Below are 288,358 nucleotides of genomic sequence, written 5' to 3' on the forward strand. Positions count from 1 at the left end.
CCTGTTTACTCCCACTTCTGATTTTCATTATGTTTTCCTTTCTGAATGATGATGGAGAATGTTACCCAGGAACCTCCTTTTTGCTTAGCTTCTTTAGGTGTACAGGCTTTATTATGTTTATCATATATGTGTAATATACACTTACAAATGAGTACACACCATATTTGTCTTTCTGTTTCTGGGATACCTCACTCAGGATGATCTTTTCTAGTTCCCACCATTTGCCTGCAAATTTCATGATTTCCTTGTTTTTAATTACTGAGAAGTGTTCCATTGCATAAATGTATGACAGTTTCTATATCCATTCCTCAGCTGAGGAACATCTGGGTTGATTCCAGATTCTGACTATTATGAAGAAAGCTGTTAGGACCATGTTTGAGCAAATGTCCTTCTATACTTAAACATACTTTAGATATATGCCTAGGAGTATTGTAGCTAGATCTTGATGAAGCACTATTCCTAATTGTCTGAGAAAGTGCCAGATTGATTTCTAAAATGGTTGTACAAGTTTACATTCCTACCAGCAATGGAGGATGGTTCCCCTTTCTCCACATCCTCTCCAGCATGTATTGTCATTTGAGTTTTGATCTTAGCTATTCTGATGGGTGTAAGGTAAAATCAGGGTCATTTTTATTTGCATTTTCTGATCACTAAGGACACTGTGCATTTCTTTAAATGTTTCTTTGCCATTTGATATTTCTCTATTCAGAATTCTCTGTTTAGCACTGTACCCAGTTTTTTAATTGGATTACTTGGTTTGTTGCTTTTTAACATGTTGAGTTCTTTTTATATTCTGGATATTAGACCTCTGTCAGATATAGGGTTGGTGAAGATCCTTTCCAAGTCTGTAGGCTGTCATTTAGTTCTGATGAGAGTGTCCTTTGCTTGACATTAGCTTTTCATTTTCATGAGGTCCCATTTATTGATTTTTTTTTTATCTTAGAGCCTGTGCTGTTGGTGTTCTGTTCAGGAAGTTGTCTCCTATGACAATGAGGTCAACACTCTTCCCCACTTTTTCTTCTAACCAAATTAGTGTTTCTGAATTTTTTGAGGACTTTGATCTACTTGGACTTTAATGTCAAGCAGGGTGATAAATATGGGTCTATTTGCATTTTTCTACATGTAGACATCCAGTTAGACCACCACCATTTGTTAAAGATGCTGTTCTTTTTCCATTGTATTTTTTAGGATTCTTTGTCAACAATCAAGTACCTGTAGGTATGTAGGTTTATTTCTGCGTCTTCTGAGTCCATTGATCCACCATTCTGTTTTTATGCCAGTACTATGCAGTTTTTATTACTCTTGCTCTCTAGTAAAGCTTGAAATCGGGGATGGAGACATCTCCATATGCTCTGTTGTTGTACAGGACAGTTTTAGCAATTCTGGGTATCTTTTTTCCATATGAAATTGAGAATTGTTCTTGCAAGGTCTGTAAAGTGTTGTGTTGGTATTTTGATGGGGATTGCATTGAATCTGTAGACTGCTTTTGGCAGGATGGCCATTTTTACTATGTTAATCCTACTGATCCCTGAGCATAGTAGAACTTTCTATCTTCTGTTATCTTCTTCAATTTCTTTCTTCAGAAACTTGAAAGTTTTTTTTTTCTTAAACAGCAATTTCATATGCTTGGTTAGAGTCATACCAGGATACTTTACGTTATTAGTGGATATTGTAAAGGGTATACTTTTCCTAATATCTTAGCCCTTTTGTCTTTCCTATAAGGGAGGGCTACTAATATTTTGAGTTAATTTTGCATTCAGAAACTTTGCTTAAGTTGTTTATCAGTTGAAGGAGTTCTCTGGTGTCACTGATGTGTGCTATCATATTGTCTGCAAATAGTGATACTTTGACATCTTCCTTTCTTATTTTTATCCCCTTCATCTCCTTTTACTTTCTTATTTCTAGCTAGGACTTCAATTACTATTGAAGAGATATGGAGAGAGTGGGCAGCCTTGCCTTGCTCCTTATTTCAGTGAGATTGATTTAAGTTTCTGTTTAGTTTGATGTTGGCTATAGTCTTGTTATATATCTCTTTATTATGTTTTGGTATGTGCCCTGTATCCCTGATCTTGCAAGACATTAAACTTGAATGGGTGCTGGATTTTGTCAAATGCTTTTTTGGCATCTAAGATGTCATGTCCTGTTTCTCATTCAGTAATCCAAGAGTGCATTACTTTGAAATTGTCTGTATATTGGACTACCCCTGCATGGCTTGGATGAAACCTACTTTGTCATGGTGGATGATATCTTTTATGTATTCTTGGATTTGGTATGCAAGTATTTTATTGAGTATTTTTGCATTAATATTAATAAATGAGGTAGGTCTGAAGTACTCTTTTTTCAGGGGAGCGGTCTTGATGTGGTTTAGGTATCAAGATGACTGTGGTTTCATAGAATTAGTTTTGTAATGTTCCTTCTGTTTCTATTTTGTGGAATAGTTTGAAGAGAATTGGAGTTAGCTTTTCTTTGATAGAATTCTGAGCTGAAACCATTTGACCCTTGGCTTTTGTGGAAGTGAGACTGTTGATGACTGTTTCTATTTCCTTGGGGGATTAAGACTGTTTAATCTATTTACCTGATCTTGACTTTATTTTGGTAAATGGTATCTATCAATAAAATTTTTCATTTCATTTATATGTTCAAATTTTGTGGCATACAGGCTTTTTAGTAAGACCTAATTATTGTTTGGATTTCCTCAGTTGCCTGTCATTATGTCCTCCTTTGTTTTTCTGCCTTTGGTGATTTGGATAATTTCTCACTGTCTTTTAGTTAGTTTGGCTAAGGGTTTGTCTATCATGCTGATTTTCTCAAAGAACCAGCTACTGGTCTCATTGATTCTTTGAATTGTTTTATTTTTCTAATTCCTTGATTTCAGCTCTGAGTTTGATATTTTCCAATCATCTATTCATCTTGGGTGTGTGTTTTTTTTTTTCTTTTTCCCTAGGGCATTTAGGTGTTCCTTAAGTTGCTTGTATGAAATGTCTCTAACTTTTTTCTGGAGGCACTTAGTGCTATGAACTTTCCTCTTAGCACTGCTTTTATTGTGTCCCATAAGTTTGGGTAAGTTGTTCCCTCATTTTCCTTGAATTTTAGGAAGTCTCTAATTTCCTTTTTCATTTCTTCCCTTACCAAGCTGTCATTGAGTAGAGAGTTACTTAGTTTTCATGTGTACATAGGCTTTTTGTTATTTCTGTTGTTGTTGAGGTCTAGTTTTAGGCCATGGTGGTCTGATAGGATACAAAACATTATTTCAATCTCATATCTGTTGAGGCTTGCTTTGTGCCCTATTATATTGTCAATTTTTGAGAAGGTTCCATGAGGTGCTGAAAATAATGTATACTGTTTCAAGTTTCAGTGAAAAGTTCTGTAGACATCTATTAGGTCCATTTGATTTAGGAACTCTGGTAATACCATTATTTCCCTATTTAGCTTCTGTCTAGATGATCTCTTCCTTGGTGAGAGAGGAGTGTTGAAGTTTCCCACTATTAAGGTGTTGGGATTGATGTGTGATTTAAGCTTAAATAATGTTTCATTTACAAATGCAGGTGCTCTTGTATTTGGGCCATAGATTTCAGGATTGTGATGTCCTTTCAGGATTGGATTGTTCCTTTGATGAGAATGAAGTAGCCCTCCTCATCTTTTGACTAATTTTGGTTGATAGTCTATTTTATTAGATATTAGGATAGTTAACCCAACAAAGCTTTCAATCAACATAGATGGAGAAAACAAAACAATTTATGACAAAACTAAACTTAAAAAAGATCTATACAGCAACCAAGCCCTATAGGACACTAGAAGAAAAAACTCCAATCCAACAAAATCAACTACATCCAAGAAAACACAGGATATAGATAACTTCACAACACCACCACCAACAAAATAAAACAGGCATAGAAACCCAGTAACAACACCAATTCCACAATAAAAGAAACAAACATTCATTGTTCACTATCACCTATCAACATCAACAGACTCAAGTCTACAATAAAAAGTTACAGACTAACAGAATGGTTACAGAAACAGGATCCAACATCCTGCTGCAACAAAGATAAACACTACCTCAGACTAAAGAGCTAAAAAAGAAATGTTTTTCTTTCTTTTTTGTCTTTGGATTGTATAGAGTTAGAATGTTGATTTTTTTTAAAAAAAAATATATGTTTATTTTTTATTAATTACAGTTCATTCACTTTGTGTCCCAGCTGTAGACCCTCATCTCCTCCCATGTCCCTCCCAAGTCTACTGACAGGGATGGTCCTCCTTCCCTTCCCTCTTACCCTAGTCTATCAGGACTTGCTTCATTGTCTTTCTCTGTAGCTTGATAAGACTGTTTCACCTTCAGGGATAGGTGTTCAAAGAGCCAATCACTAAGTTCATGTCAGAGACAGTTCCTGTTCCCATTACTAAGGATTCCACTTGGAGACTGAGTTGCCATGGGCTACATCTGTGCAGGGATTCACGCATGTGCTTTTGTTGGAATATCTGTCTTTGCAAAGAACTCTTGGCCCCGATTTTTTGGTTATGTTGCTCTCTTTGTGGATATCCTGTTCCCTCCATGTTTTTCTATCTCGCCTTTCTTTCATAAGATTCCCGATATTATTCACAATGTTCGGCTATAACTCTCAGCCTCCTCAATACTTTGATCAGTAGAGTCTTTAAGGGCCATTTGTGGTAGGCTCCTATCCAGTATCTCTTGTAAAGTTGAGAAATCTACGCTCTTGTGTTATTGATATTGAGTGTAGTAGTGCTGGAAACAGAAGGAGCTACAGGTTGTGTGGACTGACTACTGAGATATAAAGAAATTGTGGAGAGCCGAGACTCAGACGCCACTAGGTGGCGCTGACATCCCGCCCTCAAAACTGTAAACAGCCTCTAGTACACATGCGCGGATTGCGTAAGCACGCTATGCTGGGCCTGAGTCATCAGGCGGGGTAAAGAGTGAGCAGCCAATCAGGGTATTGACACGTCACAAGCACGCTAAGCATGCTGGGCCCGCTAAGCATGCTAGGCCTGAGTCATCAGGCGGGGTAAAAAGTGAGCAGCCCATCAGGGTATTCACACGTCACTCAGGTGCGACCCGGGCTTATATAAACAGCGCCACATCGGGGCTCTCTCTCTCCTCTCCTCTTTCCATCGCGTGACTGTAATAAAGGTTTTGTTGCGGGAGGATTCCTGTGTCCGCGTGCGTTTCTGCCGGTGAGACTATCACGCGGCTCCCAACAAGAAATGATCATTTCATTGCCCTTCAAATCTCTTTTTTTGGAAGGTGGCCAAAGGAAGGTGATGTTCTTGCTTAGGATGGTCTCCCAAATTGAAATAGGTGAATCAAGAAATTCTTACACATACGTACCATCACGCTATCCTCATCCTGGTTCAAGTTAAACATATAATAAAGATCACAGAGATCATGTTTATTGAATATTTTCCTAATTTGAAAGAATTTTTCACCTACAATTTTTAAGACTTGTCTCTTTTTTGTGGGTGCTGCTGTTCTTGGTGGTTCCTGATGGATGTTAAGGGAGGCTTCCTAACAGCTCAATAGTTCCCATGTCTGCTGGCAAACAGCTTTACAGAAAAGCAGGATCCCAGCAAGCTGGTAGAGCCTCAAATTGGGCCCAGACAAGGTGGCAGCTATCCTTTTTTTGTAATCGATATTGATTCCTAGTTTTGTTTGCATTATTAGCTAATTCGGATGCATGACATTGTTTATATACTATTTTATTTATTTATTAATAATTTATTTGTGGCTTAAAATGACTATTCATAGAAATTTCCACAGTCTACTGAGAAGCATGTCTTTTATGTTTTTTAGATGCAATATTCTCTACATATATGCAAAACTTTTAAATTATGATTCTATACTATATTAAGTTTTTTAATTGTTTGGGTTACTTATACAGAAATGAGAGTGTACTATGGAAATCACTTACTCTACTTATATCAGGGCCTAAATGAACTTATATATCCATTGTATTTGTTTTATGTTTCAAGTTTCAGTGAAAAGTTCTGTAGACATCTATTAGGTCCATTTATTTTTGTTTTATGAAATTTGCAACCAAGTGTTGGAAATATATGTGCATGTTATATACTTGACGACTAGTTTCATTTATTAATATATAGTAATCTTCTCAATTTATTCTAATTTTTGTTTGAACTTTATACTACCAAATATTAAAATAGTTTTGGCAGCTTGTTTTTGTTTTGTGTTCATTTGGTATGTTCTTGTGTATCCTTTTACTCTTGGTCTTTATTTGTTTTGAGTAGCAATGCATGCTCCTTGGAGAAAACAGATCTATTTTTTTTTAATTCCAGTTATTTGCACTGTGTTGGTGAGTTGAGATCTTTTATATTTAAAATTAATATTGTGAAATTTTATTAATTCTGCTAATTTTGTGGACCATTTTTCTGTTTAATTGAATTTCTTTCTTTCTTTTCTCTCATATTACTGTAAGAGGTTTGCTTGTTTACTGCACTGGACATGGAAGATTCCCTCACAGCCATTTTTTCTACATCATTCTTTATGTGGAAGTTGTTCTTTACCGTGCCTTTTAAATTATTTTCTCTGGCTTTCTTTCTAATTGATATGTAAAACTTTTTAAGTTTCATTTGTGCTTTTTTGGTGTATTTAAACTACCTTAGTTTTTGCTTGCCTTTCAATTCCCATATTTCTATGTCAGTTGTAAAATGTAGTTTTTCTGGCTATTGAAATCTTCGTGACAATGATTTAATTTCAGGACTTGAACTATTATTTCATTCTTTGCTTCCTTTAATAGCTGCTGATGAAAAATCTGATATGTCTACTTTTACATGTTAGTTGACTTGTTTCCTTTACAGCTGGCTACTAGTAATTTACTTGCTTTGCATTCTTGACACCTTGAGTAAAATAATATTGTGGACAATTTCTTCTCTTGCTATGTCTATTTGGAGTTGTAAATTTCTCATGCTTAAATACCCATTTCTTACTGTAAAAGTGAGGAATTTGAGGTTATAAATGTATTTAATAGATCCTTGCATCTCCATTTTCTTTTCTATGGATTGTTAGGTTTGGTTTCTTGGTCATATCCAAGAGTTCTTAGCTGTCCCATGCCAAGTCCTTTGCATGACATCAGAGACAGACGTGAGGAGGTGGAGGGAGTGAATGAAGGAAAGACATACACAGAGACATAGAAAAGCTGGAATTGGAAAGACTGTGATCTCTGATGGAAAAACTTCAGTAACCTGGAAGATTAGCATCCTGCTTTTTTAATTCTCTTTCAGCTCATTAGTAATTTTCAAAAAGACTTTTGAAAGATTTCTATGACATTTAACTTTCATTATCTCTGGTATTAATATTATTATTACTATTACTATTATTTGAGAAGCAATATCATGATTTCTACATTTACACATTGTGATTTGATTATATTTCAGTTTGGATCTCTCTGCCTCTCCAGATATTCTTATTAAAGTTTTCAGGCTTATATGATCCCATTTAAAAAACAATATCTGTAGATTAAGAATTGCTTCTTGTAGCAAGTCTTAAAGATTTCAAGAAATGCCATTCTTATGTAGTCATTTATAATTGTTAAAGAAATACAAGGTCCTCTCTTGGGATTCGTAGTCTCAAAAAAAAAAAATCAACAACAAGAACAAAAAGAACCTTAAGAAACTGTTCAAGTGGCAACTCAATTACAGTTTTATAAGAATGGAAATAAAATTTCTCAGAACCAGCACTTAGAGATTTCAGGTGCTCTCCAGAGATTAATGGAGAATAAAGAGGGTAAATTGGTGTAATTTAAGTTGGGTTAATGGCCAGACATGTGAGCAATGGACAACAAAATGGAAGGAATCAGAAATTTTGACAAAAAGTAAAAGATCCAAAATACAAAAAAAAAAAAAAACAAAAAAAAAAGTATACTTAGGTTTTGGTCAGCACTCAAATAAAGAATTATAAAGAAAAAGAAAAGCTGCACTGCTTTTGGTAGGCTCCAAACACAGGGGTAGATATAGACGATCTTAATAGTGGCTTATAGGGACAATTCTTTTTTTTTTTTATTCTTTTGTTTTATTTTTTTTATTTTTCTTTTTAGTTACATTTTGTTAACTCTGTGTCCCAGCTGTATCCCACTCCCTCATTCCCTTCCCAACCCCACACTCCCTCCCTGGTCTCCTCCCTGCCCCTTTCCAAGTCCACTGATAGGGGAGGACCTCCTCCCCTTTCATTTGACACTGTTTTATCAATTCTTGAAAGTAAAAGAAAAGTATCTCATTAAGAATATTTATTCCACATATTTCTTTACCACTCTTTATTATGAACCATCATTCTAAGGTTAATCTCTTGGGTGGGTGTGTGACCTCGACAAACTGGAATGTGAAATCTCTACCCAGGACAGAGTTTCTCTTTTGTCAAGTATGGTTTTTAAAATTCTAACAAATTAATTTTGAAATGACATAGAAAAGTTAGAAAAGTCTTATTACATAAAGCATGTAAAATAATGACCTATGTGGCATAGATGTGGTGGTGCATACATGAAATTGTAGCACTTCTGAGCGAAATCCAAGGGCATCAGGAATTCAAGGACAGTCTACTATTAAGTAAGTTTAATACCAGTCTGGCTCTATGAAACACTACTTTCAACACCCAAAAGAATGAATCTATGCTATTATCCGTTGTATTTAGTTATGACACCTAAATATGGTAATGACTGTCTAAGATCAAAGAAAAAGAATGAAAAGTGTTATGGTTTTTGGCTTGTAGACAATAGCATAGTTTTATCCCAGGAAGCTTTTTGTTCATAGAGATTCTGTTTACATGCCTATACAACATTGTACACAGAATATGCAGAAATTCTCTCCAAACTAGAATTAATAATTGTAACAAATCTATCACTAGGGAGGTGGAAGTAGAAGAACTGTGAGCTTCATGTTATCCCCAGCTTTGTGAGACCATCTCAAACCAAAATCAAAAATCAAACAGATCCCAAAATAAAACAAAACTCAGAGAGCTCTGGAAGCCTGAAAACAGATCACTTAAGTGAAAAATTAATAAAAACCAAGACAATTGTTGTTAAAAACAGTCTACAAAATGCCACCCTATGCTGCTACTTTCAGATTTTCCTGTCTTCTCTGGACATTCTTGAAATTACTCTGGAGACAGTACTGTACTGTCCACAGAAATATGATGGATCCTTATACATAATGGAAGCTACTGAGGAGAGCATCTGAGTTTCAGATACTTTCAGGTCCCTATGTTTATAGTTCTGAATAGTGTGCAAACATAAAGGCAGAGAATAACCCTGAAAAAAATGAGATTTTTGAGGAATAAACTGGGCCTATATATAGTTTATTCTTTTTGGAAGCTGATTAATATTTTCTTCTATAGTACCCCCCACACTGGAGATAGTAGTAATGCACAATGACCATAGACAGCAAGTCTAGTCAAAAGCACTTGCCTCACATGTACACAGCTCCAAGTTTCATTTGCAGCATCACAAATGAGGAAAAAGAAGAAAGGAAAAAGCTAAAACATAAACCACATATATATTAGATTTTTACTAGACACAAAAAAGAAAATTAAACCAGTAATATTAAATTTAACATAATCTAAACAAAACATTTCATGTTTATTAAAAATCAAAACCCAAAACTAAAGAACACACACACAAAAAGTTACAACATCCTTTCAAAGAAACCATCCCTGAAAACACATTGCTGTAGTAGGAAAAACCTCAAGCCCTAGAAAATACATAATAAATTCAAAATAGATTTTGTACTAAATCTGATAATCATAAAACATGCCAAATAAGAAAATAAAAGTTATCAAGCTAGTAGTTCAACAAAGATAAATGTATGAAATGAAGAAATGAGAGAAAAAGTGTTTGAATGAAAGAGGAAATGTATGGATAAAAATATTATGAGAGGAAAAGAAAAATGAAAGAGATTATGAAAATATTAAAAGAAAAAGTAGAAAAGCAAAAATGTCCAATAATAGAAAGTGTTCAAATACAAAATAGATAAATGTATAATGTCAATAAAAATAGCATAAATATTCAGAAAGTTATCTTAAGTCAATTAGTTACAAAATGAAAAAGAAAAGACATGGGGAAATACTATGATAATGGAATTACTGAAAAAAAAAAGATGTGCCAAGAAGTTAAAAAAAAGAAAAAAAAAAGAAGATAAGAATAAAATTCTATGATTGTGTTTAGTGTTCAGGTAATAACCAACTGAAAACATGAACTATTCCAAAGAACAGTTCAAGGATGAAGGATGACTACAGGCTCTGTATACACCCAGAAATTTACCATCTTTCAGGAACTACTGTCCAGCATAAACGGATAACTGACTTATTTCTGAAAGTGTAAAAGGAACCACTTATACACTATTGGAGTAAACTGAGATTGTAGGACCATGTGGATGCATTCAAGTCCTATCAGAGATACCTGACCCAAGAAATTATCAGACACACCAAACAAGAAAAAGTGTAACTTCCTTGCCTCATGTCCGCTCTACACTGCGATGGCATGGCCACCAGCAAGCAATCATCTGACTTTTCTGTTTTCAAGGACAGAGAATACCCTCACTACTCCTGGAGGTTGAGCTTGGTAGTATCACCCACTATTGACTTGGCTTATTTGGCTGCCTACCCATCCCTCTGTTCACCTATCTAGATCTGGGCTTGAATGTATTGGTTTCTGCTTTGGACCAAGTTTGGTTTGTCCTTTTTCTCTTGTTGCTCAATTTTGTTGTTTTATGTCAAATCCTGACTCTAGTAGCTCTCTCCTAGCATTGGTCTGGCGCATGGTTTATCAATACAGACTCTAGTTAAAACCCACTTCTGAAACCTTGTGAATTATGCTGCTCTTTAACCTGTGGTCAGTCTTTAAATCATGTATATAAATGTTATAACATAATATAAATAGATAGTGATAGATGAGAGAGAGAAGGCGATAGATACAGATATGCAGACATATTATTGCATGTTATGGGAGCAAATACTAATAATTGAGAAAAAAAGTATATTTGCTACCTCAACAGGGTAATTATATGGAAATCAGCGTCATGGTAACCTGTGAAATTACTGTTATTCAGTAAATTCTCACTAATAGCTGTGGAGCAGCATGCCTGTGTTTGCCTTAAGTTTGTGACATTTCACATTCAGAATACTTAGGTACTTCATTCCCTGCCATACAAAGAAGAAGAGATAGAAAATGTCATGATGTGAACAGCTACTGAGCTTATGGGTTATTTACCATCTGTTCTCCTGGGGCAGTATCTAATTTACTCAAGTATCACAAAACAGTAATACTGTTTATCTTAAAGTCTCTTTTGGACCAGGCAGCATGGTCTTTCTGGATTTTAACTGAGTCCCTTCCCATTTTGGTGTTATGTTGATATTGGATAATTCAGGCAGGTATTAATTGGACTTTTGATGAACACACTTCTTATACCATTTATTTCATAGCAAACTAACCTGGGTATACTCTGGAAATTATGAAAATATTTCAAAAGTGAGCAAGACTATGTACAAGAGAATGCCATCATTATATTTTAGAATACTTTTTTGTGTTAACAATATCTTAGTTTAGAGTTTCTATTGCTGTGGTAAAATATCATAACCAAAATCAACTTGGGAAGAAAGGGTTAATCTCAGCTTGCAGTTCTAGTATCATTCTCTTACTGAGAAAAGTCAGAAAAGGAACTCAAACAGAGGAGGAATCTGGAGGCAGGAGATGACACATAGGCCACGGAGGAGTCCTGCTTAGTGATTTCATCACATGAGTATGCTCAGAGTACTTTTTTTTAATATAACCTTTTAAGATTAATTCAATATATATATATTGATCAATTGAAGCTCCATCCCTCAACTCCTCCCAGTCCCAGCTTTCCTCCCTCTTTTCCCCATCTCCTTCCCCTAGTCTACTGGGAGGGGGTGGATTTCTCCTCCTCTGCCATCTACTGATAGCTTATCAAGTCTCATCAGGAATGCCTAGATCCTCTTATTTGTGGCCTCTTATTTGTGCATCTCCAGAGGCAAGTGATCAAAAAGCAGGCAACTGATATCATGACAGAGGCAGACCCTGCTCTCCTTACTCAGGGAACCACATGGAGACTGAGTTACATCTGAGTAGGGGGTCTAGGTCCTCTCATGCATAGTAAGATCAACAATCAATAAATGGGACCTCCTGAAACTGAAAAGTTTCTGAAAAACAATGGATACTGTCAATAGAACAAAATGACAGCCTACAGACAGGAAAAACAAAACAAAACAAAACTTCACCAACCCTACATCTGATACAGGGATAATTATCTAGAATACATAAAAGACTCAAGAAATTAGAAAATCAGCAAACGAAATTTTCCAATTAAAAATGGTGGTCAGAGCTAAGCAGAGAACTCTCAATAGAGGAATATCGAATGGTGAAGAAGCCTTTAAAGAAACGTTCAATGTCCTTAGTCATGAGGGAAAAGCAAATCAAAATGAGTCTGAGATTTCATCTACACCTATCAGAATGGCTAAGACCAAAAATTCAAGTGACAACGCGTGCTGGAGAGATTGTGGAGAAAGGAGAACCCTCCTCCATTACTGGTGGGAGTGGAAACCACTTTTAAAAATAAATCTGGCACTTTCTCAGAAAATTGGGAATAGCACTACCTCAAGATTCAACTATACCCTTCCTGGGCACATACCCAAAAGATGCCCCCACCATTCAGCAAGGCCATTTGCTCAACCATGTTTGTAGTAGCTTTATTGGTAATAGCCAGAATCTGAAAACAACCTAGATGTCCCTCAACAGAGAAATGGATACAGAAATTATGGCACATTTACACAATGAAATACTACTTAGTGATTAAAAACTAGGAAATCATGCAATTTGCAGGCAAATGGTAGGAACTAGAAAAGATCATCCTGAGTGAGGTTACCCAGAAGCAGAAAGACAGGCATGGTACATACTCACCTATAAGCAGATATTAGCTATATAATATAGTACATCCACACTAAAATTTATAGACCTAAAGAAGCTAAACAACAAGGAGGACCCTATGTGCTTAATATCATTCAGAATGGCAAATGGGATAGAAACCACAAGCACTGGAAGAGTGGGAACAAGATGAGAGCCTACTGTAGAGGCTCCTCTGAAAGGCTCCATCAAACAGGATTGAAGCAGATTCTGAAACTCACAGCCACATTTTGGGCAGACCGCAGGGAGTTTTATGGTAGAAGGGTGGATAGAAAGACAGCGAGGGGACAGGAGGCCCATAAGGACACCAACAGAGCACAGCATGTGCTGCAGAGATTAAAGCACCAGCCTACTTTCATATAGAACTCAGTACAAGACCAGGGGTGTCATAACTCAGCGATCTGTTCCCTCTTATATCAAACTACCAATTAGTAGAAATGTATCACAGGCTTGTCCACAGACCTTTCTTCAGGGGGCATTTTCTCAATTGCAATTCACATTTCCCTAATAATCTAGTAGGTATCAAGTTAATACTACAATTAACCAGCACACTTAGTCAAGTTGGTGTACTTTTGACCAATACAAAGGTATAATTAATTTTGATTTTCAACTTCATAGAATTAAGAGGTACCTAGAAAATTGGTATTTCTGGATGTGTGTGTGAGGGTTTTTTGTTTTTGTTTTTGTTTTGTTTTGTTTTTAATAAATAAGTGTCAGATGGATTAGCAATTAGGAGGGAAGATTCACCTTGATATTGACTGTACCATTCAATAAACTGAGTCACAGACAGAACAAAAAGAGATTGAAGAACTTTCAAATGTTCTTCATTCTCTGTTTGTAAATGCTTCATTCTCCTCTAGGAAGTGACACAAGTTAGCTATGAAATTCTTGCCATGTGCTATTGTGCTGAATTAATTGTTCTCTAATTGTAGTGCAGTTTTGGATATGGTTGAAATCTTTTTCAAAGAGGAAATAGCTTAGTGTGGGCATGTCCCTCAAGCTTATAATCAATTCCCAGGTTTTATTGTCGTTATTTGTTTGTTTTTTGGTTTTGTTTTGTTTTGTTTTGTTTTTCTCTCTGCACCTCTTATTCACCAGTAGTGGAATCCTTTCTACTCCAAGCATTCACTTTGCTTGGTGATTGAATATATGCCCTCTTGCAAGTTATTTCATAGTGCATAAAATAACAGCTTTTCATGCTATGGCTTACCCTTGTAATTCCAGTTTATAAAACATCAGTTTTCTCTATTTGCATGAAAATGTTGAAGCAGAATGACTTTGCATCTTAGTTGCGTAACTAAACACCATCTTCCCAGCAACAACCACAAGGCACAGACTGATAATTGATTTACACCAATCAAAATTATTACATATAAACTCATTAAATTTAATCCAGAATATATAAATATTATGAACCTATCAAACCCACCTCACGAAAATCAGACCAAAGTAATTACGGAACACCACCACCAGATTATACAACATCCTCATTTATATTATGGAAAATTCGTTTGGAGCAGTCTACTAAGCTGCCCCATCATCATACCACCCAATGTACCTACCACTGGATAAATGAATTATAAGACCTTGACTCTGTGACCCGAGTTTGAGATCAGCACCATCTTGCCGCTATCAGGACCCACTGTGGTTCTTCTGAAATCTCCCTTGGGCGGCATGATTTTCTTGATGTCAGTTTAATGACTTAGATTTGTTATACTAATAACTACAAGTACCCATCCTCCTTGTGTATTTCCAGGATCTCTAGCCTTGCCTTCTGTGTGTCTTTTTTGAATTTGATAGCATTTTTAATGCTTTCATAACCATTCTGTAATTGTGTGTGTGTTATTCCAAACATTGTTTAATATACAGTGAATGATATAAGAGTTAATATTAGCAAGTACTATTGAAATAAAATATGCTTGTCAATGGCCATCATTACTGAGTGAAATCAATAGTATGTAGTGAGTCAATGCCAACAAATTTGGCATAGCTTGTTGTTTTATTATCATTTAATGCATTCTGACATTGTGGGAAGGCATGCATGTGTCATCTTTGTTTTTGATATAACATGCCGACATGACCTTGTCATGATGCTCTGTTTTATCATGTGCCCAGGATCAACAAAATTTCTGAAACCATAAGCCATAATCAATCATTTATAATTTAAATTGGTTATTATACATATTTTGTCACTTGAAGAAAAGTCTCATTCCACCAGTATATTCCTGACTATTATTTTTGTGTGTGGACATCATACTTAGCTCTTCATCCTTTGAATTGGGTCTAATATCACCACTCGCCTAGCAACATAACCTAGGCTATGACTCTAGCTTTAGTTATCTTGTCCTGTTGCTTCCAGACTCTTGAACTCACTAGCAATTGGTTTTCTTGAATTTTTAGTTTGCATATAGTCATTATGGTACTCTTCTTATTTTGATTATATAAGCTTTTCTCAAATGTTACCATGTGATTTTATATATTATCTAATGGGATTTTTTTTACTATAGAAAATCCTGTCTAATAAACAATGATCCTTTGATGAGCCTATAATTATCAATTTCTTCCCAGAAAGTTATGTTACAAAGATTAATAAGGAGATGAATGACAAATATTTGTCTTTATACCCAATCTTTGTCCTCTTTCTTTCAAGATTACTCATAAAATCTTCAATCACTCCCTAAGAATAAAATTTTTCCCACTGCTTTCCTGAAATGGACCCAGATGAGGTTGTCCATAAATGGAACCAAATGACTATGTTTAATTTTCTTACAGAAGTTACAGAATGGTATAGTCTAACAGAATAAATGACTTTTGGAAGGTTTCATCTCCTAGGTGCACATACCAACTTGTGTTATTTAATTTTTATGCTAGTAGTGTCTTACAATTTATCTTAAATAAATTCCTGTTGAAGACAACATTGTTGAAACTACTGTGTAATCTTTCATGTCTTCTAAAATCATGGGATGAGGAAATTTATGTTAGACAGTAACATTAAAATTACAATTGTAAGGCTGAAGGGAAATAAGAAGGACTATCCAAGTTTCTGACATCTGTGGCAGGTTCAAATGATTCCTTCCCCTCAGATGACCAAGCATGGTTAATTCCAGAAGAATACACAACACATACTTTTCAAAAAATAAATGGTAAAGACAAACTAACTGTGACTAGTTAGCAGAGTTTGGGACCCACAATAGTGGTCCTCCAGTGACTGAAGAAGCTGATTTAATCTGTGTATTACTTCTGATCTACTTCATGCTGTTTTATAGATCAACCACAGTTCTGCAGACTTCCACCTTGACTTCTACCCATTTTAAATCAAGTACTGAAGGCAGATATTGAAAACCGTTATCATGTGATCACTGGAAATACTATTTTTACAAAGAACATTCTGCTTTAAAAATAACATAGTAGAAATATTTTATTTGATTAACTTTAATGAATTATGAAAAAGAGAAAATGTCAAATGACATGATAAATTACTAATATTTTTTGCACTGATATAGGAGGGAATCAAAAAGGAAGAAATTCTAGTTCTGAAGAGGTGAACACTGAATTGTAGGGGTGTTTCAAGCAGTATATTAGTAGAGGGGTGATGCCTAGTCATACCCATACTGCAGTCAGATATTCTAATATTCTCAGTTATACTTCATCTGTGACTGCCTTCAATGTGTTTACCTGAAACAACCTAGAGCTACTTCTAAATTTTTATATATCATAATTTATTTTTATATTATATGTCACATTTGGCTGCTTGCCATAAGCTTTTGTTTCAAATAAAAACAAATGAGAATGTAAACAAATCTGCACACACCCATCTCTTCTCTGCTGCTAATTTTCTTATGTTCTTTCATCAGACACTATCACTTTAATCTTCTTGTGATGAGCTTTTAGTTCACTGTGCTTACCTGGGTGAAGGTACGAGCATTTATTCACTTATTCCAGATCAACACAAAATCATCACTCAAGTTTAAAAATAGCAAAGAACAAATTTTTCCTTAATTTCTGTCACCATGCTAATAAATACTAAATACAGTTTTCCTAATGTAATGTTGAAAATGTCCATAAAGTAATAACAGTCACGCATACATTGTATTACCATAAAATTCTTGTGAGCTATATGTCTTCTTGTTTCAAATGCTTTGATGGCACTGATCAAAATTAATTTGGAGAGGAGAGATGTGGCTCTCCCTCATTCTTGGGGTCCTCAATGTGACAGAATGACCTCCAAGAACCACTTCAGTGAGATAGCTCAAGTTAATTCTGGGTGAAAATAAAAGGCTATTTAGTACGTGGGGAGTGGGTGAGGGGGTGCAGAGGATACATGTATATAACTGGTTAAGGCTAGGGATTCCAGGGATGCTTTATTTGCATTTGGTAGCACTGTCCTATCATATAAACAGGAACACAGTACATAATTATCATATAGGCACAGGGAGAGGGGTACTAGAAGGAAACTGTGACAATAGAAATATACCAGATATGATCACAGCCATCTATGTTTAAAAACACACTTCAGATAAAGTCAGGCAAAGAGTAGGAGGACCTGCATCTACCATCTGGGGAGGACTCCACCCAGCAATCTTAAAAAGGCTATCTGGACAAGGAAGACTGCAACCTCCAACAGCATGGTTCTTCAGCAGAGAGAATTTATTTGACTTGTATTTCCACATCAAATTCCATCATCTAAGGAAGTTAGGGCAGGAACTCAAATCAGGTACCAGAAAGCAACTATGTGAAGGCAGAAACTGAAACAGGAGCCGAAAGGGAGTGGTATTCACTGGCTGGCTTTACATGTCTTGCTCATTCTATATTTTATGCTACCCAGAAGCACCCACCCATTGGTAGTACAGCCCCAGTAATCTGGCCAAGGCATATCAATAGTAAATCAAGAAAATGAACTACTGATGTGCCTACAAATGTAGTGAAGAAAACTTCTCAATTGACAGTTCCTCTTTTTAAAATACTCTTGTTTGTTCAAAATTGATATGAAACTAAAAGACAAAACCATACTCTACTAAATGTGTACTTATAGTAGTACTATCTGAATTCAGAAAGTTTAAAAAAAATGGCCTAAAGTAGGGATGGGGACATTTATTGGTGTCCTGGTGAAGTTGAATAAGAGAATGAGGATTGATTTTAATCAAAATATATAGCATAATATTTACAGTTTTAAATGATGAAAAAACAGTTTAAAAACAAATTCAGAGAAAACTAGGTTTATTTTACAAAATTACACTCATCATAATGAGTGACTGGGACATGTGATGGTTTGGGTCCTGAAATACATAAAAAAAACCAAAAACCAAAAAACTACATTTTACACTAACTTCAAATACTTGTTAAATATTTTTTGTTTGATTTTAATTAAATTTTTATTTTTTATATTAAGTAGAGTTTTTTTTTTTCATTTTGTATCCCAGCTGTAGCTTCCTCCCACCTTCTCTCCATCTTCTCCTTCTATGCCCCTCTCCAAGTCCACTGAAAAAGGAGATCCTACTCCCACCTGACCCTAGATTATCAGGTCTGATCAGGACTGGTTGCATTGTCTTCCTCTGTGGCCTGTCAAGGCTGTTCCCCCTTCAGGGATAGGTGATCAAAGAGCCAGTCACTGAGTTCATGTTAGAGACAGTGCCTGTTCTCCTTACTAGTGTACCCACTTGGATACTGAGGTGCCATGGGCTACATCTGAGCAGGGGTTCTAGATTATATTCATGAATGGTCCTTTGTTGGAGTATCAGTCTCATAAAAGACCCCTGTGACCAGAATTTTTGGTTCTGTTTCTCTCCTTGTAGAACTCCTGTCCTCCCTAGGTCTTACTATCTCCCCCTTCTTTCATAAGATTTCTTGCACTCTGCCCAAAGTTTGGTTATGAGTCTCAGCATCTGCTTTGATACACTGTTAGGTAGAGTCTTTCAGAGGCCCTCTGTGGTAGGCTCCTGTCCTGTTTCCTGTTTTCCCTTCTTCCAATGTCCATCCCATTTGTCTTTCTGAGGGAGGATTGATCATCTTTCCAGGGTCCTCCTTCTGGTTTAGCTTCTTTAGGTATACAGATTTTAGTATGTTTATCAACCTCAACATAAAACCAGACACACTAAATTGGTTAGAAGAAAAAGTGGGGAAAAGCCTAGAACTCATTGGTATAGGAGACATCTTTCTGAACAGAACACCAACAGCACAAGCTCTAAGATCAACAATTAATAAATGGGACCTGAGGAAACTGAAAAGCTTCTGTAAAGCAAAGGACACTGTCCTCAGAACTAAATGGCAGTCCACAGATTGGGAAAGGATCTTCACCAAACCTATATCTGACAAAGGTTTAATATCCAGAATATATAAATAACACAAGAAGTTAAAAAGCAAGAAATATATAATCCAATTTAAAAAATGGTACAGAGCTAAACAGAGAATTCTCAGGATGGCAGAGAAACACCTAAAGAAATGCTCAATGCCCTTAGTCATCAGGGAAATGCAAATCAAAACAACCCTGAGATTTCACCTTACACCCATTAGAATGGCTAAGATCAAACACTCAAGTGACAATGCATGCTGGAGAGGATGTGGAAAAAAGGGAACCTACCTCCATTGCTGGTGGGAATGTAAACTTGTACAACTACTTTGGAAATCAATCTGGTGCTTTCTCAGACAATCAGGAATAGTGCTTCCTCAAGATCCAGCTACAGCACTCCTAGGCACATAACCAAAATACTCTCAAGTACACAACAAGGAAATTTGTTCAAACACGTTCTTAGCAGTTTTATTTGTAATAGCTAGAATCTGGAAACAACCCAGATGCCCCTCATTTGAGGAATGGATACAGAAATTGTAGTGCATTTACATGAGCAATTAAAAAAGGAAATCATGAAATTTTCAGACAAATGGTGGGATCTATAAAAGATCATCCTGAGTGAGGTATCCTAGAAACAGAAAGACACACATGGTATATACACACTTATAAATGGATATTAGACATATAATACTTGATAAATAATAATGTGCTTTAATTGAATCATTTACAATATTTTAGGAAGAAAGTCACCTATTAAAAATAAGTAAGGTAGGAGGGAGTGACAAGATGGCGGTGCCGGAAGGACACTGTATCTGAGGAGCAGGACAGCAGTGTTGGCACAGCCACCAGGAGTCTGAACTTAGGGACCTAAAACACCAGTGTTTGTGATTGCCAGGTGAGAGGAAAGCCTAAGATGTGGAAATTAATTGGGACCGACCTCACGTCACCCAGTCAATACCTGGTAAAGGTCCTGGGGACCTGCAGACGCATCTGCATCCTGAGATCGGCACACACAGGCTCCTGCAGCACCCCCAACCCCCATCCAGGACCGGGACACACAGCCTCTGGCCCAGAGTGAGGTGCTCAGCCTCTGGACCAGAGCCGAGACCTCAATTGCCGGCCCAGAGTGGAGTGCTTAGCCTCTGACCCAAAGCTGGGCCCATAGCTGCCAGCCCAGATCTCCACGCACAGCCTTGGGCCCAGATTGGCAACCCCAGCCACCATCTCAGACCAGGGGGCACAGCCTCTAGCCCAGAGAGAGGCGCCAAGCATCTGACCCAGAGCAGAGCCCTTAGTTGCCAACCCAGAGAGGCATGCACAGCCTCTGGACTAGAAGAGGACACATACTGCCAGCCCTGATCAGAGCACAGAGCCTGCAGACCAGAGCAGCGCCCGCAACCTCCATTCCAGACTGGGGTGCACAGCCTCTGGATCAGAGTGGTGCCCTCATCCGCCATCTCAGACAGGGACACACAGCTTCCGACCCAGAGTGAGGCGCCCAGCCTCCAGACCAGAGTGGAGCCCTCGGTTGCCAGCCTACAGAAGAGTGCATAGCCTCCAGACCAGAGCAGCGCCCCCAGCTGACATCTCAATCTTGGGTGCACAATCTTCTCCCCCAGAGTGGAGCACTCAGCCTCTGGCCCAGAGACTTTCTAGGTGCTCTTCTTCCGTCCCCAGACAGAACTGTGTGCCCCAGGGTACCAGACTGAGTTTCCCTATTGGGAGAAAACCCCACAGCAAGGGAATAAGCAGGTTCTTCAAGAGGGCTGTACCTGGAAAAGAGTTTAACAATAGCAGCTCACTAAATTCAGAACAAGAAACCCAGCAGAAGGGCAGCTGTCTTGAGGACTTCTACAGGTGAGAGGAGAGCCCCCCTGACTAACAAAGACCACAGCTACTTTTCAGGTCTATACGCCTGAGGTGAGCAGTGGCAATTCCTGAGAAACACTGGCCATAGAGTGACCATATCCAAAAAGCAGAGGAGGCCTCCTTCAGGAAAATCTTCTTCCTGCCAAGGGGATTCTCCCTGCCTCAGGATTCCAAGAAGCACCAGAAACTAACATCCAACACCTAAAACAGCCCAATGGCTAGAGGTCAGTGTAAAAGCTCAACCAACAAAAGACAGAGTAATATGGCATCTCCAGAACCCAGCCATCCAGGGGCTAACAGCCCTGGACAACGCAGCATAATAGAAAATCAAGAAGATGACCTTACATCTATGTTGATGAAGAGGATAATAGAGGAAACAAATAAAATACGTAAAGAATTAGGGGAAGATAAAATCAAACAGATCATGGATATCTATAAATAAATGGAGGAAGTTAAAGACAAGCAGATTATGGCCATCTGTGAAGAAATATGGGAAGATGCAGCGAAACAGTTTGTGGCCTTCAGAGAAGAAATAATTAAATCACTGAAAGAAATAAAACAAACAAAGTTGAAGGAACTAAAAGAAAAACAGGAAAATACAATCAGACAAGTAAAGGAAATAAAACAACTCAAGATCTGAAGATAGAAGTGGAAAAATTAAAGAAAACACAAATGGAGGAAATTATGGAGAGGAAGAATTTAGGGAAGAAAACAGGAACTACAGAGGTAAGCATAACCAACAGACTACAAGAGATGGAAGAAAGAATCTCAGGTATAGAAGATACAATGGAAGAAAATTGATGTATCCATCAAAGAAAATGTTAAATCCAAAAAATTGCTGAAACAGACCATCCAAGAAATTCAAGACAATATGAAAAGACAAAACCTAAGAACAATAGGAGTAGAGGAAAAAGAAGATTCCCTGCTCCAAGGCCCACAAAATATGTTCAACAAAATCATAGAAGAAAATTTCCTCATCTTAAAGGAGAGGCCTATAAGATAACAAGAGGCCTACAGATCACCTAATAAATTAGACTAGAAAAGAAAATCCTCCTGCTACATAATAATCAAAACAGTAAGTATACAGAACAAAGAAAAAAATAATAAAAGCTGCAAGGGAAAAAGGCCAAGTAACATATAGTGGCAAACCCATTAGAAACACACCTGAATTTTCAACAGAGACTATGAAAGCCAGAAGGGCCTGGATGGATATCATGCAGACCCTACGAGAACATAGATGTCAGCCCAGACTATACCCCACAAAACTCTCAGTCATCATAGACAGAGAAAATAAGACATTCAGTGACAAAAAAAAAAAAATTCAACAATACCTACTCACAAATCCAGCATTACAGAAGATACTAGAAGGAAAAATAGAACCCAGGAAAACTAACTACAGGAAAACAGAGGAAATAAAAAACCTCACTACAGCAAAACCAAAAGTGGCCAAACACACAAACACACTACCATAGCCAACAGCAAATTCAAAGCATCTAACGGCCACTGGTAATTAATCTCCTTTAACATCAATGGAATCAACTCTCCAATAAAAAGACACAGACTAACAGAATGGATACATAAACAAGACCCAACAATCTGTTGCATATAAGAAACACAAATAAGTCACAAAGATAGACATTACCTGACAGTAAAGGGCTGGAAGACAATTTTCCAAGCAAATGGACCCAAGAAGCAAGCAGGAGTAGCCATTATAACATCTAATAAAATAGACTTTCAACCAAAATTAGTCAAAAGAAATGGGGAAGGTCATTTTATACTCATCAATGGAAAATTCCACCAAGAAGACACCACAATTCTGAACATATATGCCCCAAACACAACTGCACACACATTTGTAAAAGAAACATTAATAAAACTGAAACCACACATAGATCCTCACATATTAATAGTGGGAGACTTCAACACCCCACTCTCAACAAAGGAAAGGTCAACAAACTAGAAGTTAAACAAACAAACAATGACTCTAACAGAGGTCATGAATCAAATGGACCTAACAGATGTCTACAGAACTTTTCACCCAAACACAAAAGAATTTACCGTCTTCTCAGCACCTCAAGGAACCTTCTCCAAAATAGACCATACAGTTGGTCACAAAACAAGTCTCAACAGGTACAAAAAGATTGAAATAATTCCTTGTATCCTATCTGACCACCATGGACTAAAACTGAATCTCAATGACAACAGAAATAACAAAAAGCCTACACACACATGGAAACTGAGCAACTTGCTACTCAATGACAGTTGGGTCAGAGAAGAAATAAAGAAAGAAATCAAAGTATTCCTAGAATTCACTGAAAATGAAGGCACAACATACCCAAACATAAGGGACACAGTGAAAGCAGTGATAAGAGAAAAGTTGATAGCACTAAGTGCCAAGAAGAAATTCGAAAACTCTCATGCCAGCGACTTAATGGTTCACCTAAAAGCCCTAGAAAAAAAAGAAGCAGACACACCAAAAAGGAGCAGATAACTGGAAATAACAAACCAGGGCTGAAATCAATCAATTAGAAACAAATAAAACAATTCAAAGAATCAATGAAACCAAGAGCTGGTTCTTTGAGAAAATCAACAACATAGACAAACCCTTAGCCAAACTAATTAAACAGCAAAGAGACACTATCCAAATCAACAAAAACAGAAATGAAAAGAGGGACATAACAACAGACCCTGAGGAAATCCAAACAATCATTAGGACTTACTTCAAAAGTCTATATGACACAAAATTTGAAAATCTAAATGAAATGGACAATTTTCTTGATAGATTCCTCTTACCAAATCTGAAACAAAACCAGGTAAATCAATTAAATAGTCCTATATCCCCCAAAGAAATAGGTCATCAAAAGTCTCCCATCTAAAAAAGCCCAGGACCAGATAGTTTCAGTGCAGAATTCTACCAGACCTTCAAAGAAGAGCTAATTCCAGTTCTCTTCAAACTATTCCAAAAAATAGAAACAGAAGGAACACTGCCAAACTCATTCCATGAAGCCACAGTCACCTTGGTGACTCAAAGAAATTGAGGAAACAACACCATTCACAATAGCCACAAAAGACATAAAGTACCTTGGTGTAACCCTCACCAAGCAAGTCAAAGACTTGTATGAAAAAATTTCAAGTCTCTGAAGAAAGAACTAGAAGAATATATCAGAAGATGGAAAGATCTACCATGCTCCTGGCTTGGTAGGATTAACATAGTAAAAATGGCCATCTTACCAAAACCATTCTACAGATTCAATGCAATTCCATCAAATTACCAACACAATTCTTACAGACCTTGAACAAAAAATTCTCAACTTCATATGGAATATCAAGAAACCCAGAATTGCTAAAACAATCCTCTACAATAAAAGATCTTCTGGAGGTATCTCCATCCCTGATTTCATGGTGTACTATAGAGCAACAGTAATAAAAACTGCATGGTACTGGTGTAGAAACTGACTGGTAAATCAATGCAAGCAAATAGACGACGCTGACATAAATCCACACACTTATGGACACCTGATCTTTGACAAAGTGCCAAAACCATACAATGGAAAAAAGATAGCATCTTCAACAAATGGTGCTGGTCTAACTGGATGTCTACATGTAGAAAAATACAAATAGATCCATACTTATCACCCTGCACAAAGCTAAAGTCCAAGTGTATCAAAGACCTCAACATAAAACCAGACACATTAAATCAGTTAGAAGAAAAAGTGGGGAAGACCCTATAACTCATTGGTACAGGAGACAACTTTCTGAACAGAACACCAACAGCATAGGATCTAAAACAACAATCAATAAATGGAATGTCATGAAATTGAAAAGCTTCTGTAAAGCATAGGATGCCATCATCAAAAGAAAATGACTGCCTACAGATTGGGAAAGAATCTTCACCAACACTTATCTGACAGAAGGATGATATCCAGTATATATAAAAAACTAAAGAAGTTGAAAAGCAACAAATCAAGTAATCCAATTAAAAAATGAGGAACAGAGCTAAGCAGAGAATTCTCGATAGAGGAATAGCAAATGTCAGAGAAACACTTAAAGAAATTCCCAAGGTCATTAGCCATCAGGGAAATGCAAATCAAAACGACCCTGAGATTTCACCTTACACCCATCACAATGGCCAAGATCAAAACCTCAAGTGACAATCCATGATGGAGAGGTTGTGGAGAAAGGGGAACCCTCCTCCACTGCTGGTGGGAATGTAAACTTCTACAACCACTCTGCAAATCACCTGGCACTTTCTCAGACAAGTAGAAATAATGCTTCCTCAAGATCCAGCTATACCACTCCTATGCATATATCCAAAATAGGCTCAAGTACACAATAAGGACATTTGCTCAACCATGTTTGTAGTAGCTTTATTTTTAATAGCTAGAAGCTTGAAACAACCTAGATGCCCCTCAACTGAGGAAAGGATACAGAAATTGTGGTATATCTACACAATGGAATATTACTCAGCAATAAAAAACAAGGAAATCATGAAATTTGCAGGTAAATGTTGGGAACTGGAAAAGATCATTCTGAGTGAGGTATCCCAGAAGGAGAAAGACACACATGGTATATACTCGCTCATATAGACATATAATATAGGATAAACCTACTAAAATCTTTGTACCTAAAGAAACTAATCAAGAGGGAAGACTCTTGCTAAAATGCTCAATTCCTATCCAGAAAGGCAAAGAGGCTGGACATCAGAAGAAGGAGAAAAGAGGGAACAAGTCAGGAGTCTGACACAGAGGACCTCTGAAAAATCTCGGCCCTGAAGTCTATCAATGTAGATACTGAGACTTATGGGCAACCTTTTGGCAGAGTGCAGGGAATCTTAGTAAAGAAGTGGGAAATAGTAAGACCTGGAGAGGACAGGAGCTCCATAAGAAGAGCAACAGAACCAAAAAAAAAAAAAAAAAAAAAAAATCTGAGCACAGGTGTCTTTCCTGAGATTGATACTCCAACCAAGGACCATACATGGAGATAACCTAGAACCCCTGCACAGAGATAGCCCATGGCAGTTCAGTTTCCAAGTGGGTTCCATAGTACTGGGGACAGGGATTGTCTCTGACATGAATGATTAGCCTGCTCTTTGATCACCTCATCCTGAGGGGGATTGGGGGCAGCAGCCTTACCAGGCCAAAGAGGAAGACAATGTAGCCACTCCAGTTGAGACCTAACAGACTAGGATCAGAAGGAAGGAGAAGAAGACCTCCCCTATCAGTGGACTTGGGGAGGGGCATGAGTGGAGAAGGTGGAGGAAGAAAGGGGTTGGGAGGGGAGGAGGGAGGGATCTACAGGGGGGTATACAAAGTGAATAATATGTAATTAATAAAAAATTAAAAATAAAAAATAAAAAGTCAGAAAAAATGAAAAACATAATAAATAAATATATAAATAACAGTGAAAAAATAAGAAATGTAATGTTCAAATAATGTTGTTTAATCTTAACTCTGAGTTACTTATAAGCTGTATAATTGAAAGGCTCAATTTTATCTCCTTTTTCTATCTTTTATTTTATTTTTAGTACCATCCCTGGGCAGGTGGTTCTGGAATGTATAATAAAAAAAAAAAAATAGTGGGATTAAGCCAATCAGCAGTATTCTCCATGATCTCTAGATTTCTGACTTGAGTCCCTAACCTGAGTCCATTCAATCATAAACCATGATTTGGATGTGGTAAGATTCATTATTTTCTCTAAGCCATAATTTTGATAATGGTATTTTATTATAAGCAACAGTGAGTAACTGGAACAGCATAAATATATTAGTAAGTGGAATTAATTCCCAATATTATGAACATTACTTCTAGTAAGTTTTTAAACTTAATTTACATAAAGAAATCATGAATAGTTTTATCAGTTAGAATGTTATATTCAGTTTTGTAGTCTCTAAGACTCATGGCTTCTGTGATGTTTAGTTAGCAAATTCTTTTTTCTAGAAACAATTACCAAATAACTTTTTCAATGTCTTGCTTCCTGAACAGCCTGTCTTTTTATTTAAATTCTTGAAGCAAATTCCTGATCTATGAATACACAAAACCATGCTGTAAAAGATTTCAGCTCAAGTTTGAGAGGCACAGGCCCATAAAACATTCTACTGCATTCTCTGTCAGAAGAGTACCCAAAGCTTGATAATTTGTGTGAGAAATGCCAAAATGAGACAAGATTATGATGTTGAATTATAGCCTAAAAAACGTCTATATTGTTTGAGGGAATTTCAACTTTTAAGCAGAAATTGCTGTTCTTGGTTCTCAGCTTGTCTATATCTGGAATTAACTAAAATCCAAGCAGCTGCCACAGTGCCATGAAATTTTCTTAATTAATACATTTGAAGTTAAAAAATAAAATACCCATATTTCATTCATATTCTTTGAGGTGGGAAGATCAACCTTGAATCTCAGCCACACCCTTTGCTGACAGCCTATATGAAGAATAAGGAAGCAGAAGACTTTTCTTTTTTGTCTGTCTGGTCTCACTGTTGCTGGTAAGTCCACTCTTTGACTGGCATTAGAACCTATTTCTTTACAATTCTGGCTATATTAAGGACAAGATGAGACATCAAGAATCATGGAATGAACAATTGCTGGATTCTAGGTCCTTCTATTGTTAGACAGCCATTGACGGAGTAGATGGATCACAGCCTGAAAGTTACTATAATATATGTGTTTTCTGCACAACACACACACACACACACACACACACACACACCATATAAAGAATGTTGAGAGTAATACAAATACTCTTATTCAGGAAGGAACACACTAATTAATTACCTAACACTAAATGGTCAACCCTAAGCCATTTCCTAAATGAAATAAAATATTGTGAAAAGAAATGTAAATCTATATTTTAAAATTCAGAAAAGTAGGAATAGTGCTACCTCAAGATCCAACTATACTGCTTCTGTCTGACATCAATTCAGTTGCATGCTTCTTGATCACTTCTCCCTGGTGAGGTGATCTAGCCTACAGAGGAAGAGGATCCAGGCAGTCCTGATGGGACCTGACAAGGTTAAGACAGTAAGAGAGTAAGATGATCGATCCTCATCTAGAAAGACAAAGGTGATGGACATTGGAAATAGGAGAAAGCAAGTAACAGTACAGTAGCCTACCACAGAAGGCACCTGAAAGACTCTACCTAGCAATGTATCAAAGCAGATGTTGAGACCCATAACCAAGCCTTTGGGAGAGTGTAGGGAATCACATGAAGGAAGGAGGAATTAGTATATCTGAGAGGGGACAGGGAGCCCCACAAGGTCCAAATATATCTGAGCACATGTGTCTTCTATGAGACTGTTTATCCAACCAAGGACCATGCATGGATATAACTTACAACCCCTAATCAGACATAGCCCATGGTAGCTCGTATCCAAGTGGGTTCCCTAGTAAGAGGGACAGGAACTGTTTCTGACATGAACTCATGAGCTTCCTCTCCCCCCGATGGAGGAGCAGCCTTGCTAGGCCACAGATAAGGACATTGCAACCATTCTGAAGATACCTGGTAAGCTAGGGCCAGACGAAAGGAGAGGAGGACACCCCCTTTCAGTGGACTCAGAAGGGGGCAGGGAGGAGATGAGGGAGGGAGGGGAGGATTGGGAGGAAAAGAGGGAGTGGGCTACAGCTGGGATACAAGTGAATGTATAAAATTATTTAAAAATTAAAAAATAACAAAAAATAAAAATAAAAAGTTGTATATATAAAAAAAAGAATAAAGCTGCTATGAACATAGTTTAAAAAAATAAAGACAGTAAAAGAGAAGGACTTACCTTATCAGTAGACTAGGAAAGAAGATTAGGGGAGGAAGAAGGAATGATGGTGGGCCCAGGAGGAGATAAGGGAGGGAGCTACCACTGTTATATAAATTGAATAAATTATAAAATAATAAATATAATATCATAATGAAATATGTCTTTATGTTAAACTTGTTTTTTTATCATTTCATGTGTGTATGTAATACATTGTGGTTATTCTCCCCACAATCTTTCACCTCCCCACTATCCCTGTCAACCTCCTTGTAAGGTCTCCTCATTATGAATATCTTGAATTCAAACAGATAGCCATTCAGAGAGATAGCATAAAATTATATTGCTCTCAAAAGATCCTATGATGAGTCTGAAAACTGAAAACTCATCTTATTTATATTGTGATAGAATGAATCTACTATGATCTGTAAAGTTCAAAGGTAAATATTATAAAATACTGACAGTGTTTTTAAAGCATTTGAAATGCAATATTACCATTGCATTTACTTCCTAATAAGCATATAAATGAATTCTGTTGGAAGTAATTTAAATTGTGATATTCTGTTTCTTACCCACACACATTTTTATCATCACCTTTCACTTACATGAGCTACCTTTTATAATAATCTTGTCCTAAATTAACAAAATGGTGAAAATGATGTAGACTCCGATTTTCTTTTGTCACTTCACTGATTTTCAAGGTTACACAGTTATTAATTTATAGTAATGTCTTCTAATAGCAGGGAAATTGATAATAGTTTAAGCTATTATGGACCTTGGGAAGCTATTGGTGCCAGTCCAGAGTCTGTGTCTTTATTTATTTTGCTCTATTACTCTCTAGACAAATAATAATATTTTTTTCTTCTCTATCCTATGTCATAGCCATAACAAAATCATCAGCTCCATGTGGCATGAAAATATACTGCCAATTAAAATGCTTAGTGTTAATGGAACACTTTTTTTATGGCTATGTGTTTTCAAAAGGACAGAACACAGAGTTTTAAATCAGTTTGAAAATCAATTATATAGGATGTTCCAAGTGCCCTTTCATTCAACTTTCATTACAGCTTTATTGATTGCCTCTGTTTGAATCATCTGAAACCCAAGATGTGTCATGAGATTAGCTTCACATTTGACCCAGTGGGACTGGTCAAGTATGAGGGCAATCTTCTGAAAGAAAGATGGAGGCTACTTATTTCTGTCACTGACTCATCCATGCTGAAATGAAAATGGAATGTGCTTTCCTTCCATGTGTGTGTGTGTGTGTGTGTCTGTGCTTTCTTTATGATTTTTGAAGAACTCATGGTTATAAATGGGACATTGTCATCACTTAAACTGCTGTTCACATCCTTATATCATTAGTAATAGATTGGAGAGGTTCATAAAGTATGAAATGATAGAAGTAAGAAACATACAGTATTCTCAATTCAATCCCATTGATTTATTCTGCCATAATAACAAGAAAAAAAATATGGAACCACTTCAATTCTATCAGCCAGGGCAGTTGCATAGACAACATAGAGAGACACCTTTCTCTCCTCCCTCATTTCTCAGCATCTATGGCAGGCAGGAAAGCTAGCTGGAGTCATCAAAGTGGCATAATTGTCCATGTCCCTCACTGACTGTAATACATGGGAGAGTAGGCCCTACACCTCACCTGGAAGCAGGGTAGAGATGGCCCTGATAATAGGGGTTGCTCATAAGCTGGCCTGGATGAAATGAGAACTGGCTGGGCAGTGGGTTGACCAGCTCAGGTACCTTTCAGGCCCAGATCCAGGGCTTTGGACTAGCCCAACTGCAACATCTACCAGAGTGATGAACTGCTGACATGCGTGAAAAAGCCTGATCTACAAACTCGAATTTCAAGACACAGGGAAACAACAGCATATCAGAGAGACTCCCCAGTGAGGGTTCCAGTGTTGATAGCACAACAGAAACCAGAGGCCTCAAACTAGCCCAAGGACTCATTGTAATGGACCTTTCCAGGCAAAGAAATGTGTTCAAAAGGATTTAGAAGATATCCTACGGAACATACTATGACACTTAACAGCTCACACAATGAGATTCTTTTTCTGTTAGGTAGGAGGGCCAGTATGATGGGGGATGGGCCTGGTATTTGGGTGATTGATGTGAAATTCACACACGCACAAAAACACACACAAAAAAATGAAAAAGTTTTGTTGTTGTTGTTGTTGTTGTTGTTGTTTTTTAAATAAAATCTATCAGCCAAAAACGAAGAGGGAGGAAAAGAGAAATGGATGGAGGAAGATGGAGGGAGTGGAGAAGGAGGAGAATTGAACATAAATATGCTTCAAAGTGTAATTCTTTTCTTGCAGATAAGGAATATTCTTTGTACTATAATAATTTCTTCAACAAAGAGTTAATGTCTGGTGTGAATTAAATCAGGAGTTCTTGACCTTTATTTATTTATTTATTTATTTTACCAAAAACACCTTAAAGGGAGTAATTTCTATAATAAAATACTAAATGTAATAGCATACAATGAAATAAAAATCATAAATATTCAGATTAGAATAAAAATGGCAATTTTAAGAATGTTTTTTGATAAACATCAGAATATAAAATTCAGAAGCGTAGGAAGAGAAGCAATGAGTAAAAGTAAAGCAGTGAGAGTATATCTAAAGCTCTATGTTTACAAATATGCATATACAAAGGTTTGCATGATATGATACAAACAGATTATGTGTCAGGAAGGATAAAAATTATAAACTCCTCTTACTCATATCACACATTTTTAGTATGAATTTTTCTCTTGTCCTCACCTTTTTACTTCTTTTGGTCTTCATTTTTTTTACCTTTACATTCTCAGTTTCCTCTTTACCTGGTTTGTGCACTCTAATTTTCTGTTTTATCTCAAGAGTTCTTCAGTTTTCATTCCATCTGACTTGATTGTTGAGTTTTGTATTCCTCATTCAAATGAATATCACAACAGTGAAATCCTGGGCATTCAGTCTCTAAGTAACTGGAACAAGTCTTAACGTCAATTTTTGTCCCATTATGACTGTGATAATTTGTAAACTAATATCACTATTATCATCCCACTCCTAAATTTTCTAAAAGTACAATTTTTATACAAGCATTTTCAGGAAACTACTGAATATGTATTCATTTCCCCATATCTCCCTTTCCTTTGCTTTTCTTCCTTTCTCACTATCTATTAATTCTTCAAATCCACCCACTCTGATAAAAAGAAAACAGTCCCATTTATTTGTATCTACAAATCTATACCTTTACCAAACAATCTTTATTATAAGTTGCATGGCTGGATGGCTGGAATGTCTCTATCTCTTCCAGTCTAACATACAAAGTAAAACAGAAACAAACTCTGTTTTCAGAATTTCATTCTCTAATTTTACTCCTCTGTATTCTTGCCCCCCCCCCACCTTAGTTGCTACAGCATTCTAGAAGTTTCAATGTGCTCCTGTTGCAGCTCTGGATAATAGCAAGAGCTTCACATAGGTGTTCATAAGACCAGAACAATTCTGAGACATTCCATTTTTGCAGACCATGTTGTAGCACTTGAATAGAGACTGAATAATGAAAGCTCACCCTGCAATGTGGCTTATATGCCAAATTCAAGCTGTGAAGATGTGTAAGCAACAACAACAACAACAAAATAATCTTCTTCCCTCCCCCTAATGGGGGAGCAGCCTTACCAGGACACAGATGAAGACAATGCAGCCACTCCTGATGAGAACTGATACACTATGGTCAGGTGGAAGGAGAGGAGGACCTCCCTTTTCAGTGAGGGGGGGTTGGGAGGGAACAAGGGAGCAGCTACATCTGGGATACAAAATGAAAAAATTGTAATTAATAAAAACATAAATTTAAAAGGGGGAAAAGGAAAAACATACAAAAAAGGATGTTTTTATTTTTAAATAGGTGAATTTGTCATCACAGAATTTTAAAGGCATATGATTAGAGGACATTTATGAAATAAAATAAATAAGAAATAGTAAAATAATTTGGTGATTATTATTCAGATTTTTATATGCTAAATATAGAAAATTGATGTTTATAATCTTTAAAGTATTAAAATTAAGTAAATTGACTCTGATGTGTAAGAAAATTTATTTTTCTATTTATGATATACTTTAAATGGAAAATATTTGCTCACTAAAATACATTTAATAAATATTATCCTAAATTTTCATACAGCACAAAATTTTTATTAATATCTAACTTCTGATATTTGATCTTTAAAAAACCGTCTTTGGAAAATTGCTATGTTCTTAGTTATTTTCAAGATCATGAAGAAAATATCAATCCTTTGAGAGATTTATACTCTTGAGTTTATATGAAGGGAAAAAGGCAGAAAATAAATAATGAGTTCAATAAATGAGGAAATGACAATATTTTAGGAAATAATAAGTCTTATAAAAGTAGGAAATGCACAGTGGCAAATGCAAAATTCTCTAGAGATGAACACAACAGGAGGGACTTTTGTTTTAAACAATCAATCAAACTACAGTGGCATCTTAGTGGAAGATGTTTCTGCCAAAAAATAGGGATATGTGACTGTGTCTAATATATTCTAGGACAGCATGGGGAAAAGGATATTTGGTCGCTTGTATGTGCATTCATAAGTCTAATATGAGAAACTATATATCAATCATAAGAACACTGTAAACTCTATTTAAACTTCTGTATGTATTAACATCAGATATACTTCCATTCATTTATTGCTTACGTTTTCATATAGTGAAATCCATTTTCTTCCTCTCCGAGGAGGCCTATGAGACACTGGAGTAGCTTTATGCTTGGAGATATTTCTGCCTGCTCCCAAGCTGTTTGGCCCACTTGGATCAGAAACAAGGAGCCCAGCACAGCCATTAAATGCAGTGAAGTTGAGCCAGGTGCTGGACCCAAATTCCATTGTATGCCATCTCAAAAAAGCCGATGGGGCACTGGGGCAGCTTTAATCTTGAAGATCTTTCAGTGTGTATCCCAGCTACCTGTCATACCTGGGTCACAAACAGTGAGCCAGTAGAGACATTGAATCCAACAGAGACTACTTCAGAATCCAGAGACAGGTGGATCCAGTCTGCAGTACAGGCTCCAGGAATTATCAGTCAAGGCTACAGACAACCAGATGGCTAGAAGCTAGCATAAGAATACAGGCATCAAAAATCAGTAAATCATGGCTTCACCAGAATCTCCAAAAATCAACGGATATTCTAATACAGCTGAAACACAGGAAACTCATCTTAAATTTATAATTATGCAATTATTCAAGGCACACAAAGAAAGAATGAACAGAAAAATAGAGGCCATCATGGACAGACAGGAATTCACAGTCAATCAGATGAAGGACATAGGTGCAAGATATGAAAACGGAATTAGAATCAATAAAGAAAACACAAACAGAGAAAACCCTGGTGTTGGAGAACTTAGAGAAGACATCAGGAACCACAAACATAGGGTTCACCTATAGACTACAAGAGATAGAAAAGATAATCTCAGGTTCTGAAGGTATAATTACAGAAATTGACACACCTCACAAAGAAAACTAAAAATGGAAAAGTCCCTTATGCAAAACATCCAAGAAATCAAGAACACAATCTGAGAATAACAGGAATAGATGAAAAAAAAAATATTCAGTCTCCAAGGCTCAGAAAATATTTTCAAGAAAATCATAGAAGAAATTTTCCCCAACTTAAGAAAGAGATATACTAACAGAATAGTTATAGAAACAGGATCCAGAATTCTACTGCATTCAAGAAACATACCTCATCAATGAAGATAGACACTACCAAAAAGTAAAGGGCTGGAAAAAGGTTTTGCAAACAAAAAGATCCAAGAAGCAAGCTGGAGTAGCCATCCTAATTTCTAATAAAATATACTTTAAAGCAAAATTAATCAAAAGTGATGGGAGGGACCCTTCGTTCTCATCAAAGGAAAAAATCCACCAGGAGGATACACAATCCTGAATATTTAAGGGCTCCTGCATTTGTAAAAGAAACTTTATTAAAGCTTAAATCACACATTGATCCCAACATCTTAATAGTGGGGACTTCAACACCCCACTCTCACCAAGGAACAGATCATCAAGACAGAAACTAAATAGAGAAATAATGACACTTATACAGGTCTTAAATCAAATGGACATCTCAAACATAAAAGAGTGTACCTTCTTCTCAGCATCTCACGAAACCTTATCCAAAATTGACCATATAGTCAGGCATAAAGCAAGCCTCAACAGATTCATGAAGATTGAAATAATCCCTTGTATCACATCAGACCAACATGGTCTAAAGCTAGACCTCAACAATAACAGAAATAACAAAAAGCCTACACATGTGTGTAAACTGTTCAACTCTCTCCTCAAAGACAGCTGGTTCAGTGAATAAATAAAGAAAGAAATTAAAGGCTTCCTAGAATTCAATGAAAATGAAGGAACAACTTACCCACATTTATGGGACACAATGGAAACAGTGCTAAGAGGAAAGTTCATAACACTAAGAGCCTTTATATAAAAAATCGAGACATCTCATACAAGCAACTTAATTGCACACAAAAAAAGCTCTAGAAAAAAAAGAAAAGAAGAAGAAGCAAACACACCCAAGAGTAGACTTTTGGAAATAATCAAACTCAGAGCTGAAATCAATAAATTAAAAACAAGGTGATCAATTCAAAGAATCAAGGAAACCAAGAGATGGTTCTTTGAGTAAATCAACAAGATAAACCTTAGCCAAACTAACTAAAAGGTAGAAGGACATTGTTCAAATCAACAAAATCAGAAATGAAAAGGAGGAACATAACAACAAACACTGAGGAAATCCAAAATCATTAGATCCTTCTTCAAAAGCCTATACACAACAAAATCTCAAAATGTAAATGAAATGGACAATTTTCTTTAAACAAGAACAATGACTGCTAAGTGCAAATTCCTGAATCATACAATGCATCAAAGTGTAATGTCTAAATCACAAAACCCCAAAGGACCACCAGGAGTCAAAACCATTGCCAAACTCACAAGGGTTTATTCAATATAAACTCAAGCCTGGGTCGAAATTTCCCTATAGAAATGAAGAGATATGTGGCCCTGAGGTCTGGGAGAATAGGATTTTTAAAGGGTAAAACCACAAATGGGGAATTTACAAGCCTTGGTCTATTTTAGTTGCCAAGGCCATAACTGCCCTGGCTTAGCCATCATCAGCAAATGTCTGGAATGTCCTGTTGTGTACTGATTAGGCCACTGTTATGGAGGGGGAATGATTAGCACACCTTAGTTTTTTTCTTAGTAGTGGGGCTTTGTGACTTTGGCCACCAGCTAAGGGCTATCTGGGTGAGTTGCCAGGCAACAGTATCTCTGGAGCATAAAGAGCAATCCTGATTCCTTTCTACAGTAGGGCGGGTCTATCTCCATTTGCTCACTCTTTTGTCTAAACTTGTACCCAGGATCATAGTCACGTTGTCCTAAGATTTAAATTTTAAATTTTGGACCTCTCAAAAGCAGGTAATAATTATTGTAACTTTTTACTAGGAAAATACGGAGACCCATGTTCTGAAATGGTTAGAATGAGTATGCTAATTGCTTTTTACAGTAGAAAAGTAAGAACTCACAAATATTTTGGTCTAAAGAATCAACTTTGACATGGTTTAATAATTTGATTTTGAAATATATGAAAGAGCTATAGTAATAAAAGTCACATGGTACTAGAACAAGAATGACATGATGACCAATGATACAGTAGAGGATCAAAATAAATACGAATATACACAACTACTACCATCTGATATTTGACAAAGAAACCAAAAACACATATTAGAAAAGACAGCATCATCCACAAATGATATTGGAAATGTGGGATATCCATGTATAGAAAATTAAATTAGATCCAACTTTATTTACCTTCATAAAGTTCAACTCAAAAAGAATACATAGTGGAAGTGGTTGAAGAGGGGGAACAAGGTAGGAGATCAAGCATTGAGAGAAAGGAGGACTTTAGATCAGACCCAGAGAGAGCAGGAGTGGGAGGACAATCCAGAGAGAAAAGAAACCATGGCTACAGGTGACTACATGTAAGACCCTAGTAGGAGAGATCATGGGGAGAGATGAGGCCATCTTCTAATTAGACAGGACTCCTAGTGGAGTCCACTCACAAAATATTTCACCCAAAATTAACCCTGCCTACAGGATGTGCAATGATAAAGATAGACCAAAGAGTCTGAGGGAATGTCTAACCAAGACCTGACACAACCTGAACCACACCCCATGGGAAAAAAGCCAACCCTGACACTATTAATTATACTCTGCTATGCCTGAAGACAGGAGTCAAGCATTACTGTTCTCTGAGAGGCTGTTCCCAGCAGGAGATTGAAAGAGAGACTGAGACTAACAACCAAATGTTGGGTGGAGCACAGGAAGATTTGTGGAAGAATGGGGGGGGGGGACAGAAGGACCTGGGGCAGGGAGGGGACAGGAGCTCCATAAAAAGGCCAACAGAAACAATTAACTATGGCCCAGGGGGTCTTATGGAGGCTGCAGCACCAACCAAGGAACGTGACTGGACGGGATATAGGCCCCATTTACAGATGTAGAAGATGTTAAATACCTAGTAAGGGGAGCAGTGGCTCTAACAAGAAGTGTGTTGCCTGCTTTTCAAACACTTTGCCTTGGTGGGGCTGCCTCTTCAGGCCACAGGGGATAAGGATGTACTCAGTCCTTATGCAACTTGATGTGCTGTGGTGTGTGTGTGTGTGTATGTGTGTGTTCCCCTTTTATGAATAGTAGGAGAGGGGAGAAAGAAGAGGGAGGAGGGTGGAATTGGAAGAAGAGGGAGGGAGCATCATGTAAAGTTAAGAAACTAAAAACAAAACAAAATAAACAATCAAACAAAAAAGAAAAACAACAAAAAGAATCCAAGACTCCAATATGAAACCTGCAACGCTGAAACTTCTAGGAAAGATCAACGGGAATGTGCTTCATGATACAGGTATGGGAAGAGAATTTCTGGATATGGCTCCATTTGTCAAAGCTAACAACTGAGAGGTGAGAACACGTAAAATTAAAATGCTTTTGTGTAGTCACCTGAGACCACAAATAGTAACCACCTGCACAAGGGTCCGGGAATTAAAAGAGACAGAGAACACGAAGAGGGACACCAACACAGTGCTCTGATCAAGGTGCCATCCTTATTACAGAGTAAACCACTTATATAGGCAAACCACAGGGATGTTCCAAGTAAACATATCCAAGCAAAACAGGAAACTCCTGATCTTAGTCTATCAGTTCTCATCAGAAGTGGCTGCATTGTCATCTTCCGTGGCCTGCTAAGGCTGCTCCTTCTCAGGGGGAGGTGATCAAAGAGCAGGCCAATCAGTTCATGTCAGAGGCAGTCGCTTTTCCCATTACTATGTAACCCACTTTGACACTAAACTGCCATGAGCTACCTCTGTGCAGGGGTTCTAGGTTATTTCCATGTATGGTACTTGGTTGGAGTATGAGTCTCTGGGAAGTTCCCTGTGTTCAAATGTTCTGGTTCTATTGCTCTCCTTGTGGAGTTCCTGTCCTCTCCAGATCTTACTATTTCCCATTTCTTACAAAAGATTCCATTCACACTGTCCAACAGTTCGCCATAAGTGTAAGATCAGAAGGAAAGAGAGGACCTCCCCTATCAGTGGACTTGGGGAGGGGCATGCGTGAAGAAAAAGGAGGGAGGGTGGGATCGGGAGGGGAGGAAGGAGGGGCTTATGGGGGGATACAAAGTGAATAAAGTGTAATTAATAAAAAAATTAAAAAAAGCAAACAACAACAAACAGGAAACTTAACCAAACAAAATAGAAAACAGGAGGTTTAACCAAGCAAAACAGGAGGTGTCTGCTAAACAAGAATAGTGAGTCAGCATGACTCGCATGCATGTGACTACCTCAGGTCTAACTCACTTTTGTACAGTAAAGTAAATAATCAATCAAGTTAAGAAGCCCACAAAGGAGGAAAGAATCTTTATGAGCTCTCTACAGTATATATAGAAAGGTACACTGTGGGTTCTAAATACTATTCATAAAAGTCTGTCTTTCATTGGAATTGTTTGTGTTGTTTTTCACATTGGATGGGAACAACAACAAAAAAAGATCTTGTTCAGCTTGGAGACTGCATATTGTAAATACGTAGACACTCACAGTCCATGTTTCTTGAAATGAACCTTGTATACCTTTGCATAATCATTAATAATTATAAAGACATTTTTCATAATGACATATATTCAAATTCAGACAATTTTGAAAAACTATTTTGTTTTCATCTTTGAGAAGAATATTTGGAGATTATAACAGTAAACAGTATAAACACAGACCCATACTTAAACAGTTTTATCTACCATGAAAGACAAATAAAAGGGAAATTCAGGGGTCATGTTTTAAATTTAAGACTATTGCATATTTTAGCACCATGTGTGACTTGTACCATGAGAAATACTTTGTTAAACCTGCTGGTGCTGATTATAAATTTTAATTGGTTGTGTTCAGTTTGTGTTTTAATATCATTTTTTATATTTTCATTTCTTATTATTTTTATTTTGGGTGGAGAACAAATGCTTCATTTCTTTTTTTTTTTTTTTTTTTTTTTGGCTTGCAAGTTGTCAAGAAGGGAAGCTAGGGAAGTAACTGAAGGCAGGAACTGGAGGCTGGTAACAATGAGGAGGTCATGGAAGATTTTTACTGCCTTGACCCCAATGCCTTGTAAGTTTGATTTCTTATATCATCCAGGATCATCATCCCAGGAATGACACGGCCTAAAAGTGGGATGGGACCACCACATAAATCGTTAACCAGAAAAATACCTCACAGTGCCATAAAAATAATAATGTCTTAAATTAATCTGCCTTCTGGAAGAGTGTTGTGTATCAAGCAAGGATCAACAATCCTTTTAAAAGTGGATACTGAATGACCCCTACATATGGCTGAACATTAACACAATTTAACTTTGCAACATTGGTGAAAACTTAATAGCAGAGAAGTCTATTTAAAAAAAGCCTTTTTTTTGCTCTATTGTTAATATAACTGCTTAATGATGTTTACATGTGGATATGAATGCACACTCATCTCTTTCTTCATAAAAGAGATCATGTTTTTATGCTTTACAACCTCAGAAATTACGTTATGCCATGCCATTACTTTTCATAGCTATGTTGTGACATATTAGTTCCCTTTTATTAGAAAAATTCTCCACTCAATTCAGTAAATATATGCTTCTGAGCTCTACTTAGGACAATTTAGTAAACATGTTCCTGGATAAAGATATTTAAAATTTGTAATTTAAAAGTTCTTTCATTTTTATATTTCAAATAAAGTGGGAAATACTCAAAAGCATGAATATCCATTTTTAATAAGCCAAACAACTGTTCAACAATGTAGTCAGTAGGATTAAAAGAAATACCACTTTTAAATAGCCTGTAAAACAATAAGTTTCCATTTGTTTAAAGAAGAACAAACAAGATGTACTGGAGAAAGTATTTTGCATGAAGCACATCAATGCTTGCATTCCAATTCCCTCTAAAACTTACTCAGGATTTCATGGATTCAAATGTGAACAAAATATGTATTTTTTCCAGAAATTAAAAACCCCAGTGTAACGATAGCTATGGTCTTTGGCTGCTAATTCATCCACAAGTTTATCTGTGTGACCTGATCCATGGGCTAGTCAAACAGGGTCTACCTGGAGGAGGGAGTGAAAATTGATAGGTGCAGAGACTTGAAGAATGAGGACAAAGACAGGTTTCTGATCGAGGTCCCAGTTTACTAACATACAAACAGCACTTATAAAGTAAAGAATCACAAGCAATTTTCTCACGGTAACAGCTCATCTTGGCAAAGCATTCAAGGATTCACTCAAGGTTACACAAAGTTTGCTATTTGGTTCCCAGGTCTGCTTGGAGTTTATTCTCAGGGAAAGAACACCCCGTTGTAAAGACTGCGAAGGTCAGGCTTCCAGAAATTGCCAAGGTCAGTCTCTGAGAAACTGAACTTTAGATTAGATCCATGTCTGCGAAGGCCAGGAGGCAAAACTCCATTTACCAGACTCTTTCATCTGTGTCTGGTTTATTTTATGTTATTACCACCAAATAGTGATAATCAGGTAACTGAAAACAGAGTTTTATTTCCTTATTATTTTGTAAAGTGGGATGGACAAGAAGAAAATATTGGCATTAATAAAGTTTCTTTTATATCGTGTCTACATATAGCAGATCAGCAATGGAACATGCAAGCTACTTAGAAAGTTGCTTTAATGTCCTTTTATGGAGGCTTCCATTTCCCCAGTGAGTGAGAAACTCTCATAATGATGTCCCTAGTAATTCTATTATTGACAATATCTGGACGGAAAAGGTCTTCAAGTCAAACAGCAGCACCCTCAGCTTAGATGATTCACACTTATATTATAAGTACTTATATGGTAAAGTGCTCCAAAATTTTTACTTTTTTATCTAAATTATGAATGCTAAAATGATATTTTAGGAGCTATAGTCATCTCTAAATTATATAGGTGAGAAGAAAACAATGTGGATGATTATGCTAATAAATATGGGAAGCAGTTAAGAACATTTAAGGAAAATTAAATCATAGTACAGTAACTCAAATATGCAATCTAATATATTGTACATGAGAATGTGTACTATCTATGCTAGAATTATACCTTCTCATAGAAAAACATTCAATCAACATGAGAATATTTTATTCTCAGCCAAAAAGAGCAAATATATTAGGGTAATCAATTAAATTTAATACTCTCAAATGGATTAGCAAGTCATATAAAAGAAATAATAATAGATTTAAAAAACATATATGAGTTCGAGGCCAGCTAGAGATCAAGCTCCAAGACAAACAGGGCTATACAGAAAGAGCATGTCTCAAACAAACAAACTAATCATCATCATTATAATAAGTGAAATCATAAAAATAAAGACAAATATAATCATTATTAAATTGAAAAACAGTTACTTTGTACATTAATTATCATCTCTGAGAAAAAAACAGACATATTTGCTCCAAATTTCATCAAGAAAAAAATATAAGAAAATATAAAGTCAACATAAGCTTGAGAAAAAAAATACATGTAACCTAATAAGAAAATATTATGGAGAACATTATACTAATAATTTGCAAAACGTATTACACAATATTCTGTAGTGAGAAATATCTAGTTCAGTAAGTTTTAGAAAATATGCACTGGAACAGTTTTAAGGTTTACTGCTCCAAATAAATCCCATGAAAAATGAGATTTCTGCTAAACATTTTAATTAAAATTATTTAGTTTTAAATAAGCACATCAGAGGGAAACATCTGAGCTTTTAAGGGATATTATTAACAAAACACAAATATTCAGTCTAATAAAATGTCGTATAATAGACTCTCTCAATGCATATTAAGTATCAATCATATCTAAAATTAAAAATATTTCAAACAAAATAAACCATTTAACACAGAGTTGTAATAAACAGTCCTACAGTGTGATTGATGAGATATAATACAAGACTTCACAGGTCATGAGTGTTGTAAAGACACTTGCATGGTTCATTGCATTAACAGATTAATATGATCACTTTAGGCACTGAAAGACATTTGATGATATCAACCATGCTTAAATGAGTAATAAAACTATTGTCATGGTTTTAAGATATCCTTATCAAATGAAGAAGATAAAATGTACAAATGCTTTGCAATACATAGAAAATAATTATTTGTAATTAATAGGATAATTTTACACCAACTTCATGGGAAATAGGTTTTAGAACAATGTTTGAGAAGACACAAACTACAGGCCTTTTTGAACTACCAAGGCAAATGTAAGTTTTACAGGCCGATAGATATATTCATTCAGTAAATGAAAACTAGAGTAAAATATTTATGTTCTTATAGGAAAGAAACTCCTTAAGAGACCATATTGAGTGGACTCTACAAGCTATATTTGGGAACACTTATGCATGTACAAATATATATATATATATATATATATGAGATAACAATTGATGAAAAGAGAATCTCTGAATTTGAAGGAGAATAAGGAGGGTTGTATGTGATTCATTCATTCATAAATGTCTATATTTGTTTTTGTTTATAGATATTGTACCAAATTTTCCAGAGTAATTATTGAGAGAACGTTTTGTTTTTAAGGTTGCAAACTATACTGTGAAAGAAAATGACAGTATGCAGTGGTAACTCAGGAAACAGAGTACTTGCAAGTCCACAGAGCTGGAGAGAGAGGGAGGAGGAGAAAGGAAGAGGGGGAACAGAGACAGAGACATGGGTACAGAGACAGAGAGAAACAGAGGGACAGAGAAAAAAGAGAGAAAGATGATCCCGCTGTCATTTTATTTATGTGTTAATTATGAATCTTAGAAAGTCATTTTATTAGTAGATCTTGGTGTTGATGCTATTTTTCTAAGGTCATCTGCATTTTGGCAAAACCTCCAGTTCAAACAGCAGCTATACATTGGTATTTCTCATTGCTGAAAATGGCATTGTGGGAGAAGGGGGAAGTTTTTCTCTTGTGCATCCTACTGAATAGCAGGATCATGTGCATGTTTTCAAGAATCGTTTCTTCCTCAAATTTCAGTAAGACAAAAACATTTATTTGATTGATTCCTGACATTTCTTCTCTGGAGATAATTCTCTCTCTTGAAATAGAGCAATATATTTTCAATCATGTACAGTTTCTCTAACAACCAAGAATTTATTCTTTAACCTGTCACTCCTACCATACAAGTAACCATCTTGTATAAATGTAAAAGGTTTCAGGATGCCTAGAAGGCCAGTGGTTAATGTCAATCAAACTACTTAATGGGTCCTTATGTCCAAAGTGGTATAGATATAAAACAAAATAGCAAAAAATATGGAAAAAAGTGAAAAGGAAGAAGGGAACTGACATCAACTGTGATAAATTCAGTGTGTCCTGGGCAGCATATGTTTTTAGGTTGTGACAATTGCAGCCTGCCTTTCCCTTGTGAAGTGAAAGTTAAAAGAATTAATGTAAACTATCATATCATCTACTAGGAAGATGATGCAACCAACCTTGATGAGACCTGATAGGCTAGGGTCAGATAGAAGGGAAGGAGGACCTCCTCTATCAGGGGAATAGGGAAAGGGCATAGTTGTAGAGGAAGGAGGGAGGGTAGGAATGGGAGAAGATGAGGGAAGGAGCTACAGTGGGGATACAAAGTGAATAAATTGTAATAAAAAATAAAAAGAATTTATGTAAGATGAGAGTAAATTGAAAAACACAGTCAAACATTTTAGGTGATAATGTCATATCTCTTAAGAACTCACTAAATTAGTCTCACAATATTCTGTAATATTTGAGCGTGAAGCAGGGTTGGCACTTTTCTCACTGGAGAGTCTCCAATGAGTACTAAAGTATGTATGCATTAGTGCCATTAAGAAAATCAGAAGAGTGGTAGAATCAATACTGATTCTTACCTTGTTCAAAATTACGAGTGACAGAAAGTTCAATTTGAAAAAGAGGATACATTGAGGTGACTTTATCACTTATGAAGTTGGTATGTGTGGATTTGGCTTCATGCTACACTGTAAACATGCATCTGAGCTCATGTCCCAAGGCTTTCTTCTCGGTACCTTCTACAAATTGTGTTTCATTTTCATACTTCATATAAAGATAGGTAAAAATAAATATTTATTTCCGTATGCTGACAAAATGACTATAACAGCTTTATGATGTCATGTATAAATTATGGAGAAATACTCTTTACATCTCAGCAGCAAATCAACCTCCAGACTGGTTATCCAATGTCAAGTGGATGCCCACAAAATAGTTACAAACAAGTATATATATATATATATATATATATATATATATATGTATATATATGTATAATATGTCTATATTATTACACACACATGTGTGCATTTGTATATCGTTATGCATGCATGTATGATATGCATATTATATGTATTAATATATTATTGTATATGTTTACATGAATATATGCATATTTTACAAACACTCATGCATAGACATACATGCTCACATTTAAAAAAAAAAGAAGCCATGAATTTAATAGAAAGCAGGAAAGATACATAGAAGGGGTTGACTGCAGGAAAGCAAGCGTCTTTAACATTTTATATATTTAATAACATAATTATACTTTAATTTCAAAAGTAAAGATACTTTACTATTAAAATTATTTCTGTTTAATTGATTATTTTTATTATCATCTTTAAGTAAAACCTCTTGCTAGAAAATAAAATTTGTGCCCTTCATACATATATATAATAACTAATTTCCATACTAGAAAGGACTAGTATAATAAAAGCACACCTTTCCTAAAAGCTGGAAGTGTGGTGAGGCTAAAATTACAAAATTGCAAGGCTCTGCGAGTAGCTTTTCGGCAAGAACAGCCCCTGCTGCAAACTTGACATCTATGTGGTCTTTGTATACATATTTCTGTCTTACTCTATGTTCAGGTGACAAAGGTACCTTTTATTTTCAAGTCAAACTGAACATCCTTTGAAAGCTTTGTTTTTTGTTTTTTTGTTTGTTTGTTTTCAGCTTGAGAGGACTGTTAGTAAAAACTACACTTGCCAGTTTATTCCACTTTCCTTTTTATAGGCAAAGCATTAAAAAAAATCACATCAATACAAGTAAGGGGTTCGTGGAACAGCCAAACATTTTTTTTTCCAATAATATTTTATTTTATTTTTTTTATCAGTTACATTTTATTAACTCTGTATCCCAGCTTTGTCCCGATCCCTCATTCCCTCCCAGTCCCTCCCTCCCTCCCTCATCTCCACCGTGCCCCTTTCCAAGTCCACTGATAGGGGGGACCTCCTCCCCATTCATCTGATCCTGTTTTATCAGGTATCTTCAGGACTGGCTGCAAAGCCCTCCTCTGTGGCCTAACAGGACTGCTCCTCCCTTCGGGGATGGGGAGACCAAAGAGCCAGTCATCGAGTTCCTGTTAGAAATAGTCCTTCTTCCCCTCACTTTGGGAAACCAATTGGTTACTGAGCTACCACAGGCTACATCTGAGTGGAGATTCTAGGTTATATCCATACATGGTCCTTGGTTGAATGTCAGTCTCAGAAAAGACCCTGTGCCCAGATATATTTGGTCCTTGTGGAGCTCCTATCCTTTCCCCATCAGACTAACTCCCCTTCTTTCTTATGATTCCCTGTACTCTGCCAAAGGTTTGGTCATGAGTCTTTGCTTTGAAAACACTGCTAGTTAGAGTCTTTCAGATGCGCTCAGTAGACTCCTGTCATACGTTCAATGCACATCCCATCTGTCTTTCTAAATGAGGATTGATCATCTTACCCCATGTCCGCTCAATTGATTATCTTTTTTAGGTGTATAGATTTCATTATGTTTATCATATCTTATAGGTCTATATAAGTGAGTATATCCCATGTTTGTCTTTCTCCTTCTGGGATATTTCACTCAGAATGATCTTTTCTAGATCCCACCATTTGCCTGCAAATTTCATGATTTCCTCCTTTTTGATTGCTGAGTAGTATTCCATTGTATAAAAATACCACAATTTCTGTACCCATTCCACCGTTGATGGACATCTGGGTTGTTTCCAGGTTCTGGCTATTACAAATAGAGCTGCTATAAACATGGTTGAGCAAGTGTCCTTTTTGTGTACTTGAACAAACTTTGGGTATATACCTAGCAGTGGTATAGCTGGGTCTGGAGGAAGCACTATTCCTATTTGTCTTAGAAAGCGCCAGATAGCTTTCCAGAGTGGTTGTACCAGTTTACATTCCCACCAGCAGTGGAGCAGGGTTCCCCTTTCTCCACAACCTCTCCAGCATGTGTTATCGCTTGAGTTTTTCATCTTGGCCATTCTGATGGGTGTAAGGTGATATCTCAGGGTCGTTTTGATTTGCATTTCCCTGATGGCTAATGAGGATGAGCATTTCTTTAAGTGTTTTTCTGCCATTCGATATTCCTCTGTCGAGAATTCTCTGTTTAGCTCTGTTCCCCATTTTTAAAACACTTCCCTGTAGCAGAGATGGTCCATGGTCACACAAACAAGTTAAAGGAACTTGGCAAAACACCCTGCTTATTTAAGTCTCAAGGTGAAGGACAGGGTGAAAACATGTTTTTGTTCTTCCCTAAATACTCAGTAACAAAACAGCTTCACAAACAGGAAGCTCCCCACAGGTAATATTGCAGCCAATGGAGATTTTGACAAGATTAAGGGAGTACTTCCCAGGGAATTCTAAAAGAGAGATTTCAAACAACCAGGATGGTAAAGTTCTTAGGAATACAAAGACTTTTGTCAGGTATCCCTCACAATCCTGTGGAATCTACCAAATGCCCATTTGGACATCCAATCCATAACTTGGCATTGTATTCCCTAGATACCCAGAATTTATTAAGAACTGTTGCCAGTTCATTTGGAGCAAATTCTCCTGGCTACTTCCTACCACCAAACACTAAGTGTCTCACTTCTGCCTTGTCTATTCATGCTGGCCTCAACAGCTCCCTAGTAATAAATGACCTTTAAAAGTCTTTAACTAGTTCTCCTGAAAACATTTCTTTCTCTGAAGACAAGTACACTAGGTAATGAAGTTGAAACATTTGTTAGTGCTGATGATTTACTTTGCAACAGTGTGTTTGTGTGTGAGTGTGTGTGTGTGTGTGTCTGTTGTTTTCAATAAAATGTCACTTTGTATCTTTGCCTGCTTGAATTTGCTATGTAGATCAAGATTACCTTTAAACTCACAGAGGTGTGTGGGTCTTTTTCTCCTATGTTCTGAGACTATAGAATTGAGACACCATGGCTGGCTTGCAATGTTTAATTAAAGGAGCATTTACAAAAGGTTATACTTGCTCTATGAATGATTATTAAAATATAAATTCATATTGTATGAAACACAAAGTAAAATTCAGATTCTCAAAAAATGTACTGAAGTTTAATGATCTCTAAACATTCTATGTATGGATCTAATTAGAATATTCTTTGGGTTGTCTGAAAGAAAAAAAGTAGACTATTTCTTAGTCTCCTTGTGCTACTATAATGTAATACCATGATTGAGTCATTCTTACATAACAGAAACATATTTCTCACAGTTGTCTGTGAGGGTTCCTGCCTTCTTTTTCATACATGATCTCTTTTTTAAATAAATTTAATTTTATTTCTATATTTATTTCTTACAATTTATTCACTTTTTATCCCCTCCCTAGTCTCCTCCCAATCCTACACACCCTCTCTCTTCTCCTGAAGAGTTTACGTTAGCCTGGGTATAACTTCCATTTTGAAATGAAGAGCCATCTTGACTGGGAGCTGAACTCAGGTACCAAGAAATATCACAGAATGTACACTTGACAGAAAACAAAGTTAACTCTCCTAGCAACAGCCTATGAAGTATTTATCATAGAATAAATAGAATAAATCATAGAATAAATTGGTTGGGAATCGGCTGGGAAAATTATTCCTAATGTTACAGCTATAGTTTAGAAGAATAGCAATTGTGATAATATGCCTCAGGCAACTGTGATTATGTGCCTCAGAGAAGGTCACCTCACCCCTCTAACTTTTACCCAATCCTGTAACAGTAAGGCATGAACGTCCTTGCTTCCTGTCATGAAAGCATGTGTCCCCCTGATTGCTGTCATGGAAACTCCTTGCTTGCAGCCTTTCCGTTTAAAAGCCCTGCTCACTCAGGAAGGTCCCGCTTCTCTACTGCTGCATCAGTGAGACTTGGGTCCCAAGTTCGATCATTCTCTTAATAAAACTCTCTTGCTTTTGCATTGAACCATCTCCTGGTGATCTCTGAGGGTCCTGTGATCCTGACATTACACTCTGTCTATGCCATTTCTCTAGTCCCCTGATAGAAGAGGGCCTGCTCCCCTTCCATCTGACCCTAGTTCATCAGGTCTCATCAAGACTGCCTGCATCATCTTCCTCTGTGGCCTGGCAAAGCTGCACCCCCCAGGAGAGGGGATCAGAGAGCCTGCCACTGAGACATCAGAAGTAGGAGAAGACAAGGAACAGGACAGGAGCCTTGCACAGAGGACTTCTGAAAGATTCTACCCATCAGGTTATCAAAGGAGATACTGAGACTTATAGGTAAACTTCGGGCAGAGTACTGGAATCCTTATGGAAAAAGAGGGAGATAGAAAGACCTAGAGGAGACAGGAACTCCATAAGGGGAACAACAGAGCCAAAATATCTGGGCACAAGGGAGCGTGCAGAGACAAATGTTCCAACTAAGGAACATGCATGGAGAGGAACTTGACCCCTGTTCAAAGGAAGTCAATTAACTGTGCAGTTTCCAAGTGTGTTCCCTAGTAAGGGGTACAGGATCTATCTCTGACAAATGTGATGTCTTGAACTCAAGTATCATGGAGAAGAGGAATGTAGTATATGTCACAGTGGGAGGCTAAAGGGAAAAGAAAACTGGCTTCTTCTTTGTCTACTTTGGAAAATTCAGTTATTAGACAAAATATTCTGCCAGCATAAATATTTTACTTTGATCTTGGCTTTTCATTGCACAAAGGTATAAGAAAATACATGTTTTTAATTTTATTTTTTCTTATCAGTTACATTTTATTAACTCTGTATCCCAGCCATTTCCCGATCCCTCATTCCCTCCCAGTCCCTCCCTCCCTCTCTCATCTCCACCGTGCCCCTTTCCAAGTCCACTGATAGGGGAGGACCTCCTCCCCATTCATCTGATCCTGTTTTATCAGGTATCTTCAGGACTGGCTGCAAAGCTCTCCTCTGTGGCCTAACAGGACTGCTCCTCCCTTGGGGGGTGGGGAGGTCAAAGAGGCAGTCATTGAGTTCCTGTTAGAAATAGTCCTTGTTCCCCTCACTTTGGGAAACCAATTGGTTACTGAGCTACCACAGGCTACATCTGAGTGAAGGTTCTAGGTTATATCCATACATGGTCCTTGGTTGATATATTTGGTCCTTGTGGAGCTCCTATCCTTTCTGTATCAGGCTAACTCCCCTTCTTTCTTATGATTCCCTGTACTCTGCCAAAGCTTTGGTCATGAGTCTTTGCTTTGAAAACACTGCTAGTTAGAGTCTTTCAGATGCGTCAGTAGACTCCTGTCATACGTTCAATGCACATCCCATCTGTCTTTCTAAATGAGGATTGATCATCTTACCCCATGTCCGCTCAATTGATTATCTTTTTTAGGTGTATAGATTTCATTATGTTTATCATATCTTATAGGTCTATATAAGTGAGTATATCCCATGTTTGTCTTTCTCCTTCTGGGATATTTTACTCAGAATGATCTTTTCTAGATCCCACCATTTGCCTGCAAATTTCATGATTTCCTCCTTTTTGATTGCTGAGTAGTATTCCATTGTGTAGAAATACCACAATTTCTATACCCATTCCTCCGTTGATGGACATCTGGGTTGTTTCCAGGTTCTGGTTATTACAAATAAAGCTGCTATAAACATGGTTGAGCAAGTATCCCTTCTGTGTACTTGAGCAAACTTCGGGTATATACCTAGCAGTGGTATAGCTGGGTCTTGAGGAATCACTATTCCTAATTGTCTTAGAAAGCGCCAGATAGATTTCCAGAGTGGTTGTACCAGTTTACATTCCCACCAGCAGTGGAGGAGGGTTCCCCTTTCTCCACAACCTCTCCAGCATGTGTTGTCGCTTGAGTTTTTCATCTTGGCCATTCTGATGGGTGTAAGGTGATATCTCAGGGTCGTTTTGATTTGCATTTCCCTGATGGCTAATGAGGATGAGCATTTCTTTAAGTGTTTCTCTGCCATTCGATATTCCTCTGTCGAGAATTCTCTGTTTAGCTCTGTTCCCCATTTTTAATTGGATTACTTGGTTTGCTGCTTTTCAGCTTCTTTAGTTCTTTGTATATACTGGATATTAGTCCTCTGTCAGATAAAGGGTTAGTGAAGATTCTTTCCCAATCTGCAGGCAGTCGTTTTGTTTTGATGAAGGTGTCCTTTGCTTTACAGAAGCTTTTCATTTTCATGAGGTCCCATTTATTGATTGTTGCTCTTGGAGCCTATGCTATTGGTGTTCTGTTCAAGAAGTTGTCTCCTGTGCCAATGAGTTCTAGGCTGTTCCCCACTTTTTTTTTCCAATTGATTTAGAGTATCTGGTTTTATGTTGAGGTCCTTGATCCACTTTGACTTTAGTTTTGTGTGGGGTGATATATATGGATCGATTTTCATTTTTCTGCATGCAGACATCCAGTTGGTCCAGCACCATTTGTTGAAGTTGCTGTCTTTTTTCCATTCAATTCTTTACACTTCTTGAAAAAAAAAAAAGATTCTCAGCTTTATATGGAGAAACAAAAAACCCAGAATCTCCAAAACAATCCTGTACAACAACAGATCATCTGGAGGAAACTCCATCCCTGATCTCAAGCTGTACTATAGGGCAACAGTAATAAAAACTGCATGGTATTGGCATAGAAACAGAAAGGAGGATCACTGGAACCGCATAGAGGACCCTGAAATAAACCCACACACCTATGAATACTCAATATTTGACAAAGAAGCCAAATCCATTCAATGGAAAAGAGAAAATACATTTTATCTCTATAAATTATCTGACTTTAGATATCTTCTTAATGCAGCTAAGAACAAATGTATCTATTCTTTATTTTTAATTTTTATTTTTTTATATTAATTACAGTTTATTCACTTTGATTCCCAGCTGTAGCCCCCTCCCTCATTCCCTCCCTTATCTCCTCCCATGCCCCTCTCCAACTCCACAGATAGGGGAAGTCCTCCTCCCCTTCTGTATGAGCCTAGCCTATCAGGTCTCATCAGGAATGGCAGCATTGTTTTCCTCTGTGGCCTGGCAAGGCTGCGCACACCTCAGGTGGAGGTGATTGAAAGAACCAGCCACTAAGTTCTTGTCAGAGAAAGTTCCTGTTCCTCTTACTAGGTAACCCACTTGAATACTGATTTGCTTTGGGTTACATCTGATCAGGGGTTCTAGGTTATATCCACAAATGGTCCTTAGTTGGGGTATCAGTATCAGAAAAGACCCCTGTGCCGAGATTTTTGGTTCTGTTGCTCTCCTGGTGGAGCTCCTTTCTCCACAAGGTACTGTCTCCTTGAGGTATTACTATCTCCCCCTTCTTTCATAAGATTCCCTGCATTCTGCCCAAACTTTGGTTATAGTCTCAGCATCTGCTTTGATACACTGTTGGGTAGAGTTTTTGAGAGGCCCTCTGTGGTAAGCTCCTGTCCTGTTTCTTATTTTCTCCTTCTTCAAATGTCCATCCCATTTGTCTTTCTGAGTGAGGATTGCTCATCTTACTCCTGGTCCTCTTTCTTGCTTAGCTTCTTTAGGTGTACAGATTTTAAGTATTTTTATCCTATCTTATAGGTCTAGTATCCACTTATAAGTAAGTATATACCATGTGTGTCTTTCTGCTTCTGGGATACCTCACTCAGGATGATCTTTTCTATATCCCACCATTTGCCTGCAAATTTCATGATTTCCTTGTTTTTAATTGCTGAGTAGTATTCCATTATGTAAATGTACCACAATTTCTGTATTCATTCCTCTGTTGTGGGACATCTGGGTTATTTCCAGGTTCTAGCTATTACGAATAAGGCTGCTACAAACATGGTTGAGCAAATGTCCTTGTGTAGTTGAGCATATTTTGGAAAGCTTCTTTAAAACAAAGGACACTGTTGTCAGAACAAAACAATAGCCTACAGTCTGCAAAAGGATTTTCACCAACCCTATATCGGACAGAGGGCTAATATCCAGAATATATAAAGAACACAAAATTTAAAAATCAACAAATCAAGTCATCCAATTAAAAAATTGGGTACAGAGCTAAACAGAGAATTCTCAATTGAAGAATATCGAATTGCAGAGAAAAACTTAAATATGCAAATCAAAATGACCCTGACGTTTTACCTTACACCCATCAGAATGGCTAAGATCAAAACCTCAAGTGACAATACATGCTGGAGAGAATGTGGAGAAAGGGAAACTCTCCTCTATTCCTGATGGGAATGTAAACTTGTACAACTACTTTGGAAATCAATCTGGCTCTTTTTCAGACATTTAGGAAGAGTGCTTTCTCAAGATCCAGCTACAGCACTCTTAGGCATATATCTTCTTTATTTTTTTATATTTTATTCTTCTATACAAAAAAGGAACCTAATGGTCCCATCATGTATATGAGCTCTATAGAAATATAACGATATAGATGGAATACAAAAGTCACAATTAAACTCAATACAATGTCTATTATCTAATCAAATTTGTGTGTCATGTGTGCATGAGTTTTTATGTGTTATGTGTAGACATGAGCAAAAGTACAAGGTAGCTAGTATATGACACTCAAAGGACAGTTTGTTCAAATCATGTGCGGACAGTTTGTTCAAATCATGTGTGTGTGTGTGTGTGTGTGTGTGTGAATACTGAGGAATTCTCTGTATTCCTGCCAGATCATATTGTAGTCCAGAATGTGTCTGCATTCCAGCCTGATCAGGTAGTCCTACAAGGTCTATGGAATGATTTCTTGCCATAGAAGCCATGTTGTTGGATCAAAAATATCTCTCTCTTCCTCCCTCTCACTCCTTTTCTCTCTCTCTTTCTCTCTCATATATATACATACATACACACACATTTATATGTGTATACACACACACACAGCCCCAGAGCTTAGAAAGCACTTCTCAAAATTTATTTTGAAATTGTAAAAGAAAAACATTTATATTTATCATGTGCATCTTGATACCATGTAGTATGTATACACTGTTGAATGGCTCAGTGACAACACAAAACTTACACCTGATTTTTAATTTAATTTTATTTTGTGTGTGCACACCTGCATGAATGTCATTTATGTAAATGTCAGAAGAAAAATTGCTTAAGACAGTTCTGTTCTTTCATTCTGTAGGTCTAGGGATGAACAGGGCGTTGGGCTCAGTGGTAGTCCCCTTTGCACTCTGATCTATCTTGATAGTTTCCTTTCTGTAATTTTTCAGAGGAGAATTAACTGTTAAATGTAAGGAGAATACATTCAAATGTTCAATTGTCTGAAGTAGAAAGCAATGCTTAGATAGCTAAAGGATTTTTCAACCTTTATTTTGAATGTATCAATGCTATATATTTCGTATACCTGATTGTGAGATAGTGCCACAATAAGTGACCTATTCCAAGATTCCTATTGCCCTGTTGTTCTAACAGTTGAGAGCTCTTTCCAGAGTCTCAACCTATGCTAGTAGCAGTGATCCTATATAATATTATGTTTATTCAATTATTTTATATAAATTCTTTTGTGAAAAAAATATTTGGAAATTTTTTCAACTTTTCGTATGTAAGCGTTCTATTTTCATAATTTAATTTTTCTTCTTCCACCACCTAATATGTTTTTTCCTGATTGTTTTTTTCTCAAATTCGTGATATGTGTGTGTGTGTGTGTATGTATTAATATATCACACATCTAACTATGTGTATACATATGTATATATGCATGATTCACTAGGATTATAACTTTTATCAGGGCTTGCCTCTGTCTTCTCATACAGGGGGGTTAGGCCTTGTATTATTTCCCCTCTCTTGTTGACATGCCACTTGATGCTGTTATCTTTTTCAGGTCTTGATAGGCAAACCACAAAATCCCTACATTATAGATCATTTTCTAATATAATGTTTTAATTAGTTTTTGGAGAACTTAATATATAAATAAAGTATATTTCTGTTATATTTACCCCTGTTCCTCCCTTTGTGTGTCCCTAGATTTACTCTTTCCCCCTTCCACCTAACAACACAATCACTATTACTCTTGTATCTTAGTATACTCTAACTGGGTATAACTTTGTTGCCCATATACTCATTGGATTGGGGCTATCCACAGGCACATGTTTGATTAAAAAGGGCCAAGGCTTTAAAGACAAGTAACACCCTTTTCCCACAACAGCAGTCAACTGTCCATAGTTCTTCAGTAAGGTGTGGGCCTTTGAGCCCCTCACCTTCATGAATATTTGTTCAATCCTATTTTATGTTTACTACACAAGAGAAAACAGTGGATGCATTTCATTATTTTAAAAATTTTAACTAGATTCGCTTTTTGTTCTACCAAAAGTTGTACATATATATTATCATTATGTACATTTCAATTTTAGAGGAGCATATTATTTGATATGAGGAATGATAAATGAAATTTTAATTACACAATTACTTTCTAGTATGATGTACTAACTATGGGTATTTGAGGTGCTGAATATCATCAAAACATTAAATAATTTCAGACAGATAATTAGTTTTTAGACTTTTAGTTGGAATTGCAAAGTATAAAAAGCAATTCATTTTAATAACTTAAAATAACCATAGATCTTTGTGTAATTAAAATGCAGAAATATTATTTTCTTTGTAGAATTCAGATAGTCATACATTTCATAAAGATAGGCTATTTTATTATATTAGTTCCTTTGTCTTTAACTTATTTTTTGGTTTTTACAATAAATAATAATTGAGAAAAAAAGTAGACTAGGTCATAAATATTAATTCAGTACTCCTGGATCTGGGAGAGAAGTGTAGCTGATCCTTTATGTGTGTGGCAATTATCTTCTAATGAGGCACATACGTCCACCACTCACTTTGACATGTAGTAAAGAATCTCTACAGTTTTGCATTGCATTGACCAGAACACAGTTTAATTTTTCTCTTCGTGTAAACCACACTCTTTCTGTCACATTTGCAAAATTAGTTTAATACCTTCATGAAGCTGAAAACCAGACATTCTCTTACAGCATCATGTATAGAATGTTTCATTCATTAACTTAGTTTTAAAAAGTAGTTCCAAGCTCTACCAGTCAAGTTGTGTAACAGTCTCCTCACTTGAAACAGCTAATCCTGCAGGGAAGTTCTTTTTTTTTTAATTTTATTTTTTTCTTATCAGTTACATTTTATTAACTCTGTATCCCAGCTGTGTCCCGATCCCTCATTCCCTCCCAGTCCCACCCTCCCTCCCTCATCTCCACCGTGCCCCTTTCCAAGTCCACTGATAGAGGGGAACTCCTCCCCATTCATTTGATCCTGTTTTATCAGGTATCTTCAGGACTGGCTGCAAAGCCCTCCTCTGTGGCCTAACAGAACCACAGAGGAGGGTGGGGAGGCCAAAGAGCCAGTCATTGAGTTCCTATTAGAAATAGTCCTTGTTCCCCTCACTTTGGGTTCTTTAAGCAGAAAGAAAAACAATTCAAAGTAGCATCATAGAGCCCCTGAAACTATATTTACTAGGAGATTTCTCCCAGAGCAAACAAAAGCAAACAAATAAAAAGTCTGTTTAAAAGGCTCAGAAAAGCCAAGCTACAAAGTAGATTCTCAGAGAAGAAAAACTGCAAAGACTGAGATGAGACCAGTTGCAGAGAAAAAGGAGAAAACATCCCAAGCTGGCTGGAAGAGGTTTATAACAGTCATTAGGAAAGGGAACTGTTTAATCTGTTGATCTGCCTGCTTGCTGTATGGTACATTCCAGGTTCTAAAATTTTGGGGAGCTGTACCCTGTGCTAGGATGTGCCTTGGTGATGTAACTGTCTTTAAGTCATTTATGCTCCTGTAGGTAAGCCCTCATTCAATATCCTAGAAGTTACACCAAGAAAACTCATTCATTCACCAAGTTGGACTTTGTTGGCATCCATACCTTGATCAAGTGTGGGTTCCCTGTCTTGAGTAAGTATATGTACATTTTGCATCTTCACAGGATGTGCTGTTTTGTCACACAACACAAGCTAATGAGACATGGTATCTATGAGATTTATGCTGAAAAGACACATAGAATTTATGTGATATGCATGGTAGCAGATGATTTACAGTTAGAAAATAAACTTTCCGGAGACTCATACTCTAACCAAGTACCATGCATGGAGATAACCTAGAACCTCTGCACAGTTGTAGCTCATGGCAGTTCAGTGTCCATGTGGGTTACATAGTAATGGGAAGAGGGACTGCCTCTGACATAAACTGATTGGCCTGCTCTTTGATCACCTCCCCCTGAGTGGGGAGCAGCCTTACCAGGCCACAGAAGAGGACAATGCAGCCATTCCTGAAGAGATCTGATAGACTAGGATTAGAAGGAAGTAGAGGGGCACCTCCACTATCAGTGGACTTGGGGAGGGGCATGCTTGAAGAAGGGGGAAGGAAGGTGGGATGAGGAGGGGAGGAGAGAAGGGTATATGGGGGATTCAAAGTGAATAAAGTGTAATTAATAAAAGCTAATAAATAAATAAATAAAAAGAAAAAATAAACTTGGTGTTGTCCATGTAAAAGGAATGTTTTATATACAGCATACAGGAAGTGCTTTCTATTATTTAGCTGATACCAAAATCAGAGCAGTGATGAACTCCTATCCCTTTTTCTCCCTTTTCATTTACTTTTATTCCTTTCTTTTTTATTCTTGAGTAACTCAATCCTAAAACCATTAAAAGGGACAGATGTGCATCTGTTTCGGAAGTAGGGGATAGAGGACATAAGGTCTCAGAATAAGGAAACAGAATTAAAACTGGATAAAATAAGTTTGGGTCACTTTGAAACTTGTTTAGAGCATGTGAGGGCATAGATAAAATAGGTTTACATCCCAAATGTACTGAGAAGAAAATCCAAATTAAATAGTATCCTGGTGTGGAGATGTCCTAGCCTGAACAGAGCAAAACAGTAATTTGTGGGTACAGGGTAAATGTACTGTAGAAGCCCACAATAAGACTGAGAATAAATTTTACCCTTTTTAATTCTAAAGTTCTCGCTAACGATCACCATCAAACTCCATCACAAACTCTTTCTTTTTGGTCTTCACAACAGGAGAAAAATAGTGTAGTCAAGTTGAGCTTGTTCTCACTAAGTTTTATAAGCCTTAGCAGGTTATTATAAAGATCACACAACCATAACTATGCTCTCCAGTATACAACTATGGAGTATGAAATCTGCTTAGTATAACTTTTAAATTTAATAAGCATAAGAGATATACAATATAAAGATTGAAAATGATTAAGCAAGTACTAAAATAGAAGTAAGATTTAATAAGTTACATCATTAGGATTCATTATAGTTTTTCAGTAGAACTCAATTTTCTTTTCTATTTTATAAAATAATATTCATTTCTTTTTTTTTTAAAATGCACTGGATTCTCTTCAGAATTATTAAAATTGCAAGTAATTATTATAACATAAAGTACTACTGCTGTGATGAAAGATGCTTAGGTTGTTGTGACAATGCAACTGAAATCTAGCCGTGGAGACATGGAATTCTGGTGGAAGTTGACAACCAGGCTAGTGGGATTTAGAGAAGAATGAGGAGACTCCTAACATCAACCTTAGTCATGTGCATAAATATCCATGCTCCACACAGATACATAAGTTTTCTCACATAGTTGAAAGAGAGTCACACAGAGAAATAAAATACATCCTGATAGGAAGAATTTAGTAATCTTTTTCAAATTGGAGCCGCTTTCTGTAGCTTTTAAGACCTTTGATTTGGTCCTCTCTATTAGTACTGTAGCTCACTTGTCTGTAAATCGTTTTCACAGGAGATTTGCAGTGTGTACTTTCGAGCAATGTCATGTATTCAAATCAGCTCATATTGGCACAATTGAATGTTAATGCTAGTATTCTTGAGGTAAAAGGTAGTAGTAGAAATTCATAAATTAAATAATTAAGGTTTTTTTCTTTGAATCTCTTTCTGAAAGGCTATTAACGTATTAATCTAAATGTGCTTTTTGAATATCCCCCAAAACAAAATGCAAACATTTTATTATTGAGAAATTTGGTATCAGAGATTGTCAACCAAGGTTAACAACAAAGAAATTTAAGTGAAAAGGGAAGAATTTTTAAACAACCAACAAAACACAATATTCGAAAATGTTGAGACACAGCATATAAAACCAATAGTGTTTCAAATATAAAGTTCCCATCCAGAATGTCACTACAGTCCATTAATGAAAATGAGACATGTAAGAAGAGTCAATGCTTATGCTTGTGATTTTTTTTTCACAGACAAGGATGCAATCATGATCATGTCTATAGATTGACATTTACATATGTCCTGTAATAGTAAAATTACAAAAACAGGCTATTATTTCTACCCATGGGAGTTAACCAAAATTGTCCTGGTCAGGTAATTACTACTCAGTTCTCTGCTCAGATCATATACTGTCCTGAGAGGCATTACAAAATTTAGGTCTTCTTGTTTTCCAAGATCATAGCTGTGGCCCCATAATAGGTAAACACTATCTAGCTCCACTCTCAAATTTATGTCAGAATTTTAGCAATTTAAAAGTAATTTTTTATGTAATTATGACAAAATATCTGACAAGATACAGGTTAAGGAAAAAGGAATTTATTTGGCTTGTCATTTGCAGAGATATAATCCATCATTCTGGGAAGGGCAGAGTGGCAAAGAACTCTCCATGGTATTTGTGTTACCAGGGAGAGTTCAGTAGGTTGCTAATCTCATAGACAAAAAAAAAAAAAAAAAAAAATTAAAATATACTCAGCAAAAAACTTGAATTTGATTTTATAGGACTTAGAGAAAAAAACAAGAAGAGAAGCTGGAGAACTTGGTAGCTACCAGGAGGAAGTTGATACTAAAAGAAATTAAGTCACACAAGGTTTACAGATCAGCATGAAGTTTTGTGGGAGTGGTTTTCAGAGAAAAAATTAAAGAGGTTTAGAATGCTAGGGCAAGTAGCAATCCTAGAGTAGGATTCACGCCAGTATCTAGAGTTAGCTAGAAAGAAGAAAAGCTGTACTTTATCTGTTAAAGCTCAGAAAGCAAAGACTTAAAAATGAACAAATGGAGGGCCTGTTTAGGTATGAGGTGTATAAATGTATATCTCATTAAGGGAATATGTTTCCTTCCACCTTAATATGTTTTCAGGTGTGTGTTTCTTGTAGGTATACCTTTTGCAAATTACAGTTTCTTGAATGAATTATTTTTTCTATTTCTTTATTTATTAATTATTCATTTTACATCATAGCCCCATACCCCCTCCCCTCCCAGTTTTACCCTTTCTCCTTCCCCTCCACTCCCTTACCTATTCTGAGAAGAGTGGAGTTCCCTTTCCCACCCACTGCGTCTCTTCAAGTCATATCAAGTCTGTGCCTTTCATCTTCCCCTGTGGCCTGGCAAGGCATTCCTTCCTGGGGGGAGTGATCAAAAAGCTGGCAATCCTAGGGAGTTTTACTGGGGCTCCTACCCATATCAACTGTCAGTCATCCAGTGAGGGCCAGAGTGAGGCATGAGCAACAATCAGCTTAGAGTCCTCTCTACCTACTCTCAAACTTTTTGACCATCAGACCTGCTAACACCAGAGACATCAAAATTGGTAGAGGTCAGCATAAGAACATAAGCAACAAATCCCAGGGCCATTTGACAGCACCAGAATCCAACAATCCTACTACAGCAAGTTCTGGAAATACAATCACACCAGAAGCACAAGAATAAGATCTTAAATCTGAGGTTAGAAAATGATGGAGGCCTTAAAGGAGGAAAATGAATCCCTCAAACTGGAACAGGAAAATACAATCAAAAGGTGAAAGAATCAATTCTTAAGGAATAGGGCAGTAGTATGTTTTTGTAATTTTATAATTTTTGCAACAGTTTACATTTAAGGACTAGAAGTACACTGGTTTATCTCATTTCTTTGTACAACATAGATTTAAAATTCTAGAATAGAATAAGTGAGTGTGTATTTCTGGTGGAAAAGTATTGTCAAAAATGCATAAGGCCCTGGGTTTGATCTGCAGAGCAGCATAAACTAGGGAGGACAGCACACATCTGTAATCTTAGCATGAGGCATTAGTGGGAGCGGAAGCAGAGCTATCAGAATTTCAAGGACATTTTTGGTATATAATGTTTCAAGCCAGACTGGAATATATGAGACTCTGGAAAAATAGATAAACCAGGTGTGATGGAACATGCCTTTACTCTCAGTACTCAGGAGGTTGAAGCAGGTGAATCTCTATGAGTTCAAGGCCAATCTGCTCTCCATAGTGAGTTCCAAGATGGCCAGGGTAACTTAGTGGTACCTTGTCTCAAATATATACACATACATATACATATACGTATACATATACATATACATATACATATACATATACATATACATATACATATACATATACATATACATATACATATACATATACGGGTCTTTAGGAGATTACCAAATTCAGTGTTCAGGATACCAGCAGTCCAATCCAAAGGCTAACACCAAACAGCAACATGGCAAGTCAGGGAAAGCAGCAAGCCTCACTTGGATTGCCTCAAGAAGTTCTCTGGAACATTTTTCTTTGCAAAGTAAAGTTTTGAAACATGGAGACCAGCCCAGTGATGTCTATCCAAAAAGCAAAGCCTCACTGTGTGTGGGCCTCTATATTGCTCCTGTCCTCAATTCCACCCATGTCTGTTCTCAGCTGACCAAAGTTGCACACCTTGCATGAGAGAGTTCACAGCAAAACATCACATGCCATTTCATAAGCCAGCCTCCAAGAAAACACCGCGTGCCCTGCGTTCAGCAAAACATCATATGACAAAACCTGAGTCTTCAAAGAAACCAGAAATTTCCACTTCAGAACATCATTTTGATTGATTGGGATTACCTGAGTCAAGGTAATTAGTATGCTCACTTCAAGAATGTAAAGCATAATTAATATAAATTAATGGAAGAGAATTTTGAACACTCACAAAGCTCTCAGAATTACAGTGATGAAATTATTAAAGGTCACAAGAATGATAGTTTGGAAGACCTTGAATTTGAATGAGTTATAAGCTATTTTCACATATGACTGATTAATAAAAGAAAACTGTTTAAAAGCCTTACTTAAGCATTAATGTTAGCATTATTGTTGACATTAACTTTTGCAATAAATTACCATATAGTTTACAAAGTCTTAAAAATGTTACAAGCCGATTGGGGAGGGGCAAGATGGCAGCGCCATGAGGACTCTCATTCTGAGCAGCAGCAGCAGGATCAGCACAGTGACTAGTAATCAGAACTCGCGGCCATAAAACACAGTTATTGTGTTTCCCAGGTGAGAGGATACCCCACGGTGGGGGATTCAATCAGCTTTTAACTCACCCGGCTAAACTGCAGAAGAGACCCTGGTTCCGCCAGACGCTTGGCTGCTGGCCGCCAGCCCCAACCCCAGCCCAGAGCCACAAGCCAGTGTCTCTGGTCAAGGTCCCAGACTGAACCTTGAGCACCACTGAGCACCACACTATCAGAGACTGGAATTTTCAGTCAAGAGATAACCCCAGGGTACAGGAAACGATTGGGACCAGCCTTAGGTCACCCAGACATCTCCTGGAAAAGACTCGGATTCCATGGGCACCCCAAGAGCCAGCCCGGAGCCATAGCCGGGTACACAGGCTCCATCACAGAGCCCTGCCTACCTGCGCGCCTGATTCGCCGCCTGAGATAGAACTGTGGGCACCAGGGCACCAGCAAATGAGTCTCACTGTCCAGTGCAAACACACAGGGAGGGAAACGGCTGGTCTGATCTCAGAGCACTCAGCCAACACCCCCAGCCTGAAAAGGTCCCCGGGAAATTACCCAGCTTAGGGAGGCACCCAGGCTCCCAAAGGCCGGAAAGGCAGACACAGGCAGTTTCTGAACACCAGACAGCTGGCAGAGACTGAGCCGCCATCACACAGCTGTGCTCCAGGCACAGGCAGTTTCTGCGGCCAGCCAGCTGGCGGACACTGAGCAGGGTGCACCAGGGCAAAAAAACAGACACTGGGAGACCGTGTCTCCAGAGAACCCACAGGGAAGGAAGGAAACTGTACTGACTTAAATCACCCAATCCTTCCCTAGAAAAAGTCTAGCAGACCAGTGGGGCCGAGGCTCCAGCACTCAGCTGTACTCCAGACACAGGCACAAACAGTTGCTGCACATCTGATGTCCAATTGAGTCACAGCAGCTGATCATTAAATTTACAACAAGAAACCCAGAAACAGGGCAGCTGCCCTCAGGACTTCCCTGGGTGAGAGGAGAACCCTCTCAACTAACAAAGACCACAGTTACCACTCAGGTCTATATCCCTGAGGTGAGCAACTCATGAAAAAACACCAGCCATCCAGGGACTATACCCAAAAAGCTGAGAAGACATCCTTCAGCAAAAACCAGCTTTCTGCAAAGGGGATTCTCTCCACCACAGGATCCCCAGGAACCACCAGAAAATAATCCCAAACTCCTAAGATAACACAATGGGTAGAGGCCAGAGTAAAATCTCAAGCAACAAAAGACAGAACAATATGGCATCTCCAGAACCCAGTTACCTAGGGGCACGTAGCCCTGGACACTCCAGCATAACTGAAATCCAAGAAGATGACCTAACAACTATGCTCATGAAAATGATAACAGAGGAAACAAATAAGATACATAAAGACATAGAGGAAGATAAACTCAAACAGAATATTGCCATCCGTAAAGAAATAGAGGAAGCTGCAGCCAAACAGTTTATGGCCTTTAGAAAGGAAATGCTTAAAGCACTGAATGAAATAAAAGAAACAGAGTTGAAGGAACTAAAAGAAAACCAGGAAAGTACAATCAGACAGGTGAAGGAAGTAAACAAAACAACTCAAGACGTGAAGATAGAATTGGAAAAATTAAAGAAAAAACAAATGGAGGAAATAACAGAAAGGAAGAATCTAGGGAAGAAAACAGGAACTACAGAGGTAAGCATAACCAACAGACTACAAGAGATGGAAGAAAGACTCTCAGGTATAGAAGATACAATGGAAGAAATCGATGTATCTGTCAAAGAAAATGTTAAATCCGAAAAATTCCTGACACAGACCGTCCAAGAAATCCAAGACAATATGAAAAGACAAAACCTAAGAATAATAGGTATAGAGGAAAAAGAAGACTCCCTTCTCCAAGGCGAAGAAAATATTTTCAACAAAATCATTGAAAAAAATTTCCCCAAGCTAAAGGAGAGGCCAATTAGAATACATGAGGCCTACAGAACACCCAACAAATTTGACCAGAAAAGAAAATCCTCCCACCACATAATAATCAAAACAGGAAGTATACAGAACAAAGAAAAAATACTAAAAGCTACAAGGGAAAAAGGCCAAGTAACATATAATGGCAAACCCATTAGAATCACACCTGATTTTTCAACAGAGACTATGAAAGCCAGAAGGGCCTGGAAGGATATCATGCAGACCATAAGAGAACACAGATGTCAGCCCAGGCTTCTATACCCCGCAAAACTCTCAGTCCTCATAGATGGAGAAAACAAGATATTCAATGACAAAAACAAATTTCAACAAAACCTACAAACAAATCCAGCATTACAGAAGACACTAGAAGGGAAAATACAACCCAAGAAAACTAGCTACATCCAAGAAAAAACAGGAAATAAATAACCTCACTTCAGTAAAACAAAAAGCAACCAAGCACACAACCTTATGACCACAGCCAACATCAAAATCACGGGATCTAACAGCCACTGGTCATTAATCTCTCTCAATGTCAATGGACTCAACTCTCCAATAAAAAGACACAGATTAACAGAATGGATACGTAAACTTAACCCAGCAATCTGTTGCATACAAGAAACACACCTAAGACACAAAAGATAGACATTACCTGAGGGTAAAGGGTTGGAAGACGACTTTCCAAGCAAACAGACCCAAGAAGCAAGCAGGAGTAGCCATTCTAGTATCTGATAAAATAGAATATCAACCAAAATTAATAAAAAGAGATGGGGAGGACACTTCATACTCGTCAAGGGAAAATTCCACCAAGAAGACATCACAATCCTGAACATCTATGCCCCAAAGACAAGAGCACCCACATTTGTTAAAGAAACATTGATAAAATTTAAAGCACATATAGATCCCCACACATTAATAGTGGGAGACTTCAACACCCCACTCTCAACAAAGGACAGGTCAACCAAACAGAAATTAAACAAAGAAACAATGTCTCTGACAGAGGTCATGAATCAAATGGACCTAACAGACATTTACAGAACTTTACACCCAAACACAAAAGAATTTACCTTCTTCTCAGCACCTCATGGAACCTTCTCCAAAATAGACCATATAGTGGGTCACAAAGCAAGCCTCAACAGATACAAGAAGATTGAAATAATCCCTTGTATCCTGTCTGATCACCATGGAATAAAGCTGGACCTCAACAATAACAGAAATAGCAAAAAGCCTACACACACATGGAAAGTGAACAATTTGTTACTAAATGACAGCTGGGTCAGGGAAGAAATAAAAAAAGAAATTAAAGTCTTTCTAGAAATCAATGAAAATGAAGACACAACATACCCAAACTTGTGGGGCACAATGAAAGCAGTGCTAAGAGGAAAGTTCATAGCACTAAGTGCCTTCAAGAACAAATTCGAGACAGCTCATTCAAGCACCTTAATGGCTCACTTAAAAACCCTAGAAAAACAAGAAGCAGACACACCAAGAAGGAGTAGATGGCTGGAAATAATCAAACACAGGGCTGAAATCAATCAATTAGAAACAAATAAAACAATTCAAAGAATCAATGAAACCAAGAGCTGGTTCTTTGAGAAAATCAACTAGATCAACAAACCCTTAGCCAGGCTAACTAAAAGGCATCGAGACACCATCCAAATCATCAAAATCAGAAATGAAAAGGGGGATATAACTACAGACACTGAGGAAATCCAAACAATCATTAGGACTTACTTCAAAAGTTTATATGCCACAAAATTTGAAAATCTAAATGAAATGGACAATTTTCTTGATTGATTTGACTTACCAAAGCTGAATCAGGACCAAGTAAATCAACTAAATAGTCCTATATCCCCCAAAGAAATAGCAGCGGTCATCAAAAGTCTCCCATCCAAAAAAAACCCAGGACCAGATGGCTTCAGCACAGAATTCTACCAGACCTTCAAAGATGTTTAACACCAATTCTCTTCAAACTATTCCACAAAATAGAAACAGAAGGAACATTACCAAACTCATTCTATGAAGCCACAGTCACCTTGGTAGCTAAACCTCACAAAGACTCAACAAAGAAAGAGAATTTCAGGCCAATCTCCCTTATGAACATTGATGCAAAAATACTTAATAAAATACTTGCAAACTGAATCCAAGAACACATCAAAGATATTATCCACTATGACCAAGTAGGCTTCATCCCAGGTATGCAGGGGTGGTTCAATATACAGAAATTCATCAATGTGATCCACCATATTAACAAACTGAAGGAGAAAAACCACATGATAATCTCCCTAGATGCTAAAAAAGCATTTGACAAACTCCAACATCCATTCATGTTTAAAGTATTGGAGAGATCAGGGATATATCCAAAAATAGTAAAGGCGATATACAGCAAGCCTATAGCCAACATCAAACTGAACAGAGAGAAACTTAAAGCAATCCCACTAAAATCAGGGACAAGACAAGGCTGCCCACTCTCTCCATATCTCTTCAACATAGTGCTGGAAGTCCTTGCTAGAGCAATAAGATAGTTGAAGGAGATCAAGGGAATACAAATTGGAAAGGAAGAAGTCAAATTATCACTATTTACAGATGATATGATAGTATACGTGAGTGACCCCAAAAACTCTACCAGGGAACTCCACAGCTGATAAACACCTTCAGCAAAGTGGCCAGATACAAAATCAACTCACAAAAACCAGTAGCCCTCCTGTATACAAAAGACAAAAGGGCTGAGAAAGAAATTAGGGAAACAACACCATTCACAATAGCCAGAAATGACATAAGGTACTTCGGAGTAACCCTAAACGAGGAAGTCAAAGACTTGTATGAAAAAAATTTCAAATCTCTGAAGAAAGAATTAGAAGAAGATATGAGAAGATGGAAAGATCTCCCATGCTCATGGCTTGGCAAGATTAACAGTAAAAATGGCCATCTTACCAAAAGCAATCTACAGATTCAATGCAATGCCCATCAAATTACCAACACAATTCTTTACAGACATGGAAAGAAAAATTCTAAACTTCATATGGAATAACAAGAAACCCAGAATTGCTAAAACAATCCTCTATAATAAAAGATCTTCTGGAGGTATCTCCATCACTGATCTTAAGTTGTACTATAGAGCAACAGTTTTAAAAACTGCATGGTACTGGCATAGAAACAGAATGGTGGATCAATGGAACTGAACAGAGGACCCAGAAATAAACCCACACACTTATGGACACCTCATCTTTGACAAAGACGCCAAAACCATTCAATGGAAAAAAGATAGCATCTTCAACAAATGGTGCTGGTCCAACTGGATGTTTACATGTAGAAAAATTGAAAATAGATCCATACTTATCACCCTGCACAAAACTGAAGTCCAAGTGGATCAAAGACCTCAACATAAAACAAGACACATTAAATCGGCTTGAAAAAAAAGTGGGAAATACCCTAGAACTCATTGGTACGGGCGAAAACTTCCTGAACAGAACACCAACAGCACAGGCTCTAAGAGCAACAATCAATAAATGGGACCTCATGAAACTGAAAAGCTTCTGAAAAGCAAAGGACACTGTCATCAAAACAAAGTGACCTCCTACAGATTGGGAAAGAATCTTCACCAACCCTTTATCTGACAGAGGACTCATATCCAGTATGTATAAAGAACTAAAGAAGCTGAAAAGCAGCAAACCAAGTAATCCACTTAAAAAATGGGGAACAGAGCTAAACAGAGAATTCTCTGTAGAAGAATACCGAATGGGAGAGAAGCACTTAAAGAAATGCTCAACCTCATTAGCCATTAGGGAAATGCAAATCAAAACAACCCTGAGATTTCACCTTACACCAATGAGAATGTCCAAGATCAAAAACTCAAGTGACAACACATGCTGGAGAGGTTGTGGAGAAAGGGGAACCCTTATCCACTGCTGGTGGGAATGTAAACTTGTACAACCACTCTGGAAATCAATCTGGTGCTTTCTCAGACAACTAGGAATAGCGCTTCCTCAAGATCCAGCCATACCACTCCTGGGCATATATCCAAAAGAGGCTCAAGTACACAAAAAGGACATTTGCTCAACCATGTTTGTAGCAGCTTTATTTGTAATAGCCAGAAGCTGGAAACAACCCAGATGCCCCTCAACTGAAGAATGGATGCAGAAATTGTGGTACATCTACACAATGGAATATTACTCAGCAATGAAAAATAAGGAAATCATGAAATTTGCAGGTAAATGGTGGGACCTGGAAAGGATCATCCTGAGTGAGTTGTCCCAGAAGCAAAAGGACACACATGGTATATATTCACTCATATAGACATACAATATAAGACAAACCCACTAAAACCTGTGCATCTAAAGAAACTAAGCAAGAGAGAGGACCCTAACTAAAATGTCCAATCCCCATTCGGAAAGGCAAAGAGGATGGACATCAGAAGAAGAAGAAAATAGGAAACAACCTAGGAACCTACCACAGAGGGCCTCTGAAACCCTCTGCCCTACAGACTATCAAAGCAGATGCTTAGCCTGATGGGCGACTGTTGGGCAGAGTGAATGGAATTTTATGTAAGAACTGGGAAATAGTAAGAGCTGGAGAGGACAGGGTCTCCACAAGGAGAGCAACAGAACAAGAAAATTTGAACACAGGGAACTTCCCAGAGACTCATACTCCAACCAAGGACTATTCATAGAGATAACCCAGAACCCCTGCACAGATGTAGTCCAGGGCAGTTCAGAGTCCAATTGGGTTACATAGTAATGTGAAGAGGGACTGCCTCTGACATAATCTGATTGGCCTGCTCTTTGATCACCTCCCCCTGGGGGGGAGCAGCCTTACCAGGCCATAGTAGAGGACAATGCAGCCACTTTTGATGTGAACTGATAGACTAAGTTCAGAAAGGAGAGGAGAACCTCCCCTATCAGTGGACTTGGGGAGTGGCATACATGCAGAGGGAGGAGAGAGGGTGGGATTGGGAGGCGAGGAGGGAGGGGCTTATGTGGGGATGCAGAATGAATAAAGTGTAATTGATGAAAAATTAAAAAAAAAAGAAGAGAGCTATTATACCATATTACTACTGAGAACAATAATTGGTCCTTTGATAGGAAACTCATTATATGTTTAAATAAATGAATGAATAATAAAAATATGAAATAAAGTAAAAATAATGTTACAAGCCTGAACTTCGGAATTTATTTGTACATAATTATCAAAATATTACAAGTGTAGAATTTTTTGGTTTGATGTCATATGGATGCTATTAAATTAAAAAATGAGCAAATAACTCATATCTAGTATTTTAATAAGAGTGATAATAGAAAATTATAGGATAAGTATGAGCCCATCATATTCTATGATAATTCATAGCAAAACATTTAGTATTATAAAAAGAGTTCTTCCTAGACTATTCATGAGAGTTTTAATGGTGCAAAAAATCATTTGTGTATGGTAAATCAGAAGTGAAATAGTGCATATATTATAATCTATAAATTCTTCGGGTAAGTTCTGTATCTGTTACTCTAGTTTTACTCACAAAATAGTAATTCTGTGGGGATCAAAAGATCAACAATGCAGGCTTCATTAGCGGAAATGAGAAACAGTGTTATTTCATGTTCTCAACTTCTGAATACAATTCTATATCTTACAATTCCAACTGGTTTTGGTTAGTTACATTTAAGATATTGTCTTTATTCTTTTAAATTTCATACCATATATTTTAATTAAAGAAAATTACGTTATTTTCCCTTTCTTTTTTTTTTCCTTTAAACATTTCTATGTCCCTTCTTCTCAAGGCTCCATTCTCTTTCTTCTTCTTTAACTGATAACCTCCCTTTCTTTGATTATACATACATTCACTCATATGCACAAACATAAATACAACGGTCTGAATCAATTTTTGTTGCCTAGGAACCACAACAATGACCAATATGGCCATGATGTTCCTAAATATGCAATAGTGGCATTTATGTATTGGCAGTAACCAAAAACTATCTAAGTGGACATAAGGCTCATTCAGTATGACTGGTAATGGAAACCTTTTACTAAGCAACTTAAAAAACTGCCAAGAACTAATAAAGTCATGGGTTTTTGAAGAGAACCCACTACCATGAATTTAATGGACCAGTATATCATTCTTAAACTTATATCCAAAGATAAGTGTATTTCTAACACTTATTAAAAAAAGATTTCTTTAGGTCAAATGGAAACCACAAGTAGACACAATATAGAAATCAATGAATCATAGGGATCCCAGAACCAACTAGTTCATTTGTATAATTTTTGTGTAATAATATTTATTATTACTATTATTACTGTTATTATTATTATTATTATTATTATTATTATTACTAATTGCAATTTATTCATTTTGTACACTGGTTGGAGAAATCTCACTCATTATTTTCCAGTCCCACCCTCCATCTTCTCCCCCTATATCTCTCCCCTAGTCAAATGAGAGCAGAGATCCTCCTACCCTACTATCTGACCCTAGCCTATTGGTCTCATCAGGACTGTGAGTATCCTGTTTCTGGCCTAGTAAGGCCACCTTGTCAGGGGACGCGATCAAAGAGTAGGCAACCAAGTGCATGCCAGAGACGGACCCTGATCCCCTTACTAGGGTCCACTATAGAGAATGAACTGCCCATGGGCTACATCTGAGCAGGGGTTCTAGATACTGTCTATGCATGGTCATTGGTTGATTCATCAGTCTCTGCAGGATGCCATGGGCCTAGATCTTTTGGCTCTATAAGTCTCCTTGTGGAGCTCCCGTCCCCTCCAAGTCTTTCTATCTCCCTCTTCTTCCATGAAATTCCCTGCATTCTGCATAAAGTTTAGCTATGAGTGTCATCATCTGCTTTATTACCCAGTGAGGTAGAGTCTTTCAGAGGCATTCTGTGGTAGGCTCATTTTCTGTTAAATATCTTCTCCCACTTCATATGTCTATCATGTTTGCCCTTCTGATTAATAATTAACAATCTTCCTTAGGGTCCTCCTTGTTGTTTAGCTTTTTTAGGACTATAGATTTTAGTATGTTTATCCTATATTATAAGGCTAATATGCACTTATAACTAAGTATATACCACTTGTGTCTTTCTGCTTCTGGGTTACCTCACTCAATATGATCCTTTCTAGTTTCATCCATTTGCCTGTAAATTTCATGATTTCCTTGTTTTTATTTGCTGAGTAGTATTCCATATAAATGTACCACAATGTCTGTGTCCATTCCTTGGTTGAGAGACATCTATATTGTTTACAAATTCTATCTATTACAAATAAAGCTGCTATGAACATAGTTGAGCAAATGTCCTTGTTGAATGGTGTTCCCAGGAGTGGTATAGCTGGATTTTGAGGTAGCATTATTCCTAATTTTCTGAGAAAGCACCTGATTGATTTCCAAAGTGGCTGTACAAGTTTACATTCCCACCAGCAAAGGAGAAGGGTTGCCCTTTTCTACACAACCTCTCCAGTATGTTGTGTCACTTGAGTTTTTGATCTTAGCCACAATGATGGGTATAATGTAGACTCTCAAAGTTGCTTTGATTTGCATTTCCCTGATGATTAAGGATTTTGTGCTTTTCTTTAAGTGTTTGCTTTGTTGAGATCTCTGTTTAGCTCTATAACCCATTTTAAATTTGGATTGCGTCATTTGTTTATGTTTAACTTCTTGAGTTCTTTATATATTCTGGATATTAATCCACTCAGATGTATAGTTGGTGAAGACCTTTTCCCAGTCCATTGGGTATCATTTTGTTCTGTTGAGTGTCCTTTGCTTTCCAGTTTCAGGAGGGTTCGTTTATTGATTGTTGATCTTAGGGCCTGGGCTTTTGGTGTTCTGTTCAGGAAGTTGTCTTCTGTGCCAATGAGGTCAAGACTCTCCACTAGTTTTTCTTCTAACTGATTTAATATGTTGGGCTTTATGTTGAGGTCTTTGACCCACCTGGCCTTTGCTTTTTGGCAAGGTGAAAAATATGAATCTATTTGCATTTTTCTACATGTAGACATCAGTTAGACCAGCACTATTTGATGAAGATGCTTTTATTCTGCTGTATGGTTTTGGCTTCTTTGTCAAAAATTAAATATCTATTTATGTGTGGGGTTTTCAGATTTTATATATAGCTTATTTTGTGTTCATCTGCACCATTTCTGTTTTCATAATTGAAGTTCACCCTTGCCATGAAATTTACTTTCATCATAAAAAGGCAAAAAGAAGACATGATGCTTCAGAAGACCAAATACCTATAGTCTAGTTTATTTAAACAAACATATATCAGCCAATTGTACGCAGGAAGTATTTCTATTGACCCATCAAAACCTAGAACAAGGCCCCACCTTTGTGCTTGAACTTGTACTGATCTGACAGCTCTGCTCAAGGTTGTAAGACACAGATGAATGAAGATCCATCTTTGAAAGGATCAAAAATTGTGAGAACTACATTTAAACATCTCTACCTGCACTGTAAATAAAATCTAAATTGATGCAGGGTTATCATTGTGTGTTTTAATGCCTGCCTAAATGTTTATACGGGCATTTAAACTACAATCATATACATAAAACAAAACCAAACATCTGCAAGGCTGTCTTCAGCAGTTTAACTGGTGTGTCTCCCATAGACATACCAATTATTCTGGCACGTATTTCAGAATAAGCACGTTGAGTTTGGATGTTGCCCACAATGTCCTTTCACTCAGGTTTTATATCATGGATCACAAATTGTTAGAAGTGGAAATAATGTGAATTTATTGCTTTGTTTTCTTTATTATAATTTATATTACCTTTTAGAACTGAGGGATATTAGTAATAGGCATTTTCTTACTCAAGTTTTAATATAGTAAACATTTAAAAATAATTACAGTGTGTGTGAGTGGGGGGAGACTTGTGTATGGGTGTCTTCGGTAAACATACAAATAAACAAACAAAGTTTATCAGTTCCCATGAAGCAGGAACTATAGACCATTGTAATCCACTCAGTATGAATTTTGGGAAACTTATGTACTCTGGAAAAAAAGCCATATCGATAACCCCCTGATCATGTTTTTCAAAGAGCAATGGATGAGAAAATTGCTCTGCCTTCTGTCTTTATTATGCAAGCTCTATTTGAAACTAATGAAGCATGACTTCTGAGCTCATACTTCCATAGAAGAAAAAGACATCATGTCACATCTTCTCCTTATTTGAGCTACTAAGAGCCAACTCACAACTACTGATCACTGTACAAGTACATCAGTTATGGCAGATGGTGTACATCCTTTTTGCTGTTTCTCAATAGCCTACTAGATATGCATATTCTATGCATATGCATAGTCTGACTATAGTCTATGCATATAGACTATGCATATAGTCTGTATGAGGTTATTAAATAAAAAGCTGTGGTACATGATACATAATTTAAGAACTGAAGTTGGATAAATCAAATTATTAGCTTTTGTCAAATTTTATATACCTTCCCCTAGAATAAATAGTGCCTTCTTCCTATAGTTAAGTTGGAAAATATAATGGTACATAATGTTATTTTTATATTTGCTTATTTATGAAGCAAATAAATAATGTTAACCACTTCAGGTTAACCTATACAATATTCTCCATAAATATGTGTTCATTTTCTAGAGAGCATACAAAAGAACAACTCATCACTATAGACATACTTTCATTAGAGTGCTCAACAGCACCACTATCGACCAAAACAAGCCAACTGTACTTAATAAATTGCCAAATATTAAATATATCTTGACAGTAATGAAATAGAAAATAAATAACTGTAGTTCATTTCAATGTATGCTTTCAAATATGTTTGGTCAATTTTAAACTTTTAAAATGCCAATAAAAACTATAAATTTCTAATACAGTACCTTAATAAATACGGTTCTAAGACTGTAAGATTATTTTCAGAATAGTGACAAACAGTCTCAGAAAAGACCCCTGTGCTCACATATATTTAGTCCTTGTGGAGCTCCTGTCCTCTCCAGGTCATACTAACTACACCTTCTTTCATATGATTCCCTGCACTCTGCCCAATGTTTGGTTATGGGTCTCAATATCTGCTTCATACACTGCTAGGTAGAGTCTTTCAGAGGGCCTCTGTGGTAGATTCCTGTCCTAAACCCCCTGCTCGGATGTAGCCCATAGCAGCTAAGTATCTGAGTGGGTTCCCTTGTTAGGGGAAGAGGGACTGTTTGTGACATGAACTCAATGGTTGGCTCTTTGATACTCCCTACCCCGAGGGAGGAGCAGTCCTGCTAGGCCACAGAGGAGGACATTGCAGCCAATCCTGAAGATACCTGATAAGATAGGATCAGATGGAAGGGGAGGAGGAACTCCCATATCAGTAGACTTAGAGAGGGCAGGGAGGAGATGAGGGAGGGAGAGTGGTATTGGGAGGGAATGAGAGAGGGGGCTACAGCTGGGATACAAAGTTAATAAACTGTAACTAATAAAAATAAAAATTTAATTAAAAAATAGTGACAAGATGGTTTTAGCTATTCTGGGTTTTTTGTTATTCCATATGAAGTTGAGAATTGTTCTTTTAAGGTAAAGAACTGTAAAGAATTGTGTTGGTATTTTGATGAGAAATGCATTGAATCTCCATATTGGTTATGGTATGATGACCATTTTTAATATGTTACTCTTACCAATCCATGAGCATGGGAGATCTTGCCATCTTCTGATATCTTTTTCAATTTCTTTCTTCAGAAACTTGATTTTTTTTCATACAAGACTTTCATTTTCTTGGTTAGAGTTACACCAAGATACTTTATGTTATTTTTGGCCATTGCGAAGGATGTTTCTCTAATTTCTTTTCCAGCCCCTTTGTCTTTTTTTTTTTTTTAATTTAACAGCACTTAGGTTGAGTTTTCATTTTAAATAGGCTAACTTCAAATGTTTTCTTCTAGAACTCTTTTGATGTGTTCTTTTTTAAATTACATTTTTATTTTTCATATTAATTACAGTTTATTCACTTTGTATCCAAGCTGTAGTCTCTCCCAATCAAACCCTCCCTCCCTCATCTCCTCCCATACCCATTTCCAAGTCCACAAATAGGGGAGGTCCTCCTCCCTTTCCATCTGACCCTAGCTTTTCAGGTCTTATCAGAACTAGCTGTATTATCCTCCTCTGTGGCCTGGCAAGGCTGCTCCCCCCTCGGGGGGGAGGGAGGGCAGGTCAAAGAGCAAGCGACTGAGTTCATGTCAGAGACAGTCCCTGTTCCCCTTACTAGGAACCCACTTGGATACTGAGCTGCCATGGGTTACATCTGAGCAGGAGTTCTAGGTTATATCCATAAATGGACATTGGTTGTAGTATCAGAAAAGACCCCTGTGCCCAGATATTTTGGTTCTCTTGTTCTCCTTTTGGAGCTTCTGTGCTCTCCAGGTCTTACTATCTCCATTTTCTTTCATAAGATTCCCTGCACTCTGCTCAAAGTTTGTTATGAGTTTCAGCATTTGCTTTGATACACTGCTGGGTAGAGACTTTCAGAGGCCCTCTGTGGCAGGCTCCTGTCCTGTTTCCTGTTTTCTCCTTCTTCCAATGTCCATAACATTGGTCTTTCTAAGTGAGGATTGATCATATAATCAAGGCTCCTCTTTCTTGCTTAACTTCTTTAGGCGTACAGCTTTTATTGTGTTTATCATATATTATATGTCTAGTATCCACTTACGAGTGAGTATATACTGTGTGTGTCTTTCTGCTTCTGGGATAACTCACTCAGGAGGATCTTTTCTAGATCCTACCTTTTGCCTGCAAATGTCATGATTTCCTTATTTTTAATTGCTAAGTGGTATTCCATCCAAGTTCCTTAGTCATCAGGGAGATACAAATCAAAACGACCCTGAGATTTCACCTTACACCCATCAGAGTGCTTAAAATCAAAAACTCAAGTGACAACACATGCTGGAGAGGATGTAGAGAAAGGGGAAGCATTTATTGTAGAGTCATGTAATATTCAAATAAACTATGCATGCATTATGCCAGGAAAATATAAAGTATAAAACTATAAAATTAAAGAAATTAATTAGAAATTTGCTTTACAAATGAATAATGAATTAATTGACGATATGCATAACAATTTAGGAGATAACAACAAAATGAAGAACAAACATTTCTACTGTGAAGAATCTGAAAAAACTCTATTAAATGTAAGAACTAAAATTATGAGAACTATGCAGTTACCTGGGCACAGTGGTGCACACCCAGTACTCAGAGAAGCAAGCAGATCTCTGTGAATTGAGACCAGCCTGGTCTACAAAGCAAGTCCAGGAAAGCCAAGGCTACACAGAGAAACTCTGTCTCAGAAACAAACAAACAAACAAAAAATATACCGTTTGATAATGCAGCCAGTTCTGATGATACCTGATAAGCTAGGGTCAGATGGAAGGGGAAGGGGACCTCCCCTATCAGTAGACTTGGAGAGGGGCTTAGGAGGAGATGAGGGAGGGAGGTTGGGATTGGGAGGGGGTGAGGAAGATACAGCTGGGATATAAAGTGAATAAACTGTAATTAATATAAAAATAATTTGGCTACACTAAAGACAATGATATAATAGTTAAATTTAAAAAACAAAGAATCTCAATTTGATACATTTACATGTAAGATGATATGTAAAGTTTTTAATTTTTTAGGAAATTAAAATATATAAAATAAAATTTGTTTCAGTTAAAAGAATGTTTTCTATGCCAAAGATTAAACTTAGCTCTGTGTTCTTTGAACTCTTGAGGTATGTCAATCAAACTGGAATAAGTTTTCAGGATTCCTTCTGAGTATATTCTCACTAGGTAGTGTAAAATTTTATTAATTCTCAGCTTTCATTGTATAATTATCTAGGAGAGTTCCCAAGAGATCATCTGCCTTAGGCTTTGAATTAAACTGGTCTCTTGGTAAATGCAGTATTCCCAGTATTCTACATTAAACTCAAAGTTCGTTTCATTACTGATTCATCTGTTCTGAGTTACTTTCCTGATTCATAAAATGAAGAATTAAACATTCTCAGTCTCAAATTAAGTAAATCTAAATCAACCAGTACTATTAGTCCTGTGACTCATTTTTACATCAGAAGAGGGAGAAAACAGGGAACAACACAGGAGCCTACCACAGAGGGCTTCTGAAAGACTCTACCCAGGAGGGTATCAAAACATATGCTGAGACTCATAGCCAAACTTTTTCCAGAGTGCAGGGAATCTTATGAAAGAAGGGGGAGATAGAAAGGCCTGGAGGGAACAGGAGCTCCAAAAGGAGAGCAACAGAACCAAAAATTCTGGGCACAGGGTTCTTTTCTGATACTGATACTCCAAACAAGGAACATGCATGGAGATAACTTAGAACCCCCGTGCAGAAGTAGCCCATGGCAGCTCAGTGTCTAAGAGGGTTCCCCACTAATAATAGGAACAGGGAGTGTTTCTGACATGAACTCATGGGCTGGCTCTTTCATCACTTCCACCTGAGGGGCTAGCAGCCTTACGAGGCCACAGGGGAAGACAAAAAAGCCAGTACTGATGAGACCTGATAGACTAAGGTCAGATGGAAGGGGAGGAGGACCTAGCCTATCATTGAACTTGGGGAGGGGCATAGGAGAAGAAGAGGGAGGGAGGGTGGGGTTTGGAGGGGATGGGGAATGGGGCTACAGCTGGGATACAAAGTGAATGAACTGTAATTAATAAAAATAATAAAAAAGAAAAAAGAATAAAAGAGTGAGAAACAGCACAAAGTATTCAAATGTATGCCCCTTGAAAACACTATCATATAAAGTATGGCCTTCATCATAAGAACAATTACTGAAATAATGTTTTGGTTTTCATATTCATATCACCATACCAAGTAATTAACAATATACCTGCATCTTAATATATTTCCCAGTTAAAACTATTGCATGGCTCTTCTAATTTCACAAAAATAAATAACAGTATTCCAATAAAGTTTTCATAAAGCTTTAATTTCAACTTTTCTGTAGAAACACCCTTGTTAAACTATTCTAATTCATCATATCTCTGAGTACCTTGACATCATGAAATTAATTTCAATATCTTCATATAACTTGAATATTTTAAGTATTATGCTAATTATACAGAAGACTTTATTTATTATAATATGCTGTCAACCATGATTTTGATGTTTATTACATGCCAATGGACCATTGAGCAATGATGCTCATACTTTTTAGTCATTTAATGCCTAATTCATTATTTCCCCTTGTTTTGCTAAACTATATGCATATATCTGGTACAGTCATATCTAATGGAAACAGCAAAACTCATAGATCCAGCACAACTGCTTGACAGAGTTCAAGCAAAGACATTCTATGTGATGCAATTGCCATTGTGCCATTCTTCAGTTTTGACCTTGATTTCCACAGGTTGCATAGTTGGGAGGCTTTTAGTATTCTTACCCCTTGAGAATATTGTGTTGACGTGATATTTTTTTTTATGAATCAATTATCTCTTCTTCCAGCTGCTTCTAAGCTTCCCCAGAAAATTCCTGAGCATACTAGCCCTCCTGATTTTAGGGAGATATCCTTATCCGACCTACTTGAAGGTCTTTCCTGCACCCTGGAGACTGTGACTCAAATAGAGATACCAGATATCTCCCGATGAGGCTCCAATTCCAAGATACTCTTGAAACATCTGCTTCTGTACTTGCTGAATAAGATACTCAGAGAGAGAAAAAAAGTAAACTTAAAAGGATAAACAAGATTCGCTGTCCTAGAGGAGTTGGCAGCAGATCAGGTTAAAGCCTCTTCCGACTATACACTCAGGCAATTATGTGGCATATAAAATTGGGGGCCACATATGGTGTGCACCTCCAGGAAAAGAACAGCCACAAAGTTGGATTGGCTGACATTATCGTGTCCTCCGTAGGACTTTACCCTGACGGACAAAAATGGTGTGGAGAAATGATTTAAAAAAATGAAGTATTAAGGCTTCCCGTTCTTAGAAAAGTTAGCTCATTCCTGTCCACTGTGCCATTAAATTAGCAGGAGGAAGTTAAAACAAATGTCCAAGGACAAAAACCATATGATCTGTATTTTGGAACAACACGAAGCTATCCCTGCTTACCAAGTTCTGTATAAATATAATAGCACTCTGACTGTCAGTCAGGCTGCAAGTTTCTTCCTGACCCCAGTGCCAGACTCACTCCTCAGTTGTTGATTCCTTGTCTCTTCTGCAGGACTCAGCCGATGCTTGGGCTGGTCCCTGGCACATATCCATACATAAATAAGGTGAGAATTAAGTGCAGAAATGCAAGGAAAAATACAAATCTTGATTGATTCTTCTTTCTTTCTCTGCATTTGTAGAGTATATGGATTTCATATTCACTGGATAAAAAAAAATAATAGGAAGAGGAAAAATCCATACAATCTTTATGAAACCAGTTATTAAAAAACAGTTTACATGCACGGAGCAAAATCATGGCATATGATTTTAACCATTAAGAAAATTCTGCTGTGTTTTAATGATGTAACTGTTATATAAACTGTATTTATGATATTAAAGTATTAATATAGCCTTTACTACATTTTAATGTAGATTCTTGATCATTTCTAATAATATAACATATATAATTAGGATATGTAATATAATAATCAAAATACATTATTTAAAGATGTAAAGATATATTCTGAAGGTTGAAAGGATTTCATTTTGTTTTTATGAAAAACAATTTGAGTTATTGATTTTAGATTCTATATATCTATAAATTAATTCTAAACTTTCCCTGAAGTTTTACTATATCGATGCTAAAAATCATATCAACTAAACACGTTTTTAAAAATACAAAATTTTCTGAAAGAATAACCTTTTTCTACTGTATATCAGGATATATTAGCATATATGTGTGTGAGTGTACAAGATATACAAATTTGTATTTATATTTGCAAGAATTACAAACACAACACTTGTTCAAGGTTTTGGTTAGTTTGATCATCATAGCACCAATCAGTAAACCATATATTTATTGTAGTCTTTAGAACTAAATTCATTTTGTTGGAGTTTTGCGCAGTGCAAGAAAAAAAAAACAAACAACAAAAAAATCTAGACATGAATAAGATTACCTAAAAGATCATTTTTCAATCCTACAACTGCAATAAATCACTGTGATATTCAGTTTAACACATTTATTAAATAACAGCTCTATGCTAGATGTCTACTAAAGTGCTGAGCACAGAAACTCGACAAAACAACTTGAAAGAACCTTAAGGTTCAGAAAAGGCCAGATCAAAGAGTGAGGCAGTAGGTTGTCTTTGTTATAAAGCATAGAGATGCCTTGATTGACGATATTGAACCTGGGATGTATGTTGACCTATATGTAACTTTTTAATTCTAGATCACAAATAATTGATTATTTTTTGTATATTAAAGCCCTTATAAAAATAATCCTCTGGAGGATGCTTTAAGGGTGATTAGAATGGAAGAAACAGCAGAACTTAAGGGAAGTTGAGCATGGTGATATTAGCCTGAGGAAGAAGTTCACTTTTCTGGAACTCGTTGATTTAATCTCCAAAGTCCTTAGGAGGTATTGCAAGATATTTTTTCCTATTGTGAACCCCAAAATTGTGAACTGTAGAACCCTGCTTTCTTGTGATCACCTTCCCTTGATTGGGAGGTGGGGAGAGCAGCCTTATCAGGCTACAGAGGAGGACAATGCAGCTAGTCCTGATGAGACCTGATAGGCTAGATTTAGATAGAAGAGGAGGACCTTCCTATCAGTCGACTTGGGGAGGAGCATAGGAGGAGAAGAGAAAGGGAGGGTGGGTTTGGGAGGGGACTAGGGAGAGAGCTACAGCTGGGGTACAAAGTGAATAAATTGTAATAAATAAAAATTAAAAAAAGAAGAATTCAGGTGCAAGAACACTGCATGTTCCAGCGTGGCTTTTAAAATGCATTGCTGGAATTATTTATTCCAAATAAAAATGGCTCTATATGGAGATAATATAACACAGTATTTGACACAAAAAAAAAGTAGAAGAAGGAGAAGGAGGAGAAAAAGAAGAGGACAAATGTTGTTAAATGGAGAAGCTGAACTATGAAGGTCATCTGTCCATTCATTATGATCACAGCATGTAACTTGAGAGTATTTCTAATCTGATGTGAGCATCTACTATGTAGTAAAGGATAAGAGTTTCAGAATGGAGGTCTATTATATATGCAAACTGATAGATTTGAAACAATTTTAAATTGTCCCCTTTTTTCTTCTTTCTGTTTTTTGCATTGTTTTTCATCCATCCTGACTGCATTTTCCCTTCCCACCAGTCTTTCCAGTCTCTGCACTTCCCAACTACCTCCCTTCAACCCTGATCACTCCTCCTCAGTTTTCCTTCAGAAATGAGAAGGCCTCCAAAAGCTATCAAACAGACATGCCATAACAAGATTTAAAAAAAAAAAAATAGACACCCACCTCATAAAAGACTGGGTGAGGCATCCCTGTAGGAAAAAAAAAAATGGTTCTACCTTCTAAAAAGCATGTTCAGAAAGGAACCATGAGAGCTGAAGTCAGACACTGTCAATAAAGTGCTTGCTTTTAGGCATGAGCCCCTGGGCCCATCTGGCTGTGGCTGCATGGTTTCAATATTGGAAACGTAGAGACAGGCAGACTGCTGTGCTCAATGACCAGTCAACCTAGCCTGCTTGAAGTCTTTGGAGCTAGTGAGAAACCTGTTTCCAGGGGACTGACACCCAAAGTTGTCCTATGATCTCACATGAACACACCCACAGACACACAGACACACACACACACAGTTCTGTGAATCGTGATGTATATTATGTTACAGAAAAATGTTTCTCAGCTCACTAGATGTATTTGAAAAGTTATGAAAGTTTCCAATAAGAATAAAAAGATGGATGCTTAATCAATTACTACAAGCAAATATCACAGGAAATATAATGAAGAGGGAAAATAAATACTCTTGGTGGTTTTCTTGACACAAATGAAGAGATAAGTGGTATATTCTTTTGCCTTTGGGTCAGTGTTCTGGAGATATCTGTTAAGTCCATCTGATTCATCACATAAATTATTTTCCTTTTTTTCTCTGTTTAGTTTCTGTTGACCTGCCCATTGTTGAGAAAGGGTTGTTGAAGTCTCTTACTATTAATGTGTGGTGTTTGATGTCTGATTTAAGTTAAGTAATATCCTTTTATGAGTGTGGATGTCCTTGAATTTGCAGCATAGATATTCAGAGCAAAAAAGTCATTTTGGTACACTTTTCCTTTGATGAGAATGAAATGTCCTTCTCCAACTCTGTTTAATTTTGGTTGAAAGTCTATTTTATTAGATATTAGAATGGCTAATCCAGCTTATTTCTTGGGTCCATTTGCTTGAAAAAAAACTTTTTCCAACATTTTACTCTGAGGTAATGTCTATCTTTGTTGCTGAGGTGTTTCTTGTATGCAGCAGAATGATGGATCCTAATTTCACATCTATTCTGTTAGCATATGCCTTTTTAATGCGGAATTGAGTACATTGAGAGATACTAATGATTGTTAGTTCCTGTTATTTTGATGTTGGTGGTGTTAGTGTTCCTGTATGCTTCCCTTCTTTTGTTTTTTGCTGGTGAGAAATTATTTATTTCCTGTGTTTTTTTTTTTTTTTTAATATAGTTACCCTACTTGGGTTTTTGTTTATCTTCTAATATTTTCTGTAGGGCTGGATTTGTGGATAGTTATTGTTTAAATTTGGTTTTATTTTGGAAGAGATCTTCACCAACCTGACAGAGGGTCAACAGCCTAAATATATAAAATGAACGAAAGAAATTTGATACTGACAAACAAAAATCCAATTTAAAATGGGGTACAGAGTTAAAGAGTGAATTTTCAACAGAGGACTCTCAAATGGCTGAGAAGCATTTAAAGAAATGTTCAGTGCCCTGAGTTATCAGGGAAATGTAAATCAAAATAACTCTGAGATTCCATCGTACCCCCCCTCAGAATGGCTAAGATCAAATACTCAAGTGACAACACATGCTGTGGAGGATTCAGAGCAAAAGGTGATTTCTTCCACTGATGATGAGTGCAAATTTGTACACTGTGGAAATCAGTCTGGAGGTTTCTCAGAAAACTGGAAATAAATCTACTTCCAGATCTATCTATACCACTCCTGCTCATATACCTGAAAGTTGCTCTACCATACCATAAGGACACATGCTCAACAATGTTCATAGTTGCTTTACTTGTAATAGGCAGAAACTGGAAACAAAATAGAGATCCCTCAATTGAATAATAGATAAAGAAAATGTGTTACATTTTCACAATGACATAGTACTCAGTTGTGAAAAACAAATCGAAGAGAACACCAACAACACAGGTTCTAAGAGCAACAATTGATAAATGGGACCTCATGAAGCTGAAAAACTTCTGTAAAGCAAAGGGCACTGTCATCAAAACAAAACGACAGCCTACTGACTGGGAAAGGATCTTCACCAACCCTTATCTGACAGAGGGCTAATATCCAGAATATATAAAGAGCTAAAGAAGTTAAAAAGCAGCAAATCAAGCAATCCGATTAAAAAATGGGGTACAGAGCTAAACAGGGAATTCTCAGGAGAGGAATACAGAACAGCAGAGAAACATTTAACAAAATGTTCAACATCCTTAGCCATCAGAGAGATGCAAATCAAAATGACCCTGAGATTTCACCTGACACCCACTAGAATGGCTAAGATCAAAAATTCAAGTGACAACACATGCTGGAGAGGTTGTGGAGAAAGGGGAACCCTCCTCCATTGCTTGTGGGAATGCAAACTTCTACAACCACTCTGGAAATCAATCTGGTGCTTTCTCAGACAATTAGGAATAGCGCTTCCTCAAGACCCAGCTATACCACTCCTAGGCATATATCCAAAAGAGGCTCAAGTACACAAGGATATTTGCTCAACCATGTTTGTAGCAGCTTTATTCGTAATAGCCAGAACCTGGAAACAACCCAAATGTCCCTCAGTTGAGGAATGGATACAGAAATTGTGGCATTTTTATACAATGGAATACTACTCAGCAATTAAAATGAGGAAATCATAAAATTTGCAGGCAAATGGTGGGACCTAGAAACGATCATCCTGAGTGCGTATCCCAAAAGCAGAAAGATACACATGGTATATACTCACTTATATAGACCTATAAGACAGGATAAACATACTGAAATCTATACACCTAAAGAATATAAACAAGAAAGAGGACCCAGGGTACGATGATCAATCCTCACTTAGAAAGACAAATGGGATGGACATTGGATGTAGGAGCAAACAAGTAACAGGAAAGGAGTCTATCACAGAGGGCCTCGAAAAGATTCTACCCAACAATGTATTAAAGCAGATATTAAGGCTCATAACCAAACCTTTGGCAGAGTGCAGGGAATAAAAAAAAAAAAAACAAAAAAAAACAAAAAAAAAAAACGGTGGAGGGAGTTAACATGACCTGGAGAGGTCAGGAGTTCCACAAGGACCAAATATATCTGGGCACAGGGATCTTTTATGAGACTGTTTCTCCAAACAAGGACCATGTATGGATGCAATCTAGAGCCTCTGCTCAAATGTAGTCCTTGGTAGCTCAGTATCCAAGTGGGTACCCTAATAAGGGGAACAGGGACTGTTTCTGACATGAACTGAATGGCGGCCTCTTTGATCCCCCCTCCCCCAAGGAGGAGCAGCCCTGCCAGGCCACAGAGGGGGACTTTGCAGCCAGTCCTGAAGACACCTGATAAACCAGTATCAGATGGAAGGGGAGGAGGTTCTCCCCTTCAGTGGACTTGGAAAGTGGCAGGAAGGGTAGGAGGGTGGGATTGGGAGGGAGAAAGGGAGTGGGATACAGCAGGGATAGAAAGTTAACAAACTGTAACTAATATTTAAAAAATAAAAATGATATTAAGAAAACAAAGAAATCATGAAATTTGCAGGGAAATGGATGGACCTGGAAAAAAATCATCCTACATGAGATAACTCAAACCCAGAAAGACATCCAAGGTATGGACTCACTTATAAGTGGATATTAGCTATAAAGTACAGGATAACCATGCTGCAAACCACAGACCCAAAGAAGCCAAGCCGAGCCCATAGGAAGATGCTGAATATTCATCAAAACAAAAAATAAAATATACATCAGAAGTAGATGGAGGGAGAGAACTGAGTTGGAGAGGGATGGGGAGAGTAACAAAGGTGGGGATCTGTGTACAGAGAGCAGGGGTTTAAGGGGTGGGTGGTGACAGAACAGAAATTTGTAAGGAGGCATCTCTAGGACGGGGGAGGCTCCTGGAAGTCCATGGGTATAATCCTAGCTGAGACTTCTAGCAATGGGGTTAAGGAGTCTGAAATGGTCACCTCCTGTATTAAGATGAGACTTCCAGTGGAGAGAGGGGAACACCACCCATAAAACTTTAGACCCAAAATTTGTCTGGCCCACAAGAAGTGTAGAGATAAAGATAGTTCAGAGATTATGGGATTGGCAAAGGAATGACTGTCCCAATTTGAGTCCCACCCTATGAATGACAGCCAAACTCCATCACTATTAGTCATACGTTGCTATGATTGCATACAGGAGCCTAGCCTGTCTTCTGAGAGGCTTCATCTAAAAGCCGAAGGAAGCAGATGTAAAGACCTATGGCAAACACCAGGCTGAGCTCAGGGAGTTTTGTGAAAGAGTAGAAGAATAGAATTAGCTGGAGGTGGTCAAACACACCACAAGAAGACCTACAGAGTCAACAAACCTGGGCCCATGGGGGTTCACAGAGACGGAACCACCAACCCACCAACCAAAGAGCATGTGTGGACTCGAACCCTTACACATAGGTTGCAGATGTGCAGTGTGGCCAGCATGTGGGTTCCCTAACAACAGGAGTAGGGGCTGTCTCTGACTATGTTGCCTGCCACTGGATTTCTGCCTCCTACCTGAGCTGCCTTTTCAGACCCAGTGGGAGAGGATGCTTTTAGTCCTGCTGTGACTTGAGGTGTCTGCATGGGTTGATACTACGTAGGGGCTCCCCCTTTCCTGAGAAAAAGAGAGGAGGGAATGGAGAAGTTGGGGGCATGAGGTTGAGGCCAGGAAGAGTGTAGGGAGTTGGGTGGGATCAGGCTGTAAAACTATTAAATTATAAAGAAATGTAAAAAAAACAAATAAAAAGCTAGTAAAATAGAACAAAATTTTGTATTAATATAATTGTGAAGATGTTTTAAATTGACAGGTGATTCCATATTGTGTGGTTAAATTTATTTCATCTTCCTTTAAAGAAAAGGCTAAGTTTCAGATGCTGCTGAAGCTTGTTAATTTCTGAACGATCATGGTGTCAACCTAATGTATAAAAGAAGAGTAAAATGGAAAAATAGCCAACTAAGTCTTCTAGGCTTTACCATTTATTTTTTATTTTATTTTATTTTTTTCTTATCAGTTACATTTTATTAACTCTGTATCCCAGCCGTGTCCCAATCCCTCATTCCCTCCCAGTCCCTACCTCTCTCCCTCATCTCCACCCTGCCCCTTTCCAAGTCCACTGATAGGGGGGGACCTCCTCCCCATTCATCTGATCCTGTTTTATCAGGTATCTTCAGGGCTGGCTGCAAAGCTCTCCTCTGTGGCCTAACAGGACTGCTCCTCCCTTGGGGGGTGGGGAGGCCAAAGAGCCAGTCATTGAGTTCCTGTTAGAAATAGTCCTTGTTCCCCTCACTTTGGAAAACCAATTGGTTACTGAGCTACCACAGGCTACATCTGAGCAGAGGCTCTAGGTTATATCCATACATGGTCCTTGGTTGAATGTCAGTCTCAGAAAAGACCCTGTGCCCAGATATATTCGGTCCTTGTGGAGCTCCTATCCTTTCTGTATCAACTAACTCCCAATCTTTCTTATGATTCCCTGTACTCTGCCAAAGGTTTGGTCATGAGTCTTTGCTTTGAAAACACTGCTAGTTAGAGTCTTTCAGATGCGCTCAGTAGACTCCTGTCATATGTTCAATGCATATCCCATCTGTCTTTCTAAATGAGGATTGATCATCTTACCCCATGTCCACTCTCTTGATTATCTTTTTTAGGTGTATAGATTTCATTATGTTTATCATAGCTTATAGGTCTATATAAGTGAGTATATACCATATTTCTCTTTCTCCTTCTGGGATATTTCATTCAGAATGATCTTTTCTAGATCCCACCATTTGCCTACAAATTTCATGATTTCCTCCTTTTTGATTGCTGAGTAGTATTCCATTGTGTAGAAGTGCCACAATTTCTGCACCCATTCTTCCATTGATGGACATCTGGGTTGTTTCCAGGTTCTGGCTATTACAAATAAAGCTGCTATAAACATGGTTGAGCAAGTATCCCTTCTGTGTACTTGAGCAGACTTTGGGTATATACCTAGCAGTGGTATAGCTGGGTCTTGAGGAAGCACTATTCCTAATTGTCTTAGAAAGCGCCAGATAGCTTTCCAGAGTGGTTGTACCAGTTTACATTCCCACCAGCAGTGGAGGAGGTGTCCCCTTTCTCCACGACCTCTCCAGCATGTGTTGTCACTTGAGTTTTTCATCTTGGCCATTCTGATGGTTGTAAGGTGGTATCTCAGGGTCCTTTTGATTTGCATTTTCCTGATGGCTGATGAGGAAGAGCATTTCTTTAGGTGTTTCCCTGCCATTCGATATTCCTCTGTCGAGAATTCTCTGTTTAGCTCTGTTCCCCATTTTTTTTAATTGGGTTACTTGGTTTGCTGCTTTTCAGCTTCTTTAGTTCTTTGTGTATACTGGATATTAGTCCTCTGTCAGATAAAGTGTTAGTGAAGATTCTTTCCCAATCTGTAGGCAGTCGTTTTGTTTTGATGACTGTGTCCTTTGCTTTACAGAAGCTTTTCAGTTTCATGAGATCCATTTATTGATTGTTGCTCTTAGAGCCTGTGCTGTTGGTGTTCTGTTCAGGAAGTTGTCTCCTGTGCCAATGAGTTCTAGGCTGTTCCCCACTTTTTCTTCTAAGAGATTTAGAGTATCAGATTTTATGCTGAGGTCTTTGATCCACTTGGACTTTAGTTTTGTGCAGGGTGATAAATATAGATCTATTTTCATTTTTCTGCATGTGGACATCCAGTTGGACCAGCACCATTTGTTGAAGATGCTGTCTTTTTTCCATTGAATGGATTTGGCTTCTTTGTCAAAAATCGAGTATTCATAGGTGTGTGGGTTTATTTCTGGGTATTCTATACCTCCGTTGATCCTCCTTTCTGTTTTTATGCCAATACCATGCAGTTTTTATTACTATTGCTCTGTACTACAACTTGAGATTGGGGATGGAGATACCTCCAGATGATCTGTTGTTGTACAGGATCATTTTGGAGATTCTGGGTTTTTTGTTTCTCCATATGAAGCTGAGAATCTTTTTTTCAAGGTCTGTAAAGAATTGAGTTGGTATTTTGATGGGAATTGCATTGAATCTGTAGATTGCTTTTGGCAGGATCGCCATTTTCACAATGTTAATCCTGCCAATCCATGAGCACAGGAGATCTGTCCATCTTCTGATATCTTCTTCGATTTCTTTCTTCAGAGACTTGAAGTTTTTCTCAAACAGGTCTTTCACTTGCTTGGTTAGAGTCACACCAAGTGAGTACTTTATGTTATTAGTGGCTATTGTGAAGGGTGTTGTTTCCCTAATTTCTTTCTCAGCCTTTTTTTCTTTGGTATACAGGAGGGCTTCTTATTTTTTTTTGAGTTGATTTTGTATCCTGCCACTTTGCTGAAGGTGTTTATCAGCTGAAGGAGTTCTCTGGTTGAATTTTTGGGATCGCTCATGTATACTATCATATCATCTGTGAATACTGACACTTTGACCTCTTCCTTTCCGATTTGTATCCCCTTGATCTCCGTTATTTGTCTTATTGCTCTGGCAGGACTTCAAGTACTATGTTGAAGAGATACGGAGACAATGAGCAGCCTTGTCTTGTCCCTGATTTCAGTGGGATTGATTTAAGTTTCTCTCCATTGAGTTTGATGTTAGCTATAGGCTTGCTGTATATTGCCTTTACTATGTTTAGGTATGTGCCTTGTATCCCTGATCTCTCCAAGACTTTAAACATGAATGGGTGTTGGACTTTGTCAAATGCTTTTTCGGCATCTAAGGAGATGATCATGTGGTTTTTCTCCTTCAGTTTGTTTATGTGGTGGATTACATTGATGGATTTCCATATGTTGAACCACCCTTACATGCCTGGGATGAAGCCTACTTGGTAATGGTGGATGATATATTTGATATGTTCTTGGATTCAGTTTGCAAGTATTTTATTGAATATTTTTGCGTCAATGTTCATAAGAGAGATAGGTCTGAAGTTCTCTTTTTTTGTTGGATGTTTGTGTGGTTTAGGTATCAAGGTGACTGTGGCTTCATAGAATGAGTTTGGTAGTGTTCCTTCTGTTTCTATTTTGTGGAATAGTTTGAGGAGAATTGGAGTTAGCACTTCTTTGAAGGTCTTGTAGAATTCTGCGCTGAAGCCATCTGGTCCAGGGCTTTTTTTGGAGGGGAGACTGTTAATGACTGCTTCAATTTCCTTGGGAGATATAGCACTATTCAGTCTTTCTACCTGATCTTGACTTAGTTTTGGTAAATGGAATCTTTCAAGAAAATCATCCATTTCATTTAGATTTTCAAATTTTGTGGCATATAGGATTTTGTAATGTGACCTAATAATTGTTTGGATTTCCTCAGTGTCTGTGGTTATGTCCCCATTTTCATTTCTGATTTTGCTGATTTGGATAGTTTCTGCTTTTTAGTTAGTTTGGCCAAGGGTTTGTCTATCTTGTTGATTTTCTCAAAGAACTAGCTTTTTGTTTCATTGATTCTTCGGATAGTTTTATTTGTTTCTAATTGATTGATTTCAGCCCTGAGTTCGATTATTTCCAGCCGTCTGCTCCTCTTGGGTGTCTTTGCTTCTTTTTTTTCTAGGTTTTTCAGTTGGGCCATTACGAATTTCTTCTTGCAGGCACTTAGTGCTATAAATTTTCCTCTGAGCACTGCTTTCAATGTGTCTCATAAATTTGGGTATGTTGTGCCTTCATTTTCAGGAAATCTTTAATTTCTTTCTTTATTTCTTCCTTAACCCAGCTGTCATTGAGTAGTAAGTTGTTCAGTTTCTATGTGCGTGTCGGCTTTTTGTTGTTTCTGTTGTTGTTGATGTCTAGCTTTAGTCCATGGTGGTCAGATAGTATACAAGGGATTATTTCAATCCTTTTGTTTCTGTTGAGGCTTGCTTTGTGACCCACTATATGGTTTATTTTGGAGAAGGTTCCATGAGGTGCTGAAAAGAAGGTGTACTCTTTTGAGTTTGGGTGAAACGATCTGTAGATGTCTTTAGGGATTCTGTGAGTGCTTTTATTTCCCTATTTGGTGTCTGTCTAGTTGATCTGTCCCTTGGTGAGAGTGGAGTGTTGAAGTCTCCCACTGTTAAGGTATTAGGATCAATCTATGATTTAAGCTTTAACAATGTTTCATTTACGAATGTAGGTGCTCTTGTATTTGGGGCATAGATATTCAAGATTGTGATGTCCTCTTCGTGGTTTTTTTCCTTTGGTGAGAATATAGTGGCCCTCCTTATCTTTTTTTATTAAGTTGGGTTGAAAGTCTATTTTATTAGATATTAGGATGGCTACTCCAGCTTGTTTTCTGGAACCATTTGCTTGAAAAACAGTTTTCCAGCCCTTTACTCTGAGGTAGTGTTTATCTTTGTTCCATAGGTGTTTTCTTGGATGCAACAGAATGTTGGATCCTGTTTCCGTAACCATTCTGTTAGCCTGTGTCTTTTTATTGGTGAGTTGAGTCCATTGATATTGACAGATAATAGTGACCAATGCATATTAGTTCCTTTTGTAATGGAGTCAGTGATCTAACCCTGTTTCATTGCTTGTTTTCTTTTCATTTTTGTTGGGATATTATCTGTATGCCCTGTGTTCTTGGGTGAATTTGTTTTCGTTGGATTGGAGTTTTCCTTCTAGTATCTTCTGTAGGGTTGGTTTGCTGTGTAGATATTGCGTAAATTTAGTTTTGTCATGGAATATTTTGTTTTCTCCATCTATGTTGATTGAAAGCTTTGCAGGGTATAGTAATCTGGGTTGACATTTGTGATCTCTTAGAGTCTCCATGATACTTGGCCAGGCCCTTCTGGCTTTCATAGTTTCTGATGAGAAGTCCGGTGTGATTCTGATAGGTCTACCTTCATATGTTACTTGGCCTCTTTCCCTTGCTGCTTTTAATATCTTTTCTTTGTTCTGTAGATTTAGTGTTTTGACTATGATGTGATGTGATGTGCTTCTTTTCTGGTCTAGTCGATTTGGAGTTCTGTAGGCCTCTTGTATATTTATGGACATCTCTTTCTTTAAGTTGGGAAAATTTTCTTCTATGATTTTCTTGAAAATATTTTCTGGACCTTGGAGCCTGGAGTCTTCTTTTTCATGAATTCCTATTATTCTTAGATTTTGTCTTTTCATAGCATCCTTGATTTCTTGGATATTTTGTGATTGGAACTTTTCTGATTTTACTTTTTCTTTGAGAGAAGTATCAATTTCTGCAAGTGTGTCTTCAGCTCCAGAGATTCTCTCTTCCATCTCTTGTAATCTGTTGGTGATGCTTACTTTTGTGGTTCCTGATCTTTTCTCCAAGTTCTCCAGCTCAAGGGTTTTCTCATTTTGTGTTTTCTTTATTGATTCTAATTGTTTTCATGCCTTGTACCATTTCTTTCATGTGTTTGAATTCCTGTCTCTATATGATGGCCTCTATTTCTTTGTTCATTTCCTTTTTATGTGCCACTAATTTTTCTTCTACTTGTGTATCTATTTGTTTGACTATGTTTGCCTGTGTTTCTTTAAGGATTTTGTCTATTTCTTCTTTCTTTAGCTCCAATTGACTGGCCAACTCCTTATGAGCCTCAAATAATTGGGTAATCATGGCTTTAAAATCATTTTCCTGTGCTTTTGTTGAATTGGAATATCCATCGATTTTTGGGTTTGCTGGTGAAGTCATGATGTCCTGATTTATGTTGGAAGTGTTCTTTCGCCTACCCCTGGCCATTGGCTTATCTGAAACCTTCCCTGTTTGTTTTTGGATTCTGCAGATAAGACTGGTACTGTCTCTCTCTGGCGTCTGGAGAGTTCTTCAGGAAGCTGAGAACTCTCAGTGTGTGCTGAGGACTAGCTGTACCTGTGGGAGGAAAGTACACAGGCGTAAACGGGGCAAATGCTAGCGTGCGTGCCTGTGTGTGTGTGTGTGTGTGTGTAAGTGTGCATGGACGTGTGTCTCTAGGGACAGAGTGATGGCTAATGTTGAACCCTTTAGTATGTGGGAGGGGCTCTGCACTGTATATGTTGCAGGCGCTAGTGATGATTGCAGCACAATTTCTGGCAATAACTGCCTTAACTCCTCAATTAGACCCACAGAGCAGGAACTTCAATGTCCCTAGTGCTCCTCTGTTTCCCAAAGTGGGTATGTGGGTGGGAGGGGGTTTGATGCCTGGCTTCTGTTTTAGAAGGACCCAGGATCTGGGGATCTGCAGATTCTCAAGGGCATACTCACTTACAGGCAGGTCGCTTGGCAGAGATCATGGTATCCGGGCACTCTGCTCTTTGGTTTGGCTCTGCTTCTTTGACGTGCTCCACCAGATCTGTGTCACTGCCAGGTTCTGAGGTCTTGCTGCAGCTGGAGATTTCAGGGTGGTCACATCAGCAGAGATGGGGTAACCAGGCTCTCTGTTTTCTGGTTTGGCCCTGGTTAGTCTTAAACTGGAGGGCTGTTGTGCCCCGCCAGCTCAGTGCTGCTCTGCCGCCAAGTCCAGCTGTAACTGGAGACTGGGTCGGTAGACCCGATGCTTTCTGGGAAGTCCTGGGGTCTCTTCACTGTGCTCTCCAAGCTTGGGAGGCCCAGCGCCTGCTGTGTCTAGGTTGTATGACGTTTCTGCATGGTTTTGGTGATTATATAGCGAATTCTCTGTCACTGTGGGATTGGGCGGGCCATACCATCAGTGATGGAGATCCTGAGGAGCTAGTATAGCGTCTAGCAGACTCGGGCCCTAGGAGGATGGTGCAGCCACTGAGCGAATCTGGGACTCCGGGACACGTACTGCTGGCTTTGCCTGCCGCTAAAGGGCTTGGGGCTCCGCCTCAGCGGCTGTATACCCCAGGCAGTTAGGTCTGCGCTGAGAAAGATGAGTCCACTGTGCAGCTCTGCCGAGGAGGAAGGAGGTCTGGGGGAGGGGTGTGCCGCGAGATCAAAGGATCGTTTCTCTCCTTCACAAAACTAGTCCCCAGGTGACCCGAGACCAAAGTTTTCACCTCCTGCGATGTTCCTTGTTGTTTAGAAAGCTTCACCGTTGTTTTCCTGGGTTAGATGTCCTTCCATTCACCAACTCAGAAGTTCAGGTATCCCACCGCTCAGAAACTGTGTGTGCTAGTCGCCATCTTGGCTCCGCCCTGGCTTTACCATTTATATTATGTCCACATCCTTCTCCCCATACTTGACACTCATAATATTTTTTTCAGAATAAGGTTATTAACTTTTCTATGCTAGCAACAATGAAACTAAAACTTAATTTTTATATGATGCTCCCCAAATTAAATAATGTGAAAGTAATAAGTAAAAACAAAATATCTCTTAACAAATTAGGTGAAGAAAGAGAAGCAACAGGACTAGAAGAGAAGAAATGAGACTTAAAGGGAGTAGGTTTTGAATAAGAGTGGGAATATATTTAAAGCACATATGTTTTTTCCTTAAAATATCCATAATTAGAATGAATGTAAAGCAATAAAAATTTATCAATGAAATGTTATTTGACAAGAATATTTTGAGATAACTTACTTGCATATTGTCTCAAGGATATAGACTGCAGAAATTAGTTAAATGCTTCAAAAATCCTTAAATCTATTTAAATATAATAAAAATGAATGAATTTGCAATACCCTGCTAATCAGCAACACGCTACTAGAAATAAATGTTCTTCAGAATATTGTTCACACATATTTTTTACTGTTAATAGGTGGCATTTGTTCACTAACGATAGAACTGTTAAGTATATATTAAATCCCGGCAATAAATCAGGATTGTAACTCCCACTTGTACAATGAGAACATATGAGAAGGATCATATAAGAGTGTGAAAGAGAATGAAGATACAAATTTATGTGTGCTGGCATATGTCCAGTGTCTCCTTACTCTTGTTCTGCTTAAGAATTTGTAGGAGTGTGGGTGGGTGAGTAAGAGGCAGTGAACATATTTGTGGAGGTGGATGGCATATGTGTATGGAGGCCAGAGGACATTCTCAGATCATGTTCTCTAGTGGTGCCCTGACCTTCTTTCACTGTCGGGGAGATCACCAAGTAGTCAGGCCCAGATATTCAATGAACCCTACGAAACCAGCTGTAGCTACCTCTCCAGTGGTAGGCTTATGAGTGTGCACCAATATGTCCACCTCTTTTTCCATAAGTTTCAGGAAATGAGCTCCCGTTTGCACTCTTGCAAGGCAAGCACTATACCAACTGAGCTGTTTTTCTAACCATCCTATTTAAGCCTTACATCAGAATTATAGAAATTTATGTCTCATCTGTCTCTGGAGGATTCTTTCTTTTGAAAAATAACTTAACATTTAGAAATGCTTAGATTGGGCTAGGAATATGGGTAACGGCATAAAGTGTATGTTTTCCACTAATGAGAACCTGAGTGTGTATCTCCAGCACCCTCAAGAGAGCTAAATGTGAAAGCACACAACTATAATCCTAGCATTGGACATAGAAGACAGGAAGATTCCGGAGAGACTCTGACCAAAGTCTAACTAATCATTGAGCTCCAGGTTCGGTGAGAATTCGAGTCATGAATAATAAGGTGGATAAGAATAGAAGACAGCCAATGCGAATATTTGGTCTCAGCATACATCTGCTGTGGTGAGTGCACCACCACCTCCCATGAGTACACATATGCATTCTGCAGGTCCTTAAACTATGGAGGTCAGTGGTTTCAGTTTTGTTCTTTAGTACTTACAAGATTGACTAACATAAAATGGACATTTGCTCAACTATGTTCATAGTAGCTTTATTTGTAATAGCCAGACTACGGAAATAACCTACGTGTCCCTCAACAGAGGAATGGAAACAGAAATTGTGTTTCTGCTACACAATGGAATACTACTCAACTATTAAAAAAAAGGAAAACACGAAATTTGCAGGCAAATGGATGGAACTAGACAAGATCATCCTGAGAAAGGTAACACAGACCCAGAAAGACAGGCATGGTAAACATTCACTTATAAGCTGATATTAGCCGTATACTATAGGATAGCCATCTACACACCTAAAGAAGCTAAACACTAAGGAGGACCCTAGGGAGGATGCTTAAATCTCATTCAGAATGGCAAACAGGATAGACACCAGAAGCGGTGGAAGACAGAAAACAGGATGGGAGCCTACTATAGAGGGTCCTCTGAAAGGCTCCACACAACAGTGAATTGAAGCAGATGCTGAGACTCACAGTCAAACTTTGAGCAGAGCACAGGGAGTCTTATGGAGGGGGAGAGTGGTGGGAATAGAGGGACATGGAGGGACAGGAGCCCCACAAGAAGACAAACAAAGCTAAAAGATCTGAGCCCAGGGGGTCTGCAGAGACTGATGCAACAAGGGATGACCAACCACGGAGAGGACCTATACCCCTCAGATGTGGCCTATTGGCATCTCAGTCTCCATGTGAATTTCTGAGGGAGGGGATCAGGGGCTGCCTATATCATAAACTCAGTTGACTGCCCTTTGATCACTTGCCCCTGATGATGCAGCCTTACCAGGACACAGAGAAGGATCCAGGCAGTCCTGATGAGGCTTAACAAGCTATGGGAAGTTGACAAGAGTGGAGAACTCCCCATTTCAGTGGACTAGGGAAAGGCGATGCAGGGGGAGGAAGGAAAGGTGAGATTTGGGGGAGCTAAAGGAAGGGAGCTTCAATGAATAAACTGTGAAGAAATTAATTAAAGTAAAAACACGTTAAAATCATGTTTTACAAGGACTGTGCATGCACTGAGAAAACCTAGACTCTTTCTCAGATGTAGCCCATAACCAGCTCAGTTTCAACGTGCTTTCCCTAGTATTGGGAAGATAGACTGTCTTTGACATGGACTCAGTGGCTCCCTCTTTGATCACCTCCCCCTAGTGAGAGTTCTAACCTTGCAGCCACAGAAGAAGAAAATGCAGCCAGTCCTGATGAGATCTGATAGGCTAGGGTCGTATAGAAGGGGAAGAGTATTTCCCCTATCAGTGAACTAGAGGAAAGTCATAGGGGAAAAAGAAGCAGGGAGGGTGGGACTGGGAGAAGGTGAGAGAAGGGGCTACAGCCAGGATACCAAGTGAATACATTATAAATAAATAAGTAAATAAATAGGATTTAAAAATGATTGTGTTTTAGTATAACTTAGTCAAACTTGTATAATTTTATGAAGGACTTGAAACATTTAACCAATTTTCCATTATAAAATATCTAAACAAAAAATGTTAAATACAGTAGGCAATATTTCAAAAGACTACTCACTATTATGCTAGGAAGCATAAATGAGTATAACAGAATGCAGCATGGAGTTTCTCATTTCTGTGAATAGAGTCCTGGAGATTCATTTCAAGACAGCTCATTTCATCTACAATAAGAAGCAATAGGATAAATTTGTAGGTACTGAAAAATGAACTGACACCATTGATTATCCCATGTCATCACAGCATGCAGCTAGCTTTTGACAAATGATAAATGAAATAATAATAAGCATAGTTTAAGAACATGCAGAATGTGTGTGTGTGTGTATGCATGGGCTTATGTGTGTGTTTGAATATTGTGAATGGAAAAATGAATTGAATTGTGAAAAATAAAAATCGAATTGAAAATGCGTGAGATATCACATGCACGTGAAGTTCCTTCTTATAAAAAGGTCTTAGAAATGTTAGACAATTTATGATGTATTCAGGGAAAAGAAACTAACTACTTGATCCTTCTGGAAGTATAGATCCACACTGGTAGATTGCATTAGTGTGGTGTAGACCCCAGTGGTAAATTATGGGGACTCTCTGTGTATAATATTCTTAACAAAATTTTATTTCACACAATTAATAGTTAGTAAATATATTCAAGTGGACATATTTAGATCTCATTCTGAGAAGAAGTAGGAGGACAAAATATGCTAATCAACATTCAATAACAGTTTATCTTCTGAAAAATAATGTTTTATGCATTTTATAATCATAAGAAATAGAGCTATAATGGTCCTGTGTGGTCCTAGTTAAAACAAGGGTTAAGCATGTGACTGAAAACAGTTCATATCACAATTTCTACATTCACAATATATATCATGTTATATTTAAGAAAATAATTTTTATATTAATTTTTATTTTTTATATTAATCACAGGTTATTTACTGTTTAACCCAGCCATAGCCCCTACTTCATTCCCTCCCAACTCCACCCTCCTTTCCTCATCTCCTCCCTGTCCCTTTCCAAGTCTACTACTAGGGGAGATCCTCCTCCCCTTCCATCTGACCCTAACTTAAAAGGTATCTTCAGGACTGGCTGCAAAGTCCTCCTCTGTGGCTTAGCAAGAATGGTCCTCCCTCGAGGGAGGGGGGTAAAGGAGTCAGTCATTGAGTTCATGTCAGAAATAATTCTTAACCACAGCAACCCACTTGGAATCTGAGTTACCATGAGCTACATCCAAGCAGGGGTTCTAGGTTATATCCATATATGGTCCTTGGTTGGAAGACCCCCCTATCCTAACATATTTTGTTCTTGAACAGCTTGTGTTCTCTCTTGGTTCTATTAACTCCCTCTTTTATAATATGATTCCCTGCACTCTGCCAAAGGTTTGGTTATGAGTCTCCTTATCTGCTTTGATACACTGCTAGGGAGATTCTTTCAGAGGCTCTCTGTGGTAAGCTTCGGGCCTATTACTTGTTTTCTCCTACTTCCCATGTCCATCCCGTTTATCTTTCTAAGTGAAGATTGATCATCTTACCCTGAGTATTCTTTCTTGTTTATCTTCTTTAGGTGTATATATTTCATTCTGTTTATCATATCTTATAGATCTATATAAGTGAGTATATACCATGTGTGTCTTTCTGCTTTTGGGATACCTAACTCAGGATGATCTTTTCTAGAACACACCATTTGCCTACAAATTTCATGATTTCCTTGTTTTTAATTGTGGAGTACTGTTCCATTGTGTATCCATTTCTGTATCCATTCCTCCATTGATGGACATCTGGGTTGTTTCCAGGTTCTGGCTATTACGAATAAAGCTGCTACAAACATGGTTGAGCAAATGTCCTATTGTGTACTTGAGATTCTTTTGGATATATGCCTAAGAGCTATATATCTTTTGGATATATAGCTGGATTTGAGGAGGTACCATTCATAATTGTCTGAGAAAGCGCGAGATTGATTTCCAAAGTGGTTGTACAAGTTTGCATTCCCACCAGCAATGGAGGAGGGTTCCCCTTTCTCCACAACCTCTCCAGCATGTGTTGTCACTTGAGTTTTTAACCCGTGCCATTCTGATGGGTGTAAGGTAAAATATCAGGGTCGTTTTGATTTGCATATCTCTGATGGGTAAAGACATTAAGCATCTCTTTAGGTGTTTCTCTGACATTCTATATTCCTCTACAGAGAATTCTCTGTTTAGCTCCATACCCCATTTTTTTATTGGATTGTATGATTTATTGCTTTTTAATTTCTTTAGTTTTTTATATATACTGGATATCAGCCCTGTTTCAGTTATATGGTTGGTGAAGACCCTTTCCCAGTGTGTAGGCTGTCATTTTGTGCAGATGACAGTGTCTTTTGCTTACAGAAGCTTTTCAGTTTCATAAGGTCCCATTTATTGATTGTTACTCTTAGAGCCTGTGCGATTGGTGTTCTCTTCAGGAAGGTTTTTTTTTTTTTCCTGTGCCAATGAGTTCCAGGCTCTTTCACACTTTTTCTTCTAACCTATTTAGTATATCTGGTTTTATGCTGAGGTCTTTGATCCACTTAGACTTTAGTTTTGTACAGGGTGATAATTATGGATCTATTTTCATTTTCCTACATGTAGACATCCAGTTGGACCAGCACCATTTGTTGAAGATGTTCTCTTTTTTCTTCCTTTGAATGGTTTTATATTCTTTGTTGAAAATCAAGTATTCATTGGTGTTTGTATTTATTTGTGGGTCTTCTGTTCAGTTCCATTGATCCACCTATTTGCTTCTATGCCAATACCATGCAGTTTTTACTACTATTGCTCTATAGTACAGCTTGAGTTCATGGAGATACCACCAGATGATCTGTTATACAGAATTGTTTTGAATTTTTTGGGTTTCTTGTTTCTCCATATAAATTTGAGAATTTTTCTTTCAAGGTCTGTAAAGAATTGAGTTGGTATTTTGATGGGATTTGCATTGAATCTATAGATTGCTTTTGGCAGGATGGCCATTTTTACTATATTAATCCAACTGATCCATGAGCACAGGAGATCTTTCCATCATCTGATATCTTCTTCAATTTCTTTCTTCAGAGACTTGAAGTTTTTTCAAACAGGTCTTTCACCTTCTAGGTTTAAGTCACACCAATGTACTTTATGTTATTAGTAGCTATTGTGAAGGGTGTTGTTTCCTTGATTTCTTTCTCAACCCTTTCATCTTGGGTAAAAAGGAAGGCTTCTCACTTTTTTGAGTTAATTTTGTATCCAGCCACTTTGTTGAAAGAATTTATCAGGTGAAGGAGTTCTCTGGTTGAATTTTGAGGGTCACTCATATATACTATCATATCAGCTGCAAATAGTGAAACTTTGACCTCTTCCTTCTCAATTTGTATCCTCTTGACCTCCTTTAGTTGTCATTGCTTTAGCTAGGACTTCAAGTACTATGTTGAAGAGATATGGAGAGTGTGGGCAGCCTTTCCTTGTCCCTGATTTCAGTGGGATTGGTTTACGTTTATCTCCATTGAGTTTGATGTTCACTATAGCTTGCTGTCTATTGCCTTTACTACGTTTAGGTCTGTGACTTGTATTCCAGATCTCTAAAATTTTAAACATGAACAGATGTTGGACTTTGTCAAATGTTTTTTGGTATCTAAGGAGATGATCATGGAGTTTTTCTCCTTTAGTTTGTTTATATGGCAGATTACATTGATGGATTTCCGTATATTGAACCAACTTTGCATGCCTGGAATGAAGCCTACTTGGTCATGGTGAATGATATCTTTGCTGTGTTCTTGGATTCGGTTTGCAAGTATTTTGTTGAGTATTTTTGCATCAATGCTCATAAGACTGATAGGTCTGAAGTTCTCTTTTTTGTTATTGTTGGGTCTTTGTATGGTTTAGGTATCAGGGTAACTGTGGCTTCATAGAATGAGTTTGGTAAAATTCCTTATGTTTCTATTTTGTGGAATAGTTTGAAGAGAATTGGATTTAGTACTTCTTTGAAGGTTTGGTAGAATTCTGTGTTGAAACATCTGGCTCTGGGCTTCCTTTGGTTGGGAGACTGTTGATGACTACTTTAATTTCCTTGGGAGCTATGGGAGTATTCAAACTTTCTACCTGATCTTGACGTAATTTTGGTAGACATAATTTATCAAGAAAATTGTCCATTTCTTTAGATTTTCAAATTTTGTGGTATATAGGTTTTTGTAGTAAGACCTAATGACTGTTTTGATTTTCTCAGTATCTGTAGTTATGTCCCCCTCATCATTTCTGATTTTGCTATTTTAGATAGTTTCTCTCTGTCTTTTTGTTAGTTTGGCTAAGGCTTTGTCTATCTTGTTGATTTTCTCAAAGAACCAGCTCTTGGTTTCATTGATTCTTTGATTAGTTTTATTTGTTTCTAATTGGTTGATTTCAGCCCTGAGGTTGCTTATTTCCAGCCATCTCCTCCTCTTGGGTATATTTGCTTGTTTGTTTTTTTTTCCTAGGGCTTTTATTTGGTCCATTAAGTTGCATAGATTAGATGTTACAAAAATCTTCTTTCAAGTCAGTTATTGCTATGAATTTTCCTCGTAGCACTGCTTTCAATGTGTCCCATAAATTTGGGTATGTTGTACCTTCATTTTCATTTAATTCTAGAAAGTCTCTAATTTCTTTCATTTCATCCTTAACCCAGCTGTCATTGAGTAGCAAGTTGTTCAGTTTCCATGTACATGTAGGCATTTCGTTATTTCCATTGCTGTTGCAGTCCAGCTTTAGTCCATGATAGTCGGATAAAATACAGGAGATTATTTAAATCTTCTTGTATCTGTTGAGGCTTGCTTTGTGACCAACTATATGGTCTATTTTGGAGAAGGTTCCATGAGGTGCTGAAAAGAAGGTATACTCTTTGATTTGGGGTGAAAAGTTCTGTAGACATCTATTAGGTCCATTTGATTTAGGGCCTCTGTAAGTGCCTTTATTTCCCTATTTGGCTTCTGTCTAGAAGATCTGGCCCTTGGTGAGGGTGGGGTGTTTAAGTCTCTCACTATTAAGGTGTTGGGATCAATGTGTGATTTCAGCTTTAATAATATTTCCTTTATGAATGTAGGTGCTCTTGTATTTGGGGCATAGATGTTCAGAATTGTGACGTCCTTTTGGTGAATTTTTCCTTTGATGACAATGAAGTGTCCCTCCTCATCTTTTTTAATTAATTTTGGTTGGAAGTCTATTTTATTAGATATTAGGATAGCTACCCCAGTTTTTTGGGGGGATCCATTTGCTTGAAAAATATTTTTCCAGCCCTTTACTTTGAGGTAGTGTTTATCTTTTTTTCAGAGTTGCTTTTCTTGGATGCAGAAGAATGTTTGATCCTGTTTCTGCTACCATTCTGTTAGTTTATGTCTTTTTATTGGAGAATTGAGTCCATTGATGTTGATAGATAATAGTGACCAATGAATGTTAGTACCTTTTATTGTGGAGTTGGTGGTCTTACTGTGATTCATTCCTTGTTTTAATTTTTATTGGGAAATTATCTGTACCCTATGTTTTCTTGGGTATAGTTGTTCTCATTGGATTGGAGTTTTCCTTCTAGTATCTTCTGTAGGGCTGGTTTGTTGTGTAGAAATTGCTTAACTTTAGTTTTATCATGGAATATTTTGTTTTCTCCATCTATGTTTATTGAAAGCTTTGCTGGATATAACAGTCTGGTTTGGTATCTGTGGTCCCTTCAAGTCTGCATGACATCTGCCCAGGCCCTTCAGGCTTTTACAGTTTCTAATGAGAAGTCTGGTGTGATTCTGATAGGTCAACTTTTATGTTTCTTGGCCTTTTTCCCTTGCTGTTTTTAATATCTTTTCTTTGTTCTGTAGATTTAGTGTTTTGACAATGATGTGGCATGAGGATTTTCTTTTCTGGTCTAGTCTGTGTGGTGTTCTGTAGGCCTTTTGTATGTTTATGGACATCTCTTTCTTAAAGTTGGCGGAACTTTTCTTCCATGATTTTCTTGAAGATATTTTCTGAACCTTAAAGACTGGAATCTTCTTTTTCATCAATTCCTATTATTCTTAGATTTTGCCTTTTCATGGCATCTTTGATTTCTTGGATATTTCATTGTTGGAACTTTCCTGATATTGCTTAGTCTTTGAGAGAAGTGTCAATTTCTGTAAGCGTATCTTCAGCACCAGAGATTCTCTCTTCCATCTCCTGTATTCTGTTGGTGATGCTTACTTTTGTGGTTCCTGTTCTTTTCTCTAAGTTCTCCAGCTCCAGGGTTTTCTCAGTTTGTATTTTCTTTATTTATTCTAATTCTATTTTTATGTCTTGTACCATTTCCTTCTTCTGTTTGAATGTGGCTTCCTGTTTCTGTATGATGGCCTCTATTTTTTAGTTGTTTGTTTCTTCTTTATATGCCACTAATTTTGCCTCTACTTGTCCTTCTATTTGTTTGGATATATTTGCTTATGTTTGTTTGAGAGCTTTGTTCAGTTCCTCTTTGTTTGCCTCCACCAGAGAGACAAATTCCTTGAAAGATTTGTTAGTTTCCTCTTTAACTGTCTCTATTTGCATAGCTGTATCTGTCAGAGATTTTTTTTGTTTTCTCTTTATGTGCCTCTAATAACTGGATAAGCATATATTTAAGGTCATTTTCCTGTGTTTCCGATGAATTGGGGTATCCATTGTTTTTAAGGGTCACCCTCACTCGTGTCCTTAACATCTGCATATTCATCATCTCTTCTGTCTCCCCTTGCTGTTCTAACTCTGCATATTCCTTGGTAATAGCATTGAACAATAATCATGACATGGCCTTAACACTATACTTTCTTGAAATGTGCTCTGACAAATCAGTCCATTTCTCCAATTGCAGTCTCATTCAGGTTTTTGGAACAAAGTCAGAATAGCCAGGCTATTTTTATTAATGTAACATGAATGACCTCTTGTCCAATTGACAACAGTCTTTTCTCATCTGAAACTATATGAACTGGTATTTCATAGTCTTTTTTTCTATCGGCATTCCAGTCTTCCATACTCCTGGTAGAATGATTCAGTAATCTCTGCTAACAACATTTAAGGGCTTCTATAGTCCACATGTCCAAAACTTTTCTAAATTCCTCCTGTAAATCAGGAAAGGCCTACAACCCCTGTAATCTGTTACAAGAATGCCCCAGTTTGTACGAATCTTCTACATACACTTTTTTTTTTTCATTATTGAAGCAAAGTAACTTACACAAACAACTGAAGAAAGAAATGCTTATCTTCCCTCAGGCTTGTAGCATTTCAGAATCATAGCAATAGAGTCATGATTTGGATGTTTCCACTGTATGTAAATTATAAGGTAAATAAATATAAATGTTAATATTCATCAGGCTTTTCAGTTTATATTCACTCTAAGCCCCTTACCATGAAATTGCACAACTAGTGTTTAGTGTATCTCTTCTAAATAATGTTATGAAATCTCCTTTGCCAACTGTTAGTCTTAATTCCGAATGAATGGAGTTGAATTAAAAAACTCTTTTCTTACACATACATTATATAGGGCACTGTGCATGTTTTATCTATCAGGTTCAATGTTTCATTTGAATTGATGTTACTACAGAATGATAGATAAACACAGGTCCTATTTTATTCTCTTGCATGTGGACATACAGATTTTCAGAATATCATTTATTTAAGAAGAAATATTTCCTTTAGTATACACTCAACATCTTTGTCAAATATCAGAGGACTATAGTTATACATAATCAGGTCTTTATTTTGTTTCTGTGATCTATATATATTGTTATATTTAAGTAAAAAACTGGTTTTGCTGCAAAAACTCTGTAATATAGCTTAAAATATGACATGGTAACCCCCTAGCAATGTTCTTTTTTCTTTGTCTACCTATTTTGTGTTTTCACATGAATTTTAAGATGGCTTAATCTACTTCTGTGAAGAATTTCATAGAAAATTTGGTTGGAAGGTGACCTGAACTAGGGAGAGAGAAGGAAGGATATGAAATAGAAAGAAGAAATAGATAACGATAAGGAAGTTTGTAAAATCCATAAGGAAACATATTCTCTTACTAGTTTACTTAAAATAGATATGCAAATGCACATACACCATACATACACTCGTACATACATGCACACACACACTTACACAAACAAAAGCACACACACAAACACATACACTCACACACACACACAGACAGACAGAAAGAGAGAGAACAATGCAAAGTAATAATTCTCAACCTAAGAGCAATATATTATTTAATACAAATTAGTACCAGACTCAGGATTTGAGATGTTGGCCAGGAACCTCCAATAGCTTCAACAAACAATATATTGTATTGTCATTGTCATTGGTTGCTTCCAAGAACTTGAAAGTAAGACCCCATTGCTGAAGACACTACACATTTTAGACATAATAGTTGGAAAAATCAGTTAGGAATTGAACTAGATGTCACTTTCCTAAGGTCTAATTCTCATAGTATCATAAAGTGTTATGAAAGCTGCAGAGGGGAAAAAATAACTCAATATTCCTGCCAACTTGTATTAGTTAAGGCAAGCTGTGTTAATTGGGGTACTCTAAAGGGACAGAACGAAAGAGATAGATAGATAGATAGATAGATAGATAGATAGATAGATAGAGGATTTATTAGAGGACCTTACAGGTTGTAAGCCAAGTAGTGCAGCGATGGGTGCCTCCTAATGATAAAGCTAAGGTACCACTAGTTGCTTAGCCTATAAGATGAAGGTGAGTGTCACAATAGTCTCAATTTGGTCCTGGGTTCTGACAAAACTAAAGAGCTGTAACTCTTTAGTCTACATTGGAATTCTGAAAAAGTAGAGTAATACAAGTGATAGAATGCCTCATGAACACTAAAGATAAACTTAACAGTGAGAGTATACTGGCAGGAAAATAGTAAAACATAATTTTGATTGTCTCTTTATGTAGGCTGTCACAGAAGGGAAATTTGGGATGGATCAGCTCCATTCAAATGACCCAATCAAGAATATGTTTCTGAATGAAGATTGAGCATCTGACCCAGTGTCTTCCTTATTGATTAGCTTCTCTAGGTGTACAGATTTTAGTACCTATGCACAGATGGAGGCCATGGCAACTCAGTGTCCAAAAGGGTAGCCTAGTAATGGGAACAGGGATGGTCTCTGATATGAACTCAGGGACTGGTTCTTTGATCACCTTCCCCTGCTTGGGGAGCAGCCTTATCAGGCCACAGAGGATCACAATGCAGCCAGACCTGATGAGACCTGATAGACTAGGTTCAGATGGAAGGAGAGGACCTTGTCTCCTATCAGAGGACTGGAGGAGGGGCATAGGAGAAGAAGAGAAAGGGAGGGTGTGGTTGGGAGGAGACTAGGAAGGAGGCTACAGCTGGGATACAAAGTGAATAAATTATAATTAATAAAAATAAATAAATTTTTTTTAAAAAGACTGAGTTTAAACAGAAATAAAGAATATTCTTCACCGGTATTCTTAGCTGCTTGGATTTTAGTTAGTTTCAAATGTAGTGAAGTCGACAACTCAGACTAGCAATTCCAAGTTCATTCCATGTCAGCCTGACATATAATCATAATTCCTCCTAAAATGACACAGTTCTCCCATGTGTGACCATGAATATGTTAGTATTTATATAGCGGGTATGGTGTCTCCTAAGGGGCATTCTTTTACTGTCTCATAATTTAATATGAAAACCCTAATATTACCTCAATCAATCTTCATTACTTGATAAAGAAACAACAGCACTTAATGTTCTATATATATACAAAAGCATATTGTTAGCAAAATAAGACAAAAACAATAATGCCATTTACAATCCAGTCTCCTTTAACTGGTTGTATGTCTAAGTTTGTATTTATAACTATCTTACTCTATTATCCATCCTTTATTTACTCCACAACTAGCAAGCATCTAAGCAGGTCTTGGTTCTTTTCCTGGAGGAGTCATCCACACTTTCATTCTTAAATGGCCTATGCACTCTTTCATCCTGCCTGGATTGGGTCATTATAGTTTTCAATTAACTGTAATGACCAGACATGGTAACACCAAAAGGTCTCCTGACCTACAGACATGATCTTACCTACCTCCCTTATGGAGAAGAAATATAATTCCCTTTTAGCGGTCTGGATCAATCATCCCTCCTAACACTTTCTTAGTCTGTTGTCTTAAGGACATCAGAAGCCAAAATTGGCCAAATATGATCTTCCAAGTCAATGAAATATTTGTTGTGTCTCTGGGCAGGAACAATTCTTCAAATCTTCTAGATCAACAAAACATCAGGTCATAAGAACAAGCAACAAAATTATTCCTGGTGACTCACTAGGAGTGATAGTGAATGGAATTAATCACATTTCTACTCTTTGGTTCCTGGACCCTTGAAACCTGACTATAGGAAAAACCATTTATATTGTCACTCTTTCAAATTATGTATATATATATATTTTTTTTTTCTGGAAAATCCTGCCTTAGCCTCCAGAATGTTCTCACCTAACTGGTACTGTAACTGGGTCTTCAAATTCCATTCTATAATTCTATTGTCAGCTGCTTCAGATTGGTGGGGAATATGATAAAACCACTGGATTCCATGACTGTGGGCTCAATTTCACACTTAATCTGGCTGTAACGTGATTTTTTTTTTTTGTCATAAAAAATGCTGTATAGAGTTACATGATGATAGATAAGATATTCTGTCAACCTACGGATTGTAGTTTTAGTAAAAGTATTATGTGCAGTAAAGACAGGTCATAACCAAAATTAAACCCTTTTCTAGTGAGGACAAATCTTTTTCAGTGAAGGATGTAGTCCAGCATAGTCAACCTGCCACATGGTTTGTAGGCTAGTTTTCTCAGGATATGGTGTCATGTTAGGGGCTCAGTGATGGCCTTTGAGTTGACACTCAGTAACCGCTGTAACCAGGTCAGTTTGGTGAGAGGAAGTCCATGCTATCAAGCCCATTAATAGTCTCCATATGGGCAACGATGGTTACTTTGTTGATGAGTCCATTGGAAACTTCTGGGATGGCTGGAAAAAAGAGCTTGATTGTCTGCAGAAGTAGTCAGACACTCTTCTTGATTATTGGATTACCCTTTGTAGTCACATATTGATGAGAATTTACATGGGATATGCCTTTGTTCATCTGGATACATCTAACTAAATACTTCTTCCTCAGTTGCCTTTCTCACCAAATTTCCAATCATGCTCTTTTCACATCCTTAACCATCCATCCACCTCACTGGTTCAGCCCATGGATAAGGAAATAATCACACATTTTGTAATTTCTTCTTCTAAGCAAAATATGCAATCAAAAGTTCTGCCTGTATTTTATCCACTGTAAAGATCCATTTTCACCGGTGTCTTTAAGCTTTGTTCCAGAAAGAAAAAGTAATGGTGTGGCTGTCTACTTCTGGATGAAATGCTCATCGCTTGTAGAACCACCCATAAATCAAATTGTACTGTTTTCTTCTTCAGTAAACTATGTATAGAGCATAATCTATGAGAGTACAGATACATGCTTTGGAGCAGAAAACATTCATTGTAATGAGAGTAGAGACCATAGAAATTTAAGAAACATCTTTATGTAATTTAATTATGTTCCCAAGACCTGCTGGGCCTAATGACATTTGTACCTCTTCCAGTTGACATCAGAATGATACTCTATATGTAGCACTATATGTCTGGATGGAGCAGATACTCATGGTGAGTAGCTCAGGACACATGCTAACATGGGGGCCTGCAGTCAAACATGCAGTTTACACTTAGGCCCAATAGCAGGACAAAATGAGGATAGTTTGTAGAAGAAATCTCTTGTGTATTGTATGGATGCAACAACTGTTTATAAAAAAAAATCTATGGCCTATGGCTGAGGCAGGAAATAGATGGATGGATCAGCCATCAAGCAGAAGAGATTCAGGGATAGAGCAGGAATGTGAGGTTCCAACCAGCAAAATGTGAAGATAACAGAAGCTCAGGTAACCATCCACATGGCAGAATGTCTATTAGAATAGATAGGTTACTTTCCAAAACAGTCATACAAGTTTATATTCCCACCAGCAATAGAAGAGGTTCCCCTTTCTCCACATCCTCTCCAGCATGTGTTGTCACTTGAGTTTTTGATTTTAGACATTCTGATGGGTGTAAGGTGAAATCTCAGGGACATTTTGATTTGCATTTTCCTGATGATTAAGGATGTTGAACATCTGTTTAAGTGTTTCTATGCCATTTGATATTCCTCTATTGAGAATTCTCTGTTTAACTCTGTACCTCATTTTTCAATCAGATTATTTGGTTCATATGTGTTTAACTTCTTTAGTTCTTTATATATTCTGGATATTAGCCCTCTGTCAGATATACAGTTGGTGAACATCCTTTCCCTCCACCTCCAGGGGGGTGAGAAGTAGCCTTGCCAGGCCACAGAGGAAGAGGATGCAGCCAGTCCTGATGATACCTGATAGGTTAGGGTCAGATAGTAAGGGAGGAAGACCTCCCCTATCAGTGGACTAGGGAAAGAGCAGAGGGAGAGAAGAGGGAGGGAAGGTGGGACTTGGAGGAGATAAGGATGTGGATACAACCAGGATACAAAGTGAATAAATTTTAACAAGCAATAAATAAATAAATAAATGATGAAAAAATGGGTTATTTTAAATTATAGGATAGCCGGAGAAGAACCTAGGTATTTGTAAAATAATAATGGAGTCTCATGAGTCTTTATTTCAGAAGCCTGCTGCCAGGTGCAAAAACCTCCTTATATTAAAATAGTTGTTTGTAGAGGATCACTTTGAACTAAGTTATGACATACTGTTTGAGAGTTAAGATGCTCTTAAGGTAAAACAACATACTACTGCCCTAGTTAACTGGAAGCAAATTGTGACTGGTTGTCTTTATGGACAAGTACTAAGAAAAAATTTAGCCAATATAATGGATGGAGAAAAAACTGTCTTTCAGACTACACTCAGAAATTTTAGACAATTAATGAGCATCTTAAGCCAGTCAATTTTATCTTTTCCTTTGTCACTGTACTCTTAAATACTAGAAATTGGTTAATTATATTGAGAAACTCATTATTTTCCTTTGTCAACAGATCCAAAGACGCTAGAGGAACCAGGCAGCATAATTATTTTTCTCAATTTTTTTCCAAAAGCTTTTAAAGATGTATATACAGAGTAATTAAATTCATGACAAATTGAACCAGAGCCTTCAGAAATTTCTAATCATAGTTCTTCAGTGTTATGCAAACCACCAGGGTAACCTTCATTAATTGTAGGAATCAGAAAATTGCTAAGCCAGATCGAGTTATTTAATAATTTCACCCTTACAATCTGTTTCTAAAGAAGCACTCCTGGTTACACAATCTACTTGAGTCAGAGTCCTCTAAAGTAAGAAAACATTTAAAATGAACACACACATAAGCAAACACAAATATTTTATACATATATACATATATATTCTATGCAATTATGAAGTTTTGGTCCATGTGACAGAAATGCCAAGTCTCAGCAGTTCAAATATGTTCCTATAAGTCCAGGGAAATCCCAGAGAGCTTCCAGTCTAGTCTACATTGGAAACCAAAATTGGATTCAAACAACAGTGAAAGAATGCCTCATAAATAGGATAAGTAACCTAGCTAGTGAGAATGAGGGCATGTAAGAAAAAAATAAAAAACAAAAAACTAAAGGCTTCCTTCTTCCACGTTATTTTAAGAGTGATGGCACCAGAATGTGTGTCCTGGGTTTAAGGTAGTTCTGCTCACCTCAATGATCCAATCAAGAAAATGATTCACAAGGATACCCACTTGGTTGAATTTTAGTTGATTCCAGTTGTAGTCAATTTGACAACCAAAATTATCCATCACACCAGCTGCAAACCCTATTAACAAAAGAATGACTGGTCCACCATGATTTTTCCAATGGTATAAATATGGCACTTATATCTTGGAGATAACCAAAAGCTGCATAATTTGCCTCAAGGCAAGCTCTATAGAAAGGACTTTATGTTTGATATACTAAACTTAACCAACCAATAGCTAAAACAGTAATATTCCCTTACTACTATCAGCTTCCTAAACCAAAAATAATTTCTTACTGTATCAAAAATATATATCCTCCTATTCAAGTATAAATGTAGTACTATTGCCTCAAGGAAAAAAAGAAGCTTCATTTTGCAAGACATAACCACTATCACAGAGATCTAGTATTTTGCAAAACATAGAGAATAAGTAAATATGGGATGGCATACCCTAATGGGTCTCCCGACAAGGAAACCTCTACACCTAATGTGTATCAGACATTGCAAAAGTGGGGATGGAAATATTGTAAGAGCTAACAGATCATGATACCTACTGTATAATATCTTCTAGATATGATAAGAATCTATTTACATGAAAACTCAACAATATGTTTTTGAAAATATGATATTGTGATAAACACCTTTTATTATTAGCCCCATAATTATTACAGAGGTATTATTTAGTATTCTTTAGAGCACACACCTTTAAAATACATGAACTTAGTTGGAAACCTCCTCCATTTTTTTTAATTTAATGATCTTCAAGTATTCATCAACTATAAAAAATGAGAAGAGATGTACCTAACTTGTGAGGCTACTTTAAGATTTGTGTGAGAAAACATAGTAGAATGAGCTTCTTTTATTTAGTTAGATAGCTGGTTTTTTGTTCTGATTTTGTGTTAAGTTTTTTAATACATCATGAAAATTTTCAGCTATATGTGTTGACAACAGATTGTCTGGTAATGTTGGTGTTCCTACACTCATAAGCTTGTGAAAGGCAAGAATATCACTTTCTCTGATAGATAAATGTTCATACTATGTTTACTGTTCATAGAACATGGTTGTAATGTAAAAGTGGGTATTTGATACTGAAGGCATGTACCACAAATTTTTAAATCAGAATACAATAGGAATTATGGTGAAGAAAGCAAAAGTGATAACTTGCCGCTTTTTGTAGTTTTATTTTATTTCTATTGTATTTTATAATTTTTACATTTAATTTATTATTAAATTTATTACAATTTATTCCTTTTGTATCCCAGCTGTAGCTTCTTCTCTTGTCCACTCCAAATGCCGCCCTCCCTCTTCTCCTCCTATGCCCCTCTCCTAGTTCACTGATATACTTTCCCTACTAGGGAACCCACTTGGAGACTGAGCTGCCATGGGCTACGTCTGTGAAAGGGTTCTAAGACCATGCATGGTCCTTGGTTAGAGTTTCAGTCTCAGAAACGACCCCTGGGCTCAGATATTTTGGTTCTGTTACAATCCTTATGGAGCTCCTGTCCCCTCCAGGTCTTTCTATCTCCTCCTTCTTTCATAACAATCTCTGCCCTCTGGACCTTAAACTACTGGATTACCAGTGGCATCACTTTTGTTCTTTAGTACTTACAAGTTTGACTAAGGTAAAAAGGACATTTGCTCAAATATATTCATAGTAGCTTTATTTGTAATAGATAGAATCTGGAAACAATCTAGATGGCCCTTAACTGAAGAATGGATACAGAAATTGTGGTACACTTACACAATGGAATACTACTCAGCAATTAAAAACAAGGAAATCATGAACTTTGCAGGCAAATGAAGGGGACTAGAAAAGATCATCTGAGTGAGGTATCCCAGAAACAGAAAGACAACATGGTATATACTCACTTATAAGTTGATATTAGACATATAGTATAAGCTAAACAATAAAATCTGCACACTTTAAAGAAGCTCAGCAAGAAAGAGCACTCTGGGTAAGATGCTCAATCGTCAGTCAGAAAGGTAAATGGGATAGACATCAGAAGAGGGAGAAAACAGGGAACAGGACAGGAGCCTACCACAGAGGGCCTCTGAATGACTCTACCCAGCAGGGTATTAAAGCAGATGCTAAGACTTATATCTATTGTTTTAAATCTTCTTTTCTGGAATGGTTCTTTGTAAATTCAATTTTTTGAATGTTTCCTTTTTAAAGATTTTTTTAAAAGAGGAAAATTCTCCTGTTTATGACCATTTTATTCATGATTATATCCTACCAATGTTTGTTCATTTGTTTATCTATGATGTTTGATAATTTTTAAAGCTCCAAATGCATCTACTGCCTGAGTGTTCATAGCATTCACTTAAAATTCATTTTATATATCCAGCTCTTTGACACAACTCTGCTGTAGTTGTTCTCATAATTATCTGGAATTTATTCTCTTTGAGAAAAATCATTAACCGTGTTTCTGCTGTTATCTTAATCCAACACACTCCTTTTTTTCTGAATGACTAAGAGCTTATTTAATAATTGATGGATAGATAAAATATTGAATTAAATATCAAAATATTCAAGAATAATGTCAAGTCCAATTGAGCATGATTCATTAATCAAAAACTTCATGCATGAAAGAAAAGATGAATAAATCCATCAGGTTAATTATTGTAACACTTTTCTCTTTGTATTTCCCTAACTGACTCTTATTTTCATTTCCCTATTGCTTCAAAACTACCTTTTGCTCCCTGACTGTGAGTACCCTAAGTTACTAAATTCATCCATTTGGGATTTGTACTAATGCATCTAAGATGAGAAACCCTCAATTTTTTTTTTCAATCTGATCTTTGTTATAATCCAGTTCCAGTCTCAGTGGCTCTCCACATCTATTTTTTTCCCTCAAATGTCTTATCATCAAATCAACGCATAAAATGCACTAATATTTTATATTTTTATATTTTTGTATGACAGTAGTTATGTTACTCCTTAAAATGAATAGAACAATTTGCTTGCTGTATGATTTTTTTTGAGTTTGCTCTGTCTAAGAATAAAATAGTACAGATTACATAATAAAGAATAAAATTTTACTTTTTACTCTTTTGGATGCTAAGACGGCAAATATTGTGGTCCTGCAAAGCACTTTTCTATTTTTAAGAGAGAAATGAAATGCTGAATTGTTTCCAGAATAAAATAAAAAAAATGATCTATTATAATTTTTATTTTATTTTATGTGTGTGGATGTTTGGTCTGCACATATATCTGTTCATCACTTAGTTAACTAGTACCCATGAAAGTCAGAAAGGCAGTTGGTTCTCTCAGTAGTGAAGTTACACATAATTTAAGCTAACATTTGAGAGCTGGGAATTGCATTTAGTTCTTATGAAAGACTCTTAAAAATGAGATATTTCTCTAGCCTAGAGATTTCTTAACAGGCTAGAATTTCTGTGTTTGGTAAGTGGGGGCAAGAGTATCAGAAGTTCAAAGTCATCTACAATATATTATTTTAAAGGCATATCAAAAAAGAAGAAAAGAGTATGAAAAAGAGTGAGTGGAACAGCAAGGGAGAAAAAGAAAATTTACTAAGGGAATTCTGTATTCCTCAGCAACTCTACCTGAAATATTATTTATTATGTTTATTATCTGTACTCAATATTTTATGTTTAGAGACTTTCTCTTTTATTTTTTCATCATCATCATCATTATTATTATTATCTGTGGATCTGTGTCTAATAGACCTGGAACTTGAGGACCTGAAACAATTGGGTAGACTGCAGTGTCATGCAGTAGATAATCTTACTTTAACTACAATTTATTTTTCTACACAAAAATAAAAAGAAGACAATGGCCTACTGAAAGTTGCTTCAGTTCAGAAAAATGTGGCCATAAAATCATAATAAGTAAAACTTTAACAGTCCACTCTCATCAAGGGACAGATCATCCAGACAGAAACTAAACAGGGAAATAATGAAACTTACAGAGTTCTTAAATCAAATGGACCAAATAGATGTCTCCAGAACTTTTAACTAAATTCAAAAGAGTATACCTTCTTTTCAGCACTTCATGGAACCTTCTCCAAAACAGTTAGTCACAAAGCTAGCCTCAGCACATACAAAAAGATTGAAACAATCCCTTGTATCCTATCTGACCACCATGGACTAAAGCTGGACCTCAACAAGAAGAAAAATAGCAAAAAGCCTGAGGAATACAAGATAGTGACTACTAGCATGCAGAATATCTGAGAGGCAGAGGAGTTGAAATTTTGAAATTGGTGAGTGGAGGGGCAACTAAAGCCAGAAAATGGCATTGAGGCTTCCTGAACAAGAGGAAACATCACATGAGTATAGCCAAACAAATAGAGGCACAATAGTGGCATATAGAGAAGAAACAAACAAACAAACAAAAAATAGAGGCCATCATATAGAAACAGGGAGCCACATACAAACAGAAGAAGGAAATGGTGCAAGGCATAAAAATAAAATTAGAATAAATAAAGAAAACACAAACAGAGAAAACCTTGGAGCCAGAGAGGTTAGAAAAAACATCAAGAACCACAAATGTAAGCATCACCAACAGAATGCAAGAAATGGAAGAGAGAATCTCTGGTGCTGAAGATACACTTGCAGAAATTGATACTTCTCTCAAAGACAAAGTAAAATTGGAAAAGTCCTAAACACAAAAAATCCAAGAAATCAAACACACAAGAAAAGGCACAATCTAAGAATAATAGGTTTTATGTTGAGGTCTTTGATCCACTTAGACTTTACTTTTGTGCAGGGTGATAAATATGGATCTATTTTCATTTTTCTGCATGTAGATATTCAGATAGACCAGAACCATTTGTTGAAGATGCTGTCTTTTTTCCATTGAATGGTTTTGGCTTCTTTGTCAAAAATCAAGTATTCATAGGTGTGTGGGTTTATTTCTGGGTTTTCTATTCAAGTCCATTGATCCTCCTTTCTGTCTCTATGCCAATACCATGCAAGTTTTATTACTATTGCCATGTAGTACAGCTTGAGAAACACTCAAAGAAATGTTCAACGTCATTAAACATCAGGGAAATGAAACTCACTCAAAACGATCCTACAATTTCACCTTACACCCATCAGAATGGCTAGGATGTAAAACTCAAGTGAGAACACATGCTGGAGAGGTTGTGGAGAAAGGGGAACCCTCCTCCATTATTGATGGGAATATAAACTGGTACAACCACTTTGGAAGTCAATCTGTTGCTTTCTCAGACAAGTAGGAATAGTGCATCCTCAGGATCCAGCTATAGCACGCCTAGGCATATACCCAAAATTTGCTCAAGTACACAAAAAGGACATTTGCTCAACCATGTTTGTAGCAGCTTTATTTGTAATAGCCATAACCTGGAAACAACCCAGATATCCCTCAATGAAGGAATGGATACCGAAATTGAGGTATTTTTACACAATGGAATACGACTCAGCAATCAAAAACAAGGAGATCATGAAATTTGCAGGCAAATGGTGGGATCTAGAAAAGATCATTCTGAGTGAGGTATCCCAGAAGGAGAAAGACACACGGTATATATTCACTCTTATAGTCCTGTAAGATATGATAAACATAACAAAATCTATACAACTAAAGAAGATAAACAAGAAAGAGGACCCGGGGTAAGATGATCAATCCTCATTCAGAAAGACGAATGGGAGGTCCATTGGACACAGGTGAAAACAAGTAACAGAATAGGAGTCTACTGCAGAGGGCCTCTGAAAGACTCTACCTAGCAGTGTATCAAAGCAGATACTAAGATTCATAACCAAACCTTCGGCAGAATGCAGGGTAATATATGAAAGAAGGAGGAGTTTGTATGACATGGAAAGGATAGGAGCTCCACAAGGACCAAATATATCTGGGCGCATGGGTCTTTTCGGAGACTGACACTCAACCAAGGATCATGTATGGCTATAACCTATAACCTCTGCTCAGATGAAGCCCTTGGTAGCTCAGTAACCAATTGTTTGTAAGGGGAACAGGGACTATTTCTGTCAGGAACTCAATGGCAGGCTTTTTGACCTCCCAACCCCCAAGGGAGGAGCAGTCCTGCTAGACCACAGAGAAGGACTTTGCAGCCAGTCTTGAAGATACCTGATAAAAAAGGGTCAGATGAAAGGGGAGGAGGTCCTCCCCAATCAGTGAACTTGGAAAGGAGCAGGGAGGAGATGAGGGAGGGAGAGTGGGTTTGGGAGGGAATGGGGGAGTGGGATACAGCCGGGATACAGAATTAATAAAATGTAACTAATAAAATATAAAAGAAAGAAAGAAAAAAAGGAAGAAAGAAAGAAAGAAAGAAGGAAGGAAGGAAGGAAGGAAGGAAGGAAGGAAAGAAAGAAAGAAAGAGAGAGAGAAGGAAAGAAGGAAGGAAAGAAGAAAGGAAAGAAGAAGAATAGGATTTGATGAAAAAGAGGATTCCATTCTCCAAGGTCCAAAAAATATCTTCAAGAAAATCATAGAACAAAATTTTCCCAACTTAAAGAAAGAGATGTCCATAAACATACAAGAAGCCTACAGAACACCAAAAAAGACTAGACCAGAAAAGAAAGTCCTCATGTCACATCATAGTCAAAACACTAAATGTACAGAACAAAGAAAATATATTAAAAGCAGCAAGGGAAAAGGGCCAAGTAACATATAAAAGTAGACCTATCATAATCACACCAGACTTCTCATCAGAAAATAGGAAAGCCAGAAGGGCATGGGCAGATGTCATGCAGACATTAAGGGAACACAGACACTAACCCAGATTATAATACCCTGCAAAGCTTTCAATCAGCATAGATGGAAAAAACAAAATATTCCATGATAAAAATAAAGTTAAGCAATTTCTACACAGCAACCAAGCCCTACAGAAGATACTAAAAGGAAAACTCCAATCCAATGAGAACAACTATACCCAAGAAAACGTAGGGTACAGATAATTTCCCAATAAAAATTAAAAGAAAACAAGCAATGAATCACAGTAAGACTACCAACTCCACAATAAAAGGAACTAACATTCATTGGTCACTATTATCTATCAACATCAATGGACTCAACTCTCCAATAAAAAGACACAAACTAACAGAATGGGTGCAGAAACAGGATCCAACATTCTGCTGCATCCAAGAAAAGCACCTCTGCGACAAAGATACACACTACCTCAAAGTACAGGGCTTAAAAATGTTTTTCAAGCAAATGGACCCCAAAAACAAACTGGGGTAGCTATTCTAATATCTAATAAAATCAAATTTCAGCCAAAATTAATCAAAAAAGATGAGGAGGGGCACTTCATTGTCATCAAAGGAAAAGTTCACCAAAAGAACATCACAATTCTGAACAACTATGTCCCAAATACAAGAGAGCCTACATTTGTAAAGGAAATATTATTAAAGCTGAAATTACACATCGATCCCAACACCTTAATAGTGGGAGACTTAAACACCCCACTCTCACCAAGGCACAGGTCTTCTAGACAGAAGTCAAATAGGGAAATAAAGGCACTTACAGAGGCCCTAATTCAAATGGACCTAATAGACATCTATAGAACTTTTCATACAAAATCAAAGATTATACCTTCTTTTCAGCACCTCATGGAACCTTCTCCAAAATAGATCACATAGTTGGTCATAAAGCAAGCCTCAGAAGATACAAGATGGTTAAAGTAATCTCTTGTATTCTATCTGACTACCATGAAATAAAGCTGAACCTCAACAACAACAGAACTAACATAAAGCTTACACACACCTTGATACTCAATGACAGCTGGATTAAGGAAGAAATAAAGAAATTAAAGACTTCCTAAAATTCAATGAAAATTAGGGTATAACATACCCTATTTTGTGGGATACAATGCAAGCAGTGATCAGAGGAAAATTCATAGCACTAAGTGCCTTCAAGAAGAAATTTGTAACATCTCATACAAGAAAATTAAGGGCAAAACTGAAATCCCTTGGAAAAAAAAATAAGCAGATACATCCAAGAGGGAAAGACACCTGGAAATAATCAAACTCAGGGCTGAAATCAATAAATTAGAATCAAATAAACCTAATCAAAGAATCAATGAAACCAAGAGCTGTTTCTTTGAGAAAATCAACAAGATAGATAAACTCTTAGCCAAATTAACTAAAAGGCAGAGAAAAACTATCCGAATCAGCAAAATCAGAAATGATAAGGGGAAATCCAAAAAATCATTAGGTCTTACTACAAAAGCTTATATACCACAAAATTTGAAAATCTAAAAGAAATGGACAATTTTCTTTTCTTTTTACTTGAGAATAGTATTTATTGATATCAATATTACAATCTAGCAATTAACAGAGCTCTATATGAATATTTAGTACATGATAATGGCCAGCCACATCATCAAAATTTTTCGCCAGTTTCATAGATGTGTACAATGAATTCTGATCATAGCCATTCCCTTCTACCTTCCCTCACTCTCTCTTTCTCCCTCTAGCTCTCCTTTTCCTTCCAACCAATTACATCCTACTTTCATGTCTTTAAGCAAGTCTTTATTCAAATCATATGCAGGTCATCATTGCTGTTGTGTGCTCATGGTCATCATGGCCCTGTCATACTAAGAAAAGTCAGTTTTAGACATTTCTCTTCATCCTCCTACTCTTCTGAGCTTTTCTTCCCCTGTTCTGCAATATTCTGTTGATGCAGAGGTCATTGTAAAATTCCTATTTTGGAACAAAAACTCAGCAGTCACAAAAGTAAGCATCACCAACAGATTACAAGAGATGGAAGAGAGAATCTCTGGAGCTGAAGACACACTTGCAGAAATTGATACTTCTCTCAAAGAAAAAGTAAAATCAGAAAAGTTCCAATCACAAAATATCCAAGAAATAAAGGATGCTATGAAAAGACAAAATCTAAGAATAATAGGAATTCATGAAAAAGAAGACTCCAGGCTCCAAGGTCCAGAAAATATTTTCAAGAAAATCATAGAAGAAAATTTTCCCAACTTAAAGAAAGAGATGTCCATAAATATACAAGAAGCCTACAGAACTCCAAATAGACTAGACCAGAAAAGAAACACATCACGTCACATCATAGTCAAAACACTAAATCTACAGAACAAAGAAAAGATATTAAAAGCAGCAAGGGAAAGAGGCCAAGTAACATATGAAGGTAGACCTATCAGAATCACACTGGACTTCTCATCAGAAACTATGAAAGTCAGAAGGGCCTGGGCAAGTATCATAGAGACTCTAAGAGATCATAAATGTCAACCCAGACTACTACACCCTGCAAAGCTTTCAATCAACATAGATGGAGAAAACAAAATTTTCCATGACAAAATTAAATTTATGCAATATCTACACAGCAAACCAACCCTACAGAAGATACTAGAAGGAAAACTCCAATCCAACGAAAACAAATTCACCCAAGAAAACAGGGCATACAGATAATATCCCAACAAAAGTGAAAAGAAAACAAGCAATGAAACAAGGTTAGATCACCGACTCCATTACAAAAGGAACTAACATGCATTGGTCACTATTATCTATCAATATCAATGGACTCAACTCACCAATAAAAGGACACAGGCTAACAGAATGGTTACAGAAGCAGAATCCAACATTCTGTTGCATCCGAGAAACACACCTATGCAACAAAGATAAACACTACCTCAGAGTAAAGGGCTGGAAAAATGTTTTACAAGCAAATGGTTCCAGAAAACAATCTGGAGTAGCCATCCTAATATCTAATAAAATAAATTTCAACCCAACTTAATCAAAAAAGATAAGGAGGTCCACTATATTCTCATCAAAGGAAAAATCCACCAAGAGGACATCAAAATCTTGAATATCTATGCCCCAAATACAAGAGCACCTACATTCATAAATGAAACATTATTAAAGCTAAAATCATACATTGATCCTAATACCTTAAAAGTGGGAGACTTCAACACTCCACTCTCACCAAGGGACAGATCAACTAGACAGACACCAAATAGGGAAATAAAAGCACTCACAGAGTGCTAAATCAAATGGACCTAATAGATGTCTACAGATCGTTTCACCCAAACTCAAAAGAGTACACCTTCTTTTCAGCACCTCATGGAACCTTCTCCAAAATAGACCATATAGTGGGTCACAAAGCAAGCCTCAACAGAAACAAATGGATTGAAATAATCCGTTGTATACTATCTGACCACCATGGACTAAAGCTCGACCTCAACAACAACAGAAACAACAAAAAGCCGACACGCACATGGAAGCTGAACAACTTACTACTCAATGACAGCTGGGTTAAGAAAGAAATTAAAGACTTCCTAGAATTCACTGAAAATGAAGGAACAACATACCCAAATTTATGGGACACATTGAAAGCAGTGCTCAGAGGAAAATTTATAACACTAAGTGCCTGCAAGAAGAAATTCATAACATCACATACAAACAACTTAATGGCCCAACTGAAAAACCTAGAAAAAAAAAAAGAAGCAGACACACCCAAGAGGAGCAGAAGGCTAGAAATAATCAAACTAAGGGCTGAAATCAATCAATTAGAAACAAATAAAACTATCCAAAGAATCAATGAAACAAAAAGCTGGTTCTTTGAGAAAATCAACAAGATAGACAAACCCTTGGCCAAACTAACTAAAAAGCAGAGAGAAACTATCCAAATCAGCAAAATCAAAAATGAACATGGGGACATAACCACAGACACTGAGGAAATCCAAACAATTATTAGGTCATACTACAAAAGCCTATATGCCACAAAATTTGAAAATCTAAATAAAATGGATAATTTTCTTGACAGATTCCATGTACCAAAACTAAGTCAAGATCAGGTAGAAAGACTGAATAGCCCTATATCTCCCAAGGAAATTGAAGCAGTCATTAACAGTCTCCCCTCCAAAAATGCCCTGGACCAGATGGCTTCAGCGCAGAATTCTACAAGACCTTCAAAGAAGTGCTAACTCCAATTCTCCTCAAACTATTCCACAAAATAGAAACAGAAGGAACACTACCAAACTCATTCTATGAAGCCACAGTCACCTTGATATCTAAACCACACAAACATCCAACAAAAAAAGAGAACTTCAGACCTATCTCTCTTATGAACATTGACGTAAAAATATTCAATAAAATACTTGCAAACCGAATCCAAGAACATATCAAAGATATCACCCACCATGACCAAGTAGGCTTCATCCCAGGCATGCAAGGGTGGTTCAACATACGGAAATCCATCAATGTAATCCACCACATAAACAAACTGAAGGAGAAAAACCACATGATCATCTCCTTACATGCCGAAAAAGCATTTGACAAAGTCCAACACCCATTCATGTTTAAAGTCTTGGAGAGATCAGGGATACAAGGCACATACCTAAAGATAGTAAAGGCAATATACAGCAAGCCTATAGCTAACATCAAACTCAATGGAGAGAAACTTAAATCAATCCCACTGAAATCAGGGACAAGACAAGGCTGCCCATTGTCTCCATATCTCTTCAACATAGTGCTTGAAGTCCTAGCCAGAGCAATAAGACAACTAAAGGAGATCAAAGGGATACAAATCGGGAAGGAAGAGGTCAAAGTGTCACTATTTGCAGATGATATGATAGTATACATTAGCGACCTCAAAAATTCAACCAGAAAACTCCTTCAGCTGATAAACACGTTCAGCAAAGTGGCAGGATACAAAATCAACTCAAAAAATTCAGAAGCCCTCCTGTATACCAAAGACAAAAAGGCTGAGAAAGAAATTAGGGAAACAACACCCTTCACAATAGCCACTAATAACATAAAGTACCTTGGTGTGACTCTAACCAAGCAAGTGAAAGACTTGTTTGAAAAAAACTTCAAGTCTCTGAAGAAAGAAATTGAAGAAGATATCAAAAGATGGAAAGATCTCCCATGCTCATGGATTGGTAGGATTAACATTGTGAAAATGGCCATCCTGTCAAAAGCAATCTACAGATTCAATGCAATTCCCATCAAAATACCAACTCAATTCTTTACAGACCTTGAAAAAAAGATTCTCAGCTTCATATGGAGAAACAAAAAACCCAGAATCTCCAAAATGATCCTGTACAACAACAGATCATCTGGAGGTATCTCCATCCCTGATCTCAAGCTGTACTACAGGGCAACAGTAATAAAAACTGCATGGTATTGGCATAGAAACAGAAAGGAGGATCAATGGAACCGCATAGAAGACCCAGAAATAAACCCACACACCTATGAATACTCGATATTTGACAAAGAAGCCAAATCCATTCAATGGAAAAAAGAAAGCATCTTCAACAAATGGTGCTGGACCAACTGGATGTCTACCTGCAAAAAATGAAAATAGATCCATATTTATCACCCTGCACAAAACTAAAGTCAAAGTGGATCAAGGACCTCAACATAAAACCAGATACTCTAAAACAATTGGAAAAAAAAAGTGGAGAACAGCCAAGAACTCATTGGCACAGGAGACAACTTCCTGAACAGAAGACCAACAGCACAGGCTCTAAGAGCAACAATCAATAAATGGGACCTCATGAAACTGAAAAGCTTCTGTAAAGCAAAGGACACCGTCATCAAAAGAAAACGACTGCCTACAGATTTTGAAAGAATCTTCACTAACCCTTTATCTGACAGAGGACTAATATCCAGTATATACAAAGAACTAAAGAAGCTGAAGAGCAGCAAACCAAGTAATCCAATTAAAAAATGGGGAACAGAGCTAAACAGAGAATTCTCGACAGAGGAATATCGAATGGCAGAGAAACACCTAAAGAAATGCTCATCCTCATTAGCCATCAGGGAAATGCAAATCAAAACGACCCTGAGATATCACCTTACACCCATCAGAATGGCCAAGATGAAAAACTCAAGTGACAACACATGCTGGAGAGTTTGTGGAGAAAGGGGAACCCTCCTCCACTGCTGGTGGGAATGTAAACTGGTACAACCACTCTGGAAAGCTATCTGGCGCTTTCTAAGACAATTAGGAATAGTGCTTCCTCAAGACCCAGCTATACCACTGCTAGGTATATACCCAAAGTTTGCTCAAGTACACAGAAGGGATACTTGCTCAACCATGTTTATAGCAGCTTTATTTGTAATAGCCAGAACCTCGAAACAACACAGATGTCCATCAATGGAAGAATGGGTGCAGAAATTGTGGTATTTCTACACAATGGAATATTACTCAGCAATCAAAAAGGAGGAAATCATGAAATTTGCAGGCAAATGGTAGGATCTAGAAAAGATCATTCTGAGTGAAATATCCCAGAAGGAGAAAGACAAACACGGTATATACTCACGTATATAGTCCTATAAGATATGATAAACATAAGGAAATCTATACACCTAAAAAAGATAATCAAGAGAGCAGACATGGGGTAAGGTTATCAATCCTCATTTAGAAAGACAGATGGGATGTGCATTGAACATATGACAGGAGTCTACTGAGCGCATCTGAAAGACTCTAACTAGCAGTGTTTTCAAAGCAAAGACTCATGACCAAACCTTTGGCAGAGTACAGGGAATCATAAGAAAGATTGGGAGTTAGTTGATACAGAAAGGATAGGAGCTCCACAAGGACCGAATATATCTGGGCACAGGGTCTTTTCTGAGACTGACATTCAACCAAGGACCATGTATGGATATAACCTAGAGCCTCTGCTCAGATGTAGCCTGTGGTAGCTCAGTAACCAGTTGGTTTCCCAAAGTGAGGGGAACAAGGACTATTTCTAACAGGAACTCAATGACTGGCTCTTTGGCCTCCCCACCCCCCAAGGGAGGAGCAGTCTTGTTAGGCCACAGAGGAGGTCTTTGCAGCCAGTCCTGAAGATGCCTGATAAAATAGGATCAGATGAATGGGGAGGAGGTCACCCCCTATCAGTGGACTTGGAAAGGGGCTCGGTGGAGATGAGGGAGGGAGGGAGGGACTGGGAGGGAATGAGGGATCGGGGCACGGCTGGGATACAGAGTTAATAAAATGTAACTGATAAGAAAAAATAAAATTTAAAAAAAAAAAAAACAGGATCAGATGAATGGGGAGGAGGTCACCCCCTATCAGTAGACTTGGAAAGGGGCAGGGTGGAAAGGAGGGAGGGAGGGTTGGAGTGGGAGGGATGGAGGGAGCGGGATACAGCTGGGATACAGAGTAAATAAAATGTAACTGATGAGAAAAAATTAAAATTAAAAAAAAGAAATTAGACAATTTTCTTGATAGATTCTGCTTACCATAATTAAGTCAAGGCCAGGTAGAAAAACTGAATAGTCCTATATTCCCCAAGGAGATTGAAGCAGTCATCAACAGTCTCCCTACCAAAAAAGCCCTGGGCCAGAAAGTTTCAGCACAGAATTCTACCAGACCTTTAAAGAAATGCTAACTCCAATTCTTTTCAAAGTATTCCACAAAATAGAAACAGAAGGAACTTTACCAAACTCATTCTATGAAGCCACATTCACCTTGATACCTAAAGTTCACAAAGACCCACAGAAAAAGAGAACTTCAGACCTATCTCTCTTATGAACATTGATGTACAAATACTCAACAAAATACTTGCAAACTGAACACAAGAACACATCAAAGATATAATCCACCATGGCCAAGTAGGATTCATCCCAGGCATGCAAGGATGGTTCAATACATGGAAATCCATCAATGTAATATACCCGTATAAACAACCTGAAGGAGAAAAAACACATGGTCATCTCCTTTGATGCCGAAAAAGCCTGTGACACAATCCAACACCCATTAATGTTCAAAGTCTTGGAGAGATCAGGGATACAAGGCACATACCTAAACATAGTAAAGGCAATACACAGCAAGCCTATAGACAACATCAAACTCAATGGAGAAAACTTAACTCAATCCCACTGAAATCAGGGACAAGGCAAGGCTGCCACTCTCTCCATATCTCTTCAACATAGTACTTGAAGTCCTAGATAGAGAAATAAGACAATTAAAGGAGATCAAGAGGATACAAATTGGAATGAAAGAAGTCAAAGTATCACTATTTGCAGATGATATGATAGTATACCTGAGTGACCCCAAAAACTCAACCAGAGAACTCCTTCAGCTGATAAACATTTTCAGCAAAGTGGCTGGATACAAAATTAACTCAAAAAATCTGAAGTCCTCCTATATACCAAAGAGAAAGGTGCCAACAAAGAAATCGGGGAAACGACATTTTTCAAATAGCCACTAATAACATAAAGTACCTTCGGTCAACTCTAACCAAGTAACAGAAAGACCTGTTTGAGAAAAACCTTAAGTCTCTGAAGAAAGAAATTGAAGAAGATATCAGAAGATCAAAGATCTCCCATGCTCATGGATCAGTAAAAGTAACATAGAGGAAATGGCCATTCTGCCAAAACCAATCTGCAGATTCAATGCAACTCCCATCAAAATATGAACACAACTCTTAACAGACCTTGAAGGAAAAATTCTCATAACCAAACCGTCGGCAGAGCGCAGGGAATCATATGAAAGAAGGGGAGTTAGTATGATATGGAAAGGATAGGAGCTCTACAAGTACCAAATATATCCGGGCACAGAGTCTTTTCTGAGACTGACACTCAACCAAGGACCATCTATGGATATAACCTAGAACTTCTGTTCGGATGTGGCCAGTGGTAGCTCAGTAACCAAGTAGTTTCCCAAAGTAAGTGGAACAAGGACTATTTCTAAACAGGATCTCAAGGGCAGGCTCTTTGACCCCCCCCCCCACCTCCAGGGGAGGAAAGTCCTGTTAGGCCACAGAGGAGGACTTTGCAGCCAGCCCTGAAGATACCTGATAAAACAGGGTCAAATGAAAGGGGAGGAGTTCCTCTCCTATCTGTGGACTTGGAAAGGGGCATGGAGGAGACCAGGGAGGGAGTATGGGGTTGGAGAGAGAATGAGGGAGCAGAATACAGCTGGGACACAGAGTTAACAAAATGTAACTAGTAAGAAAAATAAAATTAAAAAAAAAAATCTCAACTTAATATGGAAAAACAAAAAACCCAGAATTGCTAAAATGATCCTGTATAAGAACAGATCATCTGGAGGTATCTCCATACCTGATCTCAAGCTGTACTACAGAGCAATAGTAATAAAAACTGCATGCATAGAAACAGAAAGATGGATCATTGCAATCAATTAGAAGACCCAGAAATAAATCCACACACCTACGGATACTTTATTTTTGACAAAGCAGCCAAAACCGTTCAATGGAAAAAAGACAACATCTTCAAAAAATGGTGCTGGTCCAACTGAATTTCTACATGCAGAAAAATGCAAATAGAACCATATTTATCACCTTGCACAAAACTAAAGTCTAAGTGGATCAAAGATCTCAACATAAAACCAGGCACACTAAATAGTTTAGAAGAAAAAGTGGGAAAGAGCCTAGAACTCCTTGGCACAGGAGACACCTTCCTGAACAGAATTCCAACAACACAGGTTCTAAGAGCAACAATTAATAAATGGGACCTTATGAAACTTAAAAGCTTCTGTAAAGCAAAACACACTGTTATGAGAGCAAAAGGACAGCCTACAGACTGGGAAAAGATCTTCACCAACCCTATATCTGACAGAGGACTGATATCCAGAATATATAAAGAACTAAAGAAGTTAAAAAGCATCTAATCAAGTAACCCAATTTAAAAAATGGGGTACAGAGCTAAACAGAGAATTATCTGTAGAGGAATATAAAAGACAAAGAAACACTTAAAGAAATGTTCAATGTCTTTAGCCATCAGGGAGATGCAATTCAAAATGATCCTGAGATTTCACCTGACACCCATCAGAATGGCTAAGATCAAAAACTCAAGTGACAATACATGCTGGAGAGGATCTGAAGAAAGTAGAACCCTCCTCCATTGCTGGTGGGAATGGAAACTTGTAAAATCTCTTTGGAAAACAATTTGGTGCTTTCTCAGAAAATTAGGAATATTGATTCTTTGAGATTCAGCTATACAGCTCCTAAGCATATATACAAAATATGCTCAAGTACACAACAGGGCTTTTGTTCAACCATGTTTATAGCAGCTTCATTTGTAATAGCCAGAACCTGGAAACAACCCAGATACCCCTCAATGGAGGAATGGATACAGAAATTGTGGTACACTTACACCTAGGAATACTACTCAGCAATTTAAAACAAAGTAATCATAAAATTTGCAGGCAAATTGTGGGATCTAGAAAAGATCATCCTGTGTGAGTTATCCTAGAAGCAGAAAGATACACACAGGACATACTCACTTATTATTGGACACTAGACCTATAAGATAGGATAAACATACTAAAATCTGTATACTTAAAATAGCTAAACAAGAAGGAGGACCCTGGGTAAGACAATAAATCCCCACTTAGAAAGACAAATAGGATGGACGTTGGAAGGAGAAAACAAGAAATAGGACAGGAGCCTACAACAGAGGGCCCCTGAAAGACTCTACCCAGCAGTGTATCAAAGCAGATGCTGAGATTCATAACCAAACTTTGGGAAGAGTGCAAGGAATCACATGGAAGAAGGGGGAGTCAGTAAGTCCTGTAGAGGACAGGAGCTCCACAAGGAGAGCAACAGAAGTAAAATATTTGTCCACAAGGGTCTTTTCTGGGACTGACACTCCAACCAAGGTCCATTCATGGAGATAACCTAGAAGCCCTGCTCATATATACCCCATGGCAGCTCAGTGTCCTGTTCACCAAGTAAGGGGAAGAAAGACTGTCTCTGACATGAACTCAGTGGTTGGCTTTTTTTACCCCCCCACCCCGAGGTAGGAGCATCCTTGCCAGGCCACAGAGGAGGACATTGCAACCAGTCCTGATGAGACCTGATATACTAGGGTCAAACCAAAGGGGAGGAGGACCTCCTTTTTCAGTGGACTTGGAGAGAGGCATGGAAGGAGATGAGAGAAGGGGCTACAGTTGGGATACAAAGCAAATAAAATGTAATTAATGTAAAAAAAATGTAATTATAAAAAAGAGAAACACGGGGCTACAGCTGGGATACAAATTGAATAAACTGTAATAAATTTAAAAAACAACCCAGATGTCCATCATTGGAGGAATGGATACAGAAATTGTACATTTACACAATGGAATACTACTCAGCAATTAAAAACAAGGAAATCATGAATTTTGCAGGCAAATGGTGGGATCTAGAAAAAAATCATCCTGAGTGAGGTATCCCAAAAGCAGAAAGACACACATGGTATATCCTCACTTATATAGACCTATAAGATAGGATAAACATACTAAAATATGTACACTTGAAAAAGGTAAAGAAAAACGAGGTCCAGTGGTCAGATGATCAATCCTTGTCTAGAAAGACAAAGGACATTGGAAATAGGAGAAAACAAGTAACAGGACAGGAGCCTACCATGGAGGACACCTGAAAGATCTTACCTAGCAGTATATCAAAGCAAATGCTAAGACCCATAACCAAGCCTTCGGCAGAGTGTAAGAAATCATATGAAAGAAGGAGGAATTAGTATATCTTAGAGGGGACAGGGAGCCCCAAAAGTTCCAAATATATCTGAGCACAGGGATCTTCTATGAGACTGTTTATCCAACCAAGGACCATGCATGGATATAACCTACAACCCCTGCTCAGACATAGCCCATGGTAGCTCGTATCCAAGTGGGTTCCCTAGTAAGAGTGACATGAATTGTTTCTAACATGAACTCATGAGCTTCCCCTCCCCGCTGAGGGAGGAACAGCCTTGCTAGGCCACAGATAAAGACATTTTAACCATCCTGAAGATACCTGATAAGCTAGAGCCAGAGAGAAGGAGAGGATGGCACCCTTCTCTGTGGACTCAGAAGGGGGCAGGGAGGAGATGAGGGAGGGAGGTAAAGATCGGGCAGGAAAGGAGAGAGCTACAGCTGGGATACAAGTGAATGTATAAAATTATTTAAAAATAAAAAATATTTTAAAAATATAAATAAATACAAAAAAAAAACATGGAAATAAACATCAGTAAGCACCTAATAAGTAGGACATAGAACTTATTTTCCAGAACTTGTAGGACAGACTAACTTTAACACAGTAGCTGGCCACATACCATATACTGTATCTGGAAAGGCAGAAAGCAAGACAGAAGGCCATATCCAGATTCCCGATGCACTGACCTAATAGAATTCTATGGCTATTTTCTTACATGCAACAAAAATAAATACATCTCATGAACTGCATATAAATGTTTTATTCATGGGGCATGAAATTACATCCAAGAAAATCCCAGGAATAAAATGTACTTCAAGTAAAAGGCCTTCTGCCTTATCCTCCTAGATTCTCTCTCACACTTCCCCAAGGCATTGTTTACCAAACATAATTCTTTTGACCATGTTCTGACAATATGTATTTTTTTAAAGTTGGTATCTAATATGTATTAAAAAACAAATTCAATACTTGTGTGACAGAAATAAATTTTAATTGTTCTGTGAAGATATCAACACTAAGAAAAGTGTCTGGTATACATCAGACTGATGACACGAGTAAATAATAAAATTTGATTTTGACTTCATTTTCACTTTGTCTTTATACTTTACCAAATTAGTAAGTCCTCTAAATATTCTCAGACTATTCAAAGTATGTCATAATTTGTGTATTTACACTTTCAGTAGAAACAAACTGAAATAAGTTATATAGTGAACCTATTGTTCTGTTTATTTTGCTGAATGACATCCTTGATGTCCGGCTTCAAAAAAATTATCAAAGTTAGTGTAACAACATCAATTATGGATACGTTTGATATGACACATTTGAGGTAAAAAGAGGATGTCCTGTTGCAGTGGGATTGCTTGCCTGCTCCACTGATGCAGCTTGATCTTTGAGCCTTCAGGATGCTCAGAGCTGAAAGAGCAGAGACAGAAAAAGGTGGGGCTGAGAAAGGGAGTAGAACCAAGACTAGACCCAAAAAAGTGCTTGGCGTTAACCACTTCCATATACATTTCCTTGTTCAGCTACTCAGAAAGCTTTCCACTGGGTCAGATTCATTACCAAGTATCAAAGGATTACAGCCACAGAAAAAAATTAAAAGCAAACCTATGCAAAAGCATAAATAATATAAATGAACTGGCTATGCATTAAAGTGTAAATAATAAATCAAAAATGGTGAGTGAGATACCATATGATGAGTGAGTACATATGAATCTGTGTGGCTATAAACATTTACATACATCTGCACATTATATATATAATATATATATAAATAATAATATAATATATATAATATATATGTGTGTGACATATGTGTTAAAATACAGATATGTATCTATGTACATGTGATTATAAGTTATGAAGATATTTAGCCAATTTAGTGGTATAGAATTTTTAGTAACTGTTGTTAGTGCAGTGGCCACTTATATTGGGATGTTATGGAATGAACTATAATACTTGTTAACATAGGAAGAAAATGAAGAAAGAAGAAGAAAAGTGTAAAAACAAAAATGAGGAAATTGGAAATAAGTTGAGACATGAAGGCAATTTGGATTCATAATTAGAGAATATGGTAACAAACTGAAACAAGGTCACACTCTGCAACTTAATCTGACCTAGACCTCATCATGTTGCCAAAACTGACATCAAACTCATGTAGTCCTTTTGTCTCAGCTTCCAAAGAGCTGGGATTATATGCTTAGCTTGCTACAACGAAAAAGAAACAGTTAATAAATGGGACATTATATTAGATATAAAGCTCTTAAATGACCCTTTTTAGGCATGAAAATACAGTCCCAAAACCTAGTTGAGGAATTTTTCTAAGATAAAGTCATAGATCACATAATGATGGAAGTATTATCAGAAACATAGTGCATTAAGCTGTTTCATTTTGTGACTATCAGGGTGAACTTTTACCAATGTAGAGGTATAATAAACTCCTGGATTGCATAACTCTTTGCCCCTGGCTTACCAAACACTAGAGCCTGGACTTCGTGCCATTCAGGACATTGTAAACAACTGAAACAAATGGGAATTACTTGGGTATATAATTATATTGCTACACTTCTAATAAACGCTTCATCATCAAATTCAGGAAGATGATACGGATTCCTAGTTACAGAATTACACAATTCATATATCCACTACTTACTAGTCTTAATGGTAAACCATATTATTTCTTAAAATATTTTAAAATGTTTTTTAAATTAGTTATTTTCTTATATGTGCCAAGTACCATACTCTCTTTACATAGATGAATGTACAGTGACATAGAACCTAGGTATTCAATTTGTACATTCAGCTAAAGCACTACAGGCCATAATTTAGAACAATTTACAAGAAAAGAGCAATGATCCAAGATGGATGCTTTTCCTTAGTTCTCTGTTTCAGAAGCCACTTGACAATCTGCCTGCAGTCATGTTAACCTTTCTTTCCTCTCCATAGAATGTCCAATAATAGGACAAAAGTGTGCTTCTGTTCAAAAACAGCCAATGTGTCGATGGACTAAAGGGTTTGTACTTCAACTTCAGTTTGATTGCTCTTGATTGCTTGAATACATAGGAGTTTAGAAAACTGAAACCTGAATGATCTTGCCTCGCCTTCCCTGGTGAAACTGAGTAAAATGGTGGAGCTGAATGCATTATTAAGTGTAAGTATGATTAATGTGTGATTGTATGTTTTGTGTGTATACACTGAGGCACAAACTGTTAATAATTTTTTTACAATCTAATGAAATCAAATTCAAGTTAAAAGGATACTTATAAGCTTACTGCTACTTGAAAAACTAAATTTTTATTTCGTATTGAAAAACAGGGTAGTGAAATATTTTCTGCTTCCCTGTGATTCTGCTTCCCTCCTTTCTTGGCTGTGCAATACTCATAGGAGAATGAAAGTAGACCACAATTCAGCAGATGATGTTGCCCTTGGGCTTTGCTAGCAGGAAACCTTGGCAGCACATTAAAATGGACAGGACAATGTAAGCAGGATATATGTTCCCCCATCCTTCTTCCCAGAAATTATTCTGTGAACTTTTATGAAAATGCATTCTATCAGGGCACTGCATATGTCTGATCTTAGATCAGAGTCAGGATTCAATAACATGTTTAAAGATAACAATTTAAGATTCAGATATTGTGTCATAACAGTGTGCCATAATAACCTTTGCTGAGTCCCTCAATCTAGCACACACATTTAGAAGCTCAACAGAAAGGATTTACCTTATTCTTCTGAAAACTGACCTGAAAAGGTATCATTCAAGGGCTCTGTCATACCCCTGAAATCTTTATTCAAATGACCACAAAGAACCTAAAGAATTCAATACATAAAACTTTTTAATCCATATAACAGTTTGTTCCAAAAAATCATTTTGATGTTTTGTGTGATCACTTTATTAGAAAATACAAGGAACAAAAGCAACAGCAAAAAGAAAACAGAAGAGAGCCTTTGGTTAAACACACACAAGATCGAAATCTGTTTTCATGGTGGTTAAAACATTAACAGCATACCTGTGCTAATAAATCTGAGCAAAATGAGAAGCAAAGATCGAATTGCAAGTTAGGTTTTCAAATGTTTATGACTGTCTATTGGAAGTTACAGTCAAAAGCACCCATTGTTTGAAAGCAGTTGCAGGCTGTGGCTATAAAAGTTGACTTTGTATGGATTGCACTACATCAACACCTCCTGAGATTGGAAAATTTATCGTTCTTCAGGATTTTGATGAAAAATAAAGAAAACAGTTGAAGATTGAGAAAGCAGTGCAAGAAAAAGTTGATTTTCGCTTGTTTATTCTTGTGTAGAATATAAATGAGATTTTGTGTAACCGCAAAGGTCTGAATCTCTTATAAGCTATTTAATGGGAAGATATGTGTACAAGCATATCTACACTCTCTCACTCTCTAACGCAGTGAGCACATATTAGAGCTGACAAATCCAAAATTCCACATTCTTCAAAGAAAGGTTGGTAAAACTGAAAGGTTTTTGTGGTAGAGAACTTCCATAGAAAGTGGGGCTCTGGGTTCAGTCCTGATACCAGAATAAATTTAACATTTAATACAATTAATGTATTAGAACACATGAAATTTATGGTCACAGAAGAATAAAATAGTGTAATAGCTACACTCAGACAGAACAAACTTGAAAGACACGCAGGACCGCATGCATCCTACCTGCTTGGTTATAGATAACTGTAACCCCTAGGTTACAGTTTGCTTTTCAATAGACCTGATTATGCAGACTTTTACTCCATTGATAACACAGTTTTAACTCTTCAAAAGAAGACAACAGTACCTACTAGTTACATCCTTATTTTATACAGATTTCCTATGGTTTATTTTGGTGGGTGTTGTTAATAAATGTGTGTAGTGTTTTGTTTTTTCTAATTCTACTGAGTGCAAAATCATTTTTTTTATTTTTAATTAATTTATTTTTTATTAATTACAGTTTATTCACTTTGTATCCCAGCTATAGCCTCCTCCTTTACCCCCTTGCGATTCCACCTTCCTGCCCTCATCTCCTCCCATGCCCCTCCCCCAAGTCCACTGATATAGGAGATCCTCCTCCCCTTTTCTCTGATGCTAGCCTATCAGGTCTCATCAGGACTGACTGCATTGTCTTCCTCTATGGACTGGTAAGGCTGCTCCCCACTCAGGGGTAGGTGATCAAAGAACCATTTTTTAACTAAAATACATTCATTATTTAGTTTTTCTGAAAAATTTACTTAAAGGAAATACTCTAGCACCTGATAACATGGGTAACTGATATTAAAATTTTAACAGTTCTTTAAAATAAAGGGACTTCAAATAGAAATACAATATGCATGTTTCATTATATATATTATGTATGTGTAATAACCTATACAAATGGTTCTTACTAAACAGTGATTAGAACTTAGTTTTTTTTTATTTGCAAGATGTGCAAGAATAATAAACATCCATAAGAGACCATGTTTCCAAGTTTGAACTTGAACTTTCTCAGACTACCTATATACAGTAGGATTTTTATGTTGTTAGACAATAGTAGGAAGCTTCATCTTCCAATTAGCCACTCAGTTAACAGGAGTAATCAGTAGATACTCTGTATTGTTAGGATTCTTGGATAACTAGTTTATTAACTATATTTTTACTTTATGATATTTTCAAATGATGACATGTTATTATAATATAATTCTTTCAAAAGTTGCAGAGCATTTGTACATATCATATTCCTGATTAAACCATAGATACGGTACTATTTATTGACATTTGCTTAAGTATATTATATGAAATTCCTTAAGATAATGATGACTTGCCACATTTTAACACCTACATTAAAGCTGCTGTAGTCCACAGTGAACTATTCTCTCAGCTCTCTATTAACTGTGATATGGATATTTAGGTTCTCTTCACACAGCAGCAACATCATGCATGTATCTTGCAAACCAGAAAGAAAGGTTTCACAAGCAAAGCATCCTGTATTTTGGCTAAGCTGAGAGGTGGTATGCACCTCTTTTGATCATATCTTCAGATACGTTCTCTATCAGGGCACTTACATAAACACAGTTCAATCATAATAGAGATTGTGAAACATAACTTTCCGTTAAATGTATGACAAAAATATGTAAATCCAGATTTGATTACTATCATCTATGGGAGTCATTTCCCTTTTAATTTTTATTTTATTTTGTTTTTGGAGATAGGGCTTCATTGTGTAGCTTTTGCTGTCCTGGACTTGCTTTGTAGACCAGCCTGTCCTCAAACTCACAGAAATTCACCTGCCTCTGCCTCCTCAAGTACTGGGATTACAGGCATGTGCCACCATGCCTGGATTTGTGCACATGAGCATAGTATCCATGGAGGCCAGAAGAGATCATTCAAGCCTCGGGAGTTAAGAGTGCTTTAAAGCCAAATGGTATGGGTTCTGGGAACTGAACTATGACCCTCACTAAGAGAAGCATGTGTTCTCAATCACAGGCACATCTCTCCCATGGGTGGTAATATTGGTCCCTCCAAAGCATGTATAGAACAATATTTCTATAGAGATATTTGATTAAAACATGTGTCTGTCTTTGAAAAGTTTATTCTTTGACTGGGTATGGGGCCTCACACTTATAATCCCAGCACTAAGGAGGCTGAGGAAGCAAATCATGAGTTGAAGGCCAGCCTAGGCTGTCCAAGTTAGTTCCATGTCCACCTGGAGAACAGAATAAGACCTTACCTCAAAATTACAAAAACAAAATATATAAAACAACAACAGCAAAAAAGAGTGTATCATCTTAATAGGAAAATGTAATGTTTTATTGTTATTGTTTGAAGAGAATATTGGATAAATACTAAAAAATATTAATGCTCCCTTTGCTTTGCTCAATGTTCAGCAGAAGCATGGGAGGCTTAATATTTTTTCTTTTAGAATTTTCAATGGGCAAATTAGGATTCACATGCATTCCCTAGTAAGGTGATCAGGAGCTGTCTCTGACATGGACCCTGTTGCCTGCTTTTTGATCACTTTCCCTGGCAGGGCTGCCTTGTAGGCCAAAGGGGAAAAGGACATGCTCAATCTTGATAAGACTTGATGAGCTAAGTGGGTTAGTAGAGGGTGAGCTCCCCTTTTCTGAGGGGAAGGGGAGGAAGTGGGATAAAGAGGAAGGATGGGGTTTGGGGGAGAGAAAGGATGGGGTTACAATGGGGATGTAAAATGAATAAATTAATAAATTTTTAAAAAGAAAAAGAGAAAATATTAAGTATCTGGCTTGCTACTATTTTTGTCTTTGTTGTCTGACTTTTATTATTAAATACTTCAAATTCAATAGAAATTGTCTGTGGTTATTCTACATAAGTAAAGTAAAATTAAAGTAACTTGATTTATAGTGACTAACTTCTTGATACTTCTATGGTTTAATTCTGAGCCAAATATCCTCTTCACCCATATTTAACAGCATATACTTCTATCATTTTAATTCCATAATTTCAAGATAACACTGAATGTATTTTTGAAGTCTTTAAATAATTAGTAATTTTAATATTCTGTCATATAGTAGAAAAATAATTTGGAGTTACAGTCAAATCTTAAAAAGCAATTATGTAGCAATTGATTGAGTGTATATACACACCAGTGTGTTCTTGCACACCACTAACATGACAAAAAATATACACTGATACACTAAAAAAATGCACTTAATACACTTAAATTTAAGTTTATCTTTTTCTCTCTTTTACTGAAATAACATTTTTCTTCTATAGTGTATATATATATATCCAATTTAATTCAAGTCTCCTCCCATCAAGCTCCCACCTTTCTGATTTATGTCTCTCCTTACACAGAAAAACAAAAACAAAAATACAGACATCTAAGAGATAATAAATAAAATAAAATATAGGATAAAAATACTAAAATCTGTACACCTAAAGAAGCTAAGCACGAAGGAGGATCCCTGGGTAAGATGTTCAATCTTTATTCAGAAAGACAAATGGGATGGACACCAGAAGAAGGAGAAAACAGGGAACAGGACAGGAGCCTACCACAGAGGGCCTCTGAAAGATTCTACCCGGCAGGGTATCAAAGCAGATACTGAGACTTATAGCTGAACTTTGGGCAGAGTGCAGGGAATTGTATGAAAGAAGGGGAAAAGGAAAGACCTGGAGTAGACAGGAGCTCCACAAGTAGAACAACAGAACCAAAAAAACTGGACCTAGGGGTCTTTTGTGAGACTAATACTCCAACCAAGGACGATTCATGGAGATAACCTAGACCCCTGCACAGAGATAGCCCTTGGCAGTTCAATCTTCAAATGGGCTCCTTAATAAGGGGAGAAAGGTCTTCTCTGATATGAACTCAGTTGCTGACTCTTTGATCATCTCCCCCTGATGTGGGGGGTGGGCAGCCTTACAGGCCACAGAGGACAATAAAGCCAGTCCTGATGAGACCTGATAGGCTAGGGAAAGATGGAAGGGGAGGAGGTCATCTATTATCAGTGCATTGGGGAAGGGGCAAAGGAGGAGATGTAGGAGGGAAGAGATGAAAGGAGAGAGGGCTGGATTGGGAGGAAATGAAGATGGGGCTATAGCTGGGATACAAATAAATAAACTGTAATAAATAAAAATATATATTAAGAAAAACAAATAATTAACCAATCTGAATAAAAAACAACAACAACAACAACAACAACAAAAAAAACAAATAGAAGTAAAAGAGCCAGGGGAGCCAAGATGGCGGCGCATAGAGAACACCGCATCTGAGAAGCAGGACAGCACTTTCCGTGCAGCGACCAGGAGACTGAACTCTTGGCCCTGAAACTAAATCAATCGTGTTTCCCAGGTGAGGGGAGGCTCCCACAGGGTGGGAATTGGTTGGGTCCACTCACGGCTACCCAGCCAGAAACCGGAAGAAATCCCGGGTAACTCGGGCTTTGGGTCTCCAGGCTGGTGCCATAAGCCTGTATGTCCCAATCACTTTCCAGGCTGATCTGTGGGCACAAGGGTGCCTGAGACTGGGAGTCCCAGTCACAAGAAAACCCCACGGGGAAGCAAGCAGGAGTAGCCATTCTAATATCTGATAAAATAGTCTTTCAACCAAAATTAATCAAAAGAGATGGAGAAGGACACTTCATGCTCATCAAGGGAAAATTCCACCAAGAAGACATCACAATCCTGAAAATCTATGCCCCAAATACAAGGGCACCCACATTTGTGAAAGAAACATTGATAAAACTTAAAACACACATAGATTCCCACACACTAATAGTGGGAGACTTCAACACCCCACTCTCAACAAAGGACAGGTCAACAGAACAGAAATTAAACAAAGAAACAATATCTCTAACAGAGGTCATGAATCAAATGGACCTAACAGACATTTACAGAACCTTACACCCAAACAAAAAAGAATTTACCTTCTTCTCAGCACCTCATAGAACCTTCTCCAAAATAGACCACATAGTTGGTCACAAAGCAAGCCTCAACAGATACAAGAAGATTGAAATAATCCCTTGTATCCTGTCTGATCACCATGGAATAAAGCTGGACCTCAGTAACAACAAAAATAGCAAAAAGCCTACACATACATGGAAACTGAACAACTTGATACTAAAAGACAGCTGGTCAGGGAAGAAATAAAGAAAGAAATTAAAATCTTCCTAGAACTCAATGAAAATGAAGACACAACATACCCAAACTTGTGGGACACAATGAAAGCAGTACTAAGAGGAAAGTTCATAGCACTAAATGCCTTCAAGAAGAAATTTGAGACAGCGCATTCAAGCAACTTAATGGCTCACTTAAAAATCCTAGAAAAAAAAAAAAAAGAAGCAGACACACCAAGAAGGAGCACATGGCTGGAAATAATCAAACTCAGGGCTGAAATCAATCAATTAGAAACAAATAAAACAATTCAAAGAATCAATTAAACCAAGAGCTGGTTCTTTGAGAAAATCAACAAGATAGACAAACCCTTAGCCAAGCTAACTAAAAGGCAGAGAGACACCATCCAAATCAACAAAATCAGAAATGAAAAGGGGGACATAACTACAGACACTGAGGAAATCCAAGCAATCATTAGGACTTACTTCAAAAGTCTATACGGAACAAAATTTGAAAATTTAAATGAAATGGACAATTTTCTTGATCGATTCCACTTACCAAAGCTAAATCAGGACCAGGTAAATCAATTAAATAGTCCTATATCCCCCAAGGAAATAGAAGCAGTCATCGAAAGTCTCTCATCCAAAAAAATCCCAGGACCTCATGGTTTCAGCTAAGAATTCTTCCAAACATTCAAAAAGGAGTTAACTCCAATTCTCTTCAAACTATTCCACAAAATCGAAACAGAAGCAACATTACCAAACTCATTCTATGAAGCCACAGTCACCTTGGTACCTAAACCTCACAAAGACCCAACAAAAAAAGAGAACTTCAGGACAATCTCCCTTATGAACATTGAGGCAAAAATACTCAACAAAATACTCGCAAACCGAATACAAGAACACAACAAAGATGTCATCCACCATGACCAAGTAGGCTTCATCCCAGGTATGCAGGGGTGGTTCAATATACGGAAATCCATCAATGTGATCCACCATATTAACAAACTGAAAGAAAAAAAAAACACATGATAATTTCCCTAGATGCTGAAAAAGCCTTTGACAAAATCCAACATCCATTCATGTTGAAAGTATTGGAGAGATCAGGGATACAAGACACATATCTAAACATAGTAAAGGCGATATACAGCAAGACTATAGCCAACATCAAACTAAACAGAGAGAAACTTAAAGCAATCCCACTAAAATCTGGGACAAGACAAGGCTGCAAACTCTCCCCATATCTCTTCAACATAGTTCTGGAAGTCCTTGCTAGAGCAATAAGACAGTTGAAGGAGATCAAGGGGATACAGATTGGAAAAGAAGAAGTCAAATTATCACTATTTGCAGATGATATGATAGTATATGTGAGTGACCCCAAAAACTCCAAGAGGGAACTCCTACAACTGATAAACACCTTCAGAAAAGTGGCCGGATACAAATTTAATTCAAAATAATCAGTAGCCCTCCTGTATACAAAAGACAAAAGGGCTGAGAAAGAAATTAGGGAAACAACACCCTTTACAATAGCCACAAATGACATAAGGTACCTTGGAGTAACCCTAACCAAGGAAGTCAAAGACTTGTATGAAAAAAATTTCAAGTCTCTGAAGAAAGAATTCGAAGAAGATATGAGAAGATGGAAAGATCTCCCATGCTCATGGCTTGGCAGGATTAACATAGTAAAAATGGCCATTTTACCAAAAGCAATCTACAGATTCAATGCAATTCCCATCAAATTACCAACACAATTCTTTACAGACATGGAAAGAAAAATTCTCAACTTCATATGGAATAACAAGAAACCCAGATTTGCTAAAACAATCCTCTACAACAAAAGATCTTCTAGAGGTATCTCCATCCCTGATCTCAAGCTGTATTATAGAGCAACAGTTTTAAAAACTGCATGGTACTGGCATAATAACAGAATAGTGGATCAATGGAACCGAACTGAGGACCCAGAAATAAACCCACATACTTATGGAAACCTGATCGTTGACAAAGACACCAAAACCATACAATGGAAAAAAGATAGCATCTTCAACAAATGGTGCTGGTCCAACTGGATGTCTACATGTAGAAAAATAAAAATAGATCCATACTTATCACCCTGCACAAAACTGAAGTCCAAGTGGATCAAAGACCACAACATAAAGCCTGACACATTAAATCGGCTAGAAAAAAAGTGGGGAATACCCTAGAACTCATTGGTACAGGAAACACCTTCCTGAACAGTACACCAACAGCACAAGCTCTAAGAGCAACAATCAATAAATGGGACCTCATGAAAATGAAAAGCTTCTGCAAAGCAAAGGAGACCATCACCAAAACAAAGCAACTGCCTACAGATTAGGAAAGAATCTTCACCAACCCTTTATCTGACAAAGGACTCATATCCAGTATATATAAAGAACTAAAGAAGTTGAAAAGCAGCAAACCAAGTAATCCACTTAAAAAATGGGGAACAGAGCTAAACAGAGAATTCTCTGTAGAGGAATAACTAATGGCAGAGAAGCACTTAAAGAAATGCTCAGCCTCAGTAGCCATTAGGGAAATGCAAATCAAAACAACCCTGAGATTTCACCTTACACCCATGAGAATGGCCAAGATCAAAAAGTGACAACACATGCTGGAGAGGTTGTGGAGAAAGGGGAACCCTTCTCCACTGCTGGTGGGAATGTAAACTTGTACGACCACTCTGGAAATCAATCTGGCGCTTTCTCAGACAACTAGGAATAGTGCTTCCCCAAGGTCCAGCCATACCACTACTAGGCATATATCCAAAAGAGGCTCAAGTACATGCTGGAAACAACCCAGATGCCCCTCAACTGAAGAATGGATGCAGAAATTGTGGTACATCTACACAATGGATTATTACTCAGCAATGAAAAATAAGGAAATCATGAAATTTGCAGGTAAATGGTGGGATCTGGAAAGGATCATCTTGTGTGAGTTGTCCCAGAAGCAAAAAGACACATATGGTATATACTCACTCATATAGACATACAACATAGGTCAAACCCACTAAAATCTGTGCATCTAAAGAAACTAAGCAAGAGAGAGGACCCTAACTAAAATGTCCCATCCCCATCCGGAAAGGCAAAGAGGATGGACACCAGAAGAAGAAGAAAACAGGAAACAACCTAGGAACCTACCACAAAGGGCCTCTGAAAGCCTCTGCCCTACAGACTATCAAAGCAGATGCTGAGCCTGATGGGTAACTGTTGGGCAGAGTGAATGGAATTTTATGTAAGAACTGGGAAATAGTAAGAGCTGGAGAGGACAGGGTCTCCACAAGGAGAGCAACAGAACAAGAAAATTTGAACACAGGGAACTTCCCAGAGACTCATACTCCAACCAAGGTCTATTCTTGGAGATAACCCAGAACCCCTGCACAGATGTAACCCAGGGCAGTTCAGAGTCCAAGTGGGTTACATAGTAATGTGAAGAGGGACTGCCTCTGACATAATCTGATTGGCCTGCTCTTTGATCACCTCCCCCTGGGGGGGAGCAGCCTTACCAGGCCATAGTAGAGGACAATGCAGCCACTTTTGATGTGAACTGATAAACTAAGATCAGAAAGGAGAGGAGAACCTCCCCTATCAGTGGACTTGGGGAGTGGCATGCATGCAGAGGGAGGAGGGAGGGTGGGATTGGGAGGAGAGGAGGGAGGGGTTTATGGGGGATGCAGAATGAATAAAGTGTAATTGATGAAAAATTTAAAGAAAACGGGAAAAAAATAATTTAAGAACCTTAAATGACTTTCAAAAGTGGAGGAAAACATGGAGTTAGTCAATTTACATGGAGCACGTCTCGCCCCTGGGGGCAATGGTCTCCTGAACCTACTCAGACCTTGGACACTACCACTGCTAGTTCTATAAATGATGAAGGATGTTCCAACGAGGGGGTTATGGCTTCTCATAATATTTCCTATAAGCCCACACCTGTTTGTTTTTATTCCCCATTTTCATTCATTATTAGCCAGATAGAGCCAAGTAATTGTGGTGATGATACTTGCTTTTTTGCCCAATGCTGGAATACTAGTGAATTTAGGTATGCCCTGGTTACTCAAATGCCTCGCTGGGTGCCTGTGCCCATTGATGCCCCTCACGCTATGACTCTCTTCAGACAGAAAAGGGATCTTGGAAGTACAGCTGCCATTATTACTGCCATCTCATTGGCGGCTGTTGGAGCTACCACAGAGGCATTAGCCATGAGTCATACTGTGCAGATGCTCAGGCCCTGAATAATCTTTTAGCCAATGTAGCTCATGCCTTAGATGTACAAAAAGAAATTAATGCTCAACTAAAAGGAGGCTTGATGGTGTTCAATCAGAGGATTGACCTCGTTCAGGAGCAAATTGATACCCTATGGCAAATCGTTCAACTTGGCTGTCAATGGAAGTATGCTGGACTTTGTGTCACTAGCATAAAACATGAGAATTTTTCCTGTGCTGCAAATCTGTCTAAACAATTGTCTACCTATATTTTAGGTAATTGGACTGGAGAATTCGATACTACGATGGAAGAGCTGAGAGTGGCCATTGTCATGGTAAATTCTACCAGAGTGGACACAGGACTACCACAGGATTATCATCATGGATTTCTGCAGCCATGAATCATCTGAAGGAATGGGCAGGCATGGGAGCGTTAGCAGGCCTTCTGGTGTTGGTCTCCTTGGTTTGCCTGTGGTATATATGCAAGATTAGAGTCTCACAACAGCGTAATGCAGCCAAGACCATTCAGGCCTTTACAGCCATTGAAGTAGGACAGTCTCCCCAAGCATGGTTGGCTACCATAAAAAGCTAAAATGTTAAGCTCCGGATGCGAGGCTAAGCACTGCACTCAGGGTCAGCCACTTTCGACCCAGAGAAGAGCAAGTCTGATTGCATGCGGGTTGATGCCCCAAGTCCCGCCTCTGAGAAAAAGGTATCCAATGGGTCTGATGCTCTTTGGGTGGATGACACCTAAATGAACATCGGTACAAAGTCCCAATTTATTTCTAATATCAGAGATCAGACCTCTACTCTTGCCTGATGCGTCTAAAACAAAAAGGGGGAACTGTAGAGAGCTGCGGAATGCCGTGCCCTAAAGATGGAGCTGGTTTCTGCCTTCCACCTTCCGGATGGTGAGTGCTCTCTGTCACAAACAACTCCACATTTGGCTAAGGCTGAGGATCTGGCTTGCTTCCATGTATGTGGACCTATCTGCATTGCCCATGTGGCACGCTGGGGTTGGCTACCCAGAGGCTATTTAAGCTGTGGGCTGGCTTTCCCCAGGGTCAGATGATTGTTCAAGGTTCCTGAATAAACTGCATTGAAAAAAAAAAAGAAGAAGTAAAAGAGCCAAAGGAAAGAAAACATAAATAGATTCAAAGACACACATTCACAGACACAAGAATGCTGCCACACCACACACCCCACAAAAAAAAAAAAAAAAAAAAAAAAAAAAAAAAAAAAAAACAACAACTAAGGGGGGGTTAGAAAACACAACACAACAAAGAAAAAGAAACTCTGAAGATTCCATTGAGTTTGTTTTCTATTATCCATCTATTGCTGGACATGGGGCCCTTAAGGGTAAGTTGTTTCCCAGTGACACTCACTTACAGTGCTTAGCCTCGCATCCTGAGCATAACATTTTAGCTCCCATGCTTGGGGAGACTGTCCTGCTTCAATGGCTGTAAAGGCCTGAATTGTCATGTCTGCATTACGTTGTTGTGAGACTCTAATCTTGCATATATACCACAGGCAAACCAAGGAGAACAACACCAGAAGGCCTGCTAACGCTCCCATGCCTGCCCATTCCTTCAGATGATTCATGGCTGCAGCAATCCATGGTGATAATCCTGTGGCTAGTCCTGCGTCCACTCTGGTAGAATTTACTGTGACAATGGCCACTCTCAGCTGCTCCATCATAGTATAGAATTCTCCAGTCCAATTACCTAAAATATAGCTAGACAATTGTTTAGACAGATTTGCAGCACAGGAAAAATTCTCAAGTTGTATGCTAGTGACACAAAGTCCAGCATACTTTCATTGGCAGCCAGGTTGAGCGATTTGCCATAGGGTATCAATTTGCTCCTGCACGAGGTCAATCCTCTGATTGAACATCATCAAGCCTCCTTTTAGTTGAGCATTAATTCCTTTTCTACATCTAAGGCATGAGCTACATTGGCTAAAAGATTATTCAGGGTCTGAGCAGTTTACACAGTATGACTCATGGCTAATGCCACGGTGGTAGCTCCAACAGCCGCCAATGAGATGGCAGTAATAATGGCAGCTGTACTTCCAAGATCCCTTTTCTGTCTGAAGAGAGTCATAGCATGAGGGGCATCAACAGGCACAGGCACCCCGCGAGGCATGCGAGTAACCAGGGCATACCTAAATTCACTAGTATTCCAGCATTGGGCAAAAAGGCAAGTATCATCACCACAATTACTTGGCTCTATCTGGCTAATAATGAATGAAAGATGGGGGATATAAACAAACAGGGGTGGGATTATAGGAAATATTATGAGAAGCCTTAACCCCTCGTTGGAACATCCTGCGTCAGTTCTAGAACTAGCAGTGGTGGTGTCCGAGGTCTGAGTAGGTTCAGGAGACCATTGCCCCCAGGGGCAAGACGTGCTCCATGTAAATTGACTAACTCCATGTTTTCCTCCACTTTTGAAAGTCATTTAAGGTTCTTAAATTATCTTTTCCCTTTTTTTTTATTTTTCCTCAATTACTCTTTATTCATTCTGCATTCCCCTATAAGCCCCTCCCTCCTTCCCTCCCAATCTCACCCTCCCTCCTCCCTCTGCATGCATGACACTCCCCAAGTCCACTGATAGGGGAGATTCTCCTCTCTTTCTGATCTTAGTCCATCAGTTCACATCAAAAGTGGCTGCATTGTCCTCTACTATGGCCTGGTAAGGCTGCTCCCCGCAAGGGGGAGGTGATCAAAGAGCAGGCCAATCAGATTATGTCAGAGGCAGTCCCTCTTCACATTACTATGTAACCCAACTGGACTCTGAACTGCCCTGGGCTACATCTGTTCAAGGGTTCTGGGTTATCTCCAAGAATAGACCTTGGTTGGAGTATGAGTCTCTGGGAAGTTCCCTGTGTTCAAATTTTCTTGTTCTGTTGCTCTCCTTGTGGAGACCCTGTCCTCTCCAGCTCTTACTATTTCCCAGTTCTTACATAAAATTCCATTCACTCTGCCCAACGGTTGCCCATCAGGCTCAGCATCTGCTTTGATAGTCTGTAGGGCAGAGGGTTTCAGAGGCACTCTGTGGTAGGTTCCTAGGTTGTTTCCTCTTTTCTTCTTCTTCTGATGTCCATCCACTTTGCCTTTCCGGATGGGGATGGGACATTTTAGTTAGGGTCCTCTCTCTTGCTTAGTTTCTTTAGATGCACAGGTTTTAGTGGGTTTGTCCTATGTTGTATGTCTATATGAGTGAGTATATACCATGTGTGTCTTTTTGCTTCTGGGACAACTCACTCACGATGATCCTTTCCAGATCCCACCATTTACCTGCAAATTTCATGATTTCCTTATTTTTCATTGCTGAGTAATAATCCATTGTGTAGATGTACCACAATTTCTGCATCCATTCTTCAGTTGAGGGGCATCTGGGTTGTTTCCAGCTTCTGGCTATTACAAATAAAGCTGCTACAAACATGGTTGAGCAAATTTCCTTTTTGTGTACTTGAGCCTCTTTTGCATATATGCCTAGGAGTGGTATGGCTGGACCTTGGGGAAGCACTATTCCTAGTTGTCTGAGAAAGCGCCAGATTGATTTCCAGAGTGGTCGTACAAGTTTACATTCCCACCAGCAGTGGAGAAGGGTTTCCCTTTCTCCACAACCTCTCCAGCATGTGTTGTCACTTTTTGATCTTGGCCATTCTCATGGGTGTAAGGTGAAATCTCAGGGTTGTTTTGATTTGCATTTCCCTAATGGCTACTGAGGCTGAGCATTTCTTTAAGTGCTTCTCTGCCATTCTTTATTCCTCTACAGAGAATTCTCTGTTTAGCTCTGTTCCCCATTTTTTAAGTGGATTACTTGGTTTGCTGCTTTTCAGCTTCTTTAGTTCTTTATATATACTGGATATGAGTCCTCTGTCAGATAAAGGGTGGGTGAAGATTCTTTCCCAATCTGTAGGCAGTCGCTTTGTTTTGGTGGTGGTCTCCTTTACTTTGCAGAAGCTTTTCAGTTTCATGAGGTCCCATTTATTGATTGTTGCTCTTAGAGCCTGTGCTGTTGGTGTTCTGTTCAGGAAGTTTTCTCCTGTACCAATGAGTTCTAGGGTATTCCCCACTTTTTTTCTAGCCGATTTAATGTGTCAGGCTTTATGTTGAGGTCTTTGATCCACTTGGACTTCAGTTTTGTGCAGGGTGATAAGTATGGATCTATTTTTATTTTTCTACATGTAGACATCCAGTTGGACCAGCACCATTTGTTGAAGATGCTATTTTTTTCCATTGAATGGTTTTGGCGCCTTTGTCAAAGATCAGGTGTCCATAGGTGTGTGGGTTTATTTCTAGGTTCTCTGTTCTGTTCCATTGATCCACTATTCTGTTATTATGCCAGTACCATGCAGTTTTTAAAACTGTTGCTCTATAGTACAGCTTGAGATCAGAGATGGAGATACCTCTAGAAGATCTTTTGTTGTAGAGGATTGTTTTAGCAAATCTGGGTTTCTTTTTATTCCATATGAAGTTGAGAATTTTTCTTTCCATGTCTGTAAAGAATTGTGTTGGTAATTTGATGGGAATTGCATTGAATCTGTAGATTGCTTTTTGGTAAAATGGTCATTTTTACTATGTTAATCCTGCCAAGCCATGAGCATGGGAGATCTTTCCATCTTCTGATATCTTCTTCGAATTCTTTCTTCAGAGACTTGAAATTTTTTTCATACAAGTCTTTGACTTCCTTGGTTAGGGTTACTCCAAGGTATCTTATGTCATTTGTGGCTATTGTGAAGGGTGTTGTTTCCCTAATTTCTTTCTCAGCCCTTTTGTCTTTTGTATACAGGAGGGCTACTGATTATTTTGAGTTAAATTTGTATCCGGCCACTTTGCTGAAGGTGTTTATCAGCTATAGGAGTTCCCTGGTAGAGTTTTTGGGGTCACTCACGTATACTATCATATCATCTGCAAATAGTGATAATTTGACTTCTTCCTTTCCAATTTGTATCCCCTTGATCTCCTTCAACTGTCTTATTGCTCTAGCAAGGACTTCCAGCACTATGTTGAAAAGATATGGAGAGAGTGGGCAGCCTTGTCTTGTCCCTGATTTCAGTGGGATTGCTTTAAGTTTCTCTCCGTTTAGTTTGATGTTGGCTATAGGTTTGCTGTATATTGCCTTTACTATGTTTAGATATGTGCCTTGTATCCCTGATCTCTCCAATACTTCAAACATGAATGGATGTTGGATTTTGTCAATTGCTTTTTCAGCATCTAGGGAAATTATCATGTGGTTTTTTTCTTTCAGTTTGTTAATATGGTGGATCACATTGATGGATTTCCGTATATTGAACCACCCCTGCATACCTGGGATGAAGCCTACTTGGTCATGGTGGATGATATCTTTGTTGTGTTCTTGTATTCGGTTTGCGAGTATTTTGTTGAGTATTTTTGCCTCAATGTTCATAAGGGAGATTGGCCTGGAGTTCTCTTTTTTTTGTTGGGTCTTTGTGAGGTTTAGGTTCCAAGGTGACTGTGGCTTCATAGAATGAGTTTGGTAATGTTGCTTCTGTTTCAATTTTGTGGAATAGTTTGAAGAGAACTGGAGTTAGCTCCTTTTTGAATGTTTGGTAGAATTCTGTGCTGAAACCATCAGGTCCTTGGCTTTTTTTGGATGGGAGACTTTCGATGACTGCTTCTATTTCCTTGGGGGATATAGGACTATTTAATTGATTTACCTGGTCCTGATTTAGCTTTGGTAAGTGGAATTGATCAAGAAAATTGTCCATTTCATTTAAGTTTTCAAATTTTGTTCCGTATAGACTTTTGAAGTAAGTCCTAATGATTGCTTGGATTTCCTCAGTGTCTGTAGTTATGTCCCCCTTTTCATTTCTGATTTTGTTGATTTGGATGGTGTCTCTCTGCCTTTTAGTTAGCTTGGCTAAGGGTTTGTCTATCTTGTTGATTTTCTCAAAGAACCAGCTCTTGGTTTCATTGATTCTTTGAATTGTTTTATTTGTTTCTAATTGATTGATTTCAGCCCTGAGTTTGATTATTTCCAGCCATGTGCTCCTTCTTGGTGTGTCTGCTTCTTTTTTTTTTTCTAGGATTTTTAAGTGAGCCATTAAGTTGCTTGAATGCGCTGTCTCAAATTTCTTCTTGAAGGCATTTAGTGCTATGAACTTTCCTCTTAGTACTGCTTTCATTGTGTCCCACAAGTTTGGGTATGTTGTGTCTTCATTTTCATTGAGTTCTAGGAAGATTTTAATTTCTTTCTTTATTTCTTCCCTGACCAGCTGTCTTTTAGTAGCAAGTTGTTCAGTTTCCATGTATGTGTAGGCTTTTTGCTATTTTTGTTGTTACTGAGGTCCAGCTTTATTCCATGGTGATCAGACAGGATACAAGGGATTATTTCAATCTTCTTGTATCTGTTGAGGCTTGCTTTGTGACCAACTATGTGGTCTATTTTGGAGAAGGTTCCATGAGGTGCTGAGAAGAAGGTAAATTCTTTTTTGTTTGGGTGTAAGGTTCTGTAAATGTCTGTTAGGTCCATTTGATTCATGACCTCTGTTAGAGATATTGTTTCTTTGTTTAATTTCTGTTTTATTGACCTGTCCTTTGTTGAGAGTGGGGTGTTGAAATCTCCCACTATTAGTGTGTGGGGATCTATGTGTGTTTTAAGTTTTATCAATGTTTCTTTCACAAATGTGGGTGCCCTTGTATTTGGGGCATAGATTTTCAGGATTGTGATGTCTTCTTGGTGGAATTTTCCCTTGATGAGTATGAAGTGTCCTTCTCCATCTCTTTTGATTAATTTTGGTTGAAAGACTATTTTATCAGATATTAGAATGGCTAATCCTGCTTGCTTCTTGGGTCCATTTGCTTGAAAAGCCGTCTTCCATCCCTTTACCCTCAGGTAATGTCTATCTTTGTGACTTAGGTGTGTTTCTTGTATACAACAGATTGCTGGGTTTTGTTTAAGCATCCATTCTGTTAGTCTGTGTCTTTTTATTGGAGAATTAATTCCATTGATATTGAGAGAGATTAATGACCAGTGGCTGTTAGATCCTTTGAATTTGATGTTGGCTGTGGTCATACGGTTGTGTGCTTGTTTGCTTTTTGTTTTACTGTAGTGGGCTTATTTATTTTCTGTGTTTTCTGTAAATGTCTGTTAGGTCCATTTGATTCATGACCTCTGTTAGAGATATTGTTTCTTTGTTTGGGTTTGTTTCTTTCTTCTTGGGTTGTATTTTTCCTTCCAGTGTCTTCTGTAATGCTGGATTTGTTTGTAGGTATTGTTGAAATTTGTTTTTGTCATTGAATATCTTGTTTTCTCCATCTATGAGTACTGAGAGTTTTGCGGGGTATAGTAGCCTGGGCTGACATCTGTGTTCTCTTAGGGTCTGCATGATATCTGTCCAGGCCCTTCTGGCTTTCATAGTCTCTGTTGAAAAGTCAGGTGTGATTCTAATGGTTTTGCCATTATATGTTACTTGGCCTTTTTCTCTTGCGGCTTTTAGTAGTTTTTCTTTGTTCTGTATACTTACGGTTTTGATTATTATGTGGCGGGAGGATTTTCTTTTCTGGTCTAATTTATTGGGTGTTCTATAGGCCTCTTGTATTCTTATTGGTCTCTCCTTTAAGTTGCAGATATTTTCTTCAATGATTTTGTTGAAAATATTTTCTGGGCCTTGGTGCAGGGAATCTTCTTTTTCCTCTATTCCTATTATTCTTAGGTTTTGTCTTTTTATGTTGTCTTGAATTTCTTGGACGGTCTGTGTCCGGAATTTTTTAGATTTAACATTTTCTTTGACAGATACATCAATTTCTTCCATTGTATCTTCCATATCTGAGATTCTTTCTTCCATTTCTTGTAGCCTATTGGTTATGCTAACCTCTGTAGTTCCTGCTTTCTTCCCTAAGTTCTTTCTCTCCACAATTTCTTCCATTTGTGTTTTTTTTAATTTTTCCAATTCTATCTTCAGGTCTTGAGCTATTTTGTTGGTTTCTTTCTCCTGTCTGACTGTATTTTCATGTTTTTCCTTCAATTCCTTCAGCTGTTTGTTTGAACAATCCACTGTTTCTTTTATTTCATTCAGTGATTTAAGCATTTCCTCTCTAAAGGCCACAGACTGTTTGGCTGCAGCTTCCCGTATTTCTTCACGGATGGCCATAATCTCCTTGTCTTTAATTTCCTCCATTTCTTTACGGATAGCCATGATCTGTTTGTTTTTATCTTCCTCTAATTCTTTTCGTATTTTATTTGTTTCCTCTGTTATCTTCTTCATGAGCATAGATGTTAGGTCATCTCCTTGAATTTCATTTATACTGGGGTGTTTAGGGCTATTTGCCCCTGTATAACTGGGTTCTGGAGATGCCATATTGCTCTGGCTTTTGTTGGTTGAACTTTTACCCTGTCCTCTACCCATTAGGCTATCTTAGTTGTTTGAACTTAGTTTCTTGTTGTTCCTGGACTCTTGTAGTGGAGAGAATGCCGTTGGCAGGAAGATGGTTTTTCCTGAAGGAAGCCTTTCCAGCTTTTTGGGTATAGTCACTGGATGTCTGGTGTTTTTCAGGAGTTGCTACAGCTCACCTCAGGCATAGAGACCTGGGTAGTAACTGTGGTCCTGATTAGTCGAGTGGGCTCTCCTCTCACTGGGAGAAGTCCTGGAGACAGCTGCCCTCCTTCTGGGTTTCTTGCTATAAATTTAGTGATCAACTGCTGTAACCTGTGTGTCCCGTGGTTTGGTCGGTTTTGTTAGGGATAACTGGTTGCCCCTTGGAGCAGTATCTGGGGTGTTGATCTCAGGGTTCCCGATCTTTTGTAGGTCTGAGGTTGGGGCTCTGTGCCCCAGAACCCAAGAAGTAATCTGTGGCGGGTGGTGTCTTGGGGCGCACAGTTCTGCCTGTAAGGTGTATTTGGTACAATGCAGGCCTCTGGGCTGGTGGAGCGTTCGCCTGCCTGCTAGTCTGCGGGAGCTGAGTTTCCAATCACTCTGTGCTCCCTGTTTGGGCCCAGATCTGTGATGGCTGGGAGTACTCACCTGACTGCGATCTGCAGGCTGCTAGACTTTCCCTAGGTGAGCCCAGCAGCACGGTTTCTTCCTTCCCTGTGGGGTCCTCTCTGGACAGGGGTTCCCAGTCCCTGTTGTACTGGGGCGCGCAGCTTGTCTGTACGGCTGAGCTGAGCGCGCAGCTCTCTGCGCGCGCGGCAGGAGCTCGGTTGTGTTGGCGGTGGGTACCCGCCGTCCTAGAGACCTTCCGGAGAAAGACTGGGTGACCTGTGATCAGTCTGGCAACTTTGCTTCCCAGTGGGGTCCCCCCACGACTGGGACTCCCAGCCTCAGGCACCCTTGTGCTCACGGATCAGCCTCGGAAAGTGATTGGAACAGGGACGCTCGCGGCTCCAGCCCGGAGACACAAAGCCCGCATTATCTGGGCTTTCTTCCGGGTTCTGGCTGGGTATCCATGAGTGGACCCGACTGATTCCCACACAGTGGGACCTCCCCTCACCTGGGAAACACGATTGATATAGTTTCAGGGCCCAGAGTTCAGTCTCCTGGTCTCTGTACGGCGAGTGCTGTCCTGCTTCTCAAACGCGGTGCTCTCCCGGCGCTGCCATCTTGGCTCCCCGAAAATTAATTTTCATATTTCAAGTGAATAGTAGTTTAAAATATCTCTGGGTTAGGAATAGAGGCATATGTCCATTTTCTCTCTCAGCTCCAGAAGCTATTCTGGTGCAAACTGATTAATGCCCTGTGCATAATCTTGAAGTAGATTAATTCCCGTCTTTATAGGAACTGACATACTGAGTTCAACAGTGAATGTACAAGTGAAAAATCCCACCAGAAGGGATGAGCTTTCCTTTTACTCTACATCCTTAACAGCACGTGCTGTCATTTGTTTCACTGACCTTGGCCATTCTGACTGGTTTATTATGAAACTGAAAAGTAGTTTGATTTGCATTCACTTGATTAACAGGATTCTTAAATAATTCTTTAAGTGTTTCCCAACCATTTGAATTTCTTTTCTTGATAATAATGTTTAGATCAATACCCCATTTCTTAATTGGATTGTTTTCCTGATAGTCAGTTTTTGAATTCTTTATGTATTTTAAAATATTAATCCTCTATCAGATGTGTACTTGGTAAAAATAATTTCCTAGTCTATAGCTTGCCACTTTTACCAAATAATGATGACCTTTGTTGTATGTAAGCTTTTTAATTTTATGAGGTCCTATTTATTAATAGTAGATCTTAGTGCCAATGCTAAGGGTGTTCTGTTCTGAAAGTCTTTTCTGTCAAGGAGTCCAAGGCTATTCTCCTTTTTCTCTTCTATCAGGTCATGGTATCTGGCTTTAAGTTGAGGTCCTTGATCTATTTGGAGTTGAGTTTTCTACAGGGTTATAAGGATGTATCTATTTGGGTTTTTCTGCATGCAGATATCCAGTTCACCAGCAATATTTGCTGAAGATACCAAGGCTTTGTCTTTCTGTCATTTCTTTTTCCTTAATGAGATTACTCAATGAGAAAATCTCCATTGTATTCCAAGGAAGACATTTTCAAAGTGGATGCCTATTACCTAAATTGGTTCCCTATTAAGTTATTATCTGGCAAGGAATTACGTACATCAAAGAAAACAGAAAACACTGCTTCTTTAAAGGGACTTTCTCTGAGTTTTTTTTCTTCCTAATGCTCTAGGTTAAAATAAAAATAAAAAATCAAATTTCAAACCCTGGCTTGTAACATAGACAATTACTTGTAGAACATTCCCAAATTATGGAAGGCTGGTTTCATATTCAAGTTCTGGATTAAATAAATAATATTTAGGGTGAACAAAACAGAACAAACACCCTAAATTATGTTAAGACAAGCATGATAATTGGCTATTTCTCTATATTATTTATAGAGTTCTTCAGAAAATATACAAATTGCCCTACAATATTCATTCAACTCTAAATGTTTGCGAAGAAAATAATTATGATCATACTCTATAATTATGTAGAATGTGACTTAATATATGGAAATGAGACAGGTCACAATGACAATGATTATTAAAAACAATTTTGATGCCTTATACAGTTTTCCATTTTGAATTGGGTACAATGTAACCTCTGAGTTACTTAAATGAGCTGCTAATTTTGATAAATATTTCAGAGCTATTTCCCTTACATAGATATGAAAATTAAGGCTTAATAAATTAAATTATTTATCATAGGTTACAGTAGGATTGATTCTTAACCACATATGTGCTCTTTAATACTCAGCCAACTTTGTTTTATAAATGGACCCACAATATCTTCAAGCTTCTTTTATTTCCATCTGTTTCCTTTTGTTTTCATTGTAGTTTCATATTCCCCTTCTTGTTACTGTGTTGATTCAATAAATTGTAATAAATAATTTTTAAATTAAAAAAGTAAGGTAAAAAGAAAGTTCTCTGTGTTTCATACACATAACACCAGAGATATAAACAGTAAACTGCAATAATCCAGAAATAAACCCACACACCTACAGATACATGATATTTGACAAGGAAGCCAAAACTATACAATGGAAAAAAGATAGCATCTTCAACTCTAATAACTAAATTCTGCCTGCTGATTTCATGAAAAGTAAACAGGATACAAAGTGTGTGCCACACAGGCACTGTCTTTCCTGCTTCCTTTCATCTCCAACAAAGCATCACGTCCTCTCAATTGTCTCTTTGTATTTTACCAATTTCATACCATTCTTCATCTGATACAGTTACTTGAAATAATGTTTTCTTTTTTTTTTTTTTGGCAGAAAAAAATAAAATTCAAAAAAAAAAAAAGATGTGTTCTAAGGATGTGTCTGGATTCAAACAGACCTAGGTCTTTGGATGTGATCCCTTGACAGTAGCCTTGATGCTGAATTAAAATCCCTTTACAATTAAGAAAACTGAATACAAAACTAGATCTAATCTTTGCATATTAGTAATAGATCTGCTACTTTAGTGACAATTGGGCCTACCTATAGTTAATCATTGGGTTATTATGGTAATGTACAAGAAAGATAGAATTAAGAAACACTATCTATCAGTGTTCTTTTTATATAACCTGGAGCAAAGGCAGGTAAAAAAAAAAAAAAGAATAATCTTCCTAACGTGTCATAAAGTACTCTTAAAAATGAGAATAGATGAAACAAGCTAAACATACCTAATTCCTCTTCCTCCTTTCCCATTCACTAAGCAAAACTATTTGAAATGTTTTCAAATATATTCTTGAAAATAAGTAAGGTTTTATTCACCTTTTTGTCATTATTTCATTCTTCTCTTATTATTACATCCCATATGCAATTTCCTTTGTAGGAAAAAAAAAAAGACAAACTACAAAACTAACATTTTAGAAGCAGAGCCAGGCAGATATTTGTGAGTACAAGGCAAACCTAATGTACATGGAGAACTTAGGCCAGCCAGTGTCACACAATGAGACCCTGTCTAAAAAAGTGTTTTCTACACATAAGTGCCGATTCTTGGCTTATACTTAGAATGCATGCTATTTCGACCTACGTTACATAACTTTTGTGATCATAACAACTGTCTAGGGAATGATGTGAATATCAACACTCTATTCAATGGCATACCATCATGAAAAGCTGTAAAGTGTGAAAAGAGTATAGTGAGCCTCTTATTCTGATGATGTTGTCTTCATAAACTACAAGCAGATCAGTTTGAAACTGCATAAGTCTCTGTAGAAGACAATAACCGAGAGAAAAAGCATGAAATACATTGAACTCTAAGTCTTTCACTATAACACATAAGCATAAAACAGTAGAAATGCAATGTAGAAGTAGTAAAAATTAAACATTCATTTTAATATGAAGCCAAGGTACTTCACTTCATAGTTCTGCTGAATTTTCAAAATGTACTATGATAAAAATATTCTCCATAATACTAAATATTCCAAAATACCTTGTTAATCATATCAATATAATAATAGAAGAAAAGGAATATTTTAAAAATTTTTGTGTTCTACATATAGAAGTCTGATTTCTTAAGCTGAATTTGTTCTAGTTCCCTAGAAATTTGAAATTATAATTTGTATCCATTTCACATGGCTTTAAATTGCCTTCATTTCTCTCTACTTCTCAGCTATTCAGCTAGAAAAATAAACTATTCAATTTGCCTCAACATTTAAGTTGCTTGTGTAGTGTCTCTGATGTTGTCTGAATTCAAACATATTCTGAATGCAAGTAATCCTTTTAAGTACAGTAGGAAATCACAATTTCTGTATCCATACATCTTCTATAAACAGATGATATAGTATTCACTATGACAAAACTAAATTTATGTAAATAAGTGCTTGGAAAGCTATTCAACCTAATGGTGGAGGAGCTTAGTGAAAGATATCATATTTGCAGTCAAAGAAAAACAGTAGAACTGGGATGTGGTTCATGAGTAGGATGCATGCAGCAAGTGTGAGGATGTGATTTCAGATAGCTTGAAGCCGAAGCTTGTTCCTGTTATCCCAGCATCTCCTGGGGTAAGAGAGGGAGGTAAAAGTAGGACAATCTTTGGAATTTATGGTCTAGGAAGACAGTAGGATGCAAGAGACTCTGTCTCAAAATATTGGACAATAAAGACTGACACCTGAGATTACCGTCTGACCCCTATAATATGCGCACATCATGAAATGTGTGCACATACATTCACACATAAAATGGCATACATGTGTATGTATGTCACTATGACCAAAGATAGAAATAGAAAAGTAAGTAATTATGACACTAAGGGATGATACGTACAATACTTAGTTGTGAGTTTTAACAATTTATTAGTTTCTTGGTTTTGTCTAAGTTATATGTGAAAGCCACATCAATTTTACAAAATAAAAACAAAAATGGCATGCATGATGTAATGGATTCAATGGGATAGGTATTCTTTTATCTAAATGTTACTTTGTATCTATCCCTGAATTCTCATACAGTCCTTCCCCCTCTACTGTCTTTCCCCTCCCTTCTTCTCCTTGCTTTTCTTCTCATTCCACCTCCTCTCCCCTCTGTCCTCTGGCTCTGATAACTATTGTTTTATTCTGTACACCTAAGAAACTATTCAGTTTTCAGTAAAACATTATTGCTCTTGTGTTCAGCTTATTTCACTCAATGTCCTCCAGATCTTTCCATATTTCTGTAGATGAAAGGGTTTCACTCTATTTAACAGATAAACTGGGAACATGGCTTCACCATCCTAGAGTAGAGTGTTTGGGAGGAGTGGGATGGGAACAGGAGCTATCATAGCCTGTGAGTGGAGTTGAAAGGGCAAACTGTGGAAGTCTCTTCTTCCGTTTACTTGTGTGAGGGTTAGAGACTGAACTCTGGTGTCCAGGTTTGTTGGCAAGTGCTTTTACAAACTGAACTTTTACACTGACTCTAATTATGTGTTATATATTTCAAAATCTTTAGAAGCAGAGATCATAAATTCTACTTTCCTATTGATCAATTAAACATTGCAGGTAGATAGCTAAATATCACACTGACCTCCATACTCATAATCAATATAAATTAAAATAAAATATTTACTGTCTGAAGAGTAAGAATCTAATAAAACCTTGTGCCTGTGAAAATGAGTCATGTATATTTCTCCTAGCAGCTTCATATTTAAATCCTTAAAACATTTTGATTTGACGTTTTATATAAGAGTGCAAAGATTTTAATTATTTTTAATTTTTCAGTACAACGGCTATCATAGATTATGAAGATGATATCAGTCATGAAATAAAAATGATAATTTTTACTTTACCTATAGCAACAATTAGACTAATGGCTTAAGCTTTAAATAGAATTGTTTGGATTTGTGAACTGATCAGATTATTACAATATAAAATTATAATTTAAAAAATGATGTTTTGTTTCAACTGTGTCTTGAATACTTTCATTAATCCTTGCTTGGTTATTCATATCTGAATTATCCTTGAGTTTTTCATTTAATAAAACTCTGAATGTTTTCTGAGATCTAAATTTAAATTAAATGTAATAAAATGCTTCTTTGACTGAGTTCCTGTAAATAGTTATAATATCTAATTCTGTGCTATAAATGGATTCAGAAAGACTAAGTGGATATTACACATATTTAATTAATTTCTCATTTTCATGTACTTTGATTTTATGCACTGAATATAAAAATCTGATATAGCAAGAAATTACATTTTATTGGATTAATTTTATATAGATGGAAAATATGTAGAAAGTGAAGGTTTAACATTTGAAATGTAATTTAGGTTTTGTTCATGATTAAGAATCTGAATAATTTTATAAGTCAGTACATTCTGAGTGATTTTATATTTAATGTAGAAAAGATTTGTGCCGGATCTTCTTTCCCTAACCTAGGTAGATGGCATAGAAAAAAAGCAACATAGGACAAGAGAAAGAAGTTATTAGGCTACAAGTTACTTTGGGTATCTAGAAGAATGTTTCAGTAGTTGAGAGTAATTTCTGATTTTGCAGAAGACACAGGTTCATTTCTCAGCACCCACAGAGCAGCTAACAACCACCTGGAACTCTGGTTATGGGGATGTGGCACCCTATTTTAGCGTCTGCAACTACAGGTATACATGTGCCACACAAGCAAACACTCACAATTATAAAAACAAGGGTGCTTTGGAAGCATCAACAAAGTTTTGAAGAAAGATATGTGAGTACACAGAGATTGTACTTATAATTCAGAAAATGAACTTTAGGATCAAACATCTATATATATTGAATGCTCATAAATACCAAAAAAGCCACATAAATAGTTCAGTATAGGACTCTTGAAAGATAACTAAAACAATTTAACATAAATTAATAATTTAACATATGACAACCCATGTTGAATTAAGATATTATTATTTAAATGTAAGACAAAATCTGAGCAGGCATCAAGGGCAAAGGCTCAAATTGCCAAAACAGGGGAGAAAGAAAAGAGAGGGAAACAGAGGTTTGTGATAGGCATATCTTGACAATTATGAGTTAAAACAACAGAGGGACCCTGGATGATAAACATACTTCGAAAACATCCCCATGATTCTCAAATAAAAATAAATAAATATTTAGCAAATAAAAATTTCACATGTGTTTGGCTTGGCTAATAAGTAAAATCACCAATTTATTGTTATTATGCTTGTATAGCACATATATACCTGTAGTTGCAGAGGCTAAAATAGGGTGCCAGCTCCCATATAACCAGAGTTCCAGGTGGTTGTTAGCTGCTCTGTGTGTGCTGAGAATTGAACCTGTGTCCTCTGCAAAATCAGAAATTACTCTCAACAACTGAAATATTCTTCAACCACCCAAAGTAACTTTTAACCTAATAACTTCTTTCTCTTGTCCTATGTTGATTTGTTGGTGTTGTTGTTGACTTTAAATTTGTTTATGGTTGTTTTAATTTGTACAGATCCCTGAGATTCAAACTTGAACACAAAGACCTTATTTTGAATGGTTATCACAGGAACAAGTAGATCAGTAGTAGATAGAATGAAGAAAGAATGTCTGGAAGATGATGTTTATAAATTGCTGGTCATCGGGCTCAATTTACTGGATTATCCAGGAAATAAAAAGAATTACTTTCAGATTTATACACCAAGTTTTATGAGATAAGAAGTTTTACATCCATTTCTTCTCTATTTCTTTAAGCTATAGATATTTGATAAGAGTTGACTTACATTGGCAACAAACAGGCCACAATATTGAAAATAGCCTAATGCCAAAAGTGAAATGACTAGTTAATAGTAACAGTAACATGAAAGTTCCCAAGGAACATTGCAGTGTAGATCCTGATGAAATTAGACAAGTTCTATAGGTAAATTACAGTCTTCGCAGAAGTATCTGCAGTAGCAATTGAATGAGAATAAGAGACAATGCTGAAAATTTTTGTGTAAACATATTAAAGTATAAAGAGTAGATAATATAATCAAATTAGCTCAGTACTTGTGTAGGAGTATTCTGACCAATACAGAGAATGGAGAAGACAAAAACAAAAAACAAAACAAAACAAAATAAAAAAAAAAAAAAAACAATGCTTAAATATGGCATGGTAATCCAAATAAATGTAAATACTGGAATTAAGTGGGAAAATGGCACACATTTTAATGAATAGTACTAAATATGGAATATGCAACAAAGAGAGAAAGCAAAACAAAATTGAGATTGGTGACATATTTACATGTTTCTGAGACTGGGTCTAATTATATTAGCTAAGAAGATTGCTTTAGGTAACTTGAAACTTGCTCTGTAGACCAACTGACATCAAATTCAAGGAGATATATCCATGTCTTCTTCCCCAGTACATGTGTTCAAGGTCATATGTCATATATCAAATAATAAATAATCCGTTAAATAAAATCAATTAGAAAAAAGTACAAATAGAATTTATGGTTAATAGCTAATGGTAAAGAGGAATTCCTACCCATTGGAAAGGTGAGGCTTTAAAAATTGTGTAAAACATAAATAATGCAAATTTCATATTTAGAAACAGAACAGAAGTACATTTGGTGGCTAAGATGGCTGTCTTTATTTACAAATTCAGGAGTTGCTGATGTGTCACTAAGAGATGAGGACACATGAGGTAAACATGCAGAAAAGCAGCATGCTTGATAGGATTTCATTTAGCTAAAGGGCAAGTTTGGAATTAATTTACATAAGATTATAGAATAATTCATATTTTCCATGTGATATTTTCCTTGATAAGAACAAGAATAGAGAATGGCCTTTTTATTCAAATTTTGATATTTTCATAAAAATATGCAAATGCATAACATATGCTGAAATAATGTATAGGCTTTAAATAATAATTATATAAGCAATATGCTCTGAACAGCAAGTAATAATGGTACATAAAATAATTCTAAATAACCAAGAAGATGAGAAAATCTTGACCTACTGAGCAATAATGAGTAAGTAAAAGTTCTTGAATAAATAACTGTTTTATAAGATGTATGGTGCTTAATAATCACAAAAATAATCAGTGAAACAGAAGTAAAAATACATAAAAGTATGATTCAAAAAGATGGCTTACATACTAAGCTGTGGTCTCCAAGAATACTTGGGCAAAACCCAGGGATAGTTGGAAAATTGATAGAAGAAGTAGCTGGTGGCCAATACACCTTTGTTTTCACAGAAAGTCTGAAATTTTTCAGTGACAGACACTGGGGCTATCTGGGAAGCTCTCCCCTACAAGTAAGATGAAATGAAGCAGCATAAGACCAGAGCCTCAGATTGTGACACAGTGTCAGAAAATTGGCACTGTACTTTCATTAAGAGGTTCCATCCAGCAGCAGGTTGAGACAGGTGCTGGGACTTGCAGCCAAGCATTGGGTGGAGCTCCAAGCTCCTGTGAAAGTGTTGGGGGAAAGACCGAAGGAACTGGAGAGAACAGGAAGCTCACGAGAGACAACTAACTCAGACCCAACGGGGGTTACAGAGACTGAGACATCAACTGAGAAGCGTGTGTGGCCTGGACCTAGGCCTCTTGTACATGTATGACCTATGGGTGGCTTGGTCTGTATATGGGTCACCTGGAAAGTGGAGGCAGGGGATGGGGTGGCTGGAAGGCAGGGTTACTGTTTCTAACATGGACTCTATAGCCTACTTTTGGATCACTTCCCCCTGGCAGGGCTGCCTTGCCTGACCTCAGTGGATGAGGGTATGCTTAGTTCTGATATGATTTGAAGTGCTTGGGAGGGTTGGCATGAGAGCAGGGGTGCTCCCCTTTTCTAGGGGGAAAGAAAAAGGAGAAGGGAAGACTAAGGAGAAAGGAGGAAGGGAGGAGGGGAGGGGAGGGGAGGGAGAACTCTTAGAATGTAAAGTAAACTAAAATTTTAAGAAAGGAGTCATTCATCAGTCTCTTGAAAGCCTCCCTGGGCCCAAATTTTTGGCTTTGTTGGTCTCCTTGTGGAGTTCCTGTCCCCTCCAGGTCTTTCTATCTCCCCCTTCTTCCATAAGATTCCCTGAACTCTGCCCAAGTTTTTCTCTTTGTCTCAGCATCTTCTTTGATACTCTGCTGGGTAGTCTTCAGAAACCCTCTGTGGAAAGCTCCTGTCCTTGACCCTGTCTTCTCCTATTTCTGATGTCTATCCTGTTTTACCTTCTGAATGATGATTAGCCTCTTCCCCTATGGTCCTCCTTGTTGTTTAGGTTCTTTAGGACTACAGATTTTAGTAAGCTTATTGTATATTATATGTCTAATATCCACTGATGATTAAGTATTTACCATGTGTGTTTTTCTGCTTCTGTTTTACCTCACTCAATGATCTTTTCTAGTTCCAGCCATTTGCTTGTAAATTTTATGATTTCTTTGTTTTTAATTGTTGAGTAGACTTGATAGGCTAGGTTCAGATAGTAGGGGAGGGGGACCTCCCCTATCAGTGAACTAGGGGAGGAATATGGTAGGGAAGAGGGGAGGAGAATGAGACTGGGAGAAGATGAGGGAGAGGGCTATAGCCAGGATACAAAGTGAATACACTGCAAATAATAATAATAATAATAATAATAATAATAAATTTTAAAGAGTCATTTTAAAATAGATAAAATGAGGAAATGGAGACAAGAGCTGTGTATGGCAGCAGCACCAGTAGAATTGGTGTCATAAAAAAGCTGGCTTTTCTGAGAATCAATAAGAGCAGGGAGTTAAAGCCTTTAAATAAAGATCTCTTTTCAGTAACTGTCTTAGCCATCCTAAAGAAAATAGACCTTCACTGACTATCAAGATCATAGGATTGCACACTGAATCCAAGCCAAAACAATACTTTAGATAGAGAGAGGAAGCATGAATCCAAGTCATCAAGCCATGCAGAATTCAGCAAGGTGGAAATTAGACAGATTCAGAGCCTACACTGAAATACAGGCAAAGACTCTAAATACAAGGCTCTGAATCTGTGTGTGACAAGCATCATTCACATCAAGGTATGAATGACCATGCTCTCATTGTATCCTGTGAAACAAAATAGAAGAAACCCAACAAATTAAACTAAATTAAATTAAACTAAACCAAACTCAGAGACAACAACCAAAATGGACAAAACAAGATACACTTCATATATGACACTGTAACTTGCACAAAAGCTCATGCCTGTGAAGATCAAAGAAAAGCTTTAAGGAAGAGGGATCCGCTGGTGTTATTTCACTAAACAGATATGTTGTCAAACTACCTTCTTAATTTTTATGATTATACTCAAATATAGATTTTTGCTGCTCTAACATTGGTATATTGGTCAGGAATGGAAACAATAGGATAAAGATATACAAATATATTTAGTCGTATTTAAAGTAATAACAACAGATAATCACAACTGAGTAGTTGAGAAGCTAATAGCTATTTGGTCCTTGAACCTCAGTGACTCGACAGTCAGAAATACAAATAGCTGTCTCTCACTGGGAATGAAAACAGATGAGTTCCCTCCTTAATTTGAATATGGTGCCAGAACACAAGAAGTCTCCTGGAGAGTCGCTGGTACCTTTGATCACCTCCTCCCTCGGGGTGGGTAGCCTTACCATGCCACAGTGGAAGACAAGGCAGACAGTTTTGATGAGACCTGATAAGCTAGGGTCAGAGGGAAGTGGGGGAGGACTCCTCCGGGGAAGTAGTCAAAGAGCCCACCCACTGAGTTCATGTCAGAGACAGTCCCTGTTCCCCTTATTGGGATACCCACTTAGAGACTGAGCTGCCATGGGCTACATCTGAGCAGGGGTTCTAAGTTACCTCCATGCATGGTCCTTAGTTGGGTTCTAAGTTACCTCCATGCATGGTCCTTAGTTGGAATATAACTCTCAGAAAAGACCCCTGTGCCCAGATATTTTGGTTCTATTGCTTTCCTTGTGGAGCTTCTGTCCTCTCCATGTCCCACTATCTCCCCCTTCTTTCATGGGATTTCCTGCACTCTGCCCACAGTTTGGTTAAGAGTCTGACCATCTGCTTTGATTGTCTGATTTATAGCTAAAATTTAAACTCAAGTGATAAATAGAGAAAAACCAGAAAGGAAGACAAATGCAAAGAAAGGAGTCAAAAAATCATTATTTGAAAATATTCTATAAATCTATAAGAAATACTAAAAATTCCTTTGGAAAACTTTTAGACCTGATAATTACTTTCACTAAAATGTGAAACAGTTTTAAATAATTTCATATTTTAATCATATATATGTGTATGTATATAATTTTCAACCCTCTGGAAACCTCAACTTCTTCTGTGTTACATCCTCCTCCTCTTATGTTTATGACCTTTTCTTTTTCACTCTTTCAATTACCTTTATTATTATTATTGCTTTTATTATATGTCTACATATGTGTGTATACACCTGCGCATACATGTCCCCACACACCCAAATACACAGAAACAAATATATCTTGTTGCACCAATTTAGATCTGCTCACATGTATCTATTTTTATGGCTATCCAGTTGCTGAACCTAGGCAACTGTCAGATAATTCATCTTTGGAGAACACTAATTCTCACTCTTTTCCTAACCTGTAATTCTCCATCTAGGGTGGAACCTTAAGGTATTTTCATTTGCCTGTATTTGTCAAATATCAGATGAAAATAGTTACATACATTCATATGTGGAATTTTGTTCTGTTGATCTACATGACTGCTTTTGTGCCAACATCATACTGTTCTTATGCCTTTGTAATGTATCGTGAAATCTTGTATGCCAGTCCTAACATTGGTCACTTCTCATATACCTATAAGAAAAATATGTGTATGTACACATATACATTTGTTATCTGGAATATTTTGTGATTCCACATAGATTTCATGCTTCTTTTTTCTCTGGGTAAAAAAGAGAATTTGTGGGGATTTCGATTAAGATTGCATTGAATCTTTTAATTACTATTCATAGCATAGTCATCTTAAAATTAAATGTAATATATTAACATGAATATAATGAAAAAAAATCACAATTTATTTCAAGAAAGTCAGAAAAGAACTTGAAAAAACAGTCTTTGACATGAACAAGGTTACCTGCTCCTTGTTTGCTTCTCCATGGTTGGGCGACCTAGCCAGGCAATAGAGGACAAGGATCCAAGAAGTCTTTTTTTTATTATTTTATTTTTTATTTTTTTTTAATCTATTAATTGCAGTTTGTTCACCTTGTATCCCAGCTGTAGGCCCCTCCTTCATTCCCTCCCAATCCTACCCTCTCTCCCTCATCTCCTCCTATGCCTCTCTCCAAGTCCACTGATAGAGGAAGTCCTCCCCCTCTTCCCTCTTCTGTCTGACCCTAGCTTATCAGGTCTCATCCGGACTGGCTGCATTGTCTTCCTCTGTGGCCTGGCAAGTCTGCTTACCCTTCAGGGGGAGGTGATCAAAGAACCAGCCACTGAGTTCGTATCAGAGACAGTCCCTGCTCGCCTTACTAGGGCACCCACTTGGATACTGAGCTGCCATGGCTACATCTGTGAAAGGGTTCTAGGTTATCTCCATGAATGGTCTTTGGTTGGAGTACCAGTCTCGGAAAACACACCTGGGCCCAGATTTCTTGGCTGTGTTGCTCTCCTTCTGGAGCTCCTGTTCCCCCAGGTCTTATTATCCCCCTTTCTTTCATAAAAGAGTCCTTGTACTCTTCCCAAAGTTTGGCTATGAGCCTCAGCATCTGCTCTGATACCCTGCTGGGTAGTTTTTCAGAGGCCCTCCGTGGTAAGCTCCTGTTTGGTTTCCTGTTTTCTGAAGTCTGTCTCCTTTGTCTTTCTGAGTGAGATTTGATCATCTTACCCTGGATCTAGTCTTTATGAGACCTGTTAGGCTAAGATCAGACAGTAGGGGAGGAGGACTTCAGAAATCAGTGGATAGGGAAAAAGGGAGAGGGGAGGAAGAGGGAGGGAGTTTGGGACCACGAGGAGATGAGAGAGGGGGCTACAACTGAGATACAAAAAGTTTTAAATAATAATAGTTATAAAAATAATTTTAAAAATCAGGAGTGAGGTACGGTTGTCCACTTTGTCCACTCTTTTCAAAACAATTCTTTAAACACTGACAAGAGCAACAATAAAAGAGAAATGAATTAAAGGGATACAAATGTAAGAAGAAGTCAAATTATCACTATTTGTAGGTTACATAATACATTCATACATGCATACAATCACATACATCATAACTCATATATATATATATATATATATAATAACATTCCCTATTTGAAGAAGTGGCAGAATTTTGTTGAAGGAAGTATATTACTAGGGTGAGCATTGACAAATTATAGCCTCAGTTCCTCTTCTAGTTCACTCCTCATGTGTGTGATTGCTCAGTTTCTTCTTTCTGTTGCCATGTCAGCAGCTTGATTCTATGCTTCCTTAGCAATAATGGATTCTTTTGCCTCTGGATCCATAAGCCAAAATAAAAATTTTTACATATATAAATTGCTTTTGATCATGGTACTTTATCATTGCAACAGAAAGGTAAGACAGAAAACCAATCATTTTAGAAATAACGTCAAAAAATGACAAATGGCATTTCACTGAATTAAAAAGTTTCTGAACAGCAAAAGAAATAATTAATTGAATAAAGAGACAGCCTAGAGAATGGAAGAAAATCTTTACCAGCAGTGTATTTTTCTTATATTAAATACATGACAGTATCAGTTATGTCATAGTCATAGGATACCTTCACTTCAAATTCATTCTTATGCTGTAAGAAAAAAGTGTATTGAAAACTACCACAAGAAAGCTCAGCCACTAATTTGTTATATCAGTATATTTTTTTCTTTAATAATGATCATCATTATTTTTAAATAATTTGTATGTGTTTCAGTGTGTGGTATATGAACATGTAAGTCCATATGCGTGCATAATCCAGAAGCACTTAGTCCTCAGAAGCTGGAGTTGCAACTATTATGGGGCAAATATGGATGTTGGAAACTACCCTCAAGTCTGTTGCAACAGCAGTAGGTACACATAACAACTGAGCCGTCTCTCCAGGCCTGTGGTGGATTGCTTATAAAACTACATTTATTTCCTAAAAATAAAAGCTGGCATTATTTAAATTAGTCTTTTCTTCTTCATTAGTATTTAAAAACTTACAGGTATCCTGGCATCCCTGTAAGTGAAGGGATACCATCCAAAGGAGAAGCAGCAGCCTACCGAATGGGAAAGTATATGCACCAACTCCACGTGTGACAGAGGGCTGATATCCAAAATAAAGAACTTAAAAAAAGAATGCATCAGCCAATGAAATATCCCAATTAAAAATAAAAAATAAGGTACAGATATAAACAGGAAATTCTTGATAATGGAATCTCTAATGGCAGAGAAGCACTTAAAAAATTTCAACATCCTTAGTCATCAGGAAAATGAAAATCAAAACAACTCCGAGGGTGCATCTTATACCTTTCAGAATGGCAAAGTTCAAAAACTCAAGTGATAGCTCATGCTAGCAAGGATGTGGAGCTAGGGGAACCTTCCTCCATTGCTGGTATGAGTGCGAACTTGTACGGCCACTTTGTAAATCATTTTGGAGTATCTCAGAAATTTAGGAATGAATATACCTCAAGACCCACCTGTTCCACTCCTGGGCATATACCCAAAGAATGTTCCACCATACCACATGGAAACTTGCTCAGCTCTGTTCATAGTGCTTTATTTGTAAAAGGCAGAAACTGAAAATAACTTAGGTGTCCCTCAACTGAAGAATGGATAAACAAAATGTCGTACATTTGCACAATGGAGTATTACTAAGCCATTAAAAACATTAAATCATGACATTTGTAGGTAATTGGATGTAACTAAAAAATACCATCTTCACTGAGATAACCCAGACCCAGAAAGACACACATGGTATATACACACTTATAAGTGGATATTAGCCATAAAGTACAGGATAACCATGCTACAAACTACAGACCCAAAGAAGCTAAGTAAGAAGGGCACAAAGGGGGATGGTTGAATCTTACTGAGAAGAGGAAATAGATTATACATGGGGGTATGGAGAGAGTAAGGGAGTTGGTGGGCGAGGGGGAAGGGTGAAAAGAGGAAAGATGAGGTTAGTGGAAGACAGAGGGAGAGAGCACTGGGAGAGATAACTAGATTGCGGGGGAGGGCATTTCTACTAACTAGAAACCTAGGACAATGGAAACTCCCAGAAATCTGTGAGACTCACCCTAGACAAAATTCTAGCATTGGAGGATATGGATCCTACATTGGCCATCTCCTGTAACCAGGCAAAACTTACAATGGAGGGATTGGGACATCTTAGACCTACAATGTGTCCTGCCTACAAAATGTTCCTGGGTAAAGCTGGAGAAGAAACCAAAGGGAGAACCATTTAATGACTGTTTCAGCTTGAGACCCATGCCATGAGAGGAAGCCCAACCTTAACCTGACACTGTTAATGATATCCTGCTAAACTTGCAGACAGGAGCCTAGCATAACTGTCATCAGAGACATTTCATTCAGCAACTGATGGAAAGTGACGCAGAGACCCATAGCCAAATATTAACTGGAGCTTGAAGAACCCCAAGTGGAGAGGGGAAATAAGTATTGAAGGAGCCAGAGGGGTTAAGAACACCACAAGAAAACCCAGAGGATCAACTAACTTGGGCTTGTATAAACTCACAGAGATTGAACTACCAACTAGACAGTATGCATGAGACAGACCTAGGCCCTCTGCATATATGTAACAGTTGTGCAGCTGGGTCTTCATGTAGGAGTCCTAACAGCAGGAACAGGAGCTCTCTGACTGTGTTGCATGCATTTGGATCCCTTTCCTCTAACTAAGCTGCCTTGTTTAGTCTCAATAGAAGATGCTCCTAGTCATACTGCAACTTGATATACCCAGTCTTGTGGATATCCATGGGAGGCCTTCCCTTATTTGATAGGAAGATGAACAGGGGTAGATGGAGGTGTGAGGAGAGATAAGAGAGAAAGAATGGGAGGACAAGATGGGTGAGAAACTGTGATTGGGACGTAAAATTAATAAATGAATAACGTAATTAAAATAAATAAAGAAATTATTTACTTTTACTGTTTAAATTTATGTCATAATTAGTTGATGTGCATGAAATAGGTAATGCCAAAAACAGAGCATTTAACATTTTCCTTTCCTTTAATATTATTTATATTAACTCTGAATAATTGTATTTATTTACACAACATATATATGTACATATATGCATATCTATCCATATATACTGATATGTAAATGCCAATGGTACCAGGGTTGTTTAGTTCTGTGTCTTGTTATATTGTGATTAGAGTCTTCAAACTTCACTGTTTGTCTGCTCATAAAATAATATATTGTATACTAAAATAATTCCCCTTTCTATGTGTCATACACTAACATAAATTATCTGTTTTTGAATAAAACATGTAGAACTTATTTTGGGTGTAATAAAGATATTTTCTTATACACATTAACTCAATATAAATATGTTTTATGAGATTATAACAATATTTGTAAGATTTCATGCAACTTAGCTATCCATCGATGTTATAGGATTACTACCACTGTCATCACCCTTTACAGAACTAGGTTAGAATAAGTTGAATAATAAATGTGTTAGTTTTAAATGAAGTCTAGTATGGAAAGGTGTGAAAATTCTTAGTAAGAGCTGATGACACAATTTTAGGAGGTAAAAATTTCATGGCATATCTATTTTTGTTAGTATACAGTGACTTTATAGATTAATGAAGTAAAAATACCATTATTGTTTAGCAGAAGTACTAGGGACAGTACTGATAGCTCTCAGTGTCTCTGCAAAGGAACTGTGATTTTATTTATTTATTTATTTTTTTGGCAAGTCCTAGAAAAACCCCTCAGGAACACAGAGACATGCTATGTACAGAATACAGAGCAATCACAGGAGAAGGCATTGCTTCTGTCACTCATGCAGTGTTTGGCCTACACTGACGTCTTGCTTACTGATCGCTTGAATTCTTTGTCCCTCATAAGTATTCATTTGTCATCAAACCTCACAACACAATGAAGAAAGTACCAGAGCCACTTTTTAGCATTGGGTTTTACTGCAGCTGTCACAGACTTAAGAAATCATTCTTTGGATTTTCAGTTTCTCTCCTTTACAGCTGATAATGCCTCAGGGTTGTGGTGAGGAGAGATTAGAGCCCAGTCACAAACACCACAAGAGAAGCAGCTCTGTGTTTGTCTGCTGAGGTGGATGTGAAAAATCATCGTACTTTGATGAATAGAATCCTGATGTGCTGAGAAACAGAAAAATCACAAAATGAAAATTAAAAGGCTCTTTTATATTCAAAGGAAAGCTCAGATTGTTAAAAATTTGGCTCTCTCCAGATGCAATTGAATGACAAGCCTGTGTTCCTGAAAAAAAAATTTTCTATTGACAGGAAAAGCAATGAGACCCACACATTTATTTTGTTTTCCACTCTCTATGGAAGAGCTTCGGAAGGCTCATCATTTCCATAATACCTGCTAAAGCTACATTCCTAGGAGCATCTTAGACATCTTATTTCCTGAAAAACACGGTAAGGTATCTCAAACCAGAAGGTGCCATATTAAATATCATCAAGTTAGTTCTCGGATATTTTTTTTTTTTAGTATATATGATTGGACTAAAATTCATTTATCCTTTGTCTAATGAGCACTTCTCTGGGAATTCCAAAGAGAGAAAGAGAGATGGAAGATGGCCTGCTGCACTGAAGGTTCAGTGTTTGACAGATGAAATGAAAGCAGCAGAAGCTCATAGTAAGTGCTGCCATCTTTAATCGTCATGGCATGAAAGGTAGATAATGAACCTGTCTCCATTTTGCCAAAAGATAAAACAAATTTACTCTTTAGTGAGGCTTAGATAAATGGGTCCAAATAAAGACATCAGAACATGTTTATAAAGTCACTTGACTTTTTTTTTTTAGCTAATACACTGTTACAATATTTTAATAAAGCATTTACATCTCTGGAGGTACATACTTGAGATACACACATATACACACATATGGCCCAGGACACAAAAAGAAGAAAATGGGTGTTTTCTTTATAAAATATTTAGAATACTTTGTTTGCTCATTACACATACCTACTGCATAGTCTCTGTTTTTTGTTGTTGTTGTTGTTGTTACACAAATTTAAAAAAAAATGAAAGTCTAATATAAAATTATTTTCCTTCATACTAGTGAGCTTTCAAATTAAATACCGGTATGTTATATAAATTGCATAGAAGTGGTTATATTAAGTACCTTAATGTGATCAGTTTTTATGGCTGTCACACTTTAAACTTGGTAACTCACGTTTCATTTATACTTTTAAAATTACACATTCTGTAAGTGTAAAAGTTTTTAAAAAATACATTCCAATTTAAGTTTTAAAATCCTTCTAAATTTACAGCTTCGCACACCACTGTGATTTCTATAAGAACTGCCCCATAGATACAATTAGCCAAAATAAGTGTTTTGTTTTGTTTTTTAATTGTAACATGTAGCATCCTGGCAAAATGAGTTCTTTACAAAGAAGGAAAATTATGAGGTCAACATTAAGTATACCAATACAAAGAAACACTTAAAGTATCACAGACAACACTAATGCATAGAAAAGGTGACTTTGCTTTTAAAGTCACCACTGCAAGGATCTGTTCACCTGATCCATTATGTAGCTGAAAGAGGTCAACTTCAACTTAACATATGACTTCACAGGGATACTGTGCCTGTGAAGCAAAACCAAAGGCTATTGTTTCTACTCAGATGCATCTAGTGTGTTTGTATTCAAGTGGTTTTTTTAAGTGACTGATCTTTTTTACTCAGACATTCTTTCTGAAAAATACATTTTTAAGCTTATAATTTTAATACAGGAAGAAGTCAGCTCAAGCCAGCAGAGAAAGGAGACCACTTCCATCAAAAACTGCCGGACTTCCAAATGCAAGAGTTGATTCATGAGCCTTAAATCAGGAGCCTTCTAGAATAATACCAAGAATGTAATATTGTGATTTTGGATCCACAGCAATTTTTTTTTCTGTCACAGAAAGCATTACTTGCCAGAAATTCTTCAGCATTAAAACCACTATAAAATTGAGAAGCTTTGCATTACATGTCTGTTAAGAAAGAAGATGCAGAAATATGTAATCACCAAACTCAAAAACTAGTAGACAATACAGATTATAAAAGTAAAGAGAAAACTAACAATAAGAAAACATCCTAATTTAAAATAAGACACAATCTCACCTATTAGAATGGTTATAATACTATAAAAATTGTGTTGGCAAGAAGGTAGAATATATGAAGAGAGCATGCACTGTTGACAAAAGGCAAAATAGCAAAAGTAATTTTTCCTAAGCTTTGTCTTTAGGTAAAATTAAATGAGAATTTAATTTTGAATTTTTATATGTGTTACCTCATAAAAGGCTTATTACAAAGAAGTAATCTAGTTATGCTTCATTCTACATTTTTCAAGCTGAATCTTTGCAAGAAATATAGAAAAATCCATGCAATTTTGGAACCCTTTTCCAAATGGATATAATATTAACTGACTATTTTTAAAAGAATTTAACTGACTATGCTTTCTGAAATATTTTTATTCTTACCTTTGTTTCACTTTTTTTCACTTTAAAAAGATAACAAATGACACAGGTGTTTGCAGCTAGTCATTCTGAGCAATATTTACATTTTACTGAATTAAATAGCCACTAACATATTTTCTTATAGAGTATTGCTTAACACATAGAATTTTAGCAAAGTCAATATTTTAGAGTGATAAAAGTGTATTCTCTTTCCAGATACTAGAAAGTCAACACATTGATTTTTAACCAAATAAGACTTGTTTCAGATTTTGATCTACAGAATTGAAAGATAATAAATACTGGCATAAGAGCACCAAATTTGTGATTTTTTTTTTAACAGCAATGATAGAATGCTAATGCTTCTAAGACTGTTCTTCAATCAAAAAAACGAATTGTCGTAGGGAAGAAACTTTATGGGTATGGTAAATAACTTGGCTAACAGGGTTAAGCTAAGCACCACAGAAGAGCCAGCGAAGAAATGTTACAGAATCCAAGGCCATTTACCTCCTCTGAAAGGGTTCTGTCCATCAAGGAGAAGTTGTTTTCTCAAGAAAAAGATTTACTTAATGAGCCAGCAAAACTAAGAACTGGTACACAGAAAGACCATCTTATCTTACTGCAGTAAGTTCCCTCTATCTTCAGGCATAGGAGTTGGATGGGAAGGATGGGTTAGGAAGTAATTCATTACTGTTAACTTCTAAACACCTCTCTGATCATGAGGAGGATATTACAAACCCAAGTTGCTAACCACCTGTTAATCACAATGTCCCTGTAAATCCTGAAAGTTTCCTAAACTTCTCTTCTCTTGGCATCATCAGTCTTCAAGGGTAAAGAGAAGATCCAGGAAACTGGGGAATAAATCAACAGGTGCTGCTCATTATGGAAAAGTTTTCTTAAATGGTGATCATGGCTACATATGGCTAAGGAGAAATACTCAGAACCAGACTTTAGTAGGAATAAAGATGGAACAGAGATAGAGGGAATGGCAAACCAATGACTGGCCCAACTTGAGACTAGCCGTACTGGAGAGAGCCAAACCTTGACACTATTTATTTTAATTTTAATTTTTTATCTTAATTACAGTTTATTCACTTTGTATGCCAGCTGTAGCCCCCTTGCTCTTTCCCTTCCAACCCCACCCTCACTCCCTCATCTCCTCCCATGCCTCTCTCCAAGTCAACTGATAGGGGAGTTCCTCCTCCCTTCCATCTGACCCTAGCCTATCAGGTCTCATGAGGACTGGCTGCATTGTTCTCCTCTGTGGCCTGGTAAGGCTGCTCCCCCATCAGTGGCTGGCCCTTGACACTATTAATTACAGTCTGCTATGCTTGCAGACATGAGCCTAGTGTATCTGTCTTCTGAGAGTCTTCATCCAGCAGCTGATGGAAACAGATGCAGAGTCCCACAGCCAAACAATAGGCAGATCTCAGAGAGTTTTGTGGAAGAGTGGGAAGAAGGATTGAGGGATATGGAGGAGTCAATGACACTACAAGAAGACTTACTTACAGAGGAGGGGTCAAAGGCATTACAAGAAGACTTCAAAGTAAGCTAACCTGGGCCCATGGGGGTTTCACAGAGACTGAACCACCAACCAAAGAGCTTGCATGGGATGGACCTAAAACCCCTACACATATGTAGCAGATGTGCAGAATGGTCCTCATGTGGGTCCCCTAATAACTGGAGTAGGGGCTCTCGCTGACTCCGTTCTCTACTTTTAGATCAATTTCCGGTAGCTGGGCTGCCTTATAGTGCCTCAGTGGAAAAGGATACACTTACTCCTGCTGTGACTTGAGGCGCCAGGCTGGGTTGGTATCCTCTAGGATCCCCCTTCTCTGGTGGGAGAATGGGAAAAATGGGGCATGAAGGCTTGGTGGAGAGGCGGCAAGGGGTGATATTAGGCTGTAAAGTGAGTAAATAAAAACAAATTTTAAAAAAGAAAACAAAAGTTAAGGTAGGATAGGCAATGGAAATGCAATTTTTTCAGTGTGTTTTATTCACCCATTCGTTAGCACCAAAGGTCCAAGTAAAGTCACTGCTTTGGTCAAGAACAAATACGAGTCTACAAAATACAGCTTTAAGAACTGCTATAGCAAATGCAGCCACTCCTGATGAGACCTAACAGACTAGGACCAAAAGGAAGAAAAAGAAACCCTCCCCTACCAGTGGACTTGGGAAGGGGAGTGTGGGGAGAAGGGGGAGGAGGGAAGAGGTTGAGAGGGGAGGAGGGAGGGAACTAGAGGGGGGATACAAAGTAAATAAAGTGTAATTAAAAAGAAAAAAAGAAAATAATAATTATTAAAACAAAAGAAATTCATATGCAATGCTAGAAAATAGAGTTCCTTTGAAGCAGTTGAAATTTCTGTCATACATAACATAGAAAAACACATTTTCTCAAGTTTGAAAGATCTTTAAAAAGCAAACTCTAACTTTCTTCTTTAAGTTATTTTATTCACTTTTCTGTATCTTTAACATGCCACTTTTAAATATGTTATTAGATATTCCTGAGTCATAGTGTGATCATTTTAAGTCTACCGTAAAGTCTTTTCTAGTATGCCCGAAAAAAAAATAACCCAACCAGTTTGTCATAATCCGCTTGAGTGAGTAATAAATAAGCACATACAGATAAATTGATCCAAGTCTTCATGAAATAACCTGTATCTGTGTTGAGCCTTTGGGCCAAAATGTGGTTAGGGAGACTGTTTTACAGCAACACTTAAATTAATGTAAATTATATAGTAAAAGGTGTGTGTTATTGGATATAATAATAACACATTTTTATACATAATGTTTTCAAGGAAAGAAGTCAACCAAATGAAGCATTATTTCTGATATGAATTCATAAAGGAACAATGCTGAGGAAGGGCTGAAAGGAAAGAAGACATTAGGGAAAAAAACAAAAAAAAACAAAACAAAAAAAACCTTGTTCTATGGAATACAAACTGTTATTTTTGTACGGAATACAAAATGTTATTTTTCTCGTCACACCCTTTCATCTAGTCAAGTCAATGGCATACACTACTCACTGCAGCTAGGACAATGCCAGACATGGTCATTGAGTAGCTCAAAGCTCATTCTGTGATGTTGAAATCTAAGATAAAATATGATGAGCAGAACAACTTTTTATTTCTCTAAAAACTTTTCTGCAGTGTCTTGTCAATTTATATTCTAGTAGATGCACCCTTTGGGAAAATAGTCATTCTTGTCTTCCCTAGAAATAATATGTACTTCATGTGACAATCAAGTATGACAGTTACTTGATTTCATTTATGGAAAGTCATTCTTCCTCATTAACTCTGAAATATTATTTAAAATAACTCATTGACAGTATGAAGTCACTGCCACAGATGTGACTGCTCACAGGGCTCAGAGGGGTTGGAACCATTGCCACAGAAGAGGACAGTGCGGCCACTCCTGATGAGACCTGATGGACTAGGAGCAGAGGGAAGGAGAGGGGGACCTCCCCTATCAGTGGACTTGGGGAGGGGCATGCGTGAAGAAGGAGGAGGGAAGGTGGGATTAGGAGGGGAGGAGAGAGAGGCTTATGGGGGGATACAAAGTGAATAAACTGCAATTAATAAAAGATATGATAAACATAATGAAATCTATACACCTAAAAAAGATAATCAAGAGAGCAGACATGGGGTAAGATGATCAATCCTTGTTTAGAAAGACAGATGGGATGTGCATTGAACATATGACAGGAGTCTACTGAGCGCATCTGAAAAGACTCTACCTAGCAGTGTTTTCAAAGCAAAGACTCATGACCAAACCTTTGGCAGAGTACAGCGAATCATATGAAAGAAGGGGAGTTAGTCTGATGGGGAAAGGATAGGAGCTCCACAAGGACCAAATATATCTGGGCACAGGGTCTTTTCTGAGACTGACATTCAACCAAGGAACATGTATGGATATAACCTAGAACCTTTGCTCAGATGTCGCCTGTGGTAGCTCAGTAACCAATTGGTTTCCCAAAGTGAGGAGAACAGGACTGTTTCTAACAGGAACTCAATGACTGGCTCTTTGGCCTCCCCACCCCCAAGGGAGGAGCAGTCCTATTAGGCCACAGAGGAGGGCTTTGCAGCCAGTCCTGAAAATACCTGATAAAACAGGATGAGATGAATGGGGAGGAGGTTCCCCACCCATCAGTGGACTTGGAAAGGGGCACGGTGGAGATGAGGGAGGGAGGGAGGGACTGGGAGGGAATGAGGGATCAGGACACAGCTGGGATACAGAGTTAATAAAATGTAACTGATAAGAAAAAAATAAAATTCAATAAATAGATAAATGTAAAATAAATAAAATAAAATGTCACAGACTGTTAGCTACACTGGAAGCTTAATAAAGAGATAATGCATTTGCAAAAAAAAAAAAAAGAACTGCTATAGAATAAACTGTAATTAATTTAAAAAAAATTTAAGAAAGAAAATAATTCAGGTGCAGAACAAAACAAAACAACAAAAAGTACTGCTATCATCATAAATACATATTAGATTGATAAACATATTACTCATCCTTCTAATTTCAGACCCATGCCTCACCTCTAAGCCCATCCCAAATTCATGGCTAGTGATTTTCAACCTCTGAGTCACAACCCCTTTTGGGGATCAAATGACCCTTTCACAAGGATCACATATCAGATATCCTGCATATCAGATGTTTATTTTATGGTTGATAATGCTAGCAAAATTGCAGTTATGAAGTAACAACAGAAATAATTTTACGGTCACGGTCAAGGGACTACAACAACATGAGAAACTGTACTAAAGTGTACCAGCATTAAGAAGGTTGAAAACCACTGTTTAGATCACTTTTTCTCGTGCTCTTTCTTATTTTCTTTCTTTCTTCCTTCTTTCTTTTTTTCTTTTTTCCCTTTTTGTAGATGACACTGAGTCCAATGTATGCTGTCCATATATTCATTGGTATGGGCCCATTCAATAGAGCATGGGGCAACACCCATAAAGAAAATTGAATTTCCTCCATGGCCATAAGATGTCAATAGCTACTCAGCTGGGAGGGGGGAGCTTTTGAACCCCTCCACTCTGCATTCTTTAAATTGTCTGACTTCATCTTAGGCAGTCAAACAATGCTACTGTGGGTTTATGAGTACAAGGGTTACCTTATTTTCAGAAGACACTGCTTAGATCCTGAATTCCCCAAACTCTGCTCTTATACTCTTTTCTACCCCCCTCACACACTTGTCCGTAATCCTTGGGGAGAGAAAATATTTGGATAAGATATCCAATTTGTGATGAATATTCCATAGACATTTTGGCCAGCTGTGAATTTCTGCAAAAACTCTCACCCACTACACAAAGAAATTTCCTTATAGTTATAGATATATGGATTTGGAGGGAACACACATCATATGTGTAAATATCCTCTTTCAACTGGATTTAGTATCTGTTCTATAGGAGGAAACACATGCCTGATCCAAACACAACTCATGGATAAGGTATGAGGAATGATAGGAATCTATTATGCTGGCACTCAGAAGTCAAGAGTTAGGCAGATCTCTATGAATTTGAGGTTAGGTCGGTCACCTTGGTCTGCAAAGTGAGTTTCAGGTCAGCCAAAGCTACATTGTAAGAGCCTGTCTCAATAAATAGACAGATAGATAAACAAGTAAACAGACAGACAGACAGATAGAATGACTGACTGACTGACTGACAAACAAACAAAAAAAAGGGGGTGGTTGTTCCAGTCCTAAAAAATATAAGTCCAAACCCAGGCATTGTAGCACACACTTTTAATCCCAGTGCTTGGGATGCAGAGGCAGAGGCAGAGGCAGGTATAGCTCTGTGAGTTCAAGTCCAGCCTGGTTTATAAAATAAGGTCTCAAATAACCAAAGCTGTTCCATAGAGAAACCCTGTCTTGGAAAAACAAAAACAAAATACAAAAAACATATGTTTTTACATGCCGCAAAGGACAGCCTCCTGTTATTATTTTGCTAAATAAACAGTGTAACATCGCCTGTTTGTTATTTTAAATGTTGGATTGTGTAGAAATATATATATCTAGAATTTTACCACCTCCTGGAAACTTGACAGTTTTTATCAATACATAGGGATTTTAAGTTCTTTTTCCTAGTATTTGACTGAAAATCAAATCTATGTTGATCATTGTTAACCTAACTTCACACATACTACTTTGTCTTTACCTACCATAGCTTTTACTTTCAATTTTCCCACTGGCAGAGACTTGCGACTGGCTGCTGGCACTGTTTGCTGCAGCTGCCTGCCTTTTGCTGTGGCTGTCAAGTCTGGACCTTTAAAAAGTTTCCTGTGTGCTGTGTGTTTATTTTATTAATTTTAATCCTCATACCCAACTCAAGAAACATTCGACTCTGCCCAGTTATATTTATTTTCACAGTGACTGAAATAATTCTTCAATTCTATTTTGTGAATGATTGGTCATGTTGAGAATTTGTTAGATTACTGGTCATTCATTGATGCAAATTAGCTTTTCACTTCTGTTTTAAGAGCCATTATTAACATCCATCTTCTGTTGTGCTATATGTTTAAATTGTTTCTATTTCTTCCCAGATGGGCTATGTATAAGTTTACATATTTTTAATAATTAAAAAAAAATCATTCTCATGATTTCCTTGTTTTTAATTGCTGAGTAATATTCCACTGTGTAAATGTACCACAATTCCTGTATCCATTCCTCAGTTGAGGGACATCTGGGTTGTTTCCAGATTCTGGCTATTACAAATGTCTTTGTTGAGTATTTGAGCATCAGTTGGATATATGCCTAGGAGAGGTATAGCTGGATCTTGAGATAGCACTATTCCTAATTGTCTGAGAAAGCCCCAGATTGATCTCCAAAGTGGTTGTACAAGTTTACATTCCCACCAGGAATGGAGGAGGATCCTTTCTCCACAATCTCTCCAGCATGTATTGTCACTTTGTTAGACCCAGCAGGAACCTAATATCCGAGGAAACATGAAGGGAGCTCAGAAGACCGAATGGATGCAAATGCAAGAAGTTTATTCAAACCATCGGATGATTTGGCTGCCCTCCAAACCAGTGAGGAACAGCCCCAAGAGACAAAAGCCTAGGGTTTTTAAAGAAAAAAAGGGTGGGAAAGCTCCAGCTTTGCAATCTTGGCAGTTCAAGATTAGGTGAAGGGCTATAGGGTGGTTGACTTTTAAAATGATTGGTTCATTTTAGGCATCAAAGTCCATTCAGCCCTGCCCCAATTTGGGTGGGTGTGCTGTGACCATCTGGACCAATTGCCAGGCAAAATTATCTCGAACTGCAGGTCTGGACATTCTTCAGCAGCAGGGTGGAGACCTTTGGCATTCTTTTGCAACAGGGTGGCTCTTGTCTCAATTCACCATCAGTCCATCTGCTTCTGGAAAGTCCTTCTGCTTTCTGGAAAAGTACTGGGAGAACTTAGTTTAATGTAGGGTATTGAATTCATAAACTTGTAAAGTTAACTTGTTCCTTTTAATTTGATTTTTTGATCTTAGCCATTCTGATGGGTGTAAGGTGAAATCTCAGGATCATTTTGATCACATTTCTTTAAGTATTTCTCTGACATTCTATATTCCTCTACAGATAATTCTTTGTTTAGCTCTGTACCCCATTTTTTAATTGGATTACTCGATTTGTTGCTTTTTAACTTCTTTAGTTCTTTTTATATTCTGTCAGATATAAGGTTGATGAAGATCCCTTCCTAGTCTGTAGGCTTTCATTTCTTCTGACAAGAGTGTCCTTTGCTTTACAGAAGCTTTTCAGTTTCATAAGGTCCCACTTATTGATTGTTGACCTTAGAGCCAGTGCTGTTTGCGTTCTGTTCAGGAAGTTGTCTCCTGTGCCAATAAATTCAAGGTTCTTCCCACTTTTACTTCTAACAGGCTTAGTGCATTTGGTTTTATGTTGAGGTCTTTGATCCACTTAGACTTTAGTTTTATGCAGGCTGATAAATATGGATCTATTTGCATTTATCTACATGTAGACATACAGTTAGACCAGCATCAATTTGTTGAAGATGCTGTCTTTTTGACATGATCTCAGTGGCTAGCTCTTTGACTCCCTCCCCTGTATGGGAGGAGCAGCCTTGCCAGGCCACAGAGGAGAACAATGCAGCCAGTTCTGATGAGACTGGGTAAGCAAGGGTCAGATGGAAGGGGAAGAGGACATCTCCTATCCGTGGACTTTGAGAGGGGCGTAAGAGAAGATGAGGGATTGAGGGTCAGATTGGATAGGGGAGAAGAAGGGTGGAGACGACAGCTGGGATACAAAGTAAATAAACTGTAATTAATATAAAAATAAAAATGTAATTAAAAAATAAAATAAAATTTTAAGAAGCTGGAAAAAAATCATTCTTTGATATCACAACCAAGACCATGCATGGAGAAGACCTAAAACCCACTTTCATATGTAGCCCATAGACTCAGTCTCCAAGTGAATTCCTTAGTAAGGAGAGCAGGGGCTGTCTCTGGCATGAACTCAGTGGCAGACTCTCTGATCACCTACACCTGGTAGGAGATGGGACGGTGCAGCTTTGCCAGACCACAGAGGAAAACAATGCAAATAGTCCTGATGAGACCTGATAGACTAGGATCAGATGGAAGGGGAGGAAGACCTCCTTTATCAATAGACTAGGGGAGGGTCATCTCGGGAGATGAGGGAAAGAGGGAGGCATTAGGAGGAAATGAGGGAGGGGCCACAGCTGGGATACAAATCAAATAAATTGCAATAAGTGATAATAATAAGAAGAGATTATTCTCTCAAGTACTTCTATATATCCCTCTATTACATTTTAAAGGCCTTCATTTTTTTCTATGAACATATTATGTAGTTACACATATCACTGTGTTTCTTATAGATAAATCCAGGATTTCTTTGGAGTTCACTGTTTCAAAGTCTTATGGTCAAAATGAGGTCTTATCCTTACTAATCTTGTGACTCTTTAATACAGTTTCTCAGGTTGCTATGATGCCCACCCATAAAATTGTTTTCGTTGCAACTTCATAACTTTAATTCTACTACCTTTATGAATATTTAGCTAAATATTTGTTTTTCCCCACAATGGTCTTAAGCAACCTTTGTAAAGGGTCTTTTACCACCAAGAGGTCACAACCCAGAAATTGGGAACTATTGCTTTAGGCTATCTCCATTTTTATCCCTAGCTATTACACAGAGGCAGATTATTATGGAAGAAAGATCTACCAAGAGAAGGATTAAAAAAACTGGGCCAAAGTTAAAAGTAAAGTTGATAGCTCAATGATCACATACCAAAAATCTAACTATTTTATTTATTTATTTATTTATTTATTTATTTATTTATTTTTATTGGTTACATTTTATTAACTCTGTATCCCAGCTGTATCCTGTTCCCTCATTACCTCCCAAACTCTCCTTCCCTCCTTCCCTCATCTCCTCCCTCCCCCTTTCCAAGTCCATTGATTGGGGAAGACCTCCTCCTCTTTCATCTGACCTTGTTTTATCAGGTATCTTCAGGACTGCAAAGTCCTCCTCTGTGGCCTAGCAGGACTGCTCCTCCTTTTTGGGGGGGGCTGGGAAGGTCAAAGAGCCTGCCCTTGAGTTCCTGTCAGAAATAGTCCCTGTTCCCCTTACTATGGGAAACCAATTGGTTACTGAGCTACCATGGGCTTCATCCAAGCAGAGGTTCTAGGTTATCTTCATACATGGTCCTTGGTGGAGTGTCAGTCTCAGAAAAGACCCCTGTGCCCAGATATATTTGGTCCTTGTGGAGCTCCTATACTTTCCACGTCATATAAATTTTTCCCATATTTCTAGTTTTCTCTTGCATTTCACATTTTCCTAGTGCAGGCTTTTCCCTCACTCCAAACTCTGTCCCTAATACACCAGTATTAGTCAGGAAGTCTTCCATTCTCTCTATGTGCTAATTGATTTCTTTTCTTATGGTAATCTCACAGCCCTCAGGCACATCAAACCCATAAAACCATTGTTGAACTTACGTTATGGGGCTAGAGAGATTTCAGGGTTTAGTGAAGGATGGTGATTTGGTCATTCTCTACCACTTCCTTCCTGTTTATGGGAGGTATAGTTCATATGCTCATAAGAGGTACTATGAAACCCCTTGTCTACCCAGTCCAGTGTTGGAAGAGAGGGTATGGACTCACTGTAGTAGGATTCCCTGTGTCACAATGATTTTTTCTAAGTTTTATCCAAGATAACACAAATTTTATAAAGAAGTTAAAAACCACAAAGTTCTAATAATTTTAGCATGATTATACCAACCAATAGCCCCAAAAGAGCCACGAGCCAGTAAATTTAAGACTATAAAATTCCCCCCAAAGAGAGTTGTTTTTGAGTAGATTGATTATAGCAGTGTTCACGTTGGCCTTAAAAACAAATTACTGATCGTTATACTTTGAGAATGCATCAAAACAAATGAACAGAAAAAAAAATGTGAAGGAACTGTGAATTAAAATTCCAACAAAATAAAAACTGTACCTTCAAGTGAACGTTCTGTAAGGGTGACTAACTCAATAGAACCGCAGTGAAAGTTTGGAGACATATGGAGCCATCTTCTCTTCTGCCCTCTCTTACCAGCTTGGTATAAATTTATTGCTCTCCTCTGTACCAGGATTAACATCTTTATGACCATTAAGTAAATTACTTAGAATGTGCAAACATAGCACTGGTTTCCGAATTATACGAAAAGCTGAGTGCTGGCAGAGAGCACCTGAAACCTCCAACAAGTGTCACAATTTTGCTGTAGACCACATATCTACGGTTGCCACCAATGTTTTTGAAAAAAAAAATGGAATTTCTTTGTTCTGTTACTGAAAATACTTCATAAAACTGTATCTATGTTGGAACATGGATATTGCTGAAACCTAAATCTGTGTTTTTAAGTCATGGGTTCTCACAATTTGCTCCAGAAGAAACTATCTCTTCTCCCTTTTGGAGGTAAGAAACGGTGTTCTTATTGTTCTTGTTTTTTCCCATATTTTATATTAAATTTTTATTTTTTATATATTAATTACAGTTTACTCACTTTGTATCCCTGCTGTAACCACCTCCCTTCCCCCCCCCACGCTACTCTCCCTCCCACATCTCTCCAAGTCCAGTGATAGGGGAGGTCCTCCTCCTCTTCCATCTGATCCTAGCTTATCAGGTCTCATCAGGACTGGCTGCTTTGTCTTCCTCTGTGGCCTGGCAAAGCTGCTGGCTAGAGTCTTTCAGAAGTCCTCTGTGGTAAGTTCCTGTCCTGTTTCCTGTTTTCTCCTTCTTCCAATGTCCATCCCATTCATCTTTCTGAGTGAGGATTGATCATCTTGCTCAGGGTCCTCTTTCTTGCTTAGCTTCTTTAGTTGTATAGATTTTAGCATGTTTATCCTATATTATATGTCTAATATCCACTTATAAGTGACTATATACTGTGCATGTAATTTTGCTTCTGGGAAACTCAGGATGATCTTTTCTAGATCCCACCATTTGCCTGAAAATTTCATGATTTCTTTGTTTTTAATAGGTGAGTAGTATTCCATTGTGTGTATGTACCACATTTTCTGTATCCATGCTTCCCTTGAGGGTCATCTGGATTTTTCCAGGTTCTGGCTATTACAAATAAGGCTGCTACAAACATGGTTGAGCAAATGTCTTTGTTGTATACTTGAGCATATTTGGGTTATATGCCTAGGAATGGTATACCACTTATTTTTCTTTTAATCAATAAAAATTAATAGAGGAGGAATAATGTAAAATGAAAAATTAGTTCTGGTCGCAGTCACTGAATACTTCATCTACTCAGGTGAATATAAATGAGTTTCTCTTGGTATTACAGTGAACTTTTTTTTTCATGTTTGAACAGAACTTTTTTTTCTTCTAAGTAAACTTACTGTGGCTTTCAGTTAAAAGTGGCCTAGTCATTAAGATGATCTTGAGGTTGTAAAGGCTCAAAAGTAAAGCTTATATTTTAGAGAATAACTTTCTTCATGTGGGTGATGGTGTAACATCCATCCACTTCAAAGGGTTATCAGCAAACACCAGAAGATGTTGATAGTCTTGGCACAGAAAAGTCACTAAACTGTAATTTTATGGGAAAATTTACAGGGCTGAGGCTGACAAAAATATTTCACTTGGCTTTTGGACTTGCCCATCCACAGTGGTTTTTACACAATTCATTTAGTAAGGTGCTTTGGGTTATTAATTAAAGCAAAGAATGAAGTTCCAATATTGGAAGGAAAGTTGACATTTTAGCTGTCATATCAGGAGTTACCTGAAGTAGCTTTATGGTCATTCAAGGGCACTTGAGTGGGTTTTATCGGTCATTAGTCTTTAAGGGCAGTCATCATTAGAGCTGAAGGCCCAATTTGCAGTGGTTTCCCTCATTGCTAAGGGGAAAAACTTTTTTTATAAAAAGAGTGAGATCACATCTTTACCAGTACCCTGGTTTTTCATAACAGTGGCAAGAATTGTTCCTTTAGAATCATTTTTCTTAAGCCTGATGTATCTGTCTCTAAGGTATTTGGTTGTTATGTGCCTTAAATATATAATTTCAGTGATAAGGTTATTTTCAGTGTGCTTGTTCTTGTATTTACAACCATTTTCCCTAGGCCTTTGGACTGTCTTCATTTTATCCATGTTATTGATAAACTCAAAAGATAAATTTAATGGTCAAGGTAACTTGAAATGTCTGGAGTCCTCTGTTTCCTTCAGCATTTTTATAACATCTAAAACAGATTGACTAGTAAAAATAATTTTCTAGTGATAACTGACATTTTGAAAACTTTAATAAGCAAATAGTTTTATGTACAAAACTTAATAATATATTTATCAGTGTTAAGTTTTTGCTTTCATAATTCTTAAATGACTTATCTGACAGTCTTTAATGTGATTAGTTTTAAATTTTGTTCTGTCTCTTTTTGTCACCTTAAATTTGGGGAATCTTTTCATGTTTACCTGCAAATATTCAGAAAGTCAGGGTCCCTCTTGGGCTTCACAGTCTCATTAATAAAAGAATTTTAAAATAGACTTCAGATGGAAAATTTTGTCAGATGTTGAGTAATTATAATTCTTTCAGAGGACCTCGGTTTCTTTTAAGCTTGTATTCAGGACAACCACATGGCCAATGATACTCACATGGCAAGAAAAAAATCTTTAGCAAAGGAATAAAACTCAAAGTGTCAGGTGACTATGGTAAGAACTGAGATAGAAAGGATAAAAGAAAATGGTTTCTTGAGCAATTCAATTTCAGAATTCAGGAAATTACCTTATTAGGAGAAAAATCATTCTCCCTATTATTATTACTATTATTATTATTATTATTATTATTATTATTATTACATGGCTTAACATGAACCCCTTCCTAGGGATGTTGTTTTTGGCCAGGAGATGAATCAACCCAATCAAAATATGCATTCAGACGAGAGATTTTATGCTTTGAGGCAGAGAAAAGAATGTACCCTTAATTACTGCACCTAGGGCAAGTTTTTGTAATAATTCTTTACTTTAGTATAGGACCAGCATCTAAAATCCTTTCACAGTTGGGTTTTTCCTCTTATTTTCAGCTTCATTACCTAAAATTTATACCACACAATGTTCTAGTGCCTTCCATTAATGACAATTTGTTTTTGTACTTGTTTTCAAATATGTATTTTCCATTAATACTTACTACAGGGCAATAAAAACCTAGTAAGCTATATCTAAAACACAGGAAATATGTTTAATATTTCTAGAAACATTTTAATTAATGTATTTTGTTACCAATTTTGGATTAACCAATCTGTTCAAGATATAAGTAGGATCAAACTAGAAATTTTGAATCAGTTTTTGCTCAAAAGGTTTTATTTCTTTTTCATTTGAGCTCACAAGGCAATCAAAGCAAGATAAAGTTCTAACAACTCTTTCTAGTCTACCCAACTCTTTCCTCAAGAAAGCTGAAAGCATCATGATAAATCATTATCACAGTCTTTGGATTGCAAAGACATCAAGTTTAGCATGGTCACCTCAGATAAAAGCAAATATAAGTGAGGACTTACATAACTTCTACTCTGCAGAGGAGCAATCATCTTTTGATAATGTAGTCATACCCTCAAGAAATGGGGTCTAGATTGGATTATCTGATAAGACAAGAATAGAGACAGTGATCAGCCACGTAGCACTCTTATGGAAGCTGACAAGTTGTATATTCCTCCTCTGTTTTGTTTTAATCTTTATTCTGTTTAATATAAAAGTCATGACAGTAGCACAAAGGCAGACCTGAAGCCATTAAATTCTTTATTTGTTCCAAAAACCTAGACATATTGATTCAATGTTTCTGACAGTCACCATTATTTTGGATGTTTAATTAGAACTTCAGAACAGGTGGCCAAGGTTACTTTGTCTATGGAGCTATTGAAGCTGGAGTATTTTTTAAATTTATCTTTTATTAATTACAGTTTATTCACTTTGTATCCCAGCTCTAGCCCTCTCCCTCCACCCCTTCCAATCTCACCCCTCCTCCCTGTTCTCTTCCCATGCTCCCACCTGAGTCCACTGATAGTGGAGTTCCTCCTCCCCTTAGATGTGACCCTAGCCTATCAAGTCTCATCAGTGCTGTTTGCATTGTCTTCCTCTGTGGCTTGGTAAGGCTGCCCCCACCCCCTTCAGAGAGAGGTGATCAAAGAGCCAGCTACAGAGTTCATATCAGAGACAGCCTGTGTTCCCCTTACCAGAGTACCTGGTTGGAGACTGAGCTGCCATGGGCTACATCTGTGCAAGGGTTCTAGGTTATCTCCATGCATGGTCTTTGGTTAGAGTATGAGTCTCAGAAAAGACCCCTGGTTCTAGACATGTTGGTTCTGTTTCTCTCCTTGTAGAGCTTCTGTCCCCTCCAGGTCTTTCTATCTCCCCCTCTTTCATAAGATTCCCTGAATTCTGCCCAGAGTTTGGCTATGAGTGTCAGCATAGTAAGAAGTTGAGGGTTTTTTGTTTGTTTGTTTGTTCGTTGTTTTTTATCTCTTAAAACTCTGATCATATCCCCTGGGGGCTGCAGCCTTGCCAGGTCAGAGAGGAAGACAATGCAGCCAGTCTTGATGTGACCTGATAGACTAGGGTCAGATAAAAGGAGAGGAGATCCTCCCCTATCAGTGGACAAGAACAGGGACATGGAGGGAGACAAAGGAGGGAAGGGACTGGGAGGAGATGAGGGAGGGGGCCACAACCAGGATACAAAGTGAATGTATTGTAATTAATAAATATTAAAATTTTAAGAATTTTGCAAAAACCTCTAATATAGTATAAACTAAAAGAAATTTTGGCTAATTTAAACATTTTAATTTGCATGAGCACTGACTTATAAGCCAATTTATTATCATATAAATATTACAAAAACAAAAATACATGCAGATAGTACATGCACACATAGTGAGAAATAGAAATAGATTTTAAAACAAAGATTTTGTAATTTATACTGAAGAAGTACCATTTAGATTACATCGTTTGTCAGTTTTTATGTTAGTTGTTCTGGTTATTTCTCACATAGTATTTGGAAATTCTTAATTCAAAATGTGTAGTTCCAAAGACATGTCTCAATAGAAATGTGAAAACATGAAAGCTTTTATCTAAAACTCTAGACTCTCAGTCTGTAAGCAGGCTGAACTAGGAGCAACAGTTTGGCTTTTTAACAGACCAATTTTCCTTCTGTCATTTTAAAACAGAGAATATAAGATAAGAACCTAGAAAAGCTTATTATTCCAAGCAGTAGTTCTTACACCTCACTGTCATAATAATATTTTAAAATTTATGCTAAAGAGGTAGGATAATATGTATATTTCTTTATGAATAGACCCATGACATAGCTTTTCTTTCTTACATTCATAATGATTTTACCAAGATCATGATCGATATTGTTGCTTGCTTGAGTATATCTCCTAGAATTTCCATTAAGAAAAAAGATTTAACATAAATAGCATTGGCAAATAAGCGTGTGCACAACTATTTACTTTAATGAAATATAATAATTACTTGGACATTGAGTATTTTTAGAAAAGAAATAGATAACAATAAATTATAATAAAGGGAATTTTATTGTATACTACTTAAAGATATTTGATTTTTAAATTCTCTTATTTTTGTTAGCTCATGTATGTTAAAATGTGAAATAAAATTTAGTTAATTTCTTTTAAAATTCTAATTTCTTGAAAATTCATGTTATAGTCTATGTAATCAATATCAATTTGTGGCTTGTTGAAACTTTTTCTTGGGACCCCCAATGAATTTTTTTTATACCCACAAACTGTATTGCTAGTAATTTATTTTAAATGTGTGTTGTCTCACTAAAACAATTGTATGTATGCTGCACACCTTGGTCTTATATAATTATTAATTGAAATTATTCAACTCTGTAATTTACTTTGTTTTTCTCTGTATTCACTAAATCTATGAGAAGGGGATTAACTGACCTATTAACAATAGTTTTGCAATGAGGACATTTTGCTGAACCAATCATTATCATGGGAGACTACAAAAATTCACAAAGACCACCAACTTTTAGAGTCAACCCATAATAAAGAAATATTCAAGAGAAAAGTATATTTTTTCATATCTCCTTATGCTACATTCAACATATTTAAAACATTTAATATGCCTCCAACATATTTTGAATATGTTTTTAGAAATTTGAGCACATTGAAGAAAATCAATTTGTTAAGCCTTCGAGAAATTAAATCTACATTATAACTTTGAAAAATGAACATTTTCTTTTGTAAATCATTTTACTTCTTGTAAATGCTCCACTAAGAGAAGGTTTTGGCTTAAAAATAATGTTTTGTTATTTGAAAGACTAAATCCAGGCCTTTATGGATGCCATTATCTTCTGTAAATTAGAAGGAAAGGCCACAATGAATCAGAAAGAAACAAAGTACAGTGCTATGAAATGTCAGTCCGTGGTTGTTGACAAAGTAATGGGGAAATCTTACAGAGGGCAAGAACCTGCTGCCTTGGCATGCGCCATGCTTACTTGCTGGTGCAAGGCCAGGTCTTCAGTTTTCCACCCTTCTTGTCTTGCCCGGCTCTGCCTATTCATGATCCCTTTCCACTCCTGTGGCAACGTGGGGATGAGACCTTCAGACCCAGAGACCCTTTGTCTGTCAGCTAGTCCTGAATTATGTACCTGTTCCTCAGAAACCACAGCAAGAGCAAGCTCCACTCCCTATAACACATCTCTGAATGGTCTATTTCTGGTGAGTCTCAAGGGTAAACACAGTCACGTTTCTGTTCCAATGAGTAATTGTGAGGAACACTTTGAAGCTGTGCTGTACCCAGGATGAAGCCAAGATCCAGAAATGGCCCTACCAACAGGTTTATGTAGACCAAAGAGTTGCCTGATATCGTGTGTGTGTAAATGATGTAAAGAATAAGAGTCAATCAAGCAGGAGCCTGCCAGTATGACAAATGAAGGCAAGAGAAAAAAAAAAAATCTGTGATAATTTTTCATCAGGCTGTCTGCTCCATCATTACGACTCCCCACCCCCAATACTGGAACAGAAGCAAGGAAATTAGAATAAAAGAGACAGGGGAAACTTCTTTCAGACTTCTCATCATTTCCTATTCCAGGTGCTAGGGGTTGGCGAAGTCCGTGTCCATGCCTCGAACTTTGAGCTTGTCAAACCCAGCTGCAAATTGCTTCTACTTTCCTTGGGCCTCATATCTCTATAACCACAGTGTTATTTGCATTGCTGTGTCCCATTCCTGAAGCTCTGAAGATAGCATGAGAAGAAACAGTGAAGTTGAACAAAGTGCTTCCAATGAAAGTAAATCTCGGGAAATAGTAGGTTTGTGGATCAATGGCTTTTAGACTTAGGGCTACCCTGACGGAACCATCCTTTTTCAACTCTACCTTACAGCTAGCGACTGCCAAATGTTATCAGTTTGCCTGTCATCTGCATTTGAATACCAGATATTGCAGTGCCTACAGGATACCACCATGTTGTGCACCGTTAATATTGAGGCCCATAACACTACAAGTGCTACATGTACCTAGCTATCACCAGGGCTTTTGTTGGCTTCTCTACAGAGATGATGTGTCCCAGTTTACCAATTTATGTCAGCCTAGTATAAAGTTAAAGGGAGAGGCATGTTAAACAAAACAAAAATAAAACCACAGAAGGTCTCTTCACAGAGCATCCTTCTTCCCTGAGCCAAACTTTTGAGAAGTATCAGACCAATCCCACAAATAAAGAAAAGTCCTGAGTTTTTAAATAACCTTTCGGGAGTGGTAGGATGTTTCACACTATGTGATTTAATTCAGCATAGCATATGTTACAGAGCATAGAGGAGCCAGGCACCGTAAATACAGATTTTTCAAGTCATAGCACAGACTGCTGCTTATCTCTTGTCACATAGATGAGTAAAAACATGGCCCGATTCAGGCTCTGAGATCAAACTAAAAGGCAGGCCTTGTTATAACAAAGGAAAGAAATGAAGAAGCAGAGTTTCTGCAAATCAGTAACTCTTTAAGGAATAGATAAAATAAAAGCATCTTAGCCTCTCTCAGGCATTCTTGAATTGGATAAAAAGATTTCAAGAAATTCAAAACAAAATTGTTAACTGCTGGAAAACTTCTCAATAGTGACAGGTGGATACTGGAATACTGTGAGTATCTGCTGGGATTTTCAAATTCATGTGTCCCTGAAAAAAGAATTGTACAGAGACACACGCATAGTATTATGAGCAGAGATAATTACTTAGGGAAGAAATCACTCTCAAAAGAGGAGACAACTAGACCTGAGAGAACAACAGAAGGTCAAAGCCTCATGCTTGAAGAGCTGTAGCCTCAGTCATTTCCACAGCATTCTGGCAGGTTGTACATGTAAGGTTTTTCCACTATAATCTAGGCAAGATAACAAAGAGTTTATTCAAATGCCTTACAGCATTCCCAGTACCATTCTTCTGAAATCAAGTGAACCCAGAAGGAAAATTTCTGTGGACTGTCTCAAGGATCAATTACTCATTTGATTTGTGTAAATTCATAGAAATAACATTACTTGATGAGAAACTTGTTTATGTAATTGAAAGGGAATTTCAAAAGAAATGAAACCACCTAAATACAAACATTTTCTATTTACATAAAAGGCTCATGATACCCACATCATGTCCCCAGCCTCTGTGTACTTATACATAAGTAATGTTCACTCAGCTTGATGTTTCTATGTACTCAAACTGGAGATATAAAGCTTGTAATTTTTTTCCATGCAATATTTTCTGCTTTATATTAGATCCATAAAGAAATAAAATAGAAGGCTTAATTATGAACAGACATGAAAATAGATGAGGAAAGTTTCTAGTAGCATCTCATTTTATTTGAAATGATAACTTTTGTGTGTAATGTGTTGTACATAATCATTTTACAAAATCATTTTAAACCTAAGGGAATTAAATTTATCACAATATTCCAAGATATCATTTGCATTTAGATTTGTAAGTCTCCTGTCTTCTATTCTACTTTCATTAAATTGAAAAGGTCCTTTTCCCCAGTTCGATTTAAAACTTTTGGAAGGGCTGGGGTGATAACTCTGCAGTTAAAAGCACACGCTTCTCTTGTAGAAGACTTATGTTCAGTTACAAAAACCTATGTCAGGCAGCCTGCTATTTGTAATCCTGTACCAGGAGATGCAATGCCTTCTTCTCACCTCTGAGGGCACCTGCAAAGTTGAAGCATACAATCACACAGGTTTACATACAAACATAAATAAATAATAATAAATCATAAAAGATAAAACTGTTCTTATACATCACCAAAATTCATGTAAAGAATAGCCTAATTACATGTCTAATATCCACTTAAAAGTGAATATGTAGCATGTGTGTCTTTCTGCTTCTGGAATAGCTCAGTCAGGATGATCTTTTCTAGTTCCCACCATTGTCGTGCAAATCTCATAATTACCTTGTTTTTAATTGCTGAGAAGTATTCCATTCTAAAATCTGTATACGTAAAGAAGCTAAGAAAGAAGGACGACCTTGGGTAAGATGCTCAATCCTCATTCAGAAAGGCAACCAGGGTGGACATCAGAAGAGGGAGAAAAGAGGGAACAGTACAGGAGCCTACCAAAGAGGGCCTCAGAAAGACTCTACCCAGCAGGCTATCAAAGCAGATGCTGAGACTCAGACAAATTTTGGCAGAGTGCATGGAATCTTATGAAAGAAGTGGGAAATAGTAAGATCTGGAGAGGACAGGAGCTCCACAAGTAGAGCAACAGAACCAAAATATCTTAGCACAGGGTTTTTTTCCTGAGACTCATACTCTAACCAAGAACTATGCATGGAGATAACCTAGAACCCCTGCACAGATGGAGGCCATAGCAGTTCAGTGTCCAAGTTGGTTCCATAGTAATGGAAACAGGGACTGCCTCTGATATGAACTGATGGCCTGCTCATTGATCACCTCACCCTGATGGGGGAGCAGCCTTACTAGGCCACAGAAGAAGACAATGCAGCCACTCCTGATGAAACCTGATAGACTAGGATCAGAAGGAAGGAGAGGATGTTCTCACCTATCAGGACTTGGGGAGTGGCATGCCTGGAGAAGGGGGAGGGGAGGTGGGAATGTGAGGGGAGGCGGGAGGTGTTTATTGGGAGATACAAAGTGAATAAAATATAATTAATAAAAATAAAAAAATGAATCATGAAATATATTCATATTGGTGTTCGGAGTGTGTCTGATGGTTTTGTTCATGGAATAAACACCAGTATTAATTATTTTCAGTATTAGTTTTTAAGATTAATGAAATTATTCATGTAAATGACTTAACATTTAATGAAAATGTTTTTACCTAAATATGGGTAAAACAAAATAAATGAAGACACTATTTGTTTTTTTTATTGTTTATTATTATTAGTTAAATTTTATTAACTCTGTGTCCCAGCTGTATCCTGCTCCCTTATTCCCTCCCAATCCCACCCTTCCTCCCTCATCTCCTCCCTGCCCCTTTCCAAGTCCATGGATTGGGGGGCCTCCTTCCTTTTCATCTGGCCCTGTTTTATCAGGAATCTTCAGGGATGGCTGCAAAGTCCTCCTCCGTGGCCTAGCAGGACTGCTCCTCCTTTGGGGGCTGGGGAGGTCAAAGAGCTTGCCATTGAGTTCCTGTCAGAGATAGTCTCTGTTCCCCCTACTATGTGAAATCAATTGGTTATTGAGCTACCACGAGCTTCGTCCAAGTAAAGGTTCTAGGTTATATCCATACATGATCCTTGGATGGAAAAACAGTTTCCAAAAGAAAAAAAAAAACCCTGTGCCCAGATATATTTGGTCCTTGTGGGGCTCCTATCCTTTCCCCATCATACTAACTCCCCTTCTGCCGAAGGTTTGGTTATGAGTCTTAGTATCTGTTTTGAAACATTGCTTGGTAGGGTCTTTCAGATGCCTAGATGCCTTCGGCAGTAGACTCCTGTTATAAGGCCAAACACTATTTGTATCTCATCTGGCAAAATAATAATAATGATAATAATAATAATAATAGCCAAATTAATTTTACACCTTCATGTCACTTCACTAATCCATTATACATCATAGATTACAAAATGTAGAGGCTAAAGATATTACTAAGATGTTTGCATTGATACCTAATATGTCTGAAGTAGTGAGCCCCATCCACAGAACCATATACGATCAACATGATGGTATAATAAATGTATTTGATTCCAGCAGTGAGAGGTAGAGGGAAAAAAATACCAGATATTCAAAGTCATCCTCTTCTAAATAGTGACTTCATTTGCAGTCTGGTCTACGTTAAACCATATTTCAAAGTAAAATAAAATAACAATATAAAATAAAATAAAAATGATAACTTAGATCTAGAGCAATAGTCTATTCAGGAAAATCACAACCATGTGATTTATTTAAGAGGTATAGCAGTACACTAACCAAAAGTCAAAATCATGTGGTTCTGAGTTCTATCCCCAGAATACACACAAACTGCAAGAGAGGCATATACAGGCGGATCCCTAAAGCTTGCTCAACCAGACAAACTCAATGAGGGAGTTTTGGGCTAATCAGAGAGCCTGTCACAACAAAGCAAGTTGCATTGCTAATGAAGAGCACAACAGGAAGTTGGACTCTGGCCACCACATACACATGTTTGAGATGGTCTTTGTCTATATCCTATTCACTGTTCTACGGTTATAAATAAACATCATAGTCACAGCAATTTAGTCCATTCTTAGGGGAGCATGGAGGCATGCATTGCACGGGAACAGTAGCTGAGATACGTCCTGAGCTACAGGACACGACAGGCTCTAGGATTATCACAGGCTTTTGAAATCTCAAAACCCAACTGAATTGACAGACTTCTTCCAACAAGGCCATATCTCCTAATTTTTCTAATCCTTTCAAATGGTGCCACACTTTGGTGAATCAGAATTCACCATTCTTATTTAAACCACCACAATATGCACTTCAGGCTTCCCTCAAACTCAAATTCCTTATGTAGCCATGACTGACTTTGAATTGGAACATTCTTCTGCCTCTGCATCTTAGCTACTTAGATTATAGTTCTAAACAATTAATTTTGCACTCATTTTAATAGTGGAAGAAAACTTAAAGAAGCAGACAAAGTTAGAATCTCAGCAGTCCTAAAATTACTGTTTCTACAATATTCAACAATAGTTAAAATGGGTAGAAAGATAATTTATATTTTATGAGGAAAATAGAAAAATTCAAATATTGTATTGATTTTTTAAGCACAACCTATTCTAATTTTATTTTCTTCATTAAATTTTTCTGGGGTCTTACTGATGTTTCTTTTTCTCCTTTATAACTCATTAAAAGTTTTCATTTTAAAACAATTTAGCCTTTTGGATAATATTTCTATTGGATCATTTGGATTAATTTTAGTTATATGTCATAAGCTACAGAAATCTTTCTTGTTATAGAAATGTAAACATTAGGATGTTACAAATTACACACTTCTTGAATATATTGTGAGAGACCAAAGAATTAAAAATTTTTGTGTTATTGGATTAAAGTTTAACACACAAGCCTGGATAAAGGCCAGACATCTGGAGACATGTCCAGCCAACTGTTGGGAGGAACCAGCCTTACTGCATTCTTTCCTGCCCACTAGAGATACAGTTGCTAAGAAACTGGCCCAGATCCCTCCTACCCCTAGCAACAGACAAACAAAAGAAGCCAGAACCATTAATGGTTTTGGCACTTTCCCACAGCCATTTATTTTAAAATGCAATGTCCCATTTTGTGTTTCAACCAATAGACGATTGCCAGGCTGGAATTCTCCTGTTTTGAGCTCACTGTGGGGAGCTATAAATCACCTTCAATTCTGAGCTCTGGGCACTCAGTTAGATACCAGTGCCTTGGTGTAGGTGAGATATCAGCTGGAGCTGCAAATAAAGATCCTAGTGTGTTGTGCAATAGACTTGACTCCTGGTCATCTTTTGAGGGTTTCACAAATGAGGCACAACAATTGTATCTCTTTTTTTAATTTTTTGTATTAATACAGATTATACAATTTTAATCCCAGCTGTAGCCCCTTCCCTCATTCCCTCCCAATCCCACCTTCCCTCACTCATCTCCTCCCATGGCCCTCTCCAAATTCACTAATAGAGGAGGACCTCCTCCCCTTCCATCTGAACCTAATCTATCAGGCATCATCAGGACTGCTGCATTGTCTTCCTCTGTGGCCTGGCAAGGCTGCTCTCCCCTCAGGGGGAGGTGATCAAAGACCCAGACACTGAGTTGATGTCAGAGACAGTCCCTGTTCACCTTACTAAGATACCCACATGGATAATGAGCTGCCATGGGCTACATCTGAGCAGGGATTCTAGGTTATATCCATAAAGGTTTCTTGGTGGGAGTAGCAGTCTCAGAAAATACCTCTGTGCCCAGACTTCTTGGTTCTGTTGCTCTTCTTGTGTAGCTCTTGTTCCCTCAAGATCTTACTATCCCCCCTTCTTTCCTAAGATTCCCTGCACTCTGCCCAAAGTTTGGTTATGAAACTCAGCAGCTGCTTTGATATACTGCTGGGTAGAGTCTTTCAGAGGTTCTGTGGTAGGTTCCTGTTCTGTTTCCTATTTTCTCCTTTTTCAAATATCCATCCCATTTGTCTTACTGAGTGAGGATTTCTCATCTTACCCAGGGTCCTCCTTCTTGCTTGGCCTCTTTAGGTATACAGATTTTACTATGTTTATCCTATATTATATGTCTAATATCCATTATAAGTGAGTATATATATACCTTGTGTGATTTTCTGCTTCTGGAATACTTCACTCAGGATGATCTTTTCTAGATCCTACCATTTACCTGCACATTTCATGGTTTCCTTGTTTTTAACTGCTGAGTAGTATCCATTGTGTAAATGTAGGACAATTTATATATCCATTCCTCTTTTGAGGGGCATCTGAGTTGTCTCCAGGTTCTGGCTATTATGAATAAAGCTGCTATGGACATGGTTAAACAAATGTGCCTTTTGTGTACTTGTGCATATTTTAGATATATGCCTAGGAGTGGTATATCTGGATCTTGAGGAAATGCAATTACTAATTGTCTATAAAGTGTCAGATTGATTTCCAAAGTGGTAGTACAAATTTACATTCCCATCAGCAATGGAGGAGTATTCCCCTTTCTCCATAACCTCTCCAGCATGTATTGTCACCTGAGTTTTTGATCTTAGGCATTCTGATGAGTATAAGGTGAAATCTCAGGATTGTTTTGATTTTCATTTCCTTAATGACTAAGGAAGTCAAGCATTTCTTTAAGTATTTTTCTGCATGGCTAAGATCAAGAAGTATCACTATTTGTAGATGATATGATAGTATACATGAGCATCCCCAAAAATTCAATCAGAGGCCAACTTCAGGTGATAAACACCTTCACCAAAGTGGCTGGGATATAAAATTAACTCAAAAAAAAAAAAAATCAGAAGCTCTTCTGTATACCAAAGGCAAAAAGGCTGAGAAAGAAATTAGAAAAGTACTACCCTTCACAATAGCCACTAATAACTTAAAGTACCTTGGTGTGACTTTAACCAAGCAAGTGAAAGACCTGTTAGAAAAAACTTTCAAGTCTCTGAAGAAATTGAAGAAGATAAAGAAGATCAAAGATCTTCTGTGTCCATGGATCAGTAAGATTAACATAGTGAAAATGGCCATCCTGCCAAAAGCAATCTACAGATTCAATGCAATTCCTGTCAAAATACCAACACAATTCTTTACAGAATTTGAAGATGAGAGACCAAAAAATTAAAAATCAGCAGCTATCATTAATATTTAAGGCCTAAACTAGCTGGGTGGAGAAGTCCAGGATGCCCTGAGGGGAAGAACCTCTTTACTGCATTATTTCCCCACCCACTAGAGATACAGTTGCTAGGAAATTGGCCCATTCCCCTAGGGAGGGACACCGGATCATTAATGGTCTGGGGACCTTCCTATAGCCAGTCAATTCAAAATGGAGGATTTTGACCAATAGATACTTGCCAGGCAGGAATCTTCCCTGCCTTAGGCATGCTGGGAGGGACCAGAATCTTTAAATCACCCAACTAACCTTGTTACACCCAGTTCGAGAGCCCCCGAAAGATCTACAGGAATCGACTCCGTTGCAAAACACATGAGGGTCTTTTTATTACAAGCTCGAGCCCAGGTGGCTGCCCTTTACAAAGACATTTGGGCAAGCGACCCCTGGCTCTGGGAGATCAAGGTTTTTAAAGGAACAAAAATGCCAGTGGGGTAGTACAAGCCTTGGCATTACAGGATTGGGTAAGAGGAACAAAACGCAAGCAGGGTGATCTCTAGGGAAGCTGACCTTTAAAATGATTGGTTTATTTTTAGGTGCCAAGACTGCTAACGGTCGGGCCTGGCTACCTGGGAGATATCTGACCTCTAGCTCTTAGGAGCCATGTGACTCCAGTCATACCCAGAGGTTTATTTGGGTGGGGGCTGCTGCTGGCTCACTATCTGAAAGGAATGTGGGACTCTTCCCTAGCCTCTGGGCTAGCACTCTGCTCTGAAAGGAATGTGGGACTCTGCCCTAGCCTCTGGGCTAGCCCTCTGTTCTGAAAGGAATGTGGTGTTGTGATTCTGCCCCTGCCCCAGGAATTAACTCTAACCTTTCAACCTGAGCACCGGGCTCTTGGCTCTCACCTCTTTGGCGGTGGGGATGTGAACCCAAGATGCAGCTTGTAATGATTTATAATAAGAAGAACCTCATGTATTTATGGCAGAGTCTAGTTATTCCTGGTCTTTTGGGTTCATGAACTGGGCAGAACAAAGGAACAATTCTCAATTTCATATGTCAAAACAAAAAACCAAGAATGCCAAAAGTATCCTGTACAACACCAAATCATCTGGAGGTATCTCCATCACTGATCTCAAGCTGTAGTAAAGAGCAATAGTAATAAAAACTGCATGGTACTAGCATAAAAACAGAATGGTGGATCAAGGGAATCGAATAGAAGACGCAGAAATAAACCCACACATCTATGGATATTTCATTTTTGTAAAAAAAAAAAAAAAGCCAAAACCATACAATGGAAAAAAGACACCATCTTCAACAACTGATTTGGTATAACTGGATGTCTACATGTAGGAAAATGCAAATAGATCTATATTCATCACCCTGCCCAAAAATAAGGTGAAGATGATCAATCGTATCTCTTATAACAGCTCTTTGTTGGCATTTACTGTGGAGAGCTGCTCTCAAGCTCCATTGTTATGTTTTCATCTTGGCCTTTACCTAAACAAAGAAAGGAGGAAGTTTCACCAAATTCCCTAAAAGCTTGTCTGTATGACCTTGGACCATAACTGCTTTAGGGAATTAGTTTTAGAATAGGACTTTAACCATTATAGGGAGATAGTTTTTGAAATCTAAGTTGGGCGTTTCCCTGAATCTTTTCTTTTTGAATTGATGTGACTTGTCTTTGTTTTACCTATAAAAAAGAAACCCTGGAATAAACCCGAGCTGATTCAGTCATACTGACAGCCCTGTCAAGCAGTCCTGTGCACAGAGTGATTTGTTTTAATTATTTTAAGTCATCACTCCCCACTCAGTTACTGTTTGACTCTGCAAGCAAGCTCTGGCAATATACCATTATCTTGGAAAATTTATTCATTTAAACTAAAGATCACTGCTAAATTTAAAATATGAATACTTTTTCTTAAAATAATTTCTAATATTCTGTGTTCAGTTACATTTCTCTTATCTTTCATTATCATTCACATATGTGGAAATACATATTTGATTGTAATGACAACCTTGATATGATCTGATAATGTACTCAAATTCCTTTAATAAATTAATAAATTATAAAATTTTGTAAAACTATATTTTAGTAATCACTCCAGCTTTTTTTTCAATGTATAGTTTGAATTACAAAGGGAATTCAAAGGAGTACACACAGAAATTTTGATATTAATAAGTAACTTGACCATTATTTTTGTATAAACATGAATTTCAAAACAGTTGTCAGAAGAATAAGTTAAAAATAAGTTTTAGTGTATTCATTTATTTATTTACATTTTGTTGTCTCAAAACCAAATTATACTTTTAGATTGTACTTGCAATGTCATCTGAAAACAAGATTAAATATCTATGAATGGCTATAATAGAATCTTTCCCTCCAGTTAAATTAGTTCAAAGGTTGGATAAATAGAGCAAAATTATAGAAGGCAATAATCACCTTTGTGTTTTACATATAACTGAGATAACCGGGGCTATAGATCAAAATATTGTGACAATAACACTCTCAGAATTCTTCCAATAATATTCAAAGGGGCATCTCCTCAATCTAGAGAGAATAAATTCCAAATGAGATAAGTATACACTGCTTGAGAATCATCTCTTTCAAACGTTACAGGTTTTTTTTTTTAGAATTTTATTAAAAATAATATACCAATAAAACAGTAGGTTAATAAAAACAAATAAAAAGTTTGTGCACAGTGACCCTAGGTCTGTGTAGCTGTGTGTCTAAATTAAAGTTTCAGTTATCTATCTGACCACCAACAAGTTCAGGCCTACTCCATTATGATACACTGCCTGTGTCATTTTGGAGAGAAGGAGCCAAACTCAGAGCACCAGATATAGAAGCACTTTCCTGATTGGACTGCTTGCCTGTTACTCTTCTTATCACATATATTGAGATTCTAGACATTGTGATCTAGAGGCTTTATTTTAGGCCTAGGCTTCTCAAGAACTTTCAGGCTGACAGCTTCCTTCAGTTTCCACATTTCACTTTCCTAGAACCTCTGAGTTGAGGCTTTTCTCTGTACACAAAATACTACAAATTGACAGACTCATAGAGAGTGAGTGATGAGCATTCAAAATCAACTAATTTTCTCAGATGTTTTTACAAGGCAGCTTTTAAACCAGCTGGCAAAGAATGTAAGACCCCTTTTCTTCACAAAATGTTGACTGCATGTTCGTCTGGTTAAGTATTAGCATTCATGCAGCCTGCTTCTTAGCTGCCTAGTAACTTATGATGTCTTCATTAGTCACTGCCTGGGATGAAAGGACCCCTGACTCTTACCTCTCTCTTTTGCTCTCTCTTGCTCTTAACCTTCTCTCCTGCCCTCTTCCCTTTCTCCATCAGTGTCACCCTTTTTCCTATCATGTTTCTCTCTTTCGTTCCTTCTCTCTTTCCATCTCCATCTAATAAACCTCTTTCAGATAATATCTGTTGTGTACAACATTTCTAAAATAATGCATTGAGGCATTCCCGGCCAATGCACCATTGTTATTGTTGAGAAACAATGCAACAGACGTTATATGAAAGAGGTTTATTGGATGGAGATGCAGAGAGAGGGAATGGGAGAGAGAGACACAAGAAGGGGTAGGGTAGGGGTGCCTTGAGAGAGAAATGGGAGAGTGCAGGAGTGAGGGAGTGGGCAAGAGAGCAAGAGAGAGTGATAAGAGGCAGGGGTCCTTTTATCCATAGTTCCTGTGGGCAGCAACTAATGATGACATTGTAGGTTACTAGGCAACTGAGAAACAGGCTGACTAAATATTAACATTAAGAGTTTGGGAAAAAATTCTATAGGATTTACTAAAGCTACTGAGCACTAGATACAAGAAGAAAGAGGCTTTGATGACACAATTTTCTGGACACAGTAGGCTTAGCTTTACAAATGGCCACAAAGCTACGTTAGCAAGTGCAAGAGGAGAACATTCTGGAAGTCCTCATCCTGGCCTCCTGAAAATGATAGAAAGAGGACTGATTTGACAAGTCATCTTCTGAACTCCACACAAGTGCTATGACATACATGTGCACATGTGCATGTATGCATGGAAACACACACACACAAATACATACTTAAAAACCTATTTTTTATAAGGTCAACTCAGGCCATGTCTTCCTTGTTGTGAGGCTTCTTCATTTGGATGGATCTTCATACCAGTTTCTGCGAGAGTTGCCTCACTTACTCTACTGATTTTTTTCGTTTAAAGAATTATATATATGCAAACACACAAATGTGTGTGTGTAAGTAAGTGTGTACATGTATGTACATGTGTAAGTGTGTACGTGTGTGTGTGCTTTAAATGATGTTTTACTGTGTAGATCCGGCTGATGTTGAACTCAAGATTCTTCTAATTCACCTCACACATGAGTTACACTTGAACTAACACTTTTATAATAGCACTAAAATCATTTAGATCTTCTAATTAATACAATAAAAATGCTCTACATTTGTTATGATTTATAAGTGCAACAGACTGTTCAAAGCTTTGGAAAATATGTTTTTCAATAAAAGGTATTTTTCCTCTGAAGATTTATTTTTTAGCTCTATGTTTTTGTATGGTCACATCAGCACAGTGCCATGGAGGCTAGAGGAGGTCATCTAGAATCCCCTCAATCTTGGGTTACAGGAGGAATGAGCTCCTTGATATGGATACTGAAAATTAACTTCTGTCTTTTGAAAAACACAGTATGTTCTCTTAACCTTCAAGCCACCACATTAATTCCCAAAAATGTTTTCTTAAAAATACTTTTCAAATTAGACTTTGTCGTCAATGCTTTGATGCAATTATTGCCTGTAAGTGTAGTAGGAATGTCAACGTTAACAAAAGCAAGTCAGCTGAACTATCATATGAGCAATGGCCAAGATAACACAAACACATTAAAGTCAAAATTTAAGGTTTATATTCCTACTCATACTTTTGTAAATATATTTCATGTTTATTTTCATAATGTCTAAATATTCTAATCATCATACTTGTATTTAAGAAAATCTCAAAATAAGTAATTGAAGTTAGACATGCTTGCTTGCACTTTCACAATTTGAGGGTATTTATTTACTCCAATCATTCAATATTACCAATGAAGACTCAGGAGCCAGATATTGGGGTAAAAACCTGCTATCTCAGAGAGGTAGAGAAAGCACAGACTCAGTTCAATTCCAGAGGAGAAAGCCAAAAATTTAAAAACCAAAAAGTCAAAGAGCTAAAGAGCTTCTTTTTCTTCTCCACAGTCTTCAATATCCTCTAACTCAATGCCCCTCCTTTCTACTTCACCTCTGTCAGCTGGTTTCTTGATCCACCTCTTTAAAGTAGGGTTAACTTTATTAAATCCTGTGTACAGAAAGCTCTTGGATTAAAGGTGTTTGTTAGGTCTGAAATGGTTTTTACATTTCACAATCTCAGGGTTCACAATGTGATCAAATATTCAGCAAAACTCAAGAATGAGCTCTTTGTTTAAATGAATAACATCTCAGATTTATTTTTTCTATTTTTAAAGCTTATTGGAAGATTATTTTTGTTTTAATTTGTATGAGACTGTGTGTAGATTTGTACACAATACTGTACGGTCTGTAAGGCTAGAAACATGAAATAACTCTGGAATTGTGAACCACTTGACATTATGTTCCGGGAAGAGAATGTGGGTCCTCTGTAAGAGCAGGGAGCACTCTTAACAGATGAACCATGTCTCTAATCCCTATAAAGAAAGCCATTTTTGAGTCTGTGAGAAAGATGATAAAATTCTGTTGTGCTTCCTGGCATTATATTTTGCCAATTGAAAGTTAACGAAGAAGTTTGTCACTCTTCTATGGGCTTTGAAAATATCTTAGGATAATACAATGCACACATTTCAATATAATTCTCTAACAGTTACTTGAAGAAAATTCTAAATACAGATTAAAAATAAGTAAATTCTGGACTGGCTGCAATGTCCTCCTCTGTGGCCTAGCAAGGCTGCTCCTCCCTCAGGGGTGGGAAGGTCAAAGAGCCAGACACTGAGTTCATGTCAGAGACAGTCCCTGTTCCCATTACTAGAGGACCCACTTGGATACTGAGCTATGATGGGCTACATCCAAGCAGAGGTTCTAGGTTATATCCATGCATGGTCCTTGGTTGGAGAATCATTCTCAGAAAAGACCCATGTGCTCAGATATATTTGGTCCTTGTGGAGCTCCTGTCCTCTCCATATCTTACTAACTCCCCCTTCTTTCATATGATTTCCTACACTCTGCCCAAGGTTTGGTTATGAGTCTCAGCATCTGCTTTGATACACTTCTAGGTAGAGTCCTTCAGAGGCCCTCTGGTTCCTGTCCTGTTACTTATTTTCTCCTACTTCCAATGTCCATCCCATTTTTCTTTCTAAGGGAGGATTGGACATGTTATCCCAGGTCCTCCTTCTTGTTTAGCTTCTTTAGGTGTACAGATATTAGTATGTTTATCCTATCTTAAGGTCTAGTATCCACTTATAAGTAAGTATATACAATGTGTGTCTTTCTGCTTCTGGGATACCTCTGTCAGGGTGATCTTTTCTAGACCCCACTATTTGCCTGTAAATTTCATGATTTCCTGTTTTTTTTTTTTTTTTTCAATGCAGTTTATTCAGGAACCTTGAACAATCATCTGACTCTGGGGAAAGCCAGCCCACAGCTTAAATAGCCTCTGGGTAGCCAACCCCAGCGTGCCACGTGGGCAATGCAGATAGGTCCACATACATGGAAGCAAGCCAGATCCTCAGCCTTAGCCAAATGTAGAATTGTTTGTGACAGAGTGCACTCACCATCGGGAAGGTGGAAGGCAGAAACCAGCTCCATCTTTAAGGCATAGCATGCCGCAGCTCTCTACAGTTCCCCCTTTTTGTTTTAAACGCATCAGGCAAGAGTAGAGGTCTGATCTCTGATATTAGAAATAAATTGGCACTTTGTACCGATGTTCATTTAGGTGTCATCCACCCAAAGAGCATCAGACCCATCGGATACCTTTTTCTCAGAGGCGGGACCTGAGGCATCAACCCGCATGCAACCAGACATGCTCTTCTCTGGATCGAAAGCGGCTGACCCTGAGTGCAGTGCTTAGCCTCGCATCCTGAGCTTAACATTTTAGCTTTTTATGGTAGCCAACCATGCTTGGGGAGACTGTCCTGCTTCAATGGCTGTAAAGGCCTGAATGATACCCTATGGCAAATCGCTCAACTTGGCTGTCAATGAAAATATGCTGGACTTTGAGTCATTAGCATTTAACATGAGAATTTTTCCTGTGCTGCAAATCTGTCTAAACAATTGTCGAGCTATATTTTAGGTAATTGGACTGGAGAATTCGAAACTACGATGGAGCAGCTGAGAGTGGCTATTGTCACAGTAAATTCTACCAGAGTGGACGCAGGACTAGCCACAGGATTATCATCATGGATTGCTGCAGCCATGAATCATCTGAAGGAATGGGCGGGCATGGGAGCGTTAGCAGGCCTTCTGGTGTTGGTCTCCTTGGTTTGCCTGTGGTATATATGCAAGATTAGAGTCTCACAACAGCGTAATGCAGCCATGATTTCCTTGTTTTTAATTGCTCAGTAATATTCCAATGTGTAAGTGTACCAAAATTTCTGTATCCATTCCTCAGTTGAGGTATATCTGTTTTTTTTCCAGGTTCTGGCTATTACAAATAAAGCTGCTACAAACATGGTTGAGCAAATGTCCTTGTTGAGTATTTGAGCGTCTTTTGAATATATGCCTAGAAGTGGTATAGCTGGATCTTGAGGAAGCACTATTTCTAGTTGTCTGAGAAAATGCCAGATTGATTTCCAAAGTGGTTGTACAAGTTTACATTCCTACCAGCAATGAGGGAGGGTTCCCCTTTGTAACATCCTCTCCAGCATGTATTGTCACCTGGGTTTTTGATCGTAGCTATTCTGATGGTATCAGGTGAAATCTCAGAGTCGTTTTGATTAGCATCTCCCTGATGACTAAGGATGTTGAGTATTTCTTTAAGTAAAAAAAATAATAATAATAAGTACATTATCTCTAAACATTCCATTTCTACTCTTTAGCCATGTCTTATAACCTGGTTGTGCTGTTACTGTATACATACTTGTGTATTAATTCTGTCTCTTTTTTTTCTCGTGTGAGAGTAAATTTGAAAAGTATTCACTTATACTGACTAACATAAATTTTTATTACATCATCTCAAAACAGAGAAACAGTGTCAGTAAACAATACATCTTTGCATTTTTTACATGAAGTTGCTGGATTCACCATTCTACCATTTTCTCCAAATGAACAAACAAACAGAAACATTTCCCATAGCTTCCTATTCATGTCTTACTTTTCTACTTAGAGGAAATCATTTTGAAAAAAAAAAACTGATGACAACCAAGAAATACAAAAATTCTTCATTTTTTACCACATTCTCAGACTGATATCAATGTTACTAAAACAAATTAATAACTATTCTGTTTCTCTTCTTCTATGAATGGTATAATATATGCATTATGTGTTATATATTATAATATATGTTACATGGCAGCAGTATACATGTTATGTACATGTAATATCTGTTATATATCTAGTCAAAATATATTTTGTATAACATAATAAATGTTGTATCTTTTCAAGTTCTGTCCATTTTCCCATCCTAATTACAGTTTTTTTTCCTAATTTCATTTTTTAAGTTTGAATGAAATTCCAGTGTATATCCGTACCACATTCTCCCACCCTATCAGTATAAACCCAACTATCCAACAACATCCTGGCTGGTCTGATAGCATCATTTTTCTACTTTATCTTCTCCTGCCCTCACACAAGTTTCACAAACTCCTACAAGCAGCTTCATTCTTCTTACTTTCTCAGGCTTTTGTACTTCTTCTTCCCTCTGAAACACCGTTACTGATTATCCTTTGATTTTTTTTTCTTGTTCTGTTTTTATCTGAAGCGTACTTGAGAAGCCGGCCCCAGGTTTAGTCCCTGACTACTCACACCTATCATAATTACTTTATTTTACTTCAATTCAAAATTATAGGAACCTTTCTTACGTGAGGAAGAAATCACCTGAGTGATATGATTCTCCTCAGTAACTACCTCAGGCTACTGCTGTTATTTGCTAAGTCAATTAATTTCAGAATTTCCTGAAATTTATTTCACTTAGGTAATAAAGAAAATTTCTTGGAGCTGTCAGTGTATTAAGTTCATCTCTTATTATGAACCATTTAGTGTATTTGATAATATTTCCTACATGACCATTTTATGTCTGACATTGGAATGTATTAGAAATTTTGCTCATTCTTTAGTCGGTTTGGATTCAAGCTCAACTTCCTTCCCTTTGGAGTTTGTCACTGTGAGCATATCAGTCCAACCTTCAAGGCCTGAATTCCCTTCCTACTAAAAAGCAGACAGGGAAATTACTTCTCCTATGATATACAAAGGATTAAATTCTTGTAATCAACTATATGAGGATTCATATGTTTGTTTCGCTTAGGGTGTTAAATATGAGATTGGGTATTCATTTTACTTCAGTGTGAAAAAGCGTTAGTTTATTACATTTTAAAAAATAAAATAAAACTTCTCTATAAGCTGAGAATTAATTGATGCTTGACTTTTCTCTTTTTTTATTTTTTATTTTTTTTTATCAGTTACATTCTATTAACTCTGTATCCCAGCCGTGTCCCGATCCCTCATTCCCTCCTAGTCCCTCTCTCCCTCCCTCATCCCCACCGTGCGCCTTTCCAAGTCCACTGATAGGGGGGACCTCCTCCCCATTCATCTGATCCTATTTTATCAGGTATCTTCAGGACTGGCTGCAAAGCCCTCCTCTGTGGCCTAACAGGACTGCTCCTCCCTTCGGGGGTGGGGAGACCAAAGAGCCAGTCATTGAGTTCCTGTTAGAAATAGTCCCTGTTCCCCTCACTTTGGGAAACCAATTGGTTACTGAGCTACCACAGGCTACAGCTGAGTGGAAGTTCTAGGTTATATCCATACATGGTCCTTGGTTGAATGTCAGTCTCAGAAAAGACCCTGTGCCCAGATATATTTGGTCCTTGTGGAGCTCCTATCCTTTCCCCATCAGACTAACTCCCCTTCTTTCTTATGATTCCCTGTACTCTGCCAAAGGTTTGGTCATGAGTCTTTGCTTTGAAAACACTGCTAGTTAGAGTCTTTCAGATGCGCTCAGTAGACTCCTGTCATATGTTCAATGCACATCCCATCTGTCTTTCTAAACGAGGATTGATCATCTTACCCCATGTCTGCTCAATTGATTATCTTTTTTAGCTGTATAGATTTCATTATGTTTGTCATATACCCAAAGTTTGTTCAAGTACACAAAAAGGACACTTGCTCAACCATGTTTATAGCAGCTCTATTTGTAATAGCCAGAACCTGGAAACAACCCAGATGTCCATCAACGGTGGATTAGATACAGAAATTGTGGTATTTTTACACAATGGAATACTACTCAGCAATCAAAAAGGAGGAAATCATGAAATTTACAGGCAAATGGTGGGATCTAGAAAAGATGCTTGACTTTTCTCATTTCTTCTCTTCCAAATAAACACAGTGTCAAAAAAAAAAAAGCAGTGAACTACCTAGGTGTCACTTGACTTGACACAATAAACAACAGTTGTAGAAGTGATGCTCACCAAAAAAGCAGAGTATGAGTCATGCGTTTGAAGAGCTAAAAATATAGGGCATGCCAGCTCACATACCTCAATGTACTACTGAGGCTAAACCAGTACCTGTACTAACGGTATTAAGTAATGTCTGTGATTTAGCTTCACTCTGAACTTTTTCTCCTCTGTCTAGAACTGAGTGACATTACACTCCCCAATAACTATGCTCTACCATTGGTTATATTGTTTAAGGCAATTAATTGAGGGATTTAAAAAAAAAAACTATTTGACTTAAGTAATAAATTTCTTAGGCTATACTCTCAGTGCATTAAAGCTCATCTTTTATGCTGGATCATTTAATGTATTTGATGATGCCTCTTACATGATAGTCCCATGTGGTCATATATTAGAAGCTAGTAGAAATAATGCTTATGCTGTATACTGCCATCACCCCCCCCAAGATATTAATATAAAATCTGAAAATATTTTTATATATGAGATTTATTACTGATAGTTATAGAATAAAGGATAAAGGATCACAGAGAGTAACCAGTGAAAAAAAGAAAAAACATAGAAAGAAAAGAGAAGAGAAGAAAAAAGCACTCTAGGGGAGACTTTCTCTATATCTGCATAGTCCTTATAATGGTTCTTGCTTTATAATGTAAGGACAAATGAGATGAAACAGAAAAAGGAACTAGAAACTGAGAAGGAGCATCAAAGATAGAAGTGTAGTAGGTAGAGAGAACAAGGAAGAATGCACAAAACAATTTCATCATATTTTCATTATACAGTGTCCTTAGGTACCTGAGCTCTGGTTTTTACTGCTAGGATTCATAAGCATTATTTATTCTCAAATGAAGTAAAGAACAAAGCTAAAACTACTGTTATTTTAATAAAAATATCCTTAATCACACATGAGAGAAGTGCAATAAAATATGTATTAACAAATATATATTTGAGAACTGCCTTTTTTTCAAGAGAGAACTGAAGAAGTACACTGTACCTCACTCACATCTTATAATACCACATGTTAAAATAATGTCACAGTATGTCAAATGTCTTCTATAATTACCAGTTTTTCAATCAACTACAACAGAGTTAAATTGAAATGAAGAAACTGAGTAATGATTGGATCTCTGTGCAATTTCTTAAATGAAAGAAGTGACAAATTTAAGAAAAGTTATTAATAATTGGCAATATTTATCTTGAAAACATATATACAGAGCTTTACATATATAATATATAAAATGTTTCTTGAATAACTTGTTATATATAGTTTCTAAAGTTTAACTTTTTATAAAAATATTCATAGAATCCAGAAAAATACATACATTTATGCAGGGAATCATATGAAAGAAGTGGGAGTTAGTATGACCTGGAGAGCACAGGAGTTCCACAAGGACCTAATATATCTGGGCATATGGGGTCTTTTATGAGGACATTGCAACCAGTCCTGAAGAAACCTGATAAGCTAGGGTCGGATGGAAGGGGAGGAGGTTCTCTATCAGTGGACATGGAAAGGGGCAGGGAGGAGATGAGGATGAGGAGGGAGGATGGGATTGGGAGGGAATGAGGAAGTGGGATAGCTGGAATACAAAGTTAATAAACTGTAACTAATATTAAAAAAATAAAAATTTAATTAAAAATATACCTATTTAGAGAGAGGAAAATTACATCTAAAGAGTTTAGGTAACTAAATTAACAAAAGAATGTTATAAGACATAACTCCAAATCATGTCCTCGTGTTGGTATATAAAAGGCAGAAATGGATTTTGCTTGAACTTCAGAAGGTGAAAGAATTGCCATCACACTCTCTATAATGACAAGTAGAGAAGTAGGGCTGAAATAAAATGCAAACAAATCAGAGTGGATGTGTCTATTTCAGGCTGGGTGGGCAATCTATCCTCAAGTGGGAAGTCTGTAATGACATAGCCTGTCTTGACAAAGAGGAGGGAAGTACCGTCTGTGCATAGCAAGGTCAGCTGAAAATGTGCAGAAGAATGCAACGACCTTGGCTTTTGAATTACTGAGCACATAAATTAAGGAAAAAAGAAAAAAGAAAGAGCTAATTGGCCAAATAAAATGAAGGGACACCTGAAGACCTGAGCAAGCATTTTCTCTGAGAATATATTCTGCCAGTTATGAGACAGTAGTTAGAAATGTGAACAGGCAATAGGTTCCCCAGCTCAGCAGATCTTCCTGCTAAACTGGAACTTGATGGAGAGTCATGCTTTAATAAATTTCTGTGGCCCTTCCACAATTAATATGAAAATCAATCGCTGAATAAAATGCAAAAGAAAGTCTTTTCCTGCCCTATCGAGTTCATAGTTTAAGACAAATAAAACTCTAAATATTGTGCTACTATAGTTAGAAGCTCTTTTCCTACAGGGTCTTGAGTGCAAATATGTTGAAAACTGATATTTGTCTATGTTGTCATTAGCTTTTTGTGGAATATAATTGTATGCAATGAAATGTTATTTTACGATGCACTTTAGCTAAATAAATGAATATTAAGAATTTAATAAATCATTTTGTGTGATGTCATAAGATTCTTGTATATAGACATGCTCAGGATTGGTGCAGCAATTACTGATTTATGAGAATGGGTAATTGTGTTATTCTGCATATCTCATTACAATAGTTTTATAAACAATATCTTAGAGTAGTGTGATTTTTGATGTCTAATATAAACCTGAAACCACCCTCAAATAGAGGAAATATGGAAACAATCATAAGGAGTTCTTTGTGTCTTATACCTCTTCCAAAACTCATATGCTCTGGTTGATTACAGTGTGTCTGAAGGTAGAATGTTTACGTGGGTTACCTTTCTATTTAAGGGAACTGCTAATAGAGTATGAAGTTGAATAATTTATAGTAAGAAACAAATAAATATTTGGATAAAAATTATCTTCATCATTAATGTATTTCAATTATTTTCTGGCTTTTCTTTTTCTAGGACATGAGCAGATGCTAACATTACCTTTACATAGTCTTTTGAAAGTAGGCACTATGCCTTACTTGGTCAGTTTAAATATAATCCAGAACTGTGTGGGTGTGAACATGGTTGTTATGTAAGCTTTGCAATTAAAAAAATAGTAGAAAACCATTGTTATTTTTTAAACATTGTAAACATAAATGTTCCCATGAGGTTGAGAATCAATTAGACCATCAGGACAGTCAGTGCGTGATAACTGAAATATTACAGGATACCAGGTGAAGTCTTATTTCATGTCATTATCAAATTTTAGTAAAACTGAGTTGCCTGAAGGTAGAAAGTATAGTAATCAAAGAGGAATCCTCAAAGGAATTAGAGAATAAAGTAAAGGTAAGTGATTGTATGTGGGTACTTGTAGGTTAACTTTGATAATGTATTTTAAGAGGACAGTGGTAAGCAGTGTAGGAATGCCCACACAATTATAGACACCTGATTTTTGACAAAGATGGCAAAACCATTCAATGGAAAAAAAGACAGCATCTTCAACAAATGGTGCTGGTCTAACTGGATGTCTACATGTAGAAAAATGCAAATAGACCCATACTTATCATCCTGCACAAAACTAAAGTCCAAGTGGATTAAAGACCTCAATATAAAACCAGACACACTAAACCGCTTAGAAAAAAAAGTGGGGAAGAGCCTAGAACTCATTGGCACAGGAGACAACTTCCTGAACAGAACAACAACAGCACAGGCTCTAGGACCAACAATCAATAAATGGGACCTCATGAAACTGAAAAGCTTCTGTAAGCAAAGGACACTATTGTCAGAACAAAATGAATGCCTACAGGTTAAGAAAGGATCTTCACCAACCCTATATCTGACAGAGGGCTAATATCCAGTATATACAAAGAACTCAAGAAGTTAAACAGCAACAAATCTAGTAATCCAATTCAAAAATGTAGTTCAGAACTAAACAGAGAATTCTCAAGAGAGGAATATAGAATGGTGAGAAACACTTAAAGAAATATTCAACGTTATTAATCATCAGGGAAAAGCAAATCAAAACAACACTAAGATTTCACCTTACACCCATCAGAATGGCTAAGATCAAAAACTCAAGTGACCACACATGCTGGAGTGGATGTGGAGAAATAGGAACCCTCCTCCACTGCTGGTAGGAATGTAAACTTACAGAACCACTCTGGAAAGCAATCTGGTGCATTCTCAGACAATTAGGAATTACGTTTCCTCAAGATCCAGCCTAGGTATCCAAAAGAGGCTCAAGTACACAACAAGGACATTAGCTCAATCATGTTTATAGCAGCTTTATTTGAAATAGCCAGGACCTGGAAACAACCCAGATGTCCCTCAGTTGAGGAATGGATACAGAAATTGTAGTACATCTACACAATGGAATATTACACAGCAATAAAAAACAAGGAAATTATGAAATTTGCAGGTAAATGGTAGGAACTGGAAAAGATCATCCTGAGTGAGCTATCCCAGAAGCAGAAAGACACACAGGGTATATACTCACTCATGTAGACATATAATATAGGACAAACCTACTAAAATCTGTACACCTAAAGAAACTAATCAAGAGGATGATTCTTGCTAAAATGCTCAATCCCTATCCAGAAAGGCAAAGAGGATGGACATCAGAAGAAGGAGAAAAGAGGGACAAAGTCAGGAGCCTGACACAGAGGACCTCTGAAAGGCTCTGCCCTGAAGACTATCAAAACAGATGCTGAGACTTATGGCCAATCTTTGGGCAGAGTGCAGGGAATCTTATGAAGGAAGTAGGAAACAGTAAGATCTGGAAAGGACAGGAACTCCACAAGTAGAGTAACAGAACCAAAAATTCTTAGCACAGGGGTCTTTCCTGAGACTGATACTTCAACCAAGGACTATGCATGGATATAACCTAAGATCCCTGCACAGATGTAGCCCATGGCAGTTCAGTATCCAAGTGGGTTCCACTGTAATAGGAACAGGGACTGTCTCTGACATGAACTGATTGGCCTGCTCTTTAATTACCTCCCCCTGAGGGGGGAGCAGCATTTCCAGGCGATAGAAGATAATGGAGCCACTCCTGATGAGACCTAATTGACTATGATCAGAAGGAAGGAAAAGAAGACCCCTCTCCATCAGTGGACTTGGGTAGGGGCATGTGTGCAGAGGCGGGATGAAGGGAGGGATGGGGAACAGAGGAGGGAGGCAACCACAGGGTGGATACAAAGTGAATAAAGTGTAATTAATAAAGAATTAAAAAAAGAAGTGTAGGATTGCAAGTACAAACAGAAATGACATTTGTAATTTTAATTTTTGAATCAGTATATAAAATGTCCAATCAATGGAGAAAGATTAGATTTTGACTTTTTTCTTTTTAAAAAAAATTATTTATTTATTATAATTTATTCACTTTGTATCCCATCTGTACCCCTTTTCCTCTTCTCCTCCCAGTCCTACCGACCTCCCCTCTTCTCCATTTTAACTTTAAATAAAGACATTATAAATTCTTCAGTAGCAAAGCAAGTTTAATGGCTATGGCTGAGATTAACATAAAACACATTTCTGTTATATTTTTAATATATTTTTAAATTTTTATTTTTATCTTAATTACAGTTTATTTGCTTGGTATCCCAGTGGTTGCTTCCTCCATTATTCCCTCCCAATCTCACCCTCCCTCGCTCATTTCCTCCCATGCCCTTCTCTAAGTCCACTGATAGAGGAGGTCCTCCTCCCATTACATCTGACTCCATCCTTTCAGGTCTCATTAGGACGAGCTGCCTTGTCTTCCACTGTGGCCTGGTAAGGCTGCTCCCCCGAAGGGGACTGCAATCAAAGAGTAGGACACTGATTTCATGTCAGAGACAGCCCCTGCTTCCCTTACTCGGAACACACTTGGATATTGAGCTGCCATGAGCAACATCTGAGCAGGGGTTCTAGGTTATCCCCATGAATGGTCCTTGGTTAGAATACTAGTCTCAGAAAGGACTGCTGTGCCCAAATTTTTTGGTTCTGTTGCTACCCTTGTGGAGCTCCTGTACATTCCAGGTATTAATCTCTCCCCCTACTTTCCTAAGATTCCCTGCACTCTCCCAAATGTTTAGTTATGAGCCTCAGCATCTGCTTTGATACACTGCTGAATAGAGTCTTTCAGAGGCTGTTTGTGGTATGCTCCTGTCCTGTTTACTGTTTTCTCCCTCTTCCGATGTCCGTCTCATTTGCCTTTCTGAGTGAGGATTGATCATCTTGCCCATGGTCCTCCATCTTGATTAGCTTCTTTAGGTGTACAGATTTTATTATGTTTATCCTATCTTATAGGTCTAATATCCACTTATAAGTGAGTATATACTGCTCTTGTCTTTCTGCTTCTGGAATATCTCAGTCAGGATGATCTTTTCTAGATCCCACCATTTGCTTGCAAATTTCATGATTTCCTTGTTTTTAATTTCTCAATAGTATTCCATTGTGTAAATGTACCACAATTTCTGTATCCATTCCTCAGTTGAGGGACATCTGGGTTATTTTCAGGTTCTAGCTATTACGAATAAAGGTGCTACAAACATGGTTGAGCAAATGTCCTTGTTGTATACTTGGACATCTTTTGGATATATGCCAAGGAGTGGAATAGTTGGATCTTGGAGGAAGCGCTATTCCTAATTGTCTGAGAAAGTGCAAGATTGATTTCCAAAGTGATTGTACAAGTTTACATTCCCACCAGCAATGGAGGAGGGTTCCCCTTTCTCCATATCCTCTCCAGCATGTATTGTCACTTGAGTTTTTGAGCTTAGCCTTTCTGATGAGTATAAGGTGAAATCTCATGGTTGTTTTGATTTGCAGCTTCCTGATGACTAAGGACATTGAGCATTTCTTTAAGTGTTTCTTTGCCATTCTGTAATCCTTTACAGAGATTTATCTGTTTAGCTCTGTACATCATTTTTTGGTGGGATTACTTGATTTGTTGCTTTTTAACTCAAGTTCTGTATATATTCTGTACATTAGCCTTCTGTCAGATATAGGGTTGGTGAAGATCCTTTCCCAACCTGTAGGCATTCATTTCGTTTGGACAAAAGTGTCCTTTGCTTACAGAAATTTTTCAGTTTCATGAGGTCCCATTATTTGATTGTTGATCCTAGAGCCTGGGCTGTTGGTGTTTTGTTCCGGGAGTTGTGTCCTGTGCTAATGAGTTCTAGGCTCTTCCCCACGTTTTCTTCTAACAGATTTGGTGTATCTGGCTTTATGTTGAAGTTTTTGATCTACTTGGACTTTAATTTTGTGCAGGGTGATAAATGTGGATGATTTTATATTTTTCTACATTTAGACATGCAGGTAGACCAAGACCATTTGTTGAAGATGCTGTCTTTTTTCCATTGTATGATTTTGGCTTCTTTGTCAAAAATCAAGTATTTATGTTTATTTATGTATCTTCTTTTATTTATGTTTATTATGTATCTTCTATTAGATTCCATTGATCCACCATTCTTTTTCTATGCCAATACAATGCAGTTTTTATTACTGTTTCTCTGTAGTACAGCTTGAGATCAGGGGTGGAGATACCTCTAGATGATCTGTTGTTGTACAGGACCATTTTGACAATTTTGTTTTTTTGTTTTTGATATCAAGTTGAGAATTTTTCTTTCAAGGTCTGCAAAGAATTGTCTTGGTATTTTGATGGGAATTGCATTGAATCTACGATTGCTTTTAGAAGGATGGTCATTTTTATTATGATAATCTTACTAAACTTTGAGCATTGGAGAGCTTTCCATCTTCTTATATCTTCATAAATTTCTTTCTTCAGATACTTGAAGATTTTGTCGAACAGGTCTTTGATTATTTACAATTTTTCAATTTGTATACTAGTTGTAGCCCTTTCCCTAATCTCCTCCAAGTCATATGCTCCCTCAGTCTTCCTCTCCTATTACTCTCCCCTAGTCCACTGATAGGGAACGTCCTCCTCTCTTACTGTCTGACCCTAGCCTATATAGTTCCATGAAAACTGCCCGATTCCTATTCTTCTGTGGGCTGGTTAGGTCATCCCACTATGGAGAAGTGATCAAAGAGCAGGCAACCAAGTTCATATCAGAGACTATCTCTCCTCCCCTTACTATGGCACCCACATAGGGAATGAGCTGTCTATGGGCTACTTCTGAGCAGTGTTCTCTCTATGTATGGTCTTTGGTTTATGCGTCAGTCTCTACAGTTCACTCTGGGAGCTGCTTTTTTTTTCCAGCTTTTTTGTTTCTTTGTGTGTCTTCTCTCTCCTCCGGGTCCTTTTATATCCCCCTTCATACAAAGACTCCCTGTACTCTGTTCAGATTTTGACTGTGAGTCTCGGCATCAGCTTCTATCCCTTGCTAGTTGAGGTCTCTCATACCCATCAGAATCTCTAAGCTCAAAAACTCAAGTGACAACACATGCTGGAGAGGTTGTGGAGAAATGGGAACCCTCCTCCATTGCTGGTGGGAATGTAAACTTGTACAACCACTTTGAAAATCAATCTGGCACTTTCTCAGACAATTAGGAATAGTACTTCCTCAAGATCAAGCTCTACTATATATATCAAGCATATATCTTAATGATGCTCCACCAACAAAGACATTTGCTCAACTATGTTCATAGCAGCTTTATTTGGAATAGCCAGAATTTAGAAACAACCTAGATGTCCTTCAACTGAATAGACAGAATTTGTGGTAATCTTGCCCAATGGAATATTACTCAACTAATAAAAATAAGGAAATCATGAAATTTGCTGGCAAATGGATGGAACTAGAAAAGATCATCCTGAGTGAGGTAAACCAGAAGTAGAGAAACATGTTTGCTATATACTCACGTTTAAGTAGATATTAGCCATAATATAGAAGATGAACATACTAAAATCAACAGACGTATAGAACATAAATAACAAGAAGAATCCTAGGGAAGATGATTCATTCTGTTATAGAAGGTAAAACAAGATAGACATCAGAAGCAGTAGAAGAGAACAGAACTAGACCATACCTCAGATGTCCTCTAAAATACGTTTCTAATTTTAGAGCCTTATATATTTTAGAAAATGAATGCACACTCCAAAATCAAATAACAGAAAACAAAAGATTAAAAAAACTATTAAGCAATAAAGGCTAACTTAAAAACAGCCATATGTTCAAAATATAAAAAAGAAAAAAGCAAATAAAATCTGCCATGTGGTGAGTATAAAATTAAACTACAGACATCCATACTAAGAAGTAGCTAAATGGATTCAGAGGGAGATATCTAACAATACATACAGATTCTATTCAAGAAAACTAGATAGATCTTCCTTATTTTAGATATGCGATTGAACCTAGCAGGAAACAGGAAGACATTTCATAAAGCTGGATAACCATAATTAAAAGAAAGTGTAAGAAGTGGGAAATAGTAAGAGCTGGAGAGGACAGGAACTCCACAAGGAGAGCAACAGGACAAGAAAATTTGAACACAGGGAACTTCCCAGAGACTCATACTCCAACCAAGGAATATTCATGGAGATAACCTAGAACCCCTGCACAGATGTAGCCCATGGCAGTTCAGTGTCCAAGTGGGTTCCATAGTAATGGGAAGAGGGACTGCCTCTGACATAATCTGATTGGCTTGCTCTTTGATCACCTCCCCCTGAGGGGGGAGCAGCCTTACCAGGCCACAGTAGAGGACAATGCAGCCACTTTTGATGTGAACTGATAGACTAAGATCAGAAAGGAGAGAATAACCTCCCCTGTCATTGGACTTGGGGAGTGGCATGCATGCAGAAAGGGGAGGGAGGGTGGGATCGGGAGGGGAGATGGGAGGGGCAACTCCACAAGGAGAGCAAAAGAACCAGTAAATCTGGGCTCAGGGGTTTTTTCTGAGACTGGTACTCCAACCAAGGACCATTCATGAATGTTACCTAGAACCCCTGCTCAGATGTAGCCCACAGCATGGGGGGATACAAAATGAATAAAGTGTAATTAATAAAATTAAAAAAAGTTAAAAACAAAACAAAAAAAAAGAAAGTTTAAAGGAAACATTGGACAAGCCAGCAGGAATTGGGCAGGCAGCATCCTGAGGGTGTTGTGAATGAAAATAAGCTTCAAGGGTTAAAGAATACTAATTTCCAGAATGTACTGTTCAGGGGAGTGTATTCTGCAATTAGTGTTTGTTAAGGGTTGGAAGCAAAAATGTGATGCTTAGATAAAGGAGAAAAGTCTGACACAAATGTAGATTGGCCAAGGCCAATAATAAGAAATAAGCAACTGTGGGCATTTCAATATCATCCCTTCCATTGTATAGAGCAAGTACCCCTCAACACTAGTGATGGTGGAGGTATCAATATACATTTTAGAAGTTTCTAAATATATAGAAAGTTTCTAAAATATACATTTTAGAAGCTTTCATGTTTGTTCTTGGAGGTTTTGAATGACTTGACTACATAACTAGATGAAAAAGATTGCTCAGAGCGTCTTGGAGTCAGGCATTTACTAATGCATAGAAATAAAATGGATGTAGCTATTAGCTAGTAAAAACAGCGGATTACCCAAAACTGGAAACTTAAATGGAGCCAATGAAGATTTAAAGACAATAGAAATGTTATTAGTAGACAAGGACAACAGTGATAATTAAGTGAACATTACAGCATGTAGAATAAATATTTTCAGTGTAAGCACAGACATAAGTGATGGATAAGGAAACACATGTCCAGTGACTTCCTGTTATCAGAAGAATTTCCCCTTGAACAGACAATATCATGTCGAGTTAGACAATTGGAGAATGGCTCTTGCTGAACTTTATGAAAACTGGGTATGTATCAGTGATAGAGAACTATCCATGGAACTTATTGAGAAAATAAGCACAAATTGATGCCCATAAGATGGAGAAAGATGATTTTGCTTCTTTTCCAAATCTTCTGTAAGAGGGGGTCTTTTATACATCTCAGTTACGAGAATGGTTTGGTTTGGGTTTTGAAAGTTACAAAAGATGCCTTCTCAATGAGAATTAAGCATTCTTCCTAGAATCCTCCTTTTATTTATCTTTATTAGGTCTGTGGATTATAGTATGGTTACCTTTTATTATATGGTTAATATGAGTTTATAAGGAAGTATAAATTTCAAGATTTTCTTGTTTTTAATAGGTCAGTAGTATTCCATTGTGTAAATGTACCACAATTTCTGTATCCAATCTTGGGCTGAAGTATATCCAGGTTGTTTCCAGATTCTGGCTATTACAAATAAAACTATTATGAATATAGTTGAGCAAATGTTTTTCTTGTTTACTTGAGTATATTTTGGATATATGTTCAGCAGTGGTATAGCTAGATCTTGATGTAGCACTTCCCAGTTTTATGAGAAAGTGCCAGATAGTTTTCTAAAATGGCTTTACAAGTTTACATTTCCACCAGCAATAGAGGAAGGTTCCCTGTTCTCTATATCCTCTCCAGCATGTGTTGTCACTTGAGTTTTTGAGCTTAGCCATTCTGATGTGTGTAAGATGGAATGTCAGAGTCATTTTTATTTACATTTCCCTGATAACTAAGAATGTTGAGAATTTCTTTTTATCTTTATTATTGTTATTATTAAGTATAATTTATTTGCTTTGTATACCAGCTGTAGCCCCTTCCCTTATTCCATCCCAATCCCCCCTCCCTCATCTCCTCCCATGCCCCTCTCCAAGTCCACTAAAGGGTGAGCTTGTCCTCCTCTTCCATCTTACACTAGCTTATCAGTTCTCCTCAGAACTGGCTGCATTGTCCTTCTCTGTGGCCTGGCAAGGCTGCTCCCTATTCAAGGGGAGATGATCAAAGAGCCAGCCACTGAGTTCATGTCAAAGACAGTCCCTGTTCCCCTTTTTATGTGAACCCACTTGGATATTGAGCTGCCGTGGGCTACATCTGAGCAGGGGTTCTAGGTAACATTCATGAATGGTCCTTGGTTGGAGTACCAGTCTCAGAAAAAACCCCTGAGCCCAGATTTACTGGTTCTTTTGCTCTCCTTGTGGAGTTCCTGTCCTTTACAGGTCTTACTATCGCTCCCTTCTTTCATAAAATTCCCTGACTTTGCTCAAAGTTTTGTTAGGAGTCTCAGCATCTGCTTTGATACACTGCTGGGTAGAGTCTTTCAAAGGCACTCTGTAGCAGTCTCCTGTTCTGTTTCCTGTTTTCTCCTTCTTCCAATGTTCATCCTATTTGTCTTTCTAAGTGAGGATTGATTATCTTGCCCAGCATCCTCCTTCATGCTTAGCTTTCTTAGGTGTACAGATTTTTATAGTGTTTATTCTATATTATATGCCTATTATCTACTTATAAGTGAGTATATACCATGTGTCTTTCTGAATCTGGGATACCTCAGGATGATATTTTCTAGATTCTACTATTTACCTGCAAATTTCATGATTTCATTGTTTTTATTTGCAGAATAGTATTCCATTTTGTAGATGTACCACAATTTTTGTATCCATTTATCCATTGAGGGATTGCTGTCAGGTTCTGGCTATTACTAACAAAGTTGCTACAAACATGGTTGTGTAAATGTCCTTGTTGTGTACTTGAGCATCTTTTGGATATATACCTAGGAGTGGTATAGCTGGATCTTGAGGAAACACTAATCCTAATTGTCTGAGCAAGCGCCAGATTGATTTCCAAAGTGGTTGTACAAGTTGACATTCCCACCAGCAATGGAGGAGGGTTTCCCTTTCTCCACCATGTATTGTCACTTGAGTTTTTGATCTTAGCCATTCTGATGTGTGTAAGGTGAACTCTCTTCCTAAATAAAGGGTCTCTATGGTTACACTATGAGACTGTCTCTCCAATCAAGGGCCATATTTGGATATAACCTAGAACCCATACTTGGATGTAACCCATGGTAGCTCAGTATCCAAGTGGGTTTCCCTAGTAAGGGGAATAGGGACTATTTCTAACATGAACTCAAGGACTGGATCCTTTACCTTCCTTCACATCCAAGGGAGGAACAGCCTTGCCAGGTCACAGAGGAGGACATGGCAGCCAGTACTGAAGATACCTGATAAGCTAGGGTCAGATGGAAGGGGAGGAGGACCTCCCCTATCAGTGGACTTGGAAAAGGACAGGGAGAAGATAAGGGAGGGAAGGTGGGATTGAGAGGGAATGAGGGAAGAGGCTATGGCCGGGATACAAAGTAAATAACCTGTAATGAATATTAAAAAAAAAACAATTAAAAAATAAAAGAAAGAAATTTAGATGATAACACTGCAAGTTAAATTAAATTATATTATAAACAGAAAAAATATAAAATAAAAGGAGTCTCCATGGGTTTTATTCTGGTGTTAGACATATTCCTATAACGGTTATCTGGTTCATAATTGTGTTCTAAAAAGGAAATTTCCCAAGCTTGCTAGTTTAAAGTTATGGTTTTCTCAAAGTCATGGAACACATATGAAAAGATTAGAATGAAGGAGCATAGTGCTTCTGGACACGCTCAACTTTCACCAAACGTTTTAGCTTAAACAATATAGTGTAGAAAATTAGCACTAGAATCTACCTTGCTTAGTCACCAAGACCTGCAGAATATTATTGCTGGTTCTGGTTGATTGCTGTCAATGTGACACAAACCTAGACATATCTAAGAAAAAGGAATCGTAATTGAAAAATAAAATGTCCACCTAAGGTTGGCTAGTAGGATAGTCAGTGGATTATTTTCTTGATTAATGATTAATGTGGGAAGGCTGGGTACTGCCACCCCTGGACAAGTGATTCTGGGTTGTGAGAGAATGCAAGCTAAGCAAGCTATGAGGAACAAGCCACTAAGAGGTATTCCCTCATGGCTAATGCTTCAGTTCCTGTCTGATCTTTCCTTCAGGATGGACTGTGAGCTGTAAGAAAAGTGCACATTCCTCCTCAAGTTGTTTTAAAGCATGATGTTTATCCCAGAAAAACAAAACAAAACAAAAAACTAACAAAGATATGTTACTTAAAGAAAATTTTCCTAATAGTACATGTATCAAAAGATATCAAAGGATTTTTATCCGTCCAAAGGGGAAGAAAGACTGTTGTAAGTAATTATTGTTAGGTTGTCAATAATTATTAAACCAGATATTTATTTGGTTTATTTGAAAATATGTGCATATGTTTATATATGTTTTATTTCAACAAAATTAGGTTATGAAGTTTCTATTTACTCATGTAAATAAGTAACTGTTTAATCTTCATAATTTTGCCTCTTACGGAGAAGAAAATTAATATAATATGAATATATTTCTTGCTTCTCTGAGCCCTCACATAAGTATTAGGCTTTCTGAAAATATAAATTTCAATATAGTTTTAATGGGATAATATGTGAAAATAATGCATATATATTATAGACATTTTGTTAAAGCTCAAAAATTCCATAAAACACAAAATTATCTCTATAATTTAGGTGTAACAACGTTCCATGTTATTGCCTTCAACAATAATAGATTGCAAAATGTCCTCTACTTTCTGGGTTGTATGAGAAGAAAGAATGTCATATTTTTATCTTGCTAAATTTTCATTCTGTAAAAGAAATAGCTGTGGCTTTCAAACACACATAACATTGGGCTTCTTTTATTTAACAATGAGTCAAACAAAATATTATTAAGACATTTAAAAAAAAATGAAAAGACCAGAACATTTGAACACAGGGGTCTTTCCAGAGACTCATACTCCAACCAACTACCATGCATGGAGATAATGTAGAACCCCTGCACAGATGTAGCCCATGGCAGTTCAGTGTCCAAGTGGGTTCCATAGTAATGAGAACAAGGACTGCCTCTGACATAAACTGATTGTCCTGCTCTTTGATCACCTTCCCCTGAGGTGGGAGCAGCCTTACCAGGCCACAGAAGATGACAATGCAGTCACTCCTGATGAGATCTGATAGACTAGGATCAGAAGGAAGGAGAGTGGACCTCCCCTGTTAGTGGACTTGGGGAGGGGCATGTGTGAAGAAGGGCGACAGTAGGTGGGATTAGGAAGGGAGGAGGGAGGAGTTTATTGGGGGATACAAAGTGAATAAAGCATAATTAATAAAAGTTTAAAATATGAAAAGAGAAAATTAAAATGTCTACACAAAAGTGGATTAGAGAGATGCAATGCTTTACATGCTTAGCCTCTGAAATCCTGAGTAAAGACTTAAATGGGCAGATTGTATTCATATGAGGATTAATTTTAAGCTCTAACCTAGTTATTGAATATTCAAAGGCTACTTTTTATTGTAAGATTTTATTTTTCTCAGCTGGTTTAGATTCATAGGAGAACTGAAAGAGATCAGGATAATATCATATATCCTGTGTCACCACACGTGCAAAGCTTTTTTTTATTATCAGCGTCCTCCACCAAAATGATACCTGTGTCAGTGTTAGTCAGTCTACAGATTTCATTTTTAATTTTGTAAACTTTATTCCAGGAACTACAGAAAGATGTCTACTAATAGAATTTTGAAAGGTCAGATTTTTATTTTCTTTCTGAACGGCACGTATTAGAAACAGGTGACAAGGCAGAAGGAATTATAAATGGAAACCTCATAATGTGACAGTATACTTGGGTGTGGCTATAGAAATTGCCATAAAACTTCAAAACTGTAGAACATAACAGTAACATTGTTGTTTTCTCTTTAAGACCACTTTAGTGATGAAAAGTATGGTGATTATGACCCTTGGGTTTCAATTCCCAGCCCAGCTCTAGGCTGGCTATATAATCCTAGGAGACTACTGTGTCTTCTCTAATCTCAAAATTTATCAAGTGTCAACAAGAATGCCTTGAAAGTGAAAACCAAAGCCCCTAAATATTTGGAATACACAGAGTACTTTTATTTCAGCAAATTCCGTTGCAGTGAGCTCACAAACCAAGCACACATAGAGTTGGTTGATTTAAGTGTTCTTTTATATGGAGTTAAGGAAAGCAGATAGCCACTTCTGAAGAAAGGCTTTCCAGCCTGTGACTGTGAGTGAAGTTTACTGGTTGATCACTCTTGTTTTCAGACTCACATATACAAGAAATTAATGAACTACACATGCTTTGACCTCTACACTAACTTTTTCATGTGTAAACTACAATGGTTTTCAGCCTTCTTACTAAAAAAAACTATAAGAACTAAAACAGCAAACTTGCAACTTTTTTTTTTCATGCCTCATCAGGATGATTATAGCCATGTGGTCCCCTTTCAAAATAACTTCTGTATAAAGACTTTATAAAAGTTTAGCTTAACGAACAGAGTAGTGGTGACTAGAGGCCACGGAGAGTCAGGACACGGTATCAAAGTTACAAAGACTTCTCTTTTATGGTACTACATCATAAATGTAGTTAACCATATACATTATATATGTTAAACCAAATAGATGACTGTATTTAATCACCCTAACTGAATGAAAACAATTTAAAGTTATGGCTATGCCTACTAACCTATTTTGGCTATTATACAATACATACATTGATTTTAAACAACATTTTACCTCAAAACTATGTGTGATTATAATGCTAATAAATAAACATAAACCTGAGATATTAGTATAGAACATAGAAATCTGAGCAATAAGATGAATAGATTCAAATGATAAACAATCTGACTGTTTTCAGTATATTAAAATATTTTAAAATATACAACAAAAAGAAGTAAAATTTTGCAATGCAGACATTTTCAAGGTTTGTTTTCTGTTGTTGATTGCAGCTTTTGTATAGAAATACTATCTATCAGCAGTTTTCAATGAATTGCTCTGTTTTCTGCTGACAATGTCTATAATCTAGCCAAAATATCTAAGCTAATATATGCAGTAGAGTTGGAATACACTTAAAAAACTTTTTTTGAAAGATGCTTTTTAGAAATTTTGCTTAAGTGATTTGAAAGGGATGAGGAGAGGAAAAGATATGAAATCAATAATCATAACAGTAGTCAAGCTACAGAATCTGAGGCTGCCATGCAAGCCTTAAGAATCCAGATATCTAAAGTCAAAGAACACGCAAATTTACACTATCATCTACATAGATTGAAGAGTAATTTTTATGTGACTATTAACATCCTAAGCATTCCTGAGAAAACTGACCCAACCTTAAATGCTTAATATTCATGATACAGACAATACATATGTATTTACCTCTAGAGAATTTTTGGATGAATGGATATATGTGGATAGGTGGATGGACTAATAGGTGGTTATATAAACAGGTAGAATTATTAAAACATATGAATCATTTAGCATTAAGCAGAAAATTTTGTACTATTGCAAGATCTTGTCTTAAGAATTGAACCTCCTAATTTTTTGAGAAAGCACCGGATTGATTTCCAAAGTGGTTGTACAAGTTTACATTCCCAACAGCAATGGAGGAGGGTTCCCCTTTCTTCACATCTTCTCCAGCATGTGTTGTCACTTGAGTTTTTGATCTTAGCCATTCTGATGGGTGTAAGGTGAAATATCAAGGTTGTTTTCATTTATATTTCCCTGATGACTAAGGACATTGAACATTTCTTTAAGTGTTTCTCTGCAATTCTGTATTCCTCTATTGAGAATTCTCTGTTTAGGTCTGTACACCATTTTTTCTCATTTTTTATTAGTTACAGTTTTTTCACTTTGTATTCCAGCTGTAGCCTCCTCCCAAATCCCCTCCCAAATCTACCCTCCCTCCCTCTTCTCCTATGACCCTTCCCCAGTCCATTGATAGGGGAGATCCTCCTCCCCTTCCACCTGAACATAGTCTATCAGGTCTCATCAGGACAGGCTTCTTTGTCTTCTTCTGTGGACTGGTAAGGCTACTCCCCCCTCAGGCTGAGATGATCAAAGAACCAGCTACTAAGTTCATGTCAGAGACTGTACCCCATTTTTTAATTGGATGGTTTGATATCTTGGGGTTAACTTCTTAAGTACTTTATATTCAGGATATCAGCCCTATATCAGATATAGGGTTGGTGAAGATCCTTTCCCAATCTGTAGTAAGTTGTTTTGTTCTGATGACAGTGTCCTTTGCTTTACAGAAGCTTTTCAGTTTCATGAGGTCCCATTTATTGATTGTTGATTCTAGAGCCTGCGCTGTTGGTGTTCTGTTCAGGAAGTAGTCTCCTGTGCCAAGGAGTCCAAGATTCTTCCTCACCTTTACTTCTAACAGGTCTAATGTGTTTGGTTTTATGTTGAGGTCTTTGATCATCTTAGACATTAATTTTGTGCAGGGTGATAAATATGGATCTATTTGCATTTTTTTACATGTAGACATCCAGTTAGATTAGCACCATTTGTTGAAGATGCTGTCTTTTTTCCATTGTTTGGTTTCGGTTTCTTTGTCAAAAATCAAGTAGCTGAAGTTGTGTGGGTTTATTTCTGGGACTTCGATTCCATTGATCCAGCCTTCTGTTTCTATGCCAGTACAGTACCATGCAGTTTTTTATCACTGTTGCTCTATAGTACAACTTAGGAATAAGGCTACCTCAAGATCCACCTATGACACTCCTAATATATATCCAAATCATGGTCAACTATACAAGGGCATTTGCTCAACTATACAAGGACATTTGCTCAACCATGTTCGTAACAGCTCTATTTGTAACATATAGAAGCTGGAAAAACAACAACAACAAAAAAAAAAAACAAGAAAAGAAAAAGATGTCACTCAACTGAGGAACTGGTACAGAATTGTGGTACATTTCCACAATGGAATACTACTCACCTATTAAGAACAAGGAAATCCCTTCTAGTGTCTTCTAAAATCAAGAGGGAGGACTCTTGCCAAAATGCTCAATTCCTATCCAGAAAGGCAAAGAGGATGGACATCAGAAGAAAGAGAAAAGAGGGAACAAGTCAGGAGCCTGACACAGAGGACCTCTGAAAGGCTCTGCCCTGCAGACTATCAATGCAGATGCTGAGGCTTATAGGCAAACTTTGGGTAGAGTGCAGGGAATCTTATGAAAGAAATGGGAAACAGTAAGATCTGGAGAGGACAGGAACTCCACAAGGAGAGCAAAAGAACCAAAACTTCTGAGCACAGGGGTCTTTCCTGAGACTGATACTCCAACCAAGGACTATGCATGGAGATAAACTAAGACCCCTGCACAGATGTAGCCCATGGCAGTTCAGTATCCAAGTGGGTTTCATTGTAATAGGAACAGTGACTGTCTCAGACATGAAATGATTGGCCTGCTCTTTAATTACCTCCCCCTGAGGGGGAAGCAGCATTACCAGGCCACAGAAGAAGGCAATGCAGCCACTCCTGAGGAGACTTAATTGACTAGGATCAGAAGGAAGGAAAAGAAGACCTCCCCTATCAGTGGACTTGGGGAGGGGCATGCATGCAGAGGGTGGAGGAATGGAGGGATTAGGACAGGAGGAGAGAGGGAACCACGGGGGGATACAAAGTGAATAAAGAGTAATTAATAAAGAAAAAAAAACACAAAAAACAAGGAAATCATGAAATTTGAAGGCAAATGGTGGGAACAAGAAAAGATCCTTTGGGTGAGGTGTCCCAGTAACAGAACGACACATATGCTATATACTCACTCATAAGTGAATATTAGCCATATAATATAAGATAAACATACTAAAATCTATACTCCTAAAGAAGCTAAACAATAAGGAAGGTCCTAGGGAAGATGCTCAATCCTTATTTACAAGGGCAAAATTGATAGACATTGGAAACAGGAAAAGGAGCCTACCACAGAGGGCTTCTGAAAGACTATCCAGCAGGGTATCGAAGCAGAGGCTGAGACTCATATCCCAACTTTAGACAGAGTGCAAGGAATCTTATGAAAGATGTGGGTAGATAGAATAACCTGGAAGGGACAGGAGCTCCAGAAGAAGTCCGAAAGAGCCAAAAACAAAACAAAACAAACCAGAACACAAAACAAAACCAAACAAAACAAAAATAACAAGTAAAACTGAGCCCTGTTCATAGATACCTAGATCATTATAGTCTTTCAGAGTCTGTCTGTGGTAGGCTCCTGTCCTGTTCCATGTCTTCTCCTGCTTCTAATGTCTATCATGTTTGTCCTTCTGAGTGAGGATTGAGCATCTTTCCTGAGGTTTTCGTTGTTGTTTAGCTTCTTTAGAGTATAGACTTTAGTATGTTTATCCTACATTATGTGGCTAATATTCACTTATGAGTCAGTGTATACCATATGTGTCTTTCTGTTTCTGGGATACCTCATTCAAGATGATCTTTTCTAGTTCCCACCATTTGCATGCAAATTTCATGATTTTCTTGTTTTCAATAGCTGAGTAGTATTCCATTAGTTAAATGTACCACAATTTCTGTATTCATTCCTCTGTTGAGAGCCATTTAGGTTGTTTTCAGCTTCTAGCTGTTAGGAATAGAGCTGCGAAGTACATGGAGGGGTCCATAGCCAGAATACAAATTGAATAAATTTTAATAAACAATAATAATTTAAAAGGAAATAAAAATAATTCCCAGGACAAATAATGTGTTCATATGTTTGTGATCATTTTCATTCAATGTAAATATTACTTGCCAATTTTCAAACAGAATACAGTATGTATCCTTTATATGTTGCAATCTGATATTCAACTTGTAGAAATTTTTGATCATGTCTCTTTACTAGATTTTTGTATTTTGCGTATGCCCAGAAACAAATAATCTCTGGTAAATAAATAAATAAATAAATAGATAAGCCCTGAGGTCCCTGCAGAGACTGATACCCCGACAAAGAACCGTGCTTGGAGAGGACCTAAAATCCTTCTCAGATATAGCCATAGACTAAGTATCCAAGTGGATGCCTTAGTAAGGGGAAACACAGGCTTTCTCTGGCATGAACTCAGAGACTGGCTCTTTGATCACCTCCCCCTGAGGAGTTCAGCCTTGTCGGGCCATAGAGGAAGACAATGTAACCAGTCCGGATGAGACCTGATATAGGCTAGGTTCAGATAGAAGGGTGGAAGGTCCTTCCCTCTCAATGGACTAGGGGAAGGGCATAGGGGGAGAATAGGACGGAGGATGGGATTGGGAAGAGATGAGGGAAAGTGTCACAGCCAGAATACAAATTGAATAAATTGTAATAAATGCCACACATGTTGGAGAGGTTGTGGAGAAAGGGGAACCCTTCTCCACTGCTGGTGGAAATGTAAACTTGTACAACCACTCTGGAAATCAATCTGGCATTTTCTCAGACAACTAGGAATAGCGCTTCCTCAAGATCCAGCCATACCACTCCTAGGCATATATCCAAAAGAGGCTCATGTACATAAAAAGGACACTTGCTCAACCATGTTTGTAGCAGCTTTATTTGTAATAGCCAGAAGCTGGAAACAACCCAGATGCCCCTCAACTGGAGAATGGATGCAGAAATTGTGGTACATCTATACAATGGAGTATTATTCAGCAATGAAAAATAAGGAAATCGTGAAATTTGCAGGTAAATGGTGGGATCTGGAAAGGATCATCCTGAGTGAGTTTTCCCAGAAGCAAAAAGACACACATGGTATATAATCATTCAAATAGACATACAACATAGGATAAACCCACTAAAATTTGTGCATCTAAAGAAACTAAGCAAGAGAGAGGACCCTAACTAAAATGCTCAATCCCCATCCTGAAAGGCAAATAGAATGGACATCAGAAGAAGAAGAAAACAGGAAACAACCTAAGAACCTGCTATAAAGGATCTCTGAAAGCCAGAAGACAAAAACAGGAAACAACCTAGGAACCTGCCACAGAGGGCCTTTGAAAGCCTCTGCCCTGCAGACTATCAAAGCAGATGCTGAGCCTGATGGGCAACTGTTGGGCAGAGTGAATGGAATTTTATGTAAGAAATGGGAAATAGCAAGAGCTGGAGAGGACAGGAACGCCACAAGGAGAGCAACAGAACAAGAAAATTTGAACACAGGGAACTTCCCAGAGACTAAAACTCCAACCAAGTACTATTCATGGAGATAACCTAGAACCCCTGCACAGATGTAGCCCATGGCAGTTCAGTGTCCAAGTGGGTTCCATAGTAATGGGAAGAGAGACTGCGTCTGACACAATCTGATTGGCCTGCTCTCCTCCCCCTGAGGGGGGAGCAACCTTACCAGGACACAGAAGAGGACAATGCAGCGACTTCTGATGAGAACTGATAGACTAAGATCAGAAAGAAGGAGAGGAGGACCTCCCCTATCAATGGACTTGGGGAGGGGCATGCATGCAGAAAGGGAAGGGAGGGTGGGATCGGGAGGGGAGGAGGGAGGGGCTTATGGGGGGATACAAAACGAGTAAAGTGTAATTAATAGAAGTTAAATAAAAAATTTAAAAAATAATAAAAAAGGAAAAGCATACTTGAATCTTAAAGTTTTATGTTTCGAGTAACACTGAGTTCTTTTTGCTGTTCCCATATTTCACCTTGCAATAATTTCCATAATATTGAACTGCATCCAAGCCTTTGAAACTGATTGTATATGTTAAAACCCTAGGAAATCTTTGTTCTGTCACTTTGTTTCTCCAAAACACTAAGTGTGCTCTTTTCATCCTGACCTTTGAAAACTGTGGAACCCAGGGAGTGAAAAACCCAAATTAAATCCAGGTTCTGTGGAAGCACACTGAGAGATTGCAGATTCAAAACAAAACTATTTCCTGTGCTTCTTTTATTATGCATTGCTTCTGTTTTTTGAGGGTTTTTTGTTTTTAATTTTTCCTCAGAACACATCAAAATTCAAGTTAGTGAAAAAAACATTTAAGAAATATTTGACATAATAAATAATGGACGAAATGGGTTTCTTTCATCGACGAGTAAATATTAGTCAAACATTTTTATCTCATGTACAATGACTGTAATGTATACCTGAGTGAACAAAGATTATTATTAAATAATAACCTCTGAAGCAGTTAATTATTCATAAACAGCCATGTCAGAGAGCAGTTTGACTGCTATTCATGACGTTAAAATTGGATTTGGCTTAAGACACATTATTGTACTCTTTTCCTTGCATTTATCTTAAGGAAATGAAAACACATATGCATGAGTACTCTTAGATATTCTACTGTAATAAGTCAATACTAGAACCAAACAAAATAAAATTAGTAGGTAACCAGGTGGTACAACTGTACAATATTTGATCCAATACTCTTGTTTGCAAGACACCCAGGAGATATCTCAAACCATAGACAATGCAAATCACAGATTTTACCTTGCTGATCCATCACATAGTTTTGAGTTATTCTGGTATTTTTTCCTCCCCCTCCCCCATCACTCTTCTTTTCCCTCTCCCTCTCTCTCTCTGTGTAGTGGTATGTATGTTTTCAAGTACATACAGAAGGTACATACAGAAGGTACAAGATAATGTTAAGTATCATCCCTCAGATTCTATTAGCCTTTATGTTTGTTTGTTTTCATTTTTCTTTTTTAATTTTAAGCAGGTTTTTTTCACTTACCTGGAACTTGCCATGCTAGTGAAAATAGCCTGAGAATGATCCCCAGAATCTACCTGTTTTCAATTCCAAAGTTCTGCAATTACAAACAAGTGGCATCATGCCCAGATTTTTTTTTTCCTTTTTTTTGCCTGGACTCTGAGGATCAAGGTCAGATGTTCCAAATTGTATAAGCACTTTCCTGTGTGAGCCAACTTCTCAGACCTGTGTTTTTATGTCTTGAACTCAGCAATGCAATATTGTGACAACCAATCTAATATCCATACCAGCTATGAAATGAGCAAAGTGCAGGTAGAGTATAGAGCATGATTATCCCGAACAGCGTGGAATCCACTCTGAGACAGGATGCCCAGGACAGGTTGGAATTCCATCACAGTACTCACAACAGCATCAAACCAGGGATTTATGCAATATTTTTTTTCACTTAATATTATTTGAACCATGGTTAACTATGGGTATTACCCCCCCCCCCCCAAAAAAAAGAGAATACAGTGGAGAATAGGTAATTATTCTGAAAACAGAGCAAGTTATGCTTACGTGAAACAATGAAGGCTAATACCAAACGCATTGTGATGAGTTGGGAAAATGCCATCTGCAAAGATCTTATACTGTATGAATAATTTATATAATCTTCTACAGGCGGCAGGATTAACAGTGATAGAGGATAGCTTAGTGGCTGTCACTGGCTGAGAAATAGAATCTATGCAGAAGTACCACAAGAAGCTCTGTACCTGTTTGATATGCTCTCTCAAAAATATGAAGTATTTGAACATTAAAAGGATGTTTAAACGTTATAGCTACTAAAACTATTTAATTTTACAATAGTTTGTGATTCATGTTTCTGGTTCTGATTAAATCTACTGTGAGTTGTTTGTTGATAGACTTCTAGTTTATGAAATGAAATTATTAATAATCAGGTTTGCACTTTCCTTTATTTCTCATACATTGGAGGTAAATATGTGGAGGAAGACACAAATATTACCAAATGGTTTAAGTACTCACTACTGAGTTTTATAACAAAATAGATATGTCTAGATTGTTGAGGAACATGTTATATTAAATACATTACATTTAAAAAAGTTTGGTAAACTGATGGAATAGTGAAACTATTAAAGCATTTGGAAATAAAAGATTTTATATTATTCTTGAAGTTATTATGGCCTTATTGAAAAATCTGTCTAATCATTGCCTTGATTTAAGTATGGGTTTTCACAATGTCAAAGGCTGTAGAGTCTAATATTTTAACCCATTGAAATTATATAATGACTACGTTTGTGGTGTTAACACTGGTCTTTGCCCAAGGCTATATTGCATGCACGTGTATGTATTTGCACCTATCTAATCAACTAATATGATATAATGTAATCTTATAAGAAACAGCACTATGACACCAACCCAAAAGTTTATTATGCACTTCTATGAGGAAGTGTGTGTACATTCTGCATTCTGTGCTAGAAAGTACCAGTGTTAATTTAATAAAACTTATTTATGAACACTTCCTGATATTTTCCTCCTATTAGAACCACCACACCAGACAAACCGACAAATCCACAAATCTGTTTGTGTTATGAAAAATGTAGCCAACCTTTAATAAAACTTCTACCATTAATGCAATGTTACATTAAATTTTAATTAGAGATGATACTATTGTGCTTAAAAATCAAGTATTGTATTCATAAACAGTTAAAGCCTTGTTATTGATGATGTAGTCTTAGGAAAATTGTTTAGACTATTTTTTCTTTTGTTTTCAATTTAGAGAAAAAATCAGCTTTGCTAGTTATTTGTGAGAATAAAATTAGAATTCTATTATATTCATTTTTTTGTAATTGTTATAAATAACAAATCAGTTTGAACAGGCATCTTAGTATCTAACAAGGCAAGCTTAACCCATGAAACAGTTCACCTCAAAAACAAATAACACGTTGGGAGGAAAGTGGATTCTGTTTGCACAGAAATATCCTGTTTTCCTAGTTTTCTTTGATTTTGATATTCATTTTCTGTAAAACAAGTAGAAAACTTTCTGCTTTAACAAAACTTTCCAAAAAGAAATGAGAAAATATATTTTAGGGCCAGAAAACAAAGATATTTGCTTCATTTGGAGGGAAATGATGGAACTAGGAATAGGAATTTTAAATGTTCCTTTACTCATGCTTTATTTGATATTGTGCTATGAAGACTGAAAGGCAACCAGTCTCAACACTGAAGTACTGAAAGCAAGGTATAATCCCTGTTGTAATGTGGCTTGACTTTTAGAGAGAAAATTAAAATTAAAATCATTAAGTAAAGTCAATGTAACTCAATTCCAGAAGTGTTTTTTGGAAAGGCATTAGGTACATTTTCATTATGCAAACACCAATGTTTGAGATGTTATCATTATATAATATATTATTATACATAATATGTTATTATCTGTTATGTAATAATAAATAACAATATAATAATACATCACCAATACAATAACCAATATTATCATATATTGAAGCCTTTCAAAATATTCCACCCTGTCAGTGTGACACATTAGATATGTAAAAATGATAAATATTAAGAAGAAATATATCACTAGATAAAGAAACATGAAATACAACGGCAGTGCTGATTTTGATCAAGATAACAACTGCATATTTATTGAGAAAAAAAGTGAAGAAGCAAAGGTAAAATCCTGAAGCAGAAAATGCCACTCAGGTATCTGATTGCCTCAATATGTGCCAGGATGGTCTAATGATATGCTTACTTAAAAATGGCTGACCAGTAGGATTATGACACTGAAAACTCTTGCCTGGGCCAGGAGAAGGAAGAACAAATAAATTCTTGGCCTGGAGACATAGAATGAAGATTAAAAGTATATCAATAAAGTCTACAGTTCTTTTGTCTGTTTTGGAGGACTTTCTGACAGAAGGCTAACATCCAGAATATATAAAGAACTCAGAAAACTAGACATCTATGAGGCAAATAATCCACATAATAAATGGAGTACACACCTAAACAGAGAATTCTCAACAAGGGAATCTCTGATGGCCAAGAAACACTGAAAGAAATGTTTAACATTTGTAGTCATCAGGGGAATGCAAATTAAAATAAAAATTCGGATTAGATCTACCTAAAGACCCAGCGATAACACTTCTGGACATATACCCAAAGGACACTCCATCCTACCACTTGCTCAACTATGTTCAAAGCATCTTTATTCACAATAGCCAGAGGCTAGAAGCATCCTAGATGTACCTCAACTGATAAATGGATTTTAAAATAATGTGCTACATTTAAAAAATGGAGTATTACTGGACTGTTAAAAAATAGCATAATGAAATTTGCAGGCAAATGGATGGACCTAAAAAAATAATCATTCCAAGTTACGTAATTCATATCCATAAATCCAAACGTGGTACCTAACTCACTTATAAGTAGATATTAGTTGTAAAGTCAAGGATGATCTTGATACAATCTACAAACTCAAAGAGGCTAAATAACAAGTATGACTCAATGGGGCCAGCCAAAAGAATCTCTTTAGAAAGAGAAAATAGATTAGGTTTCCTGGGTGGACTGGGGGAAGGTAGAGATGAGAACAGCAAGGACCATTTCAGGGACTGTGGAGTGAGAGTATTGAGGAGACAACTGCAATTGCAAGGTGGAATTAGGGGTGGGTGGGTAAAAGCATAGTGGAATGGAAACACCCTGGAATCTACTAGGGTAACCTACTAGTAAGAATACTAGTAAGGAGGAATATGGAGCCTGAACTGAACATCTGCTACCAGGTACCACTGCTTCTAGTGGAGGGATTAGGACACCAACCCAGCCACAAAACCTTGGCCTACAATTTGTCCTGTGGGCAAAATGTGCTAGTGTAAGGTGGCACAGAACTTGTGGGAGTGGCTAACCAATGACTGACTCATCTTGACACCTATTCCATAAGAGGGAGCCTGCAGGGCCAGGAACTAGAGGATGCATAGCCTAGAGACCTAGGATAGAACCAACCATAACCAGTAAAAAATAATCAATGAAATACTTTCTAATGATACTCTGCTGCACTTGTAGACAGGAGCCTAACAGGCTTGTCATCACAGAGGCTTTATTTAGCAACTGATAGGAGCAGATGCTAAGACCCAGAGCCAAACAAGAGGCTCAGAGAATCCTGCAGAATAGCTAACAGAATGATTATAGGAGCCAGATAGTTTATGGACACCACAAGAAAACCCACAGAATCAACTAACCTGGGCTCATAGGAGCTCAAAGAGACGTAGACAACAATCATAGAGCCTGCATTGGTCTGATGTGGGTCCTCTGATTACATATTAAGGTTGAGTAGATTGGTATTCTTGTGGGACTCTTAACAGTAGGAGAGGGAATTATCTCTGACTCTTTTATCTGCTTTTGGGACCCTTTTCCTCCTACTGGGTTGCCTGTTCTTGCCTTAATATGGGATGGTAAGCCTAATCTTATTGCAACTTGATATGGCATGTTCAGTTGATAATCCAGGGAGTCCTACCATTTTCTGAAGGAAAACAGAGAAGGCGTGCATCTGGGGAAAAGGGAGAGGTTGGGAAAAGGACTTTTAGGACAGGAGGAATGTCATATTTAAGAGAAGAATAATTTTGTTGTTTTTTTATTTATTACAGTTTATTCATTTTTTTATCCCAGCTGCAGCCACCTCCCTCATTCCCTCCCAATCCTGCCCTCCCTCCCTCTTCTTCTCCCATGCCCCTCCTCTAGTCCACTGGTACGGGAGGTCCTCCTCCCCTTTCATCTGACCTTAGCCCACTCTCTCCATATCTCTTGAAGTCCTTGCTAGAGCAATAAGATAGTTAAAAGAGATCAAGAGGATTCAAATTGGAAAGGAAGAAGTCAAAGTATCATTATTTACAGATGATATGATAGTATACATGAGTGATCCCCAAAATTCTTCAAGGGAATTCCTTCAGCTGATAAACACATTCAGCAAAGTGGCTGGATAAAAATTAACTCAAATAAATCAGTAGCCCTCCTGTATACAAAAGACAATTTTGCTGAGAAAGAAATTACGGAAACAATACCCTTCACAATAGCCACAAAGGACATAAAGTACGTTGGTGTAACCCTAACCAAGCAAGTCAAAGACTTATATGAAAAAAAAATAACAAAAGAACAAACAAACAACAACAACAATAACAAAAAACCCCACAACAATTTCAAGTCTCTGAAGAAAGAATTAGAAGAAGATATCAGAAGATGAAAAAAAAAATATCCCACACTCATGGTTTGGCAGGATTAACATAGTAAAAATGGATGTATTACCAAAAGCACTCTACAGATTCAATGCAATTCCCATCAAATTACCAATACAATTCTTTACAGACCTTGAAAGAAAAATTCTCAACTTCATATGGAGAAGAATAATTTTTTAAAGGAGGAGCCAAAGTGACAGGGAAACAAAGGCTACACAAAAAAAAGGAGGCTTGTGAGAAGAGCTGAGTGGTTCATTCCCGTAATCCCAGAATTCAGGGAAGCAGAGCCAGGAGGATGACTGTGAGTTTGAGGTTAGCCTGGTCGACAAAGCAAGTCCAGGACAGCCAAGGCTGCAAAATGAAACTCTGTCTTAAAAAAAAAACAAAACAAAACAAAACAAAACAAAAAGAGGCTTGTGGTTTAATTTATTTTATACTGCCCATTTCTTTTGGTCACATCTCAAACCCATTAGGATTTCTTGGTGTGGAAGCCACAGTATTTGCATAGAAAAGCACAATACATTTTTCAGCAATTACCAGATCTAGTCTTGGAGTAATGCAGCAGCCAAAGTATTGAGTTGGTCCTGAAAGATCTAAAGCTGATCTCGAATTTCTTTTAAGTTTTTGAGACCTGGTGAGATAGAGAAGTTAGCTGATGTAAAGAGGGCATCAGTGTAGCTGTTTTGTTCTGAGTCCTGAAAAAAAAAAATGCCTGGAGTGGCAAGAAGAAGGATCAGTTGGATGTCCTATTAGTTTCCCTTCTCAGAGGTCAATGGAACAGCTCACAGGGAGTTAGATCTCTCTTAACTGCTTCAATCTGACAAAAAGGGCAATGGAGAAAGAGCTAAAATGCCTCAGAGAGAGTCACTTCAAGGGTTTACAGTAAAACTTAACAGATGACAAAGATTCTGAAGGCCATTTGGTGATACTACAAATTCTTGGAGCATGTTATCTGAGAGAGGTTGTATGTGTAACATGGAAAATTTGAGATTGTTAGTACTAACATAGTTTTTACCGAGGGAATAGTTTTAACAGTATGGCAGTTTTCCACTCACTGAAGAAGAGAACAGGCAAAAAATCTACATAACAAATCTCAGGCAGGCTTTGTCATACGTGTTTGCAAGATGGATTGATTTCTCATTGTTTTCGGTAAGGAAATGTAAAGCCATTGATTGGGTGGAAGCGCTTGAGACAGTTTTCATTGACAAGAGTACATTCAGAACCATTAGTTGAGACTTTTGTTGAAAGCATTAATAACTTTATATCATGATTAGTGCAAGTTCTCTTTAGTACAGTGAAACGCTATTGTACAACTGGTTGGTCCATACACTAGAGGTGTATAGAAGGATAAGGTAATTATAATTAGGTGTCAGATTCGTGAATAAAGAACAAACACTCGGAAGTAAGTTAAATTCAGCATACGATTGACAATTTAAGAGAGAAGTAGTATCACACTGAGTCGTTCCTATAAGATTGTGTAGCAAAGATTCCAAAGATGATGCTAGTATATTCTCACTAACTACCTAAAACTGTGAGTTTGATAACAGAGTATCTGACAGCCTTCTTTAGTAAGAGAACATGAGTGGATAAAATGAGGACTTTGGAGTTAGCTTTTGTTAAGAGCTAGAGGTGAAAGGGCGTAGCCTATTGAACTCTCAGGCAGGTTCCATGTTAGTCCAGTGGTAGACTTAGATACAATGTTCCATCTTTCATAGCATCTTTATATATCGCTTTGGGAAACACAGAGGTCACAGTAAACATTATTTGCCTCTATGCTGTTTAAGCCTTTGGGATGTGGACAAAGACTCTAATATCTTCCATTATACAAGAATATCCATCTCCTTGTCATGTCAGACATGAAAATTCAACTTTATTATAAATAAAGAGGATGTTTTCCTGGTCAGGCTTACACAGCCAGAGACAGCAGCAGCAGACTTCTAGAAAGTCTTATTTCTCCATTCATCTTTATACTGGAATGAGGCTAGCATGCAACTTTCTCTGAAGGGAAAAGGTGCTAAATGAGTCTGATAATGTCCATGTATCTGTATTGTAAATTACTCAATCACTCAACTCCTTACAACAAATTTTTATTTCATATTCCTGATTTTGAATATTGTTTTATTTTACCCTAATTTCAGTTATTAATAATTTTGATTAACACATATGGACCATGGTCACAGTCAGAGATGTTCCCCAAACTGTTGCCAAAGTATACATATCTATTGACAGAGGGAAGGCTGAGGAATGTCTAAGCAAATATACAAAATAGAGTAGAGAGAAGATGGCATTACCTTGGTCAGTTCATTGAGCCTATGAGATTCATAATTTTGCTCCTATTTTCTCATCGCTGCAGTCTGCTTGGTCATTCTACGTGGATTAATCTGTGGCTAGAGATTTCTCGGAAAGTCTTCATTCATTAAGACCATAGAATATAGAATCATTGTGGTTGCTTAGGAACTTGTTAATGAATGCATTGTCACCAAAATTACATTGGGGAGGCAGTATGAAAGAATAAAAGGCTTGGCAACATGTGGCTCCTACAATACTAGCCCATTGCTAAGAGATGTGACCCACAAGTTGTATCACAGCTGAATGTTCTGTCCAGGACCTACCAAGACGTCAATGGGTTTAAATTCTGTTATTTAACAAATAATTGTTGCAGAACATTCATTTTACCGAATTCAGTGAATGATGTGCTGTTTATTAGCAGTAACATTTTAAATCTTTTTTTTCCCCATAATGGAGAAGGAAGCTTTAGAGTTTTCAGTTCTAAAGATTTAAAGTGTGATACAAATGGACTGGGAAGATGACAGAGGTTAAGAGAACTTGATATTCTGTACAGAAGAAATGTGTTAGGTTGCCAGTATTCTTGAACCACAGCTCCAACAGATCCAAAAGGCTAATGTGGCATGTATACATGCATACAGCCAAAACATTCATACACAGAAAATAAAATAAATTAATCTTTAAAATGTTTTAAATGTGAAACAAAAGAACAGAACACAAGATACAGGTGAGATATTAACAGTGTTTGCTTTCAAGACATGCTACAGGACTAAAACAATGAGGATAAAATGGTCTGAATGGGTGAGTAAAATAGGGTCCAGGTCCCGTAAATGAATTCACACATCCAAAGCCAATTGTTACTTTTTTAAAGAAGACACTAAAATAAACAAAACATACATTGGAAATCTCTTCAATCAAAGCTGCTGAGATAATAATCATAGAGATCCAAAAGAATGAAACCTGACACTGGTAGCATTATTGTAAAAATCAAGTGCAAATAGAATAAAGATTGATATGTTACACCTAAAACTGTGAAACAAATATAGAAATCATCAGGGGTATAAACTATTACTCTTTTGACTAAGACTGCCAAAAAATAAAAGATAAAAATAGAAATTGATGAATACGGTTATATACACTAATGCATAATTAATATATAAACATCTGCACAAAAATCAAGACTGAAGTAACAGCCTAGAGAATGAGAGAAAATGCCCTTAAATTATATATCACCTGAGAATATATTAATAGCTACAGTTTATAGTCAATACAACCAATAGAATGAAAACTCATACTTCAAATGAGCAAATAATCTAAATTGACATTTTCAAAGAAGAAATACTGATGGTTAATTGCTATATGAAAAAATAACCAACATCACTTGCTATCAGAGACATTAAAGACAAAAACAGGATTATATGTATTCTTACCCCTGTCACATTGTTTATTTTTAGAAAGGCAAAATAATACAAAAACTTGGGTGGGCAGTATTCTTCCTAGAAAACATGGACTATTAAGTGAATATCATATTGCAATACATAGGACAGTTAGTTCCCTATGAGTTAATTGTCTGGGAAGTTGTAGAGTTAGTAAAAAAGTTGGCTCTGACAACTGTCTTTGATTACCCACCATAACAAAATAACTACATATTAAAACACTACTGCTGAAGACACTAAATACTTTTTCCGTCTTTTCCCTCTAACATTTTTAATTGATTTATTATTTATTACAATTTAGTCTCAGCTGTAGGCACCTTCCTCATCTAATCCCATCCCACCCTCCCTTCTTCTTCTCCCCCTATGCCCCTTCCTTAGTCCACTGATATGGGAGGCTTTCATCCTCTTATATATGGCCCCAACCTATCAGGTATCATCAGGACTGGCTTCATCCTCTTTCTCTCTGGCCTGGCAAGGCTGCCAGGGGAAGGTGATTAAAGAGCTGACCACTGAGTCCATGACAAAGAGAGACCCTGCTCCCTTTAATAGGGTACCCCTATGGAGACTAAGCTGCCAATGGGCTACAATCTGAGCAGGGGATCTAGGGCCTCTCTGCATGGTCATTGGTTAGCACATCGGTCTCTGCAGGACCCTCTGGACCCAGGTTTTTTAGCTCTGTTGGTCCCCTTGTGGAGTTCCTGTCCCTTCTAGGTCTTTCTATCTCCCCCTTCTTCCATAAGATGCCCTGCAATCTGCCCAAAGTTTGGCTATGCATCTCGGCATCGGCTTTGATATCTGGCTGGGTAGTCTTTCAGAGGTCTTCTGTGTCAGGCTCCTGTCCTGTTCCTTGCCTTCTCCTGCTTCTGATGTCTATACTGTTTGCCCTTCTGAATGATGATTAAGCATCTTTCCTAAGCTCCTCCTTGTTGTTTAGGCTTCTTTAGGACTATAGATTTTAGTATGCTTATCCTATGTTATATAGCTAATATCAACTCAAGATCTAGCTAATCTACTTCTGGGCATGTATCCAAAAGGTACCCAACCATTCAGCAAGGACATTTACACAACTATTTTCATAGCAGCTTTATTTGTAATTACCAGAATCTAGAAACAACTCAGATGTTCCCCAAATGAGGAATGGATACAGAAATTGTGGAACATTTACACAACAGAATACTATTCACTTATTAAAAACAAGGAAACCATGAAATTTGCAGGCAAATTGTGGGATCTAGAAAAGATCATTCTGAGTGAGGTATCCCAGCAGCAGAAAGACACATGTGGAATATACTCACTTATAAATGGATATTAGCCTTATGCTACCACACACTTTTACAGAGAAATCAAAGTTGAACTGGGAAACGCCCATCCTGCATGCTAGGTTTCATAATCCTGGAAAGTGTTATATAAACTGAAAAGAAGAAAAGACATCAATAGATTTCTCCAGCAATGTATTTGCATGTTATAATGCCAACCTGACCCATTGGTGCAGTTATATGATGACTTTTATGAGTCATCTAACTGTTTTTAATTGGATCTTAGGATTGTTCCAAAGGAAAAAAAATATGCCTAGTTCTGTAATCTTGGTCAAAAGCTCGAGGCTAGTTAATGTAATAGGTCTTGGGGTAGAACCTGGTCTTGTCATTTTGCTAAATGATCATGTTGTCAAATTATCCTTCTATATATTTATGCTTATACCATAGATCTGAAAGCTCTCAAATTTAGGCAGAACAATTTTGTTTTTACAGTTGGTAGCAGTTATTGCAGAAAAGCAACTGTCCAAAGTGCTACAAATCAAGTATTGAGTGCCCAGCACTAAAAGGAACACACACATTGGCATATCCCAAAGAACACTGTGATAGAAAGAAGCAATAAAAGAATGTGAGTGTGGGTAATAGGAGAGCTATGAACTTTTTAATTATATTTTTATTTTTTGTATTAACTAGAGTTTATTTACTTTGTATCCCAGCTGTAGCCCCCTCTCTTATTCCCTCCCAATCCTATCCTCCCTCATCTCCTCCCTGCTCCTCTCTAAATTCACTGATAGGGGAGGTCCTCCTCCCTTTCCATCTGACCCTAGCTTATCAGGTCTCAACAGAACTGGCTGTAATGTCTTCCTCTGTGGCCTAGCAAGGCTGTGAATTTTGTTTGTTCAACATGACATGTCTTACTTACAGAAAACCTTCTCAAGATCAAGCCAGGAAAGATTCCATCACAGAAGGCTGATATGCTCCCTTGTTCCTATACATTCAGAAGAACTATTGGAAGTTGACATCTGCTGGACAAGAAAAATTCACTTTTCTTTTTTGTAGTGTGGCTACAAATAATTTACCATGCAGTTGTTGACAAATGGCACATATATTCAGATCTAATTGGAATTAGTGGATTCTCAAAGTGAAGAAGAAGAGGAGGAGGAGGACAAGAAAGAGGAAGAAAAGGAGGAGGAGGAAAAAGAAGATAGGAGGAAGAGAAGGGGAGAAAAGAAAAATAAAAGAGAAATAAGAAGAAAGAGGACAATGTCAAAGATAATGGTGGATTGAAGAAATAAAGTTGGAAGGGGTGTGAAAGTGCTATGATCAGGTAGCATCACACCCATGTATTAAATTCTAAAGAACAAATAAAAATATTGTAGAATTACAAATGTTTACAGCAATGAAAAGAAAAAAACTATTTTCCTAAACTCTTGATAAGAGTGTGAATTAGTCCATCCATTAAAGTAAACAACGTAACGTTTATTCAAATAATTATAAACACAGACACTTCTTTGTGTCAAAAAGAAATGGAGACAATATATTAAAAGGTACCTGAGTCTCAAATTTTATTGTAGCCAAAATTTTGAATCAGGCAATGTATTATCATTTTATTATTTGAGAAAAAATGTGTTATTTATTTACAGAGTGTTATTATTCAGCAAAAAGATTTTTTTTTTATTTGCAGGAAGATGGATAGAGCAGAAGGGAATTGTGTTAAGCAAAATAAGTCAAGTACTGAAAGACAAATAGCAAGTAGTCTCTCTTCTTTGTTGAAAAAAGAGAGGTCATTTTAAAGTAGAATAGAATAGAATAATTATTAGAAGAGCTGAGAAGTTTTGGAGAATGAAAGGCAGAGAGAGGTTGAATAAAGGGATGCAGCACATAACTAGATCCCAGGGCAGCAGGATGGCTGCAGTGAAAAACACTCCATCAAATATTCAGTGAAGACTTGGAATATAGATGCTTGGAATCCATAAATGAGAAAATAAAGAGACATAAATACTAGGTGCTTTGACTTCTTGGTTATGTAACATTGTATGTGACTTGGAATGGAATATTTCACTCAATTAGAATAAAAAAAAAGGTGATATAGGCTTCTAGTCTTATAAGTATAGTGAGCTCTGGTCTAGCATGGGCTACATAGATATTTATCTTTCTAGATAAATGAATAGTCAAATAAAATTAAAAAATGAAATGAAAAAAAAATCACATTGTAGAGGCTTTGGTCCTCAAGATCCTATAACTTACTAGATCATTCTAAAGATGAAAAAAAAAAGACCTTTACTAGTAAAAATATAAAAAATAAAGCCTACACCAAAATACTGAAAAAGTAAAATAATTCAGGAAAAAATAATATAAACAATTTAAAATCTTTTAAAGATAATTCATTTAATACACATATTTAGCTACTATTCAAAAACACATTTAATTTAGCCTGTATTTTCCCCTTTTAAGTTCTGTGTATCTCATTCACAGTTCCTAACCAGTTAACATTTGTTAATAAAATTATTTATTTATATCTTAGATTGTCAATCAAAGTCAAAAGATACTTAGTGACAATTGAAAGACTAGGGTTTCAGGCAAATAGAATAGAAGGAATAACTCATGAATGAAATTTTGTCTCACAGATAGTGGGACTGTATGATGACACTTAAAAATAGCGCTCAACAAGCTTCATGGAGGAGAGCTCCTAAATTCAGTCATTAGAGAATAGATGGACCCGGAGGCTGGTAGGCACATTTTTCACTTGATATTTCTACAAACTTATCTGAAAGGCAGAAATATAATAGAGTCTCTGGGATGCTGGCTACATTACTGTGAGAAGGCAGACAGAAATAGCTTTCTAGGGAAATGATGTTTGAACTTGGAATGTAACTTTTGAGGTGAATTAATAAAGCTGTTCTTACAATGAGAATTCAAAAGTTTTCAGAAGGGTAAACATTTTTATTAAAGTAATAATACAAAAATGGAGATGAAAATGTCAAATTGATTATTTCCTTCTTTTGTTTTTAACGTAGGTAAGATTAATGCAATAACTACAATGATGGTAGCCAAGAGAGAGAGAGAGAGGAGAGAGAGAGAGAGAGAGAGAGAAGACTCAGAGAGAAATAAATTCATTGCAACATAGGGCAGCAGAAGTAATGTGACAAGACTGAATGAGTGACTTAAAAATGAAAGCTTTCAAACAAGCAGACTTGATAAATAGGATGTTAATAAAAAAATGGATGTTCCAAGTGTGTGTGTCAGGAGGGCAAAGTTTGAGCATACTTTAAAACCTGATGAATTTGAAATTACAGTGCATCAAAATTGACATATCCTGGGGAATCATTGAAAATTCAGAAAATCTAAAAAACAAAAAATCATTTCCTAAAAAAAGTCAAGTTTGAAAATAATGTAAATGTTCAAATCCCAGTAATGAGAATTGTTCCTGTGGAGATGAAGGAGGTCTCTAAATTGCAGTTCACCAGATGCTGCATAAGGGAATTTGGAGAGAAAACAAGGAACAGCTGTGTATTGTAAATTTCTGAGAACACTGTCTTTTTATATTAATTTATTATTTTATTACAATTTATTCACTTTGTATACCTGCTGTAGGCCCCTCCCTAGCCTCCTCCCAGTCCCAACCACCCTCCCTCTTCTATTCCCCTTCCTTAGACCACTGAGAGGGGAGGTCCTTCACCACTCTATCTGACCTTAGCCTATTAGGTCTCATCAGGGCTGGCTGCATCATCTTCCTCTGTGGCCTGAGACAGCTCCTGCTCCCCTTACTAGGACACCCACTAGGAAAATGAGCAGCCTATGGGCTTCCTCTGAGCACAGGTTCTAGGTCCTCTCCATGCTTGGCCCCTGGTTGGAGTATCGGTCTCTGCAGGGTCCCCTGTGCCCAGGTTTTTTGGCTCCGATGGTCTCCTGTTCTTTCCAGGCCTGTCTTCTCCTTCTTTTATAAGATTCCCTGCACTCTGCCCAAAGCTTGGCTATGAGTCTCAGCATCTCCTTCGATACCCTAATGGGTAGAATCTTACAGAGGATCCCTAGGAAAGACTCCTATCCTGTTCCTTGTCATCCAATATATATCCTGTTTACCCTTCTGAAAGAGGAATAAGACAGTAACCTAGGATCTTCCTTGTTTAGCTTCTTTAGTACTATAGATTTTAGTATTTTATTCTATATTATATAGGTAATATCCACTTTTAAGTGAGTATATACTGTTTGTATCTTTCTTTTTCTAGGTTACCACACTCAGGGTGATCTTTTCTAGTTCCCACCATTTGCCTGCAACGTTGATGATTTCCTTGTTTTTTAATAGCTGGGTAGTATTCCATTGTGTAATGTACCACAATTTCTGTATCCATTCCTCCGTTGAGGGACATCTAGGTTGTTTCCAGATTCTGGCTAGTATGAATAAAGTTCCTATGAACATAGTTGAGAAAATGTCTTTGTTATATGATGGAGCATGTTTCAGGTATATGTCCAAGGAAATAAGCTACATAAGTGGGCATGACTTTAAGTATGAATCATACCTAATTTCATCTAAAAAAGTTAAAGAAGTTGAACTGTGAGAGTAACTTTTATTCACCAGATATAGTTGTTTTCTTGAGGGCTTACTGCTGAATAAGTTCACCCTTTCTAGCTCTTTCAAAATTCTGGCTGGATGGTTCAACTCAGGTGTTCTTGCTCAAACTTCTTTCCAACCTGACTGATTCAATCTGGCTTCTCTCAGCTTCTGACAGCATTGCTGTGCTTGGCCTCAAGCTAATTCTGGTAATTTGTTCTAATCTTTCGGCTTCTTCTTATTCTCTGGCCTCAACTGCCTCTGCTGACCTGCAATGAACTGCATGAACTTGCAAGGGAACTCAGTTCCACTGTACTGCACTTATTGCAGTGACTTGCACAGAACTCAGCTCCACACAGCTGAACTAACTGAACTGATCTGAACTGCCACAAACTGAACTGTCACTGCGCTGCCTCTCACCTGACTCCCCACTGACTACGAACTCAACCGAACTCTACTGTACTGTCTTCTCTACTGAACTCTCTACTGCATTGTCTTCTTTTTCTCTCTAATTTACCCTACCCTACTCTCTTAACTCTATCGTACTGCTTTTAAGTAGCTTCCCTTTCCTAGCTCTTCTCAACATATCCTATCACTGTGTCATTCTGTCAAATCTTTCTCTGATTCATTACTTTGTCTTTTCCTCAATTACCTGTTATTTTTTATTCCAGCCAGAGGAATTAAAGGTGTATACTAAGGGTATGGTTGTGTTCCATCCAGATCACAGAGACCTAGAAGATCTTTGGATGTAATCAGAGCAGCTGTGTCACTTGATTAAAATTCCTTTAAATTGAATGGTATTCAATGATTAAAAAAAAAAAACTGGATTGTTGTTAGTCAGACAAGGCATTGTATTTAGATATGAGACCACAAATAAGTATGTGTTTAAATAAGGCAATGGGGACAGGATGGGGCTTTTCTGGATGAAAATGTTAGCCAGACACCAACTGTTCCCTGCATTTAAAAAACCCAATTATTTCTACATAGTAGTGAATAATTTCTCTCGCTACCATGTATCACAAATAAAAAAATAATAGTCACCCAGGAATCACTTGTATTTATAGACAGCTATCTAAAATTTTAAAAAACCTCCATTATCTTTCCTATTATTTTTGTATTACATTTCAGATTCTTAAAAACATATTGAACCTTATTCTGTAACTAGAATAGTAATATATTGATGCACCTATGTTATATATGTTCTGGATCCTAGACAACACACAATATCTGTTATTTTCCAGAGTTAATAATTTGGAGGAGTTGGAGAATGGGGAATTAGTTGTTGAACAGAAAATGAATAACTATATTTTAATCACTAAGATCCAGTTATTAGGAACTGTTTTGTTGGTTTTTTTGTTGTTGGTGGGGGTGTTTGTGATCTTAGATGATCACACTTGATAACCAAAACCATTATTCTTCACAGATGTGGTATTGACTTTCACTAGCTTGGTGGGTGGTGGGAGGGAAATTATTTTTAACCATTTGTTAATCTAACTTATGTAAAATAATTGACTGTAACATAACTAATTTTACCATTTGGATTATTTTATTAACTGAAAATTCAGGTGTTGAAACAATTTTAAATCCTGTTATTTTGTTTTCTGTTGCTGTAATGTGGGAGGGCTCTCACTTGTTAATTATATTGTGTATAAAAAAGGAAGAAAATCTCAATTGAAAGACATAGAATATCCTATAATATTTATTCTTCTTTACATGTGCCTGTAAAGAAACATGGCACTTGCTTTCACCAAACCACCTTTGAGCTGGACTCAACTCCACCATCATATTTTTACTTTGATATTACTGTCCCTCTTTATTAGACAATGCTTTTTGCTGCCAGAAAAGACACCTGACCATTGTAGCAGCCACACTCAGCACACAATTCCTACAGATAACTAATCAGAAAATCATAACAAACTTACATTCCTGTTATTGCAAGTAAGCAGCAGGTTTAAAACACTATCTTAAAATTATTTAATCTATAATTTCAGACTGGCTATTTTTACACAGCTTGATTTTTTATTTTTATGGGTTTAATTTACCCATCCTTTTGTGTCTGTTTCTTTCTATTTTCTTTACCTTATTATGATACCATTACATGTTACATTTTTAATGCAATTTACCAATTATTGTTGAAAATCATAATATTTGCCTGTGGGAAACTTTGATATTATAGGAATAGTCTATAGACTGAGTCCTTCAAATGTAATGAATGTAGCAGCTGTCCTCCATTTTAGTACATGATATGCCTGAATATTTGTTACGTATTTTGTACATCAGATGATTCCTCAGAAATTCTAATTTTACATTTGCACTTATAATATCAAATATTGAACATCACTAAATTTATTGATCAAGCTGTGTGACTATCTTAATGTCTTCATTTTCACATTTCAATGCATATTCATGTGTGAATATATCCAGCTAAACTCATTATTTTGTAAGATTATTTTAAAGAGAAAAAATGAATATAATTTTTGGCAAAAAATATTGTGTATCAAGAAATAATGACAATAATCTTTATTTTATTTCAGAAACTAGAAAAAACACAAAACTATGTTAACAAATACATGATGTGGTCAGGTGTTTGTTATGTAACTTTGTGATAAGTTAATTTCTCAGCAAATATACAACCCAGGTTAACTGCCTAGAACATTTTTTTTTAATTGGAAAGGGTCAGTTAGTGCTTTGATGAATGTATAAAGTTGAGAAATCATAGAATCAGTATAAAGTAAATGAAGAACATATGTATTTAAATTAAAGAGACTTCAGAACAATTTTCAATTGAATAGTTTAAAAAGTTAATGAAAATCTGAGAAATTGGCATTTATGAAATGCTACAGGGGAGACTGGGGTGCTGACTGGCAAATGGCCTGTAGCTAACTGTGGCTGCAGAGTGTTACACACTATGGACTTTCATCAATAAGGCAGATTCTTCCATACATCTTCAAATAGAAGCCGGGTACAATCAAGCCAAACAAGACATCCATCATGTTTTCAATACACCAAGACTCTGTGCTGTGTGTTACATCTGTCTAAAGCTGCAAAGATAAAATGTTTACCAGCCCCAGGAGGAAATCTTGTCACATGTGAAATGGGTAAGGAAAGAATTCATTTCTGGAAGAATCAAGATCTTGTAGATCAGCGGAGATGGAGGAAATGTCCAATAAATTACTGGCCCAACATGAGACCCCATGGGAGAGAGTCAACCTCTGACAATATTAAGACACTCTGTTATATTTGCAGATGGGAACCTAGCATGGCTGTCCTCTGAGAGGCTCCACCCAGCAATGGATTGAAACAGATGCTGAGGCTCAGAGCCAAACATTGGACAGAATGCTAGGAACCTTGTAGAAGTGTGGGGTAAATGACAGAAGGGCCCATAGGGAACAAGGGATCTGCAAGAAAACCAATAGAGCCAAATAACCTGGGCCCAGGGGAACTTGCAGAGACTGAAGCACCAACCAAGAACCATGCATTGACTGGACCTAAACCTCCTACACATATATACCCAGTGGGCAGCTTGGTCTTCATGTGGGTTCTGTAGAAAGGGAAGTAGGATCTGTTTTTGATGTGGACTCTGATTCATGCTATTTAAATTTCTCCCTGGTGGGCTGCCTTGCCAGGCCACCATGGATTAGGATGTGATTAGTGCTGATGTGACTGAAATGCTGGTGTAGGTTACAAGGGAGGGAGACTTCTCTTTTTTGAGGAGAAGAGGAAGGAGTATAAAGGGAGGAGGGACCTTGGACAGTACTTTCTGACCCTGTGAACCTACTAGTAGTTTTCTCCACTTCCTTTACCTACATATTTATGTAAGTTGATTGAAGAAATTTTTCTTGACTGCTAAAAAGCAAAGTAAATAATACACACAGTACTCTTTGCTTCTTGAATTGGTTAATCCTTTCATTTTTCCCTGATTTTTTTGAGATACACTTCAGAAATAAGTAGTGTATATATGTATACTTAGAACAGGATATTGCAAAATTAGTATTGACCCTACTACCAAAAACAAGGCAATTAACATATCTGTCACTTCACATAATTACAATTTTATGTTTTAAGTGTGTGTGTTTGTGTGTGTATGCTAACACATGTGTGTATTTGCAAGATCATACATACTGATATGTACAGGTGAACATGAGAAAAATCTCAAAGTTAATTTTCTTCCCACCTTGAGGGGATCGGGGATCTAAGTCAGGTTGTCCATATGCCAGCACCTCTTCTGCATTATGTCTCAAGATACTTACCTCTTTTTCTAAAAATGACTCCCAATCTAATTAAAGCAAGGTTCAAGTACACAGAATAGACTGTTAATTACAGAAACAATGCTATATGTTAGACCTTCAGAACTAAAAATGAAGGACTGAATCTTGGTTGGTTTTGGCCATAGTCTATATTTTGATTACTGTCTACATGCACCCTTCTTTCTAACACTGATTAGTACATACTACATGATTTGTTGATTTTATTTCTTATTATTGCCTTTATTCAACACCAGGCAAATGCTATGTTAGTAGAAACACTTTCATAATAAAGATTTTGTTGTTTTTTTTCTCCCAAGTTCAGTATTCATTTTTTTTTTAATTTTAACTTTCTTTATTAATTACATTTTACTCACTTTGTATCCCCCCAGCATGGTTCCCTCCCTCCTCCCGTCCCATTTCCTCCTTTCCTCCACCCTCTGCATGCATGCCCCTCCCCAAGACAACTAGGAATAGCGCTTCCTCAAGATCCAGCTATACCACTCCTAGGCGTATATCCAAAAGATTCTCAAGTCCACAATAAGTACATTTGCTAAACCATGTTTGTAGCAGCCTTATTTGTAATAGCCAAAAGCTGGAAACAGCTCATATGCCCCTCAGTGGAGGAATGGATGCACAAATTGTGGTATATCTACACAATGGAATATTACTCAGCAATAAAAAACAAGGAAATCATGAAATTTGCAGGTAAATGGTGGGAAATGGAAAAGATCATCCTGAGTGAGCTATCCCAGAAGCAGAGGGATGCACATGGTATATACTCACTCATATAGGCATGTAATATAGGATAAACCTACTAAAATCTGTACACCTAAAGAAACTAATCAAAAGGGGGGCTCTTGCTAAAATGCTCAATTCCTATCCAGAAAGGCAAAGAGGATGGTCATCAGAAGAAGGAGAAAAGAGGGAACAAGTCAGGAGCCTGACACAGAGGACTTCTGAAAAGCTCTGCCCTGCAGACTATCAATGTAGATGCTGAGACTTATGGGCAACCTTTGGGCAGAGTGCAGGGAATCTTAGGAAAGAAGTGGGAAACAGTAAGATCTGGAGAGGTCAGGAATTTCATATTAAAGTTTTAATACTTTAGCTTCAGCATTTAAATTGTACCCAGCATCTTAATATAACAATGCTTGCATGAGTGAATAGAAAAGCTATTGGAAAAGAGTTGGTAAACAAATGACATGGAAATGGGTGGGTATCAGCAATATAAAAATACACAGAAAAAATATTTCCATGTTGCTTAACTTACATAACATAATTCAAGTTCTTAATGTATAGAACACAAAAGAACTTAATATTCAGAAAGAAAGATGAAGTTTTTATTTTATAAGGATTAGACATAAGTATATTTGAGGCAACAAATTATAAATTAGTGACTAGAAATAATTATCCTATATAAGGCATCTATTAAAGGATAAAATCTGGGCTTCTATTCTAATTGCAGTACCTAAAATTATGTATATATATATACATATATATATGAATATATAATATATTCATATGCATCTATGTGTAGACACATAGATATACACATTGAGATATGGCTATGTCCCTTAGGCATAGCATAACCATGGACATCATGGAGTAGTGATTGCTATAATAACCTACAGAATAATTGTGCCCTAAAATCATGACAAGGAATTAAACAAAGTAGGACACTGATAGCAAGAGCTATAAGCATAGTAACGAAAGTGTCAACACTATCTAATACAAGAGGCACTTTGTTTCAGTTCTATTCCTCCATTCCTGCTGTACCTTATCTGCATATTGGAGGTATGTTTGACTTTTCAGGAAGTTTGAAATTGATTGACTGTGGGATTCTAATGTTTCTATTTTTGTGAGTTGTGACAAGTGCTGGAGTAGTACTTTTGGATGATGAACCTGATTTTCTTTGTTGTTGTTTGTTTTAGTTATTTTTATTTCAAGAAATAATGTAGTTATATTGAAGGTCCACCCCACATCTACTTGGGGATACTTGACTTTTACTCCTTACTTAGAGAAAATAACTATATTGCCATTTTAAAATGATTTTATACAACTTATTGTATTTAATAGCATTCTTTTAAATTTTATTTTTATTAATTACATTTTATCTACTTTGTATCCCCCCTGTAGCTCCCTCCTACCTGCCTTCCCAATCTCACCCTCCCTCCCTTTTCCCCATCATTGCCCCTCCACCAGTCCACTAATAGAAGATGTCCTCCTCCCCCTCCCTCTGATTCTAGTCTATCAGGTTTCATTAGGTAATACAACTCATATTTTTATGCAATGGACTTGAACAGAACTATTTATTTGCAGTTATGGTCTGTTATCAGCACCATAACTAAATAAATGTCTATTCATATCTCCTTAAGAAAAATAATGCAATAAAAAACAAGGAAATCATGAAATTTGCAGGTAAATGGTGGGATCTGGAAAAGATCACACTGAGTGAGCTATCCCAGCAGCAGAGGGATGCACACAGTATATACTCACTCATATAAACATATAATATAGGACAAACCTACTAAAATTTGTACACCTAAATAAACTAATCAAGAGGGAGGACTCTTGCCAAAATGCTCAATTCCTATCCAGAAAGGTAAAGAGGATGGTCATCAGAAGAAGGAGAAAAGAGGGAACAACTCAGGAGCCTTACACAGAGGACCTCTGAAAAGCTCTGCCCTGCAGACTATCAATGTAGATACTGAGATTTATGGGCAACCTTTGGGCAGAGTGCAGGGACTCTTAGGAAAGAAGTAGGAAACAGTAAGATCTGGAGAGGACAGGAACTCCACAAGGAGAGCAATAGAACCAAAAAATCTGTGCAGAGGGGTCTTTCCTGAGACTGCTATTCTAACCAAGGACTATGCATGGAAAAAACCTAAGACCCCTGCACAGATGTAGCCCATGGCAGTTAAGTATCCAAGTGGGTTCCATTGTAATAGGAACAGGGACTGTCTTTGACATGAACTGATTGGCCTGCTCTTTAATTACCTCCCCCTGAGGGGGAAGCAGCATTACCAGGCCACAGAAGAGGACAAGGCAGCCACTCCTGATGAGACCTAATTGACTAGGATCAGAAGGAAGGAAAAGAAGTCCTCCCCTATCAGTGGACTTGGGGAGGGGTATGCATGCAGAGGGTGGAGGAAGGGAGGGATTGGGACAGGAGGAGGGAGGGAACCACGGGGAGGATACAAAGTGAGTAAAGTGTAATTAATAAAGAAAAATAAAATAAAAGAAAATCAAAAAAAGAAAAAGAAAATAATGCAACAATAAATTTAAGAATCATCATTAAGATTCACTTTTCTGAAGAAAAAAATTAGTTTTTGAATATTACTTACAATTTATTAACTTTGTATCCCAGCTGTATCCTACTTCCTCATTCCCTCCCAATCCTATCCTCCCTCCCTCATCTCCTCCCTGCCCGTTTCAAGTCCACTGATAGAAGACGACCTCCTCCCCTTTCATCTGACCCTGTTTTATCAGGTATTTCAGAAATGGCTGCAAAGTCCTCTTCTGTAGGCTAGTAGGGCTGCTCCTCCCTCTGGGGGGGGGAGGGTGGAAGTCAAAGAGCCAGCCATTGAGTTCATGTCAGAAACAGTCCCTGTTCCCCTTATTAGGGTACCCACTTGGATACTGAGCTACCATGGGCTACATCCGAGTAGAGGCTCTAGATTATATCCATACATGGTCTTTGGTTGGAGAAACCGTCTCATAACAGACCCCTGTGCCCAAATATATTTGGTCCTTGTGGAGCTACTGTCCTTTCCAAGTTATATTAAGTCCCCCTTCTTTCTTATGATTACCTTCACTCTGCCCAAGGTTTGGTTATGTGTCTTAGTATGTGCTTTGATACACTGCTAGGTAGAGTCTCTCAGAGGCTCTCTGTGGTAGGCTCCTCTCCTGTTTCTTGTTTTCTCCTACATCCAATGTTCATCCCATTTTTCTTTCTAAGTGAGGATTAATCATCTTACCCTGGGTCTTCTTTCTTGTTTAACTTCTTTAGGTGTATAGATTTCAGTATGTTTATCCTATCTTGTAGCTCTATATAAGTGAGCATATTCCACGTGTGTCTTTCTGCTTTTGGGATACCTCCCTCAGGGTGATCTTTTCTAGGTCCCATCATTTGCCTGCAAATGTCATGATTTCCTTGTTTTTAATTACTGAGTAGTATTCCATTGTGTAAAAATACCACAATTTCTGTATCCATTCCTCAACTGAAGGACATCTAGGTTGATTCAAGGTTCTGGCTATTACAAATAGAGCTGCTACAAACACGGTTGAGCAAATGTCCTTGTTGTGTACTTGAACATCTTTTGGATATATGTCTAGGAGTGGTATAGCTGGATCTCAAAGAAATTTTATTCCTAATTATCTGAGAAAGCACCAGATTGATATTCAAAGTGGTTGCACCAGTTTCCATTCCCACCAACAATGAAGGAGGGTTCCCCTTTCTCTACAACCTCTCCAGCATATGTTGTTACTTGAGTTTTTAATCTTAGCCATTCTGATGGGTGTCAAATGAAATCTCAGGGTCTTTTTGATTAGCATCTCTCTGATAGCTAAGGACGTTGAACATTTCTTTAAATGTTTCCCTGCCATTCTATATTCCTCTACAGAGAATTTTCTGTTTAGCTCTATTCCCCAGTTTTTTAATCAGATTGCTTGATTTGCTGCCTTTTAACTTCTTTAGTTCTTTATATAGTCTGGATATCAGCCCTCTGTCAGATATAGGGTTGGTGAAGATCCCTTCCCAGTCTGTAGGCTGTCATTTTGTTCTTCTAACAGTATCTTTTGATTTACAGAAACTTTTCAGAATAGTGGATCAATGTAAACGAATAGAAGACTCAGAAATAAACCTATGCACCTATGGATACTTTATTTTTGACAAAGAAGCTAAAACCATGCAGTGGAAAAAAGATGGCATCTTCATCAAATGGTGCTGGTCCAACAGGATGTCTACATGCAGAAAAATGAAAATAGATCCATATTCATCACCCTGCACAAAACTAAAGTCCAAGTGGATCAAAGACCTCAACATAAGACCAGACACACTAAATCAGTTAGAAGAAAAAAATGGGGAAGAGCCTTGAACTCATTGGCACAAGAGACAACTTCCTGAACAGAACACCAACAGCACAAGCTCTAAGAACAACAATCAATAAATGGGACCTCATGAAACTGAAAAGCTTCTGTAAAGCAAAAAAAAAAAAAAAAAAAAAAAAAAAAAAAAAAAAAAAAAAATTAAGAGAAGGTAGGCTAGGTTGTAATATAAGCAAAATAAAAGCAATGTTTAAATTTCAGTAAACCATAATGATAAAAATAAAGGAGTGCATTTATAAATGAATAGGAAAATAGAAGAGTAGAAGTGGAATAAATCCAATCAGTTGTATACCTTAATCTGGAATCTTTTTTATTAATGGCAGTATTTTTCCTTATGGCACAACTGATAGACATTTTCCCCACCAAAAATTTTTTTCTAAACTTAAATATTTCATGTTACATATGCCCCACACCTTTTCTTCTTCTCCTTTTTTTTTTATATCCATGCCAATGGTAGACTAGAGGGAGTAAAGCTTGTCATAGACCAGTGGGTGGAGGCTGGGCCTTAGTCAGTGTGGTGAGTTCATCAGCAAATAGAAACCCAGGAACAGTTTGGAAAACTGGTTTGTTTATTGAGGGAGGGGGTATTTATGTCCCTGGGAAGGTGGCCAGGGTGTCTGGGGCCAGGTTTGTGTGGCCGTGTACAATTGGCCAGGACAAGGTTGTTGGAAGATACTTCATCTGAATACTTATAGCACCAGGTTTGGAGTGGAGAGGGAGCCAACACTGACCATACTTATCTGTGGTATGGGGTTGAAATCTCTGGACCATTCCTCTGTAATCATGGCCCATTAAGGTACCACACATACAGACATAACTAGTAACATATACAGCAGGCATTTTAAGAACCCAGATAATAAGTAAACAGTCAACTCTATGGCCGCTGCAGTCATTACTATCATAGGAGGGCTGTTCAGACCATTTAGCTGGCAATAAAAGAGACTAGGTGGTATGGTATAAAACCACATACCTAGACATTGGGCAAGAAAAACCAAGAGACAAAAAAGTGGGAAAAAGTAGTAAAAATAGTTATAAGATTATATTTTGACTGGGATGCCTGGATTTGCAGAACCAGAAAATGAATCATATCCTTCATATGCATTCAGTTAGATACATTCAGAGCACAGGAGACTTGATTTACTTGTGTGTGCCTGTACTGCCAAGAAATTAGTGGAACTTAAAAACAATTTGCGTTGAGCTGAGCTTTCACACAAATGCTGCAATTTTGGCAGTTGAAGCTGCATTCACTCTGTTGTTAAGAAAACAGGGAGAAACAAAAAATGTTTGCAATGTTCTCCCTTACCCCTCTTTTTGAGACAGTCTTGCCCGGTTGTTGCTGCTGTCACAGTTGCTGGTCAGTATTGCATTTGCAGTCAGATGAGAATAGTCCTTTTCCTGCGGACAAGAAACACATGTTTCTGAAATGTGTATTTTGATTTCTATCTGTTTATTTATTTTTTTGTCATAATACTCTATTCTTCTCTACTTGCTTTCCTTATTGCACATTTTACTTTGGAGGAATCTGAAAATCATAAAGAGAAAAGCAAAATGTGATGGGTAAAAATGTTGCAACACTACTGCCAAGGGATAGTGCATTGGGCTAAATGTTAAAAATGGCTCACTACCTGAGATCAGGGATACAAGGCACATACCTAAACATAGTAAAGGAAATATACAGCAAGCCTATAGCCAACATCAAACTCAATGGAGAGAAACTTAAATCAATCCCACTGAAATCAGGGACAAGACAAGGCTGCCCACTCTCTCCATATCTCTTCAACATAGTACTTGAAGTCCTAGCTAGAGCAATAAGACAACTAAAGAAGATCAAGGGGATACAAATTAGAAAGGAAGAGGTCAAAGTGTCACTATTCGCAGATGATATGATAGTATACATGAGTGACCCCCAAAATTCAACCAGAGAACTCCTTCAACTGATAAACACGTTCAACAAAGTGGCTGGATAAAAAATCAACTCAAAAAAATCAGAAGCCCTCCTGTACACAAAAGACAAAAGGGGTGAGAAAGAAATTAGGGAAACAACACCCTTCACAATAGCCACTAATAACATAAAGTACCTTGGTGTGACTCTCACCAAGCAAGTGAATGACCTGGTTGAGAAAAACTTCAAGTCTCTGAAGAAAAAAATTGAAGAAGATCTCAGAAGATGGAAAGATCTCCCATGCTCATGGATTGGTAGGATTAACATTGTGAAAATGGCGATCCTGCCAAAAACAATCTACAGATTCAACGCAATTCCCATCAAAATACCAACTCAATTCTTTACAGACCTTGAAAAAAAGATTCTCAGCTTCATATGGAGAAACAAAAGACCCAGAATCTCCAAAACAACCCTGTACAACAACAGATCATCTGGAGGTATCTCCATCCCCGATCTCAAGCTGTATTACAGAGCAATAGTAATAAAAACTGCATGGTATTGGCATAGAAACAGAAAGGAGGATCAATGGAACCGAATAGAAGACCCAAAAATAAACCCACACACCTATGAATACTCGATTTTTGACAAAGCAGCCAAAACCACTCAATGGAAAAACGGTAGCATCTTCAACAGATGGTGCTGGTCTAATTGGATGTCTACATGCAGAAAAATGAAAGTAGATCCATATTTATCACCCTGCACAAAATTAAAGTCTAAGTAGATCAAAGACCTCAACATAAAACCAGATACACTAAATCTGTTAGAAGAAAAAGTGGGGAACAGCCTAGAACTCATTGGCACAGGAGACAACTTCCTGAACAGAACTCCAACAGCACAGGCTTTAAGAGCAACAATCAATAAATGGGACCTCATGAAACTGAAAAGCTTCTGTAAAGCAAAGGACACCGTCATCAAAACAAAATGACTGCCTACAGATTGGGAAAGAATCTTCACCAACCCTTTATCTGACAGAGGCTAATATCCAGTATATATAAATAATTAAAGAAGCTGAAAAGCAACAAACCAAGTAATCCAATTAAAAAATGGGGAACAGAGCTAAACAGAGAATTCTCTGTAGAGGAATATAGAATGGCAGAGAAACACTTAAAGAAATGCTCGACATCATTGGCCATCAGGGAAATGCAAATCAAAACGACCCTGAGATTTCACCTTACACCCATCAGAAAGGCCAAGATGAAAAACTCAAGTGACAACACATGCTGGAGAGGTTGTGGAGAAAGGGGAACCCTCCTCCATTGCTGGTGGGAATGTAAACTTGTACAACCACTTTGGAAGTCCATCTGGTGCTTTCTCCGACAATTAGGAATAGTGCTTCCTCAAGACCCAGCTGTACCACTGCTAGGCACATACCCAAAATTTGCTCAAGTACACAATAAGGGCATTTGCTCAACCATGTTTGTAGCAGCTTTATTTGTAATAGCCAGAACCTGGAAACAACCCAGATGTCCATCAAGGGAGGAATGGATACAGAAATTGTGGTATTTTTACACAATGGAATACTACTCAGCAATCAAAAAAGAGGAAATCATGAAATTTGCAAGCAAATGGTGGGATCTAGAAAAGATCATTCTGAGTGAAGTATCCCAGAAGGAGAAAGACAAACATGGAATATACTCGCTTATATAGACCTAGAAGATATGATAAACATAATGAAATCTATACACCTAAAAAGATAATCAAGAAAGCAGACACAGGGTATGATGATCAATCTTCATTTAGAAAGACAAATGGGATATGCATTGAACTATGACAGGAGTCTACCGCAGAAAGCATCTGAAAGACTCTACCAAGTAGCGTTCCAAAGTAGATACTAAGATTCATAACCAAACCTTTGGCAGAGTGCAGGGAACCATATGAAAGAAGGGGAGTTTGATGTGGAAAGGATAGGAGCTCCACAAGGACCAAACATATCTGGGCACAGGGTCTTTTCTGAGATGGACACTCAACCAAAGACCATGAGAGGATAAAACCTAGAACCTCTGCTCGGATGTGACCCGTGATAGCTCTGAAATCAATTGGTTTCCCATAGTAAGGGCAAAAAGGACTATTTCTAACAGGAACTCAATGACTGGCTCTTTGACCTCCCCAACTCCCAAGGGAAGAGCAGTACTGTTAGGCCACAGAGGAGGACTTTGCAGCCAGTCCTGAAAATACCTGACAAAATGGAGTCATATGAAAGGGGAGGAGGTCCTCCCCTATCAGTGGACTTGGAAAGGGGCAGGGAGGAGATGAGGGAGGGAGGGTGGGATTGGGGAGGGAATGAGGGATACAGCTGGGATACAGAATTAACAAAATGTAACTAATGAGAAAAATAAAATTAAAAAAATGGCTCACTAACTGACATATTCTTTTTTTTCATTTTTATTATTATTATTAATTACACTGTATTCATTTTGTATTCCCCCCATAAGCCCCTCCCTCCTCCCCTCCTGGTCCCACCCTTCCTCCCCTTTCTGCATGCATACCCCTCCCCAAGTCCATTGATAGGAGAGGTCTTCCTCTCCTTCTTTCTGATCTTAGACTATCAGTTCTCATCAGAAGTCGCTGCATTGTCATCTTCTGTGGCCTGGTAAGGCTGCTCCCCCCTCAGGGAGAGGTGATCAAAGAGCAGGCCAATCAGATTATGTCAGAGGGAGTCCCTCTTCCCATTACTATGTAACCCACTTGGACTCTGAACTGCCATGGGCTACATCTGTGCATGGGTTCTAGGTTCTCTCTATGAATAGTCCTTGGTTGGAGTATAAGTCTCTGCGAATTTCCCTGTGTTCAAATTTTTTTGTTCTGTTGCTCTCCTTGTTGAGTTCCTGTCCTCTCCAGGTCTTGCTATTTCCCACTTCTTACATACAATTCCATTCACTTTGCCCGACAGTTGGCCATCAAGCTCAGCATCTGCTTTGATAGTCTGTAGGGAAGAGGCTTTCCGAGGCTCTTTGTGGCAGGTTCCTAGGTTTTTCCTGTTTTCTTCTTCTTCAGATGTCCATCCTCTTTGCCTTTCAGGATGGGGATTGAGCGTTTTTGTTAGGGTCCTCTCTTTTGCTTAGTTTGTTTAGATGTACCGATTTTAGTGGGTTTATCCTATGTTGTATGTTTATATGAGTGAGTATATACCGTGTGTGTCTTTTTGCTGACATTCTTTTAAGAATAATGTGACTCACAATTTTGGAAGACTTCTGTTGAACGTGTAGTGTCAGATATTCTTTAAAAGGTCGATGATTTTATAGCTCTTGTTCATATTCATTTCATGAAAGCTAAGTTGTTTGATTTCTTTGTATTGACACTGCTTCTTAATAATGCCTAGACACTAAATTACTCATATTTCTTAGTGCATTAATTAAGTTTTGGACAGCAAGATATAGTTGAAGACCAGAGCGATGGCTCAACAGGGTACGAACATTTGCTAATAAGTGTAATGACCTGAATTCTATATCCAGAATGCATATGGCAGAAGGAGAGAACCACATTCATGGTATGGATGTGCAGGTATAAACATACGCACACACACACACACAGACACACACACACTCACACACACACATACACCAATTAAAGGATGAGTGATGAACACAGAATAAATAAAAAAATAAAATTTTAAAAATGTAATAATTTTTATTGGGGAGTGTTGATCCAGGGTTTCTCTGTGTAGCCATGACTGTCCTGGAACTTGCTTTATACACCAGGCTGGTCAAAAACTTAAATATTAACCTGCCTCTGCTCCAAGAGGACTGAGGTTAAAGGTATGGGCCACTATTGCCTGGCTGTAATGATTTTTTAATACAGTAGGCAATGTCTGCATTTAATAATAAATTAGTTTTGCATTATCAACTTCTATTTACCGTTTATTTAGATGGTAAGAATATCATTCAACAGATTTATTCAACAGTGTTTTAATTTGTAAACTGTGGACACTATTTTATATCTTGAGACTATGAATTGAGGTAAGAATAGGTCTTTCTACACAGTACTCTTATTATTTTAAAAGCATGCATATGTCATAATTCCAAGTAAATAACCATAAACACCTACATTTCAGTTTCATTTCTTGTTTCTTAAAGCTTTTTAAAATTTGCTTTGATACACAAAGACATAAAAGGCTGCATTAAATGAGAAAATCTATGAAGCATCAATTATTTGGAGGATATGAAGGTCATGGTTTTTCTATTAGTAGGTATTCGGGGGAAATGGCTTAAAGCTGCTAAAAATCAGAAAGGCCTCCACTGATTTTGCCTCTGAGTTCAGAGCAGGCAAGTCTATAATGCAGAAGCATTAGCACCACAGGGCTGGTGTGGCAGGCGAGCTCTTGCTATTTCTGAAGCATATATGTTTCTTTCTGTCTTTTTTTTTATTTTTCATGCCAGAGGCTCTGCTCATTGCCAAAACTTCTCCTTTGTCAAGCTCTGTAGGAAACTGATATAGCCTATCCTCAAAGGCAACCAATAAGAGGCTACTGTGCTGCCACTGACTTCACATCTCCACTGGAGAAAGGAAAATAGCTGCAGGATGTCAGGCAAGCCTTAAAATGTTATGTGATGTTATTGTAAAGAGTCAGAATTCATCCCCTAGAATATCACCCTTGATAAGGTAACTGTGAGAGAATGGAATGTGTCATTGAAGAAAGATAGTAGTCCATTCTTGTTTTCCTGAAAGGTAATGTCATCAGACCTTTTGGCAGGAGTATGGATTTTCTTTAGTATTTTCCTAGAACTATCTTTCCCAAAAAAGAAGAGCAGATGGACTTGTATTAAAAAAAAGTCTGAGACACATCTATTTTTTACTATTCCATTTTGGAAAGCTTGAAGGCAACAGAAACTCCAAGAAATCATTAGCACATTTCTATGAAGAAATGTTAGTGCTCATGAGCCAGGGCTCATGAAGGCACTATGCAGAGGTTCTCTACTTCCACATTTTCCTCCCACTTTGAAGGAACACACATCTGTGCCATAGACGCTATTCTATATTAGGGTGTAAGAAATTCTTCAACAATAAAGCAACTCAAACTCTGAGAATTGTTATTATCTTTAAAATTGTTTTAATTTACATAAACACAAAAATATATACATATTTATTAGAGCAAAAGATATTTTAACACAAGATATCTTGGGTAGAGTTTTCAAGGTATGTTTCCTAAAATATTTATCACTTTTTGTGTAGAAAACATGTAAAACTTTATAAGGATACATATGCACAGTTATTGTCTGTATTCATATATTTTTGGTATGTATTTTGTACATACAAAAGTATACCATAGATTCTTAATAGGATCTTGAGCTTAAATAATATTTAATGCTTTTTCATTCTTAAAAGATTTCCTAAGTGAGTATGCCACTTGGCATCACTTTTGTCTTTTTCCTGTGCCTAAGATGTTAGATGCCTCCTTAGTTGAAGCTGAATGAATCTATATTTGTGTTATGCTATCACAGAATGAGATTTGGGTTGTCTGCATCACATCATACTGAGGTTACCTTGATCATAATATGGGGACCCTGAGTTTGTCACATTTCCTCAAAATTTGGGAAGTCAATGTTTTGTTAGATAGTGATATACAATAAATCTTATGCAGGGAATAATTATAAGACATAATATTACTAAAGAGAAAAGAGAGAATGAGAATTGGGAGATAGATACTCTTTTCAGTGAACTACCCTGGTAGAAATTTTCCCAATATATCCTCTTGTCTAAGGACAAATACTTCTTAACACAGGTTGCTGTAGTTTTGAATATTGATGGAGGCAAATTATTTTGGTTAAGGGTCTGACAGGTTATACAGGCTTGTTATGATTCTAATGTTTCTTTATAAGCATATACATAAAACCACAGACACAAAAGTTAGTGCCAGTATCATTTATTAATGAAAATTCAATACCATAAAGATATTTCAATCAGATCTTAGCCAGATGGTATTTCTAAAGATGATCAAAGTAAACATGCATTCTTGAACTGCATACAATTTAGAAAAGCAAACACTCAAAAATAAAGTAGAAGATTGTGTTGCATTAACATACTATCTTTAACTGTAATCTTAACAAACCAAAATAGTTGCCAAAAAATGATAATATGAAAGACTATGACCACCCATTTGACTTTGGCAAAATATAAGAAATGGATCGTAAAATTGTGAGAAAAACAGTCGTTTTCTCTTACATGAACAGAAGTTAACATTTTCTGCACTCAGAGCTAGCAGCCCTTCTCCAGCCTCTGTCAACAGCTCTTCTCTCACTTGCACTGGGGGATTCTCTGACAGCCTGCCTCATTGCAGAGTTCAGGCAATGCATAGCTTCCTCACTCCCTGCAATGCTCACACATCTGAGGGAAGACACTGTACAAGGTGCTGAGACAAGGCTTAGCGAACTGTGAGTGACAGTATTTGTGAATTACAGTGTTGAAAAGAGAACAGCTTCAAATTACATCTCATTTTCTGGTTAGATAACTAATTCAAAAGCTGTATGAGACATATTTTACACATTGGAGCAATATCCATAGACCTTAATCACAATTTTCAGACTGAACTATGCATATGGATGTTGTACATTAGGTGACGTTTTTACTGGAATTTAAAAGAAAACAGTCATTAGTATTTCCATGGCTGTGGTGACAGTGGACATGAAGTTATAGACTGAACACATTTACTGAACACACAAAACCAACAAACTTATTGATTAAAACTGCAGAAAGGAGACAATAACTACATGATTCTTAAGTAACTCTCTTAGTAATATTCTTTAAAATATAATATTAGTTCTTTAAAAATATTTTATTAAAAGCACAGACACAAAGAGAAAGGGAAGACAGAGGGGACCATGTATAATGGAAATTGTGAAATCCTAAACATTAAAATTTTTCTTGGAGTAAATAAAATTTTGAAGTGAATATAAATAACTAAATAAAAATTAATAATTTATACATAATTAATAATTTTATACAAAAATCAATCATTTTATACAAAAATCAATCATTTTATACATAATGCCTATAAAATATATAATATATACATAACAATATAACCTACTTTTCACTAAAATTATTAAAAACTGAGATAAATCAGCTTAAAATGAAAAAAAAAAATAGGACGAGAGATAGATCCATGGTTAAGAGCACTAGTTGTTTTTCAGAAGACCAGGATTCAAGTCCCAGAATGTAAATGGCATCTCATAACTATCAGTAACTATCAGTCCTAGTTCAAGGAAATCTGATGCCCTCTTCTGGCATTCATGGCCAACAGGCATTCACATATTGCACAGACATACTTACAGACAAAAATACATACAAATTAAGTAAATACATAGATTTTTTATCAAATAAGAAAATTTCATTTTAGCTCAAGGTATCAGAGGATTCATTCTGTTTAACTGTGTCTACGGGCATGTTCCCCATGTTCTAACTTATTCAAACTAGATCTTATTTCTTCTTTTTTTTTTTTCAATGCAGTTTATTCAGGAACCTTGAACAATCATCTGACCCTGGGTAAATCCAGCCCACAGCTTAAATAGCCTCTGGGTAGCCAACCTCAGCATGCCACGTGGGCAATACAGATAGGTCCACATACATGGAAGCAAGCCAGATCCTCAGCCTTAGCCAAATGTGGAGTTGTTTGTGACAGAGAGCACTCACCATCGGGAAGGTGGAAGGCGGAAAACAGCTCCATCTTTCAGGCATGGCATTACGCAGCTCTCTACAGTTCCCCCTTTTTGTTTTAGACACATCAGGCAAGAGTAGAGGTCTGATCTCTGATATTAGAAATAAATTTGGACTTTGTACCGATGTTCATTTAGGTGTCATCCACCCAAAGAGCATCAGACCCGTCCGATACCTTTTTCTCAGAGGCGGGACCTGGGGCATCAACCCGCATGCAATCAGACATGCTCTTCTCTGGGTCGAAAGCGGCTGACCCTGAGTGCAGTGCTTAGCCTCGCATCCTGAGCATAACATTTTGGCTTTTTATGGTAGCCAACCATGCTTGGGGAGACTGTCCTGCTTCAATGGCTGTAAAGGCCTGAATGATCATGGCTGCATCACACTGTTGTGAGACTCTAATCTTGCATATATACCACAGGCAAACCAAGGTGACCAACACCAGAAGGCCTGCTAACGCTCCCATGCCCGCCCATTCCTTCAGATGATTCATGGCTGCAGCAATCCATGATGATAATCCTGTGGCTAGTCCTGCGTCCACTCTGGTAGAATTTATCATGACAATGGCCACTCTCAGCTGCTCCATCATAGTATCGAATTCTCCAGTCCAATTACCTAAAATATAGCTAGACAATTGTTTAGACAGATTTGCAGCACTCAAGCACACAAAAAGGAAATTTTTTTAAGAAGTTAAACACCAACTAACCAAGTAATCCAATTAAAAAACGATATACAGAGCTAAATAGAGAATTCTCTGTAGAGGAATATAGCATGGCAGAGAAACAGTTAAAGAAATGCTCAACTTCCTTAACTATTAGGGAAATGCAAATAAAAAATTTCACATTACCAGGGATAAGAAAGGGAGCTAGAGCTGGGATACAACATGAATAAATTATAATGAATAAAAATAAATAAAAAGGAAAAAAATGTAGGAAATTACAAGCATTCATGCACTCTACAGACTTACATTCTTTGAAATAAACTTGTTTTTTTAATTAAATTTTTATCTTTTTAATATTAGTTACAGTTTATTAAATTTGTATCCCAGCTGTATCCCACTCCCTCATTCCCTCCCAATCCCACCCTCCTTCCCTTATCTTCTCCCTAACCCTTTCCAAGTCCATTGATAGAGGAGGACCTCTTCCCCTTTCGTCTGACATTGGTTTATCCGGTATCTTCAGGCCTGGCTGCAAAGTCCTCCTCTGTGGCCTAGCAAGGTTGCTCCTCCCTCGGGTTGTGGGAGGAGGTCAAAGAGCCAGCCATTGAGTTCATGTCAGAAATAGTCCCTGTTCCCCTTACTAGGGTACCCACTTGGATACTGAGCTACCATGGGGTACATCCTAGTTGAGGTTCTAGGTTATATCCATACATGGTCCTTGGTTGGAGATACAATCTCATAAAAGACCCCTGTGCCCAGATATATTTGGTCCTTGTGGAGCTACTATCCTCTCCAGGTCATACTAACTCTCCCTTATTTCATATGATTCCCTGTACTCTGCCCAAGTTTTGGTTATGAGTCTCAGTATCTGCTTTGATACCCTGCTAGGCAGAGACTTTCAGAAGCCCTCAGTGGTAGGCTCCTGTCCATCAGAGAGATACAAATCAAAACGACCCTAGGATTTCACCTTACACCCATCAGAATGTCTAAGATCAAAAATTCAAGTGACAACACATGCTGGAGAGGTTGTAGAGAAAGAGGAACCCTCCTCCATTGCTGGTGGGAATGTAAACTTATACAACCACTTGGAAATCAATCTGGTGCTCTCTCAGATAATTATGAATAATGCTTCCTTGAGACCCAGCTATACCATTCCTAGGCATATATATCCAAAAGATGCTCAAGTACACAACAAGGACATTTGTTCAACCATGTTAGTAGAAGTTTATTTGTAATAGGCAGAACCTGGAAACAACCCAGATGTCCCTCAGTTGAGGAATGGTTACAGAAATTGTACTTTTACATAATAGAATACTACTCAGCAATTAAAAACATGGAAATCCAACCATGCTTGGGGAGAATGTCCTGCTTCAATGGCTGTAAAGGCCTGAATGATCATGGCTGCATCACACTGTTGTGAGACTCTAATCTTGCATATATACCACAGGCAAACCAAGGTGACCAACACCAGAAGGCCTGCTAACGCTCCCATGCCCACCCATTCCTTCAGATGATTCATGGCTGCAGCAATCCATGATGATAATCCTGTGGCTAGTCCTGCGTCCACTCTGGTAGAATTTATCATGACAATGGCCACTCTCAGCTGCTCCATCGTAGTATCGAATTCTCCAGTCCAGTTACCTAAAATATAGCTCGACAATTGTTTAGACAGATTTGCAGCACAGGAAAAATTCTCATGTTATATGCTAGTGACTCAAAGTCCAGCTGTTATGCTCAGGATGCGAGGCTAAGCACTGCACTCAGGGTCAGCCGCTTTCGACCCAGAGAAGAGCATGTCTGGTTGCATGCGGGTTGATGCCTCAGGTCCCGCCTCTGAGAAAAAGGTATCAGACGGGTCTGATGTTCTTTGGGTGGATGACACCTAAATGAACATCAGTACAAAGTCCCAATTTATTTCTAATATCAGAGATCAGACCTCTACTCTTGCCTGATGCATCTAAAACAAAAAGGGGGAACTGTAGAGAGCTGCAGAATGCTATGCCTTAAAGATGGAGCTGGTTTCTGCCTTCCACCTTCCCGATGGTGAGTGCTCTCTGTCACGAACAATTCCACATTTGGCTAAGGCTGAGGATCTGGCTTGCTTCCATGTATGTGGACCTATCTGCATTGCCCACGTGGCACGCCTGGGTTGGCTACCCAGAGGCTATTTAAGCTGTGGGCTGGCTTTCCCCAGGGTCCGAGGATTGTTCAAGGTTCCTGAATAAACTGCATTGAAAAAAAAAAGCCAAAACAGAAAAACAAACAAACAAACAAACAAAAAAAAAAACATGGAAATCATGAAATTTACAGGCAAATGGTGGGATCTAGAAAAGATCATTCTGAGTGAGGTTTCCCAGAAGAAGAAAGACACACATAGTATACACTCACTTATACATGGGTACTAGACCTATAAGATAGGATAAACATACTGAAATATATACACCTAAAGAAGAAAAAGGATCCTGGGTAAGATGATCTACCCTCACTTAGAAAGACAGATGGGATGCACATTGGATGTAAGTGAACTAAACTTTTTAAAGATCACTTAATTTACAAAAATGATTATACTAATTTGTTTCATATATTAGCCTGTACATACATTTGTTTTTAGATTGATTCCTATGTCAAGACAATAACATTTTAATGACTGTAGTCATTTATGAATTACAAAACACCTAAAATATAAATTTTTGGTGTATCAAATAAAAAAAAACTATAAGACTAAAATATATACCAATAATTCACAAAATCACAAGGAAAATTACTGTACAGAACATCTCTCTGTGTGGGACTACTGGTGTGAGGCTGTATGAGACAATTTCTTATAGCTCACTGCAGGGTAAGTGACAGATGTTGCAAGGCCATCCTGCCTCATTTTAGAAGTGACAATGGTAATGTCTGCTTCATGAAAGCTGAAGAACTGTTTGAATCTAACCTTGAAAGAATTCATGTTTCAGCTGCAAACAAAAACTAAGCACTTAACTCCCTTGACTAAGGTAAGTATAAATATTAATTATTAAATAATTTGATCATATTGTGAAATGATATATTTGTGAATAAGTTGGATGAAAATAATTTTAAAGGTGGCATGTATAAATAATTTGACACCTCAAATTAATGAAAATTTTGTAAACTAGGTCTTTGATTAACAGTTAGATGTATGTAGAGCCAACCACATTATTTTAAAGGCATAACATTACAATTTCTTTTATTGTTATAGAGATGAGGGTATGTTTGTAATCAATATATTGAAGTGCATGTGTGAATAATTTTCAAAATTAGATTTATAATATTCACATAAGCTACAGAAAACATACACAGCACTTCTAAAAGTGTTAAAAGAAGGAAAAATATTGCAATGAAGACTATTTTGAATAATTGTCAAATATTATACCATACATGTAGATGCATATGATGATAAATATTTAACCATACATGTAGATGCACAGAATACTAAGTATTAAACCGTACATGTAAATGCATACAATGTTAAGATTTACTAGAGCCCTAAAATATTGAAGAGCCAATAACCCATCATGCTATGGGCTGAAAATAGTTTACAGCCAAAAATATCTTTCCTCCACTAACATAACTAAAACTAATATAAGATGGGTTGAGTGTCCATATTTCGACTTACAAATGATGAACTGAACCATATGATTCTAACATACCAGCTATACACAAAGACCACATTTACTGATTGACTCACCAAGGCACCCTAGATTAGAAAAACCTACTAAAACCTGTACATCTAAAGAAACTAATCAAGAGAGAGGACCCTGAATAAAATGCTCAATCCCCATCCCAAAAGGCAAAGAGGATGGACATCAGAAGAAGAAAACAGGAAACAAGCTAGGAACCTGCCACAGAGGACCTCTGAAAGACTCTGCCCTGCAGACTATCAAAGCACATGCTGAGACTTATGGCCAACTGCTGGGCAGAATCCATGGAATCTTATGTAAGAAGTGGGAAATAGTAAGATCTGGAGAGGACAGGAACTCCATAAGGAGAGTAACAGAACCAGAAAATTTGAACACAGGGGTCTTTTCTGAGACTCATACTCCAACCAAGTACCATGCATGGAGATAACCTAGAACCTCTGCACAGATGTAGTCCATGGCAGTTTACTGTCCAAGTGGGTTACATAGTAATGTGAAGAGGGACTGCCTCTGACATAATCTGATTGGCCTGCTCTTTGATCACCTCCCCCTGAGGGGGGAGCAGCCTTACCAGGCCACAGAAGATGACAATGCAGCCACTCCTTATGTGATCTGATAGACTAAGATCAGAAGGAGAGGAGGACCTCCCCTATCAGTGGACGTGGGGAGGGAAATGTGTGAAGAAGGGGGAGGGAGGGTGGGACCAGGAGGGGAGGAGAAAAGGGCTTATGGGGGGATACAAAGTGAATAAAGGGTAATTAATAAAATAAAATTAAATTAAAAAAGAAAAAAATCAAATTTTACGTGAAAAAGCAAGCTATTTATAAGCTGTCTATTGCTGTCTAAAACATCTAGGGAAATGTCATACTCATCTTGAGATATGAAATTTATATCTTTTTCAGGTGCCTAAATAATGTACATTTCATCATCTCCTTTAGTTTGCTGCCATATTTTTATGGGGGCTTCTTTTTTTTTTTTTTCAATGCAGTTTATTCAGGAACATTGAACAATCCTCGGACCCCGGGGAAAGCCAGCCCACAGCTTAAATAGCCTCTGGGTAGCCAACCCAGGCGTGCCACGGGGGCAATGCAGATAGGTCCACATACATGGAAGCAAGCCAGATCCTCAGCCTTAGCCAAATGTGGAGTTGTTCGTGACAGAGAGCACTCACCATCGGGAAGGTGGAAGGCGGAAAACAGCTCCATCTTTAAGGCATAGCATTCCGCAGCTCTCTACAGTTCCCCCTTTTTGTTTTAGACGCATCAGGCAAGAGTAGAGGTCTGATCTCTGATATTAGAAATAAATTGGGACTTTGTATAGATGTTCATTTAGGTGTCATCCACCCAAAGAGCATCAGACCCGTCCGATACCTTTTTCTCAGAGGCGGGACCTGGGGCATCAACCCGCATGCAATCAGACATGCTCTTCTCTGGGTCCAAAGCGGCTGACCCTGAGTGCAGTGCTTAGCCTCGCATCCTGAGCATATCATTTTAGCTTTTTATGGTATCCAACCATGCTTGGGGAGAATGTCCTGCTTCAATGGCTGTAAAGGCCTGAATGATCATGGCTGCATCACACTGTTGTGAGACTCTAATCTTGCATATATACCACAGGCAAACCAAGGAGACCAACACCAGAAGGCCTGCTAACACTCCCATGACGCAGGATGTTCCAACGAGGGGTTAAGGCTTCTCATAATATTTCCTATAAGCCCGCAACTGTTTGTCTATATCCCCCATTTTTATTCATTATTAGCCAGATAGAGCCAAGTAATTGTGGTAATGATACTTGCTTTTTTGCCCAATGCTGGAATGCTAGTAAATTTAGGTATGCCCTGGTTACTCGCATGCCTCACTAGGTGCCTGTGCCCATTGATGCCCCTCACGCTATGACTCTCTTCAGACAGAAAAGGGATCTTGGAACTACAGCCACCATTTTTACTACCATCTCATTGACGGCTGTTGGAGCTACCACCAGGGCATTAGCCATGAGTTATGGGGGCTTCTTATGGAGCACATCTTTTTCACTTTGCTCTGGGGCCTTTGGAAATCACTGTGCCACAACCCAGCATCTCACTCTGCTCAGTTTTACTCTGGACATGTCTCTAGTAAAGTACTGAAAATTAGATTTTGCTTGTCTGGGCTATTCTGAGTTGCTTGTGTCTACTATTTAGTGTTGGTACCAAGGGCAATTCTAGTTCACTTCTGTGCCCTTTAGAAATCTTTATGAGCTATTTGTTTACCCTTATGGCAATAGTCTTTTTATCATTTCACTTTGGCAAAAATTTGCTAATGGATGGTATTTCTTACCAGAAGTTGACCCTTCCCACTTTTCCTTCATTTCCACAAACGTAGACTACTTTCCTCATGCTAATTCTTTCATGACAACTAACCATTTTCATTTTCACCATGAAATTATATTTCAGTCTTTTTTCATCCTCTGTATCCTCCCCTGACTCTATTTAATATGATACTTCCAATTTCACTATTTTAAGCCACAAACCTGCTCTCTTTTCCCAGATGATAAAGGTTTCAAAAAACAAAGATATAAATCCAACTCTGATAGTGCACTTAGATGTAAATATATTTGAAAGAGGACTTCAACAGGCTTGACACTCCTGTTGTTATTTGTGGTTTCAAGAGCTTTCAGCAAAATTAGAAATAAGTTCAAATGCATCATTTACCTTGATGAAGTATCCTTGTCTTTAAAATACAAATAATACTTGAGCTTATTTTGGATATATGCCTAGGAGTGGTATAGCTGGATCTTGAGGAAGCACTGTTTTTAATTGTCTGAGAAAGCACCAGATTGATTTCCAAAGTGGTTGTACAAGTTTACATTCCCACCAACAACGAAGAAGGGTTCCTCTTTCTCCACATTCTCTCCATCATGTGTTGTCACTTGAGTTTTTGATCTTAGCCATTCTGATGGGTGTAAGGTGAAGTCTCAGGGTCTTTTTGATTTGCATCTCCCTGATGACTAAGGATGTTGAACATTTGTTTTCAGTGTTTCTCTGCCATTCTATACTCCTCTATAGAGAATTTTCTGTTTAGCTCTGTTCCCCATTTTTTAATTGGATTACTTGTTTTGTTGTTTTTTAACTTCTTTAGTTATATATTCTGGATATTAGCCCTCTTTTAGATTTGGATTGTTCAACCATGTTTGTAGCAGCTTTATAATAGCCAAAACCTGTGAACAACACAGATGTCCCTCAATGGAGGAATGAATACAGAAATTGTGGTACATTTACACAATGGAATACTACTCAGCAATTGAAAACAAGGAAATCATGAAATTTTCAGGTAAATGGTGGGATCTAGAAAATATCATCCTGAGTGAGGTATCCCAGAAGCAGAAAGACACACACAGTATATACTCACTTATAAGTGGATATTAGACATATAATATAGGATAAAGCTATACAAATCTGTACACCTAAAGAAACCAAGCAAGAAGGAGGACCTTCAGTAAGATAATCAATCCTCACTCAGAAAGACAAACAGCATGGACATTGGATGAAGTTGAAAACAGGAAATAGGACAGGAACCTACCACAGAGGGCCTCTGAAAGACTCTACCCCGATGTGTGTCAAAGCAGATGCTGAGATACATAATCCAACTCCAGGGAATCTTATGAAAGAAGGAAGAGATAGTAAGACCTGGAGAGGACAGGAATTCCACAAGGAGAGCAAAAGAACCAAAATATCTGGTCACATGGGTATTTTCTGAAACTGATACTCCAACCAAGGACCATTCATGGATATTACCTAGAACCCCTGTTCAGAGGTAGCCCATGGCAGCTCAGTACCAAATGAGTTCCTTAGTAATGGAAACAGGGTCTGTCTCTGACATGAACTCAGAGGCTTGCTCTTTGACCACCTCCCCCTGAGGGGGTGCAGCTTTTCCAGGCCACAGAGGAAGACAATGCAGCCAGTCCTGATGAGACTTGATAAGCTAGGGTCAGAGGGAAGGGGAGGAGGACCTCCCCTATCAGTGGACTTGGAGAATGGCTTGGGAGTAGATGAGGGAGGGAGGAATTGAGAGGGAATGAAGAAGGGATTTACAGCTGGAATACAAAGTTAATAAACTGTAATTAATATAAAAAATAATTTAAAAAATACAGATAATAGCTCAAAACCATGAGGACTCCTTTGCAGAAAAATATCAACACAATAAAAACTCATGGCTTCATAATTTACTTAGGAAGAAAGATGTAAGGGCAATTTCTGCCCTATAAAATTTTACAGAAGAACACTTGTAGGGAATAAGAACCCCTATATTTTTCTACTCCTTTAATTCCCTTGTAGCTAATGTCTCAATTGTGTCTGTAACTAATTGCTAATATTAAAGAGGAAATAATCATTCACATGAAAGGATCACTCTCTGTGTCTTCCTAATGGGCAAGAAGAACTTCCTCCAGTTTTCCCAATTGACTAATGAATGTGAAAACTACATTTAAGGTTGGAGGCAATGAATATTATGAGATAATTTTTTTCTAATATCCTTTGCCTATTACCACTCACTGATGTGCATGACTTTCTATTTATTTCTACTGCTTTAGTTAACTTTAGAAACTATTTACTTTAACAGTATTAGTATTCTTTGTATCCTCAATGTCCCTGACTTTATATTTCATGGTTTTGTGTCTAAGTTAAAAATATTGACCATAACAGTTTTTTGCTCCTATTGACTACCACCCTGAGAGTCAAAGAAAATGAAAGGTTGTCATAGCAATTGATGAGATATTGTAATATCTTGGCCAGAATCTGAACCATTAGTATCTAAAAAAATAATGGCAATTATTTCCCTGAGCTCCAATCAAGTACATATCTGATATGTGTGTTGTGAGAGCTTTTTCTGAGGAAGTCCTTCTTTTTCGTCAGTCCTCTTTACTCAGAAATTCAAGGAACTTAAGGCATTTCAACTACCAACACCAAAAATCTAATTGAAAACACGGTAGCAATTGTTATTGGAGACTACATTCTTGATATCTCTCATGTGCATCATGACACAAAAAAATTATACAAGTACTCCTCGGAGTACAACTTTCTAAATACTGCTGAAGGCAGTTTAGCAGCTGTTCTTAGCGTGTGATCTCAGTTTGTCTGTCTTTCTCAAACATAATCCTGCCCAAAAGTGTTGGTATGTCATGAGCCTTCTAGAGTTGTGACATAACATGTAAAACACCACATACCTCAGACAGTGTTTTGGGTTATGTTTTCAAGTGCCCCAGACTATGTCTGGTTAGCTGTATAGCTTGGGGAATATCTTGGAGTCAGGTAGAATATCAGGGTAGACATCAGATGTTAAAGCAAAGCAGCTCACATTATGATGGACAGAAATCAAGGTAAGGTGGTCAAGATCCTTGTAACCCCTCAAAAGCAAACCACACTGATTTAACTCTTTCTTCCCGGTCTCCATCTCCTTAAAATTTCTACCACCTAAAAAGTGCAACATTTGGAAACCATACCTTCAACACATGGCTAGGGGGAATATCTTTGACCCACCACCATTACATGTGTGACAAGGACTTTGTGTAAACAAAGGAATCAAAACTGTATGGTTGAGGCAATGTTTTATCACATTTGTACTCAATTTGTATGTGTGTGCACATTTGTATGTATGTGCTAAGTACATAGGATGTGTATCCTCTGGACAGTATTTTAATGCTTTATTTTAAAATGTCTTAAAGTAGTCCTAGTCTGAATGATTTTGAAGGGAATATTCTTAAATTTTCCAGGGGTTGAGCAAATGTCCCCATTGTATACTTTCGAATCTTTTGGATATATGCCTAAGAGTGGTATAGCTGGATCTTGAGGTAGCACTGTTCCTAATTTTTTGAGAAAGCACCAGATTGATTTCCAAAGTGCTTGTACAAGATTACATTCCCACAAGCAATGCGGGAGGATTCCCTGTTCTCTACATCCTCTCCAGCATGTGTTATCATTTGAGTTTTTGCACAGAGGGCCTCTGAAAGACTCTACCCAGCAGGGTATCAAAGCAGATGCTGAGACTCATAACCAAACTTTGGGCAGAGTGTAGGGAATCTTATGAAAAAAAGGGGGAGATAGAAAGACCTGGAGGGGACAGAACACCACCAAGAGACCAACAGAATCAAAAAGTCTGGGCACAGGGGTCTTTGTAAGACTGATACTCCAACCACGGAGCATGTATGGAGAAAACCTAGATCCCTTGCTCAGATGTAGCCCATGGCAGCTCATCCTCGAATTGGGTTTCCCTAGTAAGATGAGTAGGAGCTATCTCTGACATGAATTCAATTGCTGACTCTTTGATCACCTTCCCCATGTGGGGAGTGCAACTGGACTAGGCCACAAAGGAAATCAATGCAGCCAGTCCTGATGAGACATGATAGGGTAGGATCAGATGGAAGGGGAGGAGGTCTCCCCTAGCAGTTGACTGGGGGAGGAACATTGGAGGAGGAGAAGAAGGGAGGATGGGTTTGGGAGGGAATGAAAAAGGGTGTTACAGTTGTAATTCAAAGTAAATAAATTGTAATAATCAAAAATTTTTAAAAAAATTTAAAAATTCCCAGGGGTCAGAAAAGCCATTTGTAGTATTCTCAATAAGAAAAAGGTATCAGTTCACAATTTCAAGGTATTTGCAATGAGTTATATTTAATAAAATTGATTTAATAAAAATAGCTCAGAATTTTGAGTAATTGTGATCAGGGAAAGTTTTTCCTCTACTTGGCAGATTTTCCCTTAACTTTAAAAGGTTTAACATTTTATAAACAAATGTTGACACCAAAAGATAATAAGAAATGTAGATTTCCAGTAGATAAATTTGAATATTCTGACAAACTTTACTTTAATAGCATTCCCTTTTGAACTCTATAATACAATTGAATGATTTCAAGTTTCTCTGAGTAAAAAAGCATAGACTTATACAAAATTAAGTAATTAATAGGCAGTCATTAAACATTGAGATTATTTCTAGCCAAGTAGAATACCAAAGAATATTTCAAATTTTAAAAACTTTTCCACTTATGTTTGAGGTGTGGAATTGCCTGTATAGATAGATTTAGATCTAAAGAACATTATAGCTCAGTGTGAGATGTATAATTTATGGTCTCTGTGGATCTGTTACAAAAAGTTGGTCTGTGAAAGATACCTCATAATTAGCTGCTTCCTAGCTTTCTGGGAAAAGTTACTGTCTCTAAAATATTTTCAATGTATGTTAAAGAAAGTCTACCAGAACAGTGACTTAAAGGAGTTGCCTAACATACACAGAGTGCAGGAAACATAACTGTTAAAAGAGTAGCTTTGCTATAAAGTTTCTAATTGTATTTTCCATGGTGATAATGAGACATCTAAAGAGGCATAGAGTGTCATAGAAAGCTGGTTGAGAAAAAACTTCATTTGATATGATTGAAATGGGCACCAGATTAGACTAATTACTAAGAGTATATTTATGCTGCTATAGGTCTAAACAATATGTTGATAAGAACTGAATTTTTGTTTTCTGCAAAAATTATGATATTTAATTGTCATTTGCCTTACTAGGTATTCTCTGAAATATTTTTGTTATTATTTCAGTAATATGATTGAAGGACAAAGCAACTATATCTTATCAGAGTAGTTTGCTGTATGTTGGTTTTATTTTGCTTTTGATTCTTTATTAAATCAATGTACACTTATTGAAATATCTGAGATTTAGTATCCTTTTCAATCATTTTATTTTGTCTTTTTATTTTGTTTGTTTGGTCAATAACTATTGTAATTTATCTATTGTGTGCTAGTGTTATGACAGACTTGAGCATGTTGCTTTGGAAAGAATTGTAGAAAAGTTTAGAACTGTGGACTGGAAAAGTCATTGAATCCTCAAATCATTTTTTTTTAATTTTATTTTTCTCATTAGTTACATTTTGTTAATTCTGTATCCTAGCTGTATCCCTCCTTCCCTCCCCAATCCCACCCTCTCTCCCTCATCTCCTCCCTGCCCCTTTCCAAGTCCACTGATTGGGAGGACCTCCTCCCCTTTCATATGACTCCATTTTGTCAGGTATTTTCAGGACTGGCTGCAAAGTCCTGCTCTGTGGCCTAACAGTACTGCTCCTCCCTTGGGAGGTGGGGAGGTCAAAGAGCCAGTCATTGAGTTCCTATTAGAAATAGTCCTTGTTCCCCTTACTATGGGAAACCAATTGATTACTGAGCTATCACGGGTCACATCTGAGCAGAGGTTCTAGGTTTTATCCTCTCATGGTCTTTGGTTGAGTGTCCATCTCAGAAAAGACCCTGTGCCCAGATATGTTTGGTCCTTGTGGAGCTCCTATCCTTTCCACATCAAACTCCCCTTCTTTCATATGGTTCCCTGCACTCTGCCAAAGGTTTGGTTATGACTCTTTGTATCTACTTTGGAACACTGCTAGGTAGAGTCTTTCCGATGCTTTCTGCCGTAGACTCCTGTCATAAGTTCAATGCATATCCCATTTGTCTTTCTAAATGAGGATTGATCATCATACCCCATGTCTGCTTTCTTGATTATCTTCTTTAGGTGTATAGATTTCATTATGTTTATCATATATTTTAGGTCTATATAAGCGAGTATATTCCATGTTTGTCTTTCTCCTTCTGGGATACTTCACTCAGAATGATCTTTTCTAGATCCCACCATTTACCTGCAACTTTCATGATTTCCTCTTTTTTGATTGCTGAGTAGTATTCCATTGTGTAAAAATACTACAACTTCTGTACCCATTCCTCCATTGATGGACATCTGGGTTGTTGTGACCAACAATAAAAGTAAAATTTCAGTTTCAGTGAAAACCACAGGAATGAAATAGTCATCAAAAGAAGCTTGAGAGGGCTTCCTTGAGAGGGGCAGGTCCCTGAAAAGAGGCTGGAAAGGCATCAATAGAAATAAAGCCTCAGCTGCAGTGCAGACTCCAGGATTGAAAGAATCACTGACAAAAGTTAAGGCTCGGCACTTCAGGCAGTGTTGGAATCCCTGAAGAAACCCCAGGAAAGGCCACTGATAAGGTGTAGACTAACTTGCAGGGAAGACTACAGCACACTGGAAATGCCAGGATCATAAGTTAGCCACCAAGGACAGCAGAAAGTATGAAGTGGATCCAACCAGAGCCTATGAGATAAGCTGTGAGTGTGTTTGTGTCAGAGCCAGAAAAATGGTGACATATAAAGTCCTCTGGAGCCTGGAAGGACATAGATGAGTTCCAGATGTGGAATGCTGACTTATTTTTACTTTTGGGGCTTGATTTTAGTTTCATTTGATTGTGGCTATGCCCTTGTTCTTCCCTATTGGAGTAAGAAATTATTTATCATATTGTTAAAATTGCAGAAGACCACAGTTGACAGACTTCATATATTAAATGGGACATTGGGTATTTCAAAGATATTTTGAACTATTAAATGCTTTGAATTTTTCAAAACTATGTGACTTTTAAAATCATACTATGATTTATGTTGTAGTATTAATCAGATATTGGGGATAAAAAGAAAGAAGAGTTTATGTTTGAAAAATGATGTATTCCTGTGTCAAGTTGTGTGTCAGTTGTGCTGATTGTTTTTTATTTGTTTCTTTGTTGTTTACTTGGGTCATCTATGAAAAGGAAACTTCAATTGAGGAAGTGCCTCTGTCAGATTGCTCTGTGGGCAAATCTTGATTAATGTTGATATCTGATACTGGAGGGCCCAACTCACAGAGGGAGGTGCCATTCCTTGGCAGGTGGTCCTAGGCTGTATTAAAAAAAGTGCAAGTTTTTGCCTTCAGCTTTCTGCCTTGAGCTCCATCCCTGACTTCACTCAATCATGAAATCTAACATGTAAGACATAATAAAAATTTTCTTCCCCCAAATTTCCTTTAAGCATTTTTATCATAGTAAGCAGAGACCAAAGCAGGACACATCCTATTTAATCAAATATTCAAATATCCTGATAAATTTTGACTTTGCAGTAACAGAATCAAATAGCAAATGATGTAGTTTTCACATAGAATTGTACCTTGGAAATTGTAAATAGTTTTTTGACTTTATAATGGTCAGTATATTAAAATAATTCTGTTTATTTCCTATTATGTGAGTTGCATGGTGAAGCATTCAAATCTGGAGAGATACTAAGCTTTCCCTACTTACAATTTATATGGTTAAAATAATATTATCGTAAATGATCTATGTTGTCTGTGGAATTCCAAGGTTATGTTATACTCAGTGTCCTTGCTGTATGTGATGAATTTACTTTTAAGAATGCTGGTGCTACTCTCCTAATGTTAAACTATAGCATGGACCTTTTATATCAGAAATTTAGTAATATTTTTTTAAATATAAAATAAGGCAGAATTGAAAACATAGGAAAGATTAATGGAGTATGAAAAATGAAAAGTGACCTAAACCTGTCTTGCTGGCTGACAATACAGAATTTTGACATTTTAACAAGAAAGATCATTGACAAGAGTGTCTGCAAAAAAGCACTACATTCTCATTTCTGAGAATACTGACTATTTTAATAAAGTATACTTAGGTCAAAATATGTCTTAGCTGCAATATCTTGTCTGTGGCCTAGCTAGGCTGCTCCTCCCATGGGGAATGGGGAGGTCAAAGAGCCACAGAGTTCATGCCAGAGATATTCCCTGTTCCCCTTACTAGGAGGCCACTTGGATATTGAGCAGCCATGGGCTACATCTGAGCAGGGGTTCTAGGTTATATCCAGGCATGGTCCCTGGCTGGAGAATCAGTCTCAGACAAGTGCATGTGCCCAGATATATTTGGTCCATGTGGAGCTCCTGTTTTCTCCAGGTCTTATTCTCACTTCTTTTATATGATTCCCTGCACTCTGCTCAAGGTTTGGCCATGAGTCTTAGCATACACTGCTTTGATACACTGCTATGTAGAGTCTTTCAGAGGCCCTCTATGGTAGGTTCCTATCTTGCTTCTCGTTTTCTCCTACTTCCAATGTCCATCCCATTTGTCTTTCTAAGTAAGGATCTATCTTCTTACCCCAGGTCCTCCTTCTTGTTTAGCTTTTTTAGGTGTACAGATTTTAGTATGTTTATCCTATCTTATAGGTCAAATATCCATTTATGAGTGAGTATATATCCTGTGTGTCTTTCTGCTTCTGGGATACCTCACTCAGGATGATCTTTTCCAGGTCCCACCATTTGCCAGCAAATTTCATGATTTCCTTGTTTTTAATTGCTGAGTAGTATTTCATTGTGTAGATGTACCACAGTTTCTGTATCCATTCCTCCATTGAGGGGCAACTGGGTTGTTTCCAGGTTCTGGCTATTACAAATAAAGCTGCTACAAACATGGTTGAGCAAATGTCCTTCTTGTATACTTGACCATATTTTGGATATATGCCTAGGAGTGGTATAGCTGGATCTTGAGGAAGCACTATTCCTAATGGTTTGCACATTGCCAGATTGATTTCCAGAGTGGTTGTACAAGTTTACATTCCCACCAGCAGTGGAGGAGGGTTCCTCTTTCTTCACATCCTCTCCAGCATGTGTTCTCACTTGAGTTCTTGATCTTAGCCATTCTGATGGGTGTAAGTTGAAATCTCAGGGGCATTTTGTTTTGCATTAGTCATCAGGGAAATGCAAAAAAAAAAAAAAAATGCCCCTGAGATTTCTTTAAGGTTTTTTTTTTTTTTTTTTTTTTGGCTATTCTTTATTCCTGTATTGAGCATTCTCCGTTTAGCTCTGTATTCCCCCCCCCCTTTTTTTTTAGGTGGATTACATGATTTGATGCTGCTTAACTTCTTGAGTTCTTTATATATTCTGGATATTAATCCTCTGTCAGATATAGGGTTGGTGAAGATCCTTTCACAATCTGTAGGCAGTCTTTTTTTCTTTCTGTAAAGCAAAGGCTTTTCAGTTTCATGAGGTCCCATTTATTGATTGTTGCTCTTATAGCCTATGCTATTATTATTCTCTTCAGGAAGTTGTCTCCTGTGCCAGTGAGTTCAAGGCTCTTCCCCACTTTTTCTTCTAACAAGTTAAGTGGATTTGGTTTTATATTGAGGTCTTTGATCCATTTGGACTTTAGTTTTGTACAGTGTTATGAGTATGGATCTATTTGCATTTTTCTTCATGTAGACCAGTTAAACCAGCACTATTTGTTGAAGATGCTATCTTTTTTTTCATTGTATGGTTTTGGCACCTTTGTAAAAAATCAGGTGTCCATATGTGTGTGTATTTATTTCAGGGTCTTCTATTCAAATCCATTAATTCATCAGTTGGTTTCTATGTCAGTACCATGCAGTGTTTAGTATTGTTGCTCTTGAGATAAAGGATGGAAATAAATCCAGATATTTTATTGTACAGGATTGTTTCTCTCCATATCTCTTCAACATAGTTCTTGACGTCTTAGCTAGAGCAATAACTACAGTTAAAGGAGATCAAGGGGATACAAATTCGAAAGGAAGAATTTAAAGTATCACTATTTGCAGATGATAAGATACTATACCTGAGTGACCCCCAAAATTCTACCAGAGAACTCCTACAGCTGATAAACGCCTTCATCAATGTGGCTGGATACAAAATCAACTCAAAAAATCAGTAGCCCTCCTGTATACAAATGACAAAAGGGCTGAGAAAGAGCTTATGGAAACAACAGCCTTCACAATAGCCACAAAGGACATAAAGTATCTTGGTGTGACCCTAACCAAGAAATTTAAAGACTTGTGTGAAAATAAATTCCAGTCTCTGAAAAAAGAATTAGAAGAAGATATCAGAAGATGGAAAGATCACTCATGTTCATGCTTGACAGGATTAACAGTAAAAATGGCCATCTTACCAAAAGCAATCTACAGATGCAATGCAATTCCCATCAAATTACCAACACAATTCTTTACAGAGCTTGAAAGAAAAAATTCTCAAGTACATATAGAATAACAAGAAACCCAGAATTGCTAAAATTTTTAAATTTTAACATTTGATTTTTTTTCTGTAATCTCAGTTTGGCTTCTTTAATTTTAATTGGTTTGAGATGGATCTTTTTAGTTGTCATTTCATAATTCTCCTTCGTGGAAATTTGGTGTCAGTAATAATATAATTTAAAAATAGATTTGTAAGAAGCTGAAGGACAATTTTTATTAGAGTTTAAAAGAAGAACAACAGACAGGCGAACCATAGCTTTCAGAAACTGTCAGGAGGAGGGTGATGTAGAAAAGGAGGAGAAAAAGCCATGCATCTGTTGTGAGGGTCCAAGAAAACAGCCTGTTCTGCAGTGGAGATCTATAAATATCCACAAAGTGAAAAGGAAAGTGGTCTTCAGCAAAAGAGAGAAAAAGACCAGAGTGTTTGAACAAGCATGCTAAAACATTTGGCTAGGTGAAGAGCTGAAAAAGAAAGGCATATCAAGTACTAAAGATTACAGGGTACCCTCCTGCAATCTCCTGTGTCCTGGGACTAAGGATTGTACACAAAATACATGCTTAGAAGTAGAAATAGTGACTGTTTATTAATAGAACGCAGGGAGGATTTCAGAGGAGTTTGAGGAGGGGAAACTGTAATCAGAACATATTGTATGAAAAAAAATCTGTTTTCAACAAAAGAAGTGGGGTGGAATGAATAAGAAATCACTCCAGAAAATGGGTATAAACTAGTGGGTAGCAGGCAATCACAAAGTTGTGGCCAGCAAGGTTTATGATTCTATTAGGACATTTATGTAGCAACTCTCTCTCCATAGTCCATAGCTCTGAATTTTCTCATGTGTTATCTGTTATTGATGTGAAGCACAGGAATGAAAGAGATTCAGGCATTCTCTGAAAACCAGATTCCTTTGTGTGTTAATTTGATGATTCATCTCTAAACTGTGTATGCCTTTCAGAACTATATTGGGCTAGAAGGAATACCTACTATTTGCCTTTGATTTCTACACAAAATCAAGTAGATATAGGAAATATGTACTCCTAACAGACATGATATGTTGGCCTATTTCCAGTTACCTGCACATGGCTTTGTTGTGCCAATACCCTCCAGTTAGGACATAACTTAATTCCTGTTTTGTTTTGTTTTGTTTTCTTTTTTTTTTTCTATTTCAAGGCATTACTGCTAATTTCCTCTCTCTATGTGGCCATCAAATGCTAATGACTGTCTCTTATCCTTTATGCTACCAGCTCTGAAAAAATAGCCAGCACATAGCTTGTTCTCATTGATTTTTACACAGTTGGAAGTTCTCACAATAAGATAGGAATTTGCAGGTAGGTGATCAAACTGTGATGTTTCCAAATGAAAAAGAGAGCTGACAAAACCTACCAGATTAAACTGATATTATGAATTTATCAGTGATGTGCAATACAAATGTAATAAGAATTTATAATTTAAAATGATGTGCTATCAGTTTCAGGAAAGACCCCTGTGCACAGATTTTTTGGTTCTGTTGCTGTCCTTGTGGAGTTCCTGTCCTCTCCAGATCTTACTGTTTCCCACTTCTTTCCTAAGATTCCCTGCTCTGCACTCTGCCCAACGGTTGCTCATAAGTCTCAGCATCTGCATTGATAGTCTGCAGGGCAGAGCTTTTCAGAGGTTCTCTGTGTCAAGCTCCTGACTTGTTCCCTCTTTTCTCCTTCTTCTGATGTCCAGCCTCTTTGCCTTTCTGGATAGAGACTGAGCATTTTAGCAAGAGTCCTCCCTCTTGATTAGTTTCTGCAGATGTACAGATTTTAGTAGGTTTATTGTGTGTTATATGTCTATATGAGTGAGTATATACCATGTGCGTCTTTCTATTTCTGGGTTAGCTCAATCAGGATGATATTTTCCAGATCCCACCATTTACCTGAAAATTTCATGTTTTTTATTGATGAGTAATATTCCATTGTGTAGAGGTACCACAATTTCTGTATCCATTCCTCCACTGAGGGGCATCTGGGCTGTTTCTAGCTTCTGGCTACTACAAATAAGGCTGCTATGAACATGGTTGAGCAAATGTCCTTATTGTGTACTTGAGACTCTTTTGGACATGTGCCTAGTAGAGGTATAGCTGGATCTTGAGGAAGCGCTATTCCTAGTTGTCTGAGGAAGCGCCAGATTGCTTTCCAGAGTGGTTGCACAAGTTTACTTTCCCACCAGCAGTGGAGGAGGGTTCCCCTTTCTCCACATCCTCTTCAGAATGTATTGTCACTTGAGTTTTTGCTCTTAGCCATTCTGATGGGTGTAACATGAAATCTTAGGGTCGTTTTGATTTGCATTTCCCTTATGACTAAGGACATTGAATATTTCTTTAAGTGTTTCTCTGCCATTCGATATTCCTCTATTGAGAATTCTCTGTTTAACTCTGTTCCTCATTTTTTAATTGGATTACTTGATTTGTTGCTGTTTAACTTCTTGAGTTCTTTATATATATATACTGGATATTAGTCCTCTGTCAGATATAGGATTGGTGAAGATCCTTTCCCAGTCTGTAGGCAGTCGTTTTGCTCTGATGACAGTGTCCTTTGCTTTACAGAAACTTTTCAGTTTCATGAAGTTCCCATTTATTGATTGTTGCTCTTAGAGCTTGTGCTGTTGGTGTTCTGTTCAGGTAGTTGTCTCCTATGCCAGTGAGTTCAAGGCTCTTCCCCATTTTTTCTTCTAAGTTTAGTGTGTGTCTGGTTTAGTGTGTCTGGTTTTATATTAAGGTCTTTGATCCACTTGGACTTTAGTTTTGTGATACTCCAACCAAGAACTATGCATGGAGATAACCTAAGACCCCTGCACAGATGTAGCCCATGGCAGCTCAGTATCCAAGTGGGTTCCATTGTAATAGGAACAGGGACTGTCTCTGACAGGAACTGATTAGCCTGCTCTTTAATTACATCCCCCTGAGGGAGAAGCAACATTACCAGGCCACAGAAGAAGACAATGCAGCCACTCTTGATGAGACCTAATTGACTAGGATCAGAAGGAAGGAAAGGAAGACCTCTCCTCTCAGTGGACTTTGGGAGGGGCATGCATACAGAGGATGGAGGAAGAGAGGTATTGGGATGGGAAGAGGGAGGGAAACACAGGGGGGATACAAAGTGAATAAAGTGTAATTAATAAAGAATAATAAAAAATAAAATAAAATGATGTACTATAATTTTCTATTAAAATCTATTGTTCCAGACTATAATCATATCTAGTTTTGATCAAAGACAGTAACTAAAATAGTATTTTTGATCATAAAGTTTAGCTTATCCTATTAAATTTGAGTAAGCTTTTTAGAAAAATACCCCACAAATGATCTGCTGTGCTAGATTTTACAAAAATCTCATTGAACTATAAAGACAAGCATAGAAATTTCTTTGGTTTCAATCAAAGAATCATTAGGTTGTTTGCTGTTTCCTCAGGTTTCCCCAAATATTCTAGACATTTGTCTCTGGCTACAATCTTCTTTGCCCTTTAAATCTAGGAACTCTGGGAATCATGTATTAGGCTAGTTTTCTTAAGACATCTTTGTAAGCTTCTGTGGAGAAATTTTAATCCAACTCTCTAGAGAGAAAGACAGGGTATTTAAGAGGGGTGCAGAAAAAGAGAGGTAGACAGACAGTACACTATAGTGGAGGAAAATAAAGTACAGGAATACAGTGAGTTCATGAAGTCGGTATAGTCAGTGTATTTCAGTTCATGGAGTTCAGAGGCAGTTTTTACATGCAGATCAATTCAGTAAGAAGCTGAGAGAAGTCAATTAGAATCAGTCAACTTTGGAGAAGAGTTTTGAGCCAGAACAGCTGCATTGAACCAGCCAGCCAGAGTTCAGAAAGACCTGGAAAAGGCAAGTTTATTATGCACTAAGTCTTGGGGGCTAAAAACATTCTAGGCGTAGGTTAGCAAATTGGAGTTAGAAGCTGAATCCTCCAGGGTCTTGGCTTACAGAAGATTATATTGTTCAGAGACTAGAAGCTTTCAGGCCTAATTCTAGGGGAGTTTAGATGGAAATACTCTGGGTCAACCCAAGCCATGTATTCATAAACCTGGTTATGGCTCTCATCACATCCCCACAGCTTAAGAAATAAAAACAACATTTACAACATTGGTTCTAAAACCAATCTCAGCTCCTGTCAAAGCAAAATTTTCCCAAAGTCAAACCAACAAAGATAACTTTACTCAAGGTTATTGCAATAAAGAAATTTATTGCAACAGAAGGCAATTGCATGTGGCTTCAGAGGACCAAAATTTAAAATTTTCTAAGTACTGGAGAAAGAGGCCAACAGCTCATCTGCTTTATTATTTGGCTTTACACAAAGGAAAATCATCATTCTTGTATTTTGCTAACATCAGACAATTTTAGATCTGGGAGCGTGTTGCTAGGCACAGTAACCTTCTTTCTTGGTGTACAAACTAAAATTTAGGAATGATTTTTACTTGAAATAATTTCAAATGAATTGCTACCAGATTCTTGGGAAAGACATTTGGTTTGTGTAAGTAACAAGGGCTTTAAAAATTATTAACATATAGGTTAAGTGGCAGAAAAAGAATTTAGAAATATGCTTTCTAGTGAAGATATTAGTAAGAAGTCTGAGGTCAGGAAGAAGTCTGTTTAAAGTTATACCAAGCTGAGGGGAAGTTAAGGTCATCTTGATAACTGTAAAAGTTTATAATCTGTGGTAGACTCCTGTCCTGTAACTTGTTTTCTCCTACTTCTAATGTCTATCCCATTTGTCTTTCTAAGTGAAGATTGATCATGTTACTTCGAGTCCTCCTTCTTGTTTATCTTCTTTAAGTGTACAGACTTTAGAGAAAGAATCTACCTAGCAGTGTATCAAAGCAGATGCTGACCAAAACCTTGGGCAGAATGCAGGGAATCGTATGAGAGAAGGGGGAGTTAGTGTGACATGGAAAGGACAGGAGCTCCACAAGGACCCAATGTATCTGAGCACAGGGGTCTTTTCTGAGACTGTTTCTCCAACCAAGGACCATGCAATGATATAACCTAGAGCCGCTGCTGGGATGTAACCCATGGCAGCTCAGTGTCCAAGTGGGTTCCCAAGTAAGGGAACATGTACTGCCTCTAACATGAACTCAGTGGCCGGCTCTTTGATCTCCCCCTCACCCCTAAAGGAGGAACAGCCTTGCTAGGCCACAGAGGAGGACATTGCAGCCACTCCTAAAGAGACCAGAAAAGCTAGGGTCAGATGGAAGGGGAGGAGGACCTCCCCTATCAGTGGACTTAGAGAGAGGCAGGGAGGATATGAGGAAGGGTGGGGTTGGGAGAGAATGAGGTAGAGGGCTACAGCTGGGGTACAAAGTAGATAAACTGCAACTACTATAAAAAAATAAAAATTAAATATTTTTAATCAACATAATGAAACATACATTATCCTGGGATGAGTCATTTGGTTATACCCAGTGCTGCACAACCAGTGTTTCCAATTATGAGCTCTTAATCAAGAGGGCAAATTTTTACTGATACTTAAAAAATGATTATATCACATAGTCATGAATAGAAGAAAATATCTGAATTCAAGAGGGGCTATATAAGGAGCAAAAACTGAGCATTTAATTTTTCCATATAAACATTATAATAGAGCTAGAGATTTAGTATGTTCAGTAAAGTGCTTACTATGCCTGCAAGAGGTCCTAAGTACAGAGCCCAGAACCTATGTAAACACCTGGTACTGAAACACACAATGATAACTTAAGTGCTGGCAGCAAATGGGAGACAGAGAGACTGACATATCATTGATAAGTTAGAATTCATGTAGTGGTGAGCTTCCACGTAAGCAGAGAGACCTTTTCTCAAAAACTGAAGTAGGAAATAAGCAAAGACACATGATATTGACTGTGGCCTTCACATACACGCTTACATACATGAACACACTCATATGCACATATGCAAATATTCATACTAACACACAAAGATAAAGGTTACATTTTGGTAGTTTATATAATAATTTAGTTTAAAGGTAATGTATAAATAAAGTAAAAGAAGAGCTCAAGAATCCAGAATGTAGAATATTAAATGATATTGCAGCCAAGTTACTCATCCGTAGCAGTGGGAGCTGCAATATGACATTTCAGCCTCAGTGTTTCTGAAATCTCTACTCATATACACCTAGCATCTTGAATTCAGCCAAAAGGAAGAATTTCAGGACAATCAGAGTAAAGAAATGTGAGCATTTAATGTAAAAGCAAGCATTTACTAAGGTAAATGGATGAGAGTGTGGACATTACGCAAACTGGATACGTAAATACATAGGGAATTTTGTGATTTTTGAGGTTATATTGATCAAAGAATACACTCTATAAATAGCTACTAAGAGAAATTGGATTATGGTAAAAGACACTGAATTGAACCAACCTGTTTATTTTAAGGTTGTTCTAACTTCAGAATGGAAAGCAAGAAATGTGTTGTGTTGGGAGAGAGGTTTGCCTTTGTTTCAATAGGAGAAGAAAAGCTAAGGATTCCATCAAAATTATTAAAGATTAGATTTGAGTAAGTGAGACCCCCCTGAAAATCTTGGCTGCAGAATGGAAGAAACCAAGGACAATGAAACAGTTGATTACATATATATATATGTATGTATGTATATATATATATATATATATATGTATGTATGTATGTATACATATACATAAATACTGATCCCTCTACATGGGAACAGCTCTGAGACTGGCTGAGACATGTCTCTCCATAGCCTCTAAATCTTGTTGTTGCAAAGTCCTCAGGCCTTATCATGCTTTCCTGTCCTATGGCATGTAAAGAGTTTTATTTTTCACCTTGGTTATACAGTCCAAATGGACCTGTAAATTTTGATGCTTTTCACCTGCTCAAATAAAGAGCAGAGAATCATCTTTAACTGATATTTACACACTGCACATTCCATATATATATATATATATATATATATATATATATTAATGGGGAAATCTATATTAACTTTAAAAGTTTATGTTTATAGGGCAGAAGGACCAGGCACCAAACAAGACAAGTAGCTTAGATGATGCAACCTCAGTGACTGTTTCTGTAGCCATTTCCTCAAAAATCTGCATCCAGAACCACATCACAATGTTATCTAGCCTCACATACTGTTCAAGCCAAGACTTCAGTTAATCATTGCACTTTACCATCATATAGAGACAGGACAGCAAGTATTACAGCTA

At 37.4% G+C, this 288,358-nt stretch overlaps 1 long non-coding RNA gene across 1 annotated transcript; it reads right to left on the reverse strand.

Moving 5' to 3' along the window:
- Nucleotides 1–31,489: 31,489 nt before the first annotated feature.
- LOC132646739 (uncharacterized) lies at nt 31,490–230,375 on the reverse strand. Its single transcript, XR_009584990.1, has 4 exons — nt 230,342–230,375; nt 185,313–185,393; nt 32,510–32,636; nt 31,490–31,815 (listed from the first exon to the last, which is right to left on the reverse strand). It is a non-coding gene; the product is annotated as an uncharacterized LOC132646739 (long non-coding RNA).
- Between the last annotated feature and the right edge of the window lie 57,983 nt (nt 230,376–288,358).

The sequence above is a fragment of the Meriones unguiculatus genome, chromosome 12, assembly GCF_030254825.1.
Source record: "Meriones unguiculatus strain TT.TT164.6M chromosome 12, Bangor_MerUng_6.1, whole genome shotgun sequence".
Classification (NCBI taxonomy): Eukaryota; Metazoa; Chordata; class Mammalia; order Rodentia; family Muridae; genus Meriones; species Meriones unguiculatus.